The 288,358-nt window shown below is 40.8% G+C and overlaps 4 protein-coding genes across 11 annotated transcripts; 3 read left to right on the forward strand and 1 right to left on the reverse strand.

The window, feature by feature from the left end:
- The first annotated feature begins 8,688 nt into the window (after nucleotides 1-8,688).
- FAM135A (family with sequence similarity 135 member A) lies at nucleotides 8,689-89,547 on the forward strand. Of its 7 annotated transcripts, XM_042880073.1 has the most exons (23): nucleotides 9,009-9,090; nucleotides 9,516-9,655; nucleotides 21,062-21,148; nucleotides 25,963-26,083; nucleotides 42,748-42,827; nucleotides 47,399-47,538; nucleotides 47,654-47,724; nucleotides 48,060-48,233; nucleotides 51,173-51,299; nucleotides 51,684-51,837; nucleotides 53,352-53,429; nucleotides 55,674-55,723; nucleotides 57,495-57,650; nucleotides 64,990-65,063; nucleotides 65,371-65,525; nucleotides 65,769-68,079; nucleotides 70,016-70,176; nucleotides 72,251-72,342; nucleotides 74,136-74,233; nucleotides 79,028-79,179; nucleotides 80,229-80,339; nucleotides 86,723-86,836; nucleotides 88,100-89,547. In XM_042880073.1, exons 4-23 carry the CDS (start codon nucleotides 26,007-26,009, stop codon nucleotides 88,303-88,305), a joined length of 4,581 nt encoding a protein of 1,526 aa, XP_042736007.1. In that variant the 5' UTR covers nucleotides 9,009-9,090; nucleotides 9,516-9,655; nucleotides 21,062-21,148; nucleotides 25,963-26,006; the 3' UTR covers nucleotides 88,306-89,547. The 7 variants fall into 7 exon arrangements, with proteins under 7 accessions (XP_042736015.1, XP_042736007.1, XP_042736057.1 ...); XM_042880081.1 differs by lacking the exons at nucleotides 9,009-9,090; nucleotides 9,516-9,655 and adding an exon at nucleotides 8,689-8,774; XM_042880091.1 differs by lacking the exon at nucleotides 9,516-9,655 and having other exon boundaries at nucleotides 9,010-9,090.
- A 3,244-nt stretch (nucleotides 89,548-92,791) lies between these two features.
- Nucleotides 92,792-98,056, forward strand: SDHAF4 (succinate dehydrogenase complex assembly factor 4). Its single transcript, XM_042895307.1, has 3 exons — nucleotides 92,792-92,865; nucleotides 95,134-95,280; nucleotides 97,787-98,056. The coding sequence occupies exons 1-3, from the start codon at nucleotides 92,835-92,837 to the stop codon at nucleotides 97,894-97,896; spliced, it is 288 nt and encodes a 95-aa protein (XP_042751241.1). The 5' UTR covers nucleotides 92,792-92,834; the 3' UTR covers nucleotides 97,897-98,056.
- A 21,396-nt stretch (nucleotides 98,057-119,452) lies between these two features.
- On the forward strand, nucleotides 119,453-213,628 carry SMAP1 (small ArfGAP 1). 2 transcript variants are annotated; one of them, XM_042887031.1, is made up of 11 exons: nucleotides 119,453-119,613; nucleotides 144,186-144,319; nucleotides 144,994-145,079; nucleotides 148,902-148,977; nucleotides 164,739-164,816; nucleotides 168,270-168,350; nucleotides 191,875-191,959; nucleotides 199,837-199,967; nucleotides 209,271-209,439; nucleotides 210,016-210,344; nucleotides 212,654-213,628. In XM_042887031.1, exons 1-11 carry the CDS (start codon nucleotides 119,496-119,498, stop codon nucleotides 212,786-212,788), a joined length of 1,422 nt encoding a protein of 473 aa, XP_042742965.1. In that variant the 5' UTR covers nucleotides 119,453-119,495; the 3' UTR covers nucleotides 212,789-213,628. The 2 variants fall into 2 exon arrangements, with proteins under 2 accessions (XP_042742965.1, XP_042742972.1); XM_042887038.1 differs by lacking the exon at nucleotides 164,739-164,816 and having other exon boundaries at nucleotides 119,454-119,613.
- B3GAT2 (beta-1,3-glucuronyltransferase 2) lies at nucleotides 213,219-235,141 on the reverse strand. Its single transcript, XM_042887051.1, has 4 exons — nucleotides 234,544-235,141; nucleotides 222,156-222,300; nucleotides 214,271-214,419; nucleotides 213,219-214,196 (listed from the first exon to the last, which is right to left on the reverse strand). The coding sequence occupies exons 1-4, from the start codon at nucleotides 235,105-235,107 to the stop codon at nucleotides 214,110-214,112; spliced, it is 945 nt and encodes a 314-aa protein (XP_042742985.1). The 5' UTR covers nucleotides 235,108-235,141; the 3' UTR covers nucleotides 213,219-214,109.
- Between the last annotated feature and the right edge of the window lie 53,217 nt (nucleotides 235,142-288,358).

Consider the following 288,358-nt stretch of genomic DNA (forward strand, 5'->3'; position numbering starts at 1 on the left):
CCTTCTCTCTCAAGCTCACTTTGGTCCCCATGCAAATTATGGAAGAAATAATTTGAACTGATAGCAATGAGAACAGCCTTTAGGTTGGGGCTGCATGGAAGGACTGGTTGGAACGTATCTTTGCAGAAATATCTTTCCAATTTTGAATGTATACCCCATGTTAAACGAGACTCATAGCGCACAGCACTGAAAGGACTGTGGCTTGGTTCACATTGCTGAGAATGTGCTGGATTTCCAAAGAGATATTCACCAGCAGCAGTCCTGAGAGACACATTAATTCAGTGTACACCCCAGTAAGTTATTTCCATCAGTGTTAGCTCACAGATCTCCTCACCACAGATTAATAAGTAGTACAGATGCATCTGCTAATTATCAGTCTTCTAATACTTCTTTACCTAATTCTTCCACTCATACAAAGTTGCCTTGGTACTTGCCTTGATACCACCATAAGCCCCCAGGTGTGTGGAGCTGACAATGGACAGTTCAGTGTTGCACTTGGCAGAATTAAAACCATGTTTTTGTTCTTCCTTGGGTGTCTTCAGGTCACCTTCTAGCTAAGCAGTTGCATGACTTTATTCCTGGGACTCCATACCAGTGCACAGGATGGACGGACGTCAGCTTGTAAATGAGCATCATTTTGATCTGATTTAGCAACAGTTAGTATTAATTAGCAGAGGCAGAATATGGTTTTTTAGGTGTCTGGCTTGTGTATAGTTGGGTAGTTTTGCAAGCATTCAGAAAGAGATCTGTTAATGCAAACCACACTATACTAACTGCGTGAAGCCTGCAAAGAAATAAACACATCTAGAAACACCTGAATGTGACAGACTGTGTATGTAAACTGCACCAACAGGTACTGTAATTTGCAGAACCCCTCCTGCAGAATCTCTGAGAGGTTAATGACAGCTTTAGGTCTATAGCAGCAGTGAAGAAAGGCACCTGCTGCTGGTTCTGTTGCTCTGAGTAACAACCATGGTGGGAAGAGCCAGGGTACGGCCCATTTCAGATCCATCTGCTTAGACTGAAATATAACAAAAAGCTTAAAGCCAACGTCTGGGTAACCACAAAGGGGCAGAAAAAGGACTACTGTCTCATTTAGACAATAGTAAAAGCTGTCATATTGCCTGGATCCCTTTTGCTTACTTGCAAAAATATATTTTCCATAGTACTATTTCAATCATCAAGAAGTCATGTGTGAATTTTAAAAACTGAACTCATGGACGAGTTTAATGTGCTTCATAGCTTTCTTGGATCTGGGGTTCACATTTTCCAGCCTAATTTTGTAGACATTTAGTTTACTTAGATCTGGCACCATCTAAAACGGTGTGTTTATATTCATTTTTCTAGGAGACATGGCATTTAACAGATTGCATGAGACTTATCATGAAGTCATGAAAAAGAATACTTTGTAGCAGACATGGTAAGGGACAAGGACTTTTCTTCCATTTTAATTGTTAGTTGCAAAACTAATCTTGCATTAGAACTACCAGAAGAACAGCACAACAGCAAAATTTTAAGAACAATCTGCAAAAGACTTGCATTTGTAAGCAATAGTATTTGGATGACATTTGGTTTTGGCAAGCATTTCTGATGCTTTAAAGACACTTCTTCGAAAAATAAATGGGCCTTAGAGCTTTCCTCTCCAGCAGTTAACTCATCTGAAATAGCCCAGGAGAAAAAATAGTAATGTGCAATTTTAAATAAAAAAATAATTCACAACTGTTTGCTTGTAGAAACCTACATTAGCATGTATTTTTTTAAATACAACTGTACCATAGGCTTGAGGTTACCTACAAATTATCCTTTCACTCCCCTAAATTAGAAAGGTCATTGTGCGAAAATGTTGTAAGAAGTTTAAGACAGGCCAACAAAGGTATGCAGATGGTTACCATCAGCTCTTAAAACAGTTACACTAATAGAGTTATAGAAATTAATTACCTGAGGCCTACACTTTCCTTCAATACTTTTTTTTGTTTGTTTCAGTAACAGCTGTGGTGATCTCTTCTACCAGCTCTGTAACACAACAATACAGGACTGAAATTCTTTAAGCTCTGGCCTCAGGGCTACATTACAGTACAAGTCCTTGACAAACAGAGCAAAGAACTGAGCAAAACGTGGTTAAGCCCCCCAAATTTTATTTCCTCTCTTTTCTTCATGCTTATCACACCATACCTCTCTCATCTTTCCAAGCTTATTATGAACGGAGAGCTCATTTCAGCCATCAATCACATCCTGCAGAAAAGTCAATTTGGATTTATTCTATTGCTGGACTCCCTAGCTCTCAGAACTATCTATATAAGGTTATTTAAAAACAAAAGGAAAAACAAAAACAAACAAACAAAAAAACCAACTCATAAAGTACGAGCAGGTCTCATATTACATAATCAGATAGAAATATGGAAAAGATACTGTGTGGACAGAAAATGATAAAACAGCATCTAGTTCCAACACCTGCTGTCAGCAGGGCTGCCCCCCACCAGCTCAGCTGCCCAGGGCCCCATCCAACCTGGCATTGAGCACCTCCAGGGGTGGGGCATCCACAGCTTCTCTGGGCATAATACAGAACTGAGAAAGCACAGTTGGTGAAAAGCATCTAGCTGAATATTTTAGCTGTTGCTTTTAATATTTGGTTTGAATTTTCAGTTGTATTTCAGAAGCAAAGCCAAGCAATCCATTAATTAAACTTAGTAATGATAGCTAAATTAAGAAAAGCAATTGGCAGTGAGAAAGCACAAAAATGATCCAGATAAATTATGTATATGGCTGGCAAAAATAAGCTAAAACCGAGCTCAGAAAAATGCAAGCAAACACAGCAGAGAGAAAATACTCCAAGATGTCTTGGAGGTGGTAATGGATGGACAACAGTTCACAAAGCAATCATTTCATACTGTGGAAAAGCAAATAAAAAGCTGGGGGCTCGTGACTCGTCCACACAGATTGGCCCATCAGTACGTACTGTGGTCTCCCTCCATCTGGCACCAGTAGAGCTATAGCTCAAGTGTGACATTTTGTTCCATATCAATACTACAGACAAATTACAAAGAATTTTAAAACAATCAGGTTAACAAGTGGGAAGAAATGGTAGTCCTCAACTTGTGCAGCTCAACACGATGATGAAAAGTGATGTCCAGTGGGAACATAAATATTCACCATATCCTGAAAAGGACAATGGGCTACTGCCCACTTAGCCACTGCTAAGTGAAGCCTAGGAAAAAGCAGAACGTGATTTGAACACGACAAAATGCTTCATGTTAAGGTGGGATCTGTTAGGCTGTGGAACATCCTTCCAACAGCCAAGCCAGAAGGCTCCAATGCAGAAGCATCTTAGCATGTGACCTGGCCACAGAATTAGCGATGGTTATTGCCAGCAGAATCTGGCCACAGGTGCCACTGACCCAACGGGGACATTGCCCTGTGGGCCAGAGGCACAAGCACCAGGTCCTTCTGGTGACACAGTCAGACAATGACCTGCAGAAACTTACTTCCAGAAACTCTGAGGAAGAGACTAGCAATGCCCTGAAAATAGGGTACTTATGGTCATATTACTGTTCAACTTGCTCTGAAAGCACTGTTGTTGCCATGGAACATGAATTCATTCCCATTTTGCTGCTCTATCAAAAGGACAAAAAATGAACCTGTTAGGTGAAGGTGTGGTTATTAACTATTACTTGAATTAGGTATTTAGGTTTGATACACCTCAATTTTCTGAATAGCAATGACAATGCAGTCATATTTCCTGTAGTCTCTCAGCACTAGACTTTTTGAAGCAAATTTTACTCTCTTAAACTGTGGCTAAGAAACTCACAATTTTAATTTTTTTTTAACATCTCCTTCCCTCATTGGTTTTCACTTGATGAGCACTAATATAACATAGACTGCTATGCCTTACCAATGCATAGCTGGGACTCCTGGAGTTCTTCCTTGAAATATTACCCTTGTAAATAAAAGCAAAAATAAATGCGGTTTTCCCTCTAGAATCTCTACCCGGAGATTTCTACCTGACTGCAGCTATTTCATTCCTACACTCTACAGACTATATTTCTTCCTGTCTCTGTTCCTGAAGGATAATTAACGTTTTGTTATAAATCTTTATTTCCTGTGAGTCTCACACTGCTGTCTTCTTGTGCTTTCTCTCCTTCTGTTTTCCCTTCCAAATGTACTACCACTTTCCCCTCTATACCTTCAGCTTCGTATTAATCAATCTCCATGAGTTAATTCTGTTCCGATCTTTACTTGCATATTTCCAACAACTAACTTCTGTTCGTTCCATTAAACCTGTGCTGAGAACCTCCTGAAGGTCCCTTATTTTGACTCAGTGCATCTAAACTTGAATTATGTTTGCTCCCCCTGAAACCACTGATGATAGCAGTGGTTTGAAGGGTTCCCTATATCACTGTTCACACTCTGCACTAAAAAAGCAAGTTCCTTATATTCTTTCAGAATGCAAGCAGAAGCTAACTACAGCATCGAGCTCCCTGTTTTGAGCAGCATTTTGAGAGCTTCTGCTGATAAGTGAAGGTTGATCCTTTAAATTCTGTGGCCATATTTTTACATCAATACTTTCTGTATAGGATTCTTCAGCCAAATTGACCAAAAAAAAAATTGTATTATTTGTCATATGAGGAAGCAACAACTGTTAAAAAGTAGCTTCTAACCAATCTTCCGTGAATCCTATATAAACTGTAAACATTTATTATGGAATAAAGTTTAAAAGCTAATTTTAGACTGTACTCATCAAATTCTTTTAAGTAAAAGAATGACATCTCAATTGTAATGCTTTCTATTTTAGTAGCATACTAGTGTAATTACGATTTTGCAATTCTGTGTTCCAGTAAGAACTCTGAAATCCTTTGCAGTATATAGAACTATCTTCTCATTCACTATTTTCAACACAGAGTTATCAGAATGTTCTCAAGATGTAATTAGTTTCTATGTTGTCTCATGATTAAAGCCATTACAGAGGATGTTTCGCACAGTTCTGTTATCTGAAAGCGAATAGTCAGTGCTGTGCATCCTGTATCTGGGTTTGGGGAACACAGCCAAATCTGGCAGTTGTCTAGAAATTCATTTTCACCAAGCAGCTGAAAGCTCATTCAGCAATTTTTCTGTATTTTGACAGCAAAGAAGTACAATCAACAGCTGCTTCTCTGACAGGAATCGTTCCCCCAGTCAGACTTACCCAATTTTAAGTCCTAGACACAATAATACATGAACCAGCCATGCAATGTGAAGTCAGCTTGAAATCTGTCAATCTTTATCATCCCACTCTCTGTTGAATTTTTTATTTTTGTTTATTTTGCTGAGATTCAACCTCTCCCTTTGTCCACTCACATATTTCTGTCTGACCTTATTTTTCTCCAACTCTTGAATGGGCTCCTGATACACCCATCACTTGAGCAGAAGAGTGAAGCAGAAGGGCAAAAGCTTGCTTGATTTTCAATACAAATACAGACAGTGAAAGCATTGTTTTTCCTTCTCCAAACTTCACACATTCTTCCAAGGCTTACACAGCTCCATTCTGCCTCACTTGCCTTTCACTGTGTCATTCTGTTCCCACCACATGCTTGCTATATGACACATCAGAGCGCTGCAGAGATGCCTGAGTTCTTGCTGGTCAAACCAGCTCTGAAACTGGAAGCAGCACAGTTGCTTTTGTGCAGCATTGCATCTTGGTTCAGTCCTGTTTCTCAGTTCAGCTGCTGGCATTACACAGCATTTCAGTTCCCAGTTTGGTCACGCAGTGCCTGAGCTTGATGCTAGCTTGAGATACAAAGCAGTGTGAGTGCTGCACCAAGCCATACACTCACGTTCATAAACCAGGAACTCTTCTTTTAATGAGATTCTGGTTAAGTAAAAATGCTCAGAGAGAAGTTTAGCTTTTAGTTTAATTGCCCATGGGGGAAAAAAAAAAAAAACAAAACAAAACAGTTTCTGCAGAATAAACTGTCCAGAGAAGCTGTGAATGCCCCATCCCTGGAGGTATTCAAGGCAAGGCTGGATGGGACCTGGGCAGCCTGATCTGATGCCTGATTTAGTGGTCAGCAACCAGCCCGCAGCAAGGGGTTGGAACTAGGCGATCTTCAAGGTCACTTCCAACCCAAGCCATCCTATGATTCTATGAAAATCACAGGAGTGATCCACTAGGGTCTCCTGCATTGTACCTAAGCAATGAATTATTTCTAGACCTCTCTATGCTAGTTATTAATGAAGCTAATCCATAACTTTCAGACACACATATCTAAATTGTAGCGCTTAACAGTGTATCCTGTCTTGAACTGGGGTGTTCATTTTGTAGCACCTATACTTTAAAAATCTCCTGGAATACAGGCAATTTCATGTAGCAGTCTCAGAGAGCTGCTATTCCAGAAGGTTCTCTTAATTTCGAAGAGCTGTCACAGCACCCTTCTTTACGTGAGCAAGCAGGGAGATATTACAAAGCCATGTGGGAGGCCAGGAGACCCCATGCATATGACAGTGCTCATTGTCACATAGAATGGAAGGACGCGGTCAGCAACTGGGCTGATTTGGGATTGATCTTCACCAGTGGATTTTGGTGAGGAAGCAGCAGTACATCAGATTTCTCTAATGGGAGCTCTGCCATTTATGGGAACAAGCTGCCAGTTTTCTGCTTTTATCAGGGGAAAAGACAGTTGCCAAGAAATGTGTCCTCCACTTGATAGGGAAGAGGCCTGCTAGATATATTTTCCTTATAGCAGAAATTTCATGAAAGATATATTAAAGAAAAAAAAAAAAAAAAAAGAAAGGAACTGAACAGTAGTACTGAGCCAGATAAGTATGTATCTGTGGAAATACATAAAACAAATCCAAGCTGTCAGCCTGACCTTGGACTGTTCAGAAACCAGAACACCTCCCACAGAATTTGGCTCAAGAGCCACAGACACTACCTGGCGCTGAGCACCTTTCTGTATAAAAATGCCATACTTACGACACAAATAAGTTAGTGCTGTGCCTCGCTCTGGTGGCTCCTTTGGCCTGCCAAGCACAGACAGGTTGAGTATTGGTTTGGTACTTCAGGGCCAACTCTGCAGGACTGCATAGCAGTTATTCGAGCCCATCCCAAAATAATACTCGTAAATAAGCAAAATGACATTGGTGTGTTTTCAAGTTCAAGGATCAGTACCAATGCTTTAGAAACTGCCTTTATAAGAAGCTTTGAGACACGCAAATGCCCTGATAAATCAGATGCAAGTTTAATTTAAATCATTTCCCATCAGCTGAGATTTCTTTTATGAGAATTAAATTTCCAGACAGCCACGAGTTCAGCTTGCAGCGAGCAAGGTTCTGCATGCAGCGATAAGAACAATCCCAATCAGTTCACAAAGCAACAAGCAGGTACTGGGAACTCAGGAGGACTCCTTGCAAAGACTCAGCACAGCGCTGTGATCCTGTCCCTCTGTCCTGTGCCCAGGCTGCCTGCTTTGTTATCTTGTGTTGGCATTTTTGGATGCAAAGCTAATTGATAGAGGTATTAATGAAAGAAGCATATGAAAAGATGAGTAGGTCCACTTGATCAACCAGAAGCTGCATGACTGAAAGGCGCTCCACAATCAAATGAATGCCATAAGCAAACCTACTGCTGACAGCCTGCTTTGTCACTTTGTCACTCTCCTAACAGACTTCTGCAAAACAGGTTCAGGTCTAACTTTCAGAGGGGAGGCCACCTTCTGAAAAACTATCTTTAAGCTAAGATGAAAGTTTTCTTCTCATTCAAGTTTTTTTTTCTTAATTTTTTTATTATTTTTTTTTTCTTCTCTCCAGGGGAAGGCAAACAGATAGAAGGCAAAGAAGAAAATGAGTTTTCTTCTCAGACAGCCAATCGTTTCAGTTCAGAGAACTATTGAAAACAACTGATTCTCAGGCTGCGTGCTGCACTTGTTAATGGGAGACTGAAGTACACAGCATCTCTCCCCCTCTGCGTTAAGACAAGTAGCTTCATCACAGCCCATTTACTCGTGTTCTGCTGTGATACACTGCCAGAAGTCTCACAAGAACGTTGCCCAAACAGGGCTTCAACCAACCACCACCGGCTCGCGTCCCGTACCTCAGCTGCCCCCCGCCCACCCCGTACCCTGGGGATCCTGAGCCCCGCAGAGCTGCCCACAGCAGGGAGCCCTTCCCGCTCCCCGGCGCGGTCCCGCCGGGGGGTCCCCGGGGGAATCGGGCCCCGGCGGCCGAGATAGGGCCCCCGGGAGGCTGAGGGCCCACCCGCGAACCGCCGGCTGCCGGCCGCTCCCCTCGGCCCCGGCCCGGCCCCGCGGAGCCGCGGGAGGAGCCCGAGCCGAGGCCCGGCGGGGCGGCAGGGGGAGCAAGAGCCCGAGCCGGGCGCGGCGGCGGGGCTTCGGCTGCCAGCAGCGCCGCGGGAGCGACTCCTCGGAGCCGGAGGCGGCGCGGAAAGCCCGGCGGGGAGCTGGGGATGCGGCGGCGGGCGAGGACTCCGCCGCCGCCGGCTTCTGCCTCCGCCTAGCCGCCAGATTGTTTTTTCAGAGGCGGCCGCGAGGCTGCGGCACCGCGACCCTCCGTCCCTCGGCGCCGGGCGGCAGGAAGCGGCGCGCGGCAGGCTCCCGGCGGCCCCCCCTCTCCCCGCTCAGCGCCGGCGGCGCGGGCCGCTCCGTGAGCAGCGGGCGCCGGCGGCGGATGCCCGCGCTACGCCACCCCGCTGCTGCCGCGGCCTGGACTGCGCTGCGAACGGGAAGCGCGGGCGAGGAGGCGACGGCTGAGCGGCGGGCGGCGACGGCCGCTCCTTTCCGTCCCAGGTCGGTGCGGAACGGCGGCGAGGGGGGCGCGGGGCGACGGGCCGGGGGCGGCGGGAGCGCGGCGCGTTCCCCCCCGCTCCGCCTTCCGGCCCCTTCCGCCGGGATGCGGCCGAACGGCAGCCCCGCGCCCGCCGAGGGCATGGCGGGAGGGGAGCTTGTTTGTGCCGGGATCCCGCGGCCCCCGCGGCGCTGCTCCGGCCCGGCCCCTGCTGGCACGGGGGCAGGGGGCGGTGGACCCGCCTCGCCCCGCAGCCGGGAAGTTTCGGTGCCCGGGCAGCGCTCCGCCGCCGCTGATTGTTTATCGCTCCGAAAATAGGTCAGGAATAATTTCCACCTCGTTCCCTCGGTGAAGTGCCCGAGCGGCGGCCGCCCGGTCGGGTTGCCGCGCCCGCGCTGGGAAACGCTGCTGTCTGTCTGTCGGGAGCTGGAACGATAATTTTTATTTTTTAACGTTTTCGTGCAGTGCCGAAAGTTGGCGGCCGAGCGCTGGGAACAGCTGCCGGGTGTTTCCTGGTGCGGCCCCGTGGGTCCGGGCTGCTCAGCGGCCCTGGGAGCGGCCGGGCCGGGAGGGGGAATAACCCCGCAAAAGCCCCACCGCCACCCCGGCACCGTAAGCCCAGCACAGCGCTGGCGGCAGAACCTGCACGAGAAGCGAGTGCTCCGGTGCGGTTCTGCTGTGTTCCGGGAGGTTTTTAACGTTTTCCGTAGAACTTGCGTGAACACCTTATTGCGTGCTTATAGGTTACAAGCGTGCCGCTTGGAAGTTGCATAACATAGCCGATTTGAAGATACAATTTGTGGGATTTTCGGTCACATGAATGCTGTGACTACAGAGGTGTTCAGGGCCTTTGCTCCTTGCAGTGGACTTTTTTGATTGAAAAGTAAGCAAACTTTCTGTTTTAAGCCTTATCGTTGTATTAGGTGACTGGGTGTAAGTGGCCTTCATGTTTTAGCGGGGTTTGCTTTAAGAAGTGCAGCTGTCTAATTGCTGAGTTACGTGTGGGTAAGGCAAGCAAAAATTCGCACACTGCTTTTTGTTCTTTGGGCTAATCAGTAGGAAATGCTGCTGGCGTGATACACACTGCTCTGTACTGCTCTTTATTGCATTTCAATCACTTGAATGTCTTATGGAGCATTTTGATTGTGGAGAAGAAGTGCTTGGCCCTTGCTAAAGGAAAGCTGAGCTCTGTTGGAACGTTACGGCTTTTTCAGGATGAAAAAATGTTGGTTTGTGAAAGAGCAAATTAAGTATTTCAGCGTAGTTTGTATTGTTCTGTTCAACAGTTCTTTGCCCGTTGACACTGAAAATGCTGGTTTGCAGGTAGTGAGCAATAAACCAGGCTGTAGTTGGATTCTTACATATACTTAAACTGAATGCAAAAGAATCATCACCTTGCTCTGTTTCTTTGACTGTGACAGCCGCAGTGTGAGTACCTGCATCTGACACATCAGGGATCGGCTGCAGCTCTGAGCCAGTGCCTTGGTGGGTGCCTCTCATTTTTCCCTTTTTAAGTAGCATGGCTCAATGCATCAGCACTCCTTCACTAATCAGTAAAGATTATATTAGAACTCGTTCTTTGGTATGGTTTAAATTTGCTTGATGTGACACAGTCCTGTAAAACTGGTCATTCGCAGCAATATGTGAAACTACTGTATTAGTAAAATTGATTTGTTGTCTTCACTTTAAGCTATAGTAAGTATGAGTGGGCTGAGTAAGGTTTGATGCATAATCAGTAGTGGTCAAGTGAAGGCAGGAATCAAAATCTCAAAACTGTGATTCTGAGGAACTTGCCAGACAACCAAATACGTTTGTTGATTGAATCTAATTCCACTGCTGTAGAATTTAGTTCTGAGTTCAGCAAAAGCCCAACAATAACATCTTTTATTCTGTTCAGGCTGCAGAAGAAATAAGCCTCAGTGTCTGTTCTGAACCCACCAAAGCCCCCATGCAGATAAGAACAGTAGTTTTGTTCCAGATCTTGTCTCTAGGACTGTCTCTTGCATTTTATACCCCACAGAATAGTAAACATAGTTCCCAAGCAGAGAAGAGAAGATCAAAATTCATGCTGCTGGATTTACTGTCATTGCTAGTCCATTAAGAAAGACTGAGCCTCTGCTGGACTTGATTGTTGTGGTTTAAGATGTTAATACACTGTAACAGAATGTTCTGTATTTTGGTGCAAGGTCCTCTTTGACAGTGTTGACTATGCATGTAAGTGGCCAGGAGAGCGAATGCTGGCAGGAAGGTGGAGTGGATTGCTGTGAGTGGCAAGGTCTTGAACTACTGCAGGCAGGGAGGTGTGGGAGCCTTATCACAGCTCTGATTCTCATAGTACTGTTTCACGTTCTTGAAGAGAAGCTAAATGTGCCAGGCTGGGAGACAGGTACCTAAATGTTCATAGATGTAATGCTGAATGTTGATGCCTTTGTGTGTGGATGCTGTCCTGAACAAATGTGGAAGTTAAGCAGTTAACAAAGGTGGATCTTAATGTGAGAATTATAATAAATTGTTGGGAATTTTTACTACTGTTGACTGTTTCAATATTTGAAGTTGTTATTGATAGAAGCTGGTGCTTCTTGTTCTTGCTTGTTAAATGATTCATCCTCTCCTTTGTGTATTCTGTCCTGAAATCTTTTTGTTCTTTTGCATGCAGTGGTCCCCAGCCACTGCAGGGTAGCCTTGGTGGGAGACACTCTGTAGTTAACCAGGGTTGAAGTGCTGCATTTGCACTGTGTGGGATTTCCTCCCTCCCACTTTCCTCCTTATGGAAAAGTACAATCTCAGTAGTGTTTTATATTGCTTTCATGACAGGGGAGAGAAGTAGCATCTGTGTATCGACCAGTAATTGTTCACGATGGGTATTTATTCTGTGAGCCTGCTGCTGTATGTCAGCAACCTCTGACAGGGTGTTGGCTCAGAAAGCACATAGCCAAAGTGTTCAAGTGGGATACAAGCATGTTCCATTTCTTTTCTGGTTAAACTATGAACATAACAGTTATTTAATTATGAATTAGTCTTAATTTCATTTTTCCCTGCTGGTGGAAAAGCTTTGAAAATGTGACCTTCTAATGAAAAGTGTTTGGAATGTGTTATATGTGGTATATAGGAGCCTTCAAGACTTCGCGTCTTGCTGGTTTAAATCAGGAGGAGCAACAGACTGCATCCGATCGGTCAAATACACTCAAAGCTGCTTTTTTTTTTCCCTGTGGACTATCTACAATCGTACTGCTTCTGAGTAGATGCCATTTCTGCAGCAAAGCCACGCAAAACAGTGTTCTGCTAACATTCATGTGCTTTATGTTTTCTGTGTCACAAGGCACGTGCCTTTAAGTTTAAGTATTTGTTGATTTTGGCTTACTGTAGCATTTCACTGAGCACATTTTGATGACGCTCATTCATGGAATATATCTCAAAGTATTGTGCATGGAAAGCTCTGTCATTGTCAAAGTATGAACACAGCAGCTAAATATTTATGCATTTGTTTCTAGCGAAAGCTGGTGGTATGTTGGTAACGCGGTGTAGTTGATGTTTGTAGAAGTCTGTCTTACAAATTGTCTTCCTTAGAGAACAATATGTGGAACATTTGTGGTAGCATGAGTATACAACAAAGGGTATACGAGAAGAAAATCTGAAAGGGAGGAAATAGTTTGCTGTAGTTTGAGGTCAGGGAAAAGTTAGGTGAGCGAACTGTGTTTACTTCAAGCAGGAAATCTGTGACAGCACTATTCTTGGAAAGAACAGGCGGAGAAATAAGGAGCAGAGTGGAGCCTCCAAGAGTTCAATTTATAAGCAGAACAGAGGTTGAAAGTGCGAAAACGGACTGAAATGGCTTCAATTCTATTCATGGATTTTCTTTAGTTTTTGGATTTGGGGGCATTTTCAGTGCTAAGAATTGCAATCCTCTGTTGGGAGCAAAACATGAAGTCTCCCTTATCAATGTTTCTTACTAAAAATAAATGCAGAATTTCTTCCTTCCTAAGTTACATGACTTATATCAGGAAAATTAAAAGCAATCTTTTTCATATATATATTTTTAAAACGAAAAGTTATGCAGTTGTTAATTCTAATCTTATATAATTGTATGTGTGTATATTCAAACACATCTATCCTTATATTTAAAGCACCTAGTTTGCTAAATCTCATTTTTAAATCACCAACACCTTCTCCTCACCCAAATTCTTAGATTTAAGTAAAAATCTGCAGCATTTGTCAGTTGTACAGGAAGCCTTACCTTTAACTTCTTGTTTTTCTGATCCAGCTCTGCTTACTTATAATCACAGCCTTGTTCACTTGTTTTAACTTAATGAATTTGTCACTCTGATGTTTTACTGATTGTGCCATAGGTCATTTGTTACCTATTGTACATACAGGATGTCAAACCAGATCAACTAATCCTGCTTTCTGGTTATAAAATAAGTTGAACTCTCTTTTTGCTTTAGATGATTTTCTGAAGTTAATAAACCAAGTATCCCTCTAAGGATTTGAAGTTTTGATATCAGAATGACTCACAGTATAACTTTTATTTTCTTTCTGTTAAAGCTCATGGAAGATATGCAGTACTACTTGCTCTCCTGCAGGTTTAAGGATTACTTTTTGCAGAAAATGCCTTCTTCCCAGGCTGTCAGTTTAGTTGCCACTTGATTTTTCTGCGTAATGTTTGTAGATTTCCTTATATAAAAATTCCAACTAACTAGTGTAGATTAGAATTGTCTTTCATTAGTAAAGGTATTTGTATATCTAGTCATTTAAATCTAGCTGCCTATCTGTTTGAGGCCCATCTAGCTTTCCATAAATGCATTATTTTTTTTTTTTAATTTTCTGGGCAACCTGAGATTAAATCAACGATCAGGTGATTCCAGAGCCTGGGATTTTATGTACATCTGATGATAAATCCCTCAGCTCAGTGAAATAAGTTGGATCAAAATATGCCACAGTAGCGTGGATATTTGAGGCGCCAGAACAACGGGGCATAGGTGATAGAAAATTTGCATTTACCTCTTTTCATGTAAAATGGCAAAGAGAGAAAGCCATAGCTGAGGTCAATACTAGACGTAACAGTGGAAGCTGTAGCTCCAGACTTATGCTGTCATGTCTGGCTGGGCTTTTCCTACTGAAAGCCCTTGTCACTCAGGGAGAAGCTCGGTGCCATCAGATTTAACCTGGCACTAATTTTACATTGCATGTTCGTCAGATACAATCCCTTCTGTGGAAAGGGCGTTGTGATACTGTGATAGTAATTTGAATGTCAGCTCAGGCTACAGATGCTTCTTTTGACTGCTGGCTGGTGACAAGAAGTTTGGACAGGAATGTACCTGTCTTTTGACTTGTGAGATCTATGAAAGCTGGTGGAGTTTAGATTGGAAAATAAATCTGGAGTCAGGATGATAAGCTTTGAGTTTGTCACTCTCAAACACAGCGATGAGGGTCTGTTTGAAAACTCATAATCCACAGAGTTGGGAAAACCTCTGATAACTTGGCTCCTGGTAGTTGGGCTTCTTTTCTCTGTGTTTTTCTTATTCTAGCTGCTGCATATTTGAAAGGGGCATATAAGGAATCCAGTGATTAAAAATTGGTAGTGTGTACATTTCTGGCTGAATAGGACAAGTAAATTGTAGGGGAAAAAAAAAAGATGAACAGAAACTGTTCAACATTACCAAAAATTGTTTACAAGGCAATGCCTTGTGATTGCTGTCACGGTTCAGGCTGATTCCAAAATCAGTTTAGTGCTTTGTTTTGATGTAACCCTTCACGTCTCCCCATTGAAGGTGCTGAAGGTGATCATTAAGTTGGTGTTATTTTGAACACGTTGCTCCCAAGCACAGCAATGCCATTTTGCATTTGTGTCAGTTCTTCTCACAGCTCATCAGTCAGCACTATTCTGTCAGGAAAGTGGCATGTGGGGAGGGAAGAGGGGCATCAAGCTATTAAGGAATAAGCAAAAGCAAAACTCTATAGCGTTGCTGTATTCATGTGTTTAACAGGAACTGTGCACATAACTTCCTTTGGTGCTGTGCGGGGCAGAGTGAGGTCTGAGTGCTGCGGTGGCCAGGGCAGGCCTGGTGCTCTGCCTCCATGACAGGAAGGGGAAAAGCCCTGCTTCAGCCAAAAGTGTGCTGTCATGTGGGGCTGTCAGTACCACCAGTCAGTAATCCTGCAAGCAGAGCGAGGCTCTGAGCCTCCCCAAAGAGAGTGCTTGAAGATCCTCACGCTTCCCAGCCCTTTGTGCTGCCTTCAGGAGAGGAATATCCCCCATCTGTCCCCAGGAGGACTCACAGGTTGTTGTTTCCTTCTGTGAAACACAAGCCTGTGGAGGAGGGATTGGAGGAGGGATTGGGACATCCCAGGAGAAGTCGTACTTGGGTTTGTGATTAGCCTCATGAGGCTGTATCCTTTCCGGGCAGGAGGAGTACTTACATTGGCTCCTTTCTGCTTCCAGCTTGCTTAGTTATTGTAAGGAAGGCGTGTGGAGGGCTTTTTACTTCTAAAATGACTGCGAGAAGGGCAAATTGTTCTACAGTTGCTGCCCTTCAAGCCTCTTTGCGTGGCTCCTTTTGATGTGAAGGGAGCTCTGAGGGGCTGCTGTCTCCCTGCTGCAGTTCTCCGTCCCTTCCCCATCAGGGTAGTGAGAGCTATTTGTGGAGCTGTGCTTTGAAACAGGATAAGGAAGTGATCTGATGGAGCTCTGCAAAAATAGATGATTCTAAAACGGTAACTAATTCATTTTAAAATGCTGTCCCACGAGCAATGTGTTGTGGGAGTGCGATGCTGTGAAGATAGAAATGAGCACCTGGGATGGGAGCTTGTCGAGCTGCTGATGGTGTTCTGGTGTAATTTCATGGGAAGAGAGAGCTTGAATTCTTGCTGAGTTCATGCTCATTTCTTCAGGATTAGGTCTATATTGGCCTAACTATGGACAGATCTTTCTCTTCTAAAGCAAATAAAAGAGAGCAAGGAGTGATCTTTTTTAATTTGATGCTTTTTTTCTTTTCTGACTTCTATTCCTGTTGGGTATGATCTGGTTCACACCAGGCTGCAGTGGTAGAAAAGAGTGATAATGTAGACTTAGAAAGGTTAGATGTGCTCCAATTTGGTGCTCTTAGATTTGGAATTGAGCAGGAGATAAGTTGCTGGAGATGCCATCTGAGCTTACAGGAATCACCAGGGTTCTTCCTTACCTGGTCACTATTAAGACAAACAAGCAGCAATAAGGTATTACGCTAAACTGACATGGAGGTTGCCTCAATGTATGTCTGACAACTGGATGTTTAAATGGTTTTAACACGTGTTCTGGGATACTTTTCCCGTGACCACGTTAGCTTTGTGAGGTCAGTGCTCCCAGTGGCAGTCGATTTAATTGTCCTTCAACTTATGTTTGCATCATATAGTCAGATCTAAATTGCATTATACTAAAAGAAAACAGATTTGAATGTAAGGCTAACGCATGCTTTGTGTACCAAAACAATTGCAGGGATGGTCTTTCTGTGGTTAAAAATCATGAACAAAGAACAAAATAAGAAGCTATGACATTTCTCTAATCGGGATTGAGTAAAGGCAGTGGGCAGATTTCAAGCAGATGACAACAATGTTTATATTTTCAGAATTATAATGGTGGTTTTTTGTTTTTTTTTTTTTTGCTTTTAATATCAAAGAAGCAATCTTTTAACTTGAATTTATGTGTAATAATGCTTGTCTCAATCTGCTTTGCTAAAATGGTGGGAAACTGGAGCCAATCTGTAACAGAAGAATTAATATCAGAGTTACATTTTTATAGATATATTCCTGTGAAGTCAGCTCCAAGTCAGCTGACTTTGTGTTAGGTTATTAACATTATGTGTTAAAAAATAAATGAGGCTCTGATGCAGTACCCCCATCTGTCAGTGAAATCATTTCTGTCTGCTGAAAGGTCCGAGCGAAGCGCCTGTCCTTCCATCTTGGCACATCCAGCCTGTCACCACAGATGGTGTTCGTGTAGGAGCTACCAAGGATGTGGCTTTGTGACCACTGATCCTGGATCAGATTTACTGTCAGATTATGTACTGTAACTTTGATCAGGCAGGCAAACTATCACGTTTCTCAAGTTAATAAGAGTACACAATATATCATTTGTGCTGACTTAATGCCTACTGTGGGAGGAAAGACGGTAACTATTTGGCGTGAAGCCTTCCAGTAAAAATCAACCTGTCAAATCTAAACTGTATTTACTGTCTTGTCAAACTGTGACCTCGTAGTAGGTATGGGAACAATGACTTAACTCAATAAATGGTGCTCTGTTTTATTTACAGAATTGCTGCTTAAAAAATAATTCAGTGAGGACGTACCATTAGATTTCTTATTTATTTCTCTTGAAGATCTATTTTTTAATAATGAATTTGCTTGTGCTGGGAAGGAAGTTGCAATAAGTGACTTGAGCATTATTCTGATTCATGAAATACTGCAGAGTAATGACAGCAACAATCATTGCAGACATTTTAATGCCAAATTCATTTGTACACGTGAGAGCTGTTTTTTATTTCATTGCATTTCCTGGCACATGGAATTCAAAAAAGTGTTGATTTTCTTGCTTTATGAGTAGGAAAAGGAAATATGTTTTAAGTACACTGAAAGAAATCCTTACTAGCTCTTTATGAAGAACTTCTTCAGTTAAATCGAATCAAAATATTTTATCAAGCTTCCTTTTCCCAGTCTATTAATTCCTACACAGTACATCTTTCTTGAATTCTTGAGATTATGATATGGTGAATATACTGTTATGCAGTTTGCGATTTAAGCCAAAATAGTACAGCTTGCAAATTTGTTGTTGTTGTGCTGGTTGTTTTTTTTTTTTAGTTTATTGTAAGATCATTATGTGCATTAAGTTCAAAAAGATTTTTAATTAAATATTTGGAGTAATCACTTAATTTTTCTTTTTGCCCCATCTTGCTCTTCCAAATAGCTTGTTAGAAAAGAATAGGTTGGTTGTATGAAGTGGAAATTATAAGCAAAATAAGTCCACTCTCCTTGGCTCTTAGTGCACAGATGTGGTATAGTTGCATCATTTTTCTCATTTGGCTGCTGGTTGGGACCAAAGGGCTGATTTACATGGCAGCACCCATCCTGAACTGCCAGTATTTTTCATGGAAGTGCTGCATTTCACTGGGTCTTGATGGCAATCAAATTTCTGCCAGTTATTTCTTACCCTTTTAATCATTACTTTTAAAATGTGTTTTGTATTGTTAGAGGAAGTCCTTTTAAAAAGCAAATAAAGCATTCAGTTAGGTTTGTTCATGTTCTGTTTCCTCTTTCTTATGAATTACAGTTGAAAACCATTGCTCAATTTCACCAAATGTGAAAGAGGAGTAGGGCTCTCAAGGATGATGTATAGTGTACATTGACAGCCAAAAAGGGGAGGCACTGCAATGAATGCCCTATCTGGGAGGAAAAATACAGAAGTCAGCAGCTGTGTGGTCCGTTTTGCAGCAGCTGGCCACTCGCACTCGATATAGATAGGTCCATAGTACCTGCAGGATGTGTGATCTTCTGCTTGGTCAAGTTGTCATGGCCACATAGAGGGTTATCATAGTGGAGGGAGAGGAATGCATCTACAGGATGTTACTCTGTTGCTCACAAAAACTTTCATGTTAAGCTTTTTAATGAGGAAGCTTAGAAATGCCATGTCATTTGTCAGGCAAAATGCAGTGCTAAGGTAAAAGAGAATAAGCCTAATAAACGTTCAAGGTGAATTATTACATCACACGTGATCTATTAACAAGGCAGAAGAAAAAAATAATTCAACGTATTGATGATTTCCATGCTCAGTGGGAATAATCAAGTTGTCAGCTCAAAGTAGTGAGTGTGTTGTTTTTATCAATGTCCTGCACAGCGGGCCAGTTATTGGTTCTAAATTTAAAGAATAATGTAGGAAAACTTGATTGATGGTTGTTTATCTAGTCCATGGTAGTGTCATAATTGTTCTGCACCAGCTTTGTTAGAAAAGGTGAATCAAGCTATGCAGGCTGTCTGCAAAGTAAAACAGCCTCAGAGAACCTACAGGAAGAGAACTGTCATAGTTGGGTTTTGCCCTGAGCGTATAATATTCGGTCGTTGTTTAACTCTGTTCAAGTGAGAGGAGATATTTATATTCAGATATTGAGTACTGTGCAGATTTAATAATCTGCAAATAATAAATCCTTATATAAAGCAGTCTATTCTGTCGGTTCTTTCTGAGTGGTAGTTGTGTTTAATGCTGAGTTAATTTGAATAAGGTATCCTAGATACCTCTACTTAACATTATGTTGGTGTTTTTTTCCCTTGTTTTACAGAATGATGTTTATGCAACCCAAAACTCAATTAGCATTTCTTAATGTATCTCTCTCACCTTTTTGATTATGGAGGACTGGGCTCTGGTAGTAGTGCTGAGGAGCTCTGGTCATCAGCCAGGATGCTGTGATGCTGGGTGCTGCTCAGGTCCAAGAGGATTTTAAAAGAAGACAAGTGAGTTCTGCTTGATGCAGAGGTCTGGGCTCTCCCTAGAGAGCTTGAAATGCAGAAGGAGAGGTGAAATGATCAAAAAGAAGGCTGGCTCTTTGCAGCACCGTGCTGAACTAATACATGTAGTGAATTACACTTTTCAGCTTAACAGTAATTAAAACGAAGGCGGATATTAGCTTGGATATGTTTTGGCCATCTAGATAGTTGAAACACATTCCTGATCACAGACAGTAATGTTTGACAGCTCCTGTGCATAGTCTGTGAGAAAAGTAAATGAAAAAAAAAATACTATTTAAGGTTTACAATGAGCTTGTGCTATCGTGCACGCTCTGAAAGTAAGCATTGGGAATAGCTGTGCAGGTCAGGGTAAGATCTCTGTTTCAGCCACAATGAGTTTTAGCTGAAGGCTGCGTCCAAGAAACAGCTAAAATTGGAACTGAAGACAGTTCTCAGGTGGGGAGGACAGATCTGTGAGTCATCAGCACAGAGATAGATGGCGGTTGAGTTTGTGTTGGCAGATACTGGATCTCTGAGTATAAAGGGAGAAAAAGGTCAGGCAGAGAGATGTACAGAGCTCCTGCAGGAACTTAGAAGAAAGGATTACTTAAAGAGTGATGAAGGCTAGGAGAAAACTAGAGGAAAATAAGCACTTTGTAGGATTCTGTACTTTTGGTTTTGACCTCTACTGAGTATAAAAAACTAAATTTAAGGCTAATCTTACCTATTCTGAGGATTTTGTGCTCACTCTCTTCTTTAAAAACAAACAAACAAAAAAAAGAGCTTCATCCTTTAAAAAGTAACCCAACCAGCAAAGTATGGTGCAGTCTGTACTGTGCAGTTCAATAAGTGTCATAAAAGGCAGTGTCATTTTGGTGTGATGTTATGGTACTGGAATTTTACCAGGGCATTAAAGATATTCTGTGGTGTCGAAGATGTTATGTTACACATGACAAGCACAAGCATTTTCTATTTAAAAAAAAATCCAGGTAATTTATCTTTATGCTCCAGTTTCTCTATTTTCTCTGGAGCTAAAGCAAAAACAGTTTAGTTTCACAGCTTGCCTGCACAAGTTGCAGTAGGTTTTGTGTTTCTCTGAAATTCATACAGAAGGGACACAAAGTTCCTCTAAGAAAGCATGAATAAGCATTCCTTTCTCTTTGTGTCTAAAATCTGAAGGATATCAGATAAAGTGGGGAGTTTGCTCTAGGGAAGTATGTTCTTAGGGCCTGTCTCCTGAATTTTAGCCAGGGTAGCTTTGTCTCCTGAGCAGGAGAGACACAGGGTTTAGCAGGAACATTTCATCTGACCTGTTACTGAAGGTTGTCTCCTCTACTTAGCCACGTGGGGCTGTGTGGGGACATGAGATGCATTTGGCAACTTGGGCCGGAATCTCCTCTTGCCTCCTTGCTGTGTTGTTGGTGGTGATCTGGGATTGTCTCTGGAGACCAGGTGGGCTGCGGGACACATGGGGTGTGTGGAGCCTTTTGGGAGCTTGGTAGTGAATTTCCTCAGCACACACAGAGGTGGTTTGACCAAATGTGGCAACATCAGCTTTGCCAGGGCACCAGCTTCAAGAAGCATTTTATTTTTTGGCTTCATTTTGGAAAAGTCAGACTGCTGCACTTGCGGAAAGCTGAAAATTGTGGTAGGAGGTGAGGGCAAATGGGAGAATGGTGGTGGAAGGTACATATGTGTGTTTGCTGGAGAGAATTCAGTATATGAGGACACAGGGAAGGAGAATAAAGAACATTAGTGCTGAAAAGCTCCAGACTGCACTTAGTAAAACATTCTTGTTTTGATTTGTTTTTTTGTTTTCTAGTTCAAGCAGTATGCTTTTGACAGCAATAGTGAAGAACTGGAAGACTGGTTAATTACTGTACTAAAAATGGAGTATTTACCAGTAGAGGTAAGATATTTTTTGGATGTACCATGGTTTTATTTCTTAGCTTTGTCTTGCAGTTCCCAGTCCAAGAAGCAGATTAATGGCATTGTTTGACAAACATTTCACTGAGAACAAAGCTGCTTTAGGAGGTTTCTGCACACCTCCATCTGTCTTTTCATTGCACTCAAAGGTGCTCTGATGTAGTTGCTATGAAGTATTACTAAAATGATTAAGTAAAAAAAAAAAAAAAAAAAAAAAAAAAGAAAAAACATTTTTTTTCCTTTTTGGTGAGCTTTTACAATCTGATGATGTTTCTTTAATCCATCTTGTATTGTTGCCCCAGAGAAGATGAGTTTGAATAATTGAAGAAGAGATGAGTTAGTATGGGGCAGCATGGACTGGCAAGGATATGTAGGAAATTTTCTCCTTAAGAAAAGATTTGTCTAATTAAACCCTCAGGATTGTGAAGTTTTAGTCCTTAGTATTGGATCAAGTGACCAGTGGAGATTTTGTCTCAATGCTTTAATACTATCGGGTTTTACTGTGCTGCTTTGATTGTTCATAAGTTCTAAGTAGCCTCCAAGAATTGTGAAACCCTTGGATTGTTCTAACCCTGTGTATTAGGATGTTCCTATTTGTTACCACTTCTCTGATACTGTTTATATGCTGCATTAACCTCTGTCACTCATAATGAAGTTGTTCTTGATGAAGGATTCTTGTTTCTTGCAAGCAGGCAGGACAGCATTCACTTCAATACCTCGGTTTCTGAATGCTAATCATATGCTTTAAAATACAACAACCAACTGATTAAGTATTGAAACAAATTGTGGACATGTAACGTTATTGATGTCAATGCAAAGTTAGCTGTAAATTTAAATAAAATGTACAAAGAAATACCTCTATGCAAGTTTTAACTTCTTAAGTTGGATTTTTTTTGTGATTAGCAAACAAAAGTCAAAGACAGCTTCTCCAAGTTTGAGTTCCCCTTTAAAATGTTTATAACAGAAAATGTTATGCAGCAGTTACAGTTCAAAAAACTCTGTTTTCCTTTGCACTGTTATGAAAGACTGACAGAAAGTCATGATGGGGTTTCTGTCAGGCCAGGACAGTGAGTGCTCCCCTTCACCCTGATTAAAGAGCTCATGGAACAAGCTGATGCTCAGCAGAGAAAAAACCATCCTCAGAGGTCAGCTGGCAGACTGCAGTCCCAGATGTTTGCAGTGACATGCAGTGTTGCTTTATGGTGCACATTTTTGTGAACTGTGGCTGAGTAGTTCTTGTTGGTTTAGCAGTTGATACTGGCACAAGGCAAGGATGCCACTTTCCCAAATGCAGTTGGTAGTTGGGCAAGTACTTTGTTACTGCTTTGAAACGTGCTGCTGTGTGGTTGCTTGGCCCTGTGTTCAAGTCTGCTTAGGCACCTGCCCAAGCAATCTTTAGTGAGCTGGTTGGAGGTGCTGCGTTAGCTCAACAGAGCAAGGAGAGAGTGGCCCCAGCCAGAGCCATGTTAGACGGAACAGAAATGTTACAGGTTTGCTGGACAATTCTTTTGGCAGTGGTGAGAAAGCTAGGGAGCACTTTTTGTTGTCGAGTAACTCATTCATAAAGAGGACCTTTGAATTTGTCCAGAGTTTCCTGTCTGCTGACAAACCCCGAAGCATTTGGGAGTGACTACTTGGCTAGCAACTCCTGCAGAAGCAGTTTTCCCTCCTCTTAGAGGGAGCCAAGCTGTTCAGGGACTAAGGACAGTGCCATTAGTGCTGGGCAATCTGAGGCATGTGGTGACGTGATGTCTTCATCCCATGGAAAAATAGTCCATTTCATCAAAATGCAGGCTGGCTCAGACATCTCTGTGGCATCTTTTGTCCTCCTGAGCCATTTCTCTTTTTTTTTTTTTGTTTGAGGATTTTTAAGTGAGGTTCTTTCTGAGGTATCATACAGTTTCATCATGCATTACATACAATTCCCACTGGGACTGTTGCTCAGGGTCACAGCAGTTCCATGATCAGTTTAGTGATAGCTCAGGTTCCATTTGCAGAGGGCTGTTGTAGGTGAGGCACGCATGGTAACATGGTATGGCAACCCCAGAGAATTAGTATGTCTGACAAGAAGCATGGTTTCCTCATTCTAGCTTTGAAGGCCATTGAGGACGTCTCCATCCTGTAGCCAAAGCAGTGGAAGAAGAAATTGTTGCCAAGTAGTCTAGGTTATCAGTTATAATCCTTTCAGTGCAGACAAACTTTAGACATCATTCAGCAAATCTAACAAAATCCCTTGATCTAGATGTGCATTACAACACCAAATTTCTAAACAAGATGTATTAATTGTGTCATGCAGTTCATGGGTGTCTAACCTCTCAGCTTGCCTGATCCACATTGTGTGAACAGGACTTGTCTTGGGCCACATATACAAACTATGTTCCAAAAGTAATACCTCCTATATATTTCCATGGAAACTGCAACTGATACAAAGAGCACAGTAACACTATTTGATAGAGCAAAAGCTCAGCTACAAAAAACTATTTTTCAACATGGTCACCACCATTAGCTGTGCATTTTCAGCAGCTATGAATAAGAGCCTGCATGCTGCACTTGTGAAAATATGTGCCATCTGTTGCCACTGCTGAAATGCCTCACGCATTGCCTCACTGTGCTCACTGTGTTTGGTCTCCATCAGCATTCAGCAAGCATCAGTAAATGTCAGTGGATGCCAGTTTTTGTACATGGGAGTTCAGTGACACACCTTGCCTTCATACGCACTTCCATGTCAGGTGCCATGTTTGTCACACAACAACAACCTGGAATGGAATATTGGCAGGAAAGTTCAACATCTACTGCCATACCACCAACATCCACCTCTGGCTTCAGGGGCCATCATAAGACAGGAGGCGTTACTTTCAAAGCAGCCCTGATAAGATAGATAGTAAAGTTCATGCATATAAGTAACAAAGCTTACAAAGATTTTTTTAACTTTAATATTTTTCATTAAAACAAAAGAGAGCAACAAAAGCATAGAGCTAGTGGGAAATGTGACCCTGTTGTTGTGAAAGTAATGCATCAGGCTGGTTTGATGGCTGTGGTTGTAATTCTTAGTGAGCTCTTGAGATTTTTGATGAAATTTTGCTCCTCCTTTAGTTCATCCTCAACAATAGCTGTTCACAAATGTATGTACTGCCAAAAAGTGGTGACATGAATAAGATGTGATTGTGAAGAGAGAAATGTTTTTCTCTGGTGTGATGGGGCTTGTAAAAGCGAAGGGACGTGGTCAGATTTTTGAGCAGAATGTCTGATTGCAGCTCTGTGCACTCCATTTGAAAATTCCCAGGTAATGTATTTATGTCGACTGAAAGTGGAGTTACAGATACACCCAGGGCAGGGGGCACAGAGCAGGGGCCCAGCCACATTGCTAGCTGTGTTGGGCTGCATGCAGCCTGCCAGCAGGGTGTCTCTGATCTACATGCTGTAGCTCTGATCTGGCATGAAGGGTTCTTGATATGCATTCTTCCTATTGTTACAACTCAATTTTAGGAGCAAAATTCCTCTTTCCCTATTCTCTGCTACATCAGTAGTACTAAGCTACTGTTTCTTTGTTCATAGTGCAGTGTATGCAGAGTCCTTGAACAGGTTCTTAAACCAAGGTTAGAATTCGCTTGTTTATTGTTCAAAATCTAAACCTGTGCTGTGGTGCTTGAAACCAGTTCCTCTAGAGAAAGTACAGCAAGGTAAATCTTATCACATGTCAGAGGCCAAGATAATTTGGTTGGTAGGTAGCCCCCTCAGGTAACTTGCTTTCAAGTGACTGTTCTGCTTTGGCTGACTTTTCTTTGCCAGCTGTTTTCAGTCTCTGTAGTACCACCTGCTGCCTCACAGACTCCCACCTGCTTGTTTAAACTTGTATAGCAGAAACAGAAAAACATCATAACCTATTAAAGCTCAGACCAGGTCAGGTATTAGGTTTACTTCTTCTGTGCTTGAGCCAGAAGGAGGACTGATGTGTATGATGGATTGCCCATTTTGGTTTTTGTTTATTTCTCAAACCTGGCAGTGCTTGCAGGAACTAGGAAGATTGAAGACAGATGTTTGCAGAAAAGGTAGTCTGTTTTATTAATCCACTTGATATTGTTGAAGGAAAAACAGCAGAACTCATCAAAGTCTGTAGGATTTTAATTTAAGTATCAGCAGGCAATTGTAAATTAGCAGTATGGTGCCAGTCAGTGGCTGCAAAAAGGACAACGAGAAGTAATGTTTTACTACTAAGAAAGATTGACTGAGAATGGGTGTGTTGCCCACCTTAACGCCTGCCTCTCCTCTCCAGTCTTCCCCTTAAAAGTCTTACAGGTCCTGTCAGTCCTTACAACTTCTATTTGACCAAATTGTAATTCAGCTACCCCTATCCTCATATCAGACTTGAGGTAGTGCTACTTGCTTGGCTACTCTGCTTCAGTAAGGGCTGGAAGGAGATCATGCTCTTTGTCTCCTTCATGGCAGTATTTTTTCTTCTCTCCAGTCAGTTACCAGAGCAGAGCTGCAGTACTATCATAAGTGTATATGTGCATGTGTATATATGCTATAGTGCATAACTATCAGTAAGTTCCAGGGCTGTGCTATGCTAATCATACCGTGATACTTCTTTGATAATATTTGATTCCTCCACAGCAAAGATACAAGTTATTTGGGGCAGGATTTGGTTTGGCATATCCATTGTTCATGTTTACCACAGGAAATGTATATTTAAGGAACCTATGAAACTGTATACAATAGCATTTTCATTTTATAAGGACCAGCTAGATATTGCCCTATGCATATGTTTTTAAAAAATTGTTTTCTGTTTGTTTTCAGTAACTAAGGTGCTGACAAGTTTTGACATCTGCATCCTCATAAACATGAGTGAAGTTCAGGCTATGGTAGAATTCTCCGTGGAGCTCCACAAATTCTTCAATGTGGATTTGTTTCAAAGAGGGTAGGTGGTGCATTCTTTCACACTTCGCTGTGGTGTATGGCTGATGTTAAAAAGTTCAGAGTGTGTTGTGTCATGTAGAGTTGCTTCACGTGTTATTGACTGTTTTGTAGTGATTTGGAAGTTATTTATTCTTTGTTGGAAAGGTATATTCTGGCCAGGAATTGAAATGTTTGAGTAATTTGACCAAAAAACTTAAGCTGTAAAGAAGTACCTACTGTCTGATTGGACAAGAAGGAAGTTTTGTTGTTCTTTTAGAGAGTAGATGATATCCTTACCCAGACTTTTACCCTTTCATATCTTAATTGCTGTAATCCCTTTTGCTTGCAATATGATAGGCTTTTCTCTTGAATCTTTTAAAATCTTTTAAAAATGTTGCTGCCCCTATTAGCATATTAGTTTATCAATTTGGCATTAGACAACTTCACTAGCTTCTGTTGTCCTTGCTGTGCTGTGCCCCCACAGAACTGGGAAGGAGATCTGGAGGGGGAGTCAAGAGATGCCTTTGTAAAGAGAGCTTACCCTTCTCTAAATTTGACTTCTGGTAAATTTGAAGTTGGTACTGGCAGGTGATAAGCTGTTATGTTCACTATCGTTTGAGGTCATACTGTATGCAGCAAACTGGCTGCATCCATCTTTTGGGGGAAATTGTAATTTCAGTTTTCATTGGAGGAGGATTGAGGAGCACTTAAGAGGTCTGAGAGAATACTGAGAATATTCTAAGTACTTTGACAAAAAAAGTATAGTTCTTTGAACTGTGTCCTTTTTTTTCCCCCTGAAATTAGCACCGAGGGAGAGGTTAGAATATGGCAACATGTTAGTTTTAATAAAGAAGAGCCTGAAGGAAAGGAAGTGTTTAGGTTATCTTCACCCTCTGATCCTAATGATCCCTCAACAAGGTAGTTAGGAAGCAAAACACTTCATTTTAATTACGGTGCTCAACTTGGCACATTTCTTTTAAGCTTGCTCTTTATAACACAGTACATTAACAGAACAAGTTGAGAGAAGAAGAATGCTGACATGAGAAAAATGACAAGTAGATACTGAGTCTCTGGTTTCAGCCTTCAACTTCAGCCATGTTATCTTAGAAAGCAAAGTTAGGAAGGAGAGGGAGCTGCACTGCCAGAATAAGTCCCGTGTCCGTGGAGATATTTTGGTGGTTAGCTTTTCCTAAAAGCTGTGCTGCAGCTGTAAGTAGTAGAGTTACGTAATGTAGTTAAAGAATAATTTAAGTTCTTCTGATCTAATACAGCTATCTCATTATATAATATTTTCTTATAGCTCTCTACCAATTACTTAAAAGTGAGCTTGCTCCTGGTTGCTCTTTTGGTTCATTTTAATCTGTTGCTACATTCAGATAAGGCTTCATATAATTTTCCTTTTTAGATTAGTGTGATGTGATCATGGGAGTTTTTGCCCAAACACTGTTTGATATATGAGTATTGTGTGACAAAATGAGTAAAAGAAATTTAATTGGCTGGGAGCTGTGAGATTGAAGATCTGAGATAGCAAGGCCCTTTTGTCATTTCATGAAGGCTCCAGTTAGATTAGGGTTTTGTAGTGCTGTCCTTTTATAAATAAAATGGAAAACGTACTGTGGTTTGAGTGAGGTGTGAACTGGAGAACAGTATAATGAGTTGGTGGATAACTGTTTGGTGACCATACCCCAAACGTTGTGGTCAAGTGGTGCAAAGTCCAACCCACAGTTAATGGCTAATAGCATCCCTCACAGATTGAGACTGGATCAATACTGTGTAGAGTTTGGTTAACAGCCTGGATGATGAAACACTGTGCCTTCTCAGCAAGTTTTTGAATGATAACAAACTGCAGGGAGTGATAAGCTACAGTAGAGAATAGAACTTCTCTTTGAAAGGACCTGGATAAACTGGAGATACAGGCTGACAGGAACCTCACTGCGTTGAAGGCAAATGCAGAGTCATACTGATGGGGGCAGATAACCCCATTAACAGTGCAGGTTGGGGGGCTAACTGGCTCCAAGACAGCTTTGCAGAGAAGTACACCTAGGGCCTGATGGGCAGTGAATTGAGCGTGAGCCAAAAGAATGCTCTTATGGGTCCCTTCCAGCTTGGGATATTCTGTGAGTCTGTGATTCCATGCTCATATTTATTGTGATTTAAAGTTCCCTTATTTTCTGACAGTTGAAAGTGGCAGCCACTCACAAATGATGCATGTTTTAAACATGGAGAAGAAACCTACCTGCCACAAAACTGTCTGAAAGATTCTGAGACTTCGTGAATGACAAATCTGGTGCCCATTTTCTGCAGCAGTTGTTCTGCCTGAACACTGGCTTTGCCCTAAACTAGAGATGCATTTGCCTGAGGAAGAAACAGGAACTGTGGGCTCATTTTGGGTGGATTGATCAGTCTTTTTATCCTGTTTGTACCTGACTGCCTGCTTGCATCCCGCCTTTATTTCAATTGTGAATTCTTTTGGGGTGAAGGACTGTAATATAACATCTTTCATAGTCTGGTATATAATGCAAACTGGTAAATTCCCTTAACTACTTCATTTAATTTTCATTTGACTTTGATATATGTTATGTTCTACTTTGAAGGCTGTCATTTTGACCTTGTCAGTCTTCTGACTCCTCTCTCATCACAGCATCAAGCACTCTGGAAAAGCAAGGTCTCCATCTTTCCTGTGTTACGCTGCCTGACTCCTATTAGCAGCTTAGCCTTGGTGCCAGGCTGCATTTCCCACTTCTCAGTTTTCAAACCAGGATATTAATTTTTCCATACTGGTTTTCTACTTTGAAAAGTCTGCAAAAGGGATGCTCAACGCATTTATATTGTTGCAAAAGTCTCGTACTTTGTAGAACTATTAGATACACGGGGTTTTTCTGAAAGAAGTCATTTCTTTTTCTGTCCTGCCAGTGTCTTCACACAAAAGCTGTTTCCTCAAATTGTTTTTGAAACACTGACAGTTTCTGTGTCTGTCATTGCACATCCCTATTTATGTTTCCATGCTGTCTTTTTTCCTGTAAGCCCTTTAGCGTAAGGGCTCTGTCCATTTGCACAACAGGTAGCTAGTTAACTAGGCTTAATACAGGAAGGCCTATTCTCCCTATTTTTAATAATCATTAATAATTGCTTTTTCAAATTGGAATTTTCGAATTGGAAAATGTATTGGTCAAGAGGAACTCAGCTGATGGTTTGTAGTTAAGCACAGCACAGGTGTTGCTTTGAGATCTGCTTTGAAAACAGCATTATTCTATGTTTTCTCTGCCTGTGTGCAATCTTATTTTGTCTAACCATTTCTTTATTTTGTCTGTAATAGTGCACACAGCTAGCTAGATTTGCATTTAGACTTTTCAGTACTAAAAGCTCGATGTGTCTGATTTATCTTTCCTTATCTTTCCTTTTTTTTTTTTTTTTTTTTTTTTTTTTAAGGTAAAAGTTTCTTTTGTGAAGTCCAGTATCACAGAAATGTGAAAACACTTCTTGGAAGCTATTGGGAAATTAACTTTATGTTATTGTTCTATGCCATAGATGCATGTTTTTGGCCCTGTGTGGAGAGTTACAAATGTATCTCAGCAGCAATGACATTTTATGCTTCCATCTGTCTTGTTGTGCAATGTAGCATAAAAGAAAATACACTGAATCAGAGCATGAATTTTAATGACTCTTACTATGATTACATGGTAATTTAATAAGAAATCAGGCAACAAATGAAAGCTTATTTCGTTTTGTTTTCTCTGGATCCAGTGAATTATCTGCATAAGTTTTATAACGTGTTAACATTAAGTTAGCATTTTTAGCCCTGGCTGAATCAGGAGATGGACAGTTTCTGTTCCTAAATAAAGAAGCAGCCTCTGCAAATGGTTTATGTCATTGGCATATGATCAAATAGCAAGCAGTTAGGGTACACGGCATGTTCAGGCAGACCTGCTTGGTTTTGTTTGGAATTCATAAAGCCCAGTCAAACTTTTACTTTCAAACTGCATTCCTGTATGGCACAGACTCTAGGAAATAAGTGCTCTGAGTCCTCTTCTGACATGTAGCAGCAGATCTTCTGAAGCATAGTGCTGTGATCTTTACTTAATGTAATATGATCTTTTCAAAGGGAGAAGAAAACTGTCAGATTGGTGTAGTAGCTGCAAGATGAGCTCTGTTCTACAGCTTATGATTTTCCAGTAATACAAACAGCAGTAATGCAGGTTCAAGATTTAGCGGGTCAGGCTGTAAAAGCAGGGAATTGTCTGTCTGGGAAAAAAGCGCAGGTACTTCTCTTTCTCACTACTTCTCTTACTTTTTTTAAGTGGATCGATTTCTGCATCTAGTTCAGTGGTGGTCACACACACAGGTCCTTCTTGCTCTGAGGCAAGAACAGGCAAAACTGGGAATGAGCAATCAAAAGTCATATGTTAAGTTGGTATTGCTTCAGATGTTAGAAGTTAGTATGATCAAATACCCCAATAGGTCTTCGGACGGAGGATGCCTGAGAGGACAAAGATGTGATGTGGTCAAAAGAGCAATGTCTGTTTGAAGTGCCAAATGATGGTACTTCAGAATCTTGCCTTTTCAAAAGGAAAAGCCCTACGTTTGTTGAGAATAGTGGTTGGAAAAGTAAGTGTAAAATTGAGCACTGCTTCCTTTGAGTTAGAAATTAAAGCTTTTGATCTATGCTCTGCCTTAGTTATATGAATGGAACTTAAGACACTGGCAGGTTGTACCACTTGTCTTTAGATACCTGAATAAAATATCTGTGTTAGGATACTTCTGGCCACACAGAGAAGGTTGCTGAGTAGTTGTTCAAAGCCACTGTAAGTTGGGTTTCTACTCAGACTTGGAGAATCTTATCTTTTTATTCCGCTCCATGCATTAATTCCTAGAGGACTTGCCTTGCTCTTAAGAAACTAAATCAGATGACTACAGCTCTTGGTTTTAGATGCATCTTCTGACATATCTAAATATAATGGTATAGGTGCTTACTTCTTCAGTCATTATTCCTGGGTACATAACAAATTGTTGGTAATTGCAGCTGTACTGAAGGGTTTGTTTACAAAAATTTAACATTGTTTTTTTGCCCTCCAACACTCCCTCAGCCAATATACTTTCAAAAATATGCCTCAGTGTTTGATAAATGTTCCTGGGTATTCGTTGTATATTCTAGACTTCTCAGGTAATGGCTATGGATTTCAAATAACCTGGATTTTATTCAGACCTTAGCACCTACACCTATGTAGTCCTTCTGGAAGGAAACAAGTCATCCTAATATTCAGAGTTCATTATTTTGAATGAGTCAGATGCACTTTCCAGACACTGAATTTGGCAAAATTTACTTTTCAAGAATAAAATAACAAGTGTTTAGATGTGTTCTTTTGCCATCTTGCTGAAGCCTGCTGGAGCACTGCCATAGCTGTAGCTATTTTGTGTGACAAGAACATTAAATGTAACTGTGATATGGCTTAAGTCACATGTTTTCCTTTAAGGACTGTACTTGGAGGTCTGTGTAATTGCTTCTTTCTTTACATTATCAAAGAAATTGTGCCTTTTGAGAAAGAAAAGACCAGGTACCATTTCGTGTTGCAGTGTAAGGATTATGGATCAGCCTTGTGCAGTGTTGTCAGCAGACTGAATGAAGATTTTCAGCAGAAACATGACCAGAGAGTTCATTTTAAGGAGTAAGTGACAGTGCAAGACATTCCTGAATATACAATGATTTTTCTCCAGATTAAGCTCTTTTTTTTTTTTTTTTTTTTAACCTTTTTTAACTATAACAATATTGTTAACTTCTGTGTGTAGTATGAGAGTAGGTGTTCACTGAGGTGTTAGTTGAAGACATTAGAATAATGGTTTCTTTAGTATGTAACTTCTCTTTCTAAATCCAAGTTTTACTGATTTCAGTATTCTGGAATGGCATATGATAGCAGGAGCACTTTTAACTTTGCATTAAGAAACGTGCTTAATCATTAGCATTGCTAATTTTAAGATTCTCTCTCACAAGTGTAGCACTCTTTTGTAGCATGTAGATTCTTTGTTGGCTTATAGTTCAGACCAGTCTCTATCTGAGGGTAATGAGAAGCAAAGAAAAATCTCTTGTTTCTAAGTGTTCTTCCCTAATTACGTGTAGTTGGTTATTGCAGAAAGATGATTTATGCTAGTTCTTTAAATTAGCTTGAGATCCAAAGCAATCAGCAGGAATAGAGAGAAATGTTCCCTGAGTATTCCAGAGTCATATCTGCCTTGTGGAACAACAGAAAATCCTGGCATAGCGCCGCCTTGTGCTCCTGCTGTGCATATATCCATTCTTACATATTTATGTATTTGCAACCACAGACCATAGTTTGCTGGATTATCTTAGAAATGCAGCTTTGTCTGAATGTGGGTGCCTATCGCATACCTGTCACACCACCAAACTCAGTCTTGCTGCTTCTGCTTCAATCAAGTGCCTACTCAGAACTCACGTTGCATCACATCTCTTAAAGTCTTCTTCTTTCACTCATTAAACCTCCCGATACCTTTTCCAATTACTGTATGTCATACAAAGTAACTTTTCATACCTTGAGATTTCTTACTGTCATTCCTTCCTCTCCACTTGTTCTCCCTTTACCAGATTCTTGAGTTGACAGGTAAGAAACTCAAGATGTTTCCAAAGGGTTGTAGGCACTCAGGCTTACACATCTGAGCTCTTCATTTTTTATTTATTAAAGAAAAAAAAAGAACTTTGCCCAATTCAACATATTCATGTTAATCTATACAACTTAGTTTCTCCAGAAAGTTTGAAAATTCCTTGGACTCAAATCCATTGTGAAACAGCATTCTTGTCTGCGGACTTGTGGTTGGCTTAAGCCAGTACAGTGGCATATATCTGCCAAAGGGTTTAATATGCATGGTCATCTCTTGATTTGTTTGCCATTCTGTGATCAATCAGATGGTCAGCATTTGTAGCAGCTGGCAGCAGTGTAGTCTGGGAGGGGATTAAGTGGGCTGGGACATTAGCTAAGGGTGTACATGTCAGTGAAAAGGAGACCTGTTGGATAGCAGCAGTCTGAAAAGAGTCGTCCCTCTTCTGGTGTTTCCTGTGTGCCTGCAGTAATGCTCTTCTACCTTTTTATGGGCCAAGCCAAAATAGTAAGCCAGCAGAAGAATTACAACAAACAGACAGTATAATTCTACCTTCCACAGCTAATCTGCCAGTGCAAGAGCAGAAGATAAAAGCAGGGATCCTGTTCCTCTGTTCTATCACCAGCTGGCTTCTGGGCTGATGTAACTGTAATGCCGTGGAAGTTCAGTCCTCCATGTTAGGAGACTGTCAAACAGTAGGGTCTGCTTCATCAGTGTGATCTTTTGCTGACAGCAGTCCAGAGATGAGTATGTTTTGAAAGAAACCCTCTGTCTGAACTTCTGCCTCCTTCTCAGTTGGCATCACTTCCTGTAGGATAGGGAGTTGTGACAGACATCAGCTACATCCATTCTAATTTCCCTAGCTGTCATTTGCGGATACAGACTCTGGTTGGCAGTGCCAGTTTGCAGTTTCTGATTTCCTTGCTCCTGATTCTTCCTTGTCACCACAATGGACAGCCTCTCAGTTGTGCTGTCTGAGCTGCTGAATGAGTCCAGTTTGCAGCACTGCTCTGCAAGTAGCGTGCTGATAGGATTGAGTGGAGGAAAATATGCTGTAGCACAGGGGCAAGAGTGAGTGTCTGGGAGGACAAGGCAGAGGGAAAAGTGAAAACAGAGCTCTTCAAACTTGACTTTTTTGCAAAATTCCTTGTGTTGTAAAACCATAGTCTAATTTTCAAGACTTTCTTGGTATTTCCTTATTATGAAGAGGACGAAGATTTCCTCAATGCCAGCTAGCATGAGAGACAAATTAAAGGATTCAGACAGCTGTAGGGCAGTGAGGGGCCCAAGCCCTGATATTTCTGAGGGAAAGGACCCTAACCATTACTGCAGTGCCAGGACCTTTCCCACTGGAAAGGAGGAAGGAGATAACAGAAAGCAAGTATGCTGACATTCAGAATAGCAACCCCCCTGCCCCTCCAGTTCCGTGAGGAGAACCTACAAATACTTCTTCAGTGAGGCTGGCAGATTTCTGCTTACAAGGAGCAGTGGTGGAAAGTCAGCCTTAAACCAGGGAACACAAGAGGTTTTGGAGTGTGACTTTGCTCCTATCTTGCTCCTGCCGATGCTGTCTTAAGCTGGCTTAAATCAATCATGAAACTTCACCTTGCTTGAAGGTGAAAGATGGAAGCTTCTGCCACCGAAGGACTGTTGGTTTTGTTTTTTTTTCATAATGTCCAAATAACATCTAAGAGCAGTTGTATTAGAAACAACATTGATATAAACTAGAAAAGAAGAAAAAAGAACTCGAGCTGATGTAACTTCCGTAAGTGGTGAAGCTGTCTACAGGGAAAAAGATGAAGATGTTGGCAAGGTCAAGAGAGTGCTGACTTTTATGTAATGTATCTTGCATAAAACATGATAGTTTGTGTGCATTTGGTGCTGTTGCTTTTGTGGTGGGTTTTTTTTTTTTTTCCTTACCATTATTTTTGTCACAATTTCTTTGTGGTACCTAAATTTCCATTTTTCATTAAGTGCATGATATGTTTGCTCATAGAATAGAGGTTGAATTTCATTAAAGTAGGCTACCAAGAGAATGGTAAAGCTTGTATGTTTGATTACTGACAGATGAAATAGATGCACAGCTGCAAAACTTGGGAAACAAAAACTGAAATACCGTTGGAGCAAGTACCAGAAAATGAGTTGTCAGACTTGTCTTCTGGTCTCCCATCTGTTGTGTTTGCTAAACCTTGATTTCAAAATTAATATGTTATGATGTTTCTGAAGAAGAACTGCTGTCTGTTTGCAGAAGGTGGAGCTTTGGAAAAGCTGTGACTCCACTTGCCAGGAAAACTTTACATCCTGTACCTTTGTCCCCAGAAAATTGAAATGTTCGAGACAATCAGAAGATAAACACTTGTAAAATGTTATTTGTGATGCTAATATCTTGAATTAAATACATAAAACATTGTAATACTAATTTTAATCCATGTAAATGCAGTTGGAAAGTTTTCATAGCAGGGAAATCGTTAAGATGAGATCTGTAGAGTTCTTATAATTTAAAGATAACTTAAATTTAGAGAAAACTTAGCATGATTTATTATATTCCCTTCAGTAATAACAGGAAATAAAAGGGGAACTAAAATTATAAACAGACTGATACAAGTTAAGATTTATTTGATTAAATAAAAGCTAATCCATTATTACATGTTTATTAGACTCTTTAAAAAAAGAAACAACGAGATTTATTTGAGAGTAGCATTTCCCTTTCAAGTTTTTAAGTACCAGTGCAGAAATTGTACCCAACTGTGCTGCTGGTAAGAACATGGAGAAAAGCCTTTTGTAATAATAAGGCAAAATCCTTAACTGCATTTACTTTCCTGTCTCCCTTGTCTGATTTATTGAGGTAATAACCTTCCAAATAATTGCCATCCACCTCTCAACCTAACAACTCTTTCGTTCAAATACATCTTTAGTTGTTAGAAAACAAGGTGTTCCATAGACATGAGATGTATTTTTTTTTAAAGTTACTTCCCAGCAAAATTCCAAACAATACAGGTTTGTGACTGGCTGTGTGAAGTGCTAAATGCCTTTACAGCTTCTAAGATGGGTTTTTCTACATTCTTGAAGGAATTAGTGTTGTTAGGGTCTCTGCAGTAGCAAGGGGGGTTTATCACAAGATAAGACTGTAGGACAGGGAGATGCTGACAGAAGTACATAAAAAATTTTCTTCTGTTGGATGTTTTTAATATATAGCTGCCTCAAACCCTTACTGCAGTGGAACCTTCTGTTCTCCATTTTCCATTTTCCTGTGCACCAAATGAAGCTTGCTTTGCCACACCTGTCTGGTTGATGTCAGCTTGGACAAAGGAAAGGAGAGGAGCATCAGTAGTTTTCTTCACCTGAGAAGGTGGTTTTCAACAGGACCACGTGTTCAGTAGATCCCAAGGGCTTTCCTGAGGTTTTGCATCTGCAAGGTCACAGCTGTTCCCTCGTTTTGCAAACTGATAAATTTAGAAGCTGCCCTGCAGGTGACCCAGTGCGCCTGTGAGTGCTGAAGTCCAAGATGTTCATTGTTTGCTCTTGTTAGTGTGACTGAATCCATTTAAGTGTGCATTGAGTGCATGGGGACTCAGGGACAAGGTCAGAATCTGCCGTGTGCATTTCTGCCTTTCCTCTGCTTGGCAAGAGGAACTGCAGAAAAGTTTTACCTCACTGAATTGTATTATAAAACTTTTCCAGGACATGCATTTCCCTTGGAATGTGCTTTAGCTGGTGAAGTAAGTGGTTTTTTAAGTAAGTGCTCGTGCAGCTGTCTCTGTAAAAGCACACAGGCTTTTTTTATGCATGAGATTTTTTTTTTTTTAATAATGCTTGTCCTTGATGACTCTACTTGCACACATTACTGCGTGTGGTTCCATGTAAGAGCATTAAAAAGCCACGTAATCATTGCTTCTTATCTTTCCTTTTTTGTTGGTAGCAAGATAAATTCTGATTGTTACTAAGCCAGTTTCTTGCTCAGATTATAAATGAACCCATACCCATCTAAATGATGATCCCAGAGAAAAAAGAAATCTGTCTGTGTTTCCATGTTGGAAAGTATTTTCTGATTCATGTCAGATTTTAAGTCTACGAGATTTTAATGCAACTTGTTTGGAAAAGATTCAATCCTTTACTCAGGATGACCAGTGAAGTTCTTCCAAGCCTATTGGAGATCAGTAGTACTGAATATCTATTTTAGAAGACCTTTTTCTACAATGTCTGTTGTAAGGATACTAATCTCCAGATATCCTTCAACTTTTTAATAGCATTACTATGGAATTATGGATGTGCATGTTATTGTATTCAGGACCAAATGAGATAAAATGGGCAGCAGCAAACACATACATTTAGCGCATTGCATAGGCTTGAGTTGGCAGAAATGCTGCAGATATTTGTAAGCATTCTATTAGTGACTTCAATTTTCATTCTGTGTGCTGACACAGTAAATACAAAGCATGTGCAAAGGTACCTTTTGGGATATTGGTGTGAAATCGTTTCAAAACAAAGGTTTTATGCACTGAAATGGTAAGAGATCTGGCATTCATCCTTGACCTGCTGTCAACGATTTACATAACACCTGCTGTCTGTGAGCTGAGAAAGAAAGGATAAATGCTGGGAGCATTTAGAGAAGGAAAGGCTGGCAAATTTTAAGAGATAGTTTTGTATATTGTCTTTTTTCCCCTCAAGTTTATGATGTAATAGGAACTAGAAGATGCTGCCTACCTCACATATCACCTTGATACAGAATTCCAGATGTGGTCTAATGAGTGCTGAGTAAAGAGAGATAATCACTGTTGTCAACCAACTAGCTGTGCTTCTATTAATACTGCCCAGGATGGGATGGTGAGGCCCCATCTCTCTGTGTTCAGCTTTGGGCACCTCAATACAGAAAGGACACTGAGGTGCTGGAGCAGGTCCAAAGAAGGGCAACAAGGCTTGTGAAGGGCTTGGAGAATATGCTCTATGAGGAGAGACCGAAGGAACTGGAGTTACTTAATCTAGGGCAAAGGAGGCTGAAGGGAGACCTTAATGCTCTCTTTGAATACCTCAGAGGTGTTTGCAGCAAGAGTGGGGTTGGTCTTTTCTCACTGGTGACGGGCAACAGGACGAGGGGAAATGGCCTTAAGTTGTGCCAGGGTTAGTGCAGGTTAGATAGCAGGAAAAACTTCTTTACAGAAAGGGTTGTTAAGCACTGGAATAGGCCCCCCAGGGAGGCTGTTGAGTCGCCATCCCTGGATGAGTTTAAAACTGTTTGCTCAGGGACATGGTTTAGCGGAGGATTGTTAGGGTAGTATGGTTAGGTTGTGGTTGGACTTGATGGTCTTTAAGGTCTTTTCCAACCTGAGCAATTCTGTGATTCCATGATTCTCCTGCCAGGCCCCACTGGTGGTTTGTGTTCAACTTGGTGTCTGCCAAGGCTCTCAGATCTTTCTCAGCATGACTTCTTAAGACGAGCAGTCCCTGGCTATGGACTACTGCAGAGTGAGGGCTATTACTAAGACAGAATCCACATGATCTGTTGGTAATGCTTTTTCAAGAAAACATGCTCTTATCTCTGTACATAAAACATTCTTTTTTGACAGCAGTAAGCAGAGGTGCCTCTGTTCCTTATCAGGAAGATAATTTAAAGTAGCCTTAAGGCTACGTTATTGACATAATAATTATGTTTTTAGATGTTTCAGAAGTGGCATTGGCTTACCTAGTCTTAATAAGACTAGCGCTGGGATGGTCTGCCATAGTGTGCCTTAGTAGTAGTCATAGTTTCCTTTATTGAGAAGCAGATGGCCTGATGGTTTTTGGGGAATGATGAGAATGCATCTCCATAGCTACTGAGTTATATTATCTGTGAGAAAACTAAGTGTGGGCATTCAAGATGAGGTGGTGAACCCTGTAGTGAACAGTGTCTCCAATGAATGAACCTTCATTCTCCAGGTAAAACCCAGATAATGCATATACGTACCATGATTCAGCTGTGGAACCCAGGAGAAATGAAATGTTTCAGATGTTATTTGCAGAGTATTTTAAGGATATCTAAGATAATTGAATGTAACAAGTCTTTGATACTGAATTGTTGTCTGGACTCCCAAGGAGATGCAGTTGGATAGATGAGATTTATGAGTCAGCTGAAGATTTATCACAAGAAGACAACATTTATGGTACAGCTGAGAAGTAGTTGGGAGTGGTCAGTTTGCGTTGTTGTTTTTTCGATGGAAAAGGGAGGATTGAGACACAAATTGATAAATGTCCAGAGACGGAGAGATGAGAAATGAGAGTGCCCAGTCTTGATGCATTTTTTGAAATTTCTTTTTAAACCTCGCTGTCAAATGAGGAAAGTATCATAGAAACATAGAAATATTTCCTATATTGGAAGTGACCCTTGTTGGAAGGATCACTGAGTCCAACTCCTGCCTCCACACAGCATCGCCAAAAATTCAAACCCAGTGCCTGAGAGTGTGGTCCAAAGGCTCCTTGAACTCCAGCAGCCTGGGGCCATGACCACTGCCCTGAGGAACCTGCTCCATGCCCACTGCCTTCTTGTGAAGAACCTTTTCCTCACACCCAACCTGACCCTCCTCTGATGCAGTTCTGTGCTGTTCCCTTGGGTCCTATTGATGTCACTAGAGCTCGGTGATGCCCCTCCCTTTGTGAGGAAGCTGTAATGGGGTTTGATGTCTGTCTTATATTGCGGCACCCAAAACAGAATACAACCTGGCAGTCTCTTCCCTTGACTAGCTAGTAGTGCTGGGCCTGATGCACTCCAGGGTACACTTGGCCCTTTTGGCTCCCAGGGCACACTGCTGGCTCACGTTCAACTTGACATCAACCAGACCCCTCAGATCCCTTTCCATGGGGCTGCTATCCAGCCTCTTATTCCCCAGTCTGTATATAGAGCCAGGGTTGCCACATCCCAGGTGCAGAATCTGGCCCTTGCTCTTGTTCAGCTTTATGTGGTTGATGATTTCCCAGCCCTCCGATATCTCAGGATCTCTCTGCAAGGCAGAGCTCTCTACATTTAGAGGAATCAACAGCTCTTCCCAATTTAATATCATCTGCAAACTTAATATACCTTCAAGTCCTGTTTCCATGTCATTTATAAAATCACTGAAGAGAACTGACTCCAAAATGAAACCCTGCAGAACCTCATCAGTGACTGGCCACCAGCCTGATGTAACCCCATTTACCCTAATTCTTTGAGACCAACGTTATCAGCCAGCTGTTCAACCACTGTATTTGTATAGCTGTATGCTGCACATTTTGTCCAGAAGGAGGCTGTGAGAGTATTGAAAGCTTTGCTGAAATCCAAGAAGTTTACATCGGCTGTCTTCCTTTGGTCAACTTGGTAGCCTTGTCACAAAGGGAAATTGTTTGTAAAACAGGACTTTTCTCCTTGTGAACCCATGTTGGCTATGACTAATGACTGCATTGTCTTTCAAGTGTTTTTCAAGAACTCCCAGAATAATTTCCTCTATTATTTGAACAGACACTGAAGTAAGACTGACAGGCCTGTAGTAACCAAAGTTTTTTTCATTGCCCTTCTTGAAAATTGGAATGTTTGCCAGCTTTGAGTGTAGTGGAGCTTCACCAGATTACTAAGACTTGAAAAAGTTGAAAAATAATTGAGGGAGGTCTCATGATGACATCAGCCAGCTCTTTGAGTACCCCAGAGTGTATCTGAGCTTTAGAAAAGACTTCTTTATTTTCTGCATTACAAATGCTATTTGGTTGTAAATAAAACATTTTATATCAGTATCACAGCACTTCATTTGCAGATAGATCCTTAATCTATGGAATATTTAAAGATGAGTGATGGTGAATAATTTGGATAACTACTGGGTAGGATGTTGGTTTTTTTAATTGAAATATCTTATGCTGTAAAATAATTGTTTCAAAGACCTGGGTGCAAGATTTGAAACTATGGTTTGCATATTTGTCCTAAGCTGAACTCCTCCAGGATTTAAATATTCAGATTAACAGGTAAATGTTTTGCTGTAAACTGCTTAAAGTATAAATCTGCGCTGAGTATCAGAGCCACCTGTCTCAAACAAGCAAACAATGCACCTTCATCTCCCCATTAACCCAAATTAAAATCCATCAGGCAGGCAAAGGGTTTACTGGATAAAGCATAGAATGCTCTGCTTTTGATGAATTAATAATAGGAAGAGTAAGGTTGTCAAAACAGGCTTTTGTTTCACAAATTACATTCGAAGCATGTAATGAACAATTCTATTGATTACTGTTTTCACTGGGGCCCAGAATGTGAATAGTCATCTAATATCTAATAGCATCATTAGGGCAAATGAGTTTTACTGCATTAAATACTATGGAATTTAACCTCTTTCTCTGTTCAGTGTTCAGTTTTTGTTGTTTGCCTTGCACATTACATTGTTGCAGTCTTAATTCGTTAATCGACATTTGGTAAAGATTTTAAACTAAAGCTATGCTCTGTGTATCTGCAACACGATTCCATATGTAGTCTGGGAATGATGCAGATTTGAGCTGTTTTAAAGTCTGATAAAGGGACCCAGCTTGATAGAAGGTTAGTAAAAACAGAGTGTCGCTGAACTACTGAGGTGTATTATTTAATATAAACCATACCAAGGATTTTCCATTCTTTTCTCAACACCTGAAGTAACAAGCGTTGTGCTCTGCTATCACATTCCTATCATTTGGATCACGAGAAGATGTGCTTTGCAGGATGTCGTGCTCTTGTGTGGTGCTTACTGGGGGTCCAGAAATGACAGTGAAGCTGAAGCTGGTGAGAAGTATCTCCTTACTGAGGTTATTGTACATCATAATGTACCATCTTTCCTCAGTGTAGGTGAAATGAGTAACTCACCAAATGATAGAAGTCACATCTGACCCACAGAAAAGGAGTAGCTTAGCAAACTAGATTGCATCTTGCTAGATTACTGATGAGAAGACTCTCTTATCACCTTAATTCCTTACACTCCTGTAGAACATGATAGCGAGCACTTAATGTTAATATTTGTTTATCAGGTGTCAAAGTAATTCATGCTTTATGAACGACTTAAGAAATGTGCTTGAAATCTTCTTTGACCTGTGGGTGTCTAAATCAAAATATGTATTTATTAGTTTGCAGCAGGTTGCTTTATTCAATTTTTAAACAGTAGGAAGGATTTTGCTTTGAGCTCTTATCTCTAACCACACCACTGGCTTAAATATCTTCTGTTGGACCAGACTAAAATTTATTTACTAATTTTGTGGAAATGTTAATTTAAGAATGATTTTTATTTATTTATTCTTAGGCAAATAAAAAGAACATTTACTAATGAACTACCGGATCATTGGTTTAGGCTGAATTGATAGAACCCAAAATCAGAACAATGCAGTAGGTTGGGATACCTTGGATTTTATTAGTGTAGGTGATGAAGACAAGCTGTAAGATTGATTGAGTGGAGTAAAAAAGCTTCTGCCCACTTTCTACTTCTGAATGTTCTCGTTCCCTCCCTCTGGTGGAGGTGTTTTTTGTGCAGCTGTGTTGGCAGCTCATGGAACTCTCTCATGGAGGTAACCGCAGCTAACCAGCTCAAATATAAACAAATTATCTGAATTGAGATGACATGGAGAGAACACATTGTCTAAGTATTTATTTGTGGGTGCTTGTGTCATGTGAAAAGTCCAATAAAGTGCATGAGACAATTAGGGATTTCATAGATCACAATCAAGGCTGGAGACAGTATGGAACTAAACAGGATTAAAAACTCTATTTAAAGATGCAGACACAGACTGAGAAAACAAAAAGCAAAAGGTGTTGGTTATGTTTTTTGTTGGTTCTTTTTTTAGGCTGTAAACCTGCAGTTCCTACCCTTACTGGCATAAATCTACCATATACCTATATAAAAATCTACCCCAACACTGTAATTTGGAAAGATAAGCTCTGTGATCAATTCCTCCTTCTATTCACATGTGGCCATCTTTCTGCTTGATGAAGAGTCACAAGAGCACAGTGTTAATCTTTTCAGTCTTCCTTGTCTTGTTCCTCGTTCCTATTTTCTGCTTCTTCATTGTGTGTACCTGAATATGGTAACTGAGATGTACTGTACCACATGTGTTGCAAGTCACTGTCTTTTTCTTTAGCTTTTACCAGATTCGTGCATCTATGAAAATCCCTCCAAGAATTCCACACAAATTAGAAGCTAGTTTGTTACATGCAACTGGTAAGTGCAAGGCCTTGTAGTAAATGTAGACATTATCTTGCCTTGTTAATTAAGGAAATGTCATTTTTCCCTTATATTATTATAAGTAACATAAAAGCATTTCCATTTTGTTATTAACATAATTTAAATATAAAGTATTTCATTATATCCTGCTGAAAAATTAGTTTGTTCATAGTAATGAGACTGAAAAGTTAATTGCAGAATTTGCCTCAATAGTTTTTCTCTGTTAATTCTCTTTGCTGGTAGCAAAACATACTAATATCTTCTGGTTTGTTCCATCGATATGCTTGGTCTTCTTTGTGTTTTGGACCAAGATTGCCAAGGACAGTTCTCATTTAAGTAGATATCCTTCAAGTCATGGAGAACATTGGATACAGACTGTTATTGGGACTGTTAACTCTCTCACTCCCCATTCCCCCCCCCCCCCTTTTTGGTTTTTTTGAAAAAAAAGTCTAAAAAGATCCAAACTTACTGCTGGAAAAAGTTCTTAGTGCTCTCCCAGTTCTGTCAAGCCCACACCTCACTGTGCTGTAGAAATGTGAAAACAAAAATGAGTGAAGTTTTCAAGTGACAGGTGAAATTCTTAGAATTGCGAAGAAGGACCTACTATGGTCTGAGAAAAATTGAGATGAATTTTCCAAAACCTAAATTTGTTAGGCTATTTTAAACTTAATGTTGAATAATACAGCTTAGACACTGAATTTTACTCAAGCTTCTTGAGTATTTCTTGGATTTTCTAGATTTATGTGAAGAAATAATTCCTACAAACCAAAACTATTCCATTTCAAACAATGTGTGGTGTGGCTTAGGAAATGGGGCTGTGCTAAACTGATCCTTTTGCTCCAGTAAAAAAAAAAAAAGATTTTTTTTTAATCATTTAACTTAATGATATGCTTAATGTTGCTTCAAGAGTGTTTCTTTCATTTTGTGGTATATTTTAGAACAGTCTCCAGTTAATTTTTGGAAAGCTGCAATCTTGTTAATAAATTTGGTGACATGTGTTAGCGCTTTTGTCTCTCATTACTAGGCGTAAACGTAAAGGCTGCAATTTGATGTGAGTTAAGATCAGCAGTGCTGTCAAAACACATCAGCCCTTGATTCTGCCTGCCTGCTACTCTTTACCTTTATATTGCTCTGTGTGCAGTACTAACACAAATGTCTTGTTTGACTTGGGAAGCCAAGTGGGGAACTCATTCACATAAGCAGCTATTTCACAAAAAGTAAAACCCTCTAACCCGCCAAACTGGGGTCCTCTCTCAGTTTGGCATATCAGGTTGTTGTCTGTAATGGTTGTGCCACTGCAGTTTATATCCTTCTCCTCCACTTTAGTCAATGAAAGGTTGAGTAGAGCTGCTCTTTTTTTGGCTAGTTAAATGCATATCAAGCTACAGCTTTGCTTTTTGGTTGATTTTTTTTTTTTCTTTTTGTGGTAAAAGTGCCGTTGACATACTCATTTGTCCTTCTTGTGGATTTGACTGTGTTTTATTTTGCTGAGGACCTCTGCTTTCTATTTGTTTTGGTTGCTTGCTCACAGCTCTGCTACTGAAGGTTGGTGAGTAGCTGATACCAGTGAGTGAGACTGTCATGATTTTAGAAAATAGCTGCTATTCTGCTGTCTGCAGAACAGCATAAGAAATTTGACCCATTGACCGTAGGTGTCTGTTGTTTGTAGGCCATAGAGGAGGTTGTACAGGAGCCCACAGCTCTCCTTGAGAAGGACACGTTGTGTCAACCAGATGTTTTTGTTGTTCTGTTTTCCTAATACTTATCTCTCTTCTAAATCTCATTCTCCTCAACAAAGTCATGGTTTTCCCGCTTTATTCCAAATCATCTCACCTAGTTACTTCTAGCTCTCTGTAGCCTCCTTGCAAGTCAACAGCCATTTCCTTACCATAGCTGTGTGTTTTCTGCTCTCCTGCAGGCTGTCTGATCTAGATCTTCCTTCTGTTTCCACAGGTTAACTATACATGTTCGGTTTTTCCCTTCTTCCTATTGCTTAGAATAGAATCCTCAGAGTTGGAAGGGACCTTTAAAGGTCATCTAGTCCAACTCCCCTGCAATGAACAAAGACACCGCAGCTAGATCAGGTTGCCCATAGCCTGATCCAGCCTGGCTTTGAAAGTCTCCAGGCACAGGGCATCCACCAATCTTTAGGCTACCTGCTCCAGTGCCTCACCACCCTCACTGTAATGGACTTTTTCCTTATATCTAACCTCAATCTAAATTAGCTTCTTCTGCTTTTCTTTTTATCCCTTACCCAGGCCTTCCCTCCTTTTCATGAGATCATGAGATTTATAAATCCATGGTTCTTCCATTTTTATTTCCTGTGTCCTTTAGTAGTTACTTGAAATACTCAGGGGCCTAGTGAGTTAGTGGTGACATGGCAAGACATTTGCTTTAGCTCCAACCTTGCAAAGGTCTCCTAGCATTCTTGTAACTTGAAAAGTGATGTAGTCACAATTGAAGAAGTTAAAGAAAAACGTTGGTAATTGTACTTTGTTGTATCAGTTTTAAGGCTCTTCTGAATTTCTTCTTCTGTAAGAAACTCAACAGTAGTTTTCAGGAGAAAAAAAAAGCACTTTAGGAATGAAGTAGAAATGTTCACTGTGCAAAAAATTAATTCATGTAGTGGAATCATAGAACCGTAAAATGGCCTGGGTTGAAAAGGACCACAATGATCATGTAGTTTCAAGCCCCCTGCTATGTGCAGGGTCGCCAGCCACTAAACCAGGCTGCCCAGAGCCACATCCAGCCTGGCCTTGAATGCCTTCAGAGATGGGGCATCCACAGCCTCCTGGGGCAACCTGTTCCAGTGCGTCACCACCCTCTGTGTGAAAAGCTTCCTTCTCATATCTAGCCTGAACCTTCCCTGTCTTAGTTTATAACCGTTTCCCCTTGTCCTATCACTATCCACCCATTCATTCCGCACTGTTTTTTCTATGTGGCAGGGGAGGCTTTTTGTGAGGGTAGAATCCTAGTCCAGACTGTACATTGTTGACTTACTAATTAAAAAAAAAAAAAATAATAGTTCTACCTTGTTGATTTCATATTGTGAGACCTTGACCCCAGGTTGATGTGGCTCTGCCTGTTCCTGGCACTAGTTCTTCCTTTCCTCTCCTCTCTCACTTCCGAGGATGCAGTTTCATGTTATGCTCAGGTCAGCGGAACCGAGGGCTATAACTCAAGGCGCTGGTGGTGCAGAGGAAGCAGGACCTTGGCCATGTGTCTCCATTACTGCTTTTATATCAGACTGCAGTAGCAGAATCCCTTTTGCTGATGGTGTACAGCTCTGTCAGATTACGTGTAACATGAAACCATCCCCTCGCTGCCCTTCACCTCTAGCATATGACATGGATTGATACAAGGTGAACGTGGCCTTGCGTAGGGGAATTACCTTTTAATGATTTATCCTTTTTATTTTGTCCAGAAGACCTAAATTGATGATGCATGTGAAAGCACTTCAGCAAAGAAAAATGTATTTTTACAGGTTTCCAGTTTCTGATGGAAGCTTAGGCTAAAATGTTACAAAGGTGACAGAGTGCAAATATTTGCCATACACAGACTTGTGCAGTGATTTTCTGTCAATGGTCTGTGGGCTCCAGAGCTGTAAAGCAGGAAGTATTTATTCAGTTTTCTTTGTCTTTTGTGTATTCCTAAATGATTTAAAAAAAAAAAAAAATTATTATTTTTTTTTAATCAAAGTTTCACACTCCCATTTATACAACCTCTAAGGCTTTGTGTTGTGGAAGAGGTTAATGTGATTGAGGCTGTTTGTTGAGGACTGATAAGAAACTGTTGTCCTTTCTGTTGCCTCAGTTCTTCCAAGTTCCACTTTCTTCTATGCACTGTTTCACAGGATTGTGGCTGTTATCGTATTTCCTGTGTGATAATCCCTTGCTACTAATTACTGCTGAATACTTCCTTGGGAACTTTTAAGAACGATTCCCTTTCTCTTTTCTTCCAAAATTCTTTTGACCTTTATTGGAAAAGGATTCCCCAACCATTTATCACATTTTTCTGAACTCTTTTTGATGAGCAGCTTCTGAGCTGAGAGCAGAAGCATCATACTGATCAAGAAATGTCAGATTTGGGTGACAGACTTTGAACTGGTCTGGCCAGAGTAGTATGCAAAAATCTGTAAGGAAAGGAGGAACCACCTCTGTTCTTGATTAATTCAGTGGAGTGGTGGTACGTGTCATTTAACATCTTCGCCTCATTTGTAGTTAATTCTGAGATCTCAGTATGGTTAAACATTGCCAAGCAAAAAGAATGATTAATGAAATAACGTTAGAATTTTTGATGCCTCAAATGTCTTACTATAGATTCTTCGATCTAGAAATTGTATTAAAAGTGAATTACATTCAAATATATTTGATAAAGTATTTTTTAGAAACAAAGAACATTCCTTCAAATTCCATTAGCTGCTGACTAAAATGGAAACTGCTGCTTTTGTTGGTGTAATGTTTATAAATGTGGTCATGGAAATGATAGGAATGTTAGGATACTTTATTAACTGCTCTGGAGTTTCCAGATGCTAGAACTATTACATTAATACTTGTTTCTCTTTCCAGGTGCAGATCTTGCCTTTCCTGCTTCAATCCATGACAATATAGTTTACAGTAAAACATTTCAGATTCTCTACAAAAATGAGGAAGTTTCTGTGAACGATGTGATGATTTTCAAAATAAAAATGCTGTTAGATGAGAGGAAGGTAATCTGCCAGTCATCTTAACTGTATTCAGATGCTTAACTCCTTGTTATGTGCAGTTTGAATTAATATAAATAAGGGACCTGAAAAATTTCATGCTTTCACAATTTCTTTTTAGATTGAGGAGTCTCTTAATGAAATGAATTTTCTGCTAACGTTAGACCTACACTTCACGGATACAGACTATTCGTAAGTTTAAATTTGGAAGATTTTATTACAGCAACAGCATATGTTAACTTTTTAAACTAATTAAAACTGTGTTATATATAGATGTACTGTGTTCCTATTAGGCATATATGAGATTACAAGATAAATCCAATGCTGAGGCCTGTTAAGGTTTCATAACCAGCTTGATTCATTTTGATATTGTTTTTCCCTAGGGAAGGTGCTATTGCACTAAAATATACACCAGTGCTAAATTGTTATCTGTACTGGTTGTTAATAACTTGCTTGCACATTACCCTGTAAATACAGTCACTGTAATTGTATGTGGTTTTTTTGTTTGTTTTTTTTTTTACTCTTAGACCAGATGACCTGAGCACACTACAGCCAATTAGTAGCCGAACTTTAAAGTTGCACTTTAACTTACACCGGGGCCTTCATCATTACGTCAATGTTATGTTTGATTACTTTCACCTTTCTGTCATATCGGTTATAGTCCATGCTTCTCTGGTTGCTCTGCATCAGCCCTTGATAAGGTAATCTCTTGTTCATAAAATGTAAATGAAGTATCGGGTGCCCAAATGGAAATGCTGTCACCACAGTATACTTAGGAAGGAGTTAAGTCTCAGTGCAGTGGGGTTTTCTTTATGATTCTGGTATCCAAGGTCCAGAGTGTGGAGAAACGTCTTTTAAGTTATCTGGAACAAATTTTGAATTTGTTTTTGTTGGAAATAAGCGTATGTAACGTAGTAGAGAGATGATACAAGTGGAGAACAGAGAAGGTAGGTATAAATATCTGTATGGATGGATGTATATTTATAGGTGTAAATATTTATTCATGCTCTTCATCTGTAAGATCATCTGCTGACTCTAGGTAGTGACTGAAGTGGATGCTGTTAATAGAATATCCTGAGTTTTAAGGTACCCACAACGATCATCAAGTGTAATAGAAATAGAGCATCTCTTGCTGACTGTATTCTCTGTTTTCAATTACTACTGTAATGGCAGTAATGTCTGCAAGTGATGCATTTACCTTTTCCAAAGTAAGTAAAACCTAGGGTTTTCATTTTTTCTTTAAATAAGCTTTTACCTAGCTTCCACTGAAGCCTTTTTCTTTCATTAGCTTGTATCATCCATTGCAATCTTTTTGCTTCTCTATCTCAAAAATAAGCATGAGTAAAGGGCTATACTGCCAGCCACACAGACGAAGCTTTGTCTTTAGCGTACCTGTCTTTGCCTTCTTTCAAGGTATTGAAGACTTGAAATGCTTTAGGATTTTTCATATTCAAAATCAGATGGAGATATGAATACTAAAGCCTTTAGCATAAAGAATTTTCACTGCTTGCACCTGGCTTCACCTCCTGGCAATACATGTATTCACATATGTTACAATGTCATTCTAGGACTGTACTAGTTCAGAGAATTCAAGTAATTTCTTTTTTTTCTTTTTTCTTCCCTCCAAGTTGAATGGCTTTGGTGATGAGTTTGAGGCAAGACTGTCTGACTGAATGAACTGAACTCTCATGTCTCTGAAGGGACACTTCAGAGTGTCTGCATTGTTTAAGGGAGGAGCAGTTAGTGAGGAGTGGGAATATCTGAGCCTACTACTATTTTGAGGATCTCACATAATAAGATGTCACACTTAAAGTAGCAGCATTTATATGAAATGTCAGTTGTTAAAATACAACACAAGTGAAATTCAAGTGTTTCACCTGTGTTCATCCCTTAGCTATAGGGTCAAACTTCAGTTTATTGAGAGAAAATGAAAAAACAGGCTTTGTTACTAATTTTCAGTCAGAAATGCATTTGTCCCTTCTGACTTATTAAAAGGTTGCAGAAAATTTGTATATTCTTGTATAAGTGTTTCTTCAGTTTCTAGCTTCCTAAGCATGTGGGAGGAGATGCTAAAACAAAACAACTTCATTGCTGCTTCAGTTATCTTTAAAGTAGGATGCTACTGGTGTTGATGAAATTATTTTAAGGATCCAAGCTGGGCTTTTCATCAATTTTGTACTTTGAATGTACAGTGTTTTTTTTGAACTGGGCTACACTATATTGTAATATTTAGCAAATACTTTGTAGTTGCCATCTCCTTGTCTGGCTCGTATCTCTGGCTTTCTGAAAAACCTGAGCATGTAGAAGAACATGAACAGAAAATGATCAGAGGATTGGAGTACCTCCCTTACAAGTTAGGCTGAGGACGTTGGGCTTGTTCAGCCTGGAGAAGAGAAGGCTGTGAGGAGACCTCATTGCAGCTTTCCGGAATTTAAAAGTGGATTATAAACAGGAGGGGAATCAATTTTTTGCTAGGGTAGACAGTGACAGGACAAGGGGGAATGGTTTTAAGCTCAAGGAGGGAAGGTTTAGATTGTATGTTGGGGAAGTTCCTTACAGAGAGAGTGGTGAGGCGCTGGAACAGGCTGCTTGGAGGGGTTATAGATGTTCCATCCCAGGAGGTGTTCAAGAGCAGGTTGGATGGGGCCCTGGGCAGCCTGGTCTAGCACCTGATCTGGAGGTTGGTGGCCCTGCCTGTTGCAGGGAGTTGGTACTTTATTATCCTTAGGGTCCCTTCCAACCCAAGCCATCCTATGATAGCAGACTTCTTTCTTTCCTCCTTCCTTTGTACTCTTGTAGATGAAAGTTTGCTAGGCGGTCACTTTTTGGGCATTTTCCTTTTCAGACTAGCATCTAGGACCTCCTTCTCTAATGAACACTTGGTGTTAATACTTTACACGAGAGAGGAGGTGGTTCTACTTGGTTACAGCCTTGGTCCCTGTGCAGTCTAGTTTTTTTAATCAACTTGTCACTGATTATTCCTGCCCACTGTCTAAAAGCTCCTACTTTTTGCATTCATTCCTCTTTCACTGCTTTTTCCCCAGCTCTGTCCTCACAAAGCTGCTGCTATAGGATGCTCTGTTCTCCCAGCAGTCCTTGATAGGCTTTCCTCTTCAGTAGCAGAGGTCAGGCTTTTGTTACAAAAAAGCAATGGTAGTTTGTGTGACAGCTTTCCAACTGCTTGCTACTGCTTCACTTGTAGGAAGAAGAGTTCCCCCCCCTCCCCCCCCATCAAAGATGCCAGAAAATGAATGCTTCTCACCTGTCACAGATCAAAATGGATCTGTATGGCTTAAACTTTCAGGAACGTGTTTGAATTAGTTGCATTGGAAAGTATAAGAAAGATCTTACATAGTCAACAGCAGAACAGTTCAGGGCAGTAATTTCTTAAATTGCTCCAGTAAGCTGGAGACACTCTTGGAAGAGAACTGCTCCCCTGATGTAGCACTTGAGACTAATTGAGGCTTCTGGGCAGTCCCTGCATGAGGAGTTCTAAGAGGGCAGCCCACCATGCTAAAGGCATCCAAGATATTACTGAGAAACAGCTTAAAAAGCAAAACAAAACAAAAACAAAAAAAAACGTGCTAAATTTGTGACACGTAACTTGTTGGACTTACCAGCTCATTTCTGCTTCTTGCAGTTTTCCTCGCCCAGTGAAGAATACGTGGTTAAACAGGAATGCACCAGCACAAAACAGGGACTCTGTGATTCCTTCTCTGGAAAGTGTGGTCTTTGGCAATAACTACACAAAGCAGTTATCAGCTGATGTAAGAATATCTCAACTGAACGTTTCATTTGTATTTTGTAGGGTGATGTGAATTTTATCTCAGTAAGTCTTATCTTCTGCAGAAATATTACTTGATAAAGAATGAACTTTGTTAAGACTTATTTTGTTGTGTCATGTAATATGGGAAAATAGAAAAATTTTGCAGAAGGCTGTTACATATTTCAAGATTATGCAGATGGAAAGCTTACAATATTTAGTGTTTAGCCTTCATTTTTAAGATACTGCAAACCACTGAGAATTGCAAAAAGCTGAATAAGGTTCATGACAAGAGGCAATTTGCACGTCTTCTTATTCTGTTAACACTTCATTTCTTGTATCAAATGAGTACACCTAAATCTTTTTCCTCTTTTTTTTCTTTTTTTAGGGTTGCAGTTTTGTTGTTTCAGAGTCTTTCCTCAGCCATGCCTATAATTTCCACTATACACTTTGTGCCAGTTTGCTGCTTGCTTTCAAAGGCTTACATAGCTATTTCCTTATGATCACAAAGGAGCTCCCGTCTTCTCACCGAATTGAACTGGGTATGTTGAATTTAATAAAACATACAGCTTTTGCTTTTTCCTGAAATTATCTCCTCTTCTTGACTGAATTGGCATTATTCTCATAAGTCTTATATATCTAAAATCCTTCTGCTCAAACTCAGCTGGAATTTAATAATTAAAGAGAACAGAGACAAATGCATTACAAGTTTATGCGTAGAGAAATACCACAAACTGAAGCTTTTTCTTTATAGAAGCGAAAGCACTACATAGAGTAGTTCTGTGTTGGTTATCTTAATCTTGATATGGAGGGGAACGCCCTATTAAATGAATGACTCAACTCTTAGTCTAACTTGTAAGAACAAAATGCACTTTTTGCCAAGTAGAATCTGTTGGCATTATTGTTACTGTAAGAATAGGCTTAGACTGCGTGTCGATATTTAAATGATTCAGAGAGGACCTTAAATTCCCCTAAAACACTCACAAAATAGATGTGATAGAGAGAAGCTGGCAACTGAATTGCATTGTCAGGAGGTATCTTTTGCTCCTCACTGTAGTCACAACAAAGATTCACATAAACTTCAGCAGCACTTGGCTCAAACCTTTACTCATTTCTGTGGGTAACTTGGCTTAGGGAAATGCAACCTTGAAAAGAAATATTCTAAATAAATACATTAAGAGAAAAACAGTATTTACATTTATCATATGCACTGAACTGATTCTGCTGATGGTTTGTTTCCTGTGCTGTTTGTTTTGTTGTGTTGTTTTGGTTTTTTTTAAAAAAAGTTTCTGCCATAATTATTTTCTTGTTTCTGAATTTTTTTCTTCATTTATTCCAGTTATTTTATATATACATTGATTGGGAATATCGATGTAACAAAAAGAACTAATACTATGGATACTAATTGTGCTGTTATTACTCGCCCTTTGCTCATGCAAAATAACCAGTGCTTATCATTAATGCTAATTTCTCTAAACTCATCAACAGTTACAAATAAAAATAAAATAACAAAAGAAAGGAAAAGAAAGCCACGTTTCTATGATATCTTCTACAAAATAATTGAAGCTCTCTGGTCTTGAAGTACAAAATCATCACTTCTTTCAATTTTTGAAGTAAATGAACTGCCTTTTGGTGATTTTATATATGAGATGGAAGACAATCTCTTGCCCTGTTTAAATCTCAAATTGTCTATTTTTTGTTTTAAATTAAATTATAACCTCCTTAATTCTGTTTTGTCTGCTTGCTTTGCTGTTGCTCTGCCATACCATTTAAGGAAAACAGTGATTTTGCAGAAGCATGCACGATCATCTTGAACTCAGTTAATGTAATTGAGCTTTTACATATTATTGGTTTCAGGAAATAAAAGAGTGTAATGTCTATCAGGAGTGATATCTAATCTATAAACTACACCAAAATTATATGCTTTCGTGTATTTCTCTAACTGCACTAATTGCTAGGCTAGCCATAAGCTTTTCTGCTAACTTTAAGGCAAATAATAAATCACAGATGAAAGGAGTGTAGTAACTAGTCATGTGTGTGCAATCCCTATAACTAGCCAAGGCCAGCATGCAGGTCCTTTATGAACGCCTTCTCAGAAGAAAGTTTCCACGAACCCAGAGAGACGCCTACCTAGGTATGTTTTCAAAGCAGGTGATTTAATCCCTCAGATTTTTATTAATAACATCAAATACTATATTCTTCTCTAAACAGGAACACTATTTCACTATTCAGCCATAATAAGAGTACGTTAAACTCCAGTGAAGTCTGTAGAATTGAGCTACTAATTTCTAGATTGAGTATAGAAAGTAAAATCTTTCATTTATTTGGTTTAGTGTTATTCTGTTTTTAATTTTAAAAAGTAATTGAAGAGTTCAGACAGTTGTCATAAACTTCAATAAAACAGCAAAAAATGACAGTTTTATTTAAATCACTGTGGACTCAGGGTTTTGTTGGCTTTGTTTGTTTGATTTTGGTTTTTAAATAATTAGAAGCTAACAGCACTTCTTCCTGAGATATCGTTCAAATTGCTTCTAGCTTCTTGAGATTTGATTCTTCTAAACCCTACACAACACATTCTCAAAGGTTAGGGTGCGTTTGTCCACATCTCAATGGACAACCCACCTTTGGAGAGTGTCAGTGTTGGTTTGATGTTATGCAAACCATGCTGTTTAAGTGCAAGGCACTTTGCAATGGGGAAAGAAAAAAGTAGCAGTTGAGTCTCGCGGACATTAGTGTTAATCATGTACAACTGCATTTTGGTTTTGTTTACAAAAAGGAACAAAACCAAACACTTTTAGCTGAGCCAGCAGAATTTCATCAGGTATATACTGGATAAACAACACTGCTATCAAATGTTAGCAGTTAATTTCATTTTGTCAGTGCTTTTTTTGTTTCCTTTGGTACTGGTAGCTCAGATTTAGAAGGAAATCAAATCACTGTACGAAATTATTATTTAATTGATTAGATTTGATTGACTAGAATTGGAATGATTAGTAAAACATTAGTTTTAAATGTTTCAAACCTGTCCTCAATCTCAGTGTGACAAACAGGGTGAATATTCAGTATTGTGTTTCATAGTGAATCAGATCTCTTTTTCCATTAGTGACAAAATTTATGTGGCCACAAACACCCCAAAATAAATATACAAATGGTATATAAACTGTTTTCAGACATTTTCAGAATAATTATCAAGTGGTCTCTAGTTAATAGGTATAAGTAGTTTCTTTCCAAACTATTTCTAAACTTGCTTCTGAGAACTTCCTGCATTTCTGTAAGATGCATATTTTCTCAGACCTTGGAGTTTCTTGAATTAATTTGTCATTGTGTTTAAACCTAAGTATGTATAATGTATAACAGTGATGTGAAAGTCAATAAATACTTACAAATCTAGAAGGTGTCAGCTGAAGATGAGTCAACACAACATTGCTGCTGGTAAATTTATTTCACTGTCCATATCCTAGGTTCATTAATGTGAGTTTGCAAGAGTGTTTTGTTGGTGTAAATTCTCAAATAAAATAGTGATTTTTCCTTAATACTGTTTTTATAGAAATTATATATTTGTTACAAGTAATACAAGGTTTATAAATCGTTCCCTTGTTACTGGTACCTCACATGTAGAAAGAAATCTAATCACTGTACAAATTTATTATTTAATCGATTGGATTGCGTTGACTAGAATTGGAACTATTAATAAGAAAGGATATCATACATAAAGGACTACATCTGTATTCCTTATTTATAAGTCATTTGAGGTTCTGAGCGAGTTTAAGCTGCCATACTATGCAAGACTATGTTTCTCTTAACATCAAGCTATTTAGAGAAAAATTAATTAAATTATTTTACAAAGCTGTAAACCCTCAGACAACCAAAGAATCTGTTTTTATTCATGTGGCTCACAAATCAAGTAAATAATATGCCCATAGAAAAAAAATGGTGCTAAATAAAGAATGCCTGGAAAATCTGAGGTGGAAAATCAGTTGTGTTACCTCAGTTGTGAATGATGACATTGCTGCTGAATAGCTGAGCAGTGCTAAGAGGGTGATATGCAAACTATGTAATCTAACTTGCAGTGTTTGCAAGAGCAGCTTGGAATGAAAAACTGGTATCCTTGCCAAGGTCTCATGAGAAATGTTCACAATACATAGTTGCAAACCATTTTTTATTAATCATGTTCTGTCCTCAATATCAGTAATTAGTATGAAATCATTTTAGTAAGAGTTTATAATATACTAATTTGAAGCTCATTGTAGAAATTAATATGGTATGAAGTTTTATTTGATAGCCTGTTTTCTTTTTAATGGTTTTGATTGTGAGATAATTGTCTTTGCTCTGCAACTTGGAAGGTGTTTCTCATAAATATATACTCTCATCTTTCCAGAAAACATCGATGTAGAAGTTCGTCTTTCAGAACTGTGTGAAGAAGTAAAGGTAATACTTTTCATTTATTAAATAAGTGAAGTAACTGTTAAAGTAAGAGTATGATAATTCCATGTGCTACTTAGGAATAAAATACTTTAGTGATAACTACCTGTATGGTTTTTTGCCAGCGTTTCTTTCAGCTGCTCTTCTTTCACAGAGAAATTCTCAGCTGATACACAAACTTCCCTACTGGTCTGGTGGTCATGTAGCTTTCATAGATTATGAAAGTGAGGATTATAGAAAGATGGACTGCTTGCATTAAGATCACATTTTGAATTTTCTGCATTCATTAGTTAAATCTTTTATTTTTGAACTTGACAAATAACAAAACTTATAAGTTTGAGTGGTAGAAACTTGTACAAAAGCAGATTCTTTAGCTCCTCCCCACTTCTGCAAGGTGTTGTCCTGATGCTGTCTCCTCTTTTCCATATATTCTCAAGGAAATACTGTCCACTTAGATGATTCTTAGACTAGATTGGCCTCCTCAACTCTTTCATGTGCACCAGTCAGAATTATCCTCAGCTGAACAGCTGATCTCCTCATCACAGATGAGTTTAAAGCGGAAGGTTGAGAACATTTTTTAAGATTTTCCATGCTTTGTTGCTTAGTGGGCCAACTATGCAGCTTTTGTAGCAGAGTTACTTTTCATTTCTATACTAGTAGTACAATTGCAAGGAATGTAATACTGCTGTTGAAAAAGGGTCACTTGTACTGGAGACAAAGCCAATACAGTTAGCTCTCCCTGAGCAGCTGCTAATCTCACTTCATAAACTAGAAAGTTATGAGGTTTTTTGCTGAGCTTTTTCTGGTGTTTTTTTTTTTGTTTTGTTTGCTTGTTTGTTTTACACTTACTCAGCTTCTGTGAATTCTTCCAGTAGTTATTTTTTCATTAGTTTTTCCCTTAGCTTGCTAAACTATGTTTATAGTTTTTCCTTTTTCTCCTTTCCGTTCTATGCAGTTCTCTTCAAAAGTTCTTCCTCTTCTTTCTAATCTTGCCTACTAAGTTGTTGTTTCAGTATTCATAATCCTCTTTTCTGCTTCCTCTTTAATAGTGCTGAAGTTTGGGTCTTTACTGTCTGTGCTCTGTAACGCTTTGCCTCAATGCCTTTTGTGTCTCCAACGAGTTTCTGAAAAACGTTTTCCTAAAATGGTAGGGGACAGAAGCCTTAAAATTTACACTTGACTGGTATGGAGCTGTGTGCTGGGATTACAGTACATTTTTAAGAAAGAAAAGCTTGCTTTGAGCTGAATTTGTGCAGCCTGGTTCTTGGAAGCCTATATCAGAACATTGATTCCTGAGCATGCTTAAAGTGTCTATAGGTATATGATGACATACAAACATTATCACAAATAGTTATTATCCTAAAATGAAAATGTCTTCATTTAATTCTTCAAGGTTGCATCAAGTTTGCACTAATATATCAAATATCAATGTCCTGCTTTCTAATTCAGACTCCTATTCCTTTCAAGCACACTCTACTTTTGTATGTTAGAAAATGTTAGAAACAGTAGTGCAACTCATTTTTATTAATGGAATAATTTCTTCAGCTTAACATCAGAAGTCCTAATCCTAAAAAACATCTGGATAACATTTAAAGCAACCTAAAACAGCGTGTTTGTGTTGTAACATGACTTATGTCATTTCTAATACTTAGACAAAACAGTTCTTATTTGGAAGTTACATTCAATTAAAATTCTTACTAAGATGAAATACCCTTTTTTTAATTTTGTCTGTCCATTGTGATCTAGTAATAACATAAACCTTTTTTCTAACCTTCAGAAAATGGAAAATCCTGATGAACTGGCAGAACTTATAAATATGAATCTTGCTCAGCTTTGCTCACTTCTGATGGCTCTCTGGGGGCAATTTCTGGAGGTCATTACCTTACAAGAGGAGGTCACAGCATTACTAGCACAAGAACATCACACATTAAGGGTAAGTATGTGAGAGCTGGTCGGCATTTAAGCAGCTCTTCTTCCAAGTTCAGGATCAGTGTGCCCCTCTGAGCAAGAAATCAGGAAAGGGTGGCAGGAGACCTGTGTGGATGAGCAAGGAGCTCATGCACAAGCTCAAAGGGAAGAAGAAGGTCCGTGAAATGTGGAAAAAGGATCTGACCACTTGGGAAGAATATAGAAATGTTGTCAGGGCCTGCAGGGATGCAAGGAGGAAGGCTAAAGCCGCCTGGAATTGAATCTAGCAAAGCTGATAATGAAAAAGGCTTTTTTTAAAGTATGTTAACAGTAAAAGGAAGACTAGGGAGAATGTGGCTCCCCTACTAAGTGAGAGGGATGTTCTGGTTACGGGGGATGATGAGAAGGCGGAGATGCTGAATGCCTTCTTTGCTTCTGTCTTCAGTGAAAGAGCTCTCCCTCAGGAATCCCAGACCCTGGAGGTTAGTGAGAGGGTCTGGGGAATGGAAGACTTCCCTTCAGTCAGGGAAGAAGTGGACTGAGCAGTGGCTAGGCAACAGCAATGTTCATAAATCCATGGGCCCAAATGGGATGCATCCACGGGTGCTGAGGGAGCTGGTGGAGGTGACTGCTGAACATCTGTCATCTTTGAGAGGTCTTGAAGAATGGGGGAGGTGCCTGAAGACTGGAGGATAGCCAGTGTCAATGTGGTCTTCAAAAAGGGCAAGAAGGAAGACCCAGGCCATTATAGGCCAGTCAGCCTCACCTCTGTCCCTGGAAAGGTGATGGAACAGCTTGTGCTGGATGTCATATCCAGACAACTGGAAGAAAAGGAGGTTATCAGGAGTAGTCAGCACGGGTTCACAAGGGGGAGGTCGTGCTTGACCAACCTGGTGGCCTTCTATGATGTTGTCTCTGGCTGGGTGGATGGGGGTGAGCAGTGGATGTAGTCTACCTTGATTTCAGCAAGGTGTTTGATACTGTCTCCCACAACATCCTTATAACAAAGCTGAGGAAGTGTGGGATAGATAAGTGGACAGTGAGGTGGGTTGAGAACTGGCTGACTGGCAGAGCGTAGCGGGTTGTCATTGGCAGTGCAGAGTCTGGTTGGAGACCTGTAACCAGCAGTGTTCCTCTAGTTGGTGCTGGGTCCAGTCTTGTTCAACATCTTCATCAGTGACCTTGATGAGGGGATAGTGGCCACCCTCAGCAAGTTTGCTGATGATACGAAGTTGGGAGGATTGGCTGACACACCTGAAGGCTGTGCTGCCATTCAACGAGACCTGGACAGGCTGGAGAGCTGGGCAGTAAGAAACCAGATGAGGTTTAACAAAAGCAAGTGTAGAGTCTTGCATCTAGGGAGGAATAATTGCATGCACCAGTACAGGCAAGGGGATGAGCTGCTGGAGGGGAGCTCTGCGGAGAGGGACCTGGGTGTCCTGGTGGACGACAGGTTGGCCATGAGCCAGCAGTGTGCCCTTGTGGCCAAGAGGGCCAATGGCTTACTGGGATGCATTAAAAAGAGCGTGGCCAGCAGGTCGAGGGAGGTGATCCTCCCCCTCTACTCTGCTCTGGTAAGGCCTCATCTGGAGTACTGCGTCCAGTTCTGGGCTCCCCAGTACAAAACAGACAGGGATCTCTTGGAAAGAGTCCAGCGGAGGGCCACCAAGATGGTGAAGGGCCTGGAGCATCTCCCCTATGAAGAAAGGCTGAGTGAACTGGGTCTGTTCAGCCTTGAGAAAAGAAGACTGAGAGGGGACCTGATCCAGGTCTATAAATATCTAAGGTGTGGGGGGCAGAATGGTGAGGCCGGACTCTTTTCAGTGGTGAGCGGAGACAGGACAAGGGGAAATGGCCGGAAACTGCAGCATAGGAAGTTCCGCACAAACATGCGCAAAAACTTCTTTACAGTGAGGTGACGGAGCACTGGAACAGGCTGCCCAGGGAGGTGGTGGAGTCTCCTTCTCTGGAGATGTTCAAGACCTGCCTGGATGCCTACCTGTGCGACCTGCTGTAGGGAACCTGCTTTGGCAGGGGGGGTTGGACTCGATGATCTCTGGAGGTCCCTTCCAACCCCTACAATTCTATGATTCTGTATTAACTCTGATGTTATAAAGGGCTTGTTCATACTCTTAGTGGGGCGCCTTGTAATGAAATGCATATAAAAATGCAAGTACAAATTCTAATTTTTCTAGTTTTATTTGTGAAGATTAGTTGGAATCATAAAGGGCGCTGCTGTTCCATTTGTTAGTTTATATATTGTCTTGTTAGCATATATTCTTGAAACATAATAAATAAAGTACATTGTTTCTGTTTCCAAACCACTTTGTTGAACTTCTGAATGTGAAACACAGTTCAGAAGGCAAATTGCAGTCTGTGGGAGATGTATTTTTGTAGAATTAAGTATTTTTCTGTCGGAGCTATGCCTGGTACTCACCCCTTTTCCTTCCCTACTGCAGTTAGACTGCTTGTTTACATCATAAAATTAGATATATTTTTCTTCTGACTTGAGAATTTACAGCATTTATAGCCTTTGAAAGGGTTGTGAATTGGGATTTAAAAAAAAAAAAGTCAAATTGGAAATGATCCAGCATGTATGTGTGCATATGTATAAAAATAGATACATCATAGTAACTGTACACACATTGCGTCTGTTGATGTGTGTATGTGTATTTACACTTGCTGCAGGCTGTCTGCAGCACACAGTGAAATATTTTCTCATATGAACTAAACCTTTCCCCTTATCTTCTAATAAATAAATCTTTCTGTCCCCTCTTTTGTGGTCATAGATTTGAAAAAACATAACAGTTAAAATTTTTCAGAGAGTAAGATTCATTAAAACAAATAAGCAAAACTACCCACCACCCATACTCCCCAAACACACAACTTGGTCTTCAGCCAGCTTTACATCTTTACCACCTGACATCAAAATCCATGCATTTTTCACATCCATCTAAGAGGTCATTTCAAAGCTCATCTGGGGGTTCTCTTTGTAAAGTAATTTTCAGAGAGCTTGTTAGTAGATCCAGTTAATGAGAGTACACGCGAACAATATTGTCACAATCCAAAATAAAGTCCATTTTAAGGTTTTAGTTTGCAGAGGTTTGATTTATCTAACCAACAATTCTGTTGTTCACATCAAAAAACCTTCGCAAACCTTTCAGTTTATGGTTATGAAGAATACAGTGACTTGTTTAATAAGGGAGTTGTGATTGTGCAGATAATCTATTCTGTGCATTAAGTGGACTTTTGAGAAAGAGTGCAAGACTTGTTTGTTGGAATGGAAATGTTAGCCGTAGGATCAATTTACTGGACATCTCTGAATCTTACTAGCTTTTCTATACTTTTAATATAAATTCTAAAATCTTTCAATGGCAGTGGAAGCTATGAAATGAGAAAACTGTTTCACTTAACCTGCACCAGCATTCAATTGCTGCTAAATTAGTATTTGTACATTTATACGATGAATAAAGCCAAAAGAAGGATTGAGATTTTTACTTTAACTTACCCAGTGTTTTGTATGCTCGTAGTGATATGTGCTTAGCTTCTTAAACATGGTTTTTAAAATCTTTGATATGTCATTCTCTCTAGTTCTCAAAATACCTTATGAATTCAAATTTACTGTATTTATTTTAGGGAACATCATAGAATATATCATACAATTATAATGTGGCTTAGGTTGGAAGAGACCTTAATGTTGATCTAAGTCCATCCCCTTGCCATGAGCAGGGCTGTCCCTCATCAGCTCAGCTGCCCAGGGCCCCATCCAACCTGGCCTTGAGCACCTCCAGGGATGGGACACCACAGCTCTGTGGGCATGGGCCAGGGCCTCACTACCCTCTGAGTAACAAATTTCTTATTAACATCTAACCTAAATCTCCTCTGTTATAGTTTGAAGACATTCTCCCTTTTCCCGTCACTCGCTATGAGGCCATGTTGGTCCCCCTCCTACTTGTTAAACTCCCTTCAAGTACTGGAAGGCCAGAATGAAGTCTCCCCAGACTCTTTTCTTCCCCAGCCTAAATAACCCCAAGTTCCTCAACCTTGCTTCGTAGGAGAGGTGCTCCAGCCCTCTGATCATCTTTGTGGCTTTCTCTGGGCCTGTTCCACCAGCTCCACATCCCTGCTGTGCTGAGCACCCCAGGCTTGGTTGCATACTCCAACTGGGGCCTCACAAGGACAGAGTAGAGGGGAACAATCAATCCCCTTCCTCTCCCTTCTGGCCACCCTTCTTTCGGTGCAGCACAGGATGCAGTTGGCTTTCCGGGCTGCAAGTTAACACTGCTGGTTCATGTCCAGCCTTTCACCAGAGTAATTAATAAGGGTGTGTGGACTGAAATACTGTTTGTATTTAGAGTATTTTGGGGATGTTTTCCAGTTCTCACAAAATCTGGAGTTCCCTACCTCCCTTCTTTAAAGACAAAGGCACAATAGAATGCTTCTATGCCCACTTTTTCTAGTATCTATCACTATTTTTCAATGTTACGTACAATTTTTTCTTCTTTAATATGAAAAAAATCTGTTTTTTTTTTTTTCTTTAATAAAAGCTGTTGGAATATTTTTTTCCGGGGTTATGAATCTGCATTTGCAGAAGATTCATGAGTAGTCATCTATACAGCTTGCTGCTGAGCAATATCAAGTATAAATCTTCTGAGTTTTCTGTCTTGAGCTCAGAGCTCACTCGTTATAACAAACAAAAAATATTTTTAATAAAAAATAATACAAATATGTAAAAATGTAATAAAGCTAGATTTATTTTTGAAGGAAGTCGCTAATTGCTATTGCTTACTGAGTTCTGCAGTTACTGGATACCTCGGTATCTATCCAAACATCAAAGACTTAAAAAGCAGGACACAGGTAATCTTAAACTTGCTTTTTTATTTAGGGCCTGATAGCAAAGAGCAAGCAGGTTGTCTCTAAGCTTGCTTTCTGGCACATGCTGAATAATACAGCACTGAGAAGGAAATTTTACCTGAGCCAACTTACAGAGAACCAGCAATGCGATGGTATTTAGTTTAACAAGGACTAATTTGCAGATATCTCAATGGTTTCCTGTTCTCCACGTTGAGAAGAGCTTTTGTGAATACTTTGCAAGTATGTGCAATTAAAATATACGTAAGTAGAGCAAGTGCCACTGGACTTCCCACGTGGCAATAGAGCAGGAGTCAGCAATCCACAACTTCAGTAAAGCTTTACATTAAAAAGAGATGGTAAATTTGAGCCTTGGTATTCTTAAGAGCATGGATGATTTTTGATTTTGGATACTGTTTTGCAGGACTTACTATAATTTTTTGCAGTTTGCATTGACAGTCTTGAGAATTCTTATATAAACTTGGGGGAAACCTGCAGTGATCATGTTTCAATTAGCAGCGTTGTCCGCAGGTCAACTGATGCAGACTTGCTGATTAGTGAATTTTGGTGGGATTTGACTAAATCTGTTTGTGAAAGAATATCTGCTGTTTCTGAGATAAGATTTCTGTACTACACAAAATTCTGTCCTTCTACATAATATCAGTATTTTGGAAACGGATGCTTACTTCTGGTCTCTACCAGGTGCCTAAAGCTCTTTTAAATTTACCTTCTCTTCTTGCAGTATTTATAGAATATACCCTTCACAGGCAAGTTCGCCCTGGGAAGATTTTATTTTAAACTAAGAGAAATGAACACTTTCAGGGACTCATTCATCTGGCTGGATATGGCCCCCTGGAACGCCTGTCATTTGCATTTGGTCAAATCATTTTCACCCTCTTTGCATAGGTGCTTACAAAATGGGCAGTTCTGCTGAAGTATCCTTAGAAGATAAGGTCATAAGGAAATTAAATATTTTAGATACTTAGCTATCACTTTGCGTACCTCACTATGAAATGCTGTACCAGATTTTAAATGTTTCATAAAACATCAGGATATATGTAGTTGTGCTAGAATGTGCATCAACTACAAAAATCCCACTAGCAAGGCTCTCACGTTTGTTCTATTGAAAAAGTTACTTATAGGAGATCATTAAACAAAGTTTGTACACCATTAGTTCACTTTAGATCTTTGTTTCATAGTGACATCTTCTGGTAGGTCTGAACATGTTATTCCTGAATAATTTCTTTCAGTTTGCTAAGTCCTAAAATGGGAGAACTGAGAACCAGCATCTTAGGAGTGCTACTCATCAGTGTGTGGGTGCTCAGTGTTTGTTCCACAGCAATTTTTCTATGCTATATTTATTTTGCTTTTTGTCTGTCATACTTCAACAAACAAAGCATACTGTCACACTGCACTGAACTGCATGTTTCGATGCAGGTAATTGGCAGTTGCAAAAACGAAAGTTCTAAACAAATGCATTCAGATTGAAGTAATACTTTAATATAATACTTGAAATGGGTGACATCTGATTTGCAAAACCTTAACTTGGATTTTCTAGAAACTGTGTTTTCAATACATTGATTATATTTTACTTGTAGTAAGTTGCTGTAGAGTTCACACTATTTTATCTCTGCTTACTTGATGATAAAAAACAAAGTTACATATGTCGTGAAATAACAGTTTAATATTTTGTGGTTTATTAACTTCAGAAATACAATTATGTCTTGAATAAAGCACTTATAATCAGCACACATACTGTTATTTATCAGTTACAGCTGAAATCTTTACAAACTATAGATTTTTTTGCACAACAGTTGTAGGATTGAGAGTATTCATGAAACGTTTGGAATGCTTCTTGGGAATGTGATTCTGATTCTGAAGCTGACTCTCAAGCACATTTAGAAGTGCTCATCAAACAATCATTTCCTTTCACTGAAATTTCTCATGGTATTTTTGTGTGTTATTGTTTCAGGTGTGCCTGATTTAAATGATTGAATTTTTGGTTATCAGATTTTCAGCAGGCATTGAGTATAATACATTTCCCTTCAGCCATCCACTACACAAGTTAAAATTCTCCTTTCACTTGTGTTGCATTGCCTCCTACGCTACTAACCCTGACCAGGTCAGGACCAAATAACTGCACATATACACCAATGAGATGGACAGCAAAATGGCGTTTATTACACGTGAACTCTAGCTTATATACCCTATGTGCTTCGTCTGCGCCCCTAAAGCATGTGCCACACATCAATCATAGAGCTGGGGAGGTCCTGCCGTGTCACATCCCGAGGGGTGTCTCGCAGTCGCCTACTACATACACACTTGCAAATCTTGTCTGTGGTATCCTCTTCCCTCACCTGTCCAGACATTAAAAAAACAGCAAAAAAACCCACAAAAACTTTAATATATATTAATCATACAAGTTAATAATATTGCAGTGTAGGAATACTGGTGGATTTTCAGAACTTTTATGTAATACAAAACTCAGCTCTAACTGTATTTGGATTTTGCAGGTGCGTAGATTTGCAGAAGCGTTCTTCTGTCTTGAGCATCCTAGGCAGGCTGCCCTTGCCTATCAAGAACTACAGTGAGTAGACTTTTGAAGTGCAAAATACGTAGCACGTAGTACTATTATTCTGTGGCTTATGTTGTATAGAAGTACTGTCTTACAAAAATACATAAGTCCAAGAGAAACATAATGTTCTAGAGATTTGAAGTTTTTAAATGAAGAACATAGTGTGATTCAAATGAGTAATGGAATAATTTTTCTATTAAAGAACTAACTAGGGAAAAGCATCTATAAAGAGAATTAAATTACTGCTAATTTATATTAACATAAAAATAAACAGTTCTACTTTTTAATGTAGGACTACCTTTTTTTTTTTTTTTTCCAGTGCTCAGAGCCACCTACAGATGTGTACAGCTATAAAAAACACTTCCTTCTGCAGTTCTCTTCCACCCCTTCCTATTGAATGCAGTGAACTAGATGGAGATACGAACTCCTTGCCTATAATCTTTGAAGATCGGTATTTAGATTCAGTTACTGAAGGTAAGCACACCTCCCAGTGTAGTTTTCTCTTTGAAGAAAAGAGCAAAAGTGATGTAATAACTAAGTATTTTTTCTTGACATTTCTTGGTGGCTTTGAAGGAATACATTTGTTTGCTAGGTAATCTTCAGACTGAAGTTGTTAGGATGTGTGAAGTTGTATAATTACTAGTGTTTTATAGCTTCAGTTACTTGCATAGCCTTGTAACCAATCCTTTTTTTTTTCTCATTTTTTTTTGATAAAAGATATGGATGTACCCTGGTTGGTAGTTCAGAATCTTCCAAGGTCGGAGTCCAATAAACTGGATAAATTTGAAGCTGAAGAAGGTTTCGTAGCTGGATTCATTAGCCCAGAGTTGAAAACAAGACCTGCAGGTGCCTCCAGCCTTCGGCATTCAGAAAATGAAAAGATGCTAACAAAGTCTTTGAAAGGGAAAAATGAAGATGCAAATAAACCCAAAGTTAAGGTTACTAAGCTCATGAAAACAATGAAACCTGAAAATACAAAAAAAGTCGTGAAACAGAACTCTAAGGACTCTGTGGTCTTAGTAGGCTACAAATGTTTGAAAAGTGCAGCACTGGAAGATGCCTCTAAAAGTCCAGAAGGCAGGCCTTCATGTAATACTAATGAAGGGCTGGACCCTGCAGTAAGTGGATTTCCTTGTGATACAAAGCCTTGTGCTAGGCAAATTAGTCAAAGAGAATTTGCGTGTTTGTCATCTGGAAGTGAGGAAAAGGCTGCTAAGATTGAAGGTGTTCAACCAAATCAGGGTAGCCCTGTGCACAGTGAAAACATGGCTATTTTTGGTAGACTTACTATCTCCCAGGCAGGCCCTGGAACTGTGCAAGCAGATAGTGCTCTACAGCCCAGAGATACACCTGAAGGTTGTCATGGAGGTCAGCCAGCTTCCTGGGGAGTTAGGACAATTGAGGTCAAACCAAGTAGTAAGAATCTTTATGAAGGGGAGAAAGTAACTGTTCATATTGGATCATGGGCTGAGTTTCCACAAGATGGAGTGCAAGGAGAGAATCTGCAGACACCCAGTATTCAAACTTCAGAATCTGGAAACAAGTTGCGTTCAGGAGAACCAATGCTTGAAAAGGAGGATGTCCATGAAAAAAACTTCCAACACACCAGTGATATCTTAACAAAAGTAAAAAATAATCAGCCTAGTTTATCTTCAAAAGAAAGCCAGCTTTCTGTAAGCGGAGATGTCACTAAATTACCAGATGTTAATGTGACGTACGCCTCTTCTAGGTTTTCAGATTCTGGCATAGAAAGTGAACCGAGTTCTTTTGCAACTCTCCCCAACCCTGATCAGGTTTTTGAAAATGTTCAAGGGCAAAGTGCATGCAATGCTGAGAGATTATTTCCTCAGCTTTTACTGAAACCAGACTATGCTATAAAAAATGCATTGGAAAGCCATTGTACTGAGAGTACTAGTGCTGTAAGTGAAATACAATCATCTTTGACATCCATAAATTCGCTGCCTTCAGATGATGATGAGCTGTCACCTGATGAAAATTCAAAGATAACTGTAGTACCTGAATGCCAGCTAAGTGACAGTAAAACTGTACTGGATCTTGAAGCAACTGATTTGCCAAAATGTGATGACAGTAAAAAATCAAATACCAATCTGCAGCAACATTGTGTTGTATTTTCAGGGCATTCAGATAAAGAAACTCTGTCCATACATTCCTCGCTCTCAGGAACAAAAGAACTTTTACACTTAGTTGTTTCAGATGAAGCTACATCTTCTGATGTGAAAAGCAACAGCTCACAGGCAGACCTTGGCGCAACCTGTATGGACTCTCAGGTCCTAGAACGATATCGTAACACTACAGAAGACACAGCTAAATTGCATTTAGAAGTTACTTGCATGGATGAGCCATCTGTTCTTCCAGGTTCTTCATCTGTACATGCAGGGTATGAGGTTGAAAAACCAAATGAAGGAAAATATAACGAGCCTTTAGAACTGAAGGAGGCAGTGGAAGAACCGTCAGCAGCTAAAAGTGACACTGGTACTGATAATCCTTCTCCAACCAGTAGTACTGATATAGTAAAGCAGGGGCTTGTAGAAAACTATTTTGGCTCTCGAAGCAGCACAGATATTTCAGATATTTGGCCTATGGACAACAGCAATCCTGTTAGCCCTCAAAAAGAAACATATGAAAAACAAATTATTTGCTCTTCCCAACAAGACGATGAAGAAGAGGAGGATCAAGAAATGATTGAAAATGGGTATTACGAAGAAGCAGACTATGGTATATTAGATGGAGCTTCTGGTGCTGACCAAGATCCTGACTTAGCAGAAGAAAGAGCCCTGAGGTCTGAAAGGATTGATAGTGGGCATCTGCGTGATGGAATGACTGTGCCTCCCGTCTGTACTCCTGGTTGTCTGTCTTTTCCTTCTTCTCTGAGAGACTCTCCTTGCAATGTTATCTGTTCTTCAAGGAACAAATCTGATGCAATTACGCAGCAGCCAGGCAGCACATGTTACAGCTCAGCTTCGCCTGTTTCCTGGTATGAAAGCTCTCCAAAGCCTCAAATGCTGGCGTAAGTGATTGTTTTAAAACACAGTTTATTTGCTTCTGGAAATGATGTTAATATAATATGAAGGGGGAAAATAAGCATCATTAGGCTTCAGAGAGTCCCCCAAAACTTGTGGATTCTGCACATTCAAATAGGATCACATTTTAGATACTCAAATAAAAAATGTGTTAGCTTAGAATTCCTTAAATCAGCTACATCATAATTTCATGTGGTTGGACAAACTTCAAGCAAAATGCACGTGTTTTGTTCCTTTAATAAGTTCCTTTTTAAAAAAATAAACATTTGACCCTAAAGTGATGTTCTGATGGTGTTTAATGAAATGTAAGCTATAAAATATAGTTAAATATAGTTAGTATAGATAAAATAGCAAGCATAAGAAAATATGCTTCAAGTTTAAAAACATGAAAGCAAAACAACACCTGTAACTTTTTGTCCATTCTAATTGACTGTAAAGCTACCTGATAGCATAGCCCTATTTTTTGATCTTAACAAAGTGTAACATCTCAGAGACTACAATGCTGCAATTACACTACAGTTGGGATACCAGGAAGCCCAAATTTAGAGCAATGTCAGGAATCCCAAATGCAAACATAACAGTTTCCCAGATAACCCCTGCTGCTACCAGAGCATGGGAAATAGCAGCATAATGTGTTGTATTGGAAGTAAAACGTTGCTGTCACAATAAAGCAGAGTTGGAATGTAGCTAAAGACCAGATAGTTTGTGGTTAGCGGTTGATGACAGAAGGAAGGTTCTAGCAATTGTGGCAGAACCAGGATTAGAAGTGGGAGGACAGAAAAGAAGCTTTGAAATAACAGTGAGTGGGTACTGGCATGGAATAGGAAGGATGAAAAGCAAAGACTGTGGCATTCCAAAAGAAAAGGGCAATGCAGAGTAAAATTTGATACTTGGCCTAGGGGAAAGCAAGTCTTATGGATTGTTGGATCACTGATTCCAGAGAGCAAGAGCTGCATCTTAGAGAACTAACTTTAGCACATCTCAGTCACTAAGCATTCCTGCAGTACAAACTAAGTAAATTCTGCTGCAGAGGGTGGGGTAAACTGACCACAGTGGTGTCTCACCAGTTAGTGAGGAATGAGCTAAAGAACAAGTTGGAAACCAGGGGATGAAAATTAGGATGGGAGGAGAACAATTGGAAGAGGACGGGTTGCAGAGTGCCACTATGAGGGATCATGCAGAGCAAACAGCATGAGGAGGGAAAAAAAACAGAATGCTTTTTGCTCAAAGCAAGGCTGCTTGAAATATTTCATGCAAAACTGGTAGACAATTAATTACGTAGGAAGGTCATATACAAAGAAACTATGGGAAGGGATAGAAAGGAAGAGTGCAAGGATCTCCTGGCATATGGGCAACTCAGCTATTAGAAACTATGATGCAAGCCTGTAATAGGTAAGAGATCAGAGGTCTGGATCTAGTTTTCTTCTGAAGAAAACACCAGGTCAGCCTATTAGATTTTATCATGAGCAGAGACATTGCTGACTCCAGCCCTCTGCTGATCTATGAAATAGTTTTTAAGTTTGGCAAGAATTACAAAAATTCGTTGGAAATCTTTACCTTGACTTTAGATCAGGTTATAATTCCAGTAATATTGCATTTAAACAAAGCTGTCACTTAGTTAAGACCAGAATAAAAACAGAAATTCAGTGCTTTCAGAAATACAGAGATTTTCAAAGGAGAGAAGAGTCAAGCTTGGGTATGGATTTTGTTATAGAGGACAAGGGACTGTAGAAAGCTTGAAATGAAAACATATTTTGAGCAATTGGCTTATTTTGTGAAGATAGTAATTTGATAAAAAAAAATTGTTCCTGTCAGTCATGTAAAGACAAAAGCAAAAAGTCACTAAAAACACTATTGTAGGAGATCCTAAATTTGTCTGATAATAGCAAATGTTTCTTTATCATAAATATTGTTTCTTTCCAGTTTCCTTCAGGCTAAGGAAGAACTGAAGCAACTAAAACTTCCTGGATTTATGTACAGTGATGTTTTCAAACTGGCCTCTTCAATACCTTACTTCAGTATGGAAGAGGATGACTGTTCAGAAGAAGGAATACATCTTATAGTCTGCGTCCATGGCCTGGATGGTATGCTGGGAAATATGGCACTGAGTGAGATAACAGCTCAGGTCACCAGTTAGGTTTAGCTGTTGCACTCTGAATTGAGCACTTCTGGAACAGGTTCACTTGAGAGAGATGGGAATCTGACATTGTGCTGTTATATGAACAGTGTGTTCCAGAAAATCACTTGAATGAAGAATTTTATGTAACGCTTGTCTTGAGTAAATATTTCTTCTGCATAAACCCAGTTTATGTCATAATTCACTTATATCAGTTATATCTTCCAGTCTTTATGTCATCTAAGTGTTTGTCCATACTGCAGTAAGAGAGCAGATAGTAACAAAACAGTTTTGTTTAGAATTTGTAATGTTACACTGTCAAGGAGAATAAAAAGTGTGCATGTTGTTATGAAAAAAATGTTACATGTAAAATGCAGTCAAGTGTGTTTTAAGTTTTATTAAGTTTGGAAACGTTAGATCACAGAATCACAAAATGGTTGAGGTTTGAAGGGATCTCTGGAGACTACCTAGTTGAATTCCCCTGCTCAGCACAGGTTGCCCAGTGGGATTCTGAATATCTCAGGGACAGAGACTTTATTGTAATAAGAATGAAAATATCCCTTGCTAAATGAAAGACAATAGGAAAATTTAAATAGTGTAGAATAGAGCAGCATAAAATTGAACACTGACAGGAATGGGGCATCAGTCACCTCCCCAGGAAGCCTGTACCAGTGTTTGATCACTCTCATGGCAAAGAAATTTTTCCTAATGTTCAGTCTGAACCTCCCCTGACGCAGGTTTGTGCTATTCCCTGACATACCATCATTTGTTACTGGGCAGAGGAGGTTGACTTCCCATTCTCCATTTCTTCTACACGGGAAGTTTTAGAGGGCAATGAGATGTCACTTCTTAGTCTCCTTTTTTCCAGCTATCCTATCCATGTGTCCTCCACATCTCTTCCTCAGGACATGCCTTCAAGCCCTTTTACCAGCTTTGCTGCCTTCCTCTGGTTGCACTCAAGCTTGAATACGTTCACCTGCTTTTAGTTCAGAATATATGCACACACCAAGAAATAACGTCTGCTCCGGTTATGTTATTTCACATCATTCTGCCATCAGCCTTTTTGTCTCATATTGAGAAGCTTCTTAAATAACAAAGCAAGAAGACCCAAAAGAGCGATAGATAGCCTGTTGGGCTGGACTGAAACTTGCACAGCACAGCTGCCTTACTAGTTTTTCAAATTCCTAATTAAAAAAAAAAAATCAAAATAATAGAAAGGCTTTTCCTTCTGCCTTTGAACAGAAAGTATCCATTGTTTTCAAACCAAAAGCTTCTTCTTCCTAGTGTAAATGTTTGTGTGGTATAGCATACCTAGAGGTGACACAAAAGATCACCTGGGCATAAGAATTGTTAATAAAAAAACATGTATTTGAAGCCCTAGAACAATCCATATAGATAGATTTTTCTTCCAAAACAGGATGTTCATACAAATTATTTCCTCTTAATGAGGGGTCTTTTGTTTGTGGGTTTTTTTCTTTTGAGAAATGACAGAAAGAGTATCTTTATTCCAAAGATACGCATAATCATTGATATAGGGAAATCTTCAGGACTGTACTTAAAAACTACCTTTGGTTGTCTTGTGTGCCCATCCGTGGGTATCTTTATCTGCTGACGGCCCAGTTTGCCTTTGTGCCCTATGAAAAACTTTTCAACTTGCCCTTATGCCTTGCTGCTTCAGTGAAATCTTTTAAGCTAGCTTTGAGTTCTTTAATTGGCTTTTATCAAAGTTAATTAGGTTTTCAGGAATTTAGTGTTCACAGTGCTATGTATATGATGGATGCTAAAACAAAATAAAACATGACTTCCTTGCTGTTTTAAAATGATGTCTGTAATTGAATGTCATTTTTATAGACCATTTTGTCATTGCATTTGACATTGGAGTTTGTCTTCCCAAGTCTCACTGAATTTTAAATAGGGATGAGAATATTATTAGCTGTGTTTAAATATAAAAGTTGTGCCATACATTCATTTCAGTGCTCTAAATGCTTTTTATTGCAAGTTCCCTTTGCAGTATCTAACTGTTGATTATTTTTCCTCTTTAGGTAACAGTGCAGATTTAAGATTAGTGAAGACTTACATCGAGCTGGGGCTGCCTGGAGGGAGAATAGACTTTCTTATGTCCGAAAGAAATCAGGTATTTGCCAGCAACAGAAGAATTTTTGTAAAGCAGTGAACACTGTATGCTTTCAGACATGTTTATCTGATAGTTCTATTGTGTTACAGCTTACCATGTTGTATTATGTTTTTGTATTCTCATAGAATCCATAATTTGCTCTGTGGCTCATATGGAAGTGGTTGCATAACTTAGTAAGATAATGAAGGATATATACAAGGAGTAAATATTTGCTGCTGCCATTTTGTTGTGTCTAGTGATATCTGCTCAGTTCTCAGATTTTGTAGATAAAATACCTCTAAGTGGTAGAAGTAGTAATGGTAGAAACTTGCGTGGCAAGAAGGGAGATCCATTATTTTACAGGAACTGATCTTCTGTCTATTGCAAGACCTTGATTGTGACACCGAATTGACACTGAATTAGCTTTGTCTTAAATTTTTGTGAACTTTATGTTCAGATAAAGTAAGCTTGGAAAAGCATGGAAGACCAATTTTCACATGTTCTTTTTGGTTTGTTACATACTGTATTAGAGTAGTTCAGGGAAGCATTAGAATAGGGTCTCTGCAGTGACTCAGAGGAAGGGTTCAGTTAGTGCAATGGTGTGTTTCTGGAGATAGCTGCTTGGAAGCTTTGAGAGCAGGCTGGGCAGGCCCTGAGCCATGCTTTCTCTTCTGTAGCCTTAAAATTTTTGACAGTCTTTAGTTCTGAGATTTAGGAATTCCACTGAGACCACTGAGCCTAATAGCTACTGATGGATTTTTCTCCTTACTGTTGGCTTGTTCTTTTTTTAGTGCCCTCTTCAGGAGGCAGCTGAAGACCTAGTTCATGCCGTATTTCTCAGGCACATGTGGAACAGTTTCTAGACATTCATGTTATCTGTCTCTGCCCATTTTCTAACTTCCTGTCCTTTAAAATAGGTTGGATGCCTTTAAAATTAGGCATTGGTGATGCTTGTGCACCATGAAATTACAAAATGCTATATTGATATTTTCTAATGCTTTCCTGATGTTCCTTATATAAATTATTATATAGAACATGGATATATAGTTTATTATTTGCATGTAAACTTAGAGCTGTTTTTCCCTATGTAACATTATTTTGCATTTCTTACCTTTTTACCACCCAATCACGCAGTACTGTCAGGTTCTTCTGAAGTTCTGATCAGTTGTAGAATAGATTATCCTGGATATTTGGTTTTGTCTACAAATTCTGACATCTCATTACTCTCTTTCTTCCCTTATTCAGACCATTTATCAGTATGTTGAATACTACAGATTTTAGCACAGATCCCTTGGAGCTTTCATTGAGAAGTTTTAGGCACCTTTGCCTACCTCTTTTTAAATTTCTTACTGTTGATCGTTACAGAGAATCGGCTGGGAATTGGGAATTAGAGGTTTTGTTGTTTTGAATAAACAGTACTTATGCAAACTTTCTCAGAAATTGTCTCCTATTTCTATTTCCTGGGCAGTGTGATTTAGTTTTGAAAGTTTGGCTTTCAGTTTTGCTGCTGATAAGGTTTTATGTAGGGGAAGCCTTAGAAGTAAAGCTGACTGCGTCATGTTGATAAGATTTGTTCTGCTGTGTTAGAAGCAAATAGTGTCACAATGAAATGTTTATCACTTTATTCCATGTTACAGGAAAAAAATTGAAAAAATGAGAATACCAAGCTGTAGTGTTTGTATTCAGAGTTAACATGAATGCTTTTATTTGTGTTCTGTTGATCAAAACTCTGGGGAATAAGAGTTCAGACTGCAGAATGCATATTGCTGTATTAGAAAACGCAGTTGTTATTTTATATTTCTTTTATTTTACAGAATGATACCTTTGCTGATTTTGATTCCATGACAGATCGCCTGTTAGATGAAATTATACAGTATATACAGATTTATAATCTAACCCTTTCAAAAATCAGGTAATATGTGTTCTATACTACCTCTAGAAATAAACTTAAAAGCAGAGTCCGGTGTTGTTGTGAACTGTGGTGCTCAGAAGCAAGCCTCAGGAGAGAAAGGAGAGAGAACTTCATGGCTGAGGAGGAGCAGGGAAAAGGAGGAGAGAGGAGAGAGGGAAATAAAACCAAAGTAAGCGAGCTCACTTGTTCCTGGTAGTGGTTGTAGCACAGAGTGGGTCATGCGTTACGTTTCAGGAGCCGCTGTCCTGTACTGCCTTAGAGATCCTGTGGGGTGGTGATCTGTAGTAAAACATGTGTTTGAGAACATAGAAGGAAACCATAAGAGTGCTATTCCTAGATAGGGTTAGCTGTTCTACTGATTTTAGTCTCTTCACAAGTATGTGTGGCATATTGTCTAGTCATTCCTACAGGAAAGTTCAACCTAACCTGTGGCATTAAAGGGCAGCCGCATGAGAAAAGTGTTTCATTGTTTTGAATTTTTTCTGTTGTTCCATCTGCTAGAAAGCATGTTGTACATCTTAATGTAGAGTGCAGCATATGCATTCCTCTTCCCTTTTTCAATTATTCTCAGGGAATAGCTGTTCCATTTATATTCTCGACGTAGAGTGCGCTGTTGGCAGATTTCAGTACTGACTCAGCTGTGTTGCTGGAGTTAGCTTTTTGATAGATGAAAGGAGCAAGTGAAAGTCTGACTTCACCCATTTGTTTAGACATTCTCTTATAATGCATCTGTAGTGCTTTTTGATTCATTAGTGGCTGTTAGTTATCCCACAGGTTTCTGTGTAGTCGTGTGTTTGGGAAGTCTTGCCCAGCTATAGAAAATACCAAAAATGTTTAAATGTAATCTCACGTTTTAAACAAATAGTCATATTTTCAGATTTGACATGGCCAATCTTGTTTAATGTGATTTTAAAAACCCCAAGCATTATGTGACCGTGTGTGTTTTGCATACTGCATGTGAGCACCCTCAGTATTGGAGAGTTCTGTGTCTGCTGATGTCTCTCTTATTCTGTGGTCAGATGGACATACCCACCCACTTATCTTCCCATCGTGCATATCCGAGTATTGAAGTCTCTTTTGATTTGTATATATTTTTTTTCAGTTTTATTTATTGCCCGTCACTTGAATGACAAAAAAGAAATTGCATTTTTTAATTTTTGTTTCCTTCACAAGAGCTCCACTTCTCTTTGCCTGTCACAAAGCAGAATTCTCCGTCCATCAACTTTTGCTTTTCTTATGAGGAAGTTGCAAATCCTGCAGCTGTTTCCTTGTAGCTGTATGAGAGATCTTTCAGAAAGTTGTGCTTATATGCATGCTCTTGAAAGAATGATCCAAAATGTCCAGGAAAATATTCTTCAGAAAGCCTCTGTGTGAATAGCCAACACATTCCTGCCTAATTTTGACTGTCCCAGTGTAGAGAAAGTGTGCTTTGTTCTAGCTGGTCATGTTCTTCTTAATGATGCTAGATCTCTTCCTAAAATCTGTCTGTGTACTAAAGGTGTTCTCTGTACAAGAGCTGCTGAATTAAATTAGAAATCAGTCTCCAGGCCTATAATGATTTCATGAGGCAATAAGGACAGGGCAGCACCATGTCTCAGAAAAATCTACCTCGTCCCTCTTCTACATCCAGAATCTTGTTATGGGCAAAAGGAAATGCTCTTTATTAAGAGTAAAATGTTCCTAACACTGTTCTTATTTCCTGACCTATGCTTCTGCAGTGCACATTAATTGACTGCTGGGGACTTCAGGCATATATCTGTCTGCACTCCATCACACCACATCTTATTCTGGTGATGCACGTTTCAATTCCCACAGAACAACGATGTGTTGTTGTTAGAAACTGCAGTGAAACTAAAGCAGCTTTAGGCCTGACTTGTTCCTGTACTGCTAGACAGTTGTTGTCACAGCTAAAATAAACTCAGATTAGCTCAGGCCAAGACAAGTCAAGCAAAATTATGAGATTCTACACCATCATGCCTTCAAGTAATAGCAGAATTGTACTCAGTGTGCTACATTCTTGTACTGCGATAAGAAGAGGCACTCCCTGTGCCATCAGAACCCAGAGCCATGCTGTATTGTCAACTTAATGAATATCAGGTAATGCTAAAGCTCATACCTGTTACTATATCAATACGCCATCCAATATATGCATTAGTTTTCTTTGTACAAAATTGTACTCAGAATGTGACTAGGAAGCACAAACTAGAAGTTTCATTCAAACCAGCAGCAATTTATTTCATAAAAAAACTGTTGGCTAAAGAATGACCAAATAAACCACACAGTTCTTCATGCTAGGCACGCATTAAAACATCTATTCTCTATTCATACTCTGGGCTTTGTCTTGTTCGGTCAGCTATCTCTCATGGTGATGTTTAGGGAAAGAGTATAAGCAGAGGACATACAACAGAAGGTACTCTCTTGTGGGTATACCAATTGCTACTTTAGAAAGTTCCTGAGCTTGACATTGTTTCAGCATCTTTTAAATTATGGCTTTCAATGGACATTTTTTCCTTTTGTGAATTCTCGTGCTTAGACACGATCTTTCATTTAGTAATACAGAATAAAGAAGTTTCACTGTGCATAGTTCTCCAGTACATTCTCAGTTTGGAAACTTGGGAGTAAAGCAAATATAAATACTACAGTGTAATTTTTTAACTTTAGCAATATCTTGTCTTCAAAAGGCAGTAATGTTGCCACCTGCTGTTCAGAAATGCATTGGTGTTGCAGAGCTTTCCACAGTTGCAGGTATCTGAAAGAATGAGTAGGTTGGGTTACATTTTCATCTTACACTTTCCAACGCTTTTTTCCTTGCACTTGATTTGAAGAAATCCTTAAACCTTCCTCTAATAGAAAATAACATTAAAGGCTTACTGCACGTTCACCTACAAATCTTGCTTTCAGTACAGTATGTTACAGTAGCTTTTCTTATTTTTCTAAATCTTTACAAATGAAGAAGCGTTCAATCTTTGAGATTCATTCACACAGCTAATTGCAAACATGCTTTTTTTCTCAGAAGGGTATTCCACGTTTCTAAACTTTTGATTTAGATATGTCCATATTCTTGAGTATGATAGGATTGATTGACGTGCCACTTTTTTCTCCAGTGATGAAATTGGCCTTTCTTATGGTACAGTACAAGAATTTCTCATCCCTTCATGCCATTTAGTGAACAGTGGCTGAACTATCAGCAAACTGTCAAGAAAACATCTCTGCTGGGGTTCAGATCTTCTTTAGAAAATAGCCTCTCCTTTACAAGAGCTGTAACTGTGATGCAGATCATTTACGAAATGAACTCACTCGATTTCCGCAGACACCTTTTGTACCTATAAAAATATCTGTGGTTTTGGTTTTTTGTGTGTGTGGATGTCACGATGTACGTTAAGAGAATAGTTTCAAATTTTAGTATTCAAGGAAATCAGCAATTCAGTATTTTTGTTTTCTGATATACCCCACTTGTACTTTTAACGTGACTATGCAATATCACAGAGGAGGCATATTTTTTATTTCCAAGTCAGTTAGGTAACACAGCAAGCTGTGGCAAAGAACTTCTGACATTGCAGGAATTTGGAATATCTAGTCCTGAAAGTGGCCAGAAAGAATATACATATATTGTTAGACTGTATTTTAGTAAGGAACAAATAGCCCATTCTGTCATAGAAATGTACAGTTCTGTCAGAGTGTAGAAGTGACCTTACCATTCTATAGCCTAATGATTGAATTTTTTCACTTAGCTTTAAATTGGAGTTTTCACATTAATAATTCTTGGTCACGAAAAAAATAGCAATGTATTTAATACACATTGGCAACTTTAACTATTTTGAATGTGGTGATAAGAGGAACATTGGAAGGGTGGTTGTTGGTGCAATTAAGTGACCTAGCCATGGTAGTTCTGCCATAGATTTCCCAGATATTATTGGATGGTTGCCTGTTTTCTCCGAGTCCTGAGATTACTTCTGTAAGAGAAGACAGGTTTTTTTCCATTTAATTTTATGAATGTTATCTATACCATATCCTCTGTGACTTGGTGCCTAAGATAGTGTGATCCTTACCCCTCTGCAGGGGTATGCAATGCTAACTGCATCATAACTAGAATTGCTTTATTTTGTAGTTTCCCTGCTAAAGAAAGGCTTCATACAGATTTGCAGGTATGGCAGGAGGCAACTCAGATCAAGTAATTATTCTTAGAGTTGCATCAAGTCTTCACTCTAACTTGATTAACTAGGCAAACAACTAAATATGATGTTCTCCTGCCAGACAGGTATCTTCAGTTGCCTCCCTCAACCTGATAGTCACTTCTTTCGGTTGAACTGCTAAGCAGATTTGAGATGTTACTTCTATTTTCAAACATTCAGATTCAGTTAAATAATGGTTTTCCCATTTATAGGAATCCAATTTTGAAATCCCCCAAGTTGATTCAGTATGTATATATTACACTGAATGCCATCACATGTTGTGATCTGTTCAGTTATGCACATCTCAAAATATTTTCTGAATACTTGGTGCTAGGGGAAATACACCCAGCAACAATCATGGCTTTGAGTGGGAGGTAGTTTGTTTTCACCAGCTTTCAAAAGCAATTTGTACAGTAATTGTAGAGAGCATGTTTCTAATGAATCTGTGTAGCTTGGGAGATACAGACAAGCTGTGTTTCTATTATTGCCTAAAATAAAAGCTGGAGTGTTTTCTTTTTTCTTTTTTTCTCCTTCAGCATTTTATGATAGCAGTTTTATCTTTTTCTGTGTAAAATAATAAAAAAAAAGATTACCATCAAATTGTGTTTTTATTTTTAAACAGCTTTATTGGCCATTCACTGGGTAATTTAATAATTCGTTCAGTGCTCACAAGACCTCGATTTAAATATTACCTCAACAAACTTCATACCTTCTTGTCTCTGTCTGGACCACACCTTGGTACTCTCTACAACAGCAGTGCTCTTGTGAATACAGGTAAAATGTTACTATTGATAGTATAAGATCAGGGGAGGTTTTGTAGCTAAATGCACTAAAACTATGTCTGTTTTTTTCTGAAGACTGAATGTAGCTGTAGCAGAGCTCTAGCAGAAACTGCAAATAAATTCTAAGAAATCTTTTTAGATAACATACAACTTTTAAATTAATCAAGGATGAAAGCTTGTTTCTGAGTTTACCACTTGCCTTGAAAAGCACAAAACCAAAGTGAATAATACTTATTTTAACTAAATATAAATATACTCATAAAACTGTTAAGAATACACTCTAAATCATGAAGAAATTTATTTAATGCCGGCTCATTTACCGCTTTATTGTTTCATACAAAAATTAAGAGCAAAACCTCTCTGCTCACATATGTTGGGCTTAAAAAAAGTTGGCAGGAATTGCTGGCCAGTTGGAGTTAATGTTGGAGACTATCAAAGCAGACCCTTCAGGATTTTGGAAAATACCAAGATAATAACAAGTAAAGGTATTGTAATCTAAAGTACTGCATCATGTGTATACAGCACTGGCCTTCAGGAAATCACTATTTAAAATTAACTATTTCCCCGAGAGTTGAGTCAGCACATGAAAGCCAGGTAGCCAGTGTGCTTTGCTCGTTGCCTAATAAAGAGGGTACAAAATCACAGAAAGAAAATTCTGCTTTCTTTTTTGTATCTCCTAATTATTTTTTATTATTTCAATAATTTTTTAAAGTTATTTTCAGAAAGCTGAGAATGCTTGTTGGTTACCGCTACGTATTTCAACCTCAGAATGTTCCAATATTCTATAAATAGTTAAAATAGAGTTTGAATGTCACCTTGTGGCTAACACTGGTACATGGTCACTTTTTCTAAGTATATTTATTTTTATGAGAGCATGTACATTAGGAGAAATAATGGTCTTCGTGCCTTATTATACATATAGACAGGAAAGACAATGACATAGCGACATCTGAAGGACTAAATATGTAGATGCTACATATCTGTCTAATTACTTTTCATATATTATTTTGGATTATATTCATCTTGTGCCCTACAATATAGGACTGTGGTTTATGCAGAAATGGAAGAAGTCTGGGTCTCTGTTGCAGTTGACATGTCGAGACCATTCGGATCCACGACAAACATTCTTATACAAGCTTAGTAAAAAAGCAGGTAAGCTTTGCTAAGGTCTGTTATATTTTAAAGACCATAATGCATATACGTGAATAGGAAACCTAGAAAATATGTTTCCAACAGGCTCCTTTTTCATTTTATTTAAGTTATATTGTGTTCAGTTCCATATTCTTCAAGCAAGTGAGCAGTAAATTGTCCTTTTTTTCTAGAGGTGGACCATATATTGAGACTTTCCTTCCTAAATAATAAGCCTAAGTTCTAAGTGCAACCACTATACTGTGTATTTCAGCTTCCTCTTGAGTTACTGCAGTGTGATGTGTTGAGTGCAGCCACGCTTATTTAATATGACCTGTTTATATATATATCTTTGTTTATCTATTCTATAAATATAGCATTCTGCTTTAAACTGCCTGCCAACTGATCTTTTATTTCTTCATTGGGGTGGACAGAGAAAATAAAACCTCGTTTTGATAAAGGAAGGAGAATTTGTTCCTAGCTTCATAGCTAACCTCCACCCCAAAATTAGATTATTTGTAATATATCATGAATGTAATTTTCTCTGGCTTGCATATTCTTACATCAGATGTTGGCTGAGAGTCAGTTTTGGCTGTGAATAATGTGCCAGTTTGGGGTTAGTTTCCATTAAGCATTATAAGGTTTATTGAGGATTCATTTAGAGGTATTTTTAGTTGTGTATCAGGCAAACAGTTCTGGAGCCCAACATGTTCATTTGTGTGGAAAATCTGGCTATGTTTCTCTGTCAAAAGGTTTTCAGGTTGTCACAGCTGAAATCTGGTTGAGAGCTTTGGGCGGGAAAAGACCAAAAGAAAAGCTTCTGTGATGTTTAAATCCAAAACATGTATGAAAAGAAACAGAAAAGAGTAAGAATAAAAGGATAAATATATTATGAATAAATTCCCCCATCTGTATCGTGCAACTCTTCCTCTGTACAGCATCAGTCTAGTTGACATTATTTGCTATATGAACAGTCACACAGAATTTATTCTTGTCAAGTTCTTTAGTTTTCTACATCCATTTTCCTCCAATGTTAAAATCTTTTGGTGACATTTGCTATTCATGCATTGCAATTCGTTCTTTTTATAGCAGTGAGCAATAATTATCCTATAACTAATGAAGTGAAATTGGATACATGGTTCATACTCAAGCAGGTGCTTATTATCACTAGTTGTGGTCTGATTCTTTGATTTTAAAATAGCTGATGCACAGTTGTTTGTTATTTGCCAGAGAACTTGGAGTAAATGGGTTAAAACCATATCTGTGTTGTGTTATGCCTACTAAATATCACAGAATCACAGAACGCCCTGGGTTGAAAAGGACCACAATGATCATGTAGTTTCAATCCCCTGCTGTGTGCAGGGTCGCCAACCACCAGACCAGGCTGCCCAGAGCCACATGCAGCCTGGCCTTGAGCCCCTCCAGGGATGGGGCATCCACAGCCTCCTTGGGCAACCTGTTCCAATGTGTCACCACCCTCTGTGTGAAAAATGTCCTCCTAATATCTAAACTAAACCTCCTCTGCCTCAATTTAAAACCATTCCACTTTGTCCTATCACTATCCACCCTTGTAAACAGCCGTTTACCTTCCTGTTTATGTGCTCCCTCTCATATCAGGATGTGCTGGAATAGTGATTCATCTAAGAGACAGAACTTCATGTTACAGAGTTGTTGTTATTACTTATTGGTAGGTCCTTTAAAGTAAAAAGAAACACATCCATGTAAGCCAAGTTTCCTTGTTAGAAAAGAAAGAACTACCTTAGAATGTTTGTTAACAACCTTTAACAACATTAAAGAGCCTACTTTTACATTATCTTCAAGAATTCTGAAAACTTGTGTCATAGGTTTACACATCTCATACACATAGGAATGTGCAGTAGAGTTTCCTTCTGGACACAACCATTCAGAATCACATTAAGTTAAAGCTATTTTATCTCTTACAATTACCATAATCAGTAATTGCTGATTAGGTGCAAAATCTGACCTTATCTGCTCATAAAAGCCAAGAAGTGGTAGGATAATTTTAAATGAAGAGTGATTGAGTTTATGCTAATTTCTGAATACGAAGGTGCCTGGAGCACTGGTTGCTTTATGTTGGAGGACCGTTTCTACCAGCTTTAACCAAAGGAAAACTTAGTTTTCTGATGTTACTTCTTCATAACGATATTTTTTAGATAATAACATTAATCTCCTTGAAATTTGTTTGTCGGGTCTTCAGCAGCCACAGTCTGTTTGGTAGCTTCTGGGGTCTTGCAAATGATGGTTAATTTCATACTGCGACCAGAAATTACAGCAGCTTTGATGACACTCGAGCTGTTCAATACAGAACGAATTGCAGAAGCACAGATGAAAAACCACATGAAATGTCTGTTCTCTGTAAACAGAATTTCATGTTGCAGTATTGATTATGCAACCAAAAAAATAGAATTGAATTATTTGAAATGAACTTCGTAAGATTTTTAGACACACACACAGATACACACACACACACACACACAAAATAGATACTGTCGTCTGCTTTCTAATTGCATGGCTTTTAGACATTAGAACATTGGTGGAAATGAATACCTCTTGTAGCTGAACAAAATTGTAGTAATGCAGACCTGTTCTCAAAAGGATAACTGGCAATTAGTACTAATATTACTTGAAACCAGTGCATTAATGAATTGTTCAGTAAGGACCATGTTGTGATTCAATGAGAAGTTCAGGAATTTACACAGCTTCCATTTAGTCTATGGATTATAGACTATTTTCTACAAGTCATAACCACTGCATCTTCATTTGTACTTTCTAATACCAAATGGTAAAATTAGCTAGCTTAGGAAATTCCAGATATTTATTGCCATGTCACCAGAATAATGAGAAGGGCTTGGTTTGATTCGTTGCTTTAAAAAAAAAAAAACAAAAAACACAGAAGATTGAAGAAGAAGGATGTGTATTTGATCTCAGTATTCAAACACATAACTGTTTCCAGTTGGAGCACACTGTAATTTTGGTGTGAGGAAGTGGGAAGGCAGTAGCTCCAGAAAAAGAGAAGATGCTTTTAGGTATAACATGAGCACCATCCCAGGCACTTCTCAAGCTTCTCAAATTTGTTAGTCATAAAATATGCTCGCATTTGCAATTTATTTTGGCTGAGAATCTCATTTGGAAGCAAATCTCTTCATCATCCCTGTTTACTTCTGAACACAATGAGCGAGCTTTAGCAGTCAACGCATATTTCATCCACCGGATCAGACAGAGCTGGTCCAAAGTAAACTCTCCTGGAATTGGGCATTATGATGGATGAGAGATTCAGAATGCTGACAGGGTTTTTCTGCGTTTCTGTTTCTTCCATGCCTCAGGGTTCAGAAATGTGAATTGCATGGCTGTGGTCTCTTCTAGGATATTTTTGTATTTACGTAGCTGATCTTAGATTCATGTGTTCTAGCACTCCCACAGAACTTGATTAGTAGAATTCTGATGTGCTTGTTTATTGCATAATGTCCCCTCTTTATAAATAATGCATTTTCCTAATCTCTGAAAGGAGGAAAGGAAGCTTGTTTGGGTTTCAGTTTATGTCTGTGTCAGCAACAGGTAGAGGGCAGGCTTGCCAGAGTTCAAGAAGCCTTTGGACAACACTCAGAAATACAGTTTGAATCTTGAGTGTTCCTGTGTGGAGCCAGGAGTTGAACTCAGTGATCCTTGTGGGTTCCTTCCAACTCGGGATATTCTGTGATTCTATGAGATAAGCCACAAGTAGGCATGGTCTTCTGCTCTGAGATGTTTATTATGTAGAGGATGTCAGCTTCGCTTACTTTGTCCTGTTCGGTTTTGTGGAGGGAAAAAGCATTTCCGCTCTTGCCTTGAGGGAGCATCTGGCAAGTAACTTCATCACTTCTGCTAGGAGGAAGCACTTCCTTGCCCTTAACGTCACTATCACAGTGATGATGGAAGAATCTGGAAGGTTCTAAAGGTGAATGCTTTAGATAAGTTCTATAAAGTAAAATATTCAAGGCCGAGTTTTACCTTTCATGCACCTGAATTGATTCTTCTCATCAACAACTGGTTTGAGTTACCTCATGCTGTAGAAATCCAAGGGATTGCCAGGCTCTGTATGTTTGTATACACCATTTTGACTCTTTCTTGGAATACCCATCTGTAGCCATATAGTGTCACATGAACCACGTCAGAACAAATAACATCAAAACATAAGGCTTAGACATTTTTCTTCAAAATAAGCACAGAGACATCCGAAGAAAAAGCACCCAAGAATAGTTAAAATAGTAAAATTAGTGTCTGTAAAATACCCTATGTGCCTTTTTTTTTTCATAAGGAAAAATTCCCTCAAGCACTTTCTCATAGTGAAAGATTCATGATGTTTGTCATACCAGAAGTAAGAGCAAGTCCAAGATATTATTTCTATTCGCAAGAATAAAGCATAAAAATGAGTCACTGTGACTAAAAGGGGAATGCCTAATTTCTTAAATCATCATCTCCTAAGCCTATTCTTTCAGTGTTTTTGTTTGTATTGCATTACATGTGAGGCTGAAGAGAGTCTATTTAAATGCTGATTGATGTCGATTGTTGTTCCTCTAAAGATTCCGCAGGATGCTTCTTCCTTCCTCAGGTTGATTAAAAGATCTAGGCACTGAGCCAGCAGTGTGGCCTTGGGGCCAAGAGGCCTGGTGGTGTGTGGTGGGGTGCATTAAAAAGAGAGCAGCCAGCAGGTCGAGGAAGGTGATCCTCCCCATGTACTCTGCCCTGATGAGGCCACAGTCAGGGTACTGTGTCCAGTTCTGGGCTCTGCAGTACGAAGAAGAAAGGGATCTCCTAGAAGGAGTCCAGCAAAGGGTCACAGAGATGATAAAGGGCCTGAAGCATCTCCCACATGAGGAAAGGCTGAATAAGCTGGGTCCATTCAGCCTGGGGAACAGAAGGCTGAGGGGGGATCTGATAAATGTTTATAAATATTTACAGGGAGGTGGAAGCCAAATGGATGAGGCCAGGCTCTTCTCGGTGGTGTGTATCAATAGGATAAGGAGCAATGGCCTAAAACTTGTGCATAGAAAGCTCCGTATTAACATGTGGAAGAACTTTACAGTCAGAGTGACGGAGCATTGAAAACAGGCTGCCCAGAGAGGCTGTGGAGTCTCCTTCTCTGGAGATATTTGAGACCCATCTGGACACCTACCTGTGTGACCTGCTGTAGGGTACCTGCTTTGGCAGGGGGGTTGGATTTGATGGTCTCTTGAGGTCCCTTCCACCCCCTGTAATTCTGTGATTCTGTGACTTCTTCATACCTCTTGCATAAATGCTAATGGACATTTATTTAGGGATAGCTAATATAAAAAATACTTCGTACAAGATAGATGTAGATTTCCAAAGAATTCACAAAACTTTTACAGAGTAGTCTGTGCAGAATTCCTATCTTTGATTTATTCCAAAAGCATTATTTTCATCTCAGTATAATTAGTTTCTGAACGGACAGCTGAATCTTTGTGTAAGATTTGTTGCAGTCATTTTTAATCAGATGTCACATAAAAGATTCCAGTGATTTAGCTGATCTGCTGAGACAGCATTGTTTTTCAGTGGGCACAGGCCAAAAAATAAAACCAAAGAAACACACAACGAAAAAAAAAAAAAACAACGTGGATTTCCTATTTGAAGAGGAAAGGAACCAGGGTTCAATTTTGATGCATTTTTTTATGTTTTTATAGATTAACATAATTTTTACTTGCTCAATATTCTTTTAAATCTGGCAATGTCCATCACTTTCTCATATGCTGAAGTTGTTCAGTATTGTTTTTTTTTTAATTGACTTGTTCTGGAAATGCAGCCTTCGTCATACGGAGTCTATAAAACATGAGAAACCTAGGGAACAACCTCTGGTAGAAAGGAAGGATTTTGTGTTGGATGGACTTCACAGCTGGGCGCAAGCTGGCCAAAGCTTGGAGTGAGGAGGTGGCTAAAAGAGCCACTTGGATTAGGTGGGCTGTATTGCATCCATGTTTGTTAGGCATTAACACTGGCACAACTGCACTATGGATTGGACTGTCAGCAATGACAAGGCACCATTCATCTTCACGTTTTTTAAGCAATGCAGAGGCTTTACTCCCTTCTGTCAGCCAGAAACTGAGCACTTGATTCCTACATTTCTTCTGTGCTAAGAAGCTGAAGTTTTAAAGCATATTGGTTTTAGTTAAGAAAGATCACACGTGAGTCTCACCTGTACGTATTAAAATACACGTGGAGAAAAGGGCAGTAGCTCACAGTCATTCTGTAGCTCTATTGTAATTTAATTTTTCTGCATTTTTGTGTAAGATCTTGTGAAAAAAAATAATGCCAAGTTTCAGCTGCAAAAATATTTAATCAATCTTTAGAAATTGTCAGGTGATTCATTATTTCCTTTTTTTCTTGTCTTGTAGGTCTTCATTACTTCAAAAACATTGTCTTAGTTGGATCTCTACAGGATCGTTACGTTCCTTATCACTCTGCTCGCATTGAGATGTGTAAAACAGCTTTAAAGGATAAACAATCAGGTAATAAATGTAAAATGAACAGACTACTCAAATGAAAGCTTGTGGGTCTCAGATTCATCCCATATAATTTTGGGTGCGTAACTGAGACGCCTCAGCTATGTCTGTAGACACCTTGGGCTTACTCTATAGTAACAGAGAGGGAAAATGAAGAGCTGAATTATTTTCTGATTCTGTCCTGCTTTATTACACGCAGTTGATGAGTCTGAGATTCATTTACAGCTTATAAACATGGCTGAAAGTTAGGTGGGATGAACGCAGCCCCTTGTGTTACTCTGTGAATAGGGAGGGCAAATAACTTTCATTTTATTGAGGATGCCAAGTTAGCTTCAAGCACATAGAATCATAGAATCATAGAATCACGAGGTTGGAAACAACCTGTAAGATCATCCAGTCCAACCGTCTCCTCATCACCATTGCCACCACAAGCACTAAACCATATCACACAGCATGTCTCCAGATGCCTCTTGAACGCTGCCAGGGACGGCGACTCCACCACCTCCCTGGGCAGCCATTCCAGTGCCTGACCACTCTCTGAGAGAAGAAATTCTTCCTTATGTCCAACCTAAACCTCCTCTGATACAACTTGCGGCCATTGCCCTGTGTCCTGTTCATTGCCTGGGAGAAGAGGCCAAATCTCTCTTCACCACAGCCTCCCTTCAGGAGGTTGTACAGTGCAATGAAGTCTCCCCTGAGCCTCCTCTTCTCCAGACTGAACAATCCCAGCTCCCTCAGCCGCTCCTCATAAGACTCACCAGTTTTGTTGCCCTTCTCTGGACACGCTCCAGGACCTCAACATCTTTCCTGTAGTGAGGAGCCCAAAACTGAACACAGTACTCGAGGTGCAGCCTCACCAGTGCTGAGTAGAGGGCGGGCTTTATTTAGTTGAGGCTTAATACTAGCAATGAACAAAAATGCTCTTTTCCATTTTCAGTGGTGCTTTGTTGTATTTACCTGTGGGATATCCCAGCATAGTCACACTGACATTATATATTAGCAAATAGCATCATTTACACAGACGGTATAATAAATGAATAGTGACAGGCACTTTTTCACTACAGATGTATATTGAACAAATACATGGTATGTAAAGTTATGTTTTTGCACAGTATCTGAGGAAATCAAGCTTCCTGTATTCAGCCTTAAACAGAAAAGCAGCATCATACATTCAGTGCTTTTATTCCGGAACGCATTCATTTTCAGTTCGAGGTCATAGAAGTGCATTCCTGGTGATTCACAGAGAACCATTTTTATTTTCCTCCACAGGACCAATTTATGCTGAAATGATCCAGAACCTGCTTCTGCCAGTTCTTCAAAATAAGGAATGTAATTTGGTTCGTTACAACGTAATTAACGCGTTGCCCAATACAGCAGATTCTCTCATAGGGAGAGCTGCACACATTGCTGTTCTTGATTCAGAAATATTTTTAGAAAAGTTCTTCCTTGTTGCTGCCCTGAAGTACTTTCAGTAGAGAAGAGCATCGTGAGAGACTTGGTTATTACCTCATTAACAGAAGAATCAAATAATGTGTGATATTAAAGTATAGCTGCAGCTGTATTTTAAGAGATATTTATACTTTTTATATGGAAGATAATTTATATCATCCACACTTAGGGCTTTTTAACATCGACTTTACTTTCTAGGTAATGTGGCTGTGCAATATTTTTTTATTTTGTTCTTTTTACTTTTCTATTACTTTTTCTTAATTTGGGGTACCTAATTATTTGGAGATTAAAGCACAGTGTGTACTCTCTTTGGTTTCTTATTGGCTCTTAAGACTACAGAAGTCAACATTACTTGGCTACATTTTACAAGACGCTTTAGATGCCGGAATTAATTGGGTTTAAAAGTTCTTCTAAGGTATTACACATGCAATTATTGTATTTTAGCACTGTAGGAAGTTTAACTGGAAACAAAACAAGCTGCTAAAATACTGGGTATTTGAAAACAACTGTATCTGGGAGTCTCACAAAGACCCTTACAGAGTTGTCTGTTCAGACATCGCAGCATCTTAACAGTTTTCTACAAAGTCATTGTCAGCATTAGTAAATACATTATGCCTGTGGGAATATATTTTCTACTGATCTCAAAACACGTTAGTTTACATATTCAATTTTATTACTGGAACTTTAGTTTTCAGAAGCAAATGGCAACTAAGGATTTTTGAATGTTTAATGATCGCTGCCTTCAAATAATTGGGGTTTTGCAGACCGTATAAAATTGCTCCTTACTCTGTGAGTTCCTCAGACGAACGCGGACTGTTTTACATGGACTTCCTTGTATGTACGTGAAAGAAGTAAATGTTATAAACTTCTGCAATACTTTTATGAATTTATTCAATTTTTAAATATTGTTCAAATGTTTTATTGACTACAAAGTATTGTAAATAGAAATCGATACATCTTCAAATGGGACGACATTGTAAACTTTACCTGTTCAGTGATGCAGATAAAATGTTTCTGATACACAGGAATGTTAAAGGTCTGTTGACTTTCTACTGGTGCTGAATAGCATTGAGTTCGGTTTCTCCTTCCTTCCCTTTCCTCTGTTTCAAACAAGAATTCACTAAAGGTGGGGCGGAAAAGGGTTACATGTGCGTTCACTAACTGTAATGAACATTTTTTGGGAAACATAAATTTGTTGTATAATGCATGTTTATTTTTAGCATTGTGTTATTGCATCTGGTGTTAATAAAATGAACAAATGACTCTAAGGAAGCAATTAAAGGAACTGAAATCTTCTGCTAATTACCAAATCCCGGGGAGGCATTTTTGTATATAATTAATACTTTTGTATTATTTGAAATGAATGTAGCAATAATAGTTTGTAATGAAGTAATTTTACGTTTTATATGGTTTGTTCATGCAGTCTCTGTAATAACACACTTTCTTCTCTGCAGCTTACAGATTTCAGACGAGCACCTGCACTTTGGCGATGTGCACACTTCAGAGTGCTTTCTTACAGAGTTGTTTTAGGCAAGTGCTTATTACAGAAAGATATCTTAAATGCATTCCCATTCTAACAATATCTATTTTTATATATATTTTTATAGTATGGTGGTACTGCTATGCTGTAAATATTTAAATTACATTGTGATATCTCAACTGTCTTTGTTTAACAGTATTACAGTAGCTGACTAGTAGGTAAGTTGTTAATATCAGTTTCGAGAGACAGAGGACTCTTCAGACTTCTCTGTTGCTGCTGAAAAACATTTGTCTTGCTGTGCCTTTCTGGAACTGAAAAAGTGTACGTTGTGCCTTTGTGATTAGCAAAGCAGAAATATCCTGCACTGGAGCCACTTTTTAAAATGTTCAAGCCCATCCACTTAAGCAGACTGGAATCCAGTCTATTGGATGGTGTAGGAAATGCTCTGATGTTTGATGTAAACTTTTCATAGAACAGGGCAAATGTAGAGGACTTCTCTCCTCGCCTGTATTTTCCTCATTGCAATCCATCTGTGGTTGGGTGACCCTTTGTGTTGTAGATTTGGTGGAGGCTGCTCGATACCTCAAAGGAGGGATCAGTATTTGTTTGCTGTACTGAGTGGTGTGATGACCTCAGTGTGCCCTTGAAGCATGTAAAGTTCATATTTGCACTCATTAACTGTATGATACTTTTGTGGTGGTTGTTTGAACAACACGTGCACTCATCCATGTTTGGAACATCTGTGCACAGCATGCTCCAGCTGCTCTTGCATATATCTATTTTTTAGATAGAAATGTGGACTTGCATATATAATTCAGCACCATGTGATCTAGAGCAGCCATGAAATGCTCCATCTCTCTTCTGTTTGAGTGAGGGCTTCATCTCTCTGCAGTGTCAGCAGCCTCCCCTTTACGCGAGTATCCTGCAGCCACCTGGAAGAGGATGAGGCTGCATCAGGTGTTGCTTACAGAAAGGGAGTTAACAATCAAGGACTGACATTCCTTTAGAAAGCTGCCAGTCTCTTGCTCCCTGAAGCCATTACACTGTTCTTGTTATTTCACAAAGCTCCCAGTGGTATTATCAGGAGATTACTACATGAAATGAGAACACTATATCTGAGGTTTTGTTCCCATGTAATGTGTGTAAGTTAATTCCTTGGTCTGTATTTGAGTCTTCCATCAAAATTAAACTTTCTGATCCTAGAGATGTGGAAACTAATTGGGGGGGAAAAAAAGGAAGAAAAAGTAAAAAAGAAAAAAAAAAAAAGATTGTTTTGGAAATCACCAGGCCTTGCAGCTTATGTTCTAGCTCATCTGAACTGACCTGCATAGTGCGTGTTGGCTGTAGGTCTTCTACTACCTGCTTTTCAGAACAGCAAAATAAAGGATAATACATAATTCTGACTCCTTGCAGGGCACGCTGGAGAGTAAAAGAGAAATGATTAGAAAGCACAGGAAGGAAAGCACAAAACAAAATAACAAACTTCTTGTTTCAGTCACAGTGGCATGTTTCTGTGGCACGTGCTTACATATGTTCTTATATTCAGGTAACGTTACATTCAGGTCTTATGTTCAGGTTCACAATCTCTTCAACCACATCTAGGAACACATAAAGCAGGAGTAAAAAGTGAAGTTTACATTTTTACAGGAATATGCTGGAAATGAAGGGGGAAATGAAGGGGGAAGATAGCTCTGAAGACCTTGTTTTTGCGTAGAAGAATCATAACTAATTATTCTTATGTAGTTGTTTCACCCTTACCATTTGGGAATGCACGCAAGTGCAGTTTGTCATGGGTTTACTTTAATCTCTTAGGGAACAGAGCTTACCCCTACTTGGTGCCTGCGGGCAGCTCAGTATAAATGTTGTCAAGGTAAAGATTTCATGGGAGCACGATAAGCTGTTGAACTTGGCATACATCTGTGGATTTTTTTTCTCGCTCCTTTTGGGCCGAAGAGCATTTTTCCCGCATGAGCCACCACTATTGCACTGCTTTCTCTAGTCTGTTAAAATAACGGAAAGGCTTTCCATCACTGCCAGTCTCTCATGCCCAATTAACCATGTTATAAAAAGCTGATTGAAAAAATGTCACACAGAAGGCAGTCAGTTAAATGTAATTGCTTTCCATGTGTAGGCACGGACAGATGCCGTGCAATAAACTCAGCACAGCACTGCTGTTAATTTACCAAGGAGATTTACTTCCTTAAACGCTTAAAATGAGAATACAGAATCATAGAATTGCTCAGGTTGGAAAAAACTTTCAAGATCATCAAGTCCAACTGCAACCTGACCATACTACCCTAACTAACAACCCAGTGCTATATCATGTCCCTAAGCACCACATCCAAACATAAAATGCTATTTTAGACTCCAGTCGCCCTGAAGCCAAGCGAGCAGCTTTCTGTGGCTCAGTATCCACGGGGATGGCTTAGAATTGAGGAAGAGTGAGGTGACGGGGCCCGCAGAGCAACCAGCACACCGTATGTGTCCGGCACCGCCGCCGTGGGCAGATGGGAAAAACATGAGGTCGGTGTCGGCAGGGGTCGTGTGGCAGTTTGTCCTGATGCCTTCTGCGAGGAGGAGGAGCCTCTCCTCGGGTGTGGAAAGGGCACCTGCTGGGCCGTACAGTGTGCTGGTTCAGTAACGAAGCAATTACGCGAGGTTAAAAAGAACGGTAACTGAGGTTAAAGTGCCGCAGCCTTTACGAACGCTGGGTCTGTCAGCCAGCGCTGTGACGCCAGGCGGAATCATTTCATGTCCGTTGTACGTTACGTCTTACTTTGAGTGATTTCAGCAGCATGCTTTCATCACTTTTACGTTAATTTGTTTCCAAAAGGCGGGGAGGTGTAGGAGCGGGTCTTCTGAGCGGTTAACAGTTCGTCGCACGACAGAAACTGGGCCAAGAGTTCACAGGAACCGCCGCACAACCGACACTAGGAGCCGGCCACTTACCTAGCCCCGCCCCGCCCCGCCCGCCTCCACACGCTCTTCCCGCCACTCCCCACGCGCGGCCTGTGGCGGTTGCGCAGGCGCGGGGCGCAGGCGCGGTAGCGCGTCCTGAGCGCGGACGGTGCGGCTATGGCGCTGCGGCTGCTGAGGGCCGCGGCGAGTAAGGAGCGGGTGGGGAGCGGGGAGCGGGGAGCGGGGCGGGGGAGGGGGGGACGCCGGAGCTTCTGCCAGGCCGTATGTGTGAATGCGTGCCCGCCCAGCTCTGGCCTGCAGCTGCCAGGCCTCGCTACCCGTTATGGGAGTTTATTAGCGCTGCGAGGGTTGGAACTGTAGTGAAGCTGAGCTGCGCGTTAGTGCTGGCGGAATAGCTGGAGGGCAGTCGGCCTCGGCAGCTTAGCGCTGTGTGTGTGCTGAGGAGGCGGGCAGCCGGGCCGGGTGGGGAGCAACCCCGTGTGGCGGCTGAGCCGTGAGAACGGAGCGATGTGGAGAGGAATGACGGCGGCTGCTGTGAGAACAGGAGGACTGGGAAAGGGACCGTGAGGTGCCCCATCCCCAGCGCGTTGCTGTGCAGCCCGCAGCCTGAGTGGCCCTGCTGGGTTCCGTGACGGCTGAGCGCTACAGCTGCGGAGAATTGGGGTTTCCAGCTTCTTTCCAAATTCAGCTCTATGATTAGCACACAGCACGGCTTTGCAGTGCTCATAAAGGATGAGCAGCCTGAGAGCAGCCTGCAGAACGTACCCTGCTGATGGGTACTCTGTCCTGTGCTTCTCCGAGGTGGTCAGTGTTGAGATGCTGTCAGCCCTGTGTCAAGAGGAACGTGTTTTAGTCAACAATTCCAAATGTTACAAATAGGAGAAATGGATTTTGCCTCTTCCCTCCTTACTGTCAGGTAGTTTCATATCAGTAGTTCGGCATGACTTGTATTTGAACTTGGACTTGAGCACTGAATTTCCTACCTGGCTTTTGTTCCAGCCTGCAGAAAAGCAGAGAGAAGGATCCAACAGATGCAGAAGTGTTGGATTCCTTGCTGTTCTTAAACCCCTTTGTCGTAGCTAAAGAGGAAAAAAAAAAACAGTGTTCCTTTGGGGCACTGGCTGCATTTGGCAGGCCCAGCACGGGTTATGTGACTGTAGGGTCTAAACTTGCGCAGGCCATGGTATTTTAGGATGGTTGGATATGCTGATTTGGGGCATACAGCTGGTTGCTGTTTGGTATGGGTGAGTGACAGCTGTGCTGCTGGAAGATGCTACGTGAAGCCACGGCTCTCTGCAGTGCTTGGAGCCCAGCGTGGGCAGGCAGGGTTTATGTTTGAATCTTCTAGAGAAAAGACTAGGCCATATCCATACATAGCTGAAGTTTTTTCAGAGATGTTCCTGTTCATGGTGGGCATTTGGCTTTTTAATGAAATGCAGACATATCTGTCTTTTGGGAGGTCTTTGTGAGCAATTTCTGATTTGGTAATGTCTATTCAGTTACTTAGAATAGCTGTGCACCTTGGTGTCTTTAAAATACTTAGCAGAACATTAAGGGGGATGGTAATAAGGTTTGTCGTAATTGTGTTTAAAGCTATTAGTGAGGCTTTATGAGGGGAAAATATTTTCTTCTTATTAAAGCATATGTATAGAGTTATATAATTGAACTTAAATGAGCTTAAAGTTTGTTCTGCTTTTGACTACCAACTTATTTTATTGTCATAAGTGAGGTCCCTCTGTTCTTTGCCAACATCCTGGAAGACCTGTTACCAAGGGAACAGTGATTTTTCCTTACTTCTGGGGGTACTTTCCTTTGGGGAAGCAGAGGCTCTTTCTGACAAAAAAATTGCTGGAGATGAGCCAAGCCCTGAAAATCTGCAGCCTTCCTGGGGGAGGTTCAGCCTTTTCCAGGGAAACAGAATGTATTCCTCTATGCTAGCATTATTGCTATTTAGAACCTAAAATGCAAGACAGTAACAGTGAAGATAATTTCAAAAAGTTTAAAATACACTGTTGATGTGAACAGAGTTATACAACTAACACAATTTTGCATGCATATGTTTCTAGAACCAAAAATAAGAATCTGTGCTAATTTCTTAGGTGTTAGTGAGTAGAGTTTCGAACTCGAACAGAGGAAGTTCTGCATTAACAAACATGCAGAAGAACTTCTTTATGGTAAGGATGATGGAGCCCTGGAGCAGGTTGCCCAGAGAGGTTGTGGAGTCTCCCTTTATGGAGATATTCAAGGTCTGGACACCTGCCTGTGCGACCTACTGTAGGGTACCTGCTTTAGCAGGGGGTTGGACTTGATCTCTTGAGGGGTTTTTGCCTCACCTTCACTCCCTGATTTTTGGAGTGAGGCAGTTTGGTTTGTTCTCAGAAGCTCTCAAAACAGAGGCAGAGCTGTCTGGTATCAGGGTCTGATGCGTAGGTGACACATGTCCATTTGTTTGTAGGATCATCGCTGCCCTGCAGCTCCCTGAGGAGCTATACGTCGGAGGGAAGACCTGAGCCTGCTAAGCAGAGGCTTAAGAAACCGAAGTTACCAGTAGGCCGATTTGATGAACCGGAGGAGTCCAGCGTAGAGAGGGAACCTCTGGAAAGTAAGTCATGCTTTATGAAGTTGAAAGCTGTATTTTAAAGGCAAGATCTCTCTTCCTGGGGATACTCAAATTAGCCTGGACGTTCTAGCCTGGGGTCTTCCTGTGGGGCCTGCTGTCTGGCAAAAGTGCCTTCCAGCATCAACTATTCCATGGTTCTGCCAAATGTAACTGATGTAGCAATATTGGTCTACTGTAGTGCAGCTATAAATGTTGGTCCCAGCTGCTTTTAATGATGCAAGAAGCCTGTTCCAATTTTAGTCCACAAAAGATGTCCATTCCGTGCTGCTTTTCACTGTTGCTCTGAGCCTTCCATGTGGTGTTTTGAAGAGCAGCGCCATGTGCAGAGCTTCTTGAACCATTCAGCAGGGCCAGGGAGACCTGAGGAGCTCTGTCTGCTGTTAGTGTGTTCCGATCACTTGGTGGGGATGCACAGAATATCTTGTCTTACCTACACAGATACCAAATATATTGCTGCTGCAAGTCACAGAAACGCACGCTTTTATCAGACAGGAGAATTAAAGGATTGATTTTTTCCTCCTCTTTCTTTAGTCGTTGTTTAACCAGTCGGATTTAACCTCATTCACCACCTTGTGCTGTTCTGTTACTGCTTGTTTACCAGTGGCAATAACCTGTGTTTATCCATCTTGAGCTGTCTAGGACAAACTCTTTCAGTGTACCAATAGATCACTATGAGTTTCCAGATGACAGAATGACTGAAAAATTACAGTATCATTTCCAGACCAGCTGCTGGCAGTTTTAGATTGTGACTCCCTATGAGCACTGACTCAGAGTTGGAGTTATTGTATAAGCAGTCACTTAATTCTGAATTCCTTTCTATTCCCAAGGAATACCACCAGTGCTTCATTTAAAACAATTATTATCTTTTGCTTTTTGCTTAGATTTTTGGGCAAAATTAGAGGTTTCTCTTGTGTTTCAATTTAGTTGTGTGTTTTTATATACAATACAATGCTGGCAGTAGTTTGCTGGAATGCTGACTGCTCCTCCTATCCTTGATGTTTATTAGAAAAAAAGGAGGGGCTTAGGTGGCCGTTTGAAATTCCCATTGCAGTGTAGCCATCATAAAAAAGCTTTTGAGCTTATGTATCCACTGTCAGCACATCAGTGTTGCTTAGATATTAGGGTGATGCATTTGTGCTCCCTGTACTGCCGGAGGTGCTCAAGTGCTGATTTTCTCTATCGTGGTCTCCATGAATTTTTAAACAGGCGTTCCTGTACATCATTCTGTATGGCCTGTAGCTATGTGTGTCTTCCTCTACCACTGTCCTTCACTTTCACTGCTCCCCAGAATTTCTGTTCTCCTTTCTCGTGTTCAGTCCTGCTCTGTATTATGTGTTTCCCAGCAGTGCAGTAGTGCTGAGAGCCCCTAGTCAAGTGGACTTAAGGAGGGCTCTGGAATCAGCATGGCAGAGGTGCATGGGGTACCCTGAGCTTCAGGCAGCTCTGCAGCCCAGAGCAGGATGAAAAAATACTCAGCCTAGAATGGCGCTGTGCCAGAAAGTGAGCTCTCTGTAGCTTGGTGAGGCCCAGGCAGAGGGCTTTACTGAGAGAGCATTGAGTAGCATGAGGATGTTGATGGAGGAAAGGAGCAAAGCAAAGCAAATCTCCTTTCCTGTCAAAGAGATGACATAGCTAGGTAGTTGGGAGCGGAAAAAGCTCTACTGATGAGTTCTGCTCATGTGGCTCACTGGGGAGACTTGGAAATCCCATTCATACCCCACAAAGGAAGGGTATCCCTCTCCTGGAAGGGTATCAGCATGACTCAGCAGGCTCACACTTCGTTTTAAAAGGTGGAATCATAGAATTGCTCAGGTTGGAAAAGACCTTAAAGACCATCGAGTCCAACCATGACCTAACCATACTACCCTAACTCTAACAACCCTCCACTAAACCATGTCCCTGAGCACCACATCCAAACAGTTTTAAACTCATCCAGGGATGGTGACTCAACCACCTCCCTGGGGACCCTATTCCAGTGCTTAACAACCCTTTCTGTAAAAAAGTTTTTCCTTCTATCCAACCTAAACTTCCCATGGCACAACTTGAGGCCATTTCCCCTCTGATTAGGTCTGATTAGGATTTTATAGTGCCTCCTATGATAGTGGTATTTGGTGTGAAGTTGATGAACATCTGCATGATACTTAATGAAAAGATAGTATCTGTGAAAACATGATGGTAATCATAAAACCATGACTAAAATTCTCATACTTGAGTGTCTGAAATTAAAAATCTAAACAAACGCAAACAGTGATGTGGTATTTTAGATATGGTGAACGTGGCAGCTTACCTTCATGATGAAAGTTCTTACTATGAATTCATTAGAATCTCTGGTGCCTTGAGACACTGAGTTGTTTTTTCATTTGCATTACTGAATATGGTAACATATTCCTGACTGTTGTCACAAAACTCTCTGAAATTATCTGGTTCAGTTTGTGTCTGTGTTTGTCAGCATTGTATGCATTTTAATGAATTTTCCCTGTCGTTGTAGAATTCCCTAGTGGAATCAATCCTGCTACAAAAGAGAGAGGTGGACCGAAGGGCCCTGAACCTACACGTTTTGGAGACTGGGAGAGGAAGGGACGTTGTATAGACTTCTGATGTATAAATGAATCCATATTGCTGCTGATATATTTCTAGTTGTTGAAGAGTATGTACAGAATAATCTGAGCTAGATTTGTTGTGAATGTTCTTGCTTCTTTCATGCTTGTGATAAATTTTCTGGGATGCCTTAGGTAAATAAACATGATACTACAACTGAGTTTTTTGAAGCTGTTACTTTATGTGCACCTGATCATCAGTGGTATTTATAGTAGGCAAGTATAAATGGAAGTGTAGTGGATGTGAATCAGTTTGTAGTCAAGATCTTGCCGAGATGTATAAATGGCTTCTGTTTTGCTATGTAAATGAACATTTTTATTTATCTATCTATAAAGGCCAGGTTGGATGAGACCCTGGGCAGCCTAATGTAGTGGGTGGTGGCAGTCCTAGCTACGAGAGATGGTTTAGTAGCTTGTGGCACTGATAGGAATGGGAGGGTGGTTGGACTGGATGATCTTGCAGGTCGTTTCCAACCTTGTGATTCTGTGATTCTGATTCTGTGATTCTAATGGCAGGGGGGCTGGGACTAGGTGGTGAAAGTCCCTTCCATCCCAAAGCATTGTGTCTGCTTGAAAACTGGCTAAATGCTGCTGGAGAAAAAATGGCATTATTTTCTGATACCTTATGTTCAAAGGTGACTATTAGATGAAATGATCTTCATATTGCAGGTCTTTAAGTATCGCTAAGTTACTGGCTTTGAGCTGAAGACCTTTCCATCAGACCAGCTCAGTTCTTCGTTCAAGAATTTGCCTGGCTGTAAATAGTGCAGTAGAGCACAAATCCACTGCTTCTGCGGGTCCTTAATAATAGGAGAATAAGCTGACATCATTAAAACCTCTAGCGCATTAACTCTCTGGATATTTGCTGTGCAAGTTCTTTTTGACAGGAGGAAAAAAATGATCTTCTGTATCTTCAACTGTGAGTGTTTGAGCTTTTTTCCCCATTTGTGTTTCTTTCCTGGTGTTTTGCAGATTTTCCCAACCTCTTACTTTTCCTCTACTTTCTCTGTCTTATGCAGTCACAATTCCTATTAGCTGCTTCTACCATAATGTCACAATGGACATTCAAACTGAATAAAAGGTGTTTGGACAGCATGGTATTCCATTTTATGGCCTTAATTTCTTTTTCCTGTATGAATTTGTTTGCTCTTTTCTCTGTCAAAACAAGTTTTGCTTGAATGAAAGTCAGCCTTAATGAAGATTTCTGTTCTGCATTACTGTGGCTCAGTAAGGATGTACCACTTGGTCCACTTTTGCCTGATTTTATTAAAGCTGCAAAGCATCCAAGTACTGTTACAGATCTCCATATAACATCTCCGAAACCCACCTGACTTGTGGTCTCTGGGAAAGCTCTTCTTACAGCCTGCCAGCTTGCATACCACGTGTTTTACTGGTGTAGTGCTGTGCTGGTTGGGAATTAGGAGATTCATCTCACTGCTGTGATGCCCTGAATAAGCCTCCTAGGTTTATCAGCCAAATACCTCACCAGAGAACAAAGTCAGATGTATTAAAGGCTATTTCTCCTGAAAGTTGTTAGCTAGTAATTATAACTGTTAATTAGATTTTGAACCCTTAATCTTCTGTAAATTCTGCAGCATTGCTTGGATGTTGGAAAACGAGCCTGCATTTACCTGACTGATTCTAGTTCAACAGTTTTTCCCAAAATCTGTTGAATTTTTTATTTACATAAAATGTGTATAAGTAAGCTACCTGTAATATGTGCTGTTTCTTAAGGTGTCTTTTTCAAGTGCTGCTTTGTCTCTTTAGTCCCCAGTAGAGAACAAAATACTTTGTCATACACTACAACACCTACTTTTCAAGTACAAAGCAGAAATTTAAATTGAAACTTCTGCCTTTCCTGCATCGTTATTATTAGGCTTTCCATCCTAACTAATTAATAGGCAGTGACACTACTGCAGTTATTTTATTTTTGCATTATAAACCTTATCCTTCTTATCTGCAGGTTGTTGCATTATTTCATTATTTTCTCTTGCCAGGTTTTGCCTTCCCAACACAAGTTCCATGAATGTTTATGTAGTTCTGCTTCTTGTCATTCTTGATGCTCAGTTCTAATCACAGAATCACAGAATGGCCAGGGTTGGAAGGGACCTCAAGGATCATCAAGCTCCAACCCCTCAGCTGCAGACAGAGGCGCCAACCTCCACATTTAATACTAGACCAGGCTGCCCAGGGCCCCATCCAACCTGGCCTTGAACACCTCCAGGGACAGGACATCCACAACCTCTCTGGGCAGCCTGTTCCAGCACCTCACCTCTCTCTGTAAAGGCCTTCCAACCTAGACATCCAACCTAGATCTTCCCCCCCTTCAACTTAAAACCATTTAATTAATTAACAAATTGTTGCTTTCATTGTAGACTGCCTTCTAGCTGCAGCTGCAGTTCTCCCTGGTTACAGAACATCACCTTTTGGCTAGCGTATAAAGAACTGTTTGCATTTACCTCTGGTTTTTGAGAAATGAAAATCCCCTTGTGAGAACTTGTCATCCATCCCTTCCATTATTGTCCTCGAAGAGGATAAAAGCACTCAGTTTCCTGCCTGAGCTGAGCACTGTGCAGGTGCTTGCTTTCCCTCTGATGGAGGCTGTTGTCCATGGATCCCAGCAATCCTGGGTCCTCCCTGCCTGCATCCACTGAGCTCTTGTTTGAGAGCTGCCTCTGTGAGTGCTGACCATACCAAGAAGGGAGTGCCTCACAAAGGTGGGAATTTTTCTTTCTTCTGCAAACTAAACAGTCAATCCTGGTTGTCAGCAGGCAGGCACTCAGGAAATAGAGGATACCTCTTCCACCTTAGGAAGCAGGCCTTTGTCCCCACCTCACAGGTCAGTGCTGGTAATCACCAAGTGTTTTACTTACTTTGGGTAGGGCACGTGTCAATAAAAGAGACTGAATACTTGGGGGGGGGGGGGGCGGGCAGAGACAAAAAATGAATGGCAAGGAGCATTTCTGTCTGACCTGGCAATCTGGCACTTATCAAGAAGACAAATACAAGTCCAGAACAAAGTTTTTTGTGGTGCTGCAAAATAGCTAGTGGTATTTGTATTATCAGTTCTTTATATTATATATATAGCACCTCTCCTGTGAAGAAAGGTTGAGGGAACTGGGCTTGTTTAGCTTGGAAAAGAGAAGGCTCCAGGGAGACCTCATTGTGGTCTTCCATACTTGAAAGGAGCATGTAAACAGGAAGGGGAACAGCTGTTTACAAGGGTGAATAGTGATAGGACAAGGGGAATGGTTTTAAACTGAGACAGGGAAGGTTCAGGCTAGATATTAGCAGGCAGTTTTTCACACAGAGGGTGGTGACGCACTGGAACAGGTTGCCCAAGGAGGCTGTGGATGCCCCATCCCTGGAGGCATTGAAGGCCAGGCTGCATGTGGCTCTGGGCAGCCTGGTCTGGTGGTTGGCGACCCTGCACACAGCAGGGGATTGAAACTACATGATCATTGTGGTGCTTTTCAACCCAGGCCATTCTGTGATTCTATTTGTCTAAACCAATCATGGTTTCAGTGCAGTAACCAACACAGTGATATTGTAAGGCACAAATGATCATTCCTGTTTTGTTTTTTTGCAGTGTTTGCAATCACAAAAGAAGGACTTCAGCACTTCTTCAGTGGTGCCTTCCTGCTTTTTCCGAATGATAAATATTAGTGATTGACTGATGTAACATTAGGGTAGAGCTATGACTAGCCGCTGAATTAGCCACATAGGTATGCTTTTATCATCAATACTGATTCATCTACTTTTGTAGCTCTTTTTGTTAGTATAACGGGGTGGAAAGCATCAGGGAGCTGTATTCATTTTCTGTTCTCTTGCATTTCTAAGAGACAGAATTGTTTTGTCCATGTAAGCAAAATCTTGTAATTCTGGAGGATGCTTGTTGCTCTGTTGTCTTTACTAAAAAGCTGTATGCTGCTTCTTTGCAGAAGGTTTCCTTTTTAAACTTGTTTTTGCTAGTTTGTTTACATTCAGTATGCTAAAATTAAGAAGCCTCATTGTTTGAAGGACTTGCTCTGTAATTACTTTATTACAGAATATATGAAGTTGCACGCTACAGTTCAAATGTTTGCTCTATATTGCCATGTTTGCAAAGTATCTATTTCAGTGCTGATCTTATTAAGTTGAAATGCACAGTTTTGTCATACTGTTGAATCAGAGTAAAATTACTCTGTGTCATAGCAGATGTTTTTAAACAACTGTGGCGTATCGCTGTAAAACTTGACTGCTTTTCAGTTGACTGCAGTCAATGATTCCAGCAGCCTGCAGTGGCAGATACGTTGTATGTCTTTTTATCATACCTATTTTGATTTTGTAGTTTAAAAACAGCCACAATACATTGTTCTGTTGGGAAAACAGAAAAAAAAAAAAAATGTATTAATTTGCAAGAGAGGGCATTTGGAAATTCTGTGGTGGTTGTGATTACTCATCAGTCATGAAAAGCATGAAGCATATTGTCAAAGCTAAGTTAATGCTTTGGGATGTATTTCTGTGAGCTGACACTGATCAGAAGAGAAGTTGGTGATATGGGAACTCCTTTGCTTGGTGCTTTGTGTCACACCAGCTGGGGTGTGCAGTCTGCATTCTAATATTGCTGTGCAAGTTCTCCCTCCTGATCTTCTTAAGGATTTTTGTTGCAGGAAGGGTGGCACAGTAGGAATAGAAACACAATTATAAAATTTGGTTTTGGCAAATTCTGAGATGAAAGCTCTATTTAAAACAAGTAAATGAAGTCTCATTTCTTACAAAGTCCTGAAGCCTCCTATGTATCCAGTTTCTTTCCCCATATTCCTTTGACTGACGTTATCTCCACCAGGCAAGAGACAGGACATCTTTCTGCTCATCTCCCCGGGGACAGTGTTTGGATTCTTTCTTCTGTTTCCCCCTCCCTTGCACTGACTTTCCCAGAGCTTTTAGGAACTTAATTACCTTGGAAACTTTTTCTGTCTTTGACACCATTTCAGAACAGGTTGGAGTTACTTGCTGGCCTCTTCAGTCACAGGGCAGCACAGCCATTAGCCTCCCATCCTTTCAAAGGCAAGCTAATTAATAAACTTCACCGTACATATTTTGGAAATGTTCATCATCTGCATTTTTCTGCTCTGCGAAAGGGTGATTATTTTGTTTTTTTCCTGTATATTAATAGTGCCAATTAAAGCTTATGGCAGTGTCACTTTGACAGGCATTTTCCAGACGTTAACTCTCCCAATTAGCTGCAGTCTTGAGCCTTTAAAAAAAATCACACATTTTAATTGTATATTTTTAGGATGAGAGCATTCACAGCTCTTTAAGTTACCTACTGAACAGATTCATTTGTAATAAAGTTGACATACCTCCCATCAAAACACAGTTGTTATTTTCAAATGTGAGTCACTGTCAAAATCGAGTGTGCTATGAAGTGAACCGGTCAGGTTAGTTGTAGAGGGCAGATATTGAACTACTGTTTACATGGGGACTCTCACCTAATCAGCTGTTTAAAAGCAAAGTGACTTGTGTAGCCATCTGCACTCGCTTCCTAATTAGTTGCACTGGAGGGAGAAGCCTCCAAACAGAAGTCCATCTTTTGCAGGGAGAGATTAATGCTTCACAGATGATGAATGGGAGGGGGTCTTATGTCTTCTCCATTAGCTTTAAAGGTTGACAAAATAGGTGTCTTAAGCTCTACTTGTCTTAAGGTACCAAGAGCTTATTGACCATTAGACAAATAGAACTGAATGTGTCAGCTTTGTGGTGAGAAGCCAGAGAGCCACGAGTGTGTGAGGTGTGAATTCTGCAAGGAGGCAGCGGGACCTGGAGTCTGTGCCCTTCCCAAATGCTTCCAGTGAGGAGGGACGTCCAGAACCAACGCTTAATGCATCTTGTGAACATGAATTTGCTTCTGTAACATGACAGCAAGAAGTCTGGTGCTGAGACTTTTGTTTTTAATTCCTGTGCCCTTTTAGCTCCCACACAAATACCTGTAGCATCATGCAGCCAAGAGGGTAACAAGAATGTATTCATATCTGCATTATGGCACTCAGACCTAGGGACCTGTCATTTTATTCCCCAACAAGGCAAGGGTGAAATACTCCAAAACTAACAGCTACAATGTTTTCATCAGGTGTGCTGCTAAAAGAGGAGGATCTCCAATGGAGATAAAACTGTCAGATAGAAAAAAATGAATGTATTTGCTTAGCAAAACCTTAGTCTGCGTGGCTTCCGCGTGAGATGGTACAGAACAAAAGACTGTGTGTTTCCAGTTTCCAATTGAAAGCCAGGGAAAATGTCACCGTCTCCTAGAACATACATGAGTAAATGCTGCATAGCTCAGGGAACATCATGCCTTTAAACCATTATTTTTTTTCCCCTGGAGCTTTCACTTTCAAGTTCTGCAGTCTATATGTGTGATAGTTACACAGATATTTTTCCAGTATTACTCTTGAGACAGGAATGCAGTGTAATAACAGGTATCTGCTTGGTCTGGCAGGCATCAATGCCTCATCCTCCCTATATATGGTGATATCTTTTTTTTCTGCTTAGTAATGACAGCTTCAGCACTTTTATTAGTAATTACATGTTACTTAACCTTGCTTTAAATTTTTGCCATTGAGGTCGTTTTTTGATTGGTGCCTTTAGTTCCTTTTAGAGTGGTGGTAGCAAAAAAGAAGATCTGCAAGGGCCCTTCCAGCCCAAACCGTTCTTTGATTTCTATAGTTCTATAAACAAGGAAGACTGATCTCCCTAGAAGTTCTAAAGATACAACTAAATCCATTTTTAAATCCTCCTTCCCTAATTGGGCATTGATGAAGATGACTTAGCTGTTCTATTTAATGTTACTGAACCTTTTTGAGACCACGTGGCTCTGGTCCAGCCTGTCCAGTTCAGGTAATGTCAAGGCAGCTGAGAAATAACTCATTTAAGTGATTTTTGCAGGTTGATGTCTTAGTTTCTATAGGGAAATCCAATGCTAAAGTAATACAGATTTAAATGGCAGAATAAGAATGGTTTGGGAGAGAAACATCCCTTGAAATGGCCAAGAATGGTTTTCCCAGTGACGTGCATGCCTGCTGGGCATGATGTCAGCTCACACGCTGGACCTGAGCTTTCCATCTGAGCACTGATGGAGTTACTTGGAATAGCACAAGGCTGATCTCTGAGCCAGGCAGTTAGCTTCTGGTCTTAGACATAGTTTCTGTTTGAGGATAAACTGGGATTTATACATCCATAAGAGATGCTTGTACCCAGCGTTGCTGGGGGAGATGTGCTCTGTCCTGTCATCCCCTTGCTTGGGAAGAGCTCTGATGTGAGACCACCTGGCAGGGAGAGGCTGAATTACTGAACAGGTGCAGGGCAGGCAAACGCGCATTTGGACAGCTGAAGACCAGATGGTCCTTCCTATAAAACCATTTGTAGTAAAGTGTGGATAATACCAGCAGCATCACAGGGGCCTGCTGTGCTCTGCAGACTGTAAGGAGAGAGTGGAGTACTCTAATGGATTTGCACAGTGATTGCAGTGCTGTACGGGAAGCCAAAAGGCACAGAACTACAAGGATGCAAGGGAACGTACCGGTCAGACCAACGTTTGTGTTTCCAGGATCCTTCTTTCCATTTCTGAATGCCAAGGTCCCTGTAAAGTCAAAGTGACCTTTTCTCCAAGCCTTTTTCTTGTAGCAACAAGTCATATGCTCCAGGCTGGGCAGAGACCCCAGAGAAAGCTCAGGCTGCCCAGGGAAGTCCCTGAGCACACCTGTCAGCAGGTCCCTTCTCATCTGCATTAGCCTGAAATGTTGCGAGCCCTCACACTGTCAGCATGTGGGAGGGAGTGCTTGGCCTCACTAATAATGGCCCCAAAATACAGTGCTAGGGACCCTTCATGTTGAATACCTGGAGAACTTATTATTTTATACCATTAAAAAAATGGCAATAATTATATCTTTTATGCTCTTCTGTCTTTACAGTGACACAGTGCCAGGATTTGCACTGTCACAACAGTGCGTGTGCTTTTTTCTCTGTTTATGGAAACAAAAAAGGCTTCTGTCATTTCAGAGCGCACTGAGTGAAGCAGGGCACTGACAGCAGAGGAGCACTGGTGATGGTGCTTGCGTTATTTTGGAACACACTGACCCTGGATAACATGAAGTTGAGGGTTTTTTTATCCCTGAGCAGAGGAATAAGCAAACCCAAGTGTATCAGCTGCAGGAGGAGTGAGTCACTGTGCTTCCCCACTACCCCACGCAGATGCAGTTTAACGTGCAGTGCTCGGCATCCCAGTGCAGCAGGCGTGAACTGTGGACTGTGAAGCTCAGGTTGTTCTCTGAGCTACCTGAGTGCTCTCAGCCATGGTACAAGTAGCAATCTGCACTCTTGTCATTTCATGCTAAGCCGTAGATGTGCAGTTCTCCTGTCTGGTCTTCTTGGCAAGACAAAATACATTATGTTGTTCCTCTCCCTGGAAGGAAATTCTTTCAGTAACAGCTTCCCACACAGAGCTGCAATTGAAGTCTATAACCATTTCTAGACTGTGATCTACACAGACATATAGATATGTTTGCAGATTTCATGCTAATATGGGAGATTGTCACTTCATGAAGCCACAAGGAATCAAAATTTGATAGTTAAAAAGTATAAGAAAGTATTTCATGTAGTAAAACTACAGCTAATAGTTTTCCTTCTGGAGCTTAATTAGTTTATTCGTATTTTATATAAGTTTGAAAACTGAAGAAGTAACTGGAGTAAAAAGTAAATACCGACATCTCACCTTCTCAAGTGAAAAGGTGCTTACCAGATGCACATTTTTTGTAATCATGAAAGGGGAATCTTCATGGGACACACTAAATTGTGGGGGAAAATAAAGAAATGACAATATATGCTGGAAGCGTACCCAAAATCTGGCTAGGCCTGTAGCCTTCCTCAGATGGACAGAGGTGTCCCCAGGTGCTTTGCTAGAAGTCCCTTCATAACATGCACTATGGGATGACAGTGGGACAATCACTCTTCCATTATATCTTACCGTGGTCTTACAGTTCAGCTTTTAAGCATACATAACTTAAAGTACAGTTTTCTTTTCAAGCCCCACATTTCTCAAACAGGCCTGCATCTTGCACACAAAATAAATCAACAAGAGACAGAACTGGTATCCAAAAGCATAAATCACCTTTGGAAAAGATTTAAGGAGCCGTTCAGTCAGTTTCTTTGGGATTGTTTCTTACAGTTTATCTTGTAATGTTGTGATTAGTGAGGAAGTCTTCCAGTGTTTCCAAAGTTAAAAAGTTCAATAGAGAGATGAAGATCAAAAAAGAAATATTGAGGATACATTCAAGATACTAGAGACCTGATCAACTGTCATGTTTATACCGACTTCAGAGGATGTGAGACTGAATTCAATGTGAATAAGGATATTTTTTTCCTCTACAGATATTCAGCTGAAGCTGTGAGAAGATATGTTGGAATTTCTCGCTTGTAACAGTGCTGTCATTATGCTTTCAGAGTAATGAGAACAAAATTTGAAACGCTGTCAGATATTTCACTTGTCAGATATGTCATATTTCTCAGTGGAGAAACCTCTCTGGGTACATCAATCTTTTGCTTAGTTTTGCTTTCAAAATTTACAATCCTACCTTAACACTTCTGCCTTTTGGTCATATGGCAAAATACATTCAGTCCTATTTACATGTAATTTTTCCAACTTCTCCTTCTACCTGAAATTCTAATACAAACAGCATCTGATTTCTGTGGCTTGGATCCTGCCCTCCAATCGTATGTGCCAAAACAAGTTGTTGTTTTTGATTTTTCCTCAGGCATGCAAAGTTCACTGTATCCCCTGACATTAAAACCCAATTCCTGGCCAAATATAACTCATACTTATCCTCTTCTCCAGATGAGGCTTGTACAGTTCCTGCACCTCGTGTTGTTTGCTCATCTACTTATAGGTAGATAATGTCCTGCAGTCGTCACAGAATTGGCACAGAATGCTCCCTTTGCATCATCACTAAACAGTGGGAAGAATTTGGAAAACATGTAGAGCCTATTGACAGCAGTGGCTCCGAGTGCTCTGTCATGTGAACAAAACTGTGTGCCAGTTGTGGCTGAGGGGCGGTTAAGAAAAGAAGAGCAAAGAAGAGTTCACAAGAATGAATAATGTATGTGTGAATGGAAGAACTTCTTTGGAAATATGTTTGTACTCATATCCTTCTTCCTACAGATGCACTCTAGTTTAATGTCTGTTGAAGGGTCACAATTCAAAGGCAGTGCATTCACATATTTACATCTCCACAGGACTGTACAAGTGTTGATACTCTCAGACACCGACGTGAGATACCTTTAAAGGCACGTACACATGTACACTATGAGGTAGACTGAAAAAGTATCAAAGCAAAAACTAAGTAATGAAGTCCCATTCTCCTTTTGCCGTTTGTCTGTTGATACACTAATGTGGGTCTGTCCTCTTCCTCAAGGATGAAACAGGTACCAGAAGAATTCTGGAGAAACTGCTGTTACAATAAGAGGAAAAGATCATTTCCATTGTGCATACAAGACAATGCATGCTGAAATACACAAAGAGATTCAATGATGAAAGCAAATATCTTGGCTACGATGACACACAAAGTCAACAACAGTTTTCACAAGTGCTGGAGACGTCCAAACAAAACCTGAGATAGTGCTGTTCAGCCAGGTGAAGGTCAGCCCTTTGTGAAGGAGTCTTTGTGGAAGTTTGTTTCACAGCCTCCCTAGCAGTCAGCTCCTTCTGGTTATTCCATACAGCACCAGGGCACACAGCTGCTGTGTAACTGGGCTACACCACAGGCAACACAGAGAGAAACCTGGGAGGAGATCAATAAGCTGCATCTTTGCATCAGTGACACTGAGGTGAAAACAAACACGTGCTGTCCTCCAGCAAGTGACCTCCTGGAAACATCAGATTAAGCCACTCCAAATCACATATGTCCATTCAGTCTGCAGACTGGAGGTGCTTTGCCAGTCCTAAAGTGTTTTGCTCAGGATGAATATCTCTGTGTACAACTGGAATACAGCTTAGTCTTAGTCTCTGAAGGAGCAACCTCAACAGTGATTATGCAAAACCTTGGGCTCTTTTAGCCACTTCACAGTCTTTTTTTTTCTTTAACACTCAATATTTTTCTCTAAGTTTTTATCCTTCATCTGTTTTGCTTTTTTTGTGTGTCAGAGTTTCATTACCATTAAAGTCAGGTTACTTGATGGAGGAGAAACTCAATTTCTTCTTAATTGCAGTTTACTACCAAGTTTTTCATTTCTGTAGTAACAGCCAATATTTGTCACAGCATTTATTCTAAAAATGGTTTTATTCAAACAAATTGCCTCTGTAGAAGTTGTTTGTCTTTGAAAATTTACAGGAAAAGACCCCTCACAGCAATAATACATCTTCAGATTCTACCAACTATGTAGGTTTCATCTCATATATTTCTATATATTTCTAAATGTTTTCCTTCATCTACATTTATATGAATATAGTTAATAATAATAAAATTGTTCTCTATTTTTATTTTACTAATAAAGGGCTTTTCCACTTCAGAAAACTTGCCCTTTTCGTTCTGACCACAGCTGAAAGAGGACAGCCTCAGGGCTAAACCAGCAGGCCGTACCTCCGCACAGCTAAGGCAAGGCACACAGCACCCAGTGTTTTCAAGGCTAACTGCTTCACTCAGCTGGACACAGGCATTTCTCACAGAGCAATTGATGCATACACAGCAGGCCGTTTTCTAATTCCCCCAAACCAGTCAGTGAATGAGGCACATGCAGTACTCTGCTCTTTGGCATAATAGAGGTAGAATCTAAGACATGTCTTCAGCCTCGGCCAGAAATGAGGTCAGAAGTGGCAAAACGTACTTACCTTACAGTTCACTCCCCAGTGCATATTCTTGGGAGCTGCGATTCCAGGATGAGTCATGCAAGAAACTCTTCTGTATTTGGGACAGCTTGGTGCCTTAAAGGGTCATCGAAATCAGTTCTCAAGGGCAGGAAGGAAGTGCTTTGTTGAACCTCAAAATCCATGCTCTCTTCTAAAAATAAATACAAAGCAGGTAGGTATTTCAGAAGAACAAATGAGCACAGGGAAAACATTTTCACCTTTATCCAAGCTCTGGAGATGCAACACTTAATAAATGCTACTAGTAAAGACCGTGTTGTTCACTTCTGTAAATCTGAAATGACTTTTAGAAGCAGGCCAGTGCGTTATCCTCATCTTATAGATAGGGAAACAAAGCCATTGGAGGTGGTTTGGCCCAAAACCAGACCTAGATGAGTCCTTGTTGGATCAGACAGATTTCATCCAGACAAAAATGCTACCTGGGACTACAACCGCTAGATACGGCAAAGGAAAGTACAAAACCCACACTACATGTGCTGAGGAATTTCCCAGTTTACAACGCTATGTAGTGCAAAAGTAAGGTTGATGCAATTGGTACCAGTTAAGTTAAATCCCCAGCACAAAAACTAAAAACAAACAAAAAACAAACAAACAAACAAAAAAAAAGAGCAACAGGAAATTATTTTTTTCTTTTCTTTTATCCAATACAAATAGGTAATGGAAATGCATGCTACAACAAAGATGAACAAGGTAGGTATTGTAGTTTAAAATTACACCATCAGTGTCATGCAAACCACCCTGAAAGCAGAGAACCACTTACAGAGCTCAGTTAGCATGTCATGTCTCTGAAAGCTACAGCTCGAAGGACATGAAGCTTAGTCTTTATGAAATGCAAAATAAGAAAGTGACAAAAAATACAGGGAACTTGTATAACACAGACATGATTAATTTCAGTACTGGTGTGGCATCCAGGGAAATTTGCTCCTTGGCTAAGTGGGGCACAGCCAGTGAGATTCATCTGTTATCAGAGGAAGCTGTGGATTGCTCGCACTGTTTTTATTCACAGGGGATTTCAGAATCATCAGGGAGACAAAATCCCACTGCTAATCTTGAGAGGTTTCACAGAAAACTGTCCCATGGTAGAAATGAAACTGACTATTAACATCCAAGTCTAATCAAACTAAGAAATACCCTCTCCCATGTCCAACAACATGTTTTCACCAGCTCCAATTTCCTCCATTTTTAACCAATGGAAAAATGTAAAATAAGTTATACAATCCTAACCAGTCTGCACCAACTGAGTTGAAAGGCCACGGAACTCCAGAAGGACATCCTAAGCCCTCCAGTTTGGGTTTCTATTGAGTAGTCTGTCAAAAGGATGCAAATAAGTCATGTCTCCATTTACATACTTGCAAGATTTAAGATTATTTAAATTATTTAAATTTAAGATTTAGGTAAGATATCATGTTTGTTAAAGCCATGTATTGTAACACAATTAACATCATTTACTCCATTACAGGACAAATATTTACATCCCACCTAGCACTGAAGTGTTGTTAAGTGTGCTGCAAAAGCAAAACATTTAAACAGCTCTCAGTCTCAACTATGCTGACGCACAAAGTATTCAGTGTTACACTGGACACTCCAACAGCCTGCATGTTTCACTTTGTTGCTGTAACTTGTCCCTTTTGCACAGCATGGTGAGCATGAGCAGGGCCTGCCAATGTGGTGAAGCTACTGGTACAAAGCAGCAGTTGTTACAGCATCACTTGAAACTTGTCTTGCCTACTCACCACTCCGTACAACAGGCTCTGAACTGCACTTCCTGAGAAACAGAAGCATTAATTCTACTGCTCCATGTGCTTACTTCTGTTTTCACAGTATCAAGAGCTGCTTCCCACAAAGACCAGCAGCTCATCATGGAACTCTGCTTGGGAGTAATGCTTGAAACAGACCATTTTCCTGAACTTCAAAGGCTCCACGATAATCTGGCAGAAAAGTAACATTAAAGAACAGAAAAGGAAGATTCAGAAGCACAAAATGTGTTATGGAAAGCAGATCTTAATCTTGGACTAAAACAAATGGACATTGTGTAGAACACTTTTAGAAATGGGACACAGGACCTATCTTGGAATCTGTAACAGTCTCTCTTATTGCTACAAAGTGCCTTTAAATCTGCCCCATGACTTTTATATGATCAATGTTTCTCTCTCCCTCCCTTCAACTTGTGCACCCAATTGCTGGCTGAACCTTTTGTTCTATAACCTTTTCCATTTGCTCCCTAAGTAAAAAGATCATTTCATACTCAGTAAATTAAACACATGGCTTCCTCTGCATGCCTCACAACTGTGCACTTTTCTTCAAGAAAAAGAAATATGCGTTCCAGATAAAACATCAGAATGAAATAAACACAGAAGCAATGCGCCTCTGGGGAGTAAGAAAACACCCCAGAGCTGATTATGTTTGCCAGAACATTGAACATGGACTCATCGGATTGATTAAGTCTGTCATAACAGCAAATCATTAAACCATAAAGGAGAAAATCCAATATACTTTATAGCGCTAGGAGTCTATCTTTAAAAAATCAAAGTAATATTGGCTTTAGAAAACCCTTGTTGCTTTACTGTATTAATATTTTGAGCAGGACTTCGATGTTGAGAATGCTGTAGTAATAAAAATACAGCCATTGCGATGGTAATTTTACTTTCTTATTATATGTCATATCTGTGCGGACCTGCATCAGTGAAGATGAAGGAGGCGGGTAACCAGTGCCACACATCTGAACACTGAAAGAAACAACTGTGAGGCAAAGAGTAACAATGCGTTCTGTATGGAGAGAAAAACCCTTGCTGAAAAGCCGTTAGAAGGGGGCTTTCCACCAAAACTTCCCTATTCTGTGGAAATGTGATCTCAAGGGAGTTCCAGACCCACCCTGTTTGGAGGCAGTACAAACTCTGACTAGAACTGAGTGAGGTGGGAGGAATCCCAGTTAGGTTCCAGAGAGATCCTGTTCTCTTGCACATCTCCTAGGACCACACAGACCTTCCAGAGTTGCACATCCTTGGACTCAGGCTTTCTCCTGGCTGGTGATATAGATATATATAGTATACTGGCTCTCTGCACAGCATAACTCAGTGTTACATCGTATATGAAACAAGGAAAACAATGCAGGAGCCGCCACTGACTTGTGCATGCTTTGAGAGGCTGTCACCCAGCTGATTTTTTTAGCTGTCAGATATAGACACTACACTGCAAACTCATCCAAGTGTGGTTCTCAAGTGATCCATCACAGAGGGCTGAAGGAAGAGACTATTCTTCTCACAGCAAATCACTTTTCTCATTTCTTGAGTATCCAATGGCTGGAGAAAAACGTGTTTTCCTGCAGATATGAGCTTAGCCTCTGAGTGCTACAAACATTCTTTTGTTGATAAAAGACTCACTGCTCACTAAAAATAACCAACTTTTGAAGTAGGAATGATACTTCTTCAGCATCTCAGGACTTCAGAGAAATCCAGAAGCCCGTATAATTTGCTTAGCCAAGGCTGTGACCCCACCACTTCAGTCTCTCCCAGCAAGAAATTATTTTGAAGGAGAAAGTGAAGCGAATGTACTTAATATGTTTCTCCCTAGCATTTGCAGTTCTTCAAGGAGAATTATGCTCTTACAGTGAGATAAAACAGATAGCATTGGCAGGCGCGCTGCAGACTTTCAAATAGGTAACATGCAATTACTAATTGCTCCTCATTAAAAAAAAGGGCACTGAAAAGATAAACACATATATTGATGCTAATATTTAAATGGTGCTATGGAAATGAGCAGAGAAAAGATGCTGCTACAAAGGGGAATCCACCTCAAAAACTAGGCACAGATAGATTCCTTTGTTTGCAGCAGTCCAAAGCTCACTATTCCTCAGTGGTTCTTTATCCTGCACACCCTGCAAGTCCAAGACCTCAAAGGGCTGGGGAAAAAAAAGGCTACGGGAACTTAAGGCACAGTTCCTCTTGTTAAAGAACTAAAACTGACTTTTGTTCCAGGTGAAGCCAAAACTTTCCGAGCTTTAAGGTCTGTAGTTTCCCCAGTCAGCACAATGGTTTGAAGGCTGAGATGCCTTTTGCACAGTAGCGCATGAAGCAGGGACAACGGAGCTCAGCCATCCCATTTTATATTTGGTTTTCATAGCTCTCCCTAATCTTTCAAACTCAAGATTTTGCAACAGATTTTACATCTGATTATTGCTCTTCTTGGCTGGATATCAAGAACTACTGATACCCAAGCCTGGTATTCTTATCCTCAAAGCCTGAGCGAGCTGAATGCATGACTCACACAGCTTTGAGTAGTCTCTCCTTTTGAGTTTCCATTCAAAAATCTTCATCTTAGAATAAGATAAATCGAAACAAAAAGACTCAGGCTGAAACATACATATAACTTTGAAAATACACAGAGATCTTGGGAAGCGCAAAGCATTTCATTTTTAAGGTATCTTCTGTGCTTGTACTGGAACCGAAGGGAGCTTCCATTTCCTTCTGTTCTACACCTACACTGCTCTGCACTGCATTCCACTTTAGAATACCACGGCCAAATATATGCAGTGGTTTGAATCATAACTGCATATGTGCTTATTAGCTGTACAGCATGGTGTTTCTTTTTTCCTGTGCTTACACGATTTATGATTGACAGCAAAGCTCATTAAAATGTGTTTGGTCATTTGCATCCATCTATTTAATTTATAGTTACCTGTCAGGTACTCATTTGTATTTGCAGTTACAATGCAGATTTACTAATAACTCTCAAGAACACAACACTGTGATGTGTCATCAAGTGCTGGGATGTCACGAAATGGTGCCACTTAATAAAAGACAGAGATCCCTTTCTAGTTTTAAGAATTGTAGTCTTAATCTTCAGAAGTGCAAACAACAAAGTCTTTAGATTTCAGTGTATTTCAAATGCTCAGCACTGATAGAATTCAGACTGCACTCTGTGTGATACCACAATGCCCATTTAGTACCAAGTGCTCAGTCTCTGTGCACAGAAGTAGATGAAGAATCAAGAAACTGGAAGAAAAATGCACCTCTGATATCTCATCTGTGCAGCCAAGTAGCCATGAAGAAACAAGAGGCCATTGAAAACATTGCCCCACCCATAAATCCTGCTTCTTTGGTATTTTTTAACCAACTTGGATGTGACATCATTACCATTTGCTTCACAAGGCAGATGTTAAATGCCGAAACTGGGGGAATAAGCTACTCAAGCCACTCCTGGGGCAAGTGCATGATGGCTGTAGAGCTGACTTCCAACTGCAGTGAGCATGCAAGGCTGTCAAATATTTAATATCCATTTTGGGGGAAGAAGAGACAGCAACCTGTTGCTCCCATCTACACAGTATATTCAGCTACAGTTTAGACAGTCTTGTCCTAGTCAGTTTTGCATTGTACAGCAAATTTATTTTAATATCAAGACATCTGTACTGTTAACATTTTGTAAACCATAACTTACTACAAGTATTAAGTTGAAATATAAATGAGGTTTGTGTTAAAATTTTAATATTAATATTAGAGAGATGTATTGAAGCAGAATTAATATTTTGTTTTGAAAATAAAATCCAAACCTCCAGATGATCAGAGGTTCTTTTGGTTCATTGGTTGTTTTTTGGTTTTTGTTTTGTTTGTTGTTGTTGTTTTAAAGACTGCATCCTTTAACATTTGGTTGATTTTTTTTTGTGGGTTATGTTCTTCTTTATAAGAAAAGAAGGAAATTAATAACATTATTACTGTATAGCTGTAGGAGGGTACAGCAGTTACTTCATGTAACATGAAGTTACTCTGATCTAGTACCTGATCTGGCACCTGACAACCCTGCCTGTGGCAGAGTGTTGGAATTTGATGATCCTTGAGGTCCCTTCCAACCCAAGGCACTCTGTGGTTCTATGACACTACTGCTTCCTCTCTTTTTTCAATTGGAGATATCAGAATTAGAGCTGGGCAGGCATTTTCTTGTGCCAAGTACACTGCTGAAAATATCTTAATTAAAAACAACACTGAGAATTCATTTCTTAAATGACACTTTTGTACACTGGGGTATGAGACAATCACTCTCCCCACTCCCTACAGTCAACGGGGAGACACAAACGATACAGAAAGCGATTCGCCCCCTCCTTAGACAGGCCCCTCCAGATGGTAATGCAGCTTCACTGAAGCTACACACCTGTCTCAGAACAACAGGAGTCCCCTTCTGGAATGTCAGTTTCCCTCCAATGGAGATGAAAGGTGGCCAGATCATAAGCTAAGCATTTTCTTGAGTATCTCAAGATTGTGACACAAATTTCATCTAAAGTGCCTTCTGAGACACTGGTTAAGATTCACTTTCCCAGTCTTGCAGTTCTCTGACAGCCAAGGACTGTAGCTACTACATCATCTGTGTCTGTGAGCATCCCAAGCTCTGCAGCCTGAGGAGCTATCTTCAGAGAATTGAGTTTCAGAAACATTACTGAAATGTCCATTTCCCAGAGAGCTATATGTATCTATTTTTCTTCCCCATCAGAGCAGGAAAATGTCTGAAGCAGTGAGGTTTCTTATGAATCAGAAATTCTCAAATTCAAAAACTCTGTAACTGAAACCCTGCTTATTTCTGGACTCTGATATTTGAGGATGAGGCATCAGGAAAACACAGCTATTTTAACACCTGGTTTCATTTCAGTTAATAACTCTGCATCTGATGAATTCTCCCCCATTAAGTCAAATTTATGCTAATACAGTCCTGATTAGCAAATACTATTTCAAGTTGGTTTATAGGGAGATTTCAGAATAAGGTAGGTATGTAGATTTAGTGAATTTTAGCCAGGAAGATTACATTAGGTGAATTCCAGCTCTCAGATGATAGGACAACATAAGCTTCAAAAGTTATTAATAAGTATCTCTACAGAGTAGTGGAGCTGCCTTCAGGATGAGAAGCAGGGAGAAGGCTCTTCAGTGCAAGGTAGATCTGTGCTGCCACTGAACACAACACAGTCTCTAGCACTGGGGACTGTAGAATCCAGTATTTGTTACTTCATGGAAAACTCAGCCACGTCAAACTCACCCTCCTCTGGCCTTGAAACACACAAGTATGTATGAAACGATTCCCAGACTGGACTGTATAGGCTGTGCTCTGCAGGACTTTAGGAAAGGTGAAGCAAAAGGTACCAAGCTGACACCCTCAGCAAGTCAACTGCGTATCTTATCCTTCTAAGGAGCCATAGGTGGTGACATCTCTGGCCTCTATGTGCTACATTTCACTGCCTAGTCTGGGCAGAACTTAAATTTTCCAAAAAGCATGCCACGTCCTAAAGACATCATTTCTCTCCAAAGACATCATTTCCCTTTGAAAAATGCTTCTGGCTAGAACAGCCTTATATGAAACATTCTGCTTCGCTTAGGGTCTGGATAAAGCAGCAAAGGCACGGAGGAGGTATATTTTTGTTATCTTTACATTCATTTAAGCTCTTTGGAAAATACCTAATAATGCATTTACGGCATGCTGTTTTTAAAGCACTATCTATTAAAATATTAATAACTCATTCAGTCCCTTAGTGAAGCCGGTAATTTTGTATTTCCACTGCTTTATAGAAGAATGGATAAGTACACTGAAGGAAAGAAAAATTGTTGAAATAAAGTTGAACACAAGAGGCAGACCTTAATGCTCAACAGTTGAAGAGGATACTTCACACCCATCCACCCAAACATGCATGCAGAGTGGGAGTTTTGAGAGACACAGGGTCTGTTCAGCCTGGGGAAAAGAAGACGGGGGGATCTGATAAATGTTTATAAATATCTACAGGAAGGTGGGAGGCAAATGGATGAGGCCAGGCTCTTCTCGGTGGTGTGTAGTGATAGGACAAGGAGCAATGGCCTAAAACTTGAACTTAGGAAGTTCCATACTAATACGTGGAAGAACTTCTTTATGGTAAGGGTGATGAAGCCCTGGAACAGGTTGCCCAGAGAGGTTGTGGAGTCTCCTTCTATGGAGATATTCAAGACCCAGCTGGATGCGTGCCTGAGCAACCTACTATAGAGTGCCTGCTTTAGCAGAGGAGTTGGACTCAATGATCTCTTGAGGTCCCTTCCAACTTCCTGCAATTCTGTGGTTCTGTGAGTTAGACCCAGGAAACAAACAACCAGGACATGTTTTAAGGCACTGAAAGTGCACAGGAAATAAATACACTTACTCTTCACTTCTGTGGGTTTTTCAAACACAGACGCTGAATCAATAGCCACTTTTCACAGTTAAGTATCACTGTGTCCATTTTAGGATCAGAGAAACTGATGTATGTTAATTTAAGCTGATTGCTTAACTCAATACCTTCTGGTATTGCAGGCAACGTTTTCAGAGCGTATATAATGTACAGGTTGAATTCAACATAAAATATGAAAGCAAGCATTATCTTCTTCTAAAATGGCAGTGCTGCTGCCACAGTCCTTTAGTATAAGAACCCAAGAGGAGCTTACCCAGCATCTAAGGAGCAAGCTCATTTTCTCTCCTCTCTCAAGGAGTTCATACCCACAGTTCTTGATTTTCTGAAATCGTTCCTTTCCTCTGAGCCCTGGGATGGGTGAGGGGAGGAGATACTCTGCGCTTATGACTGAAGCAGTTTTTCTCTACAACAGACACAATCATTAAAGACACTTTGGGCTTGAAAAGGACAGTGTGCTAGTTAGTTAAATATTCCGCTGGAAACATTCACCACTGCTTAACATCACGTTTAAATAGCCAGCAGTATTGCACCCCAATGATCAAGGCTCTAGCAAAGCATGGTGGTTTTTTTTTTTCCTGTTTTTGTTTTTACACGTTTTCTGTTGCAGTTATCTTTAGATTTTGGCACCACAGCCATAGGATGCTGATCCACCTCTTGGGATCACGCTTCAATTCTATGTTCCCATTTTGCAAACTAATGCCTCTCAGCCAGGGCACACACATTGCGTATGAGTAGACCTGAACTCTGCCTTTATTTGAGGGAGATCCAAATGCATTATCTCATATTAGCAAAAACTAATTATTCTAATACACATATTACTAATTATTCTGATACCCACTTTTCCCAGTTCTTCCTGTTGTAACTTTCCCAAATTTAGGGGATAATTAGTTAACCACAGGATTTGTGCAAAAGATATACAGCACGATTCAGTAATTTAATGGCAAAAGAAGAAGAGACCTGAATTTCCATCTGCCTCGCTCCAGTATTTTATAGGCTATATATAGGCTGCCGCTCTTTCCAGAAGGATTACATTAAAAAAGAAAAAAAAAGAAAAAAGAAAAAAAAAGGAAAAAAATCTTGGAATAAACTGATAGAGAAAATATTCCTGAGTAGCAGATTCAACAAGCACTCTGAGGCGAGCCACCGGGCTGCGCACCCAGCTCTCATCCCCACAGACCCCCGGCTGCCGCAGCCCGCCAGCCCCGCGCGGCCCTCAGGGCATTCGGGAGGGGCTCCGCCCCGGCTGCCACGCGGCGGGTGGATCCCGCCGAGCAGCCGTGTCCCGTGGGCCGAGCCCCGCGCCCTTTCCCGCGGCGCCCTCCGCTCGCGCCGGCGCTAGGACCCGCCGCACTATTTGTCGCGGCGCCACGGCCGCCGAGGCGGGGTGCGCGGGCGGACGCGTCCGCAAGTAGTTCCGGTCGAGGAAGTGGGTGCTGGCGGCAGCCGGTTCCGCGCCAGGGCGGCAGCGCCGTGACTCCGGCGGTGCCCGGCCTCAGCCTCGCGCCGCCGCTTCGCTCGCGGGGAGCCGCTCGTCGCCGCCATGGCTACCCGCTCGTGCCGCGAGAAGGCGCAGAAGCAGAACGAGCAGCACCAGGCCATCCTGGCCAAGCTGCTCCGCGAGGAGGACAACAAGTACTGCGCCGACTGCGAGGCCAAGGGTACGGCCGTCGGGCGGGCGCGGGGAGGGGCGGCGGGGAGCGGCGGGGCCTGGGGCGGCGGCGGCCTCGCCCCGCTGCGCTCCGCCGCCCGGCCGCGCTGCCGAGGTGGGGGCCGGGCGCTGCCCCTCGCCGGAGCTCCGCCGACGCGGCCGCCTCTTGCCCCGCCGGCACCGAGCAGAGCGAGCCCCGGCAGGGAGGCGGCCGCCCGGCCCTGAAGCGGTGCGAGGGGTTCCCGAGCTGTTATCTGCGCTCGGTCAGGTGGCTCCGTGCCGCGCTGGAGGAGGTTCGCGTTTGCGACTGTATTTGCTTTGGGTTGTGTGGCTCTGACGTGGACGAAATGTGGCGTGTCCCTCTTTCGTTCATAATCTCTTCGTAGAGATGTTACCCTGGCTGGGATGATTGCACAGTAATTTATTGTTCTAAACATGATGCTTCCTGCGTGACAGCCAGGTGCGCGTGGCGCCGTGCTCCGGCTCAGCGTTGCTGGGGTTGAGGCCCCGTGCTGCTGCCGAGCCCCCTTGGCGGGCTGCTACTTTGCCCAGTGAGGGGACTCGAGCAGTGCCGTGTGTGATGGCGGTGTTTGATACGTCAGAAAGAAAGAAACCAGCTCTTTATGTTCCTACTGTATGGACGTAAGTATTATATAATGTGGATTACACTAAAGATAACAGACCCTTGTGACTTGCAAGTAAGTCTTCTTACTGGTTTGTTGGTACAGCTATCCCGGCTTCTTGTTACCGTGTTAGAGACCCACTGTAAGCTGGGGGGTTCTGGAAAAGTCATGCTTGTGTGCTTTGTGCATGACTGGCGTTCCCATGTTGAGCTGTTTGCTGAGTTCCACACCTGTGCTGTTAGCAGCACAGGCCTCAGAGCTTGGCTGCTCAACAGAAGTGTCTCAAATTCTCCAACTCAGTTTTGTCTTCTCTTCCGAGTTCTCTCTTTCCAGCCATCACCTGGGCAAAGTGTTGCTTGGTCTCTGTTGTCCTTGCTTGGTGTCTTCTGCTGCCTCAGTTCAGCAGTGCTGACACATTCAGCCTTGTGTTCCTATTTGCGTTACTGAATACTTCTGTTCACTGTGTGCATGTATTTCTGTGTGATGCTTCCATGCCTCTCTTCTGTCACAACTCAAAGCTTGAAGTGGCAGCAAGCTCTGACCTTTGGCGTGTTGTTTTTTTCTGTTGAGTTCTTGGAGCAGCTACCATTCTGTTGTCCAACCCGTCTGCTGCTTCCAATTGAACCTGTAATTCAGTTTTCTTCTTTGTAATAGATTGTTTTACTTAGCTGCCTTATCTACAATCTGACTGCACTTCTAAAGTCTTCTCTATTTTCTCTTTTGCCAAAACCTCTTCCTCTCATGCTGTCTTTCTGTACACTAATGGTATGGCTTGCTCTCACCCTTCCCCCCCACCAAAGCTGATTGAGGTTGTGTTTTGTTTTCTTCCCTCAAGCTTAATTTATGTGTGTCTCATCCTGTTCTGGCATTTCTTATTTTCTCATGTCTTATTAGCTTCTTGCTGTCGTCTGCCTTTGTACTCCTGTAGTTACACGTGTGGTTTTCTGCAGGTTGGAGAAGAGGTGGTGGAACAGCAAGCTGAGTTAGTGCCAGCTGTTCTAGGGGCACCTGTCTGGGAAGTGATAGGATGGGCAAGCTGCGTAGATTCCTTTTCTTACCTTTGGAAGTTTGCTCAGTAAGAGAGCTATGTGAACAGCATTAGGCTGCCACTGCATTACATCCTGGAGCCTGGATGTCTGTGTACTTCCAGAAGATGTGGTTCAGAAGAAAAAGCAAAGTTGATTCTCTGGTTGAGTACCAAGCCCTTGCCTGTCGTGAAAACATAACGCCCTGTTGTATCGTTCCCTTGTTGAAACTTGCTGTTAGCTAACAGAAGAGGAAGAATGGAGGTATTTCTTTCAGTTACAGCCAGATTTATTTATTTTTTCCTCCTGATGTGTTTCATGCCTAACCCGTGCTGGCTGAGCACTAACAGCTCGCTGGTCTGACAAAGTTCTGGTTATGTTAGTCATGGCACAGAGCAATGGCTGAGGCAGTGATTCCTCAAGATGTCTCTGCTGGGATCCCAGGTCTGGGAGCTGTCTACATGCATGGCTTCCCCCAGATGCTGACGGTCAACTTCTCTGCTTGCATCAGAGCAGCTGTGATTTTGTCTCTGCACGTACCTGTAATTACAGAAAAACAAAAAAACAACAAAAAAAAACCCAACAGGCTGGAGTTCGGTCCTGTCAGTTTCACTAGAGATTCTCTTAGGCCTGTCTTCCAGAAACTGTCTCGTGAAATTGTTCATGACAGACGTGTAGGACTTCCAAACTAGGCCTCATTTCTGTCAGAGAACCTGTATTTTCTTTTTGTTGGTGTTACTGATTCTTTTTCTTCTTTAAACTATTGTCTCTTTAGCTTCTGTTAGCTTCTTTAATGCAAGCTTTACATTCTTGTCTGTCATCCTCCTCCCTGTTTGCTAGGATTTTTTGAGTTCTGCTTCTTTACTGTTCACCTCATTGTTAGATGATGTTATCTTCAGGGTATAATGAATTATACTTGCATATTGATTCTTACTCTGTCAGTCTTTAAAACCCTTGCTTTTGGTCTTGCAGATGACTAGCATTGGCCAAAATTCAGGATGAGCTCTTAACTGAAGCTAAGAGGTTGTCATCACAGATCCCTTCCTCTCACCAGAGATGCTGGAGTCCCTCCTTTTGTTCACAGACTTGAGCTATTACATTTCCCCTAGGCATCTGTTCATGTTGTCACATCTGAGGGATGTTGAAACTCACATACCATGGTTGCGTATCTGTATTAACTGCAGCTCTTTGAAGCCCTGGAAATTTGTAGGTAGCTAGATATCATCTGGAATCTTGTAAATATCCTTTTGACCCCAACAAGCTTTATGTGGTCCCACTTGCTTTTTTATCGCTCATTGCTTTGATCATATCTACCTTTAATACCTTCTGGCTTCTACATCTCACATCAAAAAAGGGATCTTCAGCACTTGCTCTTGTCCTGCTGCTGATTCACTCCAAAATCACTGAGCTGGCTCTCCTTGTTCTCACTATCCAAGGACCATCTGCATTGCTTATAAGGAAGTTATGTTATTACATGCTTGCTTTTGTAGGAGGCTTTTTTTTTTTTTTTAATGAGTTATTATTTTCAGAAAGACAAATATTGTTAATGGTGAATATTAATAGGAAGGGCAAATCCATCCATAGGTTTTTTGCCTGCTTTTTAGCACATACGGTATGTGGAGTTACAACTCTTTGCTGCTTTGTTCTGCAAACCTTTTGGAAGGTGGAGAATACAGCTGAGGACACATTTGTCAGAGTAGGCAGGAAGCAATAATTAGGATTGCTGACTTTGGGTACGGTTTGTGGAAGTGCATTTTATTCCTTATTTGCCTTTTAATTGTTGGAATAGCTGTCATGAATCCGACGGCTGCTGCTGAAATACACTGGAAGCAACCTGCTGTAGGGCCACACTCACAGCCTCACAGATGTCATCTCTTCAGGCAGGAAGCCTAAAAAATCAAAGGCTCTGGAACTGTCTTTACTATCAGTTGGGTTTTTGGAGGAGTGAAGGATGACATTTGATGGTGCAGTGCTTGTCTGAGTACTGACTTCTTTACATCCCTATCTGAACAGCTGTCTGTGTGAGGCAGTAGGTGCTTTCCTAGTGTTACACTACTTATTCCTAGTATTTGTAAGAAACACTAAGGTATGTAGGCAGTAGCTTTAGTGATGCTGGCTTCTTGAAAAAGGCAAGCAACTGAAATTCCTTCTTGTGTATAGCCTTATGGTGCAGCTCTTCGTGTCCTTTCCTATGTATGTCTAAGTAAAACTGACAGGGACTGAAAGGCTGTAGGAGAGAGAAATAGTTTTAGATCTGTCAGTCTGGTGTGCAGACTGTACTGAGAGCCATCTTGAAGCACCTGACTTTTATTTTTTTTTTCTTTCATAGTGTAGGGAGACTAAAAGCATTTTTATCATTATTTGTGCTAATATTTGAATATTTTAAGAAATAACACCCCATATGGATTTATCAAATAGAACTGAAGTAAAAAACCATTAAGGTTAGTCAGCAGCCCTTTTGACTACAGAAGCTCACAGCTTGCTAATTCTATGTACTTAGTACCTAATTACAATGTGTTCCAAGTCTTCTAGGTTTGTGTTACTGCTTGGCGGCAAGACTGGTATTACTTGGGCACTGATGTTAAATAGTAGCGAACAGAGTGCTTGCAATTTGAAGGGTGTAACAGAGCACAAAAGGAGGTGCTTCAAAAGGGTCAAGATGTTCAGCAGCAGCAAAGGACTCCAGAGCAAGCAGGCATCAACACAGACTGGAAGGAGCAATCCTTCAGAGTAGCCCTGCAGAGGAGGGCCTGGCAGTCCTGATGGATGAAAAACTTAACAAGCCAGCAGTGTGCTCTTGCAGCTTGGGAAGCAAATGGTATCCTGGGCTCCATTAGAAGAGGGATGGCCAGCAGGGACAGGGAGGTGATTGTCCCCCTCTACTCTGCCCTTGTGAAGTCCCACCTGGAGTACTGTGTCCAGGTCTGGAGCCCCAGTACAAGAATGAGGGTCCAGAGGAGAGCCACAAAAATGATCAGGAGACTGGAGCACCTCCCCTACAAAGACAGTCTGAGGGAGCTGGGCTCGTTCAGCCTGGAGAAAAGAATGTTGCAGGGTGACCACATTGCAGCATTTCAGTACCTAATGGGAGCCTACAAATGGGAGGGGAATCAACTCTTGGAAAGGGTAGATAACTGCAGGACAAGGGGAAATGGTTTGAAGTTGAGGGAGGGAAGATTTAGGTTGGATGTCAGGGAGAAGTTCTTTACAGAGAGTGGTGAGGTGCTGAACAGGCTGCCCAGAGAGGTTGTGGATGTTCTGTCCCTGGAGGTGTTCAAGGCCAGGTTGGATGGGGCCCTGGGCAGCCTGGTCTAGTATTAAATGTGGAGGTCGGTGGCCCTGCATGTGGCAGGGAGGTTGGAGCTTCATGATCCTTGAAGTCCCTTCCAACCCTGACCATTCTGTGATTCTGTCATGTAAACTGGGATCAATACATCTTGGTCTCCCATCCATCTCCACAAATAGGGGCTGTAAGAATCTGATCACTGTTGTAACCATGTTCAAGTGTAAGGCATATGTTTGAAACCCAAACAGTTGTTTTCTGTTTGTTATGCATTGGATTTGAATGTTGACTTTAATGCAAACATATCGTCTACTGAAGTCTGCTGATGAATTCACATCCCTATCAAGCAGGCAATTACCTGAGTTATCAACTGCTTTAGATTTTTTTTTTAAACTGTAGCATTACAGTAACATGATTGGAAGCTTGCAGATCTTTTGGACCATCAGATAAAGTGAATAAATTGCTGTCAGGAGTTTTACAGAGTTGTTTTGTTTTTTTTTGTTGTTGTTGGGTTTCTTTGTCTGAAGCACTGTGAGGCATGAAGTCTGGCTAAGTGATCTCTTACCAGAATTGTGGTAAAATGACACACTGGCACTGTTGCTTGTTAAATTAGATGAAAAATTAGTTTGTAGTATCCAATGGAAATATTTTCAATAATTTTTAGTTATACTATACAATTCTTAGATATCTGATTAGCAACTTGATCTCTTCTATGTGCAGCTCAAAAAGTAGAAATGTGAGGAGAGGCTGAATAAGAAAAACTGCAGTGCTGAAACTTGTGTAGTCAAAGCCAATTATTGCAAAGTTGGCTGTAAGGAAACCTAATTTTCATTTTCCTAATAGAATCATAGAATCACCAACGTTGGTAAAGATCATCTGGTCCAACCGTCCACATACTACCAGTATTTCCCTACTAAGCCATGTTCTTTAATATGACATCTGAACATTTCATGAACACCTCCAGGGAAGGTGGCTCAACCACCTCCCTGCGCACTCCATTTCAGTGCCTGACCATTCTTTCGGAGAAGAAATTTCTTGTAACATTCAACCTCAGTCTCTCCTGGTGCAGCTTGAGGCCGTTCCCTCTAATGTTGCTGGTTCCCCAGCAGAAGAGACCAACATCCACCTTGCCACAGCCTCCATTCAGGTAGTTGCAGGGAGCAATGAGGTCTCCCCTGAGCCTTCTCTTCTCAAAGCTAAACAATCCCAGTTCCTTCAGCTGCTCTCCTTAAGGCTTGTGCTCCAGACCCCTCACCAGCTTTGTTGCCCTTCTCTGGACACAGTCCAGGGCCTCAATGTCTGTCTTGTAGTGAGAGACCCAAAACTGAACACAGTACTCAGGGTGTGGCCTCGCTAGAGCTGACTATAGAGGGGAGATTGCTGCTCTGTGCTGGTGATACTATTTCTCATATCAGATCTCATATGATGATACTGCCTTTTTGGCCACCTGGACAACACTGCTGGCTTATGTTCAGCTGAGCATCAATCAATACCCCCAGGTCTGTTTCCTCCACATGGTCTTCCAGCCATTCTGCCCCAAGCCTGTAGCATTGCTTGGGGTTGCTGTGGCCGAAGTACAGAACCCAGCACTTAGTCTTGTTGAACTTCCTTCCATTGACCTCAGCCCAGCAATCCAGCCTGTCTAGATCTCTCTGTAGGGCCTTCCCCCCTACCCCTGGGCAGATGACACTTCCTGCTAACTTGATGTTAACTGCAAGCTTGCTGAGGGTGCACTCAATCCCCTAGTCCAGGTCATCAGTAAAGATGCTGCACAGGACAGGCCCCAGTGCTGACTCTTGGGGAACACCACTTGTGACTGGTCCCATTCACTGCTGCTCTTGAGGCCCAACCCTCCAGCCAGTCCTTCACCCAGCAAAGAGTGTTACCTGTTCAAGCCGTGGGTTGCCAGCTTCTGCAGGAGAGTACTGTGGGAGACAGTGTAAAAGCTTTGCTGAAGTCTAGGTGAACTACATCAACAGTCTTTCTGTCATCCTCCAGACAGGTCACTAGATCATAGAAGGATTTCAGGTTGCTCAAACGACCTGCCTTTCCTGAATCCATGCTGACTGAGCCTGATATCCTGGTTGTCCTGCACATGATGTATGATCTCTGTCAAGATGATCTGTTCCGTAACTGTTCCTGGCACCAAGGTCAGGCTCATGGGCCTGTAGTTCCCTAGATCCTCTTTATGACTCCTCTTATAACTGGGAATCCCAGTGGCAAGCTTCCAGTCCTCTGGGACCTCTCCAGTTGACCAGGAATGCAGATAAATGGTGGAAATGGTTTGGCAATCATCTCTGCCTACTAACCTCCTTGTCTCAAAAATAAATCACAGGAGATGGAAAGGACATCTGGAGATCTCATCCAATCCCCTGTTAACGCAGTTCCTTATATGGGGAAGCATCCACGTGGATTTTGAATATCTCCAGAGAAGGAGACTCTATGGCCTCTGTGTGTTTCAGTCCAGTATTCTGTCACCCTCATGGTAGAGAAGTTCTTTCTCATGTTCAGATGGAATGTCCTGTGTTGCTCTTTGGACCTGTTGCCCCTTGTCCTCCCACCAGGCGTCCCTGAAAAGAGCCTCTCCCCTTTGTATCGACACCAATCCCTTTACTTTCCAGCTGAGAGAAGTGCAGTGGATTTAGCTGAAACCTGTAAGCAGGTGGAATGGGGCAGTGGGGTTGTTTGAGTACTGGGTGACCTACTGGGAGAGTCTTTCAAAGGAAGGGATTTGTTTCTATCTATCTTCTGTCTCTCATAGTTTGCAAAAATACTCTGAAATAAGCCAAAGAAAATCTGTTTAACTTGTGAAAGCACATTGTTGCAAATGCACATTTCTGCTTTATGCTGCCTGAAAGTTTTTTACCAGAGCTTTTGATGTGATATTTTTGTGTGGAAACTGCATTCTTCAGGACACAGCAGGCCTAGATTGCATGAGGTTGCAAGTGGCATGCTGTAGTCTGGTTAGGTGATTGGGCTAGATGACCTTTGGAGATTCCTTGCTACTTTCTTTGACTTCCAATACAAATATTTGCAAAACTTGTGTGGTTGTTGGGTGTGGTGCATTTTTTTGTTTGCTTTGTTTATTTATATTTATTATAACCTTTTAGATCAACAGGGGTGGATTACATAGGTGCAGAAATCCTTACCTTAGTTTTCAGCCTAGGGCAAATTATGAAAGAGTGATTGATAGTATTGATGCGATCGTGTGCTTAAGTGCAGGACATCCTACAGTAGCCAGAAGCTACTGGTGTCTCTCTCCTGATGATGCCTAAGCTCTGGCTTTGACACTCTTCAGTGAGGTGAAAAAGGTGTTGCTGTAGGATGTTGCTGGTGGACAGATATTAAGCTTTGCTTTGCACCTGGATCTCTTTTTGTGCAACTGAGATTGACGCTGTCTTGTGGATCGTCCCTCTTGGCCTGGACACTGTGGAGAAGGCAGCTTTGATGCAGTCATAGGAAGTCCTTGTCAACAGCAGTCAGGAAGCAACTAGGTACACGTATGTGATAAGTAGACTTTTAGGGAGGTACCTTTCTTGTAGGGATGGTTCCGTCCTTAATCTAGATTTCCTAAAGGGATTAATAGTCACTTAGTAGATATTGCTCAGAGAGTAGTCAAAGTTAATTGAGTGCATGTGTCACCTCTTCCTCAGCTAGCTCACTGGTGTGGCACGATTCAGCTTTACTAACTTAGATGCTTTGAACTGCTCTCCCAGGAGGCCACAGGTAAATTCCCTAAAACTTAATGAGTTCACCTTGTGAACAGGTAATGTACAGTGATGTCCTTATTGTAATGTTGAGATGCTTTTATAACACAGCTATATTTGTAACTACTTGAATTCAGCTTCACCATGCTGGCAGCAACAGTTTTCAGATACTGTAGAAGAGTAAATCTGAGTTAGCTGAGCTATGATTTTACTGGTATCACAGAGAAATAGTGAGATTGCAGTCTTCCAGTTTTGCAAGCAAGAGGTAGATATAGGTGCTGTAGGAGGCACAGACTGGGCTGGTGAGGATGGAGAGTGACATTCTGTCAGAGCGGTGGGCTTGCGTGTGCAGCTTTGCTCAGAGATGGATGATGAGCTTAAGAGCTTATGGGTCAGGGCTAGAAGGCAGGCTAGTGTGGGTGATGGTGTAGGTGCCTGCTCCTAACTACTGGATCAGGAAGAAGTAGGAATGAAGCCTTCCTGTACTGTGCTTATGTGGCAAAGTTTTGGTAGCAAGGAGGCTGCATGGGGTTAACTTTGTGAGGAGCACAGCAGCTGCCCCATGTCAGGTCAGAGACAGTTCCAAAAGGGACCCGCTGCTGTCAGAGCTGAGCCATGAGTGGTGCTGGGTGTGCTCTGGGAGAACAGATTTGGGGAAGGGAAAACTGCTGCACAGCTTCTGGGAGAAAGGAGTGGGAATGTGAGAGAAGCTAACCACCAAAGTCAGTGAAGAAGGAGGGCAGGAGGGGCTCCAGGCATGGAGGAGAAGCTCCCTTCAGCCCAGGAGAGGACTGTGGTGGTGCAGGCTGTCCCTCTGCAGCCCATGGGTGCCACATGGAGCAGATCTCCTCATGCAGCTATGGAGGAGGCCACGGTGCAGCAGTGGATGAGGCCTGAAGGAGCTGCAGCCCGTGGAGATACCCCACAAGAGCCCTGTGCTGGAGCTGCAGCTCATGAACAGGAGCCCATGATGGGGTGGAGGAGCCATGGTGAGGGAGCTGCTGACAATAGGGACCTGTGTGGAGCACCTCCTGAGGGATGGGCCCTGTGTACAGAGCCATGTTGAAGCAGTGCTTGGAGAGTTACAGCCTGTGGGAATCCCATGTGGAGCAGGGGGACACTTCACCTGAAGGAGTGATGATGAAGGAGCAGCAGAGTTATTGAGTGACTGCTGCCCTTGTTCCCTGTGCTGCTGGAGGGAGAAGGAGGAAGGTGAGTGGAAGGAAGCTGTATTTAGTTTGCTCTCTGTTCCCACTGCTGTAATCTGTTATTAGCAATAGGCAATAAATTATGTTAATCTCCCTTATGCTGAGTCTGTTTTGCCTGTGATGATGAGTGATCTCCCTGTCCTTATCTCAACCCTTAAGCCTTTTTTCATCACATCTTTTTTCATCCCTTCCTGTTCTTTTGAGGAGGAGGGGGGGTGAGAGAGCAGTGTGGTGGAGTTTGGCTTGCTGTCAGTGTGAAACCACCACAGTCCTTCAGAGAACTTGAAGAAGCCTGACATTCTCTAGCTGTAGTGTATGTAGGAGACTTGAACCACAGTGAGAATTGTCATAAGGACAGCATAGCAGGGAACAAGCAGTCTGGGAGATTCTTGGAAGTGTATTAGTCATTTTTCAGTACAAGTGGTTGAGTCAAGTGGTTTGTGAGGTTAGGTGCTCAGATGGACCTGACTGACCTATCCTGCTATCAGCAAAGGAAGGACAGGTTGGGGATGGTCTTGGCTGCGGTGGCTGTGAGATGGAAGAGTTTAGGGTCCAAAGAAGAGGGAACAAAGCAAAGAGCAGAATTCTGTGTGCTTCAGGAGATGAGATTTTGGCCTGTTCAGGAATAGATACGCTTGGAAGAGTTATTTGAGTGGTGGGGTCTAGGAAAGAGAGGAGCCCAGGAGAACTGGTTTGGACTATTTTTAATGTTATTTTTTATTTCTTAGGGTGAATTAGTGAAAAATATTCACTTATTTTTGCTGTAGAGGAGCACATCCAAATGAACAGGAAATCAAGCAAAAGCAGCAGGAAGCCTACATGAGCAAGTTGCTCCAGGCAAACCTCAGACAAAGAAAGCAATGTAAGAGGTGAAAGCTGAGACAGGTGTTGTAGACAGAATATAGAGGGGCTGTCCAAGCATGCAGGGGTGGCATTAGGGAGGAAAAGAAAAATCTGCTTGGAGTTGAATCTAGTAAGGAATGTGAAGCACAACAGGGAGGACTTTTGCAGATGGATGAGCAGCAGTAAGAAGGCTAGAGAGGGTGTGAACCTGTTATGAAATAAGCAGGGAACCTGGGGGTAAGATATGGAAAAGGCTTCCTTATTTTGGTCTTTACTAGTAAGACTTGTTTTCATGGATCCCTTCTGTGTACGAAATTTCCCTGGATCTTTTAACTGCTGGTTGGATCTCTGTGTTATGACTAAAAATGATGCCCCCTGCTGAACTAGGAGCAAAATAGAAAGTACTTCAGACTTCTTACCCCCCTGATTCTTACCTGATTAATGTCTGCTGAGGATTTGAGAGATATTATTCTTCTGCGTTCCCCTTTGGAGCCTCTAGCATAGGAATGGCGTGGACCTATTAAAATGAGCCCAGCAGAGAACCATGAAGGTCATCAGAGGTCAGAAGCACATCCCCTATGAAGACAGGCTGAAGGAGCTGGCCTTGATCAGCCTCAAGAGAAGGTTCTGGGGAGACCTCATTGCAACCTTACGGTTCCTAGAGGGGGCCTACAGGACAGATGGGGAAAGGCTCTTTGTCAGGGAGTGTAGTGATAAAACAGATGGTAATGTCTTTAAACTGAAAGAGGAGATTTAGATTAGACGTTAAGAAAAAAATCTTTATGTAAATGTTGAAGAAGGATTGTCGAAGTTATCTAAAGAGGTTGTGGATGCCCCATCCCCTGGAAGCCATTCAAGTCTAGGTTGGATGGGGCCTTGGGCAGCTGATCTAATGGGGAGCAACTGTCCCTATGGCAGGGGGTTGGAACTGGGTGATCTTTAGGTCTCTCCCAACCCAAACCATTCTGGGACTTTGTAGTTTTTTTCTTGAATGACTTTACTTGCCATGAAGCAGTTTTATCTTACTTGAGAAGACTCAGTCAACTTGGGTTTGAGTGGGTATCTAATTTCATACTTGTCTTTGTTTACACTGGTCTGATCATGTGGTATAGAACTAACCTTTATTTTGTGTTCTGCTCTTGCTCTGTTCACTGTTGCTTTCCATTAGGTTTTATTCAAATGTATGAGTATGTATGGCCAAGTAGTCCTGCTTGCTGACACTGTATTTGAGCTGGTCAGGAGTACCTGGGTTCCTATTTTGTTTCCACCTTAGCCAAAACACATAAGAGTTGATCTGTGATCATCCCATCAGAGGAGCTGGTTGCTTTTGTGCTGTGGGGTCACTGTGTGAAGAAGAGGAGGAACTTAGAGGTTCAGAGAGCATTGTAGTGCTTCAAGTCTGTAGCTTTGGGTATGGAGAGCATACTGTTGCTCACAGATATGGTGACATGTTTTATGGGGGATGTGAAAAATTGCCCAGGTCAGCATGCTGACTGTCTCAGTTAACCCAGACCTTCAGTTGCCCTTTATCTCTTGAGGAAAGGTATTTGCTTCCTGCAGGCTGTTCTGACATGTGGCGGGTAGCTTAGCCCTTGTCAGAGCAGAACCTGGACAGGAGGTTGATGCTGAGGGGCAGTGTTGCCAAGCAACTAACTGCAGCTGGGATTTGGTAAAAACGGTTCTGTTTCTCAGAGCTGTGCCTGTCTCTGATTTTTGTGGAAGAAAATGGATATGCTGATGAGGGCTGAGGAGCTGTACTTCCTTGCATGGCTGGGGAAATGATTTTGGTTTTTTATTTGATCAGTGTTTGGTTATTGATTGCCATACCCTTCTTGTATACTAGCTCATTTTTAAGCAGGAGGGAACAGGAATTTTTAATGCAATTTTAGTGAAGTACTTAAACAGTTAAAGCTTTATGGCATAGGACTTCCTTAGTAGGATGAAAGGCTGTAGTAGTCCTATAGGAATCTCTGCAAAAGGAAGTGGAAATGATTCACTGTGTGTAACCTGTTCTTCCTGAATGTGCTGGGAGTCGCAGGTAGATTCCAAGTGAGGTAGTGAGTGGTTACTGGGGTGTAGTAATAATGTTAAATAAGCTCTTTAGGAAAAAAAAAAAAAAAGGGAAGTTTTTCTCTTATGTCACATAAATCAGGTTACAGCAAAGAACACTGCTTAACAGGAAATTTCCTTCCACTCATGTTTAGCTGATAACATTTGTGTATTGATGTTCCAGCATGACAGACAATCATTTTGCCAAATTCGTTTGAATTGTATTTCATCTAATGTCATCTCAGAGAAGAAACTCCATAGTTTCATGAAACGAGAAGATACCTTTGAGAGAAAATGCAAAGCTCATTTCAGCTTTATCTGGGGTGATATGTTCTGATTAGATATAAATAAGTTTTCTCTTTTTTGGTTTTGTTAACCATGGGGTGGTCAAATACCAAGTTGTTGAAAGGTTATGGGAACGTACCTTAGAGGTGTTTAAGACAACTGAATAAAGCCCTGAGTAGCCTGATCTAATTAGAAATGCTTGCAGCATCAGACTGGTATGAAGGACCTCATGAGGCTTATTACTAATTTTCACTTAAATTACTTTGATTTTCATTCACTGGCTGAGCAAATACAGCAGCTGTATCTCTTAAAAAGCAAGTGTTAAGCATCTCGTAGAGCAGTATTTGTACCACATGTTTTGTGGGTTGGTCCCCAGAAAAGCTTGGTTCTCTCTTGTTTCTTCCCTTGTTCTGTCCTTAAGTTCATACCTTGAAGTGTACAGCATGTGCTGCTCTGGAGGTTAGTAATATTGTTACAGGAGAATTTGGGGATTATCCAAGAGTGAGATGGCATTTATCTAGTAAGAAATTCCTGTGCCTGAGCTACAGTGTGTTACTGTAGCCCCCTACAGTAGCTCAGTAGAAGATAAGAGTGGTGCAGCATTACTGTCTGCATACTTTGTTTAAACTGCAGAGGAGGTGAGCAAAAAAAAAAAATAGGTATGTATGTGGGGAGAAAGATGGGTGAGTATACTGTTGTGGTGAATGGATGTTATGGGTAATGCCATTAGCACTCAGCTACTTGCTTGTTGCCCCTTGGGACGGAGGAGAGAACCAGAAGAGTAGAAGTGAGAATACTCATGGACAAAGGTGGTTTAACAAACAAAGCAAAAGCTTCATATGCAAACAAGTCAAAGTCACTGAAAAATTATGGGGAAGGTTGTCCTGGAGGATATTGAAAGGGTAATTTAAGAACAAAGCTGTTATCTAGCGTAGTCAACATGATTTTATCAAGGGAAAATCCTGCTTTAGTAATCTGACTACCTATGATAGTCACATGCTTGATAGATGAAGAGCAGGTAGTGGATGTAATCTTTCTGGATTTCAAACCTTCACAGTATCCTTCTGGTCAGACTGTCCAACTCTGAGTTGAACAAATTCATGCTGTGCTGGCTGATGAACTGGCTGAATCTCAGAACCCAAAGGGCTGTAGTAAATGGGGCTACATCTGCCTTCTGGACAGTGGTGTTCCCTAGGGCTCGGTACAATTGCCAATTCTGTTCAGCATTTTCATCAGTGTTGAAAAAATGGAATGAAATGCATCCTCAGCAAGTTTGCTGATGATACTAAATGAGGAGATGCTGTTAACTCCTTTGAATGACAAGAGAACTTCCAGAAGGATCTAGATACCTTGGAGCATTGGACAGTCAGCAACAGCATGAAGTTCAGCAAGTGCTGGGATCTGCACCTGAGATGGAGTAATGATGGGTGCAGGTACAGACTGGGAGATGAGTGGCTGGAAAGCAGGTTGGCAGAGAGATCTGAAGGGTGCTGGTGACAGCAGTTTTAAAATGAGCCAGCATTGTGCTCTGGCAGCAAAGAGGGCAAACAACATTCTGGAGTGTGTTAAATCAGCTGGTCAAAGGGGTGATTCTCCCACTTACATGTTGGTATGACCTCGTCTTTAATATTGAATTCAGTTCTGGTCTCCACAACATAAAAAGGATGTTATGGTCTGTGAAAACATCTAGAGAGGGTACCAAAGCTGGTAGTAGGGCTGGCATGTCCCTCCTGTGAGGAGAGGCTGAGAGCATTTGGGTTGTGTCCAGTCTGGAGAGAAGAGGCTGAGGTGACCTTACTGCTCTCTAGCTCCCTAAGGAGAGGAAGCAGAGGATGTGCTGCACTCTGCTCTCTAGAAACAGATGGCCCCATGCCTGACAATGTTCAAGAGACATTTGAGCTCTAATACCCTCAATAATATGCTTAAACTTCTGGTTAGCCATGAAATGGTCAGGCAGTTGGACTTAGATGGTCTTTGGAAGTCCCTTTCAATTAAACTGTTCTATCATAACATAAGGTATTTATTTACTTCTTCCTGTTGGCTGGCGGATGTTTAGCCATTTCTAGGAAAGCAGGACTTCAAATGTAATGGTTACTTGGAAGACATGCCACAGTCACAAATATCCCCCAACTTCCTCCTCCTTTCCTCAATTTTATTGCTGGGCTGATTTCATATGCTATAGAATATCCTTTTGGTCTGTTTGGGTGAGCTGTCCTGTACCTGTCCCCACACAAAGTCTTTTAATTCTGCAGTCTCCTTAGTGGCAGGGCAGCATGAGAAGTATAAAAGACCTCTGACACAACTCAAACGTTGGTGTGTTATCAACACTGTTTTGGTCTCAAATCCAAAACAGCAGCACAAGATCTGCAATGAAGAAATTCAGTATGCTAGAGAAAGTTGGTACAAGAGAGTGGCCAGTGTGAAGGCTTGAATTTGGCACTCTGCTTTGTATCTACAAACTTCAGTCTCATACTAGAAAACAGTGCAGAGAGAAAATAGAGGTTCACGTGGAGAGGTTATGGTGGTGCATTTACTGGCTTTGTAGTGCAGCTTAAAGAAGGAGGGAGAGCATCTCCAGTGCATGAAGTCTGTGTAGAGGCTGTGTAGTTCAGGGGGTGCTTTCTGGACAGTTTCCTTTTCAGTTGTATTTGAGTAAAAATGGTAGAGAGGAGCTAATTAATACAACTACTGGATAGATAATCTGGTAGATAAAGTTTATCTTTCACTCTTGTTTGTTTATAACAAGCAGACTGTATTATAAATGTGTGCTGCAAGCAAGTCTTATTTCTGAGGTTTTTGTCACGATTAGAGAAAGAACTCAGTTGCTGGCTGAGGCTTTGCAGCAGGTGCTTGTGGGACCTTTGTGTTGTGCTGGCTGCAGGGGGCATTCCCTGTGTCCCAACAGAGTAGCACAGATTCACATATGTGTGTGTATATATATATGTATGTATATATATACATATGTGTACATATATATATAGTTCTTATCAGTGGTACTTTCACTGCTTAGCTATTAACCTATGAAAACATTTTTGTAAGGTCACAGTTCCCTACGTTTTTATTTCTGCATATGAAAGGAATATAAGTTATTCACTTAAAAACAGTAAGCCCTTCAGTAGTTCCTTGCTGACAAGGGAAAAACTGTAGTCAAGACCAGTTCCAGAAGCCTCTTACTGAAATGTGAAAATGCAACATAACCTTGTCTTTACAGAAAATACCAGATGCTGCTAAGAGGAAGTGAGTGCTTGCACACTTCTTTTCTTGCAGCTTGAACTCTGACATGAGCAGTGCTTTCTCTTTGAGCCAAGAGGCTGAACGAAATCAGAGCTCTGCTCCTTAGCCAAATCCAGATTCGATTCCTAAGGCTGCTGGCTTGTTGAATGTGACCAGGTTGGCACCTGTGACAACATCTGATGTGAAAGAGCTGTGACTTTACTTTCCAAAGGGTACGCTGTGGTGTGCTGCCATTCTGCAAGACTGAGAGCACTGCTGTGGAAACATCCCATGTACTCTGCTTATGCTCTCTGTTTGTGCTGGGTGAGGAGCTCGACCTGGCAGGCAAGGGAGCTCTGTCAGTTCTAATAGCTGGTTGTGGGCCTGCTTGCCTGGAGATGGTGAGAGTGACTGGGGAAATCTGTGATGGGACGTACTGAGTTTGGAAAGTGATGCTTTAAGGGAAGATTTATGACAATTCACTGAGATAAAAATGACATGTTGTTTTTAAAAAGTATTAAAAACATTCCTAATGAAAATATTGTCATCTTATAGATAGGGTGTATAAGAGACCTTGTGATATTTCGGGGAACAAATCCTCAAAAAGGCCATCTTGATCTCAGTTTTTTCCTAATATCACTTGAATCAGTGATGTATGGGATGTGTGTATGTGTATTAGTTCACACTGAGCTTGGAAGTACTGTACTTTTATTGTTTGATAACTTAGATTTCATGTCATATGATCACCTAATCTTTGGTAAATTTTTAAATTTTTTTTTAGTTTTGGAAAAGCAAGCATCTCACAGTCTTATTCAGTCAAACTCATGTTTCTAATATGTGACTGCTAGCGAGGCTGAAATATTTTGGTTCCATCTGTTGTGTCCTTGTTGTATTACTTGAATATATCCTAGAGTTAAACCAGTTATAATTTGGATTTTGTTATTGTTGAAGCTGTATGTGATTATCAAGTAAATCAACTGTGTATACTAAATTTTGTGGCTTAAACAGAACTGAAAGAACTTCCATTCTAGTTGAGGCCCCCTTTTATATTGTATGTTGTAGAAATAGGGTACTGACTGCATTTGAAACACGTTAAACAATTATTGCTGCTTTTGAAGTAGATGTTAGTGAGCTGAAATGGAACAGGCTGATTGGGATTTCACTGAGTTCCAGGGGAAAGGACAGCCTGTGCAGGGAGACAATACTTCTGGGTGGCTTTTGCAGTTAAGATGGCTTTCATGAAAGTTGGTTGTTCAGATGGAAGAGACAAAGTATTGGGAATTCTGTCCTTGAAACTACAGCAATTACCAGATTTTGGCTAAAAATAGCCGCACTATGCATCCAAGTCTTGTTTTTCCAATGTTCTTGCAATAAATCCTGAGCTGTACAATTCTCAGCCATTACCGAGCTGAGCTCTTTGCAGTGTGTAATGGCTTTTATTGCTGACCTTCAGCACGACCTCATGTTGCTGAGTTCAATTTTATTTAAAACTACCAAAAGCTGCTCCTTGTGTTTGAAGTCTCCCCAGGCTTTTCTTCATGTAGCAAGTTTTAAGTTTCTGCTTGAATTCTGGCCTTGATTGTGTGACAAAACCGCTGAAAATCTTGTTTTGGGAAGAATTCCACTTCAGAGAAGAGCAAGAGATTTCTACTAACTACTTTAAATGAGGTGATCTTTAAGGTCCCTTCCAACCCAAATTGTTTTATGGTTCTGCATATTTGTTCAAGCTACAGATATTTGTTGCCTTTTTTATATAAAAGAGCATTTTGTTGCCTATGTAGTTGTTCACGTCTGAAAGGCACATGAAGGCAGTGCTTGGATAAAGCACGGAGGTAAAGAATGAATTCCTCCTCTACTGCATAGGAAAAAAATGAGCTTAATGTGGGGAAACGGTGTGACATAAAAATGTGCTACAGGTGAAAATCAGAAACTAAATGAGTGGAACAGATAGCAGGTAAATAGTCTCATATCAGTACTTTCTAAAGACCAAAGACTCAAGGTCTTTGAAGAACAGTTTATTTAAGAGTAAAGATTCTTGTGGAGTTGTTCTTGCACAGTTTCTTAGCTGAAAGATCTTTAAAAATCTTGAAGACCTCACATGTTCTTTCTAAGAAGGTCTGGTTTTTAATTCATTAAATCTGACATTTTTCTTCCTGGCTTCTTCCTCCTATTTTGAAGACTTAACTGATTCAGTAGACCTTATTAACACTGCACTTAAGGTTTTTGTGTGTTTGTTCTGGGGTGTTTTTTCTTGCTGTTTGTTTTTGAGCACGTGTGACGGGTTACACACAGTAGGAGATGGTGAGTAGGATTCCACTTCCTTCGGGAGGACTGAGCAGCTTCCAGTGAAGCTGGTGAGAGATCTTTGAAACAGCAGGATTGTACTGAAAATACTTGACTGTATGGCTTTTGAGCATCTTAGTCTCCCCTTGGCCTAATCTCTGTCTCTAGTGTTTTGCCAGGAGGTATTCAGAGGAGTCGCTTTGGTTCTGCCTGTGCTTTTGTTCTTCCCTGTTGCCCCATGGAACTCGTGTTAGCCATTCTTTTTCATGAAATCATAGGCTGTCCCAAGTTGGAAGGGAGCTTCAAGGATCAATCCTGGTTGCACATATGACCACTCAAAAATCAAACTGTGTTTCTGAGAGTATTGTCCCAATGCTTGCTGAACTCTGCTGAACACAGCTGCCTGTTTGTTTTCCTTTCCTTCTCTGTATCTGGTGTATAAGGACGCTTGCCTTCTGTTGGTGATCTTTATCTGGAACTCAGCTTGGATAAGTGTTTCTGGAAAACTTTTATTGATAACTCATTAAAGTCTCTAGCAGAAGGGTGCTTGTGCTGTCTGAATACACTGAGAAGTAATGCAGAGAGAGCACTGCATGTCCGTGTGCTGATAGCAGCCTCTGGGATTTTGGTATATCTTTGGCAAAAAGGTGACTTTTGTAGGAACTGGCTGGCAATGAGCAGACCAGTAAATCTTCTTGCAGTTAACTCGCTTTTCCACAAGATGGAGCCAGTTATTTGACAAATAAAGTGTCAGCCGGTGTTCCTCCTGTTTGGCAAAAGAGAAGGGAATTAAAGTTACTACCGTGGATTTCCTGGTCAGAGCAGAGTGAAAGGATAAATCACAGAATTGTGTCTGCAGAAGATGTAGGTGATGTTGGCCCCAGATAAGTTTGCTACAGATTATTTCGAGAATGCAAAGCACTGAGTGCACTGTTATGTGTAATTGGTTTCCTTCCTTGTAGAATTGCTACTCGGTATCTGTAGGGATGTAGAGCATAAGCAAATTGAAGTGTAATACAAAAACCACTTGGATGTGGTGCTCAGGGACATGATTTAGCAGAGGGCTGTTAGAGTTAGGGTAGTATGGTTAGGTTGTGGCTGGACTCGATGATCTTCAAGGTCTTTTCCAACCTGAGCGATTCTATGATTCTGTGATTCTAAATCTTATTTAAAGTGAAAACCTTGACAAGCATTTGTCACTGACATCAAGTTTTAAATAAGGAAAACTTATTAATTTCCATGCTACCTATTTAAAGGCACATAGTCCAAAGGATTTAGAGTAGCTTGTTGAGATGTAAAACAGCCACCTTCCCTTTGACAGTGAATGCAGAAATGTAAGGCCACGTCCTTGTGCGTTTTACTGCAGTTCTCACCTCTTTGCTCTTTGTAAGTTAAGATGTTCAGTAAGTGTGGGCAGCACCTCTGCTGCAGCCAAATAAATATTTCTGTGTTAACCTGCTACTCCAGCAGCTGAGCAGGTAGTGGTGGCGAAGGGAAGGAAACTTAAGCCTTAGGCTTCCTATAACAGATGTACTTTGGCTTGTGTTTTCTTGTATGATGCACTAAACCAGACTCAGCATTGTCATTGCTGTTGTTATTGTTGCCTGAAGAGTTAGATCAGCTGTACCCACAAAAACTTGTATCTATAAGTTGCAGTTACATTAGTTACATTAACAGGGAGCATCAGCAATGCTGGTATTTTTTATTGCTGCCTAATTGATCTACTTTCTAATATGAAGGAGAAGAGCATTTTGCCCAACGTGAGCTGTGGGAATAGGGAAGAAAGAGATGTGAGGGGCACATTAAAAACATGCAAGTACTAGTCCAGTTTTGATATTTCTTCCCATATTATTTAAAGTGATAGCCCAAAAAGGGAAAAGTGCAAAGACTCTGAAATCTGTTTAGAGAAGAGCGTGTGGTTCAACAGAATATCTAAAAATGATGCTTGCTGATCACAAAATTCACCCTCTGAAATGCATTTTGTAATACAAGAGTGTTCTGTGAAGATGGATAACTTTTTCAGCAGTTTAAAAATTGGATTTAAATAAGCTTCTGTGAAGACTTGTGTTTAAAATTTGTCATGGACTTTCAAGGTCTTTATGTTTAGGCTGAAAAAAACTCAAGTCTGATTTTGAGATGTTCTCATCTTTTCAGTAGCTGGAGATATTTTTGCGAATAGGGAGAATGTTCTGCACAATAACAGTAGTGACAGGGAAGTTTACTGTAAGTGGGGAAAATAACCTCTCTTCAGCATGTTTCTTAAATTTACAAGTTATCTGTCAATTCTGAATGCTGAAGATAGGCCAGAAAATGCTGAGTCTCGTGGTTGTGTCATTCTGAAGCCTCAATGGTCCCTTAAATACTCAAATGTATCACAGTTGGGGCTGTTCAGGAACTCAAGGTTGTGTAACCATGGGTTCCTCCTCTTCACCCTGGGATTTTACTGCTGAGCACACAGTGGTACAGTTCGTGTGACACTGACACAGCTGCAGGGCTGCTGGGAAGAAGGCAAACTATCCCAGCCAGACCCAGTACAGTGGGAAACACCACTTGTGTTTCTCCATTTAGCAGGACATTGGAGAATCTTGATGAATTTACATGAACATATAAATATCTCAAATAGAAGGTTTTTTTGTTAAGATTTTACAGGTTTTTTTTCTCAGGTTTGTCAGCACTGTTACACTACTTAGTCTGCTACTCTGTTGCTTTAAGAAGTTTTATTTCACTGAGTTATTTCTTAAATAAAGTTAATGAACATCTGAGAATAACAAAACTGTTCCTTTTCAAGAGAATACTTGAAACTATGGTATGTTATGATTTCACTGTTTGCTAACAAAATTTTAGGTTAGCAATCTTCGTCCCAACTTATTGTCGTAGACCTCAGACATGGAGAGCCCCGATTCTGATTGCATCTTATCAAAGGAGAATGTATGCATATGGGATACGATAGCTGAAAAAGTCTGAGGAACAGGGAACTAGGCAGTTGGCCTGAAGAGCAATGCCTAGCTCACAGACCGATGGGATGTGTAGTTGTATTAGTCCAGCCACATTTAAAAATAAACACAATGATAGTGGCAGTGTGAACACCGTGAGGGGCAAAAATATGATACACTACAGATAAAAAATATGATGCATAGATATTACAGATAAATGTCTCCTGTCATTGTAGTAACACAGTGAGGGTGACTGTATTAAGCACCTGCATAAACAGTTACGTTATCTATAATAGGGTGGCTAAGGAAGTATGTAGAGTAAGTTTTTTGCTGTATTCAACAACTTTAGCTGAAACTCGATTAATATTTTGGGGCAGGTAGCCTGCAAAACTCCCTTCTAGTATGCTAAAACTAGTGTGTGTTGGTAGTGGGGTTTTCATGTGCTCTAGCTATGTATGTAGTCCTTGGTGGGGTGGGGGAAATGACAGATCAAGAGGTTGCTGGCTTTTGTGCTGTTCCAATATTTGTATTCCAAGTAGCCTTACTGTTAGTTCTTACCTAACTAGAGTTAGTTTCTCCATTGAAGATGGAGTGTGGTGTGGTTTGTCAATGTTGGTTTCAGTGAGTAATTGTTAGCTCTCTTGACCCCTGAAATCTAACTTTATGATAGTAGCAATTACTTCTAAAACTGCCAGATATCTTAATACTTACGATTTTGGAGGTCAAACAGTGAACATAAGGTAGTCTGACTTGCTGAGATCACGAACAAGACAAATTAAAAGCAAAGTGTCTACCCAAAACATAACTATTAAGTGGAAAGCCTTCTGCAGTAAAGACAGGGCTGTGTAAATGTGTGTTGGGATTTTGTACAGCAATTCCAAAGAATGGAGGCTAACTGAAAGGATTTCTTTCTTCCTTGTTTTTGCTAATGCTGAACAGTGCTTGTGCATTGCCAAGACTTTTCCCTTCCTGTCTTCCTCCTCTCAAGTGAGAGAGGTGAATGGACAATAAACTGAGAGGAGACAAGTAACTGCTGACACTGACTGACTATTCCATTGCCAGTGTTGTGTTGTGCATTTAAAGTTCAAGGGTAAGAGATGGAAGCAGGGACATTGGTGTTCATGGTGTTACTTTCCAAAGCAGCTGTAAGGCTGAAGCCCTGCTTTCCAGCAGGTGGCTAACCTTCTACCTGCTGGTAGGAGGTAATGAGCAGATCCCTCTTCCTGCTTTGCTTGTGCGCACAGCTTTGATTTCACCTGCTAAACTGTCATTATCTGTAAGTTTTCTCACTTTGCCTTCATTCTGTATCACAGAAGAGCGAGTGAGCAACCCTGTGTTAGGCTGTCTGTTGTGGATTGATTCTAGCCAGTCCTAATCTAAAGACAGGAGAAGGAGGCACGATTTTCTAGGTCCAAGGAAAGTATTTATATACTGCGTTAATTATAATAATGCACAGTGCTTCAGTTATGGTTGTGGTCTGGATGTGCATCTGTCCTTACCAAGGGGGAAGATAATTGCTCTAAACACTTTCCATCTTTTTCACTGTGCTTTCCTGCTTCTGACAGTTAATTATTTAATCGCTTTATTCCTTAGTGTTCAGAACTTGATGGAGTTTAAAGCAGTGCCTTTAAGGCTGGTGGTGTTGAGAGGTGAGATAAAAAAAAAAAAAAAAAAAGAGTTAAGACAATATCACAGAATATCACAGAATCACAGAATATCCTGAGTTAGAAAGGATCCCAAAGGATCGCTAAGTCCAATTTCTACTCCACACAGCACCACCCAAAATCAAACCCTATGTCTGAGAGTATTGTCCAAATACTGATTGAACTCCGGCAGCTCGGGGCCATGTCCATTGCTCTGGGCAGCCTGTTCCATGCCTACCAACCTCTGATGCAGAACCTTTCCCTGACCCCCAGCTCTCCCTTTCTTGATAGAACTCCATGCCATTCCCTCAGGCCCTGTCACTGCCCCTCCGCTCCCTGTGAGGAGCTGCAGTCGCCATGAGGTCTCCCCTCAGCTCCTCTGCTCTGGGCTGAGCAAACTCAGGACCTCAGTGCTTCTCACATATCTTCCCCTCCAGACCCCTCACCATCTCTGTAGCCCTCCATTGGATGCTCTCTGGTAGTTTTATGTCGTTCTCATATTGCGGTGCCCAAACTTTCACACAGCGCTCAAGTTGAGGCCACACAGTGCATAGCGGAGGCTTTTGGTCTTGTTTAAAGTTCATGCAGTTGGTGATTGCCAAGCCCTCTCTTTTGTCAAGATCTTTCTGCAAGGTATCTCCTCCCTCAGGGGAGTCAACAGCTCCTCCTGCCTTAGTATCATCTACAATTTTACTTAATATGCATTTGAGTCTTGAGTCATAAATTGCACTCAAAAAAAAAAAAAAAAACCCTCGTAAAAACATTAAAGAGAATTTTAAAAGGCATTTGACTTGAAATTACTGCAGTCAAATAACCCAGGTGGAGCTAGACTTGATTCTCTTACAGGTGTGTTTGGGATTTCAGGACAGCATACTGTATGTAAGTCTGTCTCATCATGCTAGCACAGCTGAGAAACAATGGTAGAGTTCATAAATTGTCTGGATGCTGGAATACTTCATGGGTATTTTGATCATTTGACTTTGTAAATGCCTGTATAATTGCTCCCCAAGAGCTCGCGTGCTAGTGTTTTGGAGTCCATGCGTATATAGGTATTAAAGGATTTGTTTCATTAATATAAGATTACTGTGCATTTAATTTCAAGCTAGTTACACATGCTTTTCTTAGGAGGTTTTTAATTGGAGAGAAAGGGGTATCTTCTGATTTTTGCTGATCTTTGCATTTGATGCGTAGCCATATAAAGCATTATTCGAAGCGTAAACAAAATCTTCCCGCTACTCATAAGCCAGCTTTTAAAAGTTTCTTTAGGATGTGTTTTCCAGCTAACTGAAATGTTATATGATACCAGTTTTAAGTAGAAAGTCATAAATAAAATGGCTGACCACATTAGCAGTAATTAGATGTCTTGGAGAAGGAGCTGTCAGCCTTTTTTCAGATGTCCTTTTGTTTAGAATAGAATAATGCAAAAGAAAATCGTCACAGTATATGGAATTTTGAAATTAACTAATATATTTTCACATTTCCCTTAGGTCCACGATGGGCTTCATGGAACACTGGTGTTTTTATTTGCATCAGATGTGCTGGAATACATCGAAATCTTGGGGTCCATATATCAAGAGTCAAATCTGTCAACTTGGACCAGTGGACACCTGAGCAAATACAGGTAAAATGCTGGTGTGTTTTCAAATTGGAAGGAATTCTAGGAATACTTTTGAAAGGATTGAGTTTATCGTGTTTTACAAGCAAAGGATAGAGACAGGAGATATACGGTGATTTTCAAATGTTTTAGGGCAACTGTTCAGCAAGATAACTTACTACCTCTGCACAGACAGGAAAATTACATGATCAAAAAAAGATACCTGTGGTTTTTAGGAGATGTATTTAAGAGTATTCTACCTTCCTTTCAAATGTGGTTCTATATTAATAAAGTATTGCATGTATTCTTTAGATCTTCTGATTGTAAGCAGAGGATGTCCTTTATAGACAGTGCAAGAGATTTTTCAGTTTTCATTCCATGGGACTGAACAGATTTTAGTCAGCTATAACCAATTCACAAATACCTACTATATTATTTAAACAATTTTGTGAATAATTTTGTTACATAATTTGAACTCCTCTCATGTGAGGATCAGAAATACTCATGATCATAAGAATTTGTGGTATGCTGAATGAGTTTGAGAAGCTGAAGCTTGTTAAGTGCAATAACTGTGGGACAGTAAAGTACTTTAAAACCTGCAGCGTCATTCAGTCACACCTTTAGCGTTCTGACTGTATCAAGTAGATACTTGGAAATATGCAAGGGTCATGAACTAACTGTTTTCTACAACATTTCCTTAGTGCATGCAAGAAATGGGAAATACTAAAGCAAGACTACTCTATGAAGCAAATCTACCAGAGAACTTTCGAAGACCTCAAACAGATCAGTATCCTTTTTGCTTTAGTTTTCATATTGAAATTATTTTAAATGTAATTTAGATGTTATTACTATTTCAAGAAAATTCTCCATTTGGCAACTCATTATTTCATTGATATTGGCATGTAAGAAAAAGCAGTAGAAGTTGGGAACAGTTCAGAAAAGGTTTAAATTGCTTCAGTTATAGCAAATCTACTTTGCAATGAGATTTGGCAAGCCTCATTTATTTTTACTGTCAAAAGAAGTGACTGCATAAATTCCATATATGTAGGAAGTTGGAGCGATACCAGGGAGCTCTCAATTCTGTCTTTGTCTTGAATAACTGCCAGCTAAAGTTAGAAGAATTTGAACAAGATATAATAAGCTGAGTGGTAATGTAAAATAAGTCACTGGATCTTACACAAGTGAAGAACAGATTTCTTTCTCCAGATTAACTGTATGGTTTTCTGAAGTTGAAGTGTATGTACTCTGTGAACTATATGAGCACAGATGATTAGCACGGGAATTTCTGAATAAACCAGACATCTGTCAGCTGCCACTTATGCTGGTGTGTGTTTAGCACCAGGTATCTGGAAGAGGAGGGCTTGGAGTAAAAATTATCTGCCACAAATAATTCATTTTCTTCAAAAATAATCTTTCTTAAATGTATGGAATCGGTTGTAAAACTTATAGTAGTGTTAATTTAGATTTGAATTAGCTTCTGATTTAGTGATGGTACTCCACAGGTAGGATTTGCTTCACTTGATCTTACTGGAGCTCTTCATTATAATGAGATCTTACACCTTACTGTTAATCAAGCTGAATCTTTTATTGCTCTCATAGGTCTAATAGAGGCTATGGAGGCTGACAAACCGACTTAGCTTTAACTGGATCTGAATTTTCTCCATCTCTATATAAAAGCAATTTTGATTCTTCTGTTTATTAGATAGTATGCTTGACGTGCTACGTATCAAGAGATTTTCTTTTAAATGGTTGCAGGCGTAATTATAATGTGCATTTGAGCAAATCTGACGAGTTTCTGATATTCCAGTAACTTTTGAGTTAAATGTGCCTAGGCATAATTAAAACAAACAAACCTGGAACCACATAGCACAGTAGTTTTCCAGCTGTAATACTGTAAAACTTGATATCTATCGTAAGACTGAAGTGCTTAGATTAAAACTTATTTAAAACTTGACGATGTACATTTTGTACTGCAGCTAACTTGAATGTAATGGTGTTATTGCAGGAGAACTAATAATGCTGTGCTTGAAGCTTTTGTTTTGAGTAAAGCCAAAAGTAGCTTTGTTGCACAGTAAATCTCTGGCAACTGAGAAAATCATCACTTTTGGCTTTCCAGGCTTATTTAAAACTTTTTGTTAACACTGGAGATAATAATTTAGTCTTTTGTCAGTTTCTAAAGGTGACATTTTAAACTGAGTTTATTTAATTTCACGTGTCTATTAAAGAATACAGTACTGGGAAAGAGGATGGTGACGTTTTCTGGTTTAACTCTCTTCCCTTCAGTTTTGGCAGCTGTATAGCTGCTTGACATTGGTGACAAGCTGCTGTGATACGGATTTCTTTGTGCCATTCATTTTTGATGTTTTGTATCAGAATAAAATCATCATTGTCTTGCAAGTATTCTGCTTGTTAACATTCATAATATTCTGAATCATCTTTTGGGTGAACTGTGAAAACCCACTGCTATATGTTGATTGAATTTGTATATATTATTCCATGCTGGCTTTTAGTTTCCTGTAGTACTGGGATGTTTTCATACTAATGCTTTTGAGGAAGCTGAGTGGAGACATAGGAAACTTAGAGGAAAATCTCTGATAAAAATCCCCCAGTCACTTCTACTTCTTTACCACAAGACTGACCTTTCTGGGCATGTTTTCATCTTCTCTTGTGCCTGGCAGGAGACCTCTGAGAATCATCTTGATGTTTGTATGTGGGCACTAGTTTCCTCTTGTTTGAAAGTGTTTTTGTTCCAAGAGCAGGTTAGATCTTTTCTTTTGGTCTCTTCATTCTTTTTTTGCCTTTGAAATCAGATTTGGCATCTGTGTTAAATTCTGCTAATAAGAGCTCAGGAGGTTACTGACCAAAGGAAACTTTGTTGGTGTTCAAAAATTCATGTATGTTGATGTGGGTTACCTTGAATGCATAATACACAACTGAATACCCCAGAGTAATAGCATCCTGAAGAAAATCAACCTTGTGAAACTTGAAGACTTCTGATTGTGTTAATACTTTTAAAATTCAGACTTTATAACTGCCCCATATATCAAGTGTTCAGTCTGGGAAACTGGAAAAAAATTTTTTCTCCCTCTTGTCCTCACACTTAATTTATGCATTACAGCAAGTAATTTGTAATGCAAATTGAAAATAACATTTCTGAGGTCATTCTGTTTATTCTTAATTAAATATGAAAAATTATGGGTACTGCATACTCTGTGGCTTCCATTCATCTGCAATTTATTTTTTACCTTGATTTTGGGCAAAATGTCAGTCCTTCAGTACGTGTGAAGAGCCACGTGTATATAGCTATCTTAATACTGATATTTCGGGGTGCGTGAAGTACTCTGTAGGATGCAAATACATTTGAAAAGAGGTATGAAAGTGTAAGGGAACTGTGAGGTCAGGGCTTGAACTGGTCACTGAGCACCTGGTGAAGGGGTGTGATTGGCCCAGGGTGCACAGGTACGTTGTTCCACAAGAAGAGGTGGGCCCAGGGTGGAGCTATGCTGGGTTCATATAAGGGCCAGCCACTAAAGGGAGAGTGTCTGTCGGGTCTAGGCTGCTTTCTGACAAGTAGTGCTGAAGAGAAGAGAGCCCCTTCACAACAGCTGTGTGAGTTGTATTCTTCTTTCTGGATATGAGTACTGGTCTGCCTGTGAATACTTTACTTGGTGTTGCCAAGAACCTGTCAGAAGCAATTTTGCTTCTTCGTAAGCAGAACAGAAAGAATATTTTGTTATTGCAGCTTTTTATGAAGCAGGTGTTTAGGTGGTGCTTGCATACCACTTGAAACTGTTACTGTTGAAGATAAAATTTGATGTGCAGAAGGAAGGAACTGAGTGTAGTGAGCTCCCTGTTAATCTTAAGAGATTGTGAATGGAACTCAAGTATTTTTCCTTTGACTGAGGGGAAAAAAATATGCAATGAAAAGATGCAGTGAACCTCAGCTTCCATAGTTGAAACTTTGATTTCAAAATTGGATGATATTGCTGAACAGATCAGTTAAAATTTATTTTACAGGTACTGCAGAGTCAGCATTAGTGAAGTTAAAATATTCACTCTACTTTGGATGAGCTGCTTTATTGGGCTGAGATAATGCTTAAAGAAAATAGCTAGTGCCCTATCTGTGCTTGAGCTAATGAGTTGTATGTTCTGGTTTCAGTTATGTTTGTGCAACTTCTCTGTTCAAATTGAAAAACAGAGATATACATTTCTTTTGAAGAGCAAGTGTTTTTTCCAAGTTATGATCATAAACTGTGCTTTAATTACTTGCTCTACATGAGCACCTTTGTTGCAGGTTTTTGCAGTGCTGCAGCTTATAAATACTAACTGCAAATATCATGGCTGTGGAACACTTGGCTACTTCTAGTATATCCTTCTGATATTGTTTCATTACAAGATTAAACTGATAATTTTCTGCAGTGAAAGGATGCACTTTTTTTGATGATGAAGTAGTAACTCTGTAGAGTGCTTTCTGTTTTATTGTTTATTATTTATTGTGATTGAGTGAACAGAATCTGCTGCAGTTCCTTGATCTGAATAACTCGTCTGCCTTTTAGGTTACTGGTGCTGTTTTCTGAACACATGTTTTCCTTAAACTAGCTATTTTCAGAGCCGTGGAATTTTTCATCAGGGATAAATATGAAAAGAAGAAGTATTACGATAAAAATGCAGCTAATGCCTTCAATGTAAGTAAACATTTTTGCTAAGAATTCTGTCACTTTTACTTGAAAGTTCCGTGAAAGAAATATAGAAAACGTTCCCTGTGTTAAAATGTCCTTTGTGTTAGAAAACTTTCTGATACAGTAATACATGCTTTCTTTTATCTGTTGAAATTTGATTCCTACATCCTTCAAGTACAATGTGCATTGTCTGTTACACTTGTAACAGCAAACCGTTATGACCCAAGCAATAGCTTTCTTCAGGACTTGTGTATTGTGGTGTTCTGCTCTTTTAGTGATGGATAGTTCTTTAACAGTACGCTTGGGAGTTCTTTCTGTGCATCTCTTTCAGTGTTACAGGAATAAAATGGGATTACTGTTCCTGTTGTCTTTTTACTCGTTCTTTGTAGTACCTTGATGAGAGATTTTAAGATGTTGTAGGTCCCTGTTCTGTGGGTCTTGTCGCTCTGCTAAATGCTAAAACCTTGCTTCCAGTGAGGTGCACTGTGACAGCAAACATGGGCAATGAGACATACTGGCTGTTTAATCCAATAGCTTTTGTGCATTTGCCACAGTAAGCTGATAAGTGACTTTCTTACAAAGCAATTTTAAAATGTAAGCTAGAATCACAAAGGTGTAAAGAGGCCTCCAAAATCACCTACTTCAGCTGTCCACTTACCTCCAATATTTCCCTGCTAAACTGTGTCCCTTAGTACAACATCTAAATGTTTATTTAATGCTTCTAGAGATGGTGACTTGACTGCCTCCCTGGGCAGCCCATTCCAGCTGCCAGCTTCCCCAGGAGAATGCACTGTGGGAGACAGTGCCAAAGGCTTTGCTGATGTTTAGGTAGACTATATCAACAGCCCTTCCTTCACCCACCAGGCAGGTCACTCAGTCATAAAAGGAAATCAGGTAGATCACGCAGGACCTGCCTTTCATGAACCTATGCTGCCTGGGTCTGATCCCCTGGTTCTCCCACACGTGCTGTGTGATCTTGCTCAAGATGATTTTAATGAAGTACAGAGTCTTACTATTTTTCTTGATACGGCTGTTTATGGAGCGTACAATCTGGTTCATGCTTCTTAATTTTTATACGCATATATGTATGCTTAAACTCTTAAATGTCTGCATTAAGTATGGCCTAACACAAAACTTATTGGTCAACCTGACTATTGAGTGAACTTTGTTAGAGAATGAGTATCAGGATGGGAGTAGAGACTGGGTATTTATCCTACCTTTGCCATCTGAGAAAGTGGATCTTTGAATGATATTTTTATTTTAGAAGGTTTGAACAGCTGCAAACTAGAGAAGTCAAGAGAAACTCTACTGAAATAGAGGGAAGGTTACTTCATGTAAGCTACAGTTTACTGCTGTTTACTTTGATCCCAAAGTAGAAGGTGATTTTAAACAATTTGTTGCCATGCTTCTTTAAAAGACTTCCAAGGTCATCTTAAACAGTGAGCCTAGCTGTTTGGTGTGACAATCTACTTCTGCTTTACTATATTTGAATAAGTAATCAGATTTTGCTTATAGTACTGCAGACTAATATAAATTGTTTATTTGTCCTAGCATTAAGAATAGAATCCAGAAAAGCTGGAGAGATGAATGTTACTGCTGACTAGGAAACAGCATTTTATTTCATTTTGCCTGGGCTTTTCTTTCACTGACTTTCATAAATTGCATAATTTGTCTAATATAGGAACACAATCTGATTGTGAAATACTTAAACAATAGATGAGCCCTGCAAATTCACACAAGTGTGGTGCCTGCCTCCCACCCTGCTACTTGTTTTCATCGGTTCTCCTTGGCTCCCAGCCCAGCTCTTATGCACTTGTATCTCTATGTTGTTCTGTGATTATCTTTTAAGCGAGCCTTGAACTGACAGGAAAGAGGAAGAAAAGGTGGAGGTGGGTGTTCTTTTGGCATGTCCAGTATGCTTCTTTCCTTCTCCTGGATGTGTTAGTCAGTGAGGAAGCAAAGTGACAGAACAGGCATCTGTGGGCACAAACCAGAACATAGGAAGTTCCATCTGAACATGAGGAAAAACCCCTTTGCTGCAGGGGTGATGAGGCATTGGAACAGCCTGCCTAGAAAGGTTGTGGAGTCTTCTTCTCTGGAGATGTTCAAGACTTGCCTGGACACACCTTCCTCTGCAACGTATTGTAGGGAGACTGTTTAAGCAGGGGATTGGACTTGATGATCTCTAGAGGTCCCTTACAACCCCTGTGGTTCTGTGGTGTGTGTGTACTATCATTTCTATGAACAAGTCAAACAGGTGCAAGAGCAGGCTCACCAGGCTTTGGGGTTGCTTTCCTTAATCATAGAATGACAGAATGGCCTGAGTTGAAAAGCACCACAATGATCATCTAGTTTCAATCCCCCTGCTATGTGCAGGGTCGCCAACCACCAGACCAGGCTGCCCAGAGCCACATCCAGCCTGGCCTTGAATGCCTCCATGGATGGGGCATCCACAGCCTCCTTGGGCAACCTGTTCCAATGTGTCACCACTCTCTGAGTGAAAAACTGCCTCCTAACATCTAACCTAAGTCCAGTAATTTTGCTGAAGTGGTACCAAAAACCTCAAGGGTGATGTTCCCAGATCTGGTCTTACTATTCATGGTGCTTGTGATAAAAGCTAAAAGTTGCATAAAAATTGTAACTTTGAGAAAAAATATTCAAAACCATATGCTGTTTTTCTTAGATTAATTTCGTCGTAAGATTTTCAGGTTTGTCTCACAGTGCAATGTCTGTGTTAATGTATTCTGCCTGTTGAAATCAGGAGTGTATATGTTAAGTTCAGTTCCTGATTCCACGATGCTCAGGCTTCTTGTATCAAAGCGCAATTAGTTGAGACAAAACTGCTGTAATGATGAATTTGGTTTTGAGAGGCCCTTATTGTGAAAACAAAGTTACCCACTGGCCAGTAGGGCTTTCAAATATGCAGGCTCAAAATAAGCATGTATGAAAAGTAAATTATGGGGTTTTTTTTCAGTCAAGAAAACTGAAAAGCAGTGCAGGATAAAGCTACAGCACTACATTTTATTGGCTAGTTACATTTTAAACAGAATAATGCATTTCAGCAGAAATCAAATAGACTCAGCATTGTAAGTTTTTCTAATTCCTGACTTTAAAATATTTCAATTTTCTGTACAGGGAATATGTGAAATGCTGATTTTTGTATCCATGCTCAGAACTAAATAAGTGGAATAATTTACTCAGCTCTTTGAAGTTGGATTACCGGTACACAGTTGCTTGTTTTCGTGCTTAGACATAATATAGGCTTGAGAATTCAGAGCCTGACATCCTTTTAAACAGCATGATGTGTGGTTTTGGGGGTGGTAGTACTGGTTTTGTTTTGTTCAGCAGTGGGATGCAGCCCAATATCCACTAGGGCTAATCCTAAACTAAGGTCTTAAGCTTTTTTCCTCGAGAAAAATGTCTGAATGCTGCATGAATGGTAGACCCTAATTGTCAAAGTGAGGCACTATATCAGGTTAGGGAAGTAAAGAGCTTATGAAGGCGATCATGCTAAGCTTGTTCCTTTTCTTAAGTTTACTTTCATGTGTACTTTAGGTGAAACCAAAAAGCAGTAACTCTAGTTCAGAGTAAGCAATGCAATTTGAATAAATCAAGGTGGGGGGGAAGAAAAGCCATGAGAAAAATTTTGAGGAAAAATACAGTTAAAATCAATCTGACAATTTAAGGAGTAAGGTAATGTGGATGAGTTCTGAGTGCCTTTCATTTTGTTGTTTTAATATTTAAACTTGAAACATTCTAATAATTCAAAAGTTTGAATGTGTTTGCTGCTTCATTATACTGTAATACAAGGAGAAAAGGATTTAGAAAAAGCATCTAACAGTGCATTTGTAGAAATAATTTATTTCCAGATTAACGATTACTTGACTTTTTCATGGATTATTTTTCTAATTTAAATGCTTATGCTGCCACTAATTTAAAGGTGCACTATTTGACTTGTTAAAGTTCTGTTCTGATGTACGCAGAGAAAAAGAACGGTAAATAAATTAGATCACCAAATGAAGCAAATATTTTACTTTTTGTACCTAGTGGGAGTATCTTCAGACAAATGTACTGAATATGACTACTGTAATATGCTGCTGACTTTGCACAGCTGTGAGCTGTATCTTTTCTGTGTATCAGTTTTTTAAAATCTGGCCCGATGCAGGGGATGAGCAACAAGCGTGGAATGAGGCTATAACTTCTGTAAGTGCCAGACAGACAGCCCAATTTATATCAAGCTTAATAAGCAGGAGTATCCTTTTTTTTTTTTTTTTTTTTTTTTAAGTTAAGGGTAGTTTAGGGAAATGTAATCCTCAAGAAAGCCCTTAAGGCAGACGTGCTGTTTTACTCACAGAAGCAATTACCTTTTAGCCAGCCCAAAGAATGGAAGGTTGTAACTTCTGAAAGTATCATACAGTTGTAATAATCTGTAACTGCTTACATACAATTGTAGGTTTCTGGTATTATGGCTATGACTTTGCAGGCAGCTATCTGGTATTTATTATGTTTAGGAAAATGTATACTTATTATCAAAGTACATTCTACTTAAACAGTATAGCCTGTGACGGTTAGAAGTAGTATTTGTCAGGCCAGTGCCTATCATAATTCTCTTACAACATCTGTCATGGTTTTATGATTTTTGGTCATCAGTATTCCACACCATAACATCATGTAATGCACTGGGGGGGTATGACTTCTGCCGAATGTTCGTCCGATGGAGAACTACATTTCCCCAGGAGGCTTTTTGGTCAGTGAGGAGATATAACTTTGTGCAAGGTCACCTGATTCCTTCTTCTTCGCCCTCTGCGCTTCGCCGTCTGCTTTTCTTCAGTCACTCAACTGGACTGCACGTCTCACCTCAGCATTGTGGTGAGGTCTATCTACCATCCAGACAGACTCACTCTCTCTCTCTCGTTGTATTTTTTGCTAATACTATATTCAGTAAATCATTTATTCCACCTCAGATTATTGCTGTTGTTTTCAAGTATTTTGGGGTCCCCTGTTTCCCCTTTCCTGGAGGCACGGATCCACAGGTCCCTCCGCCCTGCTGGTCATGGAACCGGGCCGAACCAGCCCATAAACTGTTGACAAACATCAGTAAGAGTCACATTGGTACAAAAGAATGTAGTTTGCAGTCATGCTGTGGTGAGACTGCGACTTGTCAAAACTTCTACCAAGTCTCTCAGTCTCTCTCAGTCCAGCTACCTTCCTGTTTTGCTTTGATATGATGTAATGTTGAAACATGCGGGACGTAGTGTTCAATAGGCTTTTTATGGATGCTTGAATTCAAAAGAATTGAGGAATACTACAAGTAAAAATGTGAAGCTCTCTGTGTTACTTGGGGGTATATGTAATCTCTGTGCTGTGAAAACCACATCTGATTTATTATTGCTCATAGGGGGCATTTTTTCTTATTGAATAATCACCTTGAGAGCAGCAAGTCAACTGATTTGAAATACTCCCAGAATACTACTGTCCTCCTAAAATTTATTTTCTGCCAAGCCCTCTTATTTATTTTTAGCAATATGTAAGCTCTGAAAAAATGTAACATACAGCATAGAATCTGTTAAAACAAAATTCACAAAATGAAAGAATTAAGGATCTTTATGATCTAAGGTACAGTGGCATTACTGTGCAGTATGCTGTGGTGGTTGACTTGCAGCTTAGTGCTTCTATCATTTCTGTAATCAACTACAGATGCCACGTATCAGAGATATCAGGTAATTCTGTATGTTAAAACTTTACATGGGTGCTAATATGAAGCTGTTCAATAATATCATTCCACTTCAGGCTTACTCCTGAGTTTCACTTTTAAGCATAGGCAGATCTTGTATTTATGTGCTGCTTTTGTACGCAATATGCAAGAACTGAGTGCTAAAGCATGCAGAGCAGTTTTTCCTCTTACAATCTGTGTTGTAAAAACTCTTGCTTAGTAAATCTGTTGTTCACTTTGGGTTCCATTAAGCTTCTTGTTCCTTGTTTTCTCCCGGAGGGCTTTTCAAGCAGCACAGCCTGCAGCTTCCCAGATGTCTTTCCCCAAGAATCTGAACCTAGATGCTTAAATAAATAACCTGAAGGACTTAACAGAAGTGTTGTAGTAAATATAAGCAGAGCAAATGAAAGTTTAATCAGAAACACAAGGCGTATTCTGAGATAACAAGATATAAAATTACCATTATTTTTAGGAGAGTGAGAAGGCTTGCATAGTTCTAAAGCTGGGTATACAGAGGGGACTCCCAAGTGGAAAAATACTGTATGGGTGAGGCAGGCAGCTGCTTTAACACCCTCAGACTTCAGGATTTTTCTACTCGGGCTCTTCCTCCTCTATTCCTCTCACCAGACCTTAGCACAATTGCAACAATTCTTTTGTTTCTTCACTTTTTTTTTGCTGTTTTTTTCTGGGATATATTGGTATGTTTCTGGATAACTTACTCTCTTACTTTGCCATACTGCTTTCAAGAAAGCCATAGATATGTGCAGTGATGCAGAGCCAGAAGCAAGTTGAGAATTCCAGCTGAAGACTGCAGCTATCACAGCCTGCATGCTTGTTGTGCAAAGGGATTTTTTTTTTTTTTTTAATTATTTTTTAACTTTATTTCTTCTAATGATATTTTCATTGTTGAAGCTATGGCACATCAAGCTATTCTTGACTTTTAGATCAGGTTCTCTTTCCCTTTTTTGTTACCTGTATTGCGGAAGCCATATTTACCATAGACTTTCTACCACTAGCAGCTGATGCAAGAGATTTTAATGACTTGAAAATGGAATGTATGCAGTTCATTAATAGAACTAGTGTTGAAAAATATCTGAATTTATTTAAAGCTAGTGGTCTTTTTAGTTGAACTGTCACCACTTTTGATTCTTTCAAAACATTTGTATGATACCGAAAAGAGGTGATGTACAACTTAGTTTGAAAACAGGAGGAGTATGTTTTTCTATAATCTATTTAGAATATTACAAATGCTGGAGGGCTGACTTTTTTACCCAGAGAAAGAGAGCACACTTAAAGCGTTAACTTACTTTTGTGACTATTGAGACAAAGCATTTATTTGGCAAGTGCACATTTTTGCCTTATTTCTTTCCTTTGATTCTCTAACCAATCTGAAGACTAAGTACTTGAATCCAGAACTGAAAATTAGGAAATTGCTTTCGGAGATCACTTTCTATTTGAAAGAAGTTTGAAAATTAGTATTAATAACTGTAATTGTTAAACTTGAAAAGTTAGACTGCATTGCTTCTTCTCGGTATTTGTATCCTAAGAAACAAATGAGCACAATCTGCTTAACTAATGTGAAGGCAGTGTCTGGTTGTGTAGGAATATGAATATCATCTTTCTCGAGAGAACAATTTTGCTGATACTAAAGCTGCTTCTCTTCTTAACATTTCTGTCTAATTTCTGTCTAGCCTTTAATGTGTTTGTCACCAGTATCTGCAATGACGTCTGAGGTAGCAACAGGGGGTGGAATTTGCTTCTTGTTGAGGAAAGGCATCATGGAAGGTCAAAGCTCTTGGCTTAGTAAATGTCTGAACACAGCTGATTTTCGGACAAGGGTAGCTGAAATAAGGGTAGCTTGCCTGATTTTTTTTATTTATTTATTTTTTTTCCAAAAATAAAACAATTCAATGCTGTGACTATACATAGAAAGTTGAAGTGCTCAAGGGGTGACTTGGTTCAACTCTTTGTTCGCTCAGGAAAGGCGGCAAACGGTGTATGCATCTGTATCTGTACCTGCATCTGTAAAATGTTGTTTAAAGCTTTTTCTGAAGGAAGTATTCATTTTGACTGATTATCTCTGTACTGAGTTCCAAATACCTGTAATCGGATGTATATAACTGATAAGGTAGAGAGCAAGTTGTTAATAAGGCCGTGTCTTTAGACATGCAATGGCCGAGAGAAATTACTTAAGTTTTGCAGGGTTTTAGGAAGTCAAGTTTGAAGCCACCATGTTATCTAACAAAAAATAAAATAAAGTAGTGCCCTCACTTTGATATTAAAAAAAAAAAAAAGCAACAATGACTGTTATGTCATACATGTACGGAAAAGAAGCAGTGAAGTAGCTGTTGGTTGTATCTAAAGATAAATGATGTAAGTATTCTCGCAAGCAATCTCTGCAGTTTTTAATTTAAAAAAAGTATAAAAGAAGAAAACACAGCTTCTCAGAATGCATATAGAAACTGCAGTGGATAGTGAATCATCTCAAGCTCGTTCTAGGTACTTTCAGCCTCAGAAATAATGATATGGCACCAACTATTCCACTACATGTAGAGTGAATATATTATCATGTACTGATGGTATTCAGAGAATAATAAACAAAATTTCTATATTTAAGAAAAAGTGTGAATTATGTATGCAGGAGAAGCTCTGCGAAACTCTTAAGTTCATGGAAAGAAAAGAATAATGGATCTACATTTTCCATGCTTTAAAACGCTATGTATAATTTAAGAGGGTTGAAATTAGACAGGCAACTGGATAAAATGTGATGTGAATTTAAAGATCGTGATGACACATTTTCCAGAAAGTTGTCTTAAAGGAGATTAGTGCTGCAAATGCGTTGTGTAAAATGTGCCATGTGGGCAATTAAAATGTAAAAATTTGGGTATGATAGGATTGGTGAAAAGTAGCTGTACAGTAGCTAGCATTGAGAAACATTCAGTCATTGGTGTGGGGAGATGTTACTGGTGGCTTAAAAAACAAAGCAAACCCCTCTTTTAATATTACAAGAACCGTAGTATTTTTTCTAAGTGGCCTATGGAAAAATTTTTGAATCAAGTAATAAGTATATTTGAAATACACTAATAAAGATAGGTATTAAAAGGAAGTGTGATAATACCATACAAGAACTATGATTTCAGGGCAAGGTTAGTGAAAGTGGGATAAAATTGTTTGTATGCTGGTGGAATGAGTTAAATTAAGAATCATACAGTAGCTTGGAGGAGCCCCTGGAGATATCCAACCTGCTCAAGGCAGGTCAGCTAGAACAGTCTACTTACAGCTGTGTTCACTTGGGTTTTGAGAATCTCCAGGGATGAAGACTCCACAGCCTCTCACGGCAACTTGTTCCAATATTCAACAACCCTTACATTTAAAAAGTTTGTTTCAGTGGAATTTCCTCTGATTCAATTTGATCAGTGTCTCTTGGTCCTTTTACTAAATATCTGAATACCATAGGCAGCATTTTGCTTCAGTCTCCCTAGTTCCCTGCTACCAGGTATTTATACACATTGAGATTTTTTTTCACCCTATTTCTTTCCTTCTTCTGCATTAGCTTTCTCTCCTCTGCACTAAACAGTTCTCAACTCACTAAGCCTCTCCATGTCTGAAAGATGCTTCAATCCCTTAATCATTTTAGAATTTTGTTGGACTTGCTCCTGCTGGCCTATGTCTGTCTCGTGCTGGGGAGCCCAGAACTGGACACGTTGCTGACAGACATCCAGCTTGTCTTCCAGGACCTCTGGGTTCTCTACTGCAGAGCTTTTTTCCAGTCAGTTGACCCCCCTGGACTGATGGATGAAGTTTTTCTTCCCCAGATGCAGGACTTGGTGCTCCCCTTTGAATTCTGTGTGGTTCCTGTTGGGCTGTCCTGCAATGTTGCTTTGAATGGCAACATGCCTACATACTACATCTACTCCTCCTCCTGATTTTTGTATCATCTTCAGACTTGATGTGATGAACTGTCCCACTGTGTCATCAGTGAAGCAATTAAGCAGGCTTGGCCCCGAATCAACACCTGAGTATACCACTACTGACTTGCCTTGAACTTAGACTTTGCCCAGTAGCGGTTAAGTGAGTTATTTGATGTAAGAAGCAGGGTCTTATTTTCCCCACTTCCATGAAGAATCAATTACTTTCCATGAGGAGTAAACATGGGTGGACTGACCTAACTACAAGTTACTATACAATAGTGCAGACAAAAATTCTGCTAAAGCTGGAATCCATAGTGATGATTGCCAGTTCAGTGTCAATCATGAAAATGTAAGTTATCTTGGTATGCAGTGGAGCAGGTGTTGCCACTTTAGAGAAGAAAGGTGTTCTGAGATGTTGAGAAGCTCTATTAAAGACAGTTTTCCCTGGAAGAAATGCAGATTGAAAACAACTCTTAGGTTGGACAGGGGAAGTGGAGAGCACTTGAGTAAGAGATTAAAAGCATCTGTTTATCCAGTGTCAGTTTTTAAGCTAATGTGCTTCTCTCTAGCATCCCAAGACGTGGATGTCTAGAGGAGAAGCTAAGTAACACCCCAAAGAGTAAGCAACAGTATGTATGGATACTCTTAGAGTTGGAAAATAAATATAGCATCAAAATCAAATGCTGTTGAAAAAAATCTCCCAATATTCATTGCATGTGTACTCAATGAAAATTTTATGAATGTCTATACTTCTGCACGTATACAGAACTATAGCTAGGTTTTGCACAAACTTCATTGTAGTCCTGAAATGAGATATGAACACTCGAAAAAGAATGGAGGAGGGGTGAGCACATTCAAATGTGGGTCCCTGCATCATTTTTCTGTATTGTTTGCCCAGCAATCTGAGCACTGAATATCAGTGTTTTAATAACTAAAAAGCCTAACCAGTTAGGCTAATGAACTTCTGGAGATATTCAGACATAAGTACTGGTAATAGTGCATCAGCATTCGTATGCTGCTTTCAGTATTTCAAGAGTAGACCTTTAAAAGTGGTAAGCTATTGGTTGTGTGTATGTGCATTTGTTACAAGTCTGCAATTGATACTGCTTTAAAATAAAATACTAATTTAATTTTGTTGGCATGCATTGGAGATGTGCTGTAATAAAGACTATGAAAAGCATATCTAGTAGCTGAACTTAAAACCTGTCAAATGAGTATGGAGTAGACCTCTTGATTTAGATTATTTCCCTGTATATTGTGTGCATTTAAATTGGCCACTCGAGGGCACCTTTGTATTTGGTTCTGCTTTTCCTGAGTATATTGACCTGGTTTCATAATGCACTCATTTTTAATCTCTCAAATCTTGTGAATGATAGCACTGTAAATTTCATATTTAATGGAAGCTTTATGTAGGTTTCTAAAGCTTCAGCTTGATCTCTTTAATAAAAGGCTAGGTAGCAAATTGCATTATACCAAGAGCGAGGTTTTAGAAAAGCTAAAAATAACAATTCATGAAAATTTCTAATATATTGGCCTTAACACTCATTTGTGTTTGCATGATCGACCTGAAAGGATGTTGTGGTGAGGTGGGAGTCTGCTTCTACTTCTAGGTAACTAGCAGTGGGACAAGAGGGAATGGCTTCAAGTTGAGTCAGGGAGGTTCAGGTTGGATATTAGGAAAATCTTGTTTTCCAAGAGTGTTTGGGCAGTGTAACAGTCTGCCTAGAGAAGTGGTGAAATATTCTTTCATGGAGGTGTTCAGGAAGTGTGTGGTCTTGCTATTTAGGGAAATGATTTAGTGTGCACTGTTAGTGATAGGTAGGAGGTTGGGCTAGATGATCTTACAAGTCTTTTCCAACCTTGGTGATTCTATGATTGTTGTCTACTATCAAATATGTTATTAAAAAGTTCACTACAGTGAAATCATTTATTGGTTTTTTGTGTATGTTCTCTCATAGCTTCATTTGGTGGTAATTTTAACCTTACTTTTCACAGAAATAGTATCTGGTGAATAGACTGCATCAAAGCCATTGGGCCAAAGAACGTTTGTATTGGTGCTTCTACATTAACAAGTAAAATAGTGTGTATCTGGATAGCATCCTTGCAAAGAACTAACATGGTTTAGTGGGGAAATATTGGTGGTGGATGGATGGTTGGATTAGATGATCTTGGAGATCTTTTCCAACCTTGGTCCTTCTGTGATTCTATGATCTTCCAGTACGGGGGCCAGAGAATTGGAAAAATGTTACAAGCTTGCAGATCCATTCTTTTTTACTTTAAGAACCAGAGTCTCTTATAGATCATAAGTGAAAATGAAGTCTTACATAACATGTATACGTATATGTATAACATGTATTCTCTTGTTCTGCACTGAATATCAATGCTTTTAAAGCCTGCATTGAGTTTCATTGTACGAAATAGTCATTTTTTGATGTATCAGCTTTCCTAAAACAAATATTGCAGAGATTTAAAAATTGCTAAAATTAGATGACTACAAGTTTTTTGGTCTCAAACTTGATTGAAAATTTATGATCTTATGAGTATAAATACAGAGACATCAAGAGCTCTGCACTTCATTTCCTCTCAGCCAACTCTGAATTCACTTCTTAATTAAAAGTCCCAACTATTCTTCGATTAAAAACTAAATGAAATATTCAGATGATACTTGTCTGTTCACAATACATTTTTAATGCACGCAAACACATCAGCTTTATTCCTAGCAGCATGTATGGGTGGTTGTAGGGATTGCCATTGTTTTTGTCGTTTGCTTTGAAGTGCCAGTAATCAGCTTTTGTTCACAGCATCCCAGAGCACTGTTGGAGTGTATTATTTTGTGCTTCTTGATTTGAATTCTGGAAAATGGCTAGAAACCACTTCTTGCTTTTTTTGGTATAGAAATCTAACTTGATTTGTTGTTTTATACATGTGGTCACAAGGGGGAGAGTTTTGGGTTCTTTGTCTTTAATAGCCTTGGTGACAGATCTCACCCCTGTCATCTACTTGTCCAAATGTCTTTTTCTATTAGATCTAAATTAAATGAATACAAAGATATTTTCTACCTCTCCTGCTGTCTGCTCTTCAGACTTCATTACTGGTGTCAGTATTAGCCTGTATTTTTGGAGTTTAAGAACTGGAATATCAGAAAAGTAGTAACAGAAGTATTGCTTATGGAATAACAGTTGTGCAAAGCAGGTTGTTTTTGCTGCTCAAAAGAGAGGATGTCTGCTTGCGGTCAACAGCATTTTCAGGTCCTTAAACTCGCTCTCAGGACTGGAATTGATCTTTCTTTCTGATGCTTCTGATCAGTCTTACAGGAGGAAATTAGTGTCAAGAAAGGCTGATAAATGCTGAATGGAAAACACATGTATTACTTTGAGAGGGGATTACGTAGTGTTCTTTTTCAGTGACCTCAGTCTACTAAAAAGGTTTTCAATTTATTATTAAAAACCTTGGTTGGCAATCCTGAGTGGTGATCAGCTATAAACACTTAGGGTGCATTTGTGGCTTTCAATTCATGAAAGGCAGGCTCACCAGCGTGGAATGCAGCATGTTTTGGTACTGGGTTTGCGTACCTGTCCCAAGTGGCTGGGTCTGGGAGTTAGCTTCAACCTTGGGGCTCCCACTGCTGACTGCCCAACAGTATTGTTACAGGCATAGAAGTAGGTCACTGAGCATATGCTTTCTCAGTTGCCATTTGTTAGTCAAATGAGATTCATTAGCTTGCCAGCAAACTGGGACATTTTATGAGCTACCTTATCATGGTAATAATTTTAAAAACGAAGATTAAGCAAAACTATAAGAGCAACGCACAGCTTGTCAGCAATTGCTCCTTATCAGTATTTTATTTCTTCTGTCTGGTGTGACCTATAGTGGCGCAGGCTGTTTCAACAGTGGAGATGGCATGGAGAAGCTATTAATGCTAAGTTTGAATGATCGGTCTGTCTTTTTGCAGCTAAGTCATCAGGATAGCGTCGGTGCAGTTTAAGGATGATTTATGCTATTGAAGATTATTAGTGTGGTTTTTGCTATACATTGTATCTGTAAAGTGTGCTCCACTTTGGAAAGAAAAAGACTTGCCACAACCTTTCAAAGTAATAGTTGGGGGACAGCTGGATGGAAAATAAAAGCTGTGATGTTTATTAAATTCTGGCATGTAGACCTGACACAATGAAACATCTGAGTATGGACAAGGACCATAAGAGCTGGAACTACTGGGACTTAATGCTAGCTGGTTTGCTCTATGTAAGGTGTCTCTGCATCCGTGGCTGATTGGACAGCTTTGAGTTCAGGAGCTAGCTTGCTCAGTGCCAGCTGGGAGCAGGATGCTGGGCAGCTGTCCCTGATACACATTCCCAGTGGCAAGTAATTCTCCAGGCTTCTCTGGTAGCCTGATCAACTCCACAATGGACTGTATCAGTCTGTCTTTTAATCCTGTTTTATGCTTAACTTTATCCAGCCACTCAATTTAACTTGATTGGATTTTTTTTTTCATTCAGATGTCCTTATCTGGTCCAGCAAAGAAGATAACAAATTTAACATGATGCAGTGAATGATAAAACTGTTCAGCAGCCCAAACTCCTGTCATTACTTTCATTATATAAATGTTATCAGTTCTTTATACATTGTAATGTGTCTTCTCTTAGAAGTTATATTCAGTCATACACCTTTTGTACTCCTGCTTAGGTGAATACTTGCATATGTCACATGTGCATTAAAGCATAAAGCTGGAGTTTAGCCTGAAGTGAATGCATTGTGTCTTCAAACCATTTGTATTTTTTCTCACCTTGTACATCCTGTTCCATAGCACAAGCAGACTTGCAACTGCTTTTCCCTGCCTGTTTGCTTACAGCTGGCATACTTCTCTTTGATTTGCAAAGCTATGGTGATTTCAGGCCTTCATAAGGTTGCCTTATCCTGGATTAGATACTCCCTTAATTTATGAAGATGATATGCAGATTGAGAAGGACTATTATAGAGTATAACATATATATATATATATATATATGTTATATATATATATATATAGTATAATAGTAATTACTGAGTTTATGGGGAAAAAAACTCATCGTATACACTTTATGAATATCCCCTTGCAGGATTGGAAATATGGGGCATGAGGTAGGGTTTTTTTCTCCAGCTATTTTTCCTTTAACTTCAGCAAAAACATGTCATCTGAATTGGCTATTTTGATCCAATGTAATGACCTGCTTTGCAGTAGCTTCCCTTATTTGTAAGTTTTCATCATAGATAGTAGAGATGATACAAGACAGTATAGAAGTGTCAACTTTATAGCTCTGAGGATCTACTTCGTGTTTGATGAAAGTAATTCAGTTGTATTTTTGTAGTAAGGATAACAAAAAGATAATGCTTCCATCAAAGTGATCAACTATGCATAAAGAAACAGGATAGACAGATGTATGGAAATAAATTCAGCAAAATCCCATTTTTTTTTTGAGCAAACTGGATCAGTTATGCATTTTAGATAATTCTGGAAGTGATAACAGCAATCTTATGTACTGGTTTGTAGAAGAGAAGCTTCACCTGACTAGAGAAGATCTGGAGCTCTACTTCTAGAATGCTGCTTTATGTACATGCTTCATAAACCCTAAGCTCCTCGTTCCTTTGGAATGATCTTAGAGGAACAGTTAATTAGAACTTCAATTAATGTATAACTTGGAGTTATTTTGCATTGTTTTTACTAAAAATACTGTTGCGGTGAACAAGAGCAAAGGCACTCTTCTCTCAACCTCCTATGGGGACTTTGTGCTTTGGGACATTAATATTTCAGTGGTCACATTGGAAAAAATGAAAAACAAATGAAGCAGATCTGTCTTTCTTATGCCTGTGATGTGATTCTATGCAGGTTCATTTGCTTGTATGCTGTTTCAGAGAATTCTGTTGTAGGTCTCTCATTCTTGCTTGACAGATTTCCGTTAGAATTCATGCAGATAAAACTTAAGAAGTTAAATGCAAATACTTTGTCTACTCCTTTTGCTTTTTCTGTGTTGTGTGTTTTATTTCCACACTTTAACAATTACTGAAAAAGAATAAAAATCACATCTTGGCTATCTCTGCCTCTCTCCACCCCTTTTCCAATTTTTTCTTGCTTATTTTCCTTCTCATTTCTTTCCTGTTTTGCACAGATATCCTCTTCTGATACTGCTCAACCTTTGGCATCCTCTCCTTCTCTCCAGGCTGCTGCTGAGAAGAGCAAAGCAGAGGTATATCTTTCTGGTCTAACTTTTTTCAAATTATCTGATCTGCTGCTTTGCACGGGTGTTTGCATTGCTGTAGGGTATTTTCACCAAGTTAACTGGAGAATTTGAACTGTTAATAGTCATTCAGGTGTTCTCCTCCTTGCTTCCCTGACTGGGTGCAAAGGAACTGATACAGTTGGTGTCTCAGAGCTGTGTGAAAACAACTCATTCCAAATTAATGGGCATGAGTGACTTTGGCCTTTCTCTTCAGGAATAATTTTTGACATCTTTTCCATATTACTTGCTTCAGAATCATCAGTATTATTCCAGTCACTTACTTCAGTCTCCTTGGAGATAAGTGTCGCTAAATTAATTCTGTTTTTTCTTTTAACTCATACTGTTACAATATCCCTTCTAGCTGAGGCATGTGTACATGTACTGAATTTACATTTAATGTTTAGAAAGGCCTTCAAAAATTTTCACAAATAAGAAGAAGAGGATGAGGCATCATTTATATGAACTTTCAGTAAATGTTACAATGTGTAATAAAAATGGAACGCTTTAAAATGCAAATGTTCAGTATTAGGTTCTTCTGTATGAACACTTCACTTTGAGACTGCATACAGCCTATGAAAAGTTTATTATCTAAACATAAATCATATTTTTTTCTTCTAGATATAGAGAATATGTCCAGACAGTATAAATTATTTTAGTTTAGCTATATTTAGCATAAATTAAAATCTGAGTTAGTGTCATAGACTAGACCACAAGCCTTTGTGAATTTGATGTGCCTTTGAAGATGTAGCAGGAATCTCAACAGCTGCTCTATAATTAAATTCACCATTTATTTCTCAACCTTCTCGTTTTGCATTCAAATTTTTCAATTCTGCTACATAACTAGTATGCCATACTGTTGGAAACAATTTTGGGGAAAAATGAAAGATTGTTGTTAGCAGTATAATTTCATTTAATGGTCTTGATAGTGGTTTTTGACTAATTTTGCAAGAAATGAAACACTTGAGTTGAAGTTCTGGCATGAATACACCTTCTGAGAAGTGCTTTTATTTAGTCTGTATTCATTTTTATCTAAGGGAGCTGAAGCAGAAAGCCTGTATATTGAACCTGTGAAGTGTGAAGATGAAGGAGTTACAGGTTTTTAAGTCTGCATCAGAAAAGGAGTGAGTGAAAATAAAGTCTCTGGGAATTGGAAAAGATCCTTTTTCAAAAGATCCTTAGGATTTGTCTTTGCATCTCCACTCCAATGTGGGGTTTGTTGAGAGGTGTTTCTTGTTTGTATTTTGTCACTTCCGCGGTGCTTTTGCTGTATGAAACTTACTGTATGTCCTCTTGAAGTCCAAAGAATTTAAATTTCCTGATTTTTTTTCCTCTAGAAGTGAGGTTTCTCCAGTAAAATATATTTTTTAATAACAATTATGTATGTCAAAGTCAAACTGGAGATCGAGAAATCTTGAAGATAATATGCAAAAACCTCTAATTCTGTGTTCATTTGAACGTAGTGACCTATCATTGTATCTGAGAAGCAAGTGTACTGTTTTAACACTTGGAACAACCTTTCCCAGTGGGCGAGAAGACAAATAGTTGTGTAAGTCCTAGAAGAGAATCTACAGGAGAAGAGATTAAGTGTACTTAAATTATTCAACTTGAGAAAAGTAGGGAGGGAGGAAAGGGATAAACAACTTCTGGAAAAAGTATTCTGTATGTGCATATGTATGTGTGCACAGTACATGATTACAGTCGCAACGTTTGGGGAGCGTTTAGAATTCAAATCGATACTAGAATTGGCCATACGATAATGAAAGAAGGGCTAAGCTTCATTTGAAAAGCATGGCTGTGTGTTTGCAATCTTAGTTCAGTAAGCCTGCAAGGCTTCCTCCCATGCAGGAGGGTATCATCAACGGCTGCAATTCGGTGCTGTTTGTCTTGGTGCTGCAGTTGCTGTGAGGCCTCAGTTGATTTCACCTTGTGGGAGAGCTTGCACAGATTCACTTCTTCCCTCTTTTCACATCCCTCACCTGTGTTGTAACTGTTCGCTAGAGGAAGCTGAGTGGCACAGTGGCTCCTGGTGCCTCAAGAGACTCCATCTTCTGTATGTTATGAGCAGGAGCTTGGAGGAGTGTGCTTTGGTCTTGTTAGACCTGTGCACTTTTGAATTAATAAATGGGACACAACTTCCATAGCACTGCTATGATTCTTTCAGAGGAAACGGCTCTCTTGTTTCCTTTCTGGGTCAACCTCTTGTCGTATGACTCACTAAGTCTTTCATATGACCAAAGTCAACATTCTACATGCAGGAGTATCATGTTAATACTACTCAATTGGCCTTTAAAAACTGGTAACTCTGCAGAAGGTTAAGGTTACGTGCATGTTGTCTTACAATTCTTTGGTCAGGCTGGAAGCTGTATTAGTGAGAGAGGTTATCAGTCAGTTGATTACTCTCCACTCCTTCCATGGCAGATGCCACAAATCCCCTTTCCTTTTACCCCTCACCACTTGATCTGTTGTTTACTCTCTGTCACCTTACTTAAATGACAGAATAAAAGAACTGCAAAGCTGAAACTGAAAGTTTCAGAGCTTCCCTCTATAACTCAGATCTTATGATGTCAAGTGTTGCTGAATCCAGCAAAACCTAAACTATGGTAGTTTTTGGAAATTTTCTGATTTCCCCTCAAACCATGTTAGCTCCTAGCAACTGAATGACCTGTGGCAAGGAATTCCACAGCTTAGTTACAGCATGTGTAGAAAATAGTCTCCTCTTATTTTGAACCTTGTTCTATGCTGTCTTTGATAGCCACTTATTATTGTACTGGAAGACAAGAAGTGATCCCTGACGCAGAAATTCAAGACGGTTTCTGTTTTGACTTAGAAAGCAATGGATGCTACAAGGAAAACAGTTCTTTTGTGGTAATCTTTGATACTAGTCAAAGATGACACACTTGTTTCTTTCTGTTCTTTGTGGGATTTCAGTGTTGTTAGAGAGATGCTAGTGAATATTAAGAGCAAGTGTCAAAACCAGAGTTCTCATGGATCGTGAGAAGATTTCAGAAGGTGGGGTAGAGCAGTTAGATCGTATGATACGAACAAAATAAACTTCAGTAAGCTATTTTTGTATGTGTCCTCACCTCAGCTGTATTCTGTGTCCAGTTGTAGATACTTTTTCTCTTCAGGTCTTTTCTTAGGAAAAAAACAACAATTGTATGTTTTTCTTTCTGCTTGTAAGTGGAAATGCAGGTGAGAAGCAAAATAATATTTTCTTAAACTTGCAAAACGAAATTTAATATTTTTAGTAGCACTATTTGAGCAAAACAGATCACTTCTGGAAGCAGTGTGGGTAGGAGCATAAGCTCTGAATTCAAAGGGACTAACTGAAGATCTTTCTTCTATATGACGGGACATTCAGTATGTTTGCAAATGCATTGTTATTGAGTATTAGCTAATGCTTTTATTTCTTTTCCTCAGAAGGAAAAAGAAAAAAAGAAAGAAGAGAAAAAGAGAGAGAGAGAAACAGAAAAAGCATCAAAACAAGTAGCAGTTGAAAAGGTAAGAATATCTTCTTTTTCTCAGTTATTTGAAACTGTACTGTTGGTCATAGTGTAGTTTTCATTAAAAAAATGAAATTTGTAGCTGCAAGGAAAATAAAACACACATACACAATCCAGACAATCCATACAAATGGCTTATTTATTATGTGTGTTGTTATTTCTGTATGAGGTTGCAGGAAGATGAGTTTGGATTTGTTAAAATACAGTCTTAAATGATTAAGGTTTTTAAGAGGTACCATTGCCATTCTTACATAGAAAATTTTCAGCTTTACTGAGCGCCATATGATTATTTAGTGATATCTTTCTTAAATGAGTCCATTTTAAAAATAAATGTTTAATCTATAGAGTTGAATTAATATCTCCTATCTGGATAACCTGAAAATATTCAACTGGAATGTGTCACAAAATGTGACAGGCAAACCAGCTTAAGCTGCTTCTTTAAGCAGTTATATTAAAGTACAACAAGCAGCTTTAGCAACGTAAGAACATTTAAAATTTCGTGTATACTGATCTACACTGCTTGTAGAGTTAATATTAAAGAGAAAATGAATGGATAGTTTAAGTTTTAAATGCAGTAGTTTGTTCTGAGACAGGTGTCTTGTTACCAATATGACTCCAATTATGTTCTTATATCAAGTATGTTCTTATCTGCATCGTAGTCCACAAAACACATTGGTGTCCCCATCCGTCGTTTAATTCCTCAGTAATGTTCTGTTACAATTATGAAAAATATTGAATATTCATGCCCTGTGATTGCAGATGTATTTCTAGTTCAGTTTTCAAATTTCAGTTTTCTTTATTTTGCATAATAAAGAGATACAAAAATATATGCATATGTGAATGGGGAACAATAACCCTCCCCAGTACAAGTTTTTTCTGTGTGTGTGGAATTGGAAAGCAGTTTTAGAATTACAGAGGCAACACGTTGTGATGACAATTTGGACTGCTTCAATAACCTAGTGGAAAAAGGATATCCTTATACGTATGGTAGGATGTCAAAGCACGTTTGTTAGTGGTAAGATAAATATTAATATTCTTGATTATTGGAGCTCTGCAAGGGCACAGTTCTTTTACATCCAGCCAAATTAAGTGTTGTGATCAAAACAATATAATATAGTCATACAGGCTAAAAATGTTGCTGTAGTTTGTAAAGCTCAGAAGTCTAGCGTTGGCTGGGAGGAGAAAGGAGTTTTTATTGCAGGGGTGACTTGGCCTTGTCACGTGGCTAGGAGAACTTCACTGAGAGGAGAAGGGACTGCATTGCGCCATTACAGCTGAGGATCTACCCTAATGCTTGATATAAAGCCCACACCAAATGCCTCTGATTAGACTTACATTTGAAATGTAATGCCAGTTAAATGATTGAGCAAGAAAGCGTTTTCAATTTAAGTGCTTGTAGTACAAAATGCATAATTCCATAAACACATCTGCACTAGATCACAGTGTTGTAACAGCTGGAGAATGTTTGAACATGCAGCATATTTTATTTCATTATTAATACATCAGCACTGATTGCTCAAATGAGACTCGTCTGTGTGTCATCTTTTTTATTTAATATATTATTTAAGCTGGGGCTTTTCAAGGTTTTCAAGGATTGTTGAAAGTACACTACTTTTAGACACTACCTATAAACTTTAAAATCAGTCACTTTCTAGAATCCAAGTGAGACCTGTATTGAATTCTTGTGTTTCCACTGGAGAAGTTCTGGTGGGATGGAGAATGAAAAGGTTTTAGTTATGCATATGGATTTTTATGCTGCAATTCTGCTTGAAAATATTACATACAGTGATGTTCTTCTTAGTTTAACTAATAATGATGGACTTAACATCCTGGTAAAGACTGTCTGTAGGGTATTTTAAATACTGCATGTTGAATCAGTAGGGGAATGCTGGACTCTTGACCACAATACCATATTTCCAACACCACAACAAGAAGCAGATTATTTATCCCAGTATTGACCGTCCTGAAGAAGGAAACAGACTTTAAGGGTTCTTCATACCTGAAATCACTGCACCTTCTTGCAAACATAGTATATCACCAGTGCAGACATTCCAGACTTGAAAATTTATTGAAAATATGTAACCACGCGATTGTCAGTTTTAAAGGAATTTTTTTATTAAGGTAATTCAGTCAATGTTTTGTCCATCCTACAGAAGAATCAATGAAGATGAAAAAGAAAAGCAGGCATTAAACTAGCAAAAGGTTTAAAGTGAAGCTATATAAAACTACAGAGAGCTTTAGCAAAGTCACATATGAGTCTTACGTTCCCAGTGCCTTGTATTTTATATCTTGTTCTGAGCTTGTTAACTTTTGAAACAAAAGAAAGGACAGTATCTTAGAAAACCCAACAGCAAAATGTTCACATTCAATACTTATATTCTAGTCTCTACTTCAAAGAATGAAATCTGTGCCTACATTTGGCTAAGAGTGGCTGGCCGATCTTTAACCTTTAGCAAACTGACTGTTCAGCCCTGTTTATTTTGTATTTTCAAAGCTTATAACGTGTGTTTAGTAAAGTGCATTATTCCAACATTATGCTGGTGTGTCAGGTGGCTATCATGTAAGTCTTTGTTGGCTAGCATGCTTTTGTAAGTGAAACTGACAGAAATGTACATTTTAATGGATTAAATGCCAGTGGGCTTTTTAGTAAGAATCACCATGTCCTTGAGGCGGTTCCCATGGGAATCAGTTTTCAGGAAAGTTCTCATTGGAGACAGCAATAGATGCAGAATAGAGTTTCCACAAGGTCCAGGCGAAATCTTCAGAACAGTGAGAAGTAAGGTACTTACTTGGCGTCAGGTTTTCAGGGTTGTTCTGCTTTCTGTGATTACAATTACGAATTACTGGGCGATTTGTATTATAACAAGATCTGCTACAGATTGACGGTCAGCCACAGTGATTAATATTTTATTGGGAGTAGCCAACAGTGTGGTGTTCAACATCAGATCCTGCAGTACTCTGTAAAAATAAAATAGTGATATTGCTAAGCCACTGGCAGTTGTAATGCTTGCTTTTTTTTCTTCTGTTTAAGAGCTCATGCAATCCTATGGAATAGCACTGAAACTTCCCTGTTATTAATTGCAGCTTCTGGTGCTTTGTAAAGCATGTTCCAGTGGTCTGTTTTGTTTTTCATGCTGGTAATGGGCTAAAAGTGGTCAGATAAGACAGGGAGTTAGCTTTCTTGCCATGTAAGCGCTAATTTGATCCTGAAATACTGTACAGTAGTTAATATGGATCTCAGCTGATAAAACTGTTGCTACATATATACAGCAAATTTCTTGTAACCTTTAGATAAGAAAATATGTATTGAAGATTTCATTGATTCACTAGTAGTTTGTGCAATTACAAGATGACATGTAAGAGTTGCCATAATATAACCAACTACCAGTTCAGACTGTGGAGCATTCAGTGTGCTTCAGTTTTTCCAGAAAAACAGTATAATAATTGGAATACTAAATGCTCAGTGAGCACATAATTATATATTAACATATCATGTCAGAAAAACAGAATTTCGTATTTTGTTTTAGACTTTCTACTGTGGGCAGAATATTTATAACAGGGCTGGTATGGTAATCTGTTAGGATTCAGAGTTGTACTTTAAATTATAGCAAATTAACCAGCAAAATGAATGCATTTATTTCCTTGGATATCAGAACTACAGATTGTGAGGATTTGTTGCCTCTTTTAGGTCATCTGCATAAAGGTTTGAAAAACTGCATTTAATGAGAAACTCTTATGTGAACAGTTAAAATAGAATTCTTAGTGCCCTTTGGGAAAATGAAAGATGAAATATGGGTGAACGTGAATTTGTTTACACTTCCAGCATTTTTTTACTTGAAGATGACACCTTCCAATGATAAATTATCTTAATTTTCAATTAAATATTTTCATATTTTAAGCTAGTAATTGAGAGCTAGAGCCTCTTAAGCACAGAAGACTCTTATATAAGTTTAAAATAGGAGATTACAAGTGACTTGAAGTTCTTGTAACCTTATAACTATTGATAGATCATATTATTAGTCTGAGATGGGTGCCGCTTTACCAGCACCCTCATTTCATAAATTCAGATCCCAATTTTAGGTAAATGTTAAAGGGAAGTAATTGTTCTGTATAAGAATGGACAAAGAACTGGAGCATGAGGAATAAAGCTCTTGAACTAACATTTGTAAGGAATGGGGAAGTAAAATTTCTCATTTTGTGTGGAAAAAGCAAATTCTCTTGAAGAATGCAATAATTAACTGCCTAGTAAGCATACAGGGACTTAAGCTACCAAAGGAATTCTCTTCAGGAATCTGCCAGCTTATCCTAGGAGCAACTGACCTAGTGACATCTGGATTCTGCACATATTCTTGCATTCTCTTTTTCCTTCCTTCACTGTCTCCTTGATCCTGCTCAGAATAAGTAAAACAATACCATAAGGATAAAAGCTTGCTTGTGGTAGTAATGGTAGTGGGAGGATGGTTGGACTAGATGATCTTGTAGGTCCTTTCCAAACTTGTGATTCTGGGATTCTAAAGTAGAATTACATGCCACGTTACTCTCAGTATTCAGTAACTCATATTTTCAAGGTCTTCCTTGAAAGGTCTTCAGACACTCATCAATTTTCAGTTTGAAGTCTCTTATTAACATTTTCTGGAGTTGGCAGTGACCAAACTATAGCATCTCCAGTGCACCAACAGCACTCATTAAGAGAAAGCCCTTTTCTCTGAGAAACCCAGGGTACTTCCTTGTGCCATTTCCGCAATTATAGATCTTGTTTTCTTTTTTTTTTTTTTTTTTTCCAAGCTTAATATAACCTTAAGATAACCTGCCTGGATGCCTACCTGTGTGACCTGGTGTAGGGAACTTGCTTTGGCAGGGGGGTTGGACTCGATGATCTCTGGAGGTCCCTTCCAACCCCTACAGTGTGTGATTCTGTGAACCTTATCTTTAGAGTTACTTTGAGAAAAGATTGCATGAAAACTGCTGGAACAATTATTAGATAGATTTTTTACAACATGAGAACTGGCTCCAGAAAATTGGAGCCAAAGCCCAGGTAGTTTGCATCTAACTGAAATACAATTCCAGGAATACAAAATGTGTTGAGTTGCAAAAATAAGCAAGTGGGGCCACTCACATGCTTCATAATGCTTCTTAAGGGCCAACAGCAGGAGTAATAATGCAAGAGAGGCTGTCATCCAATGTAGGCAATTTTTAGATGTTTTGTACACGCAATTACAACTAAGATTTTAAATTTGCTAAAAAACAACCCTAAAATCAGATGCTTCTAACCAGTTTGGGAGTGAGGGGAGGGGAAGTCTATAGTCTGCTGCCTCCTATTTCATTGATGATTACATGTGAAAATTATTAAATACTTGGCAAGAAAAAATGGATAAAATTTCAACAACCATCTTAAAAGATTCATCACCCTGCCCACCCTTTCATCAGCTGCTGAGTAGTTTTTCTTTCTTATTAGTCCTTTGCATAGTTGAGGTTGGTGAACTTTCCCAAATCAGACATGATTTTCTGTGTTTCCCTTTTCTGCTAAGGCTGATTGAACTGGTTCTTCATTCAAGGGCAAAGTGAAACACTGAACTCCTATTTATTTCTAGTATTTCTACTGAGAAAGACCTCTTACTCCTCAGGAAATTGAATATGCTCAATTTACAGTCATTTGGCAACTTTCAAAAGAACACGTAGCCTACATATTCTACTAGTGCGTAAAGGAGCTAGCAAAGCCTTACAGTAGTTTCTGGAATTCAGACTTAAGCTGTTCATTCCTTTTGTGTAGTGTCTGCTCCTTGCACAAAGGAGCACTCAGGTAAGTTGCTCCATGCAGTGTGCACCCTGTCAGTCTTATACCAGTTTTCCACCAAAGGAAAGGATGGGATGCAGTCTGATCATTAAACTGTATGCCTTAGTTTCTGCTGGGATGGAATTGTTTTCTTCAGAGTGTCTGGTATGATGCTGTGGTTTGGTTCTAGGAGAAAAACAATGTTGATAGCACACCAGTGTTTATAGTTGCCTGCTAAGCAGTATTGTATAGAGCTAAGACCATTCTCAGTGAGGGCCCCAAGGAGCTGGGAGGGAACAGAATGAGGGTGGCTGACTTAGAGTGCCCAAAGGGGTATTCCATGCTATCCGATGTTATATGAAGGGAGTTTTGAACAGGCTGGGAGTGAATCTTGCTGCCCTCTACTGCTCAGGGGACTTGGTAGACATTAGTCGAGAGGTGGTGAGCAATTGCTTCTGCATCACTTGCAGAAGTAGGGGGAAGAAAATTCATGTGCCTAAAATGTTCAGGTGAGGCAGGATTCAATTTTATATATTGCTTTAGTTGTTAAATACAGGAAATCTGATATGCTAGCAATCCAGAATTAAGCCAGAAGTGATTTAGAAAACCATCCTCAGTAAACTTAACACGTATTTCTTATTGTAAAATTAGAAAGTTCAGATAAATTCTAGGCACTTAATGCTTTGAAATTGTTTTCATTCAGCACTGTATAGCTTTTTATGGTGTTTACTTTAGGGACTTTGCATCAGTTGAAGACTTTCATGGTTCATTCTGATAGTTCCACTGTAAAATATTGCATACTGAGCGTTGTAATTACCATGAAACTATATCTCCTTTTCTTTTTCAAAATGGGCCCTGCCAAGACAGATTTTGTTGTATTTGGACAGTAAAGTTAAATGGTCGGGATGTAAAGAGCAAGCTGTTTTTTGTCTTCACAAACTATCTGTGCTTTTGCAAACTAATTTTGACATTCAAAGTTAAGATTTTTCTCCTGAACATATCAGGATGATGAATGTTTTTAAAGGAGTGCAGCAGTTAACTTGATTAACTGAAGTACTCTTTGACACTGTAAGTTGAATTTGTTTTATTATATTGCATCTTGAATTTGAAACTGGCTCTTGTTTATGTATAAAGTTGATTTAGGTGACAGGAGTGGGTCAGTTAGAGGTTATCTTCCAGTGGCAGTATATCAAAGGCTGTTTTTCTTCCTCAAACTGTGGACTAAATTGCCTGCTTAAACTCAGTGATAACAGTGATGTGCTGACTGTCCAATTGTTACCAACCTGCACCAGATGGCCAGTGTTATGGAGGTACTGACATAAGTTTATTTGCCCTTTTAGAAAGTATGAGCAAACCCCTCAAGTAGAAGTGGAGTCTTTATATTAGCAGCTTTTCCCTTTCCTGTAGACAAAACAGTGTCTAACATTCATTTACCAAAGATGAAGAAATTGCTGTGGTTTCTTTGTGTTGTCCCCTCTGCCCCTAAAGAGAATCGCAGAATGGCCAGGGATGGAAGGGACCTCAAGGATCATGAATCTCCAACCTCCCTGCCACATGCAGGGCCACCAACCTCCCCATTTAATACTAGACCAGGCTGCCAGGGCCCCATCCAACCTGGCTTTGAACACCTCCAGGGACGGGGCATCCACAGCCTCTCTGGGCAGCCTGTTCCAGCACCTCATCACTCTCTGTAAAGAACTTAAGAACTGCCACAAAAGATCAACCTGTTTGGGCAAGTGAGGCAAAAGGAGCATTAGTCTCTATTGGCTGGAAGAAAGAAAAGTAGCTAAAATTTTGGTGTACGCTTAAGCACCAGTTTGGAAGTGGTTTACTTAAGTGTTTTACTTTTAAACTGTAAGAATAAGTCTACTCAGCAAATACAGACCTGAGTTATAATTTCAACGTTTAGAATATCTGTAATGTAATTCTAAATTTAATTGTCTTATGATTGATGAGGCCTGCTAAATCGCATGAGTTCATGAGCATGTTCTTTTAAAACTGTAAGCATAATTTTGCTTTCCTGAATGATTTCATTTTTAATGTTTTTTCTTATAATCTTACATAAAATGTTATAAAAATTTGATGTTAATATATAATTGAGTATTTACCGGAGGAACTGAAAAATAACTTTTTCACTGTGATTGCGTAGATAGTCTTCTTTATATACTTAGTCCTTGTTTGCATAAATTAATGGGAAGTAGATCTGAGTTAAAGTTCAGCATTCAGGACTATGTGATTAAAATATAGGACAGCCTGTTTCCCTGCCTCCTACCTCAACCAAGGGTGTATTTCAGTCTTGTTCTTTTAATTTGCTTCTTAGGGACCTGTGCAGCCTGGTTTTCTGTTTCTAATACTACCTTTTCCATGTTTTGGAAGAGACCAGATTATTTTTAAGGTTTTGTCCTATGCCCTTCTACAGATTAGCATAAGAAGTGAGATTTTCCTTCCCAAAGCTGTGTAATTCATTCTTTGTGCAGGTAACAAAGGATTCCTTGTGTTTAGGGCTTGCTTTGAAACTTCTAATCTCATGAAAGTAATCTGCCATGGGTCTTATTACCTATTAGAGCTGTAGACAAAGATATTAGGAAATAAATATTGCAGGTAGAAGTAATAGAAAACCTTATTTGTCAGATGGGAGGAAAAAGGATATTTGCCTTTTAAGTTTCAGAAAAAGAGTGAGACCGTAAGAACGGTATCACACTTTTTTCCCCAGTCCAGTCTGCATTCTCTGTATCTGCTTGATTCTATCAACTCTGCTCTATGGCAGAATATTATATTCAAGTTTGTTTTTTATCAATTCTAAATAAATGGAATCTTAAACCTATGAAAACAAGCTTAGGTTTGAGTTTCTTTGGTTAAATTTGTCTTTGTTTTACTTGCTAAACTATCTTTAACAACAAGGTGTCGTTGGGTGTATTTAGATTTACGTGAAACTCAGTTATCTTTTTCCTCTGTACAGAGTCTAATACTAAATCAGACCTGGGTTTTGAGTTGGTAATACCTACTAACGAATGGTATTTTCAGATTTCTCCTGCTTACATCTGATACGAATCAGCTTTTTCCCACATGAATTAAAGAAAATTGAGTAGGCAACTGCAGAGTTGCCAGAGTAAGTTATGTTACAGCTTTCATTTCTGTGCTTCATTTTAAAACGTTAATACCTGTGCTGAGGTACGTTAGTTCTGCTTTTAGCCTGTTTGTAGAAGTTGACTCCTACAACAATATGTAGGTACATATATAATAAAATGAAAAGCACGTGCGTATAAATTGTTTTGAACTAAATCAGCTTTAATCAGAGACCAGGACTGGAGCATTTAGAGGCCTTTGAAAAAAATAGGAGCATATATGATTGAAAGTGCATATATGCAATCTCATATAAAAGGTTTTATAAAAATTACAGCACTGGTTAGATTGTGCACAGTCAATGAAATGTGCAAGAACAAAATGGTATGATATCTTTACAGAAGTGGTACCGACGTACAGAGTTGAATATGAGGAAAGATACAGATATGAAGTTGAAAACAGAAGCAAGAAATTTAAATAATGTTGCTCAAAATAATAATCTTACCACATTTAGAATAATATGAAAACAAAGGAAGTGTAACAATTAGATTTATTGGATCAGGAGCAAAGCAATCAGGGGTCTTTGTGTATTCTTTCATTTTACTGTGGTTACGTTAGAATGGGCTTAAACCCCTCAGGAGAGGTACCCCACTTCAGTGTGTGAGCATCAAGACGTAGCAGCTGGATAGAAGCAAGAACTGTCAGATGTGCAAATGGTTCTTAAGAGTAAAGATGGTAACTTCATTTTTCATGAAAAATAATTTCAGATGCTACAGGCAATTGTCAAACCTCTGACATCAGTTTAAGCTCTGAGTAATTTCTTTTTTTTAAAAAAAAAAAAGGAGAGAATGTTTAGTAGCTTTCAAGTTCAGGCTGTCATGACATTTTCAGTGTCTTACAGTTTAACTGACATAGATGTTGATTCTGTGTCTTTTTATTAGAAGAATTAGAGTATTTAGAATGTTGATCATTGTGTTTGGTAGTTGCTCATTGCAGTGGAACAGCGCATAAAAATCCTTACTGCTCTGACGTCAATCCCAGTGATTATTTTTTCACAATTCATTGAAAGGCTTTTGGGAGATACCGCTCTAACTTTGGTAGTGATATAAGCAGGATAAGGCAGAGGCAGGAGTTTTTAATGCAATTTGAAGGAAATGGACAAGTTTCTCACTTCAGGAAATTTTGCAAAATTCAGGTTACAAAGTTAAGTGACTCATTAACTAGCTGTTCAAATATAAAATGTCTATTTAATGCTGAATTCCTTTTATGTCAGTCAGCACTGTTAACCAGTCTGCAATCAGTTGCCTTCCATCTCTGATAACAAGAGGATTACAGCTGGATAAATTTGTCTGTCTTACCTGAAATTTTGCCTTTATAAAGTTGGCATCTGCAGCTAGAAAATGGAACCATTCTGCAGTTAGTCTTCAAGCTGGCTGTCAGTGTACTGTTACAAAATAAATCTCTGCATCTCGTTCAGCAAGTGCATATCTCAGCTTGAGGATGTTGTAGTTTGTGTCAAAATAAGTTACTGCAGACTTGTCTGCTAGGCAAATAGTGCATTTTATACTGTGTATTAACGTGAGTAACTTTTGCTCAAGAGGACATGTAGATTTTGTCTTATTACATTTAAATCCTCAATTTACAGGGTAGGTACATCACAAAGTACCAGATGAGTAGGGTAAGAGGTCTGTGCCAGTCACAGGAAGGAATCAGGTCAGAGGAGCCTGTGGGTCAGCAGGTGGAGAGATGAGCATCTAGAAGCCACTTATTGCAAAGGCAGTACATCTGTGACCAGCTATTGGAGACATCCACTGTATGTTCACGTGTGTGTAACATTTTGAGCTGAATTTGCCTGTGAGTAGGATACCAGCATCTGGAAAGATCCATGCTCTGAGCTGGTGACTACCTGTGGGTGTAGGGTCTTGTTGTTATCCTTTCCAGGGTGCGTTTTCAAAACAAATGGTGGTGCCACATGGTTGTAAATGAGTTAAGGAACTGGAGCAAATGTAGTTGTATTACTTTAATGTTGTCCAGGCTAATTAGCTCATTGTAAGCCTAGGAGAAATACTTATTCTTGTTTTATGAACTCAGCTTTTGTGATTCTAAAACTGAAGAGGTGTAAGACAACTTTGCAGAAATACAAACCACATGTATTGCATTTTGCAGCTTGCAAATTGAGCTGCACTGTTATGGGATGCTGAGCCACAGCTTTAAGATGGAAATGTCTAGATTTTCTCCTCTAAAATGACTTCTCTAAGATTTTAAAAACAGGCTTTAATGGATTAGAAGTAGAATACTTCGGTTTTGTCTGATCAATTTTCATGACGAGATAAGATTTAAATAAAAAAAAAAGGTTGATACACAGCTTTTCCCCTGTGCCTTTTGTGTCCTTGTAAGTGGGTCCTTGCTTTTAGATTCAGATGCAGTCATTTTAAGGATTCTCAGCTGCAGCAAGCTCAACTCAAATCCTTACCTCCAGAATCTGTAGCAAATTTTGTCACCTCTGCATGCAGGCTGTAGGCCTGTTCCTTCTCAGCAGTCCATCTCTAGCTCCAGGTTCCTGCTTCTTATTGTGACTGTTACCTAGTGAACATGAAGGAAAGCACCAAAAGACTGCAGGCGCCAAACTCTTAGGATAAAGAACTCATCCCCTTATTTCAGACACTGTTGTATATTTGTATATGGTGTGTGATATCCCTTTGATTCTTTTGGGTCAGCTGTCCTGGTTCTGTCCCCTCCCAGCTCTTTGTTCTCACCCAGCTCCTTAGTGGCAGGACAGCAGGAGAACCTGAAAAATACCTGACTTAGTGTGAGCACTGCTCTGCAATAACTGAAAATAGGTGTTACTAACATTATTTTCATCAAAAATCCAAAGCACAGCACCATTCCAGCTACTGTGGAAAAAATTATCCAGGCAAAAATCAGGGCAAATGCTTTGCCTTAACCGTGAACATTTAATGAAATCCAAATACTTTGGTATTTAAAGTGAAAGTTTAAACTGAGAATAACTTAAAAAAAATGTTATCCTTTGGAAACGTTTGAACTGGATGGCCTTTGTGTACAGATCACAGAATCACAGAATGGCCAGGGTTGGAAGGGACCTCAAGGATCATGAATCTCCAACCCCCCTGCCCCTTATAGGACCACCAACCTCCACATTTAATACTAGACCAGGCTGCCCAAGGCCACATCCAATCTGGCCTTGAGCACCTCCAGGGACAGGGCGTCCACAACCTCTCTGGGCAGCCTGTTCCAGCACCTCACCACTCTCTCTGTGAATAATTTCCCCCTGACATCCAACCTAAATCTTCCCTTCCTCAACTTAAAACCATTTCCCCTTGTCCTGCAGTTATCTACCCTTTCCAAGAGTTGATTCCCCTCCTGTTTGGAGGCTCCATTTAGGTACGGAAAGACTGCAATGATTGCATTCTTTTCTCCAGGCTGAACAAGCCCAGCTCCCTCAGCCTGTCTTTGTAGGGGAGGTGCTCCAGTCCCCTGATCATTTTTGTGGCTCTCCTCTGGACCATTTCCAACAGCTCCCTGTTTTTTTTTGTACTGGGGGCTCCACACTTGGATGCAGTATTCCAGATGGGGCCTCACAAGGGCAGAGTAGAGAGAGACAATTACGTCCCTGACCCTTCTGGCCACCCCTCTTCTGATGAAGCCCAGGATGCCATTTGCCTTCTGAGCCACAAGGGCACACTGCTGGCTCACCTTAAGTTTTTCATCTATCAAGACCCCCAGGTCCTTCTCCACAGGGCTGCTCTCAAGGACCGCTCCTTCCAGTCTGTATGGATGCCTGGGATTCCTCCAGCCCAAGTGCAAAACTCTGCACTTTGCATTGCTGAACTTCATTAGGTTCACCTGAGCCCACCTTTCAAGCCTGTTGAGGTCCCTCTGGATGGCATCCCTTCCTTCCGCCGTGTCAACCTCACCACTCAGCTTGGTGTCATCAGCAAACTTTCTGAGGATGTGCTCGATTCCATCTTCGATGTCATTGATAAAGATGTTGAAGAGCACTGGTCCCAAGACAGACCCCTGGGGGATGCCACTCGTGACCGGCCTCCACCTGGACATAGAACCTTGATGACCACCCTCTGTCTGCGGCCTTTCAACCAGTGTCTTATCCATGGAGTGGTCCACCCATCAAATCCACGTTCCTCCAATTTGGAGATAAGGATGTAGTGGGGGACCATGTCAGAGGCCTTGCTCAAGTCCAGGTAAATGAGATCAGTTGCCTTTCCCTTGTCCACTGACGCCATCACTCTGTCATAGAAGGCCACCAGATTGATTAAGCGTGACCTTCCCCTGGTGAAGCTGTGCTGGCTTTCTGAGATCACACACTCATTCCTCATGTGATCAAGCATGTCATCCAGGAAGATCTGTTCCATGATCTTCCCAGGTACAGACGTGAAACTCACCAGCCTGTAGTTCCCGGGGTCCTCCTTGCTCCCTTTCTTGTAAATAGGAGTGACATGGCCCTTCCTCCAGTCATCTGGGACCTCATCTGACAGCCACAGCATTTCAAATATGATGGAGAGCGGCTCGGCAACCACCTCAGCCAGCTCCTTCAGAACCTTGGGATGCACGCCATCCGGCCCCATAGACTTGTACACATTCAGTCTCATGAGGCAGTGCTCAGATACCTATTGAGGCAGTATCTCAGATACATATTAAAAAAAAAAAAAATCCTGTATTGTTGATTTGTTTGGTATAAATGGCCTAATTTAATTTATATACATCAGTGTGAGCAGTTCAGTGTCAGGGAGTGATTAATTTGAGTAATTGCAGTAAGCTCTTAAATAACAAATTTAAATTTTCCCCCTGAAGTGAGCTGTTTGCTTGAGGCAATTCTGGTTTCAGTAAGAGTTGCAGCTTTTTTTTTTTTGACGTGCAGTGTTTTTTGTCTTGATTAGAAATGCATCAGATTTTGCATGCTGAGATACTGTAATCGGTACGGCCTTGTAGTGATATCGCTGTTGGGTATCTTGTGGTTCGATGCAGTATGCTACTTTTTTGGCTCTTCTTGCAATTTAGGTGGAATGGAAGTTCATCGTGTGCTGAAAGTATCCTGAGTTTTAAAGATCAGTCTGATTACTGAATTTCTTTACATTTAGTTAAAAGCTTGAGAAAAGCATTAATATCTTACAGGAAGGGAAGCAGAACAACACATTTTCTTTAACTTGAATCAAATTTAATACTATGGAATAATTAGTTTTAATTTATTTACCTGTCAGGTCCTAGAGCTGTAAAATGTTCTTTAAAAATTCTGTAACACCTGTGAATAATGCTTTAAATAGACACTGGCTAAACTAACTTGTGTAGTAAAAGTATTTAAGCTGTCAGGAAAAATCATATCTATAGACCTACTGCAATCTTATAGCAAATGACTAACATTAATTTCTCATATGGGAATTCTCCACTGTTTATGCTGCCCTCAAAAGTTACATTGCAAGCAGGTAATGAAGAGGGAAGGAATCCAATTACTTTATGCACAACGCATGAAGTCCCTACCTAATAAAGAGCAGAGAAGGACTTCAGTAAGCGCAGAAGCATCTGTAAGCTCTAGTGAGTAAACTGGAAATTGCTTTTAAGTAGGTTAGGAATGATTTTCACTACATTATTTGATGGATCTTCTAGCTTTCATAAAGCTTCTTGGAGCTACGGTAGGGTAAAGGAATAAATGCTTGAGTAGATCTGATGTGTATGAAACAGTCTAAATTATAGATTCATGTGAATTTTTCATTGAAGTATGAAATTGAGGAAAATGTTCAGAGAGGCATTTTTTCTGTATAATGTTTCAATATGAAAGTAGGAGCAGATAGTTGGATTGGACAGCTGATGGAACAGATGTTTGACAGTGATTGATTGCTTCAGAGTAGGAGAGATATTCATGATAGTAATTTACAAATGCTCCTACTTGAAACTTTTTACTGGAGAGCTACTAGTCATGTGGCTTATGTCTTGAACCTGGTATGCTGCTACCTCTGCTAATTCACAGCTAATGCAAAAAGAATAAGGTAAACAGAATCACAGAATTGCATGGGTTCAAAGGGACCTTAAGAGATTGAATCCAACCCTAATGTTAATCTTAAGTACTGTTGCTGAAATTTATTATATATATATTTGCACAAACATCCTATGGTAGTGAATTAGCAGAAGTTCTGCTTGTTTTTTTTTTTAAGTATTTTGTTTTGTATTTCTGTTGGATATCCTTTGCCTTCTAGAACTGTTACACCCATAGTTTGTACATACATAGATAATTGGCATAACGTTAGAGAAGCAGAAAATTTGCACTTGAGTTAGCTAGCATTATTCTTTTGTCCCAGAGTCACTCATTTATAATGAAAAATAACCTCAGTATGTTCTCTGCATGCTGACACTTCTGAATCTACCCTTAACAAACAAGTTTCATCATTGTCATTTCCTGGGCAAAATGTCACCAGCTGCCTCTGTCAGAGGTGGGTTATCTGGTAGATGGGAAGGTACAAACAAGTGTCTCATAAATGCAGAGCTCAGACTGGCCCGTAGACACTGGAGTGCGTGGTCATACTTGAAAATGTTCTGAAAGAACTGCAGCATATGGATAATGTTCTTAAATCACTTCACAAGCTTGGATTAATTTCCTGTGTTGTTACAGTAATGATTAAAAAGGACAGAATGGGTATAACTGGAATTTATGGAATTGCTGCTACATCTGAATATTAAGGGATTGGTTTGTTTTTGTTTTTTTTTTCATTTAACTAATATGGAGGGTCTCACGTTATCTGTATATCTGGCTTGCCATGTCCCATTCCTCTACTTGTCTTCTACATCTTGTAACCAAGCGTGTGTGGGCCCAGGGAAGCACAAGCTGGTGGCATGGATAAAATCAGCAACAAACTTCATAAAATCCTCTTATGCATGTGAATTTAGTAGATGTGTGACTGTCAGTCATGGTGGCCTTGACCTTCCTTCTTGTCTTGCCCATGAGATAACTGTATCCCTTGTAGACAACATCATTGGCGCTGTTCTGTAATCTTTGTGCAGAGGAAGGAAGAGGATTGACTTGGCAATGCTTCCATTATTTCTCTTTTCTCTGATGAGACAATGAATTATTCATTCAGCGGTTATCTTCAGAAATAGCTGGCTGAACAAAATCTGATGAAATGCCTGACTGGGACACTGGACTCTCTACAGCATGCAGCTTATGCTTCAGGCATTGCAGACTTGCTTTGTAAAACTCTGGAAGAAAGCATGGCTACCCATTCCAGGGAGTAGGAGTGGACTTCTGGATGAGTCTGCTGCAAAACTGTAATGCTGTGATTCAGGGATTTAAGGCTTTTATGTATACTGAGCTTCAGTGGGAGAACAGAACTTGAGAATTCACTGTGACTTGTAGGATGAGTTCCAGAAGCAGGTGATTTACATGACTAAAATTGCTCCTTGTATCTGCTTGGCCAAGTGTAGCATGACAGAGACAGGGAATATTAGGTAGTTATTACCTGTGCTGATGGGGTGAAATTCAAAAACAGGACATCATATGGTCATTTCAGTAAGCTGTCCCATCTGTATCCCCTCTTAGCATCTAACCAACCCAAGCCTAATGGCTGGATGAGCAAAATGGGGGAAAAAAGATCGGTGAAACTCATGAGATTCAACAAATCCAAGTGCAAGGCCTTGCACCTTGGTCATGGCAACATCCACTACTAGTACAAGCTGGGGGATGAAAGGCTTGAGCACAGCCCTGTCAAGAAACACCTGGGAGTACTGATGGATGGGAAGCTGGACGTGAGCCAGCAATGTGCCCTTGTTGCCCAGAAAACCTGCTGTGTCCTGGACTGCATCAAATGAAGCGTGGCCAGCAGGTGAACCTGCCCCTCTGCTCTGTGCTGGTGAGACCTCACCTGGAGAACTGCAACCAGATGTTGAGTCTTCAATACAGGAGAGACATGGAAATGTTGGAATGTGTTCAGAGGAGGACCAGGAAAATGATCCATGGAATGGAATGGCTCTTCCACAACGACAGGCTGAGAGAGCTGGGGCTGTTCAGCCTGGAGAGGAGAACGCTCCATAACGACCTCACAGGAACGTTTTTGTACCTAAAAGGGAGAGCTACAGGAAAGAAGGGGACAGACTCTTTAGCAGGGTCTGTTGTGATAGAACAAGGGGAAATAGTTTCAAGGTTAAAGACAGTAGGTTTAGGTTGGATATAATGAAAATGTCTTTTATGGTGTGGATGGTGAGGCACTGCAACAGGTTGCCTGGAGAGATGTCATTGATGCCCTGTCCCTGGAGGCTTTCAGGGTGAGGCTGGATCAGGCTTTGGGCAACCTGATCTAGCTGTGGATGTTCCCTGTTATTGCAGGGCAGTTGGACTAGATGGCTTTCAGAGGTCCCTTCCTGCTCTGAGTATTCTGTGATTCAATTCTCTTGTCCTTGTCAAAGATGCATTCTTATTTTCTAGGAGATTTGCTTTAGATGAACATGTGAGGGAGAAACAAATCTATAAAATCAACCCTACACCTTGATGTGAAAATAGAGTAATTAAGATTGTTACTTGCTGATTTATTTGGTTTTAACTGATTTAAGAAGTGTTTCACATAAATCAGATTGAACCAGAATGGTGTTATATCTAGAGCAATGATTTGTGAGAGTTCAATAAAAGGTAATACTGAGCATGGATTGTTTTTTTTTTTTATTTGAGACCTAGTAGGGACAAATAAAATTTTTATTTTTGGCTGGTCTAAACTAGTATTCTTACGAATCCTGTTTTTCAAATTAAATCTTCGATCACTTTTATTATCTCACACAATGAGTAAAGAAACAGGAAAGAAAACAGCAGTGCAACATTGTTGAATTATAAGTCAGTCTTTCATGACGCAATGGTAAACTTTCTCATCATATGAAAACAGAGAAATTGGTTTTCTAGAAGTATGCTATTTTAATTCTGAAAGAATGTAGTCAGAATTTGAACGAAATAAAAGTCAAGTCTTTGCCTTACATTCAAATTTTAAAAATTATCTTAACCATGAAATGTTGGGAAATTAACAAGATCAGTAAGTGGTTTTGACTATGTAATACCTAGTATCTCTATGGATTAGAGGCGGACTGGTGAGTGCACTCATCATAATGAAAACATAAACTCAGTGTGGGTCTTTAGAAAAATTACATTACATAAAACTATTTAAGCAGGCTTATGTACTTGCTTGAAGAGTGTAATATATTACAGATGGCCTGATTTTATCCACAGTTGATTGCTTTTTACAGCAGTTAGGGCAAGAATTCTGTTTGGATGGCTTCTTAGCTCAAAACGTTAACGTTGAACAAGTTGCAGTGTACAGGTATGTGCACATTGCCAGCATTTAATGCTACATCTGCTGAATTCAAGCCAATTAACATCCAGTAAAGGTGTGAGGAAATTAAAATTCATATAATCATTTCTGTATCTCCATTTCATGTAACTAGGAAAGAGGTATTTCTTACTGTCTGTAGAAGATACTCTCTGACGTGTTCATTTCATTTGTTAGAGGTAAAGTTAGGAGAAGTTCCTACTTTTAAATGTCTTCTCTTTAAATACTATAATATATCTTATTATCTAAGTACTTCTTATGGATAAGGTTTTAGTGTTATGTTGTCACAGTATGTTTTATTGTATTGTGGAGCTTCAGTGGGGTATAAAATTAGGATTCAGTGAGATATCACTAGATAGTAAATAGAAATTAGAACCAGAGCAAAAACTTATAGACGGAATTGTTTCCATGACAGCAGCTTTATCAATTTTAATTACTCAAGTTTGTTTGTCTTACTTTAATAAAATGCAGACTCTATGGCTCTTGTGATTATCTAAGGTTCTGGCAATTAGTCTGCTTTCTATTCAGATATTTTATGAAGGAGCAGAATTTCTATTAGTCTTACATAACACACATATTCTTCTTAGAAGAATAATATAGGGAAATTCTATTTAGACAGTGGAGAAAAAAAAGCTACTCTTAGTCCACTGTTACTCAACTCCTGTTAAGTATGTGCCTTTCCATGCCATCCCATACACACTGGCATGCCTCTAGGGATGCTCATAACTGTAGCCTCTGCTGCAGAAAACCTTGTTTTTTCCCAGTTTTCTTTAACATATGGAATACGAACATCACATAATATTTCTGCAGTAGATGCTGTTACTTCTGAAGCAGTCATAAGAATTGTTACTAAAATTGTCTCTCAGAACTTGAAGAATAGGCTATAAACCAATTCTGAACAGTGATTTCCATGCATTTGATGTTATACCAGTCAAGATAGATGAGCGCCTTAAAAATTACTCAGTATTTGGTGCTGCAATTGTATTGCCCACAGTCTTCCATAGAAGACTGCTTCAGGCCCTTCCACTGAAAAGTTAAAACATTGTTAGTGTACCTGAAAGTATGGAAGTCCTTCAGCCTTACTGAAAATATCTGATGAGTGAATGTTGTAGCTAACAATTTCTGTGCGCTGTTTCACTTGGCAGAATCACAGAATGGTTGAGGTTGAAAGGGACCTCTAGAGGTCATCTCGCTCAGCCTGCTGGTTCAAGAGTCACTCCAGATAGTTTTCACTGTCTCAAAGCTGGGAGACTCCACAGCCTCTCTAGGCAACCCGTGCCAGTACTCCATCAACATAGAATTCCACCTGCTGTTTGTTCAGAGGGAACCGCCTGTGCTTCCAGTTTGTGCTCATTGCATCCTGGCCTGCACTGGGCACAGTCTGACTCTGTCCACTGTTAGACTTCCTTCAGGAATTTATGGACACAGATGAGCTCCTCCTGAGCCTCCCCTTCTCCAGGCTCAGGAGAAATACTTAAGTAAAAGTTTAGGCCTGGTCTATTATTAGATGTGGAGGTTGGTGGCCCTGCTTGTGGCAGGGGGGTTGGAGATTCGTGATCCTTGAGGTCCCTTCCAACCCTGTGATTCTGTGAAAAGGATAGCGTTGGTGGGGAAAAAGCAATTAAAAGTTACTGTGTTTCAACTAAGTATCATCTGTGCAATCACATGAAATGATGATATCCATTCTGGGGCTTGGTAATAAGAAAGTATTTTCCTGCTTTATCTGCTTAAGAGGTTTGTTGTTTTGTTTTTTTTTAATTGAAAATACTTACAAGAACTTGCAAGATTTGCCAATTCGAAGAGCTGTATAAAGGGATGCAGAACCTAGCTAAGGAAGTGATAACTTCAGTGAGATTATTCTAGCCTCTAAAACATTATTCTATTCTCTAAAACAGGCTCAGGTTTTTTTAGGACAGAAACCAAAAGGAATCTTAGTGCAGCAGAAATCATAAGCAGATTTTTGTCACAGTACGTTACTCTGCTGCAAAATACAGTAATTTTTAGATAAAGCACTGAATTAAACAGTAAGTTAACAAAATGTCACTGCCTTGTTATGCAGGTTTTTTGGGTTTTGTTTTTTTTTTATTATTTTTTTTTTTTACCCATTGCATGCTTCTGTGCTCACAGTGTTTAACTTTAACATCTCTGAAGAGCACTCTGTACATAAAGCTTAGTCATGTGTGAGTCCTGTTGGAACAAAGCTACTAAACAGAAATTAGACATCACATCCCTTGAGGATTTGGAATAAAATTTTCAAATGACTCTAATGTGATTGTTCTTTTCTGGAAATTTCAATGTCTATCTGTGCCAGAATTATATGGGTTGGAAGGGACCTGTGTAGGTCTTTTTCTCCAGCCCCAGAAATAAGCCATTATCTCTCCTATAGAACATGTTAGTAAGGTATTGCTTTTCATTGTACCTTCTTCAGGTGGACCACAGTGCAGTCAGGCAGCCCAAAGTCCAGGGGGGGCAAAAAGAGAACTGTCTTAGGAAATAGCACATCAAAGAGCATTTTATTTAGTTATTCTTAAGTGTAATTGTTTGCATCCATGTTTCTTTTTTCCCTTTCTGCCCAGCAGTGCCATCTTTGCTTAATTTATGCCTAAGCATAGGTTATTTCAGATAGGTCCTTTTCCAGTCATAGCAGACATTATGCACCAAACTAAATGTCTTCTAAATTTGCACAGGAGCGTTTATGGCATGCAGCATCTTAGCCTCCAAACCAAAAATTAAGGTACTTTTTATTTAAAAAAAAAAACCAACTCTCAAACAGGAGAGTAGTAAACTCCAGCAGCTGGCATTTGTTGTGGTCAGGGAATGGAAAGTGGGAAGAGGAGGAAGCGATGTAGCGTCGCTGCTAAAATTAAGAATAGGAGAATATTCAGATGAAATGTTTTTATTATTCTAGATTGCTGCTGAGTATTGCTAGTGAATATTGATAAAATGCAAGTTGATGGATGAGGTGGGTTTTTGTTCAGAGTGAAGGTTAGTCTTGGTGAAAACTGGCTATATATAAATGAGAAACTGAATAATGCTTTGAGAATCTCCCTCAAAGAAATAACAATAAATTTTTGCAATATTAACAAGCATGAAAATAACTTAGCAGTCTGTTAGTGTAACTAGCTATGAAGTAATGTGAAAACCTATTCTTTAGATATTAGTGAAGGAGTAAAATAAGAAAAAAAATGCTGATCAAAAAATAGAGCAATGTTGGGACAAGGTGCCTTAGAGAATCTTACGTAATTTCTATACGTTGTACCTTCATTGTCTTATCAGACTCTAAATAGGCAATTGATTATTGAGAAAGTTCATTTAACAAAGCAGAAGGCTCAAGTACAGGATTAGTACTGCCTTTTTTAAATTTAGATTTATTAAAAGATAATCTTGCTACAATAATAAGTACTAAACAAAAGAAACTGCTATTTGAATGCCATCTGTTCGGATTTACTAATGTATGCAAAGCTGATTTGTTTTCTGTGAGAAGTTTGCCCTCTAAACCAACCCTGTTAAGCTTTAATTTATTACAAACTTATGCATTCAGATAGTTACCATAAACCTAATCTGGAGTAATGAGAACTTACACATTTAGTGTAATTCTAACAGTTCTGCTTTTCAGTTTAAAGAAGCTGTTATTCTGTACTCAGAGATGTTAAACTCTGAATATAGAATAAAAAAAGAAATCAGTTTTGTGAATTCAGGCAAAAAGTCAGAAACAGGTTTTTTTTTTTTACATCCTCAGTGATCCATGGTGTTCTGTACGGAGTTGGAGGAGAACCAAGTGAACAAATTTCTGTGATGAACTCTGTTCTGAAATATTTTTTGTAAAATCTGATTAATATTTGTGACAGTAATTTAAGTTCTGTGGTATCTTTTCAGACATATGCTCAGCTGTAGAAAAACTTGTTTTTGAATGAGCAGTTCTTAAATTTATCACTGATGTGCAAAAGTTTACTTTCAGAAATACTCTTTTTTCTCACACCCAAAAATATTTATCTGTGTACAGAGAAGCATCCAAAATGTTTGCTATTCTTCAAATAATGTGTTCAAACATGGTACTTGTAAGACACTTTAGAATTGGAGAAGCCATGGAATATTTTTCCAGCAGCAGCTTCCCTTTTATTCTTGAGCAAAGTGCATAGAGTCAACAGAAGGTTTTTTTGCAAGAGCGTGGAAATATGTCTCTAAAAGATGAACAAAGATGAGTTTGAGTGTTCAGGTTCCCATTCCCCATCACTGCAGAAATGGAGTTTCTTTCATTGCAGATATTTCCCAGAGGATGTGATATCAATGGGTGCTTTCTCATCTAAGAGGGGTGTTGGTAAATTAGACTGTTCACTAGAGCCATCTTTGAGTACTCTTGAGTTTTGTCAGTGCTTTCACAAGCACCAAGCTCATGACTCTATCCTGAGTTTGCAGTAGAAGAAAGGGACTAGTAAATAACTTCATACCCACATGATAATGATAATGGTGGGAGTAAAGTGGGTTCTGTTGGTCTCAGCCCAGTGCCCAGTCTGGCAGTGCTTTTCTACCATCACTCAGTTGTCACTTCTACTTAACAGCTGTGCTCACTGGTCGACCAGTCCACTTCACCTGTCTGTGATTTTGTGAAGTAAATGCATGTCAGGCATTCATGTCTTGTTCACGGGCACAAGAGAATATGTTTGCCCTGTCAATGCTGTAAACCAGTTTATTTTAAAACAAGATGTTCAGATGAGTTAGGATGACCAGCCAGATATTGGTGCGACGTGAACTATAAATAGATTTATGAAGTCATTTTCATAATCAGATTTCATGTCAATGCCACTTGCCTTCAGGCTTAGAAAGAAAGACCAAAAAAACAGATTATGTCCTTCTGTGCTTAGCGTCCACAAAGTCTGCAAGTTCTGCTGATACTGTTTTCAAGAAGGGTAAATTGTGTCACTAGTCTGCTGCTCATCTTTTAATGCAAGCTTTTGAAAACCTGAACCTTCTTAATGCTGCAGAACAGTATAGTTTGGAGGCTGAAGCTAGTCAATCAGATTACAGATGGATTTCTGCCTAGTGAATGATAAGCAGTGGCTCAGTATAAGATTTCAACTTGTTTTTTTTTTTCTAATTTATTTGGCAACTCTTATTTAAAAATTGATTACATATCAGCAAAGGAATAAGGATTATGTTTTACAGTAATATGCCTCGTCCTTTATGATCACAACTGCAATTTGTCTCGTTACAAATCAAATTCATTACAATAAGCAAATACAGAAAAGAGCTTTTATTTTTGGTATTGGCTTAGCATCTGTAATGGGAATTTTTTAAGCATCATATCCCTTTCAGAAAAGTTAACTGTGATTTTTGTTTTTTTTTTCCCTCTAAAGCCGCAGAAGAAAGAGGATCAGCAATTAGAAGCCAAAGGAAGTCCAAAAAAGTCATCAGAACCCACTATTGACCTCTTAGGGCTTGGTAAGCAATAAATAATTACCTGTTTTTCTATGCAACGTGTACACATCATTTTAAATTTTAATAAATATGTTTTCATTTTCTCTGTGCTTGCTGACATTGTTAGCTGAATTTGAAAACCATGACACTGAGTCTGAATTTAAAACTACAAAGGAAAATGCCATGGGGATGTGTGTATATCAATACTTGCTTTTTGCTAGGGAGAGTAATGAGCTCCTGTGGGAAGGGGAAGTTATCAAAGTGATCTTCAAAGAGCTTGTGGATTGTGATATTTCAATGTTTATGGTACTGGCATATTTTTTAGTTGAAATGCAGAGGTAATCTGAATTGTATTTCTCTAAAATGCCTTATATGATAAAATCTCTATTTTAGTTAAAAGAACAACAAAGTGACTGACTGTAGCTGACCAATATCTTGTAAAATGTAAACACTGAATATTGCAGTCTTGTGAACTGACCGTGACAGTCATTCAGTTTTACCTTCTGCACATTTTGTTTTCTTCTCTAGCAGGTAACCATCTACTTGTTGTGTAAATAAACTGTTTTGGACTCCAATCATTTCATTTGCACCATCTGCCCATACAGTAGTGTTTTTATACTTTTTCTTTGCTTGTTGAAGGTTATGATTATACAAATGTGTTTGCCCATTGGATAGAAACAGAAGATAGGAAAACAAAATATTGCAATAACTATTTTTAATCTCTTTTATTATGTAACGTTAGGAAGTTTCTCTACATATTGGGAGTGGATATTAGAATGCTTATTGATACACTGGTTACTCTAGATTTTGCCATAGTATTGACAGTTCATTGAAGGAGGCAGATAAGTCTTTTAAATGTGCTTTTTTAGCCTGTAGTACCAATTGGAATTTGTATGAAAATGATTTGTTTTGTTTTCATTTTCAGATAATAATGTTGCAGCAAGGCAAATAGTATTGTCCCTGTTTTAGAATTCATGCTGTCAGTCAGAATGCAATTTATTTTCCCTCTGTATGCAGAATGGCTGTAAAATACTGTTTTTGTACCGACTCTGTGTCACAGTCCCTATCTCATCTCAAGTAGTATGTTACCATAGGCAAGCAAAACTTAATTAAACAGGAAAAGTTAGATCATGGATATAGAATGAACCTGTTAAAAACAAAAGTAACTCAAGCTTCATGGAAGGCCAGTCCTTTTTTTATTTTCCTTCACCAGACCGGCATCCTGACTAAGAATTCAAATTTAATCAGTGTGTGGTTCTGAAATTGTCAGACTTCGGTAGTTTGTTAGTTATGGGTTGAAAAAAATCTTGGTAATACCATTTTATGCTATGATAATGAACTCTGATTATGTAAAAATATAATGTACAATAGAAAGAGTATTATAATTGTGTTCAACGTTTCTTCAGTGGTTCTTCAGTGTAAATAAACACGGTGGGATATACAAAGGGCAAAGTTTATAATTGTAGCAAAAAATGATGTTAGAGGAGGGAGTGTTAAGAACTTCAAATCAATTGAAAGGCAGTGTAATGAGCTAGCATCACTTGGAATCCACTGAGCTGCAAACGAGATGGATTAATGAGAGCAGACCTGCATAATTCATTTGGAGTTATCTTGTAATTAATTCTCGCAGTAGGCTGCTTGTTATTACTTTGTTGATTCAGATAGTATTAAAAGCAAGATCTCTTCAGTGCAGTATATATGCCATATCAAACAATTTTAGAATGGATATGATGGTGTGGCTCATTCTTCTTACTGAGTGGACATATTTCTAATGACAGTAATTCATTCTCAGGACTTCATTCCTGCAAATTGAGAACAACGGTAGTTTTTATGAGGGTGGATCAGAGTCATTTGTAATAGCAAATTAGGTAATTTTAAAGGATTGCAATTCATGCAGGAAGAATTCTGGTTTTTAAACAGCCCAGCCTCTTGTTTTCCTTAGAATACATCTGTGCTAGCTTTGAGTATGAAGTTAACTTTTTTGGGTTATGAAGTTAACATAACACTTTGTGTGTATGTGTCTCTGCTGGGATTTAATATTGACCTCATCAGAAGGTAAACGAACTGTGAAACAAGACTTACCCTTAAAAAACAAGTAACACTTATAGCTGGACTCAATAATTTTCTGAAAATAAATTGTTTTTTTATTTTTCTCTACTAAATTGCAACATCCTCAAAGTAGTTTGTTTAACAAATTGCATCTTCAAAATTTGTAATAGTAGCAGAGGCATGATGTCACTGGTGATTGTGCTGCCATGTTAGAGTTTCTGCTAGCCTTTGAAAATTGATTCATATAGATCCTTTGGGCTCCTTTTCAGAGTGGTTGTTACTGAGGTTGTATTTGGAAATTCGTTTTTTTGATGGTCAAGCTATGTAGACATTTGTGCATTTTGGTTTTTGTTTCAGAGTACCTTTTAGTTTAGTTCAGTAATGCACAGATGCAGAAATTTGGGAAACAACGTGCACAAGCTGAATATTCTTTTGTTCTCCACAAACAATGGTGTTACTTAATGTTCATACTGTGAAGCCCCACATTTTTTCCCTCACTTCCCAAGCCATGAGAAATCACAGTTTATTTCTGTAGGCTAAATCTGACACTACTGTTCTTTAATGATCTTCCCCACACTGAAAGAGTGCACTGCTGAGAATGTGAGGATGTTAATGCAAAAATTGGTAACATGGGATTTTATAACATTAATTTTTAATAGGGGTGTTATAGGAAACTTTTTTCTGTTTGAAAGCCACAGCATGTGAACCAAAGTTCTTTGGCATTTAAGTCATTGTCAAGGCTCTCTCCATCTTGGCAGTGTTAATCCTGCTGATCCTCTGTGCTGCTCGGCAGCTTGGGGTTTTCTCTTACAAGTTATGTGTTTCCACTTATGTGGGACTGATGAAGGAAAGATAGCTTTAAAAAACATTTGTGAAAAAGAAATCGTGTTTGTGTAGGATAGTAGGAATTATATAGCATTGCTGATGTATTAAGATTGTGCTTAGGTAGGTATACAATGTATCCACCCCACATGAAAATAGGCACAACCACTTGGTGCGTGTAGCTTTGCTAACTTTCTGGTTCTCCAGATTTTATTTTGAGAAATTTTGTACAGAAAAGAGCTTCCAGTGAATAGTTCTACAAAGATTTTGACAGTAAATAAAAGTTTAGTAATGCAATAAATAATTATTCCATCATTCCATCATTTGTTTGTATCTCTGTCACAGATTTTGTTTAAAGCCTTCAACTGTTTTTCTTAGTTCTGTCTTTTTAGCAATTTGGTGCAGTAAATAATCAGATACATATTCAAAATATCTCTTCTACTGCAAGTTTTAGTGTGACTGTCATGTATAAAAACACAGCTTAGATGCCAAGTCTTGTAAATAGTTTGCTCCTTTATAATTAGTTTCAGAAATGTAATGCAAGTAATAGGTCTTTCTTACTGCTTCTCTTTCTTGCCATGCCTTTACATCTCCTATATTGGTCACTCACCACTGGTGCAGAGAAATGTACCACGTATTAATGCTGTGTATTAAAGTTTTCATAACAAAAGGAAGCACTGAATCAGAAATTGTATTGTCAGAAATAAATAAAATATACACTATAGAAAAGCTATAATGGTAAACATCACTAGAATCACTTACTACGGATATCCTGGCAAATAGCTTTTGTTTCTGCTAACAAATTTAAACAGGACTTCCTGTTGTGAAAGCATAAGCAATATCTGCTGTTGCAACTTCTATCTGCCATACCATGCATATTTACCTGTCATATCGTTGTAAGGGTAAAAAGTAAGGATATAGGTCTTCTGGAGATAGGAATAGCAACAAAAACCAGCACCTGATGACTTTCCTCATGACCTTCTCCACCTTAGTGTGACACTTCTACCTGTGATATGCTCATGTTGCAGGGGTTGTGCTGCATCTTGTCCTTCATCCTTAGCTAGTGGTGTATTCTCTACAAAGGTGATGGCAGTTCATTAGAAATAGTTCATTAGAAATAGTTTCAGAGTAACTTTGATCATCTCCCTAACATATATGTTGGTTAGAGCTATGCATTTCTCAAAATATATGTATAACTTGATCTGTTTTTGACTAATTCCTGGAAAGACTGCAGGCATGTTTCCTTCTCTCTCTTGTCATCAGTTTTTATTGGTAGACAGTAAAAGTTGAATGAAAAGTAACATTTTTAGAATATTAGAATTCAGAACTCATCTGGAGCATCTTTCATAGACTAAAGAAGTATTTTAAAGTTAGGAGAGAAAAGAGGAAACACATTCTAATCAGTGGCTTGACACACTGTAGTTATATGTAGTTATATGTAGTTATATGTAGGAATATCCATGATCTCTATAAACGTGTAAACGATTACACTGAAACACAAGTTTGTGTATGCCTGCACACTTACATTTTTATAACTGTGCTAATATTTCTACAAGTGATAAAAAAGACCGAAAACAGGTTTTTTTTCTACATTCTGAAATTTATCTTGTTCTGGAATCTTCCAGTTTCGTGGTGCAAAAAAGATGTTTCAGGATTTGCTAAATATTCCAACTGTTGCATTTTTGAGAAAGGACTAAGACAGGATCTGCTATTAATATTACTTATGCAGAGCTAAAACTGTGTTGGAAGGAGTCATTCAGAATATCTCATTTCTGCACTGATGCAGGCAGAAATACTTTTGGTGTAAAATTTAGTAAAAGGTTGAAAACATGTACATTATCAAATGTTATTCTTACACTTATAGCTGTTACAACGTGTAGCTGTTAAAACAGCTTTGGACTGATCTAGCAAAAACCCAGGTTTCATAATATTAATTTATAACTAGCATATTAACTGCTTGAAAAATACCATTCTCTTATAACGATTGTATTCTACCATGAGTGTTTTACATATGTGAAATGCTTGTTTTACTAAATTATTATGTGTATATTTAAAGTCTTAGATGATAAACATTTTTAGATTGAGGGAAACTGAACCACTTTGGACTATAAGACTTTTTCTAATCCATATGACTCCCTGAGAAAATGAAAACATTAAATTATTAATTCCAGACAATCCATTTGCATGAAAATTATGCACTATTCATTCCTAAATTTATCTGAAGCAGCCAACCTTTTGGGAGATGTTTTTGGAACTGCCTGCCTGCAGAATGACCTCAAATGAATAGAGTACTTTGAACTACCAGAAGCTCATTGCTTGCTTGACAATACACTTATTTGCATGCATCTTAAAGCGCTGTTGCGGGCAGAATGATGGATCAGATTATACTTACAGTGTCCATCGGCTTCAAGTCATCAGAACAGAAATAGGAGAAGGAGGAGACCTTCATAGCTAAGGTATAAACAGATATGCCATAGTGGTAGATGACCTTGTTCTTCAGTTCTGTTGAAGATCTCCCAGAAAAGTCAGATGCTGACATAGGAATTAAATGGACTCATGTGGCTTTTTAAATCATAGGATCACAGAATATGCCCAGTTAGAAGGTGCCCATAAGGATCGCTGAGTCCAACTTCAGTTCAATCCCTGTGTCTGAGAGCGCTGCCCAAATGCTCCATGAACTCCGGCAGCTCGGGGCCGTGCCCACTACCCTGGGCACCCTGTGCCATGCCCACAGCCATCTGGTGAAGAACATTTTGCTAACCCCCAGCTGCCCCTCCCCTGACGCAGCTCCATGCCTTCAGGCCCATCGCTGTCAAACGGAGCAGAGCTCAGCGCTGCCCTTCTGCTCCCTGTGAGGAGCTGCAGCTGCCATCAGGCCTCCCCTCAGCTCCTCTGCTCTGGGCTGAGCAAACCCAGGGACCTCAGGCACTCCTCATCCACCTAGCCTTCTAGAACCTTCACCATCTTTGTAACCCTCCTTTGAGCACTCTCTAACGGTCTAATGACGTTCTTATGTTGTGGTGCCCAACGCTGCACATGCTGCTCGAGGTGCGTCTACACCAGTGGTGAGCAGAGCTGAATAAATTGCTTTAATCCTTCTGTCATTGTTCAGTTCATTGCTTACTTTTAGCATATGAGATCTAGTAATTTGAAGGCGTTCTTTGGCGATTTTGCCTTTGTGGAGTTCCTTGGTTTGTCTTAGTCCTTGCAGACAGCATAATTATCCTCACAAGCTTTGGGAAACCTGAAACAAGAAACACACATGCTGAGGTTTCATTTCTTGTGAATGCTACATGTGTCTGTCTTTGTATCCTTGCCTTCAAGGTGCTTTGTCACTGGATCTGCATGCCTTTGCTAGCATGCACAATTTGGTCTGCATTTCACATTGATAGGAAGAAGATTTGAGAGTTGGCGAATACCAAGCTACTCGTGATCCTGATTGATGCTAAATCAAATTACAAAATCATTTTGTGTATCTGAAGAAGTCTCTGAAGACTTGCAGACCAGCACCCTTCCACCTGGTTGTTTCTTAATTCCTTGTATGAAAAAGATGCTGTAAAAACCTTCTGGGGTTTTATGTACACCAAAATCAATTCAGAGCTGCAGTTTCTATAGGAACTATAGCTGTGCCTCCTAAGGCACATAGGATAGTGTCTATATAGTAAGACAGAATGCAGGCATAGACTCATGGTGGTTACTTCTGATATGTACCACATTGTCAGATTTTGACATTCATGACTTCAGTGTTTTCAAGTTTATAGTAGTAGCAGCCTGAGTCTTTAGAATAAATATTTACATTCAAGGCAGCCAAAGGGGGGGGTCATTTTCCATCACAGTGTGGTGGAAGGATAAAGTAAGAAGGCATCTTTGAGTGGGGATGTTTTGGACTGATCATTTCAGAATGCAGTGCCTTCTGGTAATGCAGTGCCTTTCAGCTAACAGCTGAAAGTCCTGGCAGATCTTCTGTGATGATTTCCTCAGTCAAGTGATTTCCAGGCTGATGAAGTGTCTGGTGGTGCTGTGAGGCTCCTTTGTTCCAACCTGTCAGTATCCTAGGCTTCCGGGAAGGGCAGTCTCCAGCTGCTGGAACTGCAGTGAGTTTACATGTGACTGAACAAAGTAATGAAAAATGATAATATTCTACATGCAAGCTGACAGATCTCGCTGTAGTCTGCCAGTTAGTTGTGTTCTTAAATAGAGAAGTAGAGAAGCAAAGGGAGATCTTACTTCTAAGTAATACATTTACTCTTCCATGTTTTTTCCTTAAATAAAGAATAAATAGAAGTTGTGCTGTGTTTGTTCTTTGCCAGACAGCAAAGAATGCTGCAGTTGTTTCAGAGACAGAATTGTATTACTTTAAATAAATGTTGGTAGATTCTTATGATTTGCTTTTAATTAAACTTTGCATCTCAGCCACGATCTTTACTAATCAGACCACTTCTCTGTTCCAATTAGAGTTCCAGAATGTTTTAGTTACCTCACATTTCTCTATGCCTCACACTTTTCTCAGTGGTAGTAATGAATGTTTTGTGTGTTATTACTAGGCTGTTACTGATCAACCTCTGCTCTGGAAATAAGTGTTCATCAAACAGTGGAAAATAAGTTCTTATAGCTTAATACAAGAAAGAAGTGACTGTTTTTTTCTGCAATATTAATCAGCTGTTTTTGAAGGTCCTTGGCGCTTTTTGAAGTTAATAAATGGTGATCTGTATTCTTTGTTTTAAATTTGGAATATACTAGTATGTTAGTCTGTAAATGTATGTTGGAAGCTTCTTACAGATATATTTGAAATTAACTACACGTGTGTGGGTGATGTAAAACAAAAATGATAATCAAATCCTTTAATTAGAATCCTAGGTAAGTTAAAATTTACTTTACAGAATCTTTGAATAATGAGAACAATCCTTTGTTAGGAATAGAATATGAGGGTGGTGGTGGTGTGGTGGGCAGCTTTAATTATTTTTTATTTATTACTCATAAAAACACTTGCCAGTTTTCATTTTTAAATACAATTTTGTTGTCCTTTCAAGATGGTCCAGCTGAAACATCAGTTGCAAATGGAGGCACTGCTGCTGCCACCACAGCATTGAATGATGACTTGGATATCTTTGGCCCAATGATCTCTAATCCTTTACCAGCAGCTGCTGTACCTCCCTCTCAGGTAAGTGTTATTTACTTATATCTCTTTGTGTAAGTATGCGTGTGCATGCACATATTTCCCATCAAGAAACTGTTCATGTGGGGATTTAGAGAGAAAAAATACATGCTTCTGTATGCTTGCAGCTAGAGACTCCAGCTGTAATGCCTATATTTTTCTCACCTCTTTGGCCTTCTCTGGTACTTGGATGTAGGACTGGAAGGTACTCTGGTCTTCTTTTTTGATTCCTCCTGATTAGTCAGCTGAATTATTTTCTGTTCTCTCCTTGTTTGATGGTAGTCATAGTTTCTTCTAGTTTATATTGTCGTTTTTTTCTTCTCTCTCTCTCTTTTTTTTTTTTTTTTTTTTTAAGTATTCTCAATATATTTTTTACTTCTTGTCCTCAGATCACTGAACATTAAGTAATACTTGTTCTGGACTTCTTGCCCCTGCTAATAGCAGGGGGATTGGAACTAGATGATCTTAAACATCCCTTCCAACCCAAACCATTCTATGTTTCTATGATTATTATTGCGTTGTAATACTAATAGGACATACAGCAGATGCTTCTTTCTCAGACTTACTGGAAATCTGGAATCTCAAGCATCTTATTCAAAATCAAGAATGAATATCTAGAAAATCTAATATTGTTTCTGGAGCTGATCTGGCTTTTGTTTCATCTTGGAAACTTGTATGTCATACCTTCCTCAAAGAAGGGGTAACATAACCCTGCATGTGGCCCACTCCCTTTCATAGACTGATGACAGTTTGAAAGAGGCCCCATTGCCCGGTTTGCTGTAGCTAAGAAGGGCAATTTTCAGCCTCAGAGAATAATGTATTGGTGCTGAACTTGGCTGATACAGATGAGAACACACTTGCACTGACTTTCATCCTCAGAGCAGCTTTTGAGAGGAAGGCTTTGCCCCACCTGTGGAGCCCTTTTAAGGTAGTTTTTGAGGCTTACACTTGCAGTAGGCTTTCTGTCTTGCCCAGCTGAAATAGGAAGGACCTTATGCATTCTTGAATTTATGGCTTGGGACCTATGATCTGTATTGATTTTTCCTTATCCAGCAGTTCTGATATAAAAAATGGAAGGGATGATAGAAAGTAATTCTAATTCAACTGGCATATCGTAATTTTGTTTCAAGTGTTCAATTTATCACCACGGTCAACTCAAGGCATATTGCCATTGTAGCAAGATTTGACTGTGGTTTTTATTCTTTATCTTTTACTCTCCTCTTACCTACTGGCTGCTGAGGACCAACTTTGTGAAAAATGCTAGGTAGGGACTGAAATCACACCTCTTTTTAAACATAAAAGCTACACATAAGGCAAGCTTCCCTGCGTGCCTTCAGCCACTTGTAAATGATGAGGGAAATGAGTGGTTCGAGTGTGTTAGCTAAGATTGCAAAGGAAATTGTTGGTATGGATTTTCTTGGCTCTTGTGGATGTTCAAAGTGCCAGAAAGAACACTAAGTGCATGTTGTCCTACTATTCTACTGCCTTATGTCAAAATTGATCTAGATAAATACACCTATAGAGCTAGATGTGAAAAGCAGTAAGCCATTTCCAGCTTCACTGAGCTGTTTAATGTATCCAATTTTGTTGTAGATTGGGTAAATTGAAATCTAGAATCATGAGGTTTCCACTCAACCCTGTAATAAACGGACCAGTGATAGTAACGCATATAGTGGAAAAGATTGACTTCTGGTTTTCACTTTTTCCTGCCTTTCTGATACTGAAAGTGGTTTTCTCTGAGTGTAGTTACTGTTGGTTCAGGACAACAGGCTCTGGGGGTGCAGTCCATGTTGCCTAATCAATCTTTTCAGAGAGCTTTCAGAATGTCTGCTTTCTCTTGATTTGATTCTGTGAGCAAGTGATGTGACCTGGCTAAACAAGTGATTTAGCTGTAGAGTACAGGGAATCAAAAAGGTGTTGTGGTTTAACCTGGCCAGCAGCTCAGCACCACCCAGCCAGTCACTTGTTGACATGATTATCTGGGTGGTGATGATTGCTCATGGATTAAATAGTGGGATGGCTGCAGTGAACTGAATGGTACGTATCAGTAGTTGAAGGAAACAAATTGTCTAAAATACATTCCTGTGATAAAGATTAGCCCTGCAACTTCTGTGCATGGGTGAAATGTTCTGAAATGTGTGGTTTATTACTGATTGTGCAAGTTTCGAGAACAGGTATAGCACTAAGTAAATACATTAGGAAGCATTAAAAAAATGGAAAATATTAATCTCAATATTTGGTATCACCTTGATTGTGTTCTCTAAAGCCTGAACATTACTTGCAGTTAACAAACCAGCCAAGATTTGTGTTGATAATTTGCTTTTTTCTCAGTGCCATAATCAGCAGTGGTGAACAGAACTTTTATCAAAGATACAGCATCGTGCAAGATAGAATTCTTGGCTATGTTCCTTTTTTAATCAGTAATCTCAAAGAATATGTAATGTAAACAGATAATTTCCCCAGTTTAGACACAGGGAAGTGGAGGTAGCAGGGGGTGATGATTAAATAGGTTGCTTTGCAAACTGGGACAGAATTAATATTCCTTTTTCTTCTACATCCAAAAAGGTCTTGTAGGTCTGGATGGTGGTACCTGGTCTGGGCACCACTTCAGGAAGGTAGTTGATGGTGCCTCTCATTTGTCAGTGACACGAGTAGTTTGCAATATCTTTCACTTATGATCCAGATACAAGTTGGATAGAATTCAGAAAAGAGTCAGGAAGATACTAGGGACTGGAAACCATGCTTGGTAATGAGAGATTTTAAGGATTCACTCTGTTTAACTTACTGAAGTAAAGAAGTTATATATGATTATGTTCCTTGATTATTTTCTATGAGAAAACAAGTGGGAAAGTGGGGATAAACACAACAGGTTTGTGAACATCAAAAGAGAAGGGAATTTGATGCTGTTCCTCAAATGGATTGGCAAAAACAGCACTTAATTGTTCATTGCTCACAGGATTGGTTTTCCTTTTCAGCTTAAGCCTTCAGAATAGGATTTAATATTAGGTTAGGGTTTGTATTCTTGTGGCATGGTGGAGCACAGAGGTGTACTATTTCAATGTTTTGTTATGAGAATGAAGGGAGGTGCTGTCCGAAAACCTTAGGTATCATGACAGCTGATGTAGCCAATACATGATTTTAAATGAAATAGAAGTATTTATTTTTCGTTCTCAAAGGTGACTTGAGCATTCAGCATTCTGTTGACTTTTTTAGCTTTCCTTTCAGATGCCTTCATTACAGTCTTCAAAAATACTCCAAATATTTCTTCTTCCTATTTGGTATGGCAGGATACTAATAAAAATGTTGCATTTGTAAAGGACTGGTGAAGAACAATGGGATTGCGTGCTTTTTCTAGAATTTTGCCTATTAGCAAATTTCAGGGGTTTAAAAGTAGCTTAACCAGCTCTTACTGTAAAGCTAGAGAAAGGGTATATGCTAGAAAATGACCAGTTATGTGGTGTTCATGAACAAGAAAAAGGAAAAAATGACATGTTTCTGTATTTTGTAAATGTACACTTTTAAAATTGAAGATAAACTGTAAGTATTTGTACAATGTTTTTTGTTACCACACATTGTATAGGAACCAAAGGTGTGCCGTTCTTAGCTGTAATTAACAAATTCCTTAATTATTTTGGACAGATATCAGTTTCAGATTTTGTATGGGTGTATCCTCCAGCAAAAACGTGATCTTCATTCTTTGCTGAAACTTGGAGGGAAGGGGAGAAGGGGGGAATGGTGAGGTATGAAGTTTGAAAGTACCGATTCACCGAAGCACTGATGCTCTCCCCAGGCAGGATGTTAAAAGCCACTGAGATTACACTTCAGTGTTTTGTTGTTTTTTTTTTGTATGCGTGTTTTGCATTGTACTGGGAGCTGAGAGTTGGTTCAGGGGCTACAAAAATACACTTTGGTACAGATGCTTTATATTATCACATCTGTTTCTAGACAAACTTTCATTTAAAGCAGTAATATGTTTTGGATAGCTCTATGTTCTCAGATACTCATTTTTCCCAGAGGTGTATGTACCTATGTGACTGCTGCAGATCAGCAGATGAACTTCAGCTTTTCAACAAGCTGTGGTGATGAGAATGTTTCCAAGTCCTTAGTTTTTGTGCAAAAAAATGATTTGTTCAGAAGCTTGCTGTGCTGTGAGTGTTATCTATGTGGGGTCTTACTGGGGAGCTATTGAGCCCTATTTTTATGTGATCCATTGAGTTGTTTATAGCTTCTTCTTGTGGGGGGCGTGGATTGACTCTGTTCATGGTGACTGTAATTGGTTACTGCCAAGCTTATCAAATCTATTTCTTAATCATAGGAAGTGTTCTTGTTTCCTAATTATTTGTCTGCTTGGATTTGCTCAGTTTATCATCATTGAGACAGTCAGAGAGCGTGGGAAGTCTGTGGACGAATGCCAGGATTTGGTGGCAGGCTGGGCATAGGGGTCACATTGAAGCTTCTTATTCAGGTAGTCACCGTACACTTCCACTCAGTATCCAGAGCAGCCATCCTCTGTATTCCCAACTATAAGCACAAATGGAAGCTGCTCAGGTTTGGGAGTTGGTCATTGCAACTCCCCAGTGCTGTACTGCTCCTGGACCTGCTTCACCACATTGTTCAGAATTTGGTGTCAGTGGTGAGATTATGGAACTTAGAAGGGGTTCAGTGATTGGTAAATTATTAAACTATTTGTTTTTGTATCAGTGGCTGCTTGCTTACCTCTTGAAGATGCCAAAGAGAACTTCTGCACAGTTTAGAATAAGTTCAGTGTGTTTTAACAGTGGTTAATGCTGGTCCTATGTTCTTTTTTATTCATATGTGTTCAAGTAATTCCAGCAATTCAAATATTGCTGGAATCATTGCACAAGATTTTAATTGTTTTGACATCTCCCAAGTGTTGAATTTCTCCTCTTTGGTGTTGGCCTTTTTTCAGTTTTGGAGCCTCTTTCAGTTTTAAATTCTTGTAACTTCTGATACAAGTCTTGATTTTTCTCACACTGAGTGGCAGGAATGTGCCACTCAGCTTTCTTTTCTTATATGTTAGATTCTTGATGAAAAATATTGCTTCAAGCTATATGGAGACATTCAGTTGAAACTACTCCCTGTGCTTCTTTGGTATTACATCTAAAGAATGCAGTACTTCGGAGAAGATAATGAAGTCTGCAGTATACTGTGATGTCTCTTCTTCCTGGGGAGCTTGCAGGACGATGGTTTCTGTAATATTGCAATCTGTGCATTTTAAGATGCACTGTCTTACTTGGCTGCAATATACAAACTAGGATTATCCACGCTCATCTATGTTTCCTAAAGATGTGGTCTAGATAAAGGGGCTTGACAGAGGGAGTGAAAAGTAGAAAGTGTTTGTTCTATAGGAACTGTTTCTGCATGCTAAAAATTTGTAAGCATTAGGAAGTTTCTCCAGACTGCCATAACTGGACCATAGTAACTAAAGATGTACGTTGTGTATTGCAGAAGCCAGAACACGCTAAAGAATTGCTAAGAAGAGCTGAAATGTAAATATGGTTGATGTTGTTGCAGTACTGGGATCTGCATCACTCTGAGACTGGCGGAAGAGAAAGAATCTAAAACAGCTCTTGAAAAGCTGTTCTAATAGTATGCATGCTCACAGAGTTTAGAGTGGAGGTAACAGTGCTAAGAGGCTTACGGTCTGATAGATGAATTATGTAGATGAGGCAAAATAGCACATAATTTGTTTTGGTCTCCAGACAGGTCAGTTGTGTGCTCTGTTCTTAGTTGTTTTGTTTCTCCTAACCCATTACTGGAAAATGTGAATTTATTAAGGTAAGGAGAAAATTCTGTCCTCTGCCTGGAAAGCTGGGGACAGACGGAGCTTATTTGTCCAACTGCTTTACACAAACAGTCTTTATGGAGAGCAAAGTTAACAAGGATGAAAGGAAAGTTTCAGGATGATCAAAAGGAGTAGCATTTAAAAGAATTTAAGGTGGATGTTGAAAGCTGGTGGAAGGATTCAGCTGAGAGTTAGCTAAAGAACTGAGACAAAAACAGCTGTGTACTTGCTAGACTACAGAAGTATTTGATTTGTTCAAAACCTTAGAAACCAAAGCAGCGAGAAAATTCAGTTCTCTTAAACATCTTCATATGATCTGGGTGATGGGGGCAGAGTGCACCCTCAGCAAGTTTGGAGATAACATAAAGCTGGGAGGAGTGGCTGGCACATCAGAAGGCTGCACTGCCATTCAGAAGAACCTGGACAGGCTGGAGAGCTGGGCTGGCAGAATCCTTATGAGGTTCAACAGAGAGAAGTTCAGAGTCCTGCACCTGGGGAGCAGCAACCCCAGGCTACCAGGGCATGCTGGGTGCCACCATCTAGAAAGTGGTCTGGCAGAAAAGGCCCTGGGTGTCCTGGTGGGCACCAAGGTGAACTTGAGCCAGCAATGGGCCTGTGCTGCCAAGAAAACTAATGGTATTCTGGAATTCATTAGGTGGAACATTGCCAGCAGGTCTAGGGAGGTGATCCTTCACCTCTGCTCAGCATTGGTAAGGCCAAACTGTGAATATTGAGACCAGTTCAGGGCTCCCCAGTACAAGAGAGATGTGAACAGACAGACTAGAGAGAGTCCAGCAGTGGGGCCAGTATGTTGATTTAAGAGACTGTAGCATCTCTGCTATTAGGAGAGGCTGAGAGTCTGGAAAAGAGGAGGCTCAGGGAGATCTCATCTGTGCCCACAAATACCTGAAGGAAGGGTGCAAAGAGGACATAGCCAGGCTCTGCTCAGTGGTACCCAGTGCCAGGACATGAGGCAGTGGGCACAAACTAGAATGCTCTGATCACCAAGAGCACTGATGGAGCACTGGCACACACTGCCCAGAGATGTTGTGGAATCTCCTCCTCAGAGATTTCCAAAGGCCATCTGGACTGCTACAGCTGTCAGACCAACTTAAAATCTTCAGGACACCATGAACTTTATTTATTATTTTGTAATATTTAGGGAATTTAAAGCCAAAATCAAAATATTAATTTTTAGTCTCCTGTGTTAACCTAAACTTCTGCTGTCAGCCATGTGCAGTTGTTATGGCAGATGGTAAATGTGATGGATTCAACCACCATATTTATGGCTCTGGCACATATGGCTGATATTTTATGGTAGAAATTTCCTTTTCTTAGGTATTACGCTTTACAGGTAATAAATAAGCTGTCAGTGATTAAACCAATGTATGTTTGAACATGAAACATATTTAAGATAAATGCTAGTAATAAGCGGTAAGTTGCACTACACGCTGCTGAGCTGTTTCATATTTCCTAACTACCTGATGAGCGTTGAGCTTTGGTGTAGTGATGGAGGGCATTGCACACAGCTTTTCTTAAGGGCATAATGTTGTTTGTATTCAAGACATACTTTCACAGTGTCTTGGATAGCATGAGAATAGGAGGCATGTGAAAATCATGTCCTTGTTTAAGTTGAATGCCGCCCTCTGTTTCCTTGCCATGCAGTTTGTGTTATCTGCCATTTTTTTCGCTGTTGAACACTTGAGGGAGTGCTTCTTCAGTGCCTTTGAATCTTCTTAGAATCTTCCTAAAATAAACTGAATTAACAGATATTAAATGGACGTTTAATCTCGTGACATAAACATGGTAAATGTTTATCATCTGTCCCCTGGGCCTTCAGCTGTCCCTTCTTCTGCGTAAAGTATGTGCAAGTATGATGTGCTTTATTTCACTAATGCACGTAAAGGTAACAGCATTTCATGTATCCAGAGAAGAACAGTCTGATGCTGTTCATTTAGAATAGAAACCAACCATACATGAAAACAGAACAAGGAAAGAAAAAAAAAAAAAAAAAAAAAACAGGAAAAAAAAACAGGAAAAAAAACCAACAGGCACATCTACTGTTCTCCCTTCTAGAAAAATCAAACCTCCTCCTTACTGCAGTATGAGCAGCAGTGAGGAGCTGCCTCTCTTAGCTCACTTCTGCTGTTTCAGTGTCTTTCTCTGAACACATCTGTTGTATAGTGGCTGATGCATTACTAGGAGAATGTATAACAGCTCAGTACTGGGACTTCTGGAAAAAAAAAACAAACACAACTACCAAGGGTGGGCTTCTACCTGAATACAGATTGAAATCCATCGCTAGTGTTTTCAAAAAGATTCTGCCAGAATGACAGTTCTCTCAGTTTGAGCAGGCTTCCTACTAGTCGCTGAAACCAATTGTTTTCAATTTGCAATCAGAATTTTGTCAGTAATAAGCAAGAGGCAGTAGCTTTATGAGCATGTGAACCAGGCTGAGCAGCGAGGCTGTTGCTGTAAGCAGGAGCAGAGGTGTGCTAGAGCAGCTGCGTGTTTCGGGGTGGCTTCTGGTCTGACTGCTGTAGGATGGCAGCAGAGGTGGATCTGGCTGTAGAGCCAGGCTCCTCATTGTGGTTTAATGCAAGTAGTTTTCTCCTCTGTTGTTAACCTAAACACCACCATGCCCCTAACCGTGTCCCCAACCAGGTGGCACCGTTTCGGTAGGCCGTAACTCTCCCTGCGCCTCAGGTTAGTTTGGATTGGAAGTTCCCACAGGTAACAAGACTCATTTGTTTCAAGGAATATCACAGGAATACAATGTATTGCTTCTTTGCCTAAGCACTATGGAAGTATATGTGTATCAGGAGCAGCCAAATGTTGGGTGCAGCTTGGTTGTAAAACAAGTTGAACAATAGAGAGCCTGACAGCCTGAGTGTACTGTAGTAGCTCAATCCTGGCATGCAGTAAGCTGGAGATCATCACGTTTTCTTAATAAAGCAAGTGTGCTTACAGAGCTCTAAGCCAATTACACTGTATTTTAGAAGTTGTTTACTTTATCAGTTGAAATTTTACTTCTGCCTTTTTTCCAAAAATATTATCCCCTTAGCTGAAGTGTCTAAAACACCACATCTTTTGTGTTAGCTCCTCTCATTTATTCTGCTTATGAGAGGATTAATGAGATGTGAATTGTAATCTCCTTGTTGATTTCCTAATTATTTTCCATAATCTGGCTATAGCTCAGGATTTTTGCTGCTCACTGATAAAGATGTAGGAGCAGCAGGAAGGAACAATCTGTGTGTAGTCTCTGGAGTTGGTCAGGGCTTTAATTTGGTTCTGTAACCTCAGCCCAATGTTCTGTTCTTTCCCTATTGTATGTACTGCTGTCTTAGGTGATACTGCATCTTGGCAGATCCTCATTCACTTAAATTTATTTTCAGTAAATGAATGGGTTTTTGTGTGGTTCTGGGATGAGGAGTGCAGTAAATACTTAATGTAACAATGTTGCTGGTTTCCCTCAGCATTCTGTCCTGACCTTTATTTCCCAGAGCACTTCTGCCAAACCAGCAGCTGCCACCTTGTCTGCAGCAGCAGGAGATCTCGATCTGTTCACTGAGCAAACAACAAAATCAGAAGAGTCGGCAAAGAAACAGCTCTCCAAGGACTCCATCTTGTCACTGTATGGCACAGGAACCATGCAACAGCAGAGTGCACCAGGTAAATCATTTGGCACATGTTTATGATGAAATTCTATTTTATGCTTTGCCCAGCAATACCATCGTCTCCTACAAGTATAAGACAGAGGTGGGGGCACACTGCCATTGTATTCAAATGAACTGTGTTTTTACTATTACAAACATGGGAAGATTACTGAAATGTTAATACCAAAGCTATAGAACAAAACAGTGTGTGATTATTTAATCAAGGGTGCATGTAACTGACAGATCTGTGAATTCAGCTCCTGCTGCGCAACTCATTGCTTAGGGTCTGAGCCTCTGCAGCAGGCCACTGGGGTGAGTGCAGAGCTGTCAGGTTTGATTTCTGCGGTGTTTGTAGGAAAACAGACTTCTAGTACAGTGATTAAAGACCCACTTACCTCAGGGATTTGCCAAACTCTCTCTATGGTGGTGAATCCTTTTCTGGTGAGAGATTTTACAGGAACTAAACTAACAGCACTGACATACAGCTGGACAAAGTTATCCTTTAAAATTGTTTTGATGCACCTAATGCTTTTGGGGGGGAGGGAGAAGATCACAAAGCACTTTCCCTGAAGTCTTCCTTTCTCGGATCCAGGTATGTTCATGGGCTCCTCCACTATGCCATTCACCACACAGCCATCGACTCATTTTCAAGGTTTCCCAGCCATGGGAGTTCCTGTGCCTGCAGCCACCGGGATGATGGGAAGCATGATGGGACAATCGGTGCCAGTCATGGGGCAGAGCACAGGGGTGATGGTAGGAATGGGAATGCCCAATGGATTTACTGGTACGACACAAACTGGTGTGATAGGACTTCCTCAGAATGTCGTTGGACCTCAAGGTGGAATGGTGGGACAAATGGTTACTCCGCAGAATAAGTACGGATTGCAACAAAATCAGCAAGCTCAATGGAACCTCACCCAGGTAAATGCTCGTTATTCCCAGATCAGGGTGTTTGAAAAAACATCTCCCTTTCAGATACAAACTGCCTAGCTGTAGGAGGAAAGCTGCAGTGGAGCCAAGTTACAGACTGCTGGACTATGAATTGCTCAGACACGCAAGGAAGAAAATCAATGAAGAAATAAATTAAAGATAACCAATATATAAGCACAGAATAAACTCTGCTGAGGGAGACCAAACTCAGTTTTCTGCTGCTGTAGCCAGTCTCAACCTGGCATCTGAATTAGGTAAAGAAACAGCTTCACTTTAGTTATGCCACACCAAAGCGTAAACACAGCAGTGTAACTAAGAACAGAATTGAATGGCTCAAGGATGGCTATTAACAATTAATACTTTCATTTCCAAGCTTCGAGATAGATTTCAGTGGAACGTGCAGTTTTCTGCACTGTGATGTGCTACTGTAGATAATTTGCTTAGAGTCATCTATTATTTATCTGTAGCATTTCCACGCTTTTATTTCTTAAACATGTTTAAAAGGTTTTCTAGAAGCATTAATGTATGCTTAGTACTATATTGATACATTATCCAAGGAAACATCCTAAAATCATGTAGTTGGGAGCTTATTTTTAAAAAAGTCAACTTGAGCAACGATTTTTTTTCAGATTTTTTCACTAGATGAACCACACAATAATTGCATGCTGCTTACTCTACTGATTCATGAAGTGTACCTTAATGACTTAGCTATACTAATTAAGATTTGTGGTGTGAGCAGTTGTGTGGGTTTTTACATAGATAAAATAGCCTCTCTCTGAAAACACAGACTGTTCTCCACTTTGAAAAGTAGTTTCTTAAAGGTGAGAATTTCAAAATGTCACATGAAAGATATCTAAGGACAGTAGTCCACAGATCTTTTTGAAGGTGCCTAACTTTAAAAAGGTCCCATAAATAAAAATCTTGCTTGTTATGTGTATTAAAAGCTGGCTCATAAGACAAAGTCTTAAACACTTCTGTACTACTTGCATATCACATAATATTATCATTATGCTGATATCCCACAGTTGCTAGGGGAAGCATGCTTCAGTTCTAAGGTGGGAGAGCATGTTTACTTCCCAGAACAGCTTGCTTTATGTACTCTGCTCCTTCAGAATTCTGCTCAAAAGAGATGAACAACTAGGTGAAGCATTTTTAATCTCCATGTCCAGGCCATGGCTGTCATTACTGCAACCTTTTCACATGTCTGAATGCACACGGTGTTGATTCTGGAATATTACTTTGCAGGTCATTTAACAACTTTTTCACCAGTTGTTTCACAGTTTCCTTTTGTACCCTGGTATTGTGCAATCCTGTTTACATGAATTCTCATTTTTAGCTAATCTTCAATCTAATATTGCCTATACAACTGGAACATCTGTGTTTGCCAACTGATTTCACCCTCAGATTCCTTAAGAATTTGGACATCTTTACTCTGTCTATGCAGACTGGTTTTTGGCTTGTCTGCATTTGTGTTTTAGAAGATAACAGGCAGTTATTTTAAGATTGTTATGCTGAGCACTGAAATTTACAGCAAATTCATAATGTTTTCTGAGAGCAGAAGTATTTTAGCATCCTCCTTACAATGAACGTGAATTCTGAACTGTTTCCAAATTCTAATTAGTTATCTTTCTTAATTTCATGTGAACTGTTTGACTCGTTTTAAAGAAGTCACAGTATCTTGAGTAGCTTCTTTAGCAAAATATGCCTCTATTTATAGAGAGTAGTCAAGTTTATAAGTCTGTGTCATTGGTTGCTGACTAAATGGACAATTAATATAAAACAAAACAACATGAAATAGCGGTGCAGTCAAGATATTTTGAGGGCTCCAAAGAAATACTGCAGAAACAAAAACCATCATCTGGAGTTGCAAATGTAGACAAGGCTTTGCTACTTGCTTGGATGTTTCTTCAGTAAAATTGCCAAAATTCTGTTGGTTAGCTCTGAAAGTTGAAAGAGAGCTCCTATCAGCAGAAGTACATCGGGCTCCCTTGTCACAAGCTCTGTGTTCACTACTAGAATTCACTAGTTGAATGCTGTACAGCCTTCTCATACACTGCCAGTCAGCTGCTGTATCACAGCGATCACCTGAACAGAAACTGGATCTAGAGGAGCTGGTGCCCTGAAAAATATTTAGATGCTTTCCTAGAGTCAGTATTTTTATTTAATGAGAAATACTAGTTTTAGGACAGTATCTTTTAACTGATTTAGCAACTGATTTGCTGGTTTAGGAGGTAGTACTGCTTTTTGGCTAACTGTTGCCTCTCAGCTCCAGTCTCACTGGACTCTTGTATGCTTCACAGATGAATCAGCAGATGGCTGGAATGAACCTCAGCAGCTCCAGCAATGTGATGGGCTTTGGGCAGCCCCCCAGCACAGTGGCGGGATGGACTGGAAGCTCCTCGGGTCAGACTCTCAGCACACAACTGTGGAAATGAACGTTGCAATAGAAGTTTCACCCAGAAGAGCCACCTAACATTCCTTGTCCAGATGCATTTACTTCTGCTGTTCTCTCCATGGACATACTTTTTCTTTTTCCCAGGCTGTTCAGATTAAGAATATAACTGACTGACCGTGTTGTGGTCTGTATTGATTTAAATTTGATGTAGTGAAAAGCAGATCAAGAACACATTTATATATCACTGGCAATGTTTTCATACAATGCATATGATTTCATAGACCATGTATTTAAGAAGCTGCTTAACCATGTATTGTTTTTTTCCCCTCAAAATTCTAGATCAAATGGTTTGCATTTAAGGGACGTAGCTATCATGTTAGTAATATCCAAAAATATAAACCCCGATCCCCCCCAAAATTACCCAGTAATCCTGTAGAAGGTACTGTATGAACAAATATTTAATCATATATAAATAGAATGTAAATGTATCACAGCAATGTTTTCTAGTGTATCAAACAAATTTTGTTTCATCATGCATTTCACTGTGACGTTATTATGGTGTGCATAACAGGGAATGTGATCATTGAAAGGAAGATAAACCTGGATGTTACTCTAGTCCTACAAATTAATAGTCTATTCTTTTAAAAATGAGCATTTGATCCATTTGAGTTTCCTGTGCTAAAGCACCCAAGCGGGCTCACGAGGCAAGTATGCAGTATTAATGCTGAGAACTGGTATGCATACAAGGTAACTTGGTGTGAACAGATCCATCTTTCCTTGCAGAAATATCCAGGTTTATGACAGTGATTGTGTTTACATTTTATGGTGCCTCATAATGATAAAATGTTATTTCCCTATATTAAAAAGATGAATCCGTAAATGATTGTGGGTTTTTATTTCATTATTGCATAACTATTTGACAGCTATTTCTTTAAGTCTGATTTTAATGAAGAAAAGCATTTGGAGGATCTATTTATGCAAATATTTAGATCAACAGTTCATGATTTAAAATCAGTTTATAATTATACCACTAAGCTGGATAAATACAAAAACTGAATGATGATTTTGACAATATTCCATTGCAGTCATGTTTCGATTGATCGATCGATTGTTTTTACTATGTGGAAACAGCCTTACAGCAAAGGTAAGTGTCAGTTTATTAAGATGAGTTCAGAAGTGCATGCAAACAAGTTAGAACAAAGCACACCCATTTGATTTGCCTAACAGAATATCTGACAACTTTCTTTTGTTTCCACAGAAGTCCACCGGGTGACCAAAAATCCTCACACCTGTAGGCTGCTACAGGGGCTGAATTGGAGCACTTTCCAAACGCATCCGCTGTACTGTGACTCGTCTCAGGATCATACCTCAATGTTGACTGTGTCCAGATGATATTTTGGCTCATTAGCTAGATTGACTTTTTCTGTTCGTGTGTGCCACACGAGAACCTATCAAATAACACTTTGTTAGTACGGTCATCTACAAAGACCATTGAGAGCCTTTTTAGAAAATAAATGGGTACCTTTGTGCAGTTGTTTGCTTTTGGCTCCAGTTCCTCCACTGTTGTTATCTGTTTCAGAAAATCAGATTCTTGCATTCCTGGCTGAGAACCGCGACGCTTGAATACGGCCTTTGGATGTGACAGAATCACCTGAAGGCTCACAGCAAATCCTTGAAGAAAGGAAGAATAAAATGGTTAAGAAAAAACACAGGTTTTTTGTAGGCAAGTTACACTTAACCTACAAAACACCACGCATCTTTTAAAAATGTTGTAAGATTGGTTATATGAGTAGACAGTGTTTGGCAGGATAGGACAGCCCGCATTCTTTTCTTTTACTGTGAAGATGCACTCAGATTTTCAACAGTTCATCAATTTCCTGTCATAAAGAGAATTTTCCTTTCTCCTAGTTAAGAAATGAAACTGAATTTTAACTAAAATAAAATGTACGGAATCCACACTGAAAAAGTATTTCTTGGTTTGAGGGTGAGAATCAGAAAAAAAGGATTAGAATGTTACTTAGACAAAGCAACTGTTGTCTTTAGAGATTTTTAACATTACTGATGGAAGACAATTCATGCATGGTGTATGTTGGCCTTCTACACCCTGTGGCTACTGGGGACTTCTGAACCATTCATCTAAATGGCCACCTGCAGGACAGTCTGTAGCTGATCCAGGTGTTGCGCAGCACTATCAGAGGATCTCATCAGTGCTTGTTTGCAATGCATTCTCCCTAATAACATACATTAGGTCCCTCAAAGGGAGCTAAATTGAGAAATCAGTGATTTGAACAAGCTCACCCTTTCTGAAGCAGCTCTTGTGAATCTTCAATTTGCCACTGGTTATAGAAATTTGAAGTTGTTACTCAGCAGGATTCAGTCACGTGTAAACTTCTTTAAGGATGACTCAAAAGTCAGCCTGATAAACTTGTGAAGGAAAATTACGTTTGTATAGCCTTGTGTCTAAGAGCAGGTCTACCAAATAAATGGTGTTTTGTCAGTTCACAGTGGTTCCAGCTGTCCCTTTGCAACAGTTTTGACATCTGTTCCGGAAAACTGCAAGAGTACTTAATTCTGAAGCCAGTATTAAGATTTTTCTAATTAAAAACTTAAAAAAAGAGCGTAACTTCCTCTAATAGAGTGCTGGCTGCCCCACCTGTTAGAAGCAGTGCTGCACCCAGCAGTTCTCTGTTAGGCACTGGAATGGGCTGCCCAGGGAGGTTGTGGAGTCACCAATCCTGGAGGTGATCAAGGAACATTTGGACATCGTGTTGAGAGACACGGTTTAGCGAGAACTATTGGTGACTGATGGATGGTTGGACTGGGTGATCCTGTGGGCCTTTTCCAACCTTGGAGACTGTATGATTCTATTCTATGATGGTTCTGTTATTGGCTGGCCTTAGCAGGGGCCAGCAGGGAGAAGAATGACAGCAGATTTGGACTTCCCTTCCTCAGTGGGGGTCGTCTTCAGCAGACTACAGGCCCTCAATGCTGTCTAGGTCTTTGTCACATGGCTGTGAGGGGCACAATGTGGGTTCCAAAAATCCTCCCTTTTTCAGGCACGGAATAAAGTCAAATTATTAAGCTGTTGTACATAAGGACATGGAGTACTGCATACTGACTGGCCTGAGGTTTGTTGCTGTAATCAGTGGTCATGCATTCTTTATGTATCGTTAGGGTTTTCAATAAGTAGCAACTTGAAAAAAAAAAGAAGTTCAAGGATACCTCTCCCATTGGCTATCTGTTTTTTCAGCACTGCTTTACAACTGCTTCAGTTTCACATATTGACGTATTTATGTAGATAAACTTTCAAAGCACTTGAATGAAAACCATCTTCTAGTGCCAACTTCTAGTTCACTTTATCACAGGCAGAACATTATGGCATCAAAAAGAGGTGAGATGGTGCAGGGCTAACCATAGTAGCACTAGTTACTTCCCCTAGCACATAATTATCCCATGGTAATAGGCCAGTGACAATAGCTAATTTCACATAATTCCTTGGTGGAAGTAACATCTCCAGTATAGCATAAGCAGACAGTGCTACACACACTATTTCTACAAAGTCATGCTAAGCTTAATCACATGAAATACCACAGGACAAGTTTATAGCCACAGTATAACACGCTGTTTTGCTGTTTCTGTTTGATGCAAAGCCGTAAATGAAATCTAATTGGCTGATGAGCCACCTCGATAAGAATGAATTTGTTGGAGGATGAGGCATCTGGAAGACACAGCAAAGATTACATCCGTGTTGCTTTCTCTGGAACCTGTTAATTCACACTTTGTCTTGGATTAACAGCTTCTGTTAAATGATGGAAACATTTTTCTTCACCCAGTTAGACAGCCTTTCAAGATTTAGTTGCCGCGATTAATAGCTTTGCCTCCTGAATGCTCCAGATAGCATAGTAGCTGAAGGCAAGCCAGAAACTTCAGTTTTTATCATTTCCAGAGTGAATAAATGCTAGAGCTTAGTGCTGATGGTGACACAGATATGCTGGTTCCCATGCAGTTTAAGATACTGCCTTTGACTTGTTAACCATACATGAAGTCTGATGATCTTGAAGTCTGCTTCCTTCCTCTTCAGGTAACGTACCATTTGAGTTCAGTGCCGTAGAGGTGCTCAGCCACATGTTTTCATATGTCAGAACAGAGAACTCTGCTGACAATTAATTTACCGTGAAAGAGACTCCCTATGTTAAACCCAGCAATCTCTGAAGAAGTTCTTACATCCTTTGATGTTGGGGGGGGGCTTTGAGTTTATCATCTGCCACAGCCAATCAAGATTTCTTTGTACTTCCATTCTGCAGCTTTTTCAGACAAAATATGCCATGTTTTCTGGTGTATTAATAGACAGCTTCTTTTCTGAGAAGAATCATGAGAAAGATGAGATGTAACACAGATGGCATACTACTGCAAAATCCAAGGATCAGGTGGTTGCTTGGGCCCTAGCAGAGGGACTCAGAGAACTATGAATGACTCCAAAATGTGCTTGCCCAGTGATTCACAGGTACAGATTAATCTGTACACCTGAAGCAGCTCCTGGAATGCTAATATAAAGCACACATCTCTTTTCCTTGAACAGTCCTGATGTTATGAGATTCATGATCCAACTAGTTCTCATGGGTGGTAAAAAAAGTAACAATTCTTGCACAGGGAACAAGCCATAAGTAAATCGATAAGCATCGCAGAAGATTTAAAATCAGGTCTATAATAAACAACACAGTGCACTCACTTCAACTGCCCAAGTGGCTGCTGATAACCTGAAAATTTTTGTTTCTATGTGTGACATTCCATTGAGATTTTTCAAATTCTCCAAAAGCCTACAAGTGTTCTTGTTATGGGCTGCATTCCTTCAGATATCAGAGTGTAATGGCAGATTAGAGCTCGTATCTGCATCAGGCTGTCTAGGTCCAGAATCTGTCTAAAGGAGTTCCTGTACGTTCTTGTAGACACTTCAAGTATTCGCAGAGCTTGTGGTTAAGACAAGCACAGGAGGCTGACTTCAGCTGGGAACTAGGAGCAAACTCCCCCCCTCTACCATAAGGGCAGAGCAAATCTGAGACCAACTCACAAGACTGAAAGTGTGCAAGACTATGGGGCCGGATGGCACGCATCCCAGCAACCTAAGGGAGCTGGCTGAGCTGGTTGTCAAGCTGCTCTTCATCTTATCTGAAAAGTCGTAGCTGTCAGGCAAAATCCCTGGGGACTGGAAAATGGGAAACAACACTCCCATTTACAAGGTAAACACCTTGGTCAGGCTGGATGCAGCCCTGAGCAATGCAATCCAGTACTTGATCTAGCGCTTGGCAGCCCTAGCTGTGGCAGGGGGTTGGAGCTTGATGGTCCTACAGGTCCCTTCCAACCCAAACCATTCATGATCCTAAGAACTTATCTGGCCATATACGGTATGTATAGTGTATTTTTAACCAAACAAACAACAAAAACAACTGTTGCTTAAAGTTACTCATCTTCCATCCGCTCACCTTCTCAGGTAGTTCTACATCAAGGCTACCAACTATTGTTGATTCCATTTCCTTTACTATGGCACTCCCATAAAAAGGGGATTGAGCTGGGGTCTGTCACGTTAATTTTTAGTCAGCCTACTATTATTAAGAGCACCTTGGCTAGAGTCACCAGGAAAAAAAATGCTTCACTGCTATCCCAGTCAGATTCTGATCAGTCTATGACAGAAACACCAGTGACAAAAGGTATCTTGGGGTATGTTTTGCTTAGATCAAAGTGAGACCTGCCCGTAGCGATGATTCATTGCCATACTTCTTACTTTCTGACATGGTAGTATAACAAACTTTTTTTTTTTTTTAAAACTAGCTTTCCTCAGTTCACGTTTAACCCATATTTTAATAATACTTTTAAAGCCTTAGGACTGCACATCTGAATAGACAGTTTGTTTCCCTTTCTAACCTTTGGGCAATGTTTGTCTGTATCTTAAAGAACATTTTCTTAAATGAATTTCTTTGTGTTATACAAGAGCCCAACTCCTATTACTTTCATGTAATGGATACAGAATTTGCTTAGCTCTGTTTAATAAAATATTATCATAGCCTAGCTAAAAGCACCAATAATATTTATTGCAGAATCCAGCCAAGTGCTGTTTTTACTGAGAACTACAAAAACATTTCTTCAGCAGATCTAGGTAATATGTTTCCAAAGCAATAAGTAAAGTTGAATTTCAACCAAAAAGAAATATCATTTACCATTCTCTTAAAAACAAATAAATAGGTAGGTAGAATTTACCTTAGAAGTTCAAAAATAGTTTTGACTTTGCTGCCACACCAACCTCCCTACTTAAGGTTTGTGTTTTATATAACTGAAGACGCTCCTTAAATCAGCTGCAGAGGATGCACAGAGATGAGACAACAGCTCATGCTGCAGATGCTGAGCCCTGCTTGCTGCGGCCAGAACTGAAAACACAGACACACACAGCCCTGGTACTCAGACTTGAGCAAGGAAACATTTAACTGTGTTGTGGAAAACAAGGGGTGCTTGTGGTACCACAGAGTTCTGGGGACGAGTCAGACTCTCACAGGAGGCGAGAGCAAAATGCAGCTCCATCCTATTCCCCCCGCTCTCCCTTGCTTCTGGTGTGCAGAGCCAAGAGGAACAACAACCAAATAATTATTTACTCCCCTTCCTCCTCTTCTGAGTGTGCACTCAGATGTCTGTTTTCCAGGCAAACTGTTCATTTTCTCCTCCTTCCCCTTGGCCCCATACCCTCAGCCGCACTCCCTCTGCTCTAAAATCCAAATGCTCTCAACACATTTGCAGTCATTTCTTACCCCCTTTTCCTACTCGCTCAAACTCAGTGTTATGTTTTGCTTACAACACCCAATTCTCTTTCTCTTTTCCTCCCTTCCTCCTCACACTCTGCAAACCACCTACTGTTAAAACTCAGGCGGTACTTTAAAAACACCAGAACTCATCTGTATGCTCTGGTGGTTGCCTGACAATAAGGAACACAGGAAACAGCTACTCTGCTTTCTGAATGCAATTTAGCACTGGGGAATAACTGTGTCAGCCACAAAGTTCTAGAAAGAAATAAACTATGTTTTCTTCACTGATAAAATGTGACATTTCAAAGAAGAATCCAGAAGTTGGTTAGCAAGGGTCTCAGCTGATTCCCATGAAATCAGCAGAACTGCCCCATGTGATCGCCCCCCATGGGCGATATAAATTTGGCCGCATGCCTTCAAGTCTAGAATAAGAAGTTCATGTGCTTTCCCTTTTTACTGAAATAACGATATCAAAATGTAATTCAAATGTTTGTTTTATTTGTTGGACTAATAAAGTTCTCTCCAAAGCAGCACCTTCTTATTTGTGATTCTACACTGATTTCTGATACTTTCAGCCCTTGTACCTCTGTCTCCATAGTCCCTTCCAAGACCTCTGCAGGTACAGGAGCAGGTAATGCTCACAGAGCTGCCTCTCCCATGAGCCAGTGTTGCAGCAGCAACTACAAACTGTAAGCAAAGATGACATGAGCTTTCCTCACATCTCCTCCGATGAGGGTTTGTCCCTTGCCTAATGTAGCATAATGGCTTTTTGTCTGCTGCTAATAAATTATGAACCGTGCTATCATCCTTATAATGCCTTTCTGCAGCACAGGATATGTATCTATAATCCACATGCAGACTATTCTCACAGAAGCATGATCGTAGGGACAGGCAGAATTCAATCTCCCCCCAAGGACTACCTCTACCTCTATGCCCCAATGCTCTCATGCCAGGAATACCAGTAACCTGAATGGTTTCTATGATGTAGAAAAATTCACCTGTTGATACTTCACCACTTTTCATGGAACGCCTCAATCCATTAAAAAAGAAAACCCTCAAGCTCTGTCCTTTTTCCACTCCCAAGACATAAAGGTCTCAAAAAAATGAAAACTGCTGGCTAATTCTATCCCATTCTCGTTCCTGTATTTTTCCCCATCCCTCTTCTCCATGAATATCCAGGGACTGCTCCAAAAGTAATACCTCCTATTTTATTATGTTAGCCCACAGTGTGGGAGGCACATGTTGGTGCTATGGCAATAGAGGTTGAAACTTCCCACCAGTATTCTGTTCCACGTTGTTGCTGTGTGATGCGGCAAACACGGAATCTGACACAGAAGAGCCTACGAAGTAAAGGTGTGTCAATGAATTCCTCCATATGGAAAAATGGCACCCACTGACATTCATTGACGCCTGCTGAACATTTATGGAGACCAAACAGTCAATGAGACCACAGTGAGGAGGTGGGTGGTGCATTTCAGCAATGGTGACAGCAACATGAAAGACAAGCCACATTCTCAATGGCCATGCAGATGTTTGTGAGTGCAGCAAGCAGGCTCTTGTTCATCACTGGCCAAAATGCATAGCTAATGATAGTGACTATGTTGAAAAATACTGTTTCGCAGCAGAGAATTTACTTTATCTAACAGCATTATTGTGCTCTTTCTAGCTGCAGTTTTCAGCTCTTTCCTAGTTACAGTTTTCATGGAAATAAATAGGAGGCATTACTTTCAGAGCAACCTATTTCAAAACTGCTGAAGTGCTGCATCATACTGGGAAACCAACTGCTGCTGCACTAGAAATCAAAATTTGGCACAGCGATGATTCATGTGGCAGTTGTGAATATACAGGAAAGAGTGCCTAAGCATGGACTGACAGCAAGACAGAGCTGCATGGTGTGCCAGCTTCCCAGTGGAAGATTGATTAGATCAATTTTGAAGCTTTTCTGCCTTCTGCTACGCTATAGCTGTCAGTGATTTTTTTCCCCCTAAGCCCAGCATTTCATACTATATCCATCTACAGTTATCACCATCACTCCAAATAGCCAATAAAACAATGAATTATGTCATGATAAAGTAGCGTTTTACAACATGAGGTCTAAGAAGGGTCTCCATTTATACTGTCGGCTGTAGACGGATGACTCAAGGCAAGGCAAGGCTCCCTGCAAAAATTAACTGGATGAATTGATTTACAATTAACTCATTCCAGAAAAACAATTCATTCAACATAAAAGCCAAGTTGCCACATGCGATTACAAGCAAGTGAAAGTAAGCTGCACCATCACCAAGAAGCAACTTAATTAAATGAGGTGTGCAAACTAAGACTTCTAGGATATTTAATGCTATAGCACTATGAACAGCAGATACGCTTGAGAAGCTTTAAAATCTGCTTACACTGGGACCGCAGAATGGCCTGGGTTGAAAAGGACCGCAATGATCACCTAGTTTCAGCTCCCCCGCTATGTGCAGGGTCGCCAACCAGCAGACCAGGCTGCCCAGAACCACATCCAGCCTGGCCCTGAATGCCTCCAGGGATGTATGCTTCCACCCCGCTCACAAAAAAATGTAAGAATAGGCACGATGAGCTTTCTGTCATTCACACAGCATGAAGCTTAGCACTTACCGGCCATGTCGATGGCGAAGGGCCTGTCAGCTCTCCAGCCCGTGTACCACCCGACGACCTTGCCGTTCTCCACAACCGGGCGCTCGTACCGCCGTCCCCCGACCAGCCCCACAGGCCACACCGACACCTTACGGGTCGTGCGCATCTGCAAGAGGTGAGCAGAGCGTGATTTCCTGCACTATTCCTAGAAAGCTTTGCTGTAAGTGTTGGTGGGAAGCCTACGCGTTAATCCTCTGTAACAGTCATTTGAAAGCAACGGTTGCTTGCAGATTTGAGCCCAACAGGGTAAGCGTTTGGAGGCTGCAAAGGCCTACTCATTTCCTGTGAGAGCTCCAGCTCTCTTCCAGTAGGCACCTCCGCCCTACCAGAAATGCTCTATTCATGTTTTTATAAGAAATGTAAAGTCATGGAAAAAATGGTTCTTGCTTTCATGTTTGTTTTAAAGGTGTGTGGTGTTTGGCACTCTTTCAGTAAGTATATTTCTATAGATTGCTTATGTAGCATAGTAGCATGGTGAGATAGACTATTATAGGAATGATTAGCAAATGCACACTTCATTAAGACACGTACAGTTAAGAAACTGTGACACACAGCTCTCCCCCTGCCTGCACTACAGCAGATCTGTAAGAGAGGTTACATCTATTAAAGGCTCATGCAAAAAAAAAAAAAGTTTGGACCATGCCTTTAAACATTTACATGCTGTTTCAGAAAGAACTGCTGAGTTTCTATGGCATGGGCAGCGTGGGAGTTTGTTTCCAATGTAAGTAGAAGTAATCCTGTAAACGCTCATCTATCGTGGCCTCATCTATCCCACAGGAGATTGCAGAGAGTGGAAAATGACTCTTTAGCAACAAGTGTGTTGGACGGGGGCTCTTGGAATTCAGCACACTGGTTAGCAGCCCGATTTCTGCAGCGAAAGGGAAGGTAACACGACTTAAACACAGATGAGCTGCTCCGCGGTGCAGACTGAGGAGCCAGGCGCAGAATGGAGAGCACAAGCACTACAATTTGCCCGGCTGTACCTCACTGGTACACCTACTGTGCTTAAATATCACAGAATTGTAGGGGTTGGAAGGGACCTCCAGAGATCATCGAGTCCAACCCCCCTGCCAAAGCAGGTTCCCTACACCAGGTCGCACAGGTAGGCATCCAGATGGTTCTGGTTCTTTTTAAGCAAGTATCAAGCTATCCCACTGTAACACAGGCTTAATTTGATTGATTTTTAAAACAATCTCATCTTCTAGAGTAGTTGAGGCCTGTTCCTTAGGGAAATGCAATCCCCTTCTCCTCTCAAACACTCATCTTTGCAAAAACAAATACAATTTTACTTATTTGTAATGCACTCCCCTATAGATAGACGTTCAAGTGAAAGACAACCTTGGTTAAATATTAAACACTTGCCTCTCTTTCTGTCAAGGTGAAAGATTTATCATATGTATCATCTAAACTCCCAGGAGATCCACCAGAAGAAAAAAAAAAAACCCACAAAGAAAGCACTTCACTCTGAGACTCATTTTTAAGTTAGAAACATTAGCAGATTTTCAAGTGAACACAGGGAGCACATAAAATACATATTTAGAAATCAGCTGTGTATGCACACACAGAAGAGAGCTGTACACCTCCTCTCCTTCCAACTCTTTGTGCATCTTCTGTGTCCAAACCACTGACTGTTTTATTGCTCCTGCCTGCTTCAGATTATTTTTCCCATCTCTTCCACTCTTCCGTTTAGAAAATGCAGAATTAGCACTCAACTACTCAGATACAGAAATCAGTCAAACCTCACATAATCGTAGTGGTTGGAAGGAACCTCCGGAGAGCACCGAGTCCAACCCTAGATTCCCTAGAATAGGTTACATGGGAAAGCATCCATGTGGGTTCTGAATATCTCCAGGGAAGATATCGCCAGACTACACAACACCTCTGGGCAACTTATTCCAGTGCTCTGTCACCTTTACAAGTAAAGATGTTTTGCCTCAAGAATATACGGAACTTTCAGTTTGTGCTCACTGCCCTTTTTCCCATTACTGGGCAACACTGAAAAGAGCCTGACTGCATCTAGTTGACTGTCACCCATTAGATTTTTATAAGCAGTCTTCCCCTTGCAGTCTTCTCCAGGCCAAACAGTCCTAGGTCTCTCAGCCTTTCCTCATAAGGGAGATGCTCCAGGCCAATCATCACCTTTGTGACCCTCTGCTGGACTCCAGAACTTCCCATTCTTTCTTGAACTGAGGAGCCCAGCATTGGACACAGTACTCCAAATGTGGCCTCACCAGTCTGCCATGTTCTCTCAAGTGGCTAGAAACCTTTTCTACATTCCATTGACTTTCTTCTTCCATTTGAGTTTTTCCATGAGCTCCTTGCTCATCCATGTGGATCTCCTGCCACCTTTGCCTGATTTCTTACTGTTAGGGATGCACCAATCTTGAGTCTGGAGGAAGTGGTGCTTGAATGTCAGCCAACTCTCTTGGGCTTCCTTACTTCCAATGTTCCAACCCATGGAAGATCCCAACTCCAAGCAGATCCCTGAAGAGGTCAAATTTGGCTATCATGTTGTCCAGGGTTGCAATCCTACTCACTGCCTTGTTTCTTCAACGTAAGATGCTGAATTCCACTCTGTCAGGGTCAGTGCACCTTCATGATTTTACCTATTTTAATGATACATCCACACTGCAATTTTTTCTAATGGTGTATGGATATTAACATCCAAAGCCATGGGATATGGACATAAGGCATGATCCTGCTGGGCTTGTCTATACAGCCAACTTTCCAGTAGGTCTGCAGGGCATGATCAAGCCACACATCCTACTACACTAAGCTGGTGCTATCTGCAGGATGAACACAGATATCCCCTCACCTCTTATCTATCAGCACCAACACGTACTTGAGCATATGGCTGCAGGACCAACTTATCACTGTACTGATTTACAGTGCTCCAGCTGCTCTGTGCCAGCTGCCGGTTCGCACCCACAGCAAGCACAAAGTGCCCCCAGGTAAGCACAAGCATGCCCCCAGCTACACTAAGGCAGCTCATGCACAGTAAGCCCAAGCTCGGTCTTTTCCCACATTTGTGTAGCTATGCTGCAAACTGAGCCAGGTCACACAACACTTCTGTACTGGGTGAATACTGGCTACAGCATTCACACTAACAGAGCCAGAGAGATTTACATTAATATCTCACCTTACAAAGTGTGTAGCAAAACCTTGTTACTCCAGAGTATCTCACTGACCTCATGAAATCGGCACAAAATGACCCAAGAATTATTATAGCCTTGGGTCTGTCTCCGTGTCTGCAAGTTAAGCCAGTAAAGCCACCATACATCAGAAGAAAATAGGTAAACGTTTACAGAGCTCTTTATTTTGCCCTTGTGTTACTTTTCTTATTCTCACAGGTTCCATTTGTGGAGAATGAAATAAGCCTGTGTCAAGAATGCAACAATCCCTTTCAGTACAAACAGCCAGAGCACATCTAGACCACTATTTATGCTAATTCTGAAATACCTGGCAGCCTCAGGATGTGCTAGGCAGATGGAAGTGGGAATATTTCTTTCAATCTTCTGAGAATAGCATTATGCATTTAACATACTGATGCATTGTGGCTGTATTTATGTATGACTCTGTGAAAGCCATATTTGGATTAAAAGGTCAGCTTGCAGCTGGAATTTGGCACTATCAAACGAAAAGGTGATTCAGAAACATGCTAATTCTAAACAGCTTTGCTGCTGTGGGTTACGCAACTATTCAAATCCTATAAATGAAAACAGCTTCCTAAATTGCTCTTCTAGCTGTCATTTTAATGTAGCATCACATGCTCTCTTATCATTGAGTGCTTTTAAGTCCTGGCAGTGTACAAGAATGAGATTCATCGCACTTACAGGGAACTCTCTGTTAGTCAGGCATCTAGTTTATCCTAGTTCAACTTTGATAGTTAACGAGCAGAGATACAAATGTGCCAATGTGATTCATCCCACCTGGCTTAGACAGCTGCCTTAAGTTAGGATGAATCTCCTGGAAATGCTTTTTCCTATCCTTAATTTGGTTGGGACACAGACGAGAGTGATGTTCTGGGTGGGGGAAGGTGAGGAAACGGACACTAAGATGGTAGAATAAGCCAAAACGAAGCAGAGGAGAACTAGGAAGGAGTAGGCAAGGAAATGACAGAGCATTAACAACTGACAGCAGAAATCCCAATGAGGTGATGGGAACATGGCAGCAGATATAGTAGTAACACAGGAACTGCTAAAGAATAACAAGTGAAAATGCAGAAAATGTAGCTGAGTAATAGAAGAGATAGTGTTAAAAGCATTGCCAAAAAAAGCATCTCAGTCAATCAAGGAAAGCTACTTAATGGGATGTGCTGGACTGATGGATGGGTAAGATGTCAAGCCAATGAGAAAATAAAGAAGCCTTAGGGGAAAAAAGGTAAATGACAGAGAGAAGGAAGTAGACTCCTAGTTCTTTACAGTGAAAAGGCTTCAGTGCTGAAACAACCATCCTGGTGTTATTGCAGCCTGATGTTGATGCTTTTCTATTTGGGATTCAATGTTTCTAGCAAAGCAAATCTGACTGCTGCAAGCAGTAAGCACTGTTCTGTCCTCTACTGCTTCAGCCCTTGTGTGATACGTCCTGGTCCATCTTCAGGCTGTTGGAATGAATGGATCAAACTCCATTCCAGTGAGCTTCAAATACACCTATATGCAAAACTCCAATCTACTGCTATCAGAGAGGTAACATAGAGGTCCTCCAGCATAGCTCTCCCAGAAAATGAGTGCTACAGGTTACTTGAGCACAGCCAGCAACCCTATATGTTCTCAAAACAGGCATCATGCATTACTCTCAGGTCACATACAGCCAATTTTTGTTTCAACAAAACTTACACTGCCAGAAGGATAGCTCCTCTGCTCCCCATTCACTTAGGCACGAAATGGAGCTCCTACTCCTAACACTACTTCAAAGGGATACTGAGTCACAGAAAATCTGTGCCTGTGATGTTGTGCGGAAAGGACCTTCAAAAAGCAAGTTTGATATCAGTGAACTTGACTACAAAGGGTCTGTGCCTCCACTGGACAATGCACAGCAAGGGTCTGCAAAGCAGTCCCTCCCCTAGCCAGCCCTGCAGATGGGGAGATGGCACTTCAATATAACCTGACAGATATTTGTCTCGTCTGTTCTTGAACACCAGAAGCTCCACAGCCCTTACAGGTAATGAGACTCATTGCTTCATCATACCACTGGAAAGCTCTTCCTTTTACCTTTCCTCACGTTGCCTCCAATGGTTTTTACAGTCCACACCACATAGGGAAGACAGATTAACTTCCCCTCTCTCAAGCAACATTTTACACATTGGATACACTGATTAATGCTCCTAAATGACATCAGCATCCTTGGGTAAAATGTCAGCACTGCTTCACTACAGGAGAAAGCTGTACCACCCCTTAACAACTGCAGCAAGGAGCCAATCTCTGCACTGGGAAGACTTCCAAAACACAACACTTTCAGCTCTTCCACTTACAAATTCTTTTTCTTATCCTGTTTTCTGTCATTCCACTCAGTTGTGCTCTTGCATCGTGCAACACACCTCTAAAGAGCCACCGACGATTCATAATTAATTTCATAGCAACAGTATTAGTTTTGCAGGTAAAAAGGAGAAGATTGCTGTCAAAGTACAGAAATAGAGAGCGTTTGGTACCTTGTAATCCATAGCCCCTCACTTGAATAAATCCGGTTCAAATAACCTTTTTGGCACTGTTTCCTCTCATTTTTTAAGCCATGTCATTGTTTCTCTACCAGCATCTTCCAACGCAACCTTTTTAGCATAGGTATTACATGTCTATGTGCAAGGGGAATGTCAGTGTGCATTTAAAGTCTGCCATGTATTCTTAAATAATTTATATCCCAGAAAGGTATTTAATGCACTGCTAACTCTTATTTAGATCTTTTTTTATTATGAGGCAAATAACTAATGACAGCCAGCTAATATTTAATTCTGTCTGTGCTACTGAGTGTTATTTTTAAGACGATGGCAAAAATCTGATTTTCCAACAGAAAATCTCCGTGTTCTCAAAGAAAATTAGATTCACTTTTACTACTTTTAAATCTTTTGCATAACCATATCCATTAAAAACTACCTGGAAGTCAACTTTTACGTAAATGTCCTACCCTTAATCTGCTATATGAAGCTATCAAAGGAGCACAAACCTTTCCCTCGTTAAATTTGAAATAGGTAGGAAATACTCACCTCTTCTGTCTTTTCTGTGTTGCTTTCAAACTGTTTTACAAAGAAGATCATGGAAAAACTAAAGCAAAAGTTCCGTTTCCTACTGTTCACTCCTATAAAAGCCCTATCGAATGTGAGAAGTCTCCTCGCAAGAGGGAAAAAAGCCAACAGAACCCTCGGGGGAAAGAAAAGGAATCAAAAAACTATGTAGAACCTTCTGCTAATAGAGAAAGTCGTGAACAGAGTCAGAGATGCAGAAATTTTAATCCTTGCTTTCAAAATATTTTACTGAGATTTTTTGACAAATCAAACATCAGCGTCAGTTCTCACTTATGTTTCAACCAGAAACTATTTGAATCAGGAGGAGAAGCCTCCATTAGGTTTCTTTAATTGTTGTAACAGATCAAAAGTCCCTGGAATTTTTGGCGCTAGTTTAAGTCTATGAGTAAAGTAGCAAACAAAAACTGTCATCTCCCACATATATACAAAACCAAACCAATTTAAGCCATTAACAAAGAACAAACCATCTCCTGAAATGTGTATAAAATTCACTTTGAAAAGAGCTAGCACCTGCATTATCTAGGGGACAGAGGAGGTTCAGGTTAGATATTAGGAGGCAGTTTTTCACACAGAGGGTGGTGACGCACTGGAACAGGTTGCCCAAGGAGGCTGTGGATGCCCCATCCCTGGAGGCATTGAAGGCCAGGCTGCATGTGGCTCTGGGCAGCCTGGTCTGGTGGTTGGTGACCCTGCACACAGCAAGAGAGTTGAAACTACATGATCACTGAGGTCCTTTTCAATCCAGGCCATTCAATGATTCTATGAACTGAAGCAGCCCTGCCCCAGTAATGTAAAGCAGAAAACCACAGCATCACAGAGAGCCAGCAAGAAAGAAAGGAAGCCAATGCTGGCTGGCAGACACCTGTACTGGCCATCAGATGTCTGTGTAACACACAGTGTCTGCATATATATAGGTTCTGCTTTCACTAACAAGAATTTTTTCCAGCTGCAAACTGTTAGTAAGAGTTAGAATATCTGCTACCTTCATGCAAACATCCTGGGAGAATGAAAACATTTTCTTGCGTCCCTGCCCTTCATTCAGAACTACCCAAACAACTCTGCTCTATAGTGCCACTATGAGAATTATCAATATCTATTAGCAAAGAAGAAATCTTCATTATTTTTCATCTCTTCCTCGTGATTCGTTCCCATCTGGTTGATTTGAGGATGATCCTGCATGGACAACTTAGGCTTAGGTAGCATTATCATACTTTCTAAATACCAGAGATTTTGTGGTTAATTCAATGTTTGTTTAAACTACTACTGCGAAGAAGAACCCAGCTGACTGAGTCAGAGAACACTGATCAGATTCTCATATTTTCTGTGGCTCCGTGAACCTTGAATTATCTGTAAAAACATCCTCAAATTCAAGCTAAAAGGGTGGTGCTCTTTCTCCTCCCCTCCTTCCCTTCCAGCATGATAGTCAGGGCATCCTTGTGCAGGCAACAGATACAGCAATTTGAATTCTGCTCTCCAGCTCAGTGAGCAACTAGGCTAAATGCTGAGCTACTAAATAAAAGGATTTGTTTTTCCTTAGAAATGAGAATTAATGCTGTGATTTACTTTGAACTCCATTCTGCAGGGCTGTATTCAGAACACATAGTAGAGCGTGAGTTCCTCTAAAGGAACCCTCAGCTCACATTCAGGCATGACAGCAGTGCCATAGAATGGCTTGGATTGGAAGGGACCTCAAGGATCATGAAGCTCCAGCCCCCCGCAGCAGGCAGGGCTGCTGACCTTCACATTTAATACTGGACCAGGCTACCTGGGGCCCCATCCAACCTGGCCTTGAACACCTCCAGGGACAGGGCATCCACAGTCCCTCTGGGCAGCCTGTTCCAGTATCTGCTGTTCTGGCATTCTTTAGGCAGCTAGCGAACCCTGCTATGAAATCTCAGGCAGCAGTGACCAGAGGGCTAGGGGTGGCAGCGAGGGAGGTCATGGCTTTAAACATAAGCACTTTAATTTCAAATATATCTCACTTTAAGTGTCTGAGCAAAATGCAAGCAAAACTGGCAGACAGAACCCAAAGAGGAATCTGCAGAAGTCAGTGCATTTCTTAATACGACAAGCTCACCTTTTGGCACACTGAAGACATTTGCTAAGAATTTGGGGGAAGAGTTCAAGGCAGGGAAATTTCAACCATGTTTACCTGCAGTTCCCAGCGCTAGGGCTGGAGTCTTGTTTCTCACACCTCTCTAGGAAAGTGGAATGTGAGTCTTACCTAAATTTTCCTCCAGAATGTCTGAAAATATGAAATCAGCAGTTGCTAAGAATCAGTCACAATATTACAATAACTTGCATTCAGGAATAGGATGAAGCACAAAGGCAACAAACTATAACAGAGTCACTGCAAGAAGAATGACCTACAGTATAAAATAGAAGTTATGATGATTCATATAGAAACATCTGTAAAGCGTATCACGCACTGAATTGGGGATTTCAGGCCTCGCGGTGGCTTTGTTATGAATGCAGCTGAGGTTCAGCTGATAAAAGATGTTTTCAGAAAGTGGACTGCTGGTTTTGATGCAGACGGACACCTCCAGGCAAACGCATCATGTGTGAGCATGGAAAAAAATAAATCACTTCTGAGGTCTGCATCCCGAAAGAATAAATGACAAAACAATATGCCAGAACCAGCAGCACTGAACTAAAAGCATGATTTTTCACCTGAGCATCGTTATACTCTCAAATGGAAAGAGCTGGGAATAATTCAAAGGCCTCACTTCCATTCCTGCAACTATTTCTTGAGCTTTCCAAGGAATGTTGCAACCCTGGAACAACTGGTCCTTCCCCAAAGCTCTTGCAAGGAAGATGGGACCTCCCCAACAAAACACGCAGCTGAGCAGATGACCAATGCACTGGAACAGCAGAAGGACAACCCAGCCTCTCCACCATACTCTAAGAACTACTGCTAAACTTGCTCATCCCCTATCTAGTTTGACTTCCAGGACATAATCTTGCCAGCAAAAAACTAAGCTATACACATGATCCATTATATGTCCTACAAAAAAAAAAAAAACAAAACAAAACAAAACAACCCCACAAACATTTATAAAAGCAACAGAAAGCTCCAGTTTTATACCACAGACAGTGTTTCCCAGCATAACACCTCTGCACAGTTTTTTTTTTTCCTGTTTTCAATTCCCCTCATTTCCACATAAGACGCTGCATAGTTCACTCCCTATCAAATATAACACACTTATTCCTGTAAGTACCAGATAGGAGTACTTTGGACAAAGATCAGAATTTCCTCATTGAAAGCTCTCAGCAACGTGCCATGGCATCCTATGTCAAAACACACTCCTTTTTTTATTGTGCCCCTATTGCTCATACACCACTGCTCACAGCAAGCTCTGCTAAAAGGCTCTGCCTTTCACTGCAGCGCCAGGGAAACCCACAGCAGAGGAGCCGCCATGAACACAGTCTTACACTGGCATACAGCTCCCTGGCACATCTTCTGCCCTGCAGTAACATCCTCTGACTGCAGGAATTAGCAGCAAAATGCACACCTCTCACCCACCCTCATGTCCCTTAGCCTGTGGCACGACCTGCAGAGGGCTGCCCAGCCAGCAGAGGGCAGCGCTCCGACGAGAACCGAGAGCTCCTCTCTCCTTGTTCACATTCATGCTGCTCCCCAAGTAGGTGAGAGATGACCAGATGTGGGATTAGGAAGTTGCAGAGCTGGAGGATGGCTCCTGGTACAGTACCATATAACAGGCAGAGAAAACCTCCCTCTCAGGCACCTTCAGAGCCACTTTCAGGCAGAATTACTACTGGATTCCTTCTGCATGCAACACATTCTGAAGTGCTCTCTTCGTGCTCGGAAAAGAGAAGCTCAGTTTACCCTCATAAATCAATCAATTCCTGAAGGAGAGAGCAGGATTTACTACAAAGCTGTCAAGTCAGAATCTGTAACCACAGAGGTTTTTTTGAACAAGAAATAAAATTTCAAGCAGTGCCTTTGCTAACAACAAGACTGCTATCTCCCTGCACATGCACTTCCCACTTGCTGTGAAGGCACATCCCTCCAGCAAACCCTGCCAGGGGACTTCCACTTAGCTCTGCCAGGTGGACGAGGTGCTCCCAGTGGGACTATTGGTGGCATCCCAGATACTGCTTTATACACACCAGTGACGCCAAAAAACAGCCATGGGAACAGTTGGTGGAATCTGAAGCAAAAGCTCCCTCTCTGCTCCCACACCGGAGCTTTACAGCTGCTACATCTCAAGGGAGAACTCACTCATGCACATGGGCCAGCCTGCAAACACAAGGCACAAAATAAACAGCTCTTCCCCACCAGCTAAACCTGGTGAAAGGGCAGTCTCAGGGGTGAGTGGCTGTGGGTGCAAGATCACCTGTGCTCCTGTGAGTGAGAGGCAGCATAAATCCTCTGCCACGCCTGTAATTCTTAAGGTTAGCACCCCACACGTTCATTCCTTTCCTTTGCTTTCATGCAAATGTGCCCTCACAGCCCAAAAAGGCAACTGCAACCCCAGCTACACCAAAAGAAGCATGGTCAACAGGCTGAGGGAAGGGATCCTGCCCCTCTGCTCTGCGCTGGTAAGACCTCACCTGGAGTGCTACACCCTGATGTGGAGTCCTCAGCACATGAGCACCTGTCAGGACACATCCAGAGGAGGGCCACAAAACTGATCTAAGGGATGAAACACCTCTTCTGCAAGGGCAGGCTGAGAGAGCTGGGGCTGTTCATCCTGGAGAAGAGAAGGCTGTGGGGAGACCTGAGAGCAGCCTTTCAGTACCTGAAGCAAGGCTATAAGAAAGAAGGGGACAGACTTCTAAGCAGCCTGTTGCAACAGGAGTGGGGAAATGGTTTCAAACTAAAAGAGGGGATACATAAACTGAATATAAGGAAAAGGTTTTTTCTGGTAAGTGCAGTGAAGCACAGGAACAGATTGCCCAGATAAGTGGTGGATGCCCCACCCCTGGAGACATTCACGGTCAGGCTGAACACAGCTCTGAACAACTTGATCTAACTGTGGATGTTACTGCTCACTGCAGGGGAGCTGCACTGTGTGACCCTTATGGGTTCATTCCAACTCAAACCATTCTTAATGCATTTTCTGTATCAATTTACAGAGCCCCTTAGGAAGCATCAGGGTAGTTTGTATCTTCGAGCAGAAACGGACGCTTCCACCCATGGAGGTCTGGGACATTACAATACCCTCAGCACAGCCACGAGACTTTCAGGACATCACTCACAACAAGAACTGTGTCTCCAGGACAAGGTCCTCAAACTGGCAGCAACAGTGCTGAATGCCAAACTGAGAAAGAAAGTGGGGCACCCTGCTCAGAAGGACCGCACAACTGCCAGCATGACGAAAACAGGAACAGATGCACTACCACCTAAACACGAGCAAACAAAAGCAATTCTTCTAAAACAACCAGCTCTAGGGAATTTAGTGCGTTGTCCTAAGGCATCTAAAGAACCCTTGTGACTCCCAAGCATAGCAGTTCCCCTCAGCGAGGGACGCGGGTCACCAACAGCCTCATGCTCCCATCTGCCCGTCGACCCTGCTGCGTCCCTGCCGAGGTTACACCCCCAACAGTCATCTTCCGCTGCTGGTGGCCCACTCATCGTACAGCCTTCCTCCCTGCCGAGGGGGGCCACAAAGAGAGCAGAGAGCCTCACTTACTGGAGTGCCTCAGCACAGGGCTGAAGTAAAGACAACAGCGCGTCCCCGCACCGAGGGACTGCTGGAAGGCTGCTCGCTCGCTGCGGGAGCGATCCGATCCGCCGCTTCTAGGAAGCAAGGGCTTCGCGCATCCCGGGCGGCTCCACGAGGAGCCACGAAACAGCGGCCGGGGCGTCACCTGAAGGAACGCGGGGCTCAGCCTGGAACAACCGGGGCGGTCAGGGTGGTCCGTGGCGGCTCTCACTCGTTACATAATCCCCAAACCCGCCTCGCTCGGCAGGGAAACGGGAAAGCCGTCACAAGTGCGCAGGGCTGCGGGGAACCCCGGCAAGGCGCCGCATCCCGGCGGGGCGGGGACCGGGGATGCGGCGGGGCGCCCGCCCGGACCGAACTCGGGCGCCGGAGGGAAGCGCCGACGGCCGGCGCTTAGGGGAGCCCGCGGCCCGTCCGCACGCACCTCGTGGAAGAGCTCCAGGCTGTAGGTGTTGTCGTCGTCGGCGAAGAAGAGCACGCCAGGCTGAGGGGCCGGCAGGTGCTGGTGCCGCTGCCTCAGCCAGGCCAGGGCGGCGTTGCGCTGCTCGGTGGCGCGGGGCAGCCCAGGCCGTTTGTAGCGGCGCGGCGTGGGGACGTGTAGGTGCGTGCAGGGCAGCCCGGCGTCCGCCACGAAGCGGCTCACCAGCTCGCTGCGCGTCGCCGCGTCCTCCACCAGGATCCAGTGGAGCCGCGCCACCTGCCGGAGGGTGTTGGCCAGCCGGGTCAGCTCGGCCTTCTGCACCGGGCGGCTGTACGTGGGCGTGATGGCATAGATGGTGGGCAGCGCGGCCTCGGGGCGCCGCGGTGAGGACGCCCGCTCCGTCGCCGGCCGGGACCCTCCGCCGCCGCTGCCGCCGCCGCTCTCTCCGCCGCGGGGTCCCGGCGCGGGCGTCGGCGCCCTGCTGCTGTCGATGTCCAGCACGATGACGACGACGAGCACCCAGGGCAGCAGCAGAAGGAAGCGGCTGAGGAGCAGCGCCTTCTTCATGCTGCCCCGCCGCGCCGCAACGTCCCTCAGCGCCGCCCCATGGACGGGCGCGGGGCCACCGCTCCGCCTCGCCCCGCGCGGGGCACCGCCGCCGCCCGCCTCTATCCCGCCAGCGGCCGCGCTCCCTCCTCCTCCTCTTCCTCCTCCTCCCTCGGCATGGCCGGGGGGGCTCTGGGGAGCGGCCGCTTCGCTCCCCGCCGCTTCCCCTGGCGGCGCGGAGGCGGGAGGCGGGCGGAGGGAGGGTCCCCGCGGGCGGCTCCGGGGGTCCCGCCCCGCTCCGCTCCGCTCCGGGCTGCCCGCCGCTCCATCCCGCCCCGACGGCCCCGGGTGTTCGCAGCGCTCACCTTCGCCCGCGCGAACCCGCCCCGTTATTCTGTTTTTTATTCCCAGAGGAGGAATATTTCGAAGCGCTGCAGAAGTGCGAAGTTGTAAATATCCGCGTGTCTGGGGCTCTGGCTGCCTCCCTCCGCTCCGCCGCCACCTGGAAGAGCGGCACCGGGAGCCCCGCGCGCACCTCCCTTTCCCGGATCGCCGTCCCGAGCACCGCTGCTTCTCTGGGATCAGAATGGCGTGAGAGCTCCTTTCAAAAGCATTAATGCGTGAGGATTTGATAGTAACGCACTTGCCTTTGCCTTGCTTGGGAGAAAGCATTCATTAACTGTTATGCCGCGCGTGGAATGCGCGTGTCAGACCAAAGCTTTCTCACCGAGGAAGTTTCCAATGCATTCTGAGCACTCTGCTGCCATAGCTAAAGAGCTGCGCGCAACTCGAACCGAGCACCTGAGTGTTGCACGACAACACAGAGGCACGGCGCTGGTATTTACCAATTTCCGAGTTCTCTTTCATTCACTGAGTAAAACATTCACCCTTTCATAAGACTGAATCGTGAGCTCGCCAACCCGGGGACTGTTCGGGTTCAGAAACAGGCTGATTTGTCACTGAATATTAGGTATTAGGGAATGGTGTGGGTTAGAGACGTTGATCACATCTTCGCACTGCCTCCTTCTCTTAAGCTGCTCCTTTCCTTTCTGCTCTGTGCACATCCTTCACATCGGCACGTGTGTAACAGCCACAGACAGAGCAGCACATCTATCTCTCATACCCATGGAGTGATCCATTTGTTATTCAGAAGGACGTATGAACCCACAGGGCTCACACACACAAAGGGCGCTGATGTGACATAACGTAGGCTGAAATCCGTGTGAAAGTGAGGGTGGCACACAACCATGCACTATCTCAATCAGGGAACATCTGTGTGGCTGAGAGGTAATGGGAGTTAGCGTGTTTGGTGGGGAGATGGAGGGGTCGCTGTGTGATTTACGGAGCAACACAGCACAGTGCAGCCAGCATAAATAGTTCAATATATCCGAATCAAAACCACCTCAGACATGAAATTACAGTTGCCCGTGTTGTTCTGATGCATTTTATCTAAAGGACAAAAATCTAAATACCATCTTTCCCCAGTGACTGAGCATACCCTTGTTTTCTCATTTGCTCAAATGTCTCGTTTACAGAGAGAGATCATTTAAGTAACACAGTGTATGTATCGAAGCTACATACCAGTGAGCTGCTGTTTGTTCTCATTTGGAAAAGTTAATCCAAAGCCAGGAACTGTTTGATATGGCGTCAGCATCCCAAAAACCTACTGAGGCAGAACATAGGAAGTGAAGGTGACGAATGGATGTGTGTAACTGATGTTCTTCACAGGGCGTGTAGGTTCTTCCCAGTTCAGCCAGAAATACTGTCTTTGGTGGACTTCATATATGCACTCAGAACTTAGGCTCGCAGGAATGTGTAATGGTTAGTGGCTATAAGCCTGAGTGGAGGTAGCAGTAAGAACAGATAAGTGTGATTGCGGTGGTTAGGAAGTAGCGCGGGCATCCACTCAGCACCAGGGAGATTCACAGTGTCACAGAATGGCCAGGGTTGGAAGGGACCTCAAGCATCATGAATCTCCAACCCCCCTGCCACATGCAGGGCCACCAACCTCCACATTTAATACCAGACCAGGCTGCCCAGGGCCCCATCCAACCTGGCCTTGAACGCCTCCAGGGACAGGGCATCCACAACCTCTCTGGGCAGCCTGTTCCAGCACCTCACTACTCTCTCTGTAAATAATTTCCCCCTGACATCCAACCTAAACCTTCCCTCCCTCAACTTCAAACCATTTCCCCTTGTCCTGCTGTTATCTACCCTTTCCAAGAGTTGATTCCCCTCCTGTTTGTAGGCTCCATTTAGGTACTGAACGGCTGCAATGAGGTCACCCCGCAGCCTTCTTTTCTCCAGGCTGAACAAGCCCAGCTCCCTCAGCCTGTCTTCGTAGTTCATCAGATTCCTGATGAACTCTGTGATGTTCCCCCATCTCTCTCATTCTGTTGCTGAGAGCTGGCAGCTGTATGTATCCGTGCACTTGCTAGCGCATATTTACTGCTTCTAACTGCCCATATCTGTAACAGGATGATCTGAGATGTGCACCTGTCCTATAACAAATTACAACAATGGTATTTTTACCCCAGAACCACTGTAATATGTTTTTGTGTGCCACAGGGCAGTCAGAGGTCGTGATTCAAGCACGTCAGATGTGAGATCAAATAAAGCGGCATCGTTCTGTTAGCTTTGCGTACAGATTGTATCAGAGGGGCAGGTAAGTTATAATCAAGCACTACGTACAAGCTAACTGCTATTTATTTAACTCTTGGTTTTTGATGAGCAAAGAAAACATTCTTCCTTTGGCAATTGGAGGAACCCAATCAAATAACCACCCCATTTGTGAAGACAAGCTGTCTACAAAGATAGTTTTTTTTGCAGAACACCTTAGCACAGGATGATATAAAAATTGTCACATCTAATTCGAGGCCTCAGGTGCAACTCTGAAACAAAGGACAAGTTTCTAAGTTGTGATGGATGGTACCACTCTCTGTGTGTGACTCAGGTTGTTCCTATGGTTTCACACACAACACGCAGTGCAGAGCATATTCTGGGCTGTGTGATGGCATGGGGGCAGGTTTGTCCCTCCAGGATCCAGTCCGGTATTGCTTGTTTGCAGTGCTTTATTGATGGGCTCATCTATTGCGATATTGCTAACTGCTGTGCCAGTTCTCCAAAGATTCTTGTCAGAGATGTGTCAGGACTTGGCACGCAATTTTTCATTTGTTTTGATAAAAACTGCCTCTACCTTTGTGCACTGTTCTTACCAGTGGAGGATGCCTGGCTCTGGCAGAAGAATGCCTGACAGTGACAGAAAGCAGTGTTAGTATCTGTGTCCATATGCATGGACATACACAAGAAATCTTATTTTACAGGAGCAAACAGGCTTTTAATTTTATTTCTTTTTTCTATATTAGATCATGCTGCAGAATCTTCTGTCTGCCCGCACCTTCTTCTGGCTCAAAGCATCTGGATTTCTCCTTGATTTCTAAGCAGCAGGATTTGCTCAAGCTAGGTACAACATTGCAGGCTGTTCTTCAGATACTGGAAAGACAGTCAGAGTTATGGGTAGTATTTGAAACAAGGCTATTAAAATTGATTGTTTCATAGGTTCTGCAGCTGATCAACTGTTATAGTCCTGCAGGAACAGAAGTGAAAACAGTTGGATAAACATATCAAAACAGGCCATTATTTTTAACTTGTGGATAAAACACTGTAGAGAAATACCTCCTATTCCACATGTCTGTAATAGAATAGACTAAATTCAAGGATGGTTCATTTCTCTGGAATGTTTTGGGGTTTTTCAACAGCATTGACTGATGATAAATGAAAATGGATAATCAGCTCTGGCATGTAGAGGTGGCTCATCAGCTTGGTTTCTGCGACAGTTAAAACCAGATATGAGGTGACTCAAATTGTAGCAGGCAATGCAACTGGCCTACCCATCTAAATTCAGTATATGCGGTGTGGTTTTTAGTGTTTGAACTTGTACCTTTTGGCACTGCTCAGTCAATCAAAATGCATGATTAGCCAAAAAAGAGCATCAGGGCTGCATCTCACAGGAATGTCAAAGAGCATACACTGTCTGCCACATATCCAAGGGCGCGAGGCTGATCTCGTTGCTACCCAGGCATTTAAATCAGAGCAGGTTTATTACACTTCAGCAAAGGCCCAGAAGACCAGCGCTGAAGCCAGACTTCCTACAGAGAATGTAATGTTTTGCCATCTGACAGGCTCAGATCAGCACCCTGTGTGTCTGCTCAGAGGTGTCTTGGTGTCAGCAGGAGGTGAAGAAAAAAACACAGGGGAAACAGCACAGGATGCAGCAAAAATTTAATTCCTTCTGTCTACATCTGTTCCTTTGCGCTTCTTTCAGCCTTACTAGGTCACCCAGCACTTTCTTTAACAGATTGCATTTCCCTGTGGTGTCCAGTTGTGGAACTCCCCAAGAAATGTCATTCTACAATTCAGAATTGAAGGACCCCACACTCACTCACACACAAGATATTGCAGAAAAAAAACAGACTGTGGAAACCAGGCTGGATGTGCTAAAATAATAGATAAGGTGTCTGTGCTGTTCCAAAAACAAGAACCCCAGCTGCCTGGGCTGATAATGAAGGACGAGATTGCATGTTTATGTATGCACGTAGGCCATTTTGAAATCATTTTCTCTAGTGCTTTGTTCCTTCCCCTAATAAGCCAACTTGTTTATCACTATAGCAACCAGCTCCAAATTCCTGGAAAGAAGAGCTGCAAATGCCCATTTGGTCCTCTGTGGCTACAGGCAGTGGGTACAAGGGAGGTGTCCTGCTGCCTACTTGGGCTCAGACTGGCCTCGCAAGGACAGATCAGGGAGGCAGCAGTGACAGAGTGTGGCTCACTGTGAGGGGGCATCAGAGTGAACATGGCTCTGCAGGGCATGCTGGAAGCCATCACAAAGATGAGCATTTGTTTTACTTGGCAATAAGTGCGTAAGGCAAAATAAGTTTGAAACAAAGAGCTGAATCCTCAGCTCTGAAAGGTTCAGATATCTGTGCCACGATATTCAGTGGTGAAGGCTGGAACAGGTAGGGAATGAACATGCAAAGATCTTGCAGAAGGGAAGTCTTCTGGATGTGGGGTATGGATGCAAATCAGTGCTCTCACCACACGTCCACCACCAAACACTTCTGAAACCCAGGCCAGAGCGTGACTTGCTGATGCTGAGCCACATATCATTAAGGGAGGTGTTCAAGGCCAGGTTGGGTGCGCCCCTGGGCAGCCTGATCTAGTGGGTGGCAACCCTGCCCTCAGCGACAGTTGGAACTAGATGGCCTTCCAACCCAAGCCAATCTGTGATTCTACTGTAATTCTATGATTTTATGACATCTCACAGGTGCAACTAGAAAAGGTCTATGGGGTAGGAACAAAGATTTGATAATCTGTAGGGGTAATATAATTACACAGAAGTAGAAGTGTTCATTTGCTTCTCAGCCTAGGCAATTGCATACCAAAAATTGCTATGTTACAAGAGTATTTGTAAATTTAAGCATTCATAGATAGGAAATGCTGGAATTAAGACTGCCTCATTAAGAAACTTAAGTTGGTCTTCGATTCAGTCCTTACACTTTGTGTAACTCTTCCGTTACATCTTTGTTTTCAGACAATAGGAAGGGGATCATATTTATGCCTTACAGCTACCCCTCCCTTGTATCTGTATAACCGAGTTCAGAAGTCACTGATCTCTCTGAGTCCTGGCTCCCAGTCAGTTTGCTTATATTTTGAGCAGGCCCCAAGTATGAAAAAAATGAGAGTTAAAAGCTGTATGTGAAAAGCCTACTTGACCCTTGGTCTTGACACTAGCAGGGTTGAACATTTCATTCTGTGTTTTGTTTGTAATGTAATGTTATATTAATGAGGTAATGTTGCTGTAGCACCAGTGTCCTAACAGACGAGAGGCAAGCCTGTAAGTACTGTCATCTTCTCGTCGACTCAATGATACAGAAGAGCACAAAGCAATACCCAAGCAAACAAATGTTTAAGGCATACTGGCTTAACAAAATTCCCTCAAAAGAGGAAAAGCTTCAGGTTACTACCAGTCATTGCTCATAAAGAAAATATTTTCTTTCTCCATGTTGTGATTTTTTTCACAAGCCTCAAGTTGATGTTTTTTTTATCTTGAGAAATCAAAGGGTCTGTTGTAATTTCTGTTGAAATCAGAAGGGAACTTCCCACACCTCTATGTTTCAGTGCTGGGACCTACGCAAGACCTTGTTGACACAGTAAATTGTTTTAGTTTAACTGGATGTGAACTTAAACCAGGACAACTAAATGCAAGTAAATTTCTCTCCAAGCACACTTATTTTAGTGTTAAAGTAGTGGCTTTCTCTCTATCTTGGTTTCATTTGGAAAAGGCTTAGGTTAAGATGAAACAAGCCACTCTGAAATTAGAACTATTGGCAGAAGTCGTGCTGGTGAAGCTGTATCCATTGACTGATTCAGAAAGAAAGGTTGCTTATCCCCACCTGATGACTAATTGATCCCTCTGTGAATTTACTGTCCTCCATCTCACAAGCCCCAAACTTTCATCTGAGCTGCAACACACAGAGACAGTTAGTAATCACCCTGGAAACATGCTATTGTATGTTTAGGCTTGCAAGCTGCCTTACAAGACAGCTGGGTGATACCTTGTACTGCAAATCAGAAGATAGCAAAGTTTCTTGGTGTTGGCTGGAGATTTGGTTTGATTGTGTATCTACTTTTGGGTTGCCTCTTGCCATATGATGGTAACTGACTGAATCTGTCTATTTTATATAAAGCTATGTTCTGAAAGCTGGCAAACTCTGAAGTGATGAGTGTTTCATGGTGCTGCAGGTCTGTTGCGTTTTTATAGAGTCATAGAATGGTTGGGCTGGAAGGGACCTTTAAGATTGTCTAGTTCCACCCCCCACTATAGGCAGGGACACCTCTCACCAGACCATGGTGCTCAAAGCCCCATCCAGCCTGGTCTTGAGCCCCTCCAGGGAGGGGGTATCCACAACCTCTCTGGGATGGAGAACTGACAGATCACTTCAAAGTCTTCGAGCACATAATCCACCTCCTCAAATCTCGAAGGAGTTTGTGGAGCTCATTGGCCAGGCTGAGGATATTTCATTACTGTATGCTACTACATGTGTTGTGTACAGCAATTGTATAAGAATTTTAGGAGACATTAAGAAGGCAGCAGGAGAAGGCATATACAAAGGTGTGGTCTCTGTTCAATAACCTTACAGTCTCAGAACAGCTGAGAATTCATCATGGCTAGGGAAAAGCAGGCCCCTTCTACCTTTTCCTCAACACAGGTTTGCCCATACAGATCCAACTCTAAAAGAAAAAAGGAAATTGCTGAATCCCATTTCAGTCTGTGAATGGTGGTACCTGCAAAGCAGTGAAGATGGCATCTTACCTATGGGTAAGAGAGGCAGTGGAAAAAGGATCACACTACATCAACTCTAAGCAGAAATTAACACACAGGAGTGTTGCTTGAAACCCTGTCCCTTTTTCTTCCAAATAGATTAGACCAGAGAGAGGGACAGCTGGGCTCAACCAGCACCCAGTTGGTCTGCATGCCTCATCAATATGTCTGTGGATTACTGCTGCCTTTCCATCTGTTCATGGTGTCTCCTCCCAGAATGAAAATCTCATTAAACCCTAGTTATGGTCATGATACCATAAATATACATTTTAAATAGTACCCTCGTGCTTAGCTTGCAAACTCAACGCACAATTAGTTGATCTCAAAGACACTGGTATTTTAACACTTCCACTGAAGCAGAAAGCTAATATATTCCTCTCCCTCTTTGCTCACCTTCCCAGTATTTCTTCTCTGTGTTGTTCCTACAGGATGTCCCTGGAGCCTTCCAGCTCGTCAAGCACCATACTCTGTTCTGTGCTCAAAACCATATGGCCAACAACAACAACAACAATAACAAAAAGAGCTTGCAGCTGGAATTTCAGTGTGGTACAAACAGATTTTAAAAATCAAGGTAAGTTCTGGGAAGAAACGAATTGTAGAAATGCCAGGCACAAAAGGTCATATAATCCAACCACTGATCTCAAGCCAGGAGATATTTGTCTGAACATCCAGTGATGATATTTCAACCATCTGATGTTTACCTAGCTGTCCAATGGTAAGAAAGTTCTAGTATTTAACACAAACTCTACTGTTCCCGTGCATTTCCAGATTAATGTCTCAGTGCCAGCAGAGACTATCTGATCCCTTCTCTGTTTACAGCAACATCTTATATAGCTAGCACTGACAACTCCCATTCATCGCCGCTTTTCTACAAAAAAGCATTGTTACTAGAAATAAACACCAATAAAGATTTTAGCAGTACCGTGTGAAGGACAATATTTACCACCCATGTCTTCTGTCTGGCACTTTGAATGGTTAAATTCAGTTCATTCTAGGTCTTCTCCTATGGTATTATTCCCAGCCTGGTGTTCCTCACTTAATCCTATTCTCTCAGTACTCAAGATGATAACATGATTGTCCTTCTTGGGATTGTTCTTCTTTCTCAAGATTTTCCCCATTCTCTGTCAAATCACTCCAGTGATTTCTGAGATTTTGTCACTGGTTGTGATGATTTGAGTTATTCCAGCTCATCCAAATGTTCCTCAACAGATTCTTTTTCTGTTCTGTCTGTTTCCTTTGTTACTCATTTTAAATTCTATTAGGCAGTGGATCATTATTCATCTTTTTAGGAAAGGTTAAGCCGTGATTAAAAACATTGCACCTTTCAGACTTTCTTAAGACATTATATTTGGTAGTCTGTCCTTAACATTCATGTGAGTTTGATGGAACTACAAAGCTTTCTCATTACGTGAAAACAACGAACAACAAATCACTATCCTTATGCTCCTCAGTACGGTCTGATTTTGAAAATTTGCAGTAAGCTGACTGTCATTTCATCTGATTGATGAAATGAAATGAAATGCTCCGTGGGACCATTGCTGAAGGTGTGGTGGAAACAAAAAGCTCTTTTTTTCTTGAATGGCCAGGGTAAAATACAGCAATAATGACATTTTCCTTAAGCAGGAGGGAGGATCGCACACCCACTTCTCTGGCATCTTGATTTCCCTCATTGCCTGCAGTCAAGTGAATCTGTGCAACACAAGGTGGGAATAAGACTTTGGGCAGAATGCAAGAATGCTCACTGGGTAAAGCTGCAGACAGCAGCTGGGAGATGTATTGCAGCTACTCATCTCCACAGCATCCTGGTTGTAAGGTAGAAGTAAACCACTGCATAGATCCCCTAAAACGAACTGCTGAGGGCCGGTTAGTGGTACAGATCCTGGCTCTCCATGGGACTGGAGGCAAGTCTAGGGAGCTATGAAAAAGCACAAAGGTCAGCTATATTTTGAAGAGGCTCAGGCTGTGTCATTAGGAAGATAGGATAACCCCCACTGCCTTACAAGGCAAAGGATGAGGATATGCTATTAGTCCCAGGAGTTACTTTTCAAGGACAATTTACCCTGAGGCACTGCTGTTTTGTTAATAAGGATGTGGCCAAGCTAAGCAATTTTCTCTAAGTCATTGTGTGCATTTCTTTCTCAAACCATGTCCATGGCAAATTATGTATAATTGGGCTGTAAGGCTCTCTGTGTCCTGCCTAATCTGCTGTTTACTGATATGCTCTTTATCAACACTGACAATTTTTTTCTCGATGATTTTGTCACCTCTAACAGAATGTAAACAGTGATTATGTAAATAGCTTACATTGCTATTCATCATGTTCAAACACTTCGATTCCTTATCAGTTTAAGGGTTAGATCCGGGTAAAGAAATGTGGTAGCATTTGCTGCAATTTAATAATCAGAGCTGTATGAAAGCACCATCGTGCTCTAGGGATGGTCCCTGCCCTGCTGAGGCTTGAAGGCAGGAATTCAGCTTCAGATGGTGCTTGTAGCTCAGTGTCAGCCACATTAGTCCCTTCCTCCAAAGAATGAGGCTATATAAGGCATTGGTATTCCAGGGGATTCTTCTGATGAGCACAAGTAACAGGTCCCAAGCAAAAATGTGCCTGAAACCAACCCTATGTGTCAGTGTAATGATATGGCTTTCACAGATGTGAAGTCCCGAAGCATTAAAATTGGGTCTTTCCACAGAAGATTGCCTGCCCTGCAGCTTGAAATTCAGTACATGTCACTGAGATACCCTATGCAGAATCTTTCATTTTTCTCTTCCTGGCAGGTGAAACTTAAGAATTCAGGTTTATAGTATTGTTTTAAGGAGTATTATTCTTTCAGAAATCCTTGACCAGTTGTAGCATTTGAGAAGAATAAAGCATCTCATCCTTTGTGAGGAGAAAAAGCGAGTAGTTGCACCTGTCACAACCTTCCTCTCAAATTACATTCTGTATAATTCTCAAATAATAAAATTGTACATAGTTTAGCTATTTGACACAAGTTTTCACTAAAGATGAGATATTGTATAATTCTCAAATGGCATAATTTAACACACTATCTCTTTCAAATCTACTAGGTATAGCATAAATAGAAAAGCCTTATGAACTTGCTCTGTCAGTAATGGATACTGAAACTGTATCTTTTTTATCTATTATTTGCTATTCCATTTTTAGTCTTGCTGTTATTCCAGAGAAGAGCGAAAGTATTCTACCATTACTCAGAAACCTCTGCAATGTGAGGCTGAAAATGACCTTTCGAGGTTATTTCATCTAATGATTTACACAAATTTTGAACTGGTGGATCAGTGCCAAGGTTCAAAATATCTCCCGAACTACATTCTAGCTTTATTGGCAAGTCTTTAAAGATGAATAACTGAATGATGATTCTGTAGGCAGCTTATGGACCACCAACTCGAAGGTTCATGGTTCCCTCATTGTCCCAGGAATGCAAGCATGGAAATCTTGAATCCAGAGATAGCTGCTCAGACACCTCCTTTTGTTGCAGATTCAGGTATATTCTGCTGCTAGCCTTGTACTTCACACAAAGTGTTCCTGGCTCTCCCCTACTCTGGTGACAGTGACACAACTAGAGGGAATGGCACAGAACTGCATCAGGTGAGGGACAGGTCGGGGTTAGGAAAAGGCTCTTCACCAGGCAGTGATAAGGCATTGGATCAGGCTCCCCAGGGCAGCGGGCACAGCCCCAAGCTGCCTAAGTTCAAGGAGCTTTTAGGCAATGTTCTCAGACATAGGATTTGATTTTGTTGTGATCCTATGTGGAGCCAGGGGGGAGACTTGGTGATCCTTGTGGGTCCCTTCCAATTCAGTGTGGTTTTCCAGGTAATCCTCATACTTGCGCAGGCAGTGAGCTCTGAGAAAACAGACTTTGTGTTCCCAACCACCATTCACCCATTCTCTCATCCTTCTCCATTCAGGGGTACTCACCATATGGAAGATCTTTCCTTGAAACTGTAAGCTGGGCAGAGAATGTCAATTCGGCACAGCTCACTCAGGTTATCACTGGCTTCTAGCTGGGTAAATTGTCCAGGCAGTCTTTGGGTGATTGGCAGAAGCAGCAGCTCTGATTTAGTTTATCCTTCTTCTTGAGCCAAATCAAGCAGACTTACAAATTTTTCAGCTGCTCTTATGCTCACTGTAAAGAATGCCAGCAGCCTCTGTAGTAATGCCCTGTTGTCCTTTCAATTTTTTCTTCCTTTATATCTAATCTAAATTACCTTTCTTCTCAGCAACCAAGATTACTTATTTTCCTATTAATTTTGGAGAAAGGGGACATGTATTATCATGCAAATCCCACATCATCCTCCTTGTCTTCTTGCTAGAAAAGACAGACTCAGCTATTTCCAACCATTCAAGCCACATTTCTTACCGTCCACATTGCTCACCTCCGAGTAGCATGACTCAGTTACATTTTTCTAAAAACATCCAGCTTCAAGATGGACTCAGTATTCCGGATGAGGTCAGTAATGCCAAGCTGAGTAAAATAAGTGCTTCCTATGTTTCATACCTGTTAATGTGTCCCTCAAGGGCACTTGAATATTTTGCAACAGCACTGCATTTTCTACTTTCAGTTGCACTCCACTGTGACCATCTGGATGCTTGTCTCTAGCAGCGGAAAGGCAAACACATCAGGACAAGTTTCTACAGAGCCCCACCACTCGTGTCATCTCAGTTAAGGAACCCACTGAATGATAAGCCCAAGCACTGGATATTAATTGGTTGGACATTACCGTTTTTTAGTTTATTTTCATTCAACTTACTTATGAAAACATCACTTGAGATTGTTATAAGCTGCAATTTGGTCAGTAGAAACACTTTCTTTCTAGATGTAAAGAATGTCATCCAGAGAGACTTGGACTGGCTTGAGAGGTGGACCCATACCAACCTCATGAAGTTCAACAAAGCCAAGTGCAAGATCCTGCACCTAAACTGGGGCAATTCCAAATACAAATACAGGCTGGGTGGAGAATGGCTTGAGAGCAGCCTTCCTATACCTGAAGGGGACCTACAGGAAAGCTGGGGAGGGACTTCTTATAAGGGCATGTAGTGGAGAAGGGGAAGTGGCTATGAGCTGGAAGAGGGTAGATTTAGGCTAGACATGAGGAAGACATTCTTCACTATGAGAGTGGTGAGACACTGGTACAGGTTGTTCAGAGAGGCGTGGGTAACCTTATTGGATGTGTTGGGTCTGGATGGGGCTTTGAGCAACCTGGTCTCGTCTGAGGTGTCCTTGCTCACAGAAGAGGATTTGGAACTAGATGATCTCTAGGGTCCCTTCCAACTCAAACTATTTTATGATTGCTCCAATTTTTGCTAGTTTTTTAACCATGGTAAAGAGTTTTGTTTAGAACAGCATCAAGCAATATGATCTTAACAGAACATTTCGTCTGTTCTGGTGTTTATGAAATAACCCTGGTGATAGTATTTCCAGGTACCAAAGAAGAACTCATTCATCTTTCATGTCCCACAGGTTTCTTTCTAATCTTACTCTTAAAATAGATTTTATATGCATTTTTCCAAGTTCTTTGGGATTAATTAATTAATTAATTAATTGTATGGTCAAAACCAACTTTCCTTTTTTTTTTTTTTTTAATGAATAAAGGACAAAAGAAAGCTCAATCATGCTGTGCACATTTTGGTAGATTTTTTCAGACAGCCTCACGTACAGTGCGATGTGCAAACACCTAGAGATCAAGCATAGCACAGGGATTTCAAATTCCACCCTCATCTCCATGTGACAAAAATATTATAAATATATTAAAATGTAGAGATGTCACTGAAGTCACTCCAAAAACGACAAGCAATTCATAGTTCACTGTTTATTGTAAAGTCTGAACCATTTCTCTCACTCACAGCCTTTTAAGGGATTACATTATATATTGTTTTAAGAGCTGGATTCTCGAGCCTTTTTTCCTCACTCATGATTCATTATCTTCACCTGTACCTATATTTACAGTGGGCATGAATGAAAGTTGTATGAGCAGAACATAAGGTAAAAACACTTAGTTAATATCTGTAAGCTAGTTAATATCTGTATTCAGACGCACCTCTTAGCAATGCTCATTCTAATTACTTTAGCATTCATCTTGTTGTTCCAGCTTTCTGTGACTGATGTCAAATTTATGCTTAGACATTTATTTGTGTTTAATGCAGGAATTTTTAAAAATGCAGCTCCTCCTTGTTATGTCAGTGTTTTTCTGCGACAGGTGCAAAACATCTGAAATCCTGGAAGTGCTGCTTTCACTCACACACAGGCTCGTCTCATCAAAGCAGACTCACATGCCCACAGTGTCAGGTTAGATGTTGAGAGGCATTAGAATTTCAAAATGGATATTTTGCTGTTTGGCAGTGGGCAGTAGCTTCACCACTGACTTTAACAGGGTCAGAGCATCAGCTACTGTTTGCCCAAAGCTTTCAGAAGGACACTCATTTTGTGTAATTCATACGAGTACAGTGTAAATAAAAGGCATCCATCCTTATCTGAGCACTGCCGCTTTGCAGGGACGGATAATGACACAGAAGGTACCGGGATGAAGGGCTCACAGCACTGCTCACACTACAGAGAAGCTGCAGTCGCAGAGAATTCATAATCTAATTTCAAACAGAGACAATAAGTGGCTGTGGGACAGCAGTGGAGGAATAAAGGAAGCACTGGGGGGTTTTCAGCTCTTACAGAAAACTAAAATGCTTCCTTCAATGCTAAACAGGATTTTTTTGGTGATAAACAGATCTCTTCTCCTCTATAGGGAGCTGCATGCTTTTTATACCTTCTTGATATTGCTGCTATACACGGCAATGCAATAAAACAGGCATTTTCTTTATTAAAACCTTTTATTCAACTGCTTATAGCTTTTTGGAAATAAAACTTGCTCTCCTGATTTCTTAACATTCCAGCAGGGAGAAAACAAAACGAAATTACAAAAAATAAGCAGACACTGAAGTGATGCAAAGAACACGTTAAATATTAAATAAGATCAGACAACAGTCATGGTTGTCCAATCTCCTAGATTAAAAAAAAAAAAAAAAAAAAGATGATGTACATTGTACATTGAGTAGAGGGGGGTGCTGTTACTTTTCTGGCAGTTGTTTGCAGAATTTACGCTGAATTAGAATTAATTAAACCTCTGCCCCCTGAGAAACATGAACAGTCTTGTCCAGCCCCCAAACCTAGGCGGTGCAACTGGTTATTTGCATCCCCTCCATAAGCAACACTTTCCAAACACAGAAAAAAACATTCAGAGGAAAAAACACAAAGAGTTTTGCAGAGGGCTGGGGAGGGGGTGTTGGAGGCAGAAGAAAAGAAGAAACACAGTCAACAAGAAATAGATATGGGCTCTCCTCTGCCTGCTTTGCATTTCCCCTTGCCCACCAATGTCCATCTCACCCTGTTCTCTCAGCTGGGAGGCATTAGTGTGACAGCCTTCCCAGCTCAGCAGATACTCCCTTTGCTCTCTTGGATTTAAGAGGCCATACCCCAGTGCTGTGTGCACGAGGTCTCATTACCAAACCTGTTCAAAGCAGAGTTGTGGCTCAGTTGCTCTCCTTAATGCACAGCATAAAAGGACAGCAGAATTTTATTAACCCCAAGTTTAAAATGCAGCTGTGCCTTAGCAGAACAGCTCCTGCCACTATTGCAAAGAAAAGGCTAGTCCTCCTTTTTTTATCTCAGCCTCCTGCATTGGCTGGCACAGCCCTCTCCTTGGCAGGGCTGCCATTCTGGCAGCACCCTACATGTAACCCTGTGCAGGGTTACTGGTAAAGGGCTCCTTAATAATGTCCCAGTCCTGCAGTGCAGGTGGGTTCCAACCTTATCACAAGGCTGGGGTTAGCATAACTCACAGCTTGACTGAGTGCAGTGTGGGGGTCAACTGCTTGGCTCAGCCTCTACCAGAGCAGTGTCAAGAGGGAAAGTGAAGCTGGGAGGAGGAAAGACAAATTGAACACCCAGGATAATAGAATTCTCTTACACTATTTTCTATGTCAAATGAAATGTCTCTATCTCCCCCAAACTGGTTTTGTCAAGTGCCTTGTCTGATTGGGGCTGGGGGTTGTTTGCCACAATCATCAGCTGCAGAAACAAATCTCAGCCCCTGGAGGTTTTCACTGGGAATAATGGATCAGCTTGGAGGTCTAAATCAATACAAGCCTTTCTGAATGCATTTCCAGGAAGCCTGGACACATCACCAGTGACTCCAGCTAAAACACAAGGTGCCAGCCGCCGTTTGTAAACCAATTTGTAGTTGAGTAGTTTAAATTTTGCAGCTGAGAAGGCCACCAAGTGAGAACCACGATGGGAGGGGGATGCTGGCAGCCTTCGGGTACTGCAAAATGCCTGCGCAACTCAGGGAGGAGGTTTGAGGGTTATTGTTCTCAGCAGTGATTTCTGGATCCCATCCTGATCCCAAGAGGAAACCCTCTTGCCTCCCCTGAATCTCAGCAAATATTCAGCTGCTGCTTATGCTTTTTTCCCCTATGGCTTATTTTCAGTCAGAAGATTATTTTCCCAGCTATTAAAAGCTTTCTCTTAGGCTATCAGAGTAGGTGTTTAAGGTCTGGATTCTGTCACTTCTTGTTTACATTTTTTCAAGTGTTTCTCCTCAAGCTTAAGCTTAACTGCAGGAGATTTAAATTCAGTGGCTCAACAGCCATACACTCAGAAGAAAAGCACACTGGTGGTTCTTCTCCTCTCACCACCCACTGTGCATATCAGAGATTAGGAGCGGTTTGATTTTCCTAAGCCCAGCTTTACGGCTTGATCCCGTCCCCACACCTCCCTTTTCCACTGCAGCACCATCCTGCAAACACTGCAGTTTGGGAAACATTTCTGTATGCTGATTGCTGCACTTGGCAGGCTCTCCTTGACCTCAGACCAAACCCAGAGGAAGGGCTTACGACAACATTTGTCAGTGTCACCATAGGCACCAGTGCCCCCATGCAGCCTGATGGCCCCAGGATGCTGTGGGGACTCAGCAAAGCCTATCACCCAGTCCTTTGGTGATCTGCAGATTGGAAGTCTCTTTGACATCAGTGATACCATGAATGGTGTAGTGATTACTTACAGTGTTAATCACACTTCCTTTTACTCAGGTTACCTCACACAAATCGTCTGCTTCTGGCAACTTCGTACTGAGGGTCATTGCAGCCTTGAATGGCTTAGTGGGAAAACTCAAGAGTGTGAAATCCCATAGCAGTGGTAGAGAAAGCAGTCTGTAGGAATATAGGCATCAATAGCAAGAAAGGCAAGGGAAAGTGAAGCAGCCCTCCAGGGATCCCTCAGGGCACAGGGAGGGGGGAAGCCCGGAGGAAGAACCAGACCCACTCTACCAGGGGAGCAAAGGGAAAGGCTCCTGGAAACAAAGCTGCCCCTCACCCTCACCCATCCCTCAGCAGAACCCTATCATGGAAGCAAGGTGTTGTGATACACTCAACAGTTCTGCTCTCATAAGCATTTGAATATACAATTTCACAGAAAGTTAGGGCCCCCCTACTCTTTTGTGAACACACAGGCTCTGGTAGCAGTGTGGGATAAGGTTTTCAATGGGCTCTCAGGGTCACCAGTTGTGTTTTCACCTTCTCTTTAGCTGGAGAGCACAGTCTAAAGACAGAAAGATCCAAATATGAATGCACATTGAGTCTGTGCTTCTCACGTACCCACAGAGGAATACAATGAAATAACGTATGTTTTGGCAACCCTTGCACTTTTCAAATTAGATGCAGAAAAGTTATTCTAATTATTTAAAGGTCTTCGAGTCTCAGCAAATTGTATTGACAGAGCTTTCACTTTGAATAAGACCCAGATCTGAAATGTTTTTGTAAATGTGTTGCATTTATCAGATTTCTTTTTCCACTGTTATTATCCTTTTTATTGGGCAAAAATTGTACACAGGAGCATGTCCTCGTCTCCTGTCTGGTCTCCTTCCTTCACTACACCACTCCTTATTTCTCTGGCCTTTTCTCATCCCCATCTGCTGGTACCCCAGAGGCCAGCTGCAAGCAGGGGGTAATGTGTTTGCTCCTAAGGGAAGGCAGAGGCAAGAGAGGAGAGTGGGGAAAAGGAATCTGAAGAGGGAATTTGGGAGTATGACACATGGAGCTGGGGGGACAGTCAACATGGAAAGAGCCAAGAACTGGCAAAGCAGGAATAAAATGAGCCAGGATGACTGAAGCAGTGAGGAGAGAAAATTCTGCATCAGATTGCTCTGTCATGGAATTGAAATATGGGACTTTAAATTGCAAGGTATGCGAGGCAGAGAGAGATAAAGGAAAGCCAAGGGAGTAGTACTGTGCAATAAGCTGTGCTTGTGATGCACATGCACAGAATGCTCATAAACTAATTAATGACAATATGACATTAGCACCCACAGTGATCTCCCCTTTGCTGTGCCCGTGCTTTCCTGAGCACAGGGAGAGGTGCTGTCTCTGCAGGACAGACCCATCTGCATTTTCCATTGCAAGAAGTTGCACAGCTCTGGTTTTAATGAGTTCCCTAATAAAGAGACGATGACTGGCAGTGCAATTTCCTTTCTACACTTCGTGCTTTCATGACTGGAGTTTATTATTAACCTCACTACCGCATTTTCTGTTATTTTACTCTGGTGGTTTAATTGTATTTCCACCCCAGTCATGTGCATTCACTTTCTAATAGCCAGAGTCTCCTCTCACACGATTGCTTTCATATGAGCAGTGGGGCTTTCCATTAAGTACTAGGCGATGTTTTTAGTATGTATTTCTTTCCGGTTTAATCTCTTTTTTTCCTCTCTGTCCATGTATTAGTCATCCTTAATGGGGTACAGCACCTTGCGCTCTCTGACATGGAAAATGGGGACAATGTAAGCAAACACCAAGGACAAAGCATAAAAATAATGGAGACAGTCTCGGCAAAAGAGGAATTAATGACTCAGGAAAGTAGGTGCCACATGTAAGTAATTTCAAAGAAAGCAAGCATCAGCCATGCTTAGAAATGCAGATGTATTTATTGCCTTTCAAGTCCACTATTTAGCTATTACTAAGGGTTTATTAAGGGGGAACAAAGGAAATTTTCTGAACGCAGAATCAGGGATATCTCTGCAAGGGTTGTTACTGGTAATAGGAATTTAGGGCATAAGCAACAGGCGTGATTCTTATTTCATTAATGATGACATCAGTCAGGTTCGTATCCACTGAAAAGGAGAATGAAGCTAAGCCAGGGCAGGTGGGGAGAAAAGCCTGTTAGGACTCCCATTTCCACTCCAACACAGGGACAGCAGCCTTCAGGTGCAGCACCTCTGTCCTGTCTCAGTGGAAGATGATGGAAATAAATCTTGGTTCTGCATTAGAAAATGCTGGGACGAGTGCACAGCTGGGTCAGAGTGAGCGAGTGCTGGTCCATGTGCTCCTCTCATCGCGCAGAAGTGCGGTAACCCTGACAGTGCGGTCAGGCTTTAGCATTAAGTCAATAAAGATGATTGAGGGTCAACTCCTTATTTACAGCCTGGACTGGCATTTTATGGAAGCATTAAATGGGATATAAATGTAATGCAATTTGCCAGAGTTAGGTAAAGGTCTCTAATGTGAACGAGCATCAAGACCTTGATTTTACATCGCCGGGCACATTTCCATTTGACACATTACACACAGAAGCTGTTTATCTGTAAGAACTAAGGGCAGTCATGTTCATTTGCTGAAAAATCATAAGCAGCACAGCAAGGCTGGTAAGCTGAAATGTGGCTGGAGTGATAGCCTTGCCACACAGGAGGCAGAACAGCCTTCTTCTGACCGGTTGTGAGAGCTGCAGGGCTGGTTACAGAAACCATCAGCAGAGACATCTGGGTGATAAGGAGCTCAGTAAGTTATTGGCAAACGATATCATAAGAGCCACAGGCAGCTGGATAAAGCCACACAGAATCAGGTGGGAAATGAAGCGTGTCTGACATTGTGAAGCCGACTGGTCCTTGCAGCAGCATTTCTGGTTTTTGTATAAATCCTGGACACCTGAGTAAGTCTAAGGGCTGGTACTGAAGAAGGATGGGACTCAGTCCAGCATTCCCCTCCTGGAACGGTCCACTGCAGACGGCTGCACTCGCTCACTGCCCATCCTGCCAGCACTTGGTGAAGAGCACTTCAGCTTGTCGGCAGAGGGGCAGCCTCGCTGGGCTCCCAGAGCTGGGCACAGCAGAGCACCCCGTCAGCTGGTGGGCAGATGGGAGTCCCCACTTGGCAGGTGCAGCAGTGAGGCGCACATAAAACGGCCCAAAACAAAACTGGCACGCTTTAAGCTAACTGCGGAACTCGCGGGGGGCGCGTTAATTGCGCGCATTGACATCATTTTAGCGGAGTGAGCTGAGACTGACGCAAACCGCATCTCGCGGAGTGACCGGCCGCCTCTGCCGCCCTGGGGACGCGGGGCCCGAAGGGCCGGCGCCATGAGGGGCCGCAGCGCCGCCTGGCGGGCGGACACCGCCCCTACCCGGCACGGCCCTACCCAGCACGGCCCGGCCCGGTTGTGCAAAACGCACGGGAAATGTGGAAAGCAAGGAGTTTTTGGAGCCGATGTGTGCCGCTGTAAGGTGTCACGCCACTGGCTGCAATCAGGTCAACGCAGGACGGGCGTTTTGATCGACGGAAAAATCAGTTATTAATCAGCCCAGGGCTATCGATTTTCCAGCTGCCGTGTCCAGAGGAGATGGGCTGCTTCTGGCCCAAAGAAACAGGTCAGTGTGGGGATGGGGATAGCTGCGGTCACTGCTCACACAGTGGGTGTGTTTCATCTTCAAGAATACCAAACTAGCGTAGTCTGGGTTAATTGCAATTAACAATGTTTTCAAAAGATATAGTTTTATTCCAGTAAGGTCAGAGCCAGCCTCTGAAATCCATCATTTTCCTCTCTCTGCAGCCAGCCAGCAGTCACCCAGCTCTTTTCTCTCTTTTAATGCAGTGGAAATATCCACCAGCATCATACCAGCGTCCTTTGGCTCCAGGTGCAGACCGCGTGCAGCGCTCCACCGGGACAGACATGTGCTCACCTGCTCGTACACACCTGCCTATTTATTTAAAATGCATCTATAATGAAGGCTTTTCTCACCAGCTACTGGGGTCCAGGTTCTTTTTATGAAACCTGTTCTGAAACTGACCTTTTGGAAACCTAACGTTCTTTTGCACTGCAGCGTATCACTGGAGCAGATCTGCAGTACAGAGCACACGCTGATGTCTGGCCAGCAGCACTCCAGCAGTGCACAGTGCTGCACAATATAAACAGCCACTGCTCTCCTATATTTTTTAGTATGAAAATTATAATTTCATTATCTAGGTGATGCCCTGATTTGGATTTCAGTGTAATCTGTCCAGCAGCCATCAGAGTGATGACTGGCCTGGATGTGTTTAGGGTGCCTTTTCAGTATGCACGTAGCCTGGGTTACTCTACATTTCACTCCATTCCTCCAGCTGATCCGCTTGTGGTTGTTTCTTCAGTCACGGTCCAGCAATGCAGTGACAGCAGCAAAGACAACAGCTCTCACAGCTGTCATTAAGAATCACAAGTTCATTTACTCACTACTGAAACTTTTATCTGAAATAATCCAGTACCACGTAACCATTACAAGCAACTGTAAAGGGAAACAATGTCTCCGTGAAACTAGAGCTACTAGTTACTGCTCTGGTGATCACAGTCAGAAGAACACTGAAAAATAGGCTATATCCTAAAATTACTCATGGAAGACAGTGTCTCAGGTGTCATGGCTACTGCTGCTGCTAAGGGTAGCACAGTCTTAGTTTCATATGGCATCACTAGCACAGAGAATCATATAATTATTTTAGTTGAAAGGGACCTTTACAGGTTATCTAATCCAACTCTTCAAATGAACGGGGACATGCAGTCGTACTGCAAGGAAAAACTAGTCTGCTCACGTGGTTTAAATCCCTATGGGATAAAAGCAATTTATTGATTTATTGGCAGCATGTATTTAACCTGTGATCAATGAACTGTACATTTTCAGATCCGAAATCAGCGACACATCAGATAAACTACAGCGCCGAACATTTGCAAAATGTTTATAACCACCCACAATGTTCTGTGCACACCTCTGATCCCAAAATGGAGCAATCTCCCTCCCAGACCATGTGGGCTATACCCTCCATGCCTCCTGTGTAGGTGCATGCGCTCTGCATGCAGACCTTTGTGGGGAGACAGGAGTGGTCTCGCTTTGTATGCAGCTGTGCTGCTGCCATGCAGCTCCATATACAGGACCATTTTTGTGGTCCCTCCATGTTTGCCCAATGCTGCTGGCAGCAACAGCTCTGTATGTCTACTCCTGGTCCAGGTGGATGGGGGAACTGATGGCACCTCCTGCTCTGAGTTTCTTCTCCAGGACAAGACTCTGGGGAGGTTCTTCCTGTTGTTGTCCATCTGGACTGGCCACCTCAGTGGAATGAAGGCATCCAGCCAGAGATGGTGAGTGCTGATGGAGGCATGATGCTTTGTACTATGCAATCACACTGTGTGAAAAACAAGCCCAGAATTTTAAGATCCTCTCTATAAACAGCTTCCTATAAAACTGGGTTGTTTGTTGTAATAATTTCACTCCCTCCCTTGTAGTGATTTTCTTCCTGTTTAAATGTTATTTATGTTTCTAGATATGCTTGTCTATTTTCAACCTGATATTTCTAACCTCTTCTTATAAACCTGGTTTATTTTTTTCTTTTTTTGCCTTTTTTCAAGACAGCATTCCCTTCACATTTAATTCTTTTCCTTTCTGTGCAGAAATGCTTTCTTCCTCTCCTACTTTCCTGCCCGTGTTGGTCCTCAGATTGACATGAGTTAGTATATTCTGCTCCTCAGATTTTCCAAAATAAGTTTCAGCCCTTTGGTCCCAGACATTGCCCAGAAGCAGTAGTGAGCATTCCAATGGAGTGAGATTGCCCCTCCCATGGTCACCCTCAAGACACCCCTAAGTGAGCATCCTGGGGGCTACACAAGAGCTGATTTCTGAATCTCATGTTAGTATGCAGTAGTGCATAATAGACATTCACTGTGTTGTGAATCTCAGATTGGACAGAACATGGAAAAAAAACAAACAAACAAACAGCAATTAATGGGCACAGTTTTCTCCTTTTCTTTTTACATCCTGAGAAATTTTAAGTAGTCCAAATTTAGACAGTCATGCTGCCTCTCTCCAGTGACTCTAAAGCAAAGCTTGAACAACAGTACAGCAGGGAAGTACAGAGAAGAATTAGCAGTGATATTTTCAGATGAGAGTTGGCCTGTGAGAAGGCCATTTTGGCTTTAGGCTTTCAGTGTTCCCCAGCTCAAATGCTTCTGAGTTGTCTTTTAGGACAAAAAAGAAGACAAAAGAAGTGCAAGCAATTTCTTTTGACTCCTTTCTTATGTGTCACCTGCAATCCTATTTCGTGGACCAAACCAGGCAGAACAGAGCCTTAGATTGAGTTCTTCCATCCTTTGAAACAAAATGCCAAGTCTGAATAAACCAACTAGAGTTTAGACAGGAATCGTATTTGCAAAGACAAAATGCAACATCCTCAACACTCTCCCTTCAGCCTCCTGCTCTTATGTTTATGCACTCTGTGAAGCTCTTGGAGGCTGACAGGAGGATTTATCCCTGGAGGATTATCTTTGAAGCAACATAGAACTTCTTAAGAACTAAGAATTTTTTTTAACATCCCACATTCATAATTCTAAGACACAAATAATGCTATCAATATTAATGCATTGAAGACACTTTCTTCTGTACCTGAGGATATGTTACTACCCACTGAGATAAGTAGAATTTCATAAATACATACAAAACCTTAGCTCTTGTTATCATGACATGCCTTCAGTGCTGTAATTGTAATAACACTTCAGAGCATAACACCGCTACTTGCTGTAAAGAAGCCAGAAGCTATCTCTCAGGAGATGCTCCAGTGAGTCAGCATCTCTACTCGCGCTGAGAAAATACTAAAGATATATCTCAGTGTCTTCCATACATATATCAAAGTGTTGTTCCTCCTTCAAGTGAAAAGGGTTTTCTCTTGTAAAAAACTTTGACTATCTCAATATTTTCATAAAAATCATTTTCCCTTTAAGAAGAAATGAATTGTTGCATGGGGGTTCTTAGGCTACTATTGGCAAATAGGCTTCATAGAGCCTCCATCTGAGTTTAGAAAGCGTGGTTTTATACTGTAGCTGCAGAAGGTTATCGCCTTGTCTTGTGTCTGGTCAGCTCATGGAAGAAGTGACTTGTCACCAGCTCTGTGTCACAATTCCTACAATTGAAACTGGTCTACTGAAATCACTGCAATGTTGCGTAATTATAGAACAATATAGTTACTGTCCATTTATGGTTAACTGATCAACAGAAAATAACCTACATTTATTTCTTTTCTATTGTAAATAGTTCTGGTTCTATTCTCATATCTGGAAGTAAACTTGGAATATTTTCACTGCTCCTGCTGAAGTAGACCTAGATTTGTAGTAAATCACAATAAAATATAATCAATAGCATGATTAGGTCAAATGTTCACTGTAGGAGCAAAAGGTTTTAGAGGGTTAGACAAAATCAGTGGTGGTGGGCAGCACTTCATTGTTCACACACAGATGTGCTTCTCACCTCCTTTTATCTAAGAAAGATGGCCCAAAAGAAGAGTTTACAGTATCAAGATAAATGCTATCAACAATACTGGATGTAAGTGCATGGTATTTATAGCTCACAACCATAAGATTATGGATACAATATGCTTCAAGCACAACAGGGGTGTTGTACTATTATCCACATAGACTGAGAGCTGGGTAGGTTCTTATAATTACTTTCTAACATTTATGTTGAGGAAGATCCATAGAATCCTTTGCAGTAGAGCAATATTTACATTGCCTTTATCTCTCTGTGTTTTTGTGTAATGTTTCCTATTGAGGTCTCAGGATTTTTCTTCCATGTAATTATTAAATAGTAAGTACAACTGTTCTTATTTATCTAATTCACTTTTAGACATCATGCAGAAAGTGTGCCTGCGAGAGACGCGTAACTATTTTACTGATGCACCATGAAATGTACAGAAATACTTGATATACAGATTATTTATTTGTTTTAAATGGGCAAGAATAGAACTAAAGAAAACTCATTTAAAGGTTCTGTTAGAAAGCTCAGATGAAGGACTTCTTCCTCTAATGTATTTTAATACATTTGTGGTTTGCGGATAATAGAGGTACACAAGATATTCACAGTGGAACAGGGCCCACTTGAAGCCAGTTTTGGTGCCAACATGGAATCAAGCACCCTTCACCCAAACATCAAAATCTAGATCTGCCTAACATTTATATCTACTGCATCTGCTAAGCCTGTGACACTCCTGTGTATATAAACCCAGACAGGACTTCTGCACATTGTTATCCTCCAGCACACTGGATCACAAATCCCATCTGAGACTGTCTTGATCTCACTTTGTGGTTTTTGCTGACTTCAGTGGTCAAAAACCACTTCCTGACTTCCAGTGTCTCTTTTTCTTTTTCATGACTAGTTTATGCTATTCTTCTGTTTTACTGTTTTTGAATTTTATCTGGAATAATTTTTCCTTGATGTAGAGGAGCCTCATCATTCCTGAGGGCTTGGGTCAGCTCAGCAAAACCAGCTGTCCTAGTCCTCTTTGCTAAGTGCAGCCAATAGCTCTGCTCGTCCTAAAAGTCCTCTCCTTTGTGTCTGGTCTAGTTAAAATTCAGCTTTCACATAGGTAGTTGGCAACCCCAGTGACAGTCAGCGTTCTCAGTCATAACATTTCACTTGCCTTCCTTGGCTGCAAGGCTAAGAGCAAATACATTTGCGTGACTGAATATTTACATTTGTCCATGAGTACCCTAAGGGCACTGGGTGGACACTGGCTAAGGGTGTCCTACTTTGAGCAGGGATTGAACCTTCAGAGGTCCCTTCCCATCTCAGCCATTCTATGATTCTGTGAAGTAAACATGCACACATAGGCACACATTATTTTTGTGACTTATTTTTTGCCAACTAAGTAACTTCCAGCCTTATAGCACATTTATTGTTATTGCTGAAGTGCATGGCCTTGGATGTTACAGCTCTCCTCCTTTCCAAATCTTCCTGTACTTGGTGCAGTCTCTCTATGTATATGCCTGCCTCCTCCATATCGAGGTCTGTGTACTCTGCAAATCTTATTAGCTCTCATCCACTTGTTACACTGATAATAGCAATACCACTAAACTAGATCCAGTCCCCAAGAATCTTGCCATCCCCTTCCAGCTTCACACTGCCCATCCTACTGAAATTCTCCCTTCAAGCATCCTTAGTCACGCTGCATGGCTCATACTCATTCTTCTCAAAATAATTTCCTGTGTGGCTGTATAGCAGATGTTTTACAGACATCTAGATGAATGAGAGTTTGATCTTAGTAATGTGTAATGAGAACGGTTAAAAATATCAATTACGATTTCCAAGAAAGATAAGAAGCTCATCTGACAGGTATGCTGCATTAATTTTCCATCTATCTTCACACATTCCATTATTTCTTCTTCAAAAATTATTCCAGGGCTTTGCATATGAATCAGGTTGGTCTCATATGGTCTGAAATGCACACCCTACCCCTCTCCTCTCTTATGTTAGTGTGTTTGAGGTCTGTATTTCACAGATGTGTAATTAAATGAGTGCATTCCATGGTTAGGAATAACTCATATTTAATTATGCTGCTGATACTGAGGTGACAAATTATTCCCTCATGTGTTTGAATTTCTATATGGAAGTGCAAACTCTTAATGTGACTATTATCCACTGTCCACTGCTGGCCAAACACTTTTCTTCATGCAGTCAAAAACTTGCATTTTCTTCAGAATAAGTTCAAAAATGTCCCAGTGGACTATTTCTGCAGGCAGACAAAAGGATGTCAGAGAAGGTGGGATGGATCATCCCCAAGTAGCCCTGTTATTTATATCATAAAGTTTGTCATGTTGTACCTGGAATGCAAATACCTCTTTCCCACAGTCCCTATTCAGCACTTCTGTAATTGTGTCTCTGTTCAGAGTGGTTGGAAGCAATGACTACTCTGGCTCTATCCATCATCCTTCTTTTCTCTGCTAGTTCAAATGCCCTGGGAGAAATAGGTGGGTGGGCATGATGATGACTTGGCTATCACTGATGCAGCAGAGAGCTTCATTGCTGAAGCATCTGAAGTCTGTAGACATAGAGAAGCTCTGAGGTTTCTCAAAAGCTCAGCCCATACCAGAATTAACAGTAAGAAGGGAAAGGTTGTGGTAGGTCACGTGCCCTGAGATCCCATGAGGCCTGGGCAGGGTCAGAGAGCGCAGGAGGAAGGACTATTGCACTGCAGTAAGTCATGCAGGATGTCCTAGAGAACCTTCCAGGCCAAGTCCTCGAAGAGGGGGAAACAGAAATGGGCTGAGGAACTCATAGAGCACACACACTGCTGTTTCCAAAATCTCCAAAATGCCTTAACTCCAGCAAATCACTCCAGTGTCAGTTGTGGAAAACAGCTTGCCTGAACTTCTCATCTTTTGTTTCCTCATTGCAGTGTAAAGTAGGCTTTCTCCCCCACTTAGCTTGATTTTAATCCCTTTTTTTGAGCTGGATATGCCTTTTTCTTTTTTTTTATAATGCTTAATAATCATGTATGTTCAATCCCCTAGGTGGTATGTTAATTCTTTTCTTTCATCTACTTAATTAGAAGATTTTGTTCCGCATAAAATATATGAGGCAGCTGGGGCAGGGTCTTATGAACTGGTGAACATCCAATAACTATATTAAGCAGTTTCTTAAGGCTTTGAAATTGTCTTCAGATGGAAGCTGTTGACAAATCCTGAAGAGCAGCACTACTTGAATATTCACATTAAAACCATCACTGCAGTTAAGTTAGTGATGCATGATTAATTGGTTTGAATGCAGTGGATTCATACGGAGTAAACTGCCTCTATGAAAATCAATAGCATGACTACAATTAGCAGGAGCATTACTTTGGAGATATTAAGGGCCACAAATCAAGAATGTCAGCTGAAGAGTAATAGTGGATGTGTCTACAGACAGATAGCAGTTCTGTCTCCAATGCGGCATGAGAGCTTGTGGGCCATCCCACATATTCTTTCTATTCTCTCAACAGTGATGTGAAAGCTTGAGAGCTGCCCCTGGCAAATAGCAGAGCAAAAGGTGCTCTTCTGCTTCCCTTGGTGGGAACCTCTTGGTCCTGGACCTGTGTAGGCACACAGAACATGATACCATCACCAACACCAACCACTTTCCCCTTGCTGCCCACCTGATTCCAGTTGGCACTGATGGGCAACCCCAGGATTTCATGGGACTTCGGCTCCCTGAAAAACCCAAGCACTTTTTTAGGGGGTTGTACAAGCAATGTAAATACTGCTCCTCTCTCGTCGAGTCCCCACAGACCCCTTTCTATCCTACTGTATAAAAGCCTCTCCAGGACTGAATGTTGCTTGAATCTGAAGGTAAATTAGCTATGATACTGTGGTCTTTTTTCACAAGCGCACACAGGTAAATGGTACCGATTTCAGTCTTCCTTTGGTATGTGTCCTGATTTTAAAAAAGAAATGCACCACTTAACTGCATTTTCAGCTCTTTCACTCACACAAATACACTGAGTTCTTGATTCTGTGTATCTGTGCAAAAATAGAAAGCTGTGTATCTGCTGGCACCACTGTGCCTCATGGCTTGAAGCTGTTTTAAATCACAGTAAGAATTTTAACTTGGAAATGAAGGGGATAGAAGCAATCCATGACTGGAGATCTAATATAAAAATAATAGGAAAAAAACCCCCACTGAATAAACAACAGTCTATAATGGTACTACAGGAGATGAGAGGGTTGGACAGTGATAATATTGACGAGAACAGGGAGGCGAAACATCTGCCATATCAACCTAAATTAGCCTCAGATATAAAGCAACCCTCACTCTTCAAAGAACAAAATAAAGAAAAAAAATCTATATACTATATTCTTAAAAAAATAGGAACTCTCTAATTAAAGAAATTATCAACTAACATGGAAAAACACAGTGAACCGTAGAAACACTAAGTTGGGGATAGGTTTTCAGTAATGATCCTTAAAACCAGTAGTTCCTTAGAAATTTTTTGATGACATGAAAGTGGGAAGCATCATCAATGTGGCAGAGGATGAAGATGTCAGGCAGAAAAACCAACAATCCCAAAGAGGATGACAGTGCAATAAACTTCAGTGGAGTAAAGGACAAGATAATTCAAAGACTAATGTGAAGAATTTGCAATAAAAACTGGTAATCTCTCAGCTGGAAATGAAAGTGTGGAGAAAGCACTGGGTCACTGAGCCAGTCAGGATGAATACTGTCACCAGTGTGATCCAACCATGAAAGGCAAATCCTATCTGAGGATATCTATCCCTGATGAAATGCTTCCAGTGGAGCGAAAGCAGCACTCAGTTTTGTAGAAGTTCATGTTGAGACTTCACTTGGAGTATTGTGCATTGCAGTGGTGCCCCTTCCTTGTGACAAATGCAAGAGCTGCAACAGACTTCTGTGGGATGGATGTGGGATAGAAAGCCCAGGGCTTGGGACACTTCGTCTTAGAAGCAGAAGGTGCAGAGGGGTGCAATTGTTCCCTGCAAACACATCATGATGCTGAATTCTAGAGAACCTGGAGAAGAAAAGCTACACATAAAGGGCACCATTCATATAGAAACATCTGGAAATAGTACTAGGCAGAATTTTATAAAATATATTACATTCTCAGTGTGCAGAGGATTTGGAATACAGTGGTACTGACATAGAACCTGGTCATCATTAAAGCAATTTGATCACTTTACGAAATTGTATGACTAGAGTGTTTGGTAAGTGGCTGTCTTAAAAACTCAGGAGCTCCTTTTCAGTCTTATATCCCTCAAACTGGCACTGCTTAAATCTAGGAATAGACAGATAGTCTCGTATCCCAGAGGAGCCAATGTTGCTGGTCTATAACACCAGGCACTGGCTGTTAGAACTGCTTACAGCTCAGCTACTGTGGTCTTCTTTCATTAGAGCTGTACTTGCTATGGGAATTGAAGGAACAAAATTGGTTTTATCTTGTTTATTTACAGCCTAGCTGCTGTGCATCCCTCTGAGACAAGAGCTCAGCGTCTTTCCTGCTGCTTGCCTGGGCCATGTCAGTCTGCCTCCTCTATCCAAACTGTGTCCCCAGCAGCTCCTGAGGAGCATGTGCTGGACAAGATGTACCAGATACCTCAGAATGAACCCAGTAATACTGCCTGGCATGGTGACAGGTGTGGCATTTGGAGCCAGACTCTGCAGTTCCTCCCTGCCAGAACTCTAAGCCTGGGGCTGGCTCCTAGGGCAGCCCCAAGGCTCCAAGCTTGGAGCTGTGGAGGAAGCAACCACTGACCCCATGCTCTGCACACATCCAGGCTTGGTGCTAGATAGCAGTTAGATTAGATTGCTAGTTAGTTAGATTGCAGCTAACAAAGCCTGGTCCAGGGCTTGGTAGAGGAGGAAGCACCTGTCAAATTATGGTGGAGTATTTTGCATCTTTTAAGTGAATAACTGCACTGCATGAAACGGGAGGTGTAGCATCATGCTGGCACAGCTGCAGGAAAATCTTTATCTCTGAAAAAAAAAATGTGATTTATTATCTGAAAGGCAATAATACTAACTGCAGCACACAGGGATCTTAGTGCTGGTGCATCTTTATTAATGTTGTTATAAAAGCTTCTACAGGGATCCTAGTTATCAAATGGCTCTGACAGCAATTCATCCACAAAGCTCTGTGTTTTAATTTCTCCATATCTGAAAAGAAACGGGCTGGGTGGGTGGAAAGTCTCCTATTATCAACTGCTTTGTCCTTTGCTTTAAAGCCTGACACATTGCAAGTGTAAAGGAGGAACATGTAGGATTACAGCGGGAGGAATACATCTTTGAAAAATAAATACCCTGCCATAAAATGCATGCTACAAAGTGACAGGTACCATCTATTGATATAATGGAGTCTTTGATTCCCGGAGTGCCAGCCGTTATGAGGAGCAGCACATAGAAATGGGAGCCAGAGCCTTGAAAAAATCCTTTGAATAGAAGCAGATCCACAAATAGCAGCAAGGGATTTAATGGCAAAACGAAGCTTTTGCTACATGCACTGCAAAACAATAGAGTTAATGAATTACTGGAAATAGCAAATATCTGCTCTGAGACAAATTGGAGACTGATCAGGGAAGCAGCTGACTCCTAGTACCTTCCCCTTCTGCAGCCCACCCTAGACCTGGTTATATATGGCCAGCTTCAGTTGAGTGCTGAAGGTCCAGACCAAGCGGTATCTGTGGGCAAGAATGATCAGCTGGCCAAGCTAAATAGTTGAATAAATAATACATTTTTATTATTATTATTTAAATTACTTTCTCTTGGCAAAGCTTGAAAATTTCCCAATTGTGTGATATTGCAATTGTGCATCATGAGTGCTCAGTGAATGATGCTCAAAGTGAAAATGGGGAATGGGGCCAGTTCTCAAAAAACTTAGGCCAATACTCTTTTGCATTTTCACCCCTCATCTCATTTCTTAGCATTTGTTTAGGGAAATCTTGCCCATGCATCTCTTTCCTCAGACTTTGGGGGAACAGTGCATTTTTCACATTACAGTGTATGGGGCTAAGTCTGTCCCACATGGACTTTTGTATGGCTGGAAAATGCTGGTTCAGCAACACTGTGGTGTGACTGCCCCTGTTTCTGAGGAAGAGACATCAGTGCTTCCATAGAGAGCAGCCAGGGTGGATAGTTTCCTTTTGTTAAAGATGCCAGCCAATGCCACCTTTAAAACAGCCCAAGTGGAGATGAAGTAGGAAGTCAGGTGCAGGTGCAAGACTGGCTCATATTCTGTGGCCAGCATATAATATCAGTCTGCAAGGCTTTCTCCTTTGGAAGATGCTAGAGTTTTCTCTGTAAAAATGTGAAGTACTTTATTTCTTTTCTGTCGCTTTTTTTCTTCTGATAAATCTTGGCTCTTTTATGCGTTTGGCTTGACAGGAACAAAAGGCCCTAACCCAGTGGCCAAGCTGAGACCCTCTCACACATCCACGCTCAGTGCAGTTGTGTTGGTTCTGGCATCTGGCCCCGAGGGCAAGGAGCCCTGTGCCAGCTTCAGCTCTGTGCCAGGATGTTCTCCTCCAGACACTCTGCTGGCATCGCTGTGCTCAGGGCTGCCAAAGCTGCCTGCACAAACAAAACACAGAGCTCCAGAACTGCTACCTGGCTGTCTCTCGTGCTCTCTCCTTCTTTTATTTATCTCAGTGGCAGCAGTGGCCAAGGTTTGGAGCGGGCTGTGGCAGCAAGAGCTGGAGAATCGCAGGAACATCACTGGACTCAGTTGAGAGCAATGTGGGGTTCCCTTCTGGCCCAGCTCCTGCTTGCTACCCAAGCTACCTGCCCATATTCATGTAGAGCTTTATTAAATTTCAGCCTGAGCTAGCTGGTATTTAACAATCAAACTATTCATCTGCAAAGCCACCACCAACTCCAAAAGGAAATAAACAACAACTTGAGGTCACTTATGTACAATGTACAGAGGCTGTATCTGGAGTAACACAAATACCACTCAGACTCCAAAACCTTTTATCCCAGCATCCAAAGTGGTCACCTTGCCAACAGACTTCTGCTCCTAATTATATGACCAGAAAAGAGGAAGATAAAAAGAAATTTTCACATGCATATCTCAGGCTTTTAGCAAACAGCCTGCAGTGGAGCTCTAATGTGTTGTGCATCATTCAGAGGCATATGAGCAACAGGAATGACCTGCTATGCACATTTTGATCTTGACATAACTTCATGTTGTATAAAAAATGCTTTGTTAAGGGACATGAAACTGAAAGATCAAAAACATGAGTACAAGGAAGTGTTACTCCCTGACCCTGTGTGGACATAAGCCAGGAATGTGGAGGACTAGAGCAGGGTCACCAGGCAGCAGTCATGGTGGTCAGCAGGATTTTGTTCAACACCAGTAATGAAACCCACCATACAGGGAAGCCAATAAACTAGAAAGGAGATGGTGGACAGGTATCCCAGCAGCAAGGAGCATTTTAGAAATCACAGCCCCTCAGTGACTATGAAAACCTTGTACTGTCCACTTGGGCATAAATAATTCAGGGCAGACCCACATTAAAGGCTGAATTTATCTCCCAGGTCCAAACAGGTCTTCTTCCTTCAAATAGGTGGTTTCTCTCTTTTATCAAAGCTCAGCTTCAACCAGTAATTCAGCAAAAGGCACCACTAACTTTTTTGTGAAGTGGTTTTTTTTTTAGTGTTTTCAGCAACTGGTGCTTCACACATATGTAATAAAGACAATGCTGAATTAACCTCATCCAAAGCAGAGCATGTGCAAGCATGCATACTTCTTACAGGAGACACATGACAGCTCATTTCCAGGATGGGATGCATCCTGCCTGATGAGAGCATGGTCTGGTTGGTGTCTTGCTGCCAGCATCCCTACTGACATCCCTCATGCCATCACTCCAGCTTCACATGAGAGAGAGATGAGAAGGGGTGCAGGGCTTTGCTGGCCAGCTCTGGGCTTTCTTGCGGCAAAGCACAGTGGTTGCAGCAGGGAAGAGGAAAAGAAGCTGCTGTTTTTGGAGGGAAAACATTACATCCCTCAGACTCCAACCTCTACTGCTTGTATATGCTGGGCAGCACAAGTTCTTTCCCAAAGTTCGGGTCTTTCCACAACATAAAAGTGTTATAAGCTACTTATCTGCAGCTGAATTGGTTTTCCTGGGCTGCGCACATTAATTGCTGCAGCATGTGCTGCCAAATTAAGAGTTTGGGGAAAAAAAATCAGTGAGTGCCAAGTAATCCGTTTTAAAAAGCCACCTGCACTAGGAAAGGAAATAAAGGATCTAGGGGTGCCTGGAAGCTTAACTTCACCAAAGGGGTAGCCAATGGTTGGGCTTCAGTCCTCACTCTCCTCTTTTCCTCCTTCCTTGCTTTCCCTTTGGTCCTTTTCCTTTTCCTTGCTTTTCTTGTGTCCTTTCATTTTAATTCTTCCCTGCCAATTAGTGGTCCTAAAGTAACAGCAATAAGAAAAGTGAGAAAAATAATCACAGAAGGCACCTCTGGGGGCCATCTGGCTCATCCCACTCATTCAGGGACACCCTGCTCTGGGTGTTGGGTGAGCAGGAGACTGGTACCACTGGATGGCTGCACCATGTGATCCCATCTGCCTGGCTGTAGTAAGCATAAAGGGATTTTTATGCATTATCTCCTTTCCAGTTGTTATATATCCCAAGGGCTCTGCTCTCCTTAAGTTGAATACCAACTAATCTCTTGAAATAAATGCTTATGAGTCATGACATTACTTAGACTTACGGGAAAGCAAGGATGGGAGAAGGGACACTATGGGTTAAAACAAAACAAAACACTAAAATAAGAAAAGAATGGAAATGATGGAAAGCTATGCTGTGAAGGATTGCCTGGCCTTGGGGACTGGTTTATGCAAGCCATTTTGAGCTATAGATCTCAAGCAAGTTAAAAGGGAGCAGCAGTCAGACATCCTAATCACATGGAGACCTGCCTGATACATTGGAGAGAACTCCCCAATTAGAAAACACATGACTGGAAAAGGACTGTCTGTGGGAGCGTATATTGGATTTTTATTACTTGCAAATAGCTGTTAAAACATTTCCTACTGCAATTCAAATTCATTCAAAATTTTCAATACTCTCTGTTGAAGTAGATTAAACTGCATATACCGTCCTTAAAAATCAAGCATTGGATAGCTTCCAAAGAGTCATAAAGCTAAGGTTGCAGGATGATAACAGTCATTTGTAAAAGTAAATATGATAAAATGAACAGCTGCTTGCATGAGGCAGCACCACAGACTTCCTAATTACTAGATCAGTTCATATGGGGCTTCAAAATAATTTGAGTTCTGCTTGCCTGAGTGCTGTTAATTGATCAGAAAGTAAAGCTGATCACTGCTTTCTTTTCCCATGACATATATGTTTTGATAAATTATTGCTTGCAACTCATGCAGTGTTACTCATTATTGACTTCAGATACATTAGCTGGCTGGATGGCAAGGACCATCCACCATTAATATCCCACCGGTGTGGTTTTTTTTCGCGTTCTCAGCTAGGCCTCTGCTCTCTGACAAAATCCCATCAATGAGCCACTGGTTTTTAGAAAACTGAAAGCTTTCTATGTAACACGTTCAAGTGAGCTCTTTCTACTAGAAGAATTTTCATATATTAAACACATTTATTTGGCCACAGGCAACAAATATCACATTACAGTTCTTTAAAATAAGGCACATTTGCTGTGCTGGGCTTAATCTCTAAGTTGATGTTTTCTGATTTTTTTTAGTAACTCTACTCTTATAGCAGTCTCTTGATAAAAAGAAGCCGTCTCCTTTCCGAAACACTGGTATGCCCAAAGATAGATTTTGGGACAGTTCTGGAGTGGTAGCAGTGGTGCAGCCTTTGAGGAGGTCTGACTTACACTGCATAGTGATTTGCTGTCACCAAGTGACATAGCCAGCAATGGGGGTCAGCTAGAGATGTTGGCCCCACTGCCCACTGTCTTCCTTGATTACAAACACTGTAACAATGACTTTTCTCTGAGGGGAAAAATGCTTGCTGAACTTGTGTGAGACTCAATGGAAGCAAAAGGATGAGGCCAGGCTCTTGGTGGTATGTAGTGACAGGACAAGGAATAATGGCCTCAAACTGGCACATGCAGAAGAACTTCTTTATGGTAAGAGTGATGGAGCTCTGGAACAGGATGGCCAGAGAGGTTGTGGTGTTTCCTTCTATGGAGATATTCAAGACCTGTCTGGATGCCTGCCTGTACAACCTACTATAGGGTACCTCCATTAGCAAAAGAGTTGGACTTGGTGATCTCTTGAGGTCCCTTCCAACTCCTGTGATTCTGTGTTACAAGGACATGCTGGTTGGCAGGATGGAGGAGAACGGATGAAAAAGAGGCAAGGAGAAATACACAAAAAAAGGAACAAATGACACTTAAAAAGAGAGATAGGAGGAAAAGCCACTGAAAATGAAATGAGATAAGAAAATATGAAAGAGAAGTCAAAGAAGATGGAAAAGTAAGTAGCACATATGTTTAGTTTATAGGAAGATGGCTGACAGGTTGAATTCCTACTTTGGTCAGGGGATTAAAATTATGGTGAGCTCTGGATGAAAAGTGAATAGAAAATATCCTAAATTAAGAACTCAAGAGATTGAAATCTCTTTGCAAAACTGTTCTGGAGCAATAAACCAGCATATTTTAATACAGAATCTTGTTGGTGAGCAATTTGTAAGTAGAAAACAGGTGAAATGTCTTAGGTAAAAGCACTACAAAATGTTTTCTCACAAACACTGATGAAAGAAAAGACCATATTCTGTTATCATATTTTCTTACTTTGAATTTGATTCAAAATAATAACATAAAGAACATTTTGTGATAAACAATAAAGTGGGTTTTCCTTTCCTGCCAACAACTGTCCAGGTTGCTTTGGCTGCTGCCAATTTCATAGAATCATAAAATCATTTGAGTTGGAAGGAACTTCTAAAGGCCATGTAGTCCAACTCCCCTGAAATGAACAGGGACACCTACAGCTAGTTCAGGTTGCTCAGAGCCCCCCTCCAGCCTTTTGTTTTTCAAAATTAGACAGCAATAGGTCTAAAAAGCTAAAGTTGGGAGCATCAATCAGGGCACCAAAGTGCTCCTATTGGTGTCTTCCTGCTGGGGCACATGATGCCAATGGGGATAGGACAAGCTCTCATTTGGGATGGAGCTGTGGGTGCTGCCATCGTGCAGGTAAACAACAACACCTGATTTTGGAAGGGAATGATAAGCACCATGGGCCTTATCCAAAAGGCTGCTAAAACTCTGCCATCTCAGAAGTCAGACACAGCTGTGCAAAGGATCAAAACCTTGTTCATTAATCTATTATTGGAGATCTGTTATGGTAAGGAAGTGCTGGCTCTCTGCATTGGCTACAGGATTCAGTTCAGCAGGGTGAACTTTTCACCCTGAAGTTAATCTATGATAATTTCTCATTTTCCACTGTTTTCAACTTTTTATCATTCTATCAACTTCAAAGGAGATGTGTAGTCCTGATTTGCATTACCATCACTAAAGCAGAAATGTACCCTCCGTTCCTGACAGAATGGCTGGCACATTTCATCCCAAAGTCTTCTTCTAGGAAACCCATCACTTGTGTGATAGCACTCTGAGTTATAAAATGTGTAAGAAGGGGTATCTGTCAGAACATATTTCTGTATTTTTTTTCTAATCCATAAATCAAACAGACCAGAAAATAGGAGGTGAGGAAAAACTATAATGCAGTATTGCATTTCTAAGGTAATAGAAAATTTCAGCACCATAGAACACAAACTGATCCGTTATGTGCAACATGTCAGACTTTGATAAGCTATGGGTTTGAACTCTTTTACATCTCTGGATCAGGTTGGTGGCATGCACCACTATGCTTCACTTCAGAGTCTGACATGCCAATGGAGAGAAAGTAGCTAAAATAACAACAGCCTCTGCTGCAAAGGTGGCCCAGGTGGCCAAGAAGGCCAACAGCATCCTGGCCTGCATTAGAAATAGTGTGGCCAGCAGGAGCAGGGAGGTGATCATCCCCCTCTACTCAGCTCTGGTGAGGCCACACCTCGAGTACTGTGTTCAGTTTTGTGCTCCTCACTACAGGAAAGTTGTTGAGGTCCTGGAGTGTGTCCAGAGAAGGGCAACAAAACTGGTGAGGGGTCTGGAGCACAAGTCTTATGAGGAGCGGCTGAGGGAGCTGGGATTGTTCAGTCTGGAGAAGAGGAGGCTCAGGAGAGACCTCATTGCACTGTACAACCTCCTGAAGGGAGGCTGTGGTGCAAAAGGGTCTGGCCTCTTCTCCCAGGCAACGAGCAGGACACGGAGCAATGGCAAAAAGTTGTATCAGAGGAGGTTTAGGTTGGACATAAGGAAGAACTCCTTCTCTCAGAGAGTGGTCAGGCACTGGAATGGCTGCCCAGGGAAGTGGTGGAGTCGCCGTCCCTGGCAGTGTTCAAGACGCGTCTGAATCATAGAATAGAATCATAGAATCACTAAGGTTGGAAAAGACCTAAAAGATCACCCAGTCCAACCGTTCACCTATTCCCAATAGCTCCTACTAAACCATGTCCCTCAACACAACATCCAGTCTTTCCTTGAACACCCCCAGGGTCGGTGATTCCACCACCTCCCCGGGCAGTCCATTCCAGTGCCTGACCACCCTTTCTGAAAAGTAATACTTCCTCATGTCCAGCCTGAATCTCCCCTGCCGTAGCTTGAAACCATTCCCCCTGGTCCTATCACTAATGACACGAGAGAAGAGGCCGACCCCCAGCTCACTACAACCTCCCTTCAGAAAGTTATAGAGAGCAATAAGGTCTCCCCTGAGCCTCCTCTTCTCCAGGCTGAACATTCCCAGCTCCTTCAGCCTCTCCTCATATGGCCTGTGTTCCAGACCCCTCACCAGCTTTGTTGCCCTTCTTTGAACACGTTCCAGGGCCTCAATATCTTTCTTGCAGTGAGGGGCCACGTCTGGATGACGTGCTGCATGATGTGGTTTAGTGCTTGTGGTGGCAATGGTAATGAGGAGATGGTTGGACTGGATGATCTTATAGGTCGTTTCCAACCTTGTGATTCTATGATTCTATGATTTTATGAAAGACAAGTCTGTTCTGCCATGCAGATCAAAGATAAATGCAAAGGAAATGGTGATGATTGTGTTTATTTGGGCACATAGTGTGAAGATCTTTGTCTCTGAGAGAAGCTGTAGGAAGAACAGAGATGCTCGGAGAGCAGGAAGCAGTAAAGAACCATCAAGGGAAGTTCTGATGCAAAAATATATGGAAAGCAAGAAAGGAAACATCTTAGGGTGTACTTAGAGTGTAAAGAGAACAAGTGATGAGAATCAGTTATCCCAAAGTCACACCATTAATGGCTTCCAGAATATTACAGTTCTTGGGTGCCCAAAAGCATTGCAGGGTTCACAGACTCATGGGATGGCTGGGTTTGGAAGGTCCTGGAACCATCTGAACATTAAATTAAAATTCAAGAGGTGCACGACATAGTAGTGTAACACTGTGTACCAGTGATAATTTCCTTTCTTTCTCCTAAAATGATTAATTTAGTGTATGGAAATGCTGTGTGTGTGGCAGAACTAGAGAAGACCTGGAACTATTCTTAAACCAGGGCTTGTATTGTTATCTCAGCTCCATTAGTATATAAATGCAGAACATGTTCTGGAATGGAAAATGTGATTCTCTGCATTTGGAGATAAAAAGTCAAGGTAGAAAGAATAGTTACGTAGATGTATATGTTTTTTAATCTGTGAAATTCTATTTGTTCAAAGCAAATTCATAAACCAATAACATCTTATATTCATGAAAAGGTTACCACCAGAATGCAAATGAGACATTTAAAATCTTAATCACTCTATCACTCATAAGTACAGTTTGAGAATTTCATGTAATTGTGCCACAAGAAATTCTATTAAAAAAAGGTGAATAATTTATCACTTACATGGTACAGCCAAAGCTGGAGACTCCAAAGTGAGTCATAAAATCTATTTTTATTTAGGTTTTCTAGGAAACAGGAATCAACATTGTAACTAATAATACTGATATTGGCTCCTGATAAGAACTTCCTGATACTCCAAAACATGTGCAAACAGCACTAATTGAATGGAACGCACTACAGTTGAGAGAGAGGAAAGGGGAAGCACTAACATATGCAAGAGCATATGGATAATGAAAGAGCATATGTCTATTATAATAAAATAATGTTTCTAATATTTAGTAGTTCTGTGATAGAATTGAACATGTGTAATTCCGAGCCCCTGATGCAAAATTGAATCTTTGTGTATGCTAAAAGTTAGAGTCTTTACGACTCATAGAAATGACTCTTAAATGACACAAAATCTGCAGTTGTGTTTCCTGAGAAGTTGGGTTTGCAGAGATTGAAGACTGCAGAGAGCACTCTTCATGCAGAACATGTTGGAGATTTGCAGGGAGGGACAGCTCTACCTAGGAGTAGGTGCATGACACTTGAACTGGCGTCTGCCACCGGGCACTGCTGGCTTTGACTTGTTACTGCAGATGTGGTATGGGTTTACAACAAAGGTCTGCAGAATGGCAAACAGAAGACACTGCTGAGCAGCCTTTCCTCCAATTATGCATCATCGAAATATTTGGTCTCAGGGGAAAGGTAACTTTACATTAGATATATGTGATTATTTTTCCTTTGTATCGCTGTGCTGAATAGACAGGAGCTTCACAACTCGATACATAGCACAGTCAGCTGTTAATGATCTGAGCAAAAACTGGCTGCCAACATTTTAAAGGACAAATAGACAGCTTTACATTGATCCCATGTATCCATGTAGCTGAGCAGGTACACTTTTGTTAGAGTATGACAATAGCTTATTTACCCAGATTTTGAACAAAAGGAAGACATTTTTCACTACTGGGGCAATGAGGCTGACCAGAGATGTGGATGCCCCATTCCTGGAGGCGTTCAAGGCTGGGTTGGATGGGGCCCCTGTGCAGCCTGATCTGGTGGGTGGCAGCCCTGCCCATGGCAGGGGGTTGGAACTGGTTGGTATATTGAGATCCCTTCCAACCCAAGACATTCTATGACGTTAAGATTTTTAATTTGGTCAGTCTAGTTTTTTTGTTAAATTTGAAGAAAACTGCTCATAAACCACAGTTCTTTGTCAAAAGAGTTTTCAAAACCAGATGGAGCAAAGCCAGGAGATAGTGCTTGCAGCATCATCAGTTATTTCCATTCATGTATAAATGTTTTCTGCTTCTGTCTTCTGAAATAAATCTGTCCAGCTGGCTTCATATAAATCTACAGAAAGGAGATTTGAATCTTCTGCCTTGCACAAAAGACACTCTATTTGTTTTGGTTGCCTTCGGAGTTGTGTTGTCATTTGGCAGGGCCAATGTCTTCCTTCAGTTCTGCATTGAGCCTGTTTTCTCCTTAACCTTGTCAGAAAAACATGTGCATAGGTGAAAGTATCTTCAAAAGCATCTAGCATTAGCTAAAAGAGTGTTAATCTCAGGAAGAGGTGTGAAAAAGGAGGCAGATATAGGGAAAGGAGCAGACATAAGACAAGATTTAATGTTAAGGAGGAAATCAGTATGCAGCCAAAGCACAGCCTGGTTTACTCTTTACAATATTTTCTCAGAGTCTCTGAGCTGACTTCTTCATAGGCAGAAGGGGCAAGGAGCAGGCGCTGCCTCACACTGCAGCAGCACTGAGGCTGGTATGGCTGGGACGGGTTTTAAGGCTCCCTCCAGACCAAAGAGCCCCCTGTACTCAGGCAGTACTCCCACACCACCCATTCCCTGTAAGAGTATGCCTAAATATGAGTTAGAGTGGGGGTAGCAGCACTGGGATTATCAGCAAGCTGAGAGATAAAACCCATTACTATATTAGGGTGTATACTAAGGGTTAAATAATGAAGTGTATCAGAGTAGAAACATCAATGAAAGGCTACCAAGGTACTCTGCTTTTCCTACAAATAACTGTAAACAAAGCATTTGGGTGGTTAGGCTGCTCTGAAAAATAGGGAGAAATAGCCCAAATGGATTTGTACCTCATATGACTCATGTGTGATTAAGCTAAAAATAAATGTAAATAATTGTTGGGAAATAACAAGACTCTATTGCAGAAATATTTGGCCAATGACTGGCACAGTGGCAGCACAGCTACTTCAGGTGTGCCCTGCTGGGGAGTACAAGGACAGTACTTTGAGATGGAGACAACCTACAGGATGCCTCCTCGCTGGCCCCTTGTGCAATGGCAAGGTGAGCTTCTTGTGAAATCTTCATCTGACAGAATCACACACAGAATCACAGAATGGCCCAGGTTGGAAGGGACCTTGAGGATCATGAATCTCCAACCCCTACAGCCATAGTCAGGGCCACCAACCTCCATATTTAATACTAGAGCAGGCTGCCCAGGGCCCCATCCAACTGGCCTTGAACACCACCTGCCAAGGCAAAAAGTGAAACAGTGAGTACTGCACCAGCAGGCAGTTTATAGGAGGGAGCTGGCTCTGGCTGAAGACTGATGAGACTGAGCCTTAGGAGCCATTGCCAGTGCGGAATGCTTTACAACCATAGGTTTTTATCTCCCCTCTCTAGTGTGCATCATTCTTCTGTTATGCTGTTAATGCGTCCTGGAATGTTATTTGTACCACTGCAGATCACTTTCCACTGTCCCGTACTTCATAACCTTGTGAAAGTCCATGACCTTTGGGACATGGGAACCTGGAGTGTATAAATATCCAAGAGCATTTGCTACAGCCCCCAGGAGGTGAGGAATGATCTGGGTAGGTGTCAAAGATGCTGCGAAGAGCATTGTGGAAACCTGCTCTGGAAGAGGTAAAATAAATGGGTTTGTGTGAACAGTTTTTAATTTGCTTTTCTTAGACCTTTATAGTGTGAAATAAAATACTTATTTGTGCTATATAAAGATGGATTATGCACAGGACCATAGTAAGTGCAGTGTTACATATATTCTTTTTTATGTATATAATGAATTATTTATCTGACCATCTATTTAGGTTTATAGAGTATTAACTGAGTGCATTTGTGAGCTGCAGAAAATGTAATAACTGTAAATGTGCATCTCTGGCAAAAGAACATCAGATTGTCTCAGAGCTTTCACCTTCTTGGAGCTGAGCCATCTCTTGTTTTCTTCCCAGGGTAATTTCTGAAAAAGCAAATAGGAAGTAAAAATAAAGGGAAAGTTATTTATGAGTGATCAAACTACTTTTCATCCAGAGTTAGCTACATGAGGCTAGATCTGTCGAGAGCATATCTTAAGTCTTGAAAGTATCACATATGCTTCAAAAGTGTCTCACTGTTTAAGTTGCTGCATTTTCCTAAGCACAGCTCAAATGTTAAGATGGAGAAACAAATGCTCTCTCATCATACAACACTGATCTGAAATCAAGGATTAGGGCAGGGACAGTCTCTGCCACAAAAGCAGTGCTTTCAACAGCTGATGAAGTTACATCTCGCAGTCCCCCACTGCACCCTAAAAGCATTCCCAGACTCCAAGAAGAGGGAGCAGGTGGTGGATTCCTCATCTCCTTTCCCTCTCTGTAGCGTCAGTGGTTCTGAGAGCAGGCTTGTAAAGGAGAAAAGGAAATCCCTGCTAGCTCGGATATGACTTCTGTGCAATAATTTTGCATGCAAGTAGAGCCACAAGTTCTCTTTGGGACTAGAAAACTGTTTAGATAGTTGTTGCAGAGACAACAATGTAGGGACAGTCCCCATCCTGAAATCACAGAATCATTAAGGTTGGAAAAGATCTCTAAGATTGTCTAGCCCAACCATTAACTCATCATCCCCATGCCCATTAAACCATGTCTCTCAGTGCCACGTTCTTGAACACCTCCAGGGATGATGACTCCAGCCCTGCCTGGGCAGCCTCTGGCAATGCATTATCACTCTTTTGGAAAAAAACCTGAACCAGCCTGAACCATCCTGATGCAACTTAAGGCCATTACCAAACCTAATGAGTCAGAAACCCAGGTTAATCCCCATTTCTGTTTGTAAATACCATCATAAAGCATTTTCATCAGTATGACTTGTCCTTGTTTGCAGTGGATTCAGTCATCATGTGCAGGACTTCCTCTTTCAGTTAAGATTAGACATTAACTGGAATCACACTGAAAATTGAATACACTGTGTTGCTAAAAGCAATTTTAAAAAACTTTAGAAATCAGAATAAAAAACATTAATATCTACTGCTGGGTTGCAATTGGAGTTGGAAGGAGTTCTTTCTTTATGGTAGAAAATGCTGATGAACTACATCTCTATAGAATACAGTTCTTTCACTACCTCAGTCACCTGCTTTCTCCTGCAGTGTATTTAAAAAAATGTACTGTTTGTCTGCAGTTTTGAACCAATTCCATTCTAGACTATTCAAGGATATATTATTTCAAAGGTGTAAAAAGGAAGATTAAACTCAGCTATTACTTCCAATTTTTCAATCCCAATTTTGAAAATATCATTGGTTTTGAGAGCACTCTGTCCAATTTAAGGGGATGTAGTTTTGTTTCTTTGGCTGGAGTTTGCACTGACACTTTTTTTCTTGTGAAATGCTGGGACTGATTGGTATTTTGAAGTCAGAGAAGCACCCTTCACCTAATTAAATACTGGCTCTGCTCCTCGAAAAGGTGGAGGTCCCAGTCCTCTGTGCTTATGAAGGAAGACAGGTATATATTTTGGAGTATCTGGTCACTTGTTAATATGGATTATATGCACATAGTAAGGATTATGCATAGAATTAAATGTTGAGAGGATTTGAACCTAAATATTAGTCTGTACTTCTAAACTGGCCTGATCAAATACTGCTATTTGACATCTTGCTTTTCCTCCTCTTTTCCCTGCGGTTTTCATAATTTGAAGGTTCTTTTAAAGTAAAATGTGCACTTTCAGACAATGTTTCTTGAATTATGCATGTATTGTTGCAGTTTATGTCCTTCTCTGCTGTTACTGAATATTGTACTTAACTGCAAGCTTGCTTTTTCTCCAGTGCTTATATTGTTTTTGATTCTCTATCTTTGAAAACTATGCGTCCTTAAAAGTGTTTCAATGTATGAACTGAAATAAGGATCACAGAATTATTAGATCTGCCTATACCTACAAACTTTAGAGGTGTTGTTCACTGTTTTTTTTTTTTTTTCCTCTAAGACATTTAAGTAGTTATTTCAAATCTCTGAACAACCCACATGACTTTGGATAGATGCCCCGAGGATGTGTATCCAAATAGCTGTGCTGTTGCTGATGTGGCCTGAAGCAAGTCACACAAAGGAGCTCAATAACAAAAGCACAGAGCCAGGACTCAGTGAGACCCTGCTGTGCAGTGAAGCTCTGTGACGAATCTCTCCAAGGCCCAGAACCTTCCTTGCAGCAGTGGTGGACTTCTCAGGAGCCCCACCAATAACCATAACCAGTGCCTCTGTCCCAGGCAGCCCCACCAATAGGGCAGTGTCTGTATGCATTAGTGCAATCCCCTGGAAAAACAGACCTCTTTATAAATCCCAAACTGGTCACATATACAAGGATTGCATCCGGACCGATGCCCACTTTATGTAAAATTCATCTGGCTTCTCTCTGTGCATAATTCATCTAAGCAGACCAGAAAGGGACGTTCTGGCCTGGCAGCACTTCTTCCAAGTGAAATACATGTCAAAGTACAAATACAATCCAGGCTGCACCAGCACTGCATTTACTGCTGTAGACTTTGTAGCATGCAGAGCCTCCCCCTACTTTTGAAAGGCTCCCAAACAGAAATCTTTAATCATTTCCCTTTCCATTCTTCTCCTTATCAGCTGTCTCCACACATCAACACCCCCCTGAACTTTTGTCCTCCATTTTCATCATGTACAATATTTGTCTTGACTTATTTAGATTGCAGGCTCTCTGAGGAAGGGAATGTGCTTTATCTCCTTGGAAGAAATGGCTGTGGAAATGTATGGCGCTATATAAATGCTTTGTAATACTAATAACACAAATGTGTGTGAAGTTTGTGCAGTTTATGTTTAGTGGATTTTATGGTGACTAAGTCTTTTCCATCACTTGGGATGATGACAAACACCCTTTTTAATGCTCTCAAGGATCTCAGACCCCGCCTTCTCCTTCTTGTAATGTCATGGAAAGATAAGGTGATGTATCTTTTTCTATTTTCTTCTTCTTTTTTTTTTTTTTTTTTAATACATAAGGCTTGGGAGAAGGAGGGGTCTTGCATCTGAGCTGACTACCAGCAGGAAGCATCCAACAGCATGTTAAAATGCTAACAATAAGAAAGATAGGGATCTTGAGACAAAAGGCTAGGAGGTGTATCTTACTTGCCCCATTGTAGATCAGAAGTCACTTTTCTAATGATAAATTGTCCAATGTGAAGTGCTATCAGGGTCAGGCCCACAAAGGGCCTAAGGTAAGCAAAGGTTACAAGGGGTGGCGACAAAGAAAGGGGAACAATAAGAAAAGAAATATGAAATGCCTATTACAGTAAACATTGTGGGAATCATACATAACCAGGCTGATGAATTGGAGGTACATGTGTGCTGGACGGGTGCTGCACCACTGGTATTGCTGAAGCACAGCAGAGCCAGAAAATGACATTGGTGGGAGCACTGAGGAACTCAGTTTACAGAAAGCCTATAGCAGATAAATGGGAGCCAGGGTGACATTAATACTGAGGAATAATACTGTGTTTGATGGAAGACTATTAGGGCTTTCTCTGTCACTGCAGAGCTGACTGCAGCTGTGATTAGGAGGAAGACCACAGGAAGCTGACTTATGGTTTTTCTTAATAGAAACCTATGAGATCCCAGAATCTTTCCAGGCTTTTGTCAACTGGCTGCCACCGGTGGTCCTTCAGCATAATTCTGCATTCATTCAAAGATGTTCCTTCTCTCCTCTGATCTAGATGGTGTTTTAGGACTGCAGTTTCCTTTGAGTGATGCGGTTTTCACAATTGCAAGACAGCCTACCTGTGCCAATAGGCATATGTCCTTTGTGATACAGTTTGTATTACAGACAAATCAGAGAAATCTTCTCTACACCTTGACATTAAGAGGTAGAGAATCAAGTAATTTTCCTGCTATTTAGTTCTAGAATTGAATAAAACATCAGCCTGACGTTAAAACTACGACAAGCTTAAATTTAATCTGTTCGCTGCTTCCCAATCATTAGCTCTTTCTGTGTCACTAGTTTTGTTAATAACTGTCCAAAAGCTCAAAGGGACAACAGTACCAATGGCATTTATTCATTTAAAATCATACTTAATGCACTTAGCAAACAAGAAAACTCCTTCTTGGTCCTCATCAGTCTGTCTCCGCTATATGGCTATTCCGGCAAGTGTTTTTCTAGGAAGGTACAGTTTTCATTTTCCATCCATTCAGCCTTTGGCCTCCTGGAGTCAGCAAACACCAGGGCTAAAGCTGCATGCTAAACATGGGGCCAGATCAGGAAACTACTTTTGCATCAGATACAAGTGAACTTCACTATTTTTCACTCTAACATTTCCTGAACTGGTGACTTGCTGGCAAGAAGCACCAAGCCCCAAATGCTGTTCTATTATCAGTCCCTTGAGCCATCCACTTCACTATTTTTATTTCATTTATCTCTGTATTATGCTGCCACTGCTAATTATAGGGTCTACGAATTGTGCTTTTACTCTCCATTTACTCACTTTATTATCTGTGATTTTCTGTGATAATGTCCATCTGTAACTCATCCTGACTCCTACCCTAAGCCTACTTTAACGCAACACCTTTCTTCTTTTCATGTCCAGGCTTAAATTTCCAAATTACACAGGCAAAATTTGCTGGGCATTTTTCCAGCGTCAAATTTGTTTGCCTGTACTACCTGACACATCTGAAGATGTAGAGGAGGATTTGCACAAACACTTACCCTTGTATGCTTCCAAGTAGTGTTTATGAACTGGGATTTTGCAAGGCTAATTAGATAAGGAATAAGATGTACAGGCACTTGAGACCCAAAATAAGATTCAAATCCTATGAATCTACTGTGACATCTCTTGGAGATAGTCATCCAAACTGGTGCTCAGCAGTAAACAAAGGGCATCCCTCCCAGCCCCACCGCTGGGTGTCTGCTTTAACAGGGTGCTCTCTGTTCTGCTAAATGTGCATTCTTCAGATAGACGCACTCCAATGCTCAATTAAAAAGAGGGAGAGCAGCAGGCTGATGGGCCATCAGGAAACACAGCAGCTGTTTCCCAGAGAGTGTATTTCTAATATACCTCAGATCTCCTGACGGTTAGGAAAGAAAACAGAGAATTCTGCTCATTCACCAGATACATGAAGGAAAACCTACCTTACTTTTTGGTGTATTTGCATATGCCAGTCTAATCCTTTCTGGTATCTCTGTTACTACAGCATAGGTTGCATCAACAGATCATGCAGATTTTTCTTCATACAGCTCCAAAAGCAAGCTTCTGTGCACAGTGCACATTCCTACCTGGAGAACACTTGCTCCAGCTGATCAGTATGTTTTAAAAGGTTTTCGATTTGCTCCCACTGAGAGTAGTGGAAAAAATTCCCTTTGGTCACTGACGAGTTAAGGTAATGCCAAAAAATTCCTGAGAAAGTTAACAATTTAGAAAACTAAATGCATAACAAACTGCATGGTTTCCTCCAGTGACAGTTTTGTGTGGTGATGGTGTACTGTGACCATTCTTACATGTATTCCAGATGAGCAAAAATGGCCTGCTGCTTTCCCACAGAACTGCACAGCAGGTACCTGTGCATCCCAGAGTACTGCTCCAGGAGGGGCACATTATCACAAAATGATGGAAGAAGAATGAGTGTTTTTTAGCAGAATGAATGTGATCAGATCACATTTCCCCTCTGCTCTGAGCAGCACTCCCACCTATACATATTTCATGCTGCTGTGTGTAGCTGTTGGCTACGAAACCCTTCTGATGCTTCCCCCAGTTCCACCCTCTCCTCGCTTCCCTTGCAGAGCTGGCAGCAGTGACACTGCATTTCTCTGCTCCTGGAAGTCACGCTGCAGAGGAATTCACACTGATGCACAGCCCTAACTCTTATCACTCTGCCACAAAAACAGCTTCAAAATAGGGACTTTCTGTGGTTAGCAAAAAAAGCCCAAACTGTGGTCATTAGCACTACCAGTATACTGAAGTGAGCAAAACAGTACAAAACTACAGAGTGTTTGTTTTTCTCTATCTGAGCGCTGCGGTGAAATATTCCTACTCAGTTATTAGATATCTCATGAATAAATATATTGCTACATTAGCCTTCATACACCAGCTATGTTAAGCAGTCTGTGAGTTATTGTTCTTAAGACCAAGAGTTTCAAGTTATGCAGTGGTGTCATGCAGAATCAGCTTGGAGAGAGAAGGAGCTGCATGAGCAGCAAAACAGTTTGCTCTCTGCTGGAGGTGCTGATTTGCATCAGCCCCTGAAACAAAATAAACTCCTGGGAAATAGAGATTTTCTCTTTGGTAAGAACCCTGCTATAAGAGTTGTCTTGCATGCCTTCTGGCTTTCTCTTCTGGAGATCAGCGATAGATGTAAATAAAGCAAGTTATGCTTAAACATTAACCACAGTGCAGTTTGCATTGTAATGTGGAGATACTTCAGTAAGCCTGAAGAATTTGAGCTCAGACCCCAAAAGCTTTCTGCTGCAGTTTGATCTGTTTTTCAGCTCTATGCAGCCACGGAAATGTGCACGTGTGACCCCAATCAGAGTCGTGCGAAATCCCAAGGAGCTGGCCTGGAGCTGAGACCCAGGATAAACTGAAATAATCACAGAACTACAGAATCATCAAATGGCCTGGGTTAAAAAGGACCTTAAAGATCATCTAGTTTCAACCCCCCTACTATGTGCAGGGTTGCCAACCACTAAACCAGGCTGCCCACATCCAGCCTGGCCTTGAGTGCCTCCAGGGATGGGGTATCCACAACATCCTTGGGCAACCTGTTCCAGTGAACAAGAGGAAGCACTTCCCAGAGCTGGGCCATGTGTGAGCTTATCCTACTGAGAACCCTTGGCTGCATCCTTGCTCTGGGAGGTTGCCTGCATCCTGCTCAGGAGTTGAGACATAATGCCTGCACATGTCCTGAGGATCAGGAGAGAGCTCAAGTGCATATTTTGGTTCAGATCCCTTCACTGTCTTCCTCCTATCAGGCTTAGGAGGGCTGGCATGACACAATGAGGTAAAGTATATGTAAATAAAGCAGAAAAAACTGATTAACACACAGAGAAGTAATTTATGATCATATGAAGCAGACTGTAATAATAAAGAGGGTTTGCTTATTTGAAGTTTCTCTTCCCTAGACAGAAGAGCAACCAAGAATACCTCAAGAGTACTTTTCATACGTGCGCTTTCTTTTTCACTCTTTCAGTGCACACAGCGTGATGCTTTCTTCCAGTGACTGCAAAATTGAGATGTTACCGTTACTGAGGTCCTTCTAAAAAATTCTCCTTTACCTCCATGAGGGAGCAGGGCAGTGATGAGTACTGTTATTTCCTTGGGTTGAATTATGTTTGTTGTCAGTGCTAGCCTGAAGAGGTTCTGTGAGTTATTTGTAATAGTGTCTACTTTCATACCTCTTACTTCTTTCCTTTGGGCCCCAAAGAAAGTATCAACCACTTCACGACCTGTGCAGGTTCAGGCAGCAGACACGACTTTGAGGATGCTGTGACCACTGAGCACTAGCTTGCTCTGCAACTGCGTGCAGCTCTAATTTTACGAAGGGCTGAGTGTTCTCTAATTCCAAGTCATACACTTTATGACGTCCAAGTCATGTACATTACATATTTCCTTTTGCATTGCATTTCCTCAGGCTCTGCAAGAATTTGTATTTTCAGTTCTCTGTTGACTGGAATACCAATAAACAACACCTTGCACCTAACTGCTCTGTTCTGGAGCTTGGCCATAAGCAGGCAGCAGGTTCTGCTCTGATTCTCACTTATTTTGCCTGGAGAAGCAGTTGTCACCCCATCCCTGGAGGTGTTCAAGGGCTGGTTGGATGGGGACCTCAGCAGCCTAATTTGGTGGGTGGTAATGCTGCCCATGGCTGGGTAGTTGGGACTGGTTGGTATGTAGAGGTCTCTTCCAACCCAAGCCATTGTAAAAGACTTTTCCCTTGCATCTAACCTGAATCTAAACTCTTTAAGCCTGAAACCGTTTCCCCTTTGTTCTATCACCACTTACCCTGCTAAAAAGCCTGTCCCCTTCTTTCCTGTAGCTCCCCTTTAGATAATGAAAGACTGCTATTGGGTCACCTCTCAGCCTTCTCTTCTCCACGCTGAACGCCCCAGCTCTCTCAGCATGTCCTTGTAGGAGAGGTGTTCCCTCCCTTGACACATTTTTGCAGTCCCTCTTCCCTGGACATCCTCCAACAGGTCTACGTCTTTCCTTCATGATTCTATGATTTTCTGCCCCAAAGCTATGTGTCAAAAGCCTTAGCACCCAACTGCACACTGACCATGCAGAGTGGTGTCACTTCTGTTTCTCACTTTTCCTTGATATTTCTCAAATTTCCATTGATCTGGGCTTTTTGCCCCTGACCTGTGGCCTGAGCAGCTAGCGCTTTGTAAACTGTCTCAGCTGTAGCAGGAACAGAAGCAAGCAGTTCTCAGCCAGGCTGTATTTTTCCAAAAGCACAAGGAAATGTACTTTGAACAAAGAACTCATTTTTTCTCTGTGTCATCAGTCCAGAATCTTGTATTTGTCCTGACCTCCTGTCTTTGTCAGAGACAATAAACTTTAGCTACTTCTTCCTTATAGCTGCTCTTTTCAGGCCAGTATAAAACTTGGCAGTAATGACTTTCATGTTATCCTTTAAAAATGTTTTACCTTAACATTTCCCTCCCTGTTGCCTTCAAACAAAATTACATCTCCTTTTTAGTGCTTCTCTTTACATTGACAAAGTCTCCAGGAATGTGCCATTCCAGACATCAGCTGAAAGTCTTAATTACCCTCTGCAGTCTCATCCTGCAAAGGCTCTAGCAATCAGCAAGCCACGTTTTGGCTGGGACCAGGCAGGTTGGATGCTTTTTTTCTTTTTTGTTTTTGTTGTTGGTTTGTTGTTATTATTTTTCAAAATCAGATTCACGTAAACATCTTTTTGGGTCTTTGCTTCATTGCATTCCTGTCAAGTGTGCCTTTCCCCACCAAATCCTTGCTTATTTATATTCTATTTACATGCAGATTTGCCCATCCTGGGAAAGCAGACCAATCATCCAGCCAGTCCACCCTGCTGCCTCCTGCAGCAGATTTTCCAGAGGTATGTAGAGATGTGAGATATTTTTCCACAGCGTGGTTTGCAGGACCCATCTCTGTACATATTTCAGTGGCATGAAGAACGACTTTAACCTGCCTATATGCACTGAACTGCAATTTCTGCAGAAAGTCTTGTTCATCACTCTTCCCCTCACCCTTTCTGTGCTTTCACACCACGCAGAGCATCTAAAATACAGCCTGTACTTGACAACCTTGGGCCTATTTTTGTGGCCCTATGTTTCCACACTCTAAGAAATCATCATTGAACTCTTCCAAAGGTGCTGTCAGATGTGCTCCACTCACTGTCTCCTCCTGTCACTTCCCACTGAATCTTAGAGCCTTGCTGATATATCTGGGATGTTATTCTCCAGTTCAACAAGATCTTACTATTTTCAGGCTAGCTAATCCTTCCAAAACAATCCAGTAAGAACAATGAAAAACAACACTACAGAGAGAAAAGGTAGAAGGGACAAGTACTTGTCTCCTTGGCAAACTTTCCCAGCATCCAGCAGCTGGCAGTGGCATCCAGAGCTGCAGCTTGTGTCTGAACTACTGTGTTTAATAGGTGAAAACAGTCCTGTATTAACAAATACATCTAATCCTTTTTAAAACACATTCATACTTTTAACTTCTGTGATAGACCACGGTGGTAAGCCTCACAGCTGTGTCCTGTGCTTTGTGAGAAAGAACTCCCTTTTGTTTGCTATAAAGCAGCTGCATGACCACTGCAATGGTGCCTTTTCATACTGAGAGTAGTAGCGGATATAGCAAACTTGCACATCTTAACCAGGAGCTAACCAGTGGGTCAGGGGAGGTGATCTTTCCCTCTGTTTGGCACCATTAGACACAAGAGAGATGTGAGACAACTGGAGCATATCCAGGAAAAGGCCACGAAGATAATGGAAGTACTGGAGTGTCTGTTGCATGAGAAGAGGCTGAGAGCTGATTTTTCAGCTTGGAGAAATCTCAGAGTGAATCTTATCAGTATGTATAAATGCTTGATGGGGGATTAGAGGAGACAGATTCCTATAGAGGAATCATGGTAACAACTCAGGAGATAATAGAGCATAGGATATTCATTGTGGGGGTGGTAAAACATTTGGACAGGTTACACAGAGAGGCTGCAGAATCTTCATCCTTGGATATTTCAACATCCATCAACCTAATTTGTTTGGCCCTTATTTGAGAAGGGGTTTGGACTAGATGCCCTTCAGAGATCTCCTCCAACCTAGATTATTCTGGTTGCGAATGATCATTTTATACTTATTTTCTCAGTGCTGTTTAGGATTCCAAGAGTTCTTGTTGATTTAACCCTTCCTCACATGGAAGTCACTCAGTATCTCACTGCTCATCCCCAAGTATTTTCCAGCTTTCCTTTCTGAGATGCAGACACGCTGACAACCACCACATAGAATAGCTCAGGTTGGAAAAGACCTTCAAGTCTTTGGTTACCAAGTCCAACCACAACCCAACCATACTACCCTAACTCTAACAAATCTCCACTATATCATGTCCCTGGTGTCTGGAAAAAAAGCAACACCACACTCATCATACTTCTGTGCCACATCATGGAGCAGATTCTTCTGGAAGCTACACTAAGGCACACAGAAGACAGGGAGGTGATATGGGAGAACCAGCATGACTTCACCAAGGACAAATCCTTCTTAACCAAACTGATGGCCTTTTGTGATGGTGTCCCTGCATCAATGGACAAAAGAAGAGCTACTGGTATCATCTGTCTAGACTTCAGTAAGGCCTTTGCCATGGTACCCCACAACATCCTTCTCTCCAAGTTCAAGGGATATGGATTTGATGGGCGGACTCTTCAATGGAAAAACTAGCTGCAGGATTGAGTCCAGAAAGTGGTGATCAGTGGCTCAATATCTGGATGGAGACTGGTGACAAGTGGTATCTCCCAGGGGCCAATGCTGGGACCAACACTCTTGAATATATTCATCAATGACATTGACAGTGGGGTCAAGTGCACCCTCAGCAAATTTGCTGATCACACCAAGCTGTGGGGTGCAGCCAACACACCAGTAGATGAGATGCCATACAGAGGGCCCAAGACAGGCTTGAGAGATGAGATGCCATACA

This window comes from Lagopus leucura, unplaced genomic scaffold (genome assembly GCF_019238085.1).
Source record: "Lagopus leucura isolate 7727_CA_CO unplaced genomic scaffold, USGS_WTPT01 Super-Scaffold_73, whole genome shotgun sequence".
NCBI lineage: Eukaryota > Metazoa > Chordata > Aves > Galliformes > Phasianidae > Lagopus > Lagopus leucura.

Excerpts from the sequence above, each read along its gene's own strand:
- FAM135A (XM_042880081.1), top strand. The coding sequence starts at position 26,007 with ATGAGTGAAGTTCAGGCTATGGTAGAATTCTCCGTGGAGCTCCACAAA. Across the intron at positions 48,234-51,172 it reads CTGCATCAGCCCTTGATAAG|TTTTCCTCGCCCAGTGAAGA; the intron begins GTAATCTCTTGT and ends TGCTTCTTGCAG. Across the intron at positions 72,343-74,135 it reads TTATGTCCGAAAGAAATCAG|AATGATACCTTTGCTGATTT; the intron begins GTATTTGCCAGC and ends TTTATTTTACAG.
- SMAP1 (XM_042887031.1), top strand. The coding sequence starts at position 119,496 with ATGGCTACCCGCTCGTGCCGCGAGAAGGCGCAGAAGCAGAACGAGCAG. Across the intron at positions 148,978-164,738 it reads ATGCAGCTAATGCCTTCAAT|ATATCCTCTTCTGATACTGC; the intron begins GTAAGTAAACAT and ends TGTTTTGCACAG. Across the intron at positions 191,960-199,836 it reads TATTGACCTCTTAGGGCTTG|ATGGTCCAGCTGAAACATCA; the intron begins GTAAGCAATAAA and ends TGTCCTTTCAAG.
- B3GAT2 (XM_042887051.1), bottom strand. The coding sequence starts at position 235,107 with ATGAAGAAGGCGCTGCTCCTCAGCCGCTTCCTTCTGCTGCTGCCCTGG. Across the intron at positions 222,301-234,543 it reads GCCTGGAGCTCTTCCACGAG|ATGCGCACGACCCGTAAGGT; the intron begins GTGCGTGCGGAC and ends CACCTCTTGCAG. Across the intron at positions 214,420-222,155 it reads CTTCGCCATCGACATGGCCG|GATTTGCTGTGAGCCTTCAG; the intron begins GTAAGTGCTAAG and ends CCTTTCTTCAAG.
- SDHAF4 (XM_042895307.1), top strand. The coding sequence starts at position 92,835 with ATGGCGCTGCGGCTGCTGAGGGCCGCGGCGA. Across the intron at positions 92,866-95,133 it reads GCTGCTGAGGGCCGCGGCGA|GATCATCGCTGCCCTGCAGC; the intron begins GTAAGGAGCGGG and ends ATTTGTTTGTAG. Across the intron at positions 95,281-97,786 it reads AGAGAGGGAACCTCTGGAAA|AATTCCCTAGTGGAATCAAT; the intron begins GTAAGTCATGCT and ends CTGTCGTTGTAG.